Raw genomic sequence first — 288,358 nt, 5'->3', positions numbered from 1 at the left:
TTCGATTGACTTGGACTCTGCCAAGTCAATCAGTCATTGCAGAATTGTATCAATCGCTTCAGATTAAATAAACAAATATCTGTGTGTGCGTGTGTGTCAGAGAGCCTAACGTACATTGTAATTCAGATTGATTAAGTAATCATTTTCAGTGGATTGTTTAAGTAATAGATCATAGTTTTAATAGTTTGATATTTTCATATGATTGAAAAATGCAGAACAACACCGTGTGTAATCTGTGACTGATCATTCCGAATAAAATCAGCAGAAAGTATCAGTTTTGCTGTAGTAGGTTGTATACATCACACAGATACGCAACTTCGCAGGCAAGTTCAAGGCATCCCCTAGTCATGTTATTTAAAGAAATTTTGCATATTTAATGTTGCCGTTTAGGTATTAGTGAAGTTACTGCTGCTCACCAAGAAAACAGTTTTTCTTTGGTATAGGTTCCCCAGGGCAATGCCCAACTCGTGCCATTTATTTGACATTCCCTTGCCTATTACCCAGATAGCAAGGATAATTTGTCACACATTTGTGTTATTTGTAAGTCTGTTAATTCACTGCACATTTCACTGGTAAGTATTTGTACAGTTGCAGAGCACTTGAAGCACAAGTTCTAGTTGACACTTTTCCAATTTGTAGCAAATTTGCGTGGCAAGTCTCTAGCAAGAGCAAAGTTAGTGAAGAGTCTATAGCAAGAGCCCTGCAAGTCTATAGCAAGAGCTCTGCAAGTCTACAGCAAGAGTTATGCAAGTCTACAGCAAGAGTTATGCAAGTCTACAGCAAGAGTTATGCAAGTCTACTGCAAGATTTATGCAAGTCTCAGTTTTTATAAGGTCTATTCACTAAAAAGTGACTGGGTTCACACTGGTACTGTGGATCCGACTTTGCCCCGCGACTTGAAGTCCAAAATCCATCTGACTTCAATGAACGGGGATCCGACTTTGATCCAGACAAAAGCAGGCACTTGTGTCTAATACTCTTTAGGGGAAACTCCACGCCAAATTAAAAAAAAACGGCATGGGGTTCCCCCTTTCAAGAGCATACCAGGCCCTTCGGTCTGGTATGGATTTTAAGGGAACCCCCACGCTAAAAAACATAGTGGATTCCCCCCCAAATCCATACCAGACCCTTATCTGAGCATGCAGACTGTCAGGTCAGGAAAGGGGGTGGGGACGAGTGAGTGCCACCCTTCCTGAACCATACCAGGCCACATGCCCTCAACATGGAGGTGTGGGTGCTTTGGAGCAGGGGGGGCCCTGCGCTCCCCCACCCCAAAGCACCTTGTCCTCATGTTGATGAGGACAAGGGCCTCTTCCTGACAACTCTGGTTGGTGGTTGTCGGGGTCTGCGGTGGGCTTATCCGAATATGAAAGCTGTCCTGAGCTACTAGCCAGGCCTCAAGAGTTACTCGCCACCAGTTGCCCCATCCAACCCTACCCTGCCCCGCCCCTAAACACACCCTCAATAAAATGACACTTAAAAGTTTTATGCAGAATTAAGTTGTAAAAATAAATATTAACAGCTTTATCTGTGCCCATCAGTGCAGCCTCACCTGTGCTCATCAATGCAGCCTCACCTGTTCTCATCAATGCAGCTTCACCTGTGTCCATCAATGCAGCCTCACCTGTGTCCATCAATGCAGCCTCACCTGTATCCATCAACACAGCCTCACCTGTGTCCATCAATGCAGCCTCACCTGTGTCCATCAATGCAGCCTCACCTGTATCCATCAACACAGCCTCACCTGTGTCCATCAACGCAGCCTCAACTGTGTCCATCAATGCAGCCTCACCTGTGCCCATCAATGATGCTTCACCTGTGTCCACCAATGCAGCCTGCCCGTGTCCACCAATACAACCTGCCCATGTCCACCAATGCAGCCTGCCCATGTTCACCAATGCAGCCTGCCCGTGTCCACCAATGCAGCCTGCCCGTGTCCACCAATGCAGCCTGCCCGTGTCCATCAATGCAGCCTGCCCGTGTCCACCAATGCAGCCTGCCCGTGTCCACCAATGCAGCCTACCCGTGTCCACCAATGCAGCCTACCTGTGTCCATCATGCAGCCTACCTGTGTCCACTATGCAGTCTACCTGTGTCCCATCGTGCAGCTTCCCTTTGTCCACCATGCAGGGGAACAGAGGAAGAGGATTGCCGGCCGGATGATCAGAGCGCCGAGGAACACTAAATCACTGGAACAGCTTTCATTTCAATAGCAGTGTGTTCCCCCCGCTTGGCATCACATACAGCCCCGCCCCCTGGCCAGGGAACTTTGATACACACTTTGATACATGTCACTCGTCCTGGGGTTGGACAGGTGATCTGTCTATCAAAATTCCGGGACCAGGGAGCACAGCTGTGTGTGACAGCGAGTGAGGAGAACACTCTGCTATTGCAATGAAAGCTGCTAGTGATGTTCCTCATGCTCTGATGATGCAGCTGCCTGCTCTCCTCATTTTCCCTCTGCAAGCACTGGAAGAAGGACTCCCATACAGCTCGCCTGCCGGTGGTGCTCACCCCCCATGCTCCCAAGCAGCCCTTCCTCACCAGCTCTCAAAATCCACTCGCAAAATGCGAGCAGGTGGGAGGAATTTTTGAGGGCTGGGGTACATTATACTCCTACCCATTCACCCAAAAAAAAGTGTGTCAAGAATAAAAATACTACACGGGTTTTTAAAGTAATTTATTAAGGCAGCTCTGGCGTCTCTTCTGATGACTTTTTCCCCTCTCTGGGTCTTCTTCCTGCTCTACTGATGTCTTCTTTCCCTCTCCGGTTCCTCTCCTTCCTCCGCTGATGTCTCCTACTCCTCTCTGTGCTGTCTTCTCCCCCTCTCCGGTTCCTCTCCTCTCTGCGCTGTCTTCTGCCCTTTCTGGGTCTCCTCCCTCTGCTGTCTTCTCCCTCTGTTCTTCCTCCAATGTTGACTCAATGCTCTCTCCCACCCTAATGCTACGGCCAAAGTGTGCCAATACTTATATTGGCATGGGGCGGGGCCATCCGCTAACGTCATCCAGAGGCCCTGCTCTTGTGGCGTCACCGCCCAGGGCATGATGGGCCGTGATATCCTCATTAACATGGGGACAAGGTGCTTTGGGGTGGGGGGCGCAGGGCCCCCTGCCCCAAAGCACCCACACCCCCATGTTAAGGGCATGTGGCCTGGTATGGTTAAGGAGGGGGGCACTCACTCATCCCCACCCCCTTTCCTGACCTGACGGGGTGCGTGCTCAAAAAAGGTTTTGGTATGGATTTTGGGGGGGACCCCATGCCTTTTTTTTATTTGGCGGGCAGTTCCGCTTCAAGATCCTCAGAGCACAAGTCGCATGCCAAAGTCAGATCAGTTAAGACGATGGTCCCACTTTGATCCGACTTCAGTGATATTCAACCGGCTGAAGTAGGATCAAAAGTCGGACCAAAGTAGTGCAGGAACTTTTTTCAAAGTCGGACTGACTCGTGTCAGATCAGTTAATATGGCTCTCATAGGTAAACATTGATTTGCATACGTCATGCGACATGAGCTCCCAATGTCAGAGCGTTTGTCTTACAAGTGTGAACCCGGCCTCAAACAAGGTAGCAGGAGATGGGATATCCAATAGAGATGGGCTCAGCGTGTTTGAAATCCCAGGTGCCTGATCCCACCAAGAAGCCAACACTGCACATGGCTAATCACAGGCAGTAGACATTTCCAGGTCCGCAGCTGCACAGATTGGGAAATGTCTCACTGCCTGTGATTAGCCGTGTGCAGTGTCGGCTTCCTGGCAGGATCGGGCATGTGAGATTTCGAACACGCTTGAGCCTTTATGCAGCTCCGAATCACGCATTCTTCAGCTCCCACATTACGGTGAACCCTCTCCCTGCTCAGGTCTGAAGGGGATGAGTGGGAGTGAGTGACACAGCTAGGACAAGGACCAGCTAAAGGAATGAGACAGAAAGGACTAGCGGGCGTGAGTGACACGGACACACTGATCCACAGATGACACATACACATAAACACAAATACACAGGGCATTCCATGATGGGAATCGCTGTGTTTTCAGATCGAGGAGTAGCAATTGCATAAATATAGAGATTGCTGAGAATAGCCAACCAGGAATAAAGCTACAGAAGGAGTCAACAAAATGTAAGAGGGAAATGGTAGACATTGCACACAATGTATGAGGCAAATCTAGCCATTTATAGACCAACCCAATACAGCACAATGGAGGAACTAGTACTGGGGGGAACCCCCTGCTCATCTCTCTGCTTTACTGTCAGGGATATAAGGCATGCCTAGACCAGAAAGATATCATGCGACCTGAGACCTCTGTAGTGTGAGGTGAGCCTGGTATAGCTGGTGACAAAAGTATCCACCTTTTTCTCTTTCCTATGAAAGGGATCTCTCAATTACAGTACAATGTATGGATCTCTCTATATACAGCACAATGTATGGTTCTCTCAATATACAGCACAATGTATGGATCGCTCTATATACAGCACAATGTATGGATCTCTCTATACACAGTACAATGTATGGTTCTCTCTATATACAGTACAATGTATGGATATCTCTATACACAGCACTATGTATGGATCTCTGATACGCAGTGCAGTATCACAAAAAATGGCCTGGTCATTAAGGGGGTAAATCCTTCTGAAGTAGTTAAAGGAACAGGGTATTTAAAAAAAAAAAATCCATGGGTTACTACTTCTTTAATCTTTTCTCTCTGGACTGAGTCATGTTTTATCCATTGTCAGTGTCTAGTTCCTGGAGTGAGATGTCGGCTCTCTAAATTCTGGTGCTTTGTTAACAAATATTTGATTAAGTGCAGCGCTAAGTACCAAAACGAAAGTCAGAAAACAAACCTCAAAGCTCGAGGGGAAATAGTAAGACTCATATTCCTCAAAATTGTGAACCAACACTCTAAAGAGTTGGTGCAATAACAATTGTGAATATAAATAAAATATTCAATGGAAATATGAAAAGCACAAAACCTCTGAAAGGTGAAATGGCAGCGAGCTCAATAGTGAATAAATAACTAATATTCCTCTGAAAGGTGAAACTAACACTCTGAAAAGCCAGCTCATTGACCACTCTAAATACAAGATCGGTATTCAACAACACAAAAGGTTCTCTGAAAAGTGAACCCCATGCAAAACAATAGTCCTCTAAAGGGTAAGTTCAAAACTGTTTAAGCAGGATATGTTGATAATTCCACTCTCAACGTGTATTCTCCACAAACTCAAAATGCTCTGAGGCTTACCAGAGCATATGCAACCTCCACATGAGACACAAACCGCTTTTGTGTCAAGCAAGTGTTGAGATGCGACCTCATGTCCCAGGTGCATAAGAGCAGTGCATGCCTAATTTTGGTAGGCTTGCTAATTGCACACCTGTGCGCTGGCTTCATAATCATCCCAGGAATAGAGGTCAGTGCTCAGACTTGGAGACAGCTCCACCCGGCAGACAGGAAGTCTGGCCTAGGAGGTCAGGAGGGTCCCACTAGGAGACGTCTCCAGGAGAAAGAGACAGGAGGTCTCGGAGTCTAAAGCCTCATACACACGATCAGATTGTTGGCCAACAAAACCGTGGAATTTTGTCCGAAGTGCGTTGGCCCAAACTTGTCTTGCATACACACGGCCACACAATTGTTGGCCAACAATTACAAATGTAGTGACAGACTACGTTGTTTTTCAGCTCTTTAGCACCACCTTTTGGGCTCCTTCTGTTAATTTCGTGTTAGTAGAAGTTTGGTGAGTGTTGATTCTCACTTTTCATTTCGCACTTTTCTGAACGGCCATTCGTCAACCAGCCATGTTTCGGAATCAGAGGAGAGAATGTGCTATTTATTATCGGCCTTGGAGTTATTGCTTTGACATTTTTTTTGGTTGAATAATGATTTGATTTTGTATATTTTCTATATTTTTGGATGCATAGAATACATTTTTTTGGTTAGGTTCTATTGGCAGATAGCATGTCTAATTGTATTTGTTTTCTTTTTTTTAATGCACAATAAAAAAAAAATTGTGTAGAATAATACTTGGCTATGTGTTTTACTTCAAATGACAGTTTGGGAGTAGGCAGTAACATTTTTAAAAAATGCAATGTAAAATTGACAAGGGACACCAACATAGTTATATCTTTGATCTTAAAAACTACGGGATAATGGTGTTGTGTTAACTTGCGCAAATAAAAAAAAAAGCATAATAATATTATTCTTGATGGCACTAGAAAAAAAAGCCTTTGAAAATTTGTTTGCAATAAATCCATCAGTATCACCAGCAAAGCAGCTTCATTATTATCCCATTAAAGAAGAAGAGAATTGTACGCTGCATTTCGAGATTTCATAATTTGCCACGTCACGAATGTTCATTCTCCACTACGAACGCTAGTTTACAAGACCGACCGCTTCTGGCTCGTCCTTGCTTCCGAGCATGCGTGTTTGTACTTTGGACTTTTGTCCGACGAACTTGTGTACACAGGCTCGGAAAATCCGACAACACACATTTGTCCGGAAAATTTATAAACCTGCCATCCAACATTTGACCACGGAAAGTTGGCCAACAATTGTCCGATGGAGCATACACACGGTCGGATTTTCCATCAACAGCCTGTCATCATACATTTCCCGACGGAAAATCCGATCATGTGGCAGCCTGTGTGTATGTCTGTAGCAGGCAGATGTGGCCCGTGACCAAAACAGCATGAAGCTGACAGTGAGTAAGCCAGGAGGCTATAGTTTATACAGTGATGGTGGAACCCCCTGCGAGGGAAGATTGCTGTTTGTTTGAACTTTCTCGTTACCTTTACATAAAAGTGGGCTGAGATGCCTTAAAAACGCAGTCTGGAGTGGCACGTTTCTGGAAAACTACATGCACCACTAGAGCTTAATCACCCTGGATCGTCACACAAGATGCTCCTCCGCACCGGGGTACATAGGGTAATTGCTTGCCTTCCGATCTCTCACTCCACCCTCAGTAGCAGTATCATACATGGAATAAAATGCAGACAATGCTTAGTGTATAACTGAATAATACATTAAGTAGAAGCAATAGGAGACTCCACATGAAATAGTAATCCTCTAAAGAGTGAACTTAACCACTTCAGCCCCGGAAGGATTACCTCCTTCCTGACCAAGCCATTTTTTGTGATACGGCACTGCGTCGCTTTAACTGACAATTGGGCGGTTGTGCGACGTTGTACCCAAACAATTTATGTCATTTTTTTCTCACAAATACGTTTTTACTTTTTGCACTATAAACAAAAGAAGAGCGACAATTTTGAAAAAAAAACACAATATTTTTTATTTTTTGCTATAATAAATATCCCAAAATTTCTTCATCAGTTTAGGCTGATATATAAAAAAGGACTGAGAGAATAAAGTTCTCTTAAGAGGGCTAAAACAGAACACTGTGGTGTATACAAACTGGCTTTATTAGTACAAAAATTCACAACAACAATTAAGCTGGAAAAAGGGGAGGGGAAGGGCCACAGATAAGTGGCTATCACAGACCAATTAAAAATGAGACAACGTTGTCAAATATTTAAAAACATAGGGAGCCGCGGCTACACATCCCACATACACACCACAATCACCATTTGCAAGTGCTAATATTAAATCAATTGAAGATAGGGAATAGACATGGAAGTTCTTAATCGAGACACATGATTTCTATAGAAAAAAACTCCTGGTAGTCAAATTCTTCAATCATAAGACATAACAGTGATATACTGGGTAGATGGATGAGTGATTGAGGAGTGCCAATCCTGATTAGTTGAATCCTCTCCCCCTGCTGATACTTATATGAATACTTACTTAAATGCCTGTGGCTCTGTGTATCCTATCCGGAAATTATGAACATATAAGTCAAGCTGCTTGTTATACCTGCTGCATTTTTTGCCTGATTGTTATTCAATAATGAGAGCTGGTGGTTCCACACCAGAGTGACCCCGCTGAACTGATACATTCAACTAATCAAGATTGGCACTCCTCAATCACTCATCGATCCACCCAGTATATCACTGTTATGGCTTATGATTGAAGAATTTGACTACTAGGAGATTTTTCTATAGAAATCATGTGTCTCGATTAAGAACTTCCATGTCTATTCCCTATCTTCAATTGATTTAATATTAGCACTTGCAAATGGTGATTGTGGTGTTCTATGCGGGATGTGTAGCCGCGGCTCCCTATGTTTTTAAATATTTGACAATGTTGTCTCATTTTCAATTGGTCTGTGATAGCCACTTATCTGTGGCCCTTCCCTTCCCCTTTTTCTAGCTTAATTGGTTGTTGTGAATTTTTGTACTAATAAAGCCAGTTTGTATACACCACAGTGTTCTGTTTTAGCCCTCTTAAGAGAACTTTATTCTCTTAGTCCTTTTTTGTATGCCTATGGGGCCACCAGAACTACATCCTACGGGATCTGTTTGGATGAAGGTTTTGTACACACTCACTATTAACCCTTATATTCATTAGTACTCATTAAGGTTGATCCAGGCAACTACTTGTTATTTTTGTAGGCTGATATATATTCTTCTGCATATTTTTGGTAAAAAAAAATCGCAATAAGTGTATATTGATTGGTTTGCGCAAAAGTTATAGCGTCTACAAAATAGGGGATAGATTTATGGCATTTTTATTATTGTAGCACTAACTCACGGTGGAGCTGCTGGTTTAAGCGGGTCTGTTACCTTCACTCTGCTTCCCTCTGTTTCACCGGCACTGGGTCTAGGGTTCCGTTGAGTTTACTCCTGGACAACACACGCACTGGAGTACATTTTCAATGCTTTATTAAAACAAACGACTTAGAAAGTAGCAGGAAAGAGGTAGAAAGGAAACTTGCAGAAGAAACTCAAATATTCTCTGATAGGGTTCTCTTGACAAAATGTCCTGGTAGAATTCAAATACTATTTGAAATGCGCTCCCCTCATGGGACACACTCCTTGCTCGTCTGGGTAGGCCTCTCTCACTGGTCTAGCAGCCAGCACACAGCACGAATCAAAGTCTCTGCCACAGACTTATTTGGGAATAAAATCCGTACGATCCTCTGCCACAGGATGTATAGATTTTCTGTAGTGAAAGTCAGTCACAGTGCTTGAACCTTTAAGCTGAGCCGGCAACACTATGCTGTATAGTTACTTCTGGATGCGTCCTCCAACCGAGTCACCAGGCCCCTCTATAGACCAGCACGCTGCATGATCCCTCCAAGACGAGTCCTCCCCTGGGATCTCCTCGGTTGTCCAGCTTCGTCACACAGGACCGACAGCTCAGGACCATTCCTCGGCTGCGGTGGTAGGCTCCAGACCCTCTGGACCCACCCCTGTGCTGCTGTATCGTGGGCCTCCAGAACGGAGGACCACGAGGTAGCTCCTTAACGCATACCTGTTGGCCAGGAGGGCCAGCAAGTGGCTGTAAAACAAACCCCAAAATATGGCGTCTGTCCCATAAATACCCTCGCCCAGAATGCAACTCGGAGGACCACTTCCACCGATCGTGCCTCCGGGACAGAGGAGCATCCATACACTTCAACATGTTGCCTTTCCAACCCTGACCATAGGTAACAGCGACACCCACCGTTCAGCACGGAAACGCACACAACGTCAGCCAAGCTGGAACAGAGGCAAACTTTAACCTTTCTAACGCACAATTTACTAAATTTACCTAACATGCGGTAGATTGCAAATCTACCAGCGCTACATAATCCCCCCACTACAATAGACATTGTCCCCAACATCTGTCCCGACACAGTAACAGTAACTCTCAAGCCTGAGAGTAAGCATTTGAGTTTCTTATAACTTTGGATAGGCAAAGGGAGAGAAAGGACAGTTTAAAGACACTATGAGACTTATATCCATAAAACATTATGTTCACAGCCGCAAACAAAACCACAGTATAATGGTACACAACCTCACTAACTAACTAGCTGAAAAGCCTCCTAGCTCTACATAATCCCCCCACTACAATAGACATTGTCCCCAACGTCTGTCCCGACACAGTAACAGTAACTCTCAAGCCTGAGAGTAAGCATTTGAGTTTCTTATAACTTTGGATAGGCAAAGGGAGAGAAAGGACAGTTTAAAGACACTATGAGACTTATATCTATAAAACATTATGTTCACAGCCGCAAACAAAACCACAGTATAATGGTACACAACCTCACTAACTAACTAGCTGAAAAGCCTCCCAGCTGAGAGAGCCTCCCAGCTCTATATGATCCCTGAAAAGGAAAAATAGTTAGACACACACATATACATCCTATACAACAGTAGGAGCAAAGCCTCATTAAAAATGAAACTCTCTTCCCACAACCTATACTAGAAAAAATATATATACTTTAGGAGTCCATCCCTGCATAAGAACTTTTGTTTTCTTATAAAAGAAATCCGGCTAGCAAAAGAGAAGTCCTTGGATTTAAACACTCAACAGAATCTGTAGATCTTGACCACGCAGATCTCTTTACCCTGACACTATCTAGCTAGGTAATTTCAAAGTTCTATTGTCCATAATTACCAGTAAAACCGGGGATCTGGCAAGGTCAAAGATTTCCCCTCTTTATCCACAGTGGTAATAAAGTACACAACATTGTCCTTTCCCGGTCTGCAAATTACCACTTTATTGGCATAAATGTGCCGACCGAAGTTCCAATGTACAAAGCATCCGCTGAAACATTCATCCATCCAGACGTAACATCCAGTCTTTCTGAAGGGCTTAGGCACAGACAAGTAGTCCCAAACAGCCTCACTGTACCAAAGTTCCCGATCAGCCTCAATCTCCCGCATAATATCCTGGGGCACATAGGGGAACTCCAACCCATACTCTGCGGCCACACACTTGTTTAACATCCGTTGCAAGCGAACAAGTTTTGGCAAAGATCTGTCTCTCCCCATACTAGGCGGTACACAGGAATTTAGTGACTTTCTCACCATAGACCCAGCCGGTGTCTGTAGTGAACTAGTAGCCTCTGGCAAAGTCCCAGCAACAGTACTGTGTGTTTCCACACAGGGTGACGTCTTCCCAGAACTTAGGGCAGTCCATTCAGGAAAAGTCATTGTGGAGGCAACATCTTCACCTTGTGACTACAATAGCTCTTGCGACATGGTTTCAAATAAGTCATCATCACCGGAAAGATCCGACATGGATTCTATTTCCGAGTCTCTCAATTCTTCCGCTGGCAAATATTTATTTACAGTCCCCAACAGTGGCTTACCCATTCCTGATGTGGACTCTGGTAGCTCCGGTTCAGGTATCCTCTGGGGTAGGCCTCGGCCACGGCCGCGGGAAGCCTTTACATAGCCCACCTTCTTCTGATTAGGCACAATAGAAGTAGGCGTAGTGGACTCAGGAACTAAAGTAATGTCTCCGGGCGAGACAACAGCAATAATGTCTCTTTCTGGAACATTGTCAGTAACAACAGGCAAAGTGGTGGGCTGTCGATTCCTCTCTGTAGCGATAGCAGCTTCCACTGTAGCGATACCTGTCACCCAATCCATCCGATAGGCACAGGGCGACATGGTAGGTTGCTCCACCACAAACAGGTATTCTCCACACTGTGGACATCGGTCCGAATGGACGAAGATGCACGGCCAATCCTTCGCATCGATGGTAGGTCATGCCCAGTCCCTCAACATCTCCCGAGGTATACAGGACAAACCTCCCCTGCGGCTTCAATCGAACTCCAGTATCCGTGAGCAGAGTCCCAGATTGCACAGTATTCATCACGGTGCTTGCAGGGAACACTCTGGGTCCCACAACCGATTGCAATGCCGAAAAAAACATGGCCACACTCTGATCTTCTCAGCACGATCACGAGGCCTCTCTTTTCCTATGGCGCCAAACACATACACGCGTCCCACGCGGTAGCAAGTAGGGTAACTCCTCCCACTTATTCTTCCAGTCACGTAACTCCCGGGCCTTTTTCTGGCGCCCAGCGTCTATGCACTTAGAAGCAAAGTCCTGCAGTGTAACCTTTCCTTTTCCTGAAAAGATTTTTTTTCTCAAAGTCCAGCTCTCTTTTTAAACTCCCGGTAAAACACTCCATTGGGTTGCAATAATTGACGATCAACAAATCCCGGACGACGCCCCAACATGGTGCACTAACTCACGGTGGAGCTGCTTGTTTAAGCGGGTCTGTTACCTTCACTCTGCTTCCCTCTGTTTCACCGGCACCGGGTCTAGGGTTCCATTGAGTTTACTCCTGGACAACACACGCACCAACACTGGAGTACGTTTTCAATGCTTTATTAAAACAAACGACTTAGGAAGTAGCAGGAAAGAGGTAGAAAGGAAACTTGCAGAAGAAACTCAAATATTCTCTAAAAAGGGTTCTCTTGACAAAATGTCCTGGTAGAATTCAAGTACTATTTGAAATGCGCTCCCCTCGTGGGACACACTCCTTGCTCGTCTGGGTAGGCCTCTCTCACCGGTCTAGCAGCCAGCACGCAGCACGAATCAAAGTCTCTGCCACAGACTTGTTTGAGATAGATCGGACACTTTTGACACGTTTTTGGGACCAGTGATATTTATACAGTGATCAGTGCTAAAAAATGCACCGATTACTGTATAAGTGTCACTGGCAGGAAAGGGGTTAACACTAAAGGGGCGATCAAGGGGTTAAATGTGTTCCCTTGGTGTGTGTTCTAACTGTGGGGGGTGGGACTGATTTGGGGAGGAGACTGATCATTGTTAATATATACTAGGAACAACAGATCAGTCTGCTCACTCCTGACAGAACGTGGATTTGTGTGTTTACAATCCCCATTCTCGCTCTGTCAGGAGTGATCGCGGGTGCCCGGTGGACATCTCGGCCACCGGTAAACAAGCATCGGCTCCTTAGGGACGTGGCAGATGCGCGTGTGCGCCCCCTATACTTCGTAACCACTTCAGCCCCGGAAGGATTTCCCCCTTCCTGACCAGGTCATTTTTTGCTATACAGCACTGCGTCGCTTTAACTGACAATTGCCGTGCGATGATGTACCCAAACATAATTTATTCCCCACAAATAGAGCTTTGTTTTGGTGGTATTTGATCACCTCTGTGGTTTTTAGGGTGGCACAGTGGTGTAGTGGTAGCACTCTCGCCTAGCAGTAAGAAGGGTCACTGGTTCGAATCCCAACCACGACACTACCTGCCTGGAGTTTGCATGTTCTCCCTGTGCCTGCGTGGGTTTCCTCTGGGTACTCCGGTTTCCTCCCACACTCCAAAGACATGCTGGTAGGTTAATTGGATCCTGTCTAAATTGTCCCTAGTATGTATGAAGGTGAGTTAGGGACCTTAGATTGTAAGCCCCTTGAGGGTAGGGACTGATGTGAATGTACAATGTATATGTAAAGCGCTGCGTAAATTGATGGCGCTATATAAGTACCTGAAATAAATAAAAAAAGAGCAACAATTTTGAAAAAAACACAATATTTTGTAGTTTTTGCTATAATAAACATGGGCGTAGCATAAGGGGTTGCAGGGGTCACAATCGCAACCCTGCCCCTAGCTCTAGGGGGCCCCTGCAGCCTCCCTGTCATATTATCATATCCTCCACAAAATCCAGCTCTGATCTGCCCTAGGGCCCCACAGCCACGCTCCAGTACTGGGCTTCTACTTTGCCTTCCACAGTCCACACCCCTCTGTTCCCATTGGCTGGGGAGAAGCTGTGAACCATTTCCTGAATGGAGAGAAGCACGAGGTAAGAACAGCCCAAGATGGGGAAGTGTCTGTGCTGTGTGCTGGCAACATGGAATGGTAACCAAGCTCAGCGAGGCAAGAGGAGGAGAGTGCCGTCCTACGATGGGACCGATGTCACTGGTGAGGTATGACACTGCTCAGTCTCCTAGTCACCAGCTGGGATTCTCTGTACTCCCCCACCCGGGATGTCTACTTACCCCACTTCCCTGACAACTGGGGAAAAGACACACACCTCCGGGAGGTGACCTTCCCCCAACACCTGCCAACACTGACAGAGAAACCTTCAGAAATTGCTAAAACAAATCCCTTAACACCTCCTCGGGGGGCCCCTGAAGGGCTGCAGGCTTCAGATTTTCTGTCACATGGCTTTGCCCTCCCAGATCTAAGTTGCCCCCCCCCAAAGCCCCCTCCACCCTGCATGCGATCTTCACAGGGAGTATCTGCCTACTGCAACTACACTGTCATTCCGACCAGAGAATTTCACAGGTCAGAAGGGCAACATAAAAGCCAGATGTGAAGACTGATAGACTGTGTGTAAAGGAATGTGATTTCAGCCCTGTGTAGTGTTAAGGGGGGGGGAGCTGTATACAGTGCTGGGATGGGAAAGGAGCTCTGCCAAGTGACCTGCCAGGGGTCACTGTCCTCTGATTCTCCAGCAGTGATCCCTGTCCTCTGATGTAAATAAGAACTCTGGGAACTCAAAACTCTTAAGTCACTTTGAGTATCTTGGCGTGCGGTGGATGTATCTGCACACACGTTGGAAGAAGTGGGGGGTGGGGGGGCCCAGGTGAACTTTTTTCCTCAGTTCAGGCCAATATGTATTCTTCTACATATTTTTTGTAACAAAAATCGCAATAAGCATATATTGATTGTTTTTCGCAAAAGTTATAGCGTCTACAAAATAGGGGATAGGTTTATGTCATTTTTATTATTAATATTTTTTTTTTACTAGTAATGGCGGCAATCTGCGATTTTTATCATGACTGCGACATTGCGGCGACAGATCCGACACTTTTGACACTATTTTGGACCATTGACATTTATACAGCGATCAGAGCTAAAAATAGCCATTGATTACTGTATAAATGTCACTGGTAGGGAAAGGGTTAAACACTAGGGGGCGATCAAGGGGTTAACTGTGTTCACAAGGTGTCTTCTAACTGTAGGGGGTTAGGACTGCCTAGGGAAGGAGAGAGATCGGTGATAATACTTAGTATGAACACACGATCTGTCTCCTCTCCCCTGATAGAACCGGGATCTGGGTGTTTACACACCCAGATCCCGGTTCTCGCTCTGTCACGAGCGATCGCGGGTGCCTGGCTGTCATCGCGCCCGCCGGGCATGCGCATCGGCTTCAGGGACACGCGCGCCTGCTGTGACTTCTTGAAGTAGCGACGTACAGCTAGGGTGATTTGCGCAGCCATGCCAACCTGCCGCAGCATAACTGCGGCGGCTGGTTGGCTAGTGGTTAAAGCGCCCGCTGTACAGCTATGGCGATTCGCGCAGGAGTGCCATTCTGCCGACGGCAGGCAGTTGGCAAGTGGTTAATAGACTATGTGGAAAGGTAACTCAGTGAGTCCACTCTGACCACGTGTCCTCCACTGAGACAGAGTACTCTGAGACTTACCAGAGTATATGCAACCTCCACACCAAAAGACATAAACAGCCTTTGTATTAATGGATTGTCATCAGCCCTATAGCAGTTTTACTGCTACAGGGCAGCAACTGTGTGCCGGATCACATGTATATATACGTGATTCCGGACTGCTGCCTGCAGGGTGCGCATGGGCGCCACTGCTTTTTTGGTGATAATTCACAACAGAAGCTGATCTGCAGGTGCCAACTCAATGTCCTTCAGCACCTATCGATCGTCTGCAATACACAGAGAACTGAGGTATGCCCATGTAAACAAGGCATATCTCAATTCTGACAGGGGGAAGGAATGGATTCTGTGTTCCTGCAAAGCAGGGACTAGAATCCATTTCTTCTCCTAGTAAAAGCAGCATACAGTTAACACACAAACACTGGCTAGGCACACATTTTTTTTGGTCACCCTAGATGTTAACCCAATTCCAAGCTAGTGTAATTAGTACAGTGACCGTGCATATTTTTAGCACTGATCGCTGTATTAGTGTCACTGGTTCCCACAAAGTGTCAGTTAGTGTCAGAATGTCTGCCGCAATATTGCAGTCTCGCTGTAAGTCCATTATCACCACCATTACTAGTATAAAAAAGATAAAAATTCCATTATAAATACCATAGTTTGTAGACGCTATAACTTTCACATAAACCAACCAAATCAATATACGCTTATTGCAATTTATTTTAACAAAAATATGTAGCAGAATACATATTGGCCTAAAATTTATGAAGAAATTTGAATTAAAAAAAAAAATTATTGTTTGCTTTTTTTCAAAATTGTCAGTCTTTTTTTGTTGATAGCGCAAAAAAAATAAAAAACACAGTGGAGATCAAATACCACCAAAAGAAAGCTCTATTTGAAGGAAAAAAATGATAGGAAATGTATTTGGGTACAGTGTTGCACAACCACGCAATTTTCAGTTAAAATAACACAGTGCCGTATCGCAAAAAATGGCCTGGTCATGAAGGGGAGTAAATCTTCTGGAAGTCAAGTGGTTAAGCAGGTTGTTCCTCCACACTGTGGCACGTGGATCAATCACTCGCCTCCAAATTGCTCCCTCAATATTTGGCAGCAATACATCAGCATCATACATGTAAGGAAATGCAAATAACACCTCCCATAGTGTAAATCGCATTACTACAATATCGCAACCCCCCCGCAGGAGCCAATAGTTACTGGTTCCCCCCATTCCTGCACAGCCAGGCAACACGCATTTCCAATTTGCATCCTGACACAAGTAATCAGTCCATGGGCTTGTTTTTCTTATTTTATCAGGGAAAGCAACTTGAATAGGGTATAGGAATTATGGGATGCCCAACTTGACTCAAAGAGTTTATTAAACATCATTAACTACATTTATTAAAATCGGTTAAAAACACTTACATATGAATGACTTGAAAAGCGGCATGTAAAATCACATTTTCCAAATCCTCTGCAATGCACCCACATGTGTAGTAATGTCACGACGTCAAGCGTCACCGCAAGCTGGGTGGTGAGTGGTCATTGAGCTGGCTCTTTGAGTGTTGGTTTCATCTTTCAGAGGGATATTTGTTATTTATTCACTATTGAGCTCACTCTTCAGAGTTTCATTTCATCTTTCAGAAGTTTTTTTTTTCTCACTTCAGTTTTGGTACTTAGTGCTGCATTTATTCAGATATTGATGAATAGTACAGTGTATCCTATACCTTGGTGCTGGCTGCTTTAACCACTTGACCTCTGGAAGATTTACCCCCCTTCATGACCAGGCCATTTTTTGCGATACGGCACTGCGTTTCTTTAACTAACAATTGCGCGGTCATGCAACACTATACCTAAATCAAATGTATGTCTTTTTTTCCCCACAATTTTGGAAAAAAAAATTATTTTCTACTAAAAAAACATATCCAATAAAAAAATAGAAAAAAAATCAAATTTCTTCATACATTTACGCCAATATGTATTCTGCTACATATTTTTGGTAAAAAAAAAATGCCAGAAAGTGTATATTGATTGATTTGCGCAAAAGCTATGTCTACAAACTATAGGATATTTTTATAAAATTTTTAAAATAAATATATATATACACACACACGTATACAGTCAGGTCCATAAATATTGGGACATTGACACAATTCTAATCTTTTAGGCTCTTTACACCACCACAATGGATTTGAAATGAAACGAACAAGATGTGCTTTAACTGCAGACTTTCAGCTTTAATTTGAGGGTAGTTACATCCAAATCAGGTGAACGGTGTAGGAATTACAACAGTTTGTATATGCGCCGACCACCAAAAGTAATGGGACAATTGGCTGCTCAGCTGTTCCGTGGCCATGTGTGTGTTATTCCCTCATTATCCCGTTTACAAGGAGCAGATAAAAGGTCCAGAGTTCATTTTAAGTGTGCTATTTGCATTTGGAATCTGTTGCTGTCAACTCTCAATATGAGATCCAAAGAGCTGTCACTATCAGTGAAGAAAGCCATCATTAGGCTGAAAAAACAAAACAAACCCATCAGAGAGATAGCAAAAACATTAGGTGTGGCCAAATCAACTGTTTGGAACATTCTTAAAAAGAAAGAATGCACCGGTGAGCTAGCTGGGAAAGGTTTAACATTAGGGGCAATTGAAGGGTTACCTGTGTGCCTAACCAATGTTTTACTATACTGTGTTAGGTGCTTTTACTAGGGGAAGAGATGGAACATATTCCCTACTTGTTTACATAGACAGATACAGTAAGTATCATCGGTTCATCTTCCCCTAATAATGGTGTTGTAGAGAAAGATTAAGTTCACATTCTGCGAGCTGTGAATCATATTATGTTGTTCTTACTAGTAGTGCTACTTATGTGATTGATTAGTGCGGATTGCGGGAGCTTTGAAATGTTTAGCCCTGATGGGAATGTTCCATATATCAGGGGAAGATGAGCCTGATGATTCACCGGCCACCGTGGCAACCTGTAAACAAATTGTGGCACTAAATTCCTGGCGCTCATCACTAGGATTCATTCCCTTGAGAAAGTCACGTGACGCAACGCCTCAAGAGGAGTCGGTGACATCACTTCCGGTGTTTCGAAGGAGGCAGAAGCAGTGAGGAGGCGAGCTCTAGATGACTACTTATTACAGGCTATTGTACGAGATGTTTATGGATTGAAAACTGGCTACAAGGGCGTGTTCAGAGGGTGGTGATAAATGGGGAGTACTCAGAATGGTCAGGGGTGGGTAGTTCCCCAGGGTTCTGTGCTGGGACCAATCCTATTTAATTTGTTCATAAACGACCTGGAGGATGGGATAAACAGTTCAATCTCTGTATTTGCAGACGATACTAAGCTAAGCAGGGCAATAACTTCTCCGCAGGATGTGGAAATCTTGCAAAAAGACCTGAACAAATTAATGGGGTGGGCGACTACATGGCAAATGAGGTTCAATGTAGAAAAATGTAAAATAATGCATTTGGGTGGCAAAAATATGAATGCAATCTATACACTGGGGGGAGAACCTCTGGGGGAATCTAGGATGGAAAAGGACTTGGGGGTCCTAGTGGATGATAGGCTCAGCAATGGCATGCAATGCCAAGCTGCTGCTAATAAAGCAAACAGAATATTGGCATGCATTAAAAGGGGGATCAACTGCAGAGATAAAACAATAATTCTCCCGCTCTACAAGACTGTGGTCCGCCCGCACCTGGAGTATGCTGTCCAGTTCTGGGCACCAGTCCTCAGGAGGGACGTACTGGAAATGGAGCGAGTACAAAGAAGGGCAACAAAGCTAATAAAGGGTCTGGAGGATCTTAGTTATGAGGAAAGGTTGCGAGCACTGAACTTATTCTCTCTGGAGAAGAGACGCTTGAGAGGGGATATGATTTCAATTTACAAATACTGTACTGGTGACCCCACAATAGGGATAAAACTTTTTCACAGAAGAGAGTTTAATAAGACTCGTGGCCACTCATTACAATTAGAAGAAAAGAGGTTTAACCTTAAACTACGTAGAGGGTTCTTTACTGTAAGAGCGGCAAGGATGTGGAATTCCCTTCCACAGCGGGGAGCATTGATAGCTTCAAGAAACTATTAGATAATCACCTGAATGACCGCAATATACAGGGATATGTAATGTAATACTGACACATAATCACACACATAGGTTGGACTTGATGGACTTGTGTCTTTTTTCAACCTCACCTACTATGTAACTATGTTAAAATGTAAGTGGTTTATTTTACATTTAATAAAAACACATATATTCAAGCTATATTGCGCTATGATGTTCTCTTGTGTTCTGAGCAATCCCTAAGGAGCAGGTCCCATTGTATGATACGAGGACTGCAGGTGATCTGGGATACAGTTCATGGTTTCTTATAATCCTTAAAGACCTTTATACCTAAGGCGTGACTTGACCTGCGGGGTCTCCCCCTGAGGTGAGCAGGCAATTCACCTAGAAGTGGCGGTGGTGGTGAACATATCACTGGATTTTGGCTGCTTGACACATACTGGAACCAGTTTTTTTTCACAAAGTGGATCCTTGTCTAACTTATTAGAATCTGTTTGGGACTTTTTCACATTTATTTGTCTAATAGTGTTATGCAATATTTTTATTGTGTCTGTGAGTTTTATACTTTATCACATTAATTGTATTTAGTTATTTATGAACACTAGGCAATATAGTGATTGATGCTAATTAGCAGTGTTTCTGAATATTTTTTTGCACAGGTAAACTTTCCAAGGTTGAATTAGCGCACCATTTTTTGACTTTACACTTCAATTGGGTGTTTTGAATTCAATGCTACATACCTCCTACATCAAAACATGGTAAAGAGGGAAACCTGAAGAGGAAAAAGGTGAGGTTACATGCACTAAACAATAGCATCATAGAATACATATTGCATATAAGATATCAAAGGAAAAAACTTAACCAAGCAAAAACAATAAAGTTACTACATAAGTGCCACATAGGGCTGCCACTTTTTCTTCAAGCCAAACCTGAACACTTTAGAGGTGCAGGGCAATTCTTTTTTTCTCATAGTATACATTGTAGTATTATAAAAGACCTGGGACACCTTTGGGTGGCCCAAGGATAGTAGTAATGCAGCGCGTGTAGTGCGCAGTGGCGAACAGTGCCTGTGGCCAAATTGCTTTTGCTGACATCATTGCCCCGCCCCCCAGGTATGCTGAACCTCCCCCCAGATAGCTGCTCACAGCTCTTGGATGGCAACAGATTTTATGTGACTATCTTGGTTACTTGAAGAGCCACAGTCCTGTCTGAATAATGTGTGCGGCTTTCAGGCGGACTGAAACCTGGACACATGATTTAAAACCGGGTGAATCCTGGACAGGGGCAACCCTAGCACCACAGAAGATTTTAAGAGTTGACAAGCAAATAGGAATTTCAATATTGCATAAAGACATATGTGAACTACAAAGCTAGTAATCAAAATATCCACCATAGTGTGATACCAAGACCTCATACTATGCCTAATATTACTTGTTTGTGAAACTTTTTGATAAAAATGTATTGAAATAGAAAAATAAAATAGAATAAAGAGAGCTAACACTACAGGATCTGTTTACAAAAAATGCACTGTCCAAATGTTTCAAACATTTGTACAGCCATCACAAAGACCTGTGTAAATATTCTGAAAAATATAAATATAGCGCTCGCAAACATAATAAGTAAATGTGAAAAAATAGTCCAAAAACAAGTAACTCAAGGTGCTCCAATCCAAAGTCAACAGAAGAAAGGTGCTTGAGAAGATTCAGGTGCACAACACCCCTTTGTGTGTCCCCACTCACCAGATCCACATGACCCCCAGCTTTTCAGTCTGGTGGGTCAATTAAGGCTTGGTATGGATGTCTTTGAGATAGTGTGTAGGAAGTCAGGTCAGCAGATCCAGGGTTCCTTGGTGAAGAGTTTAAACCAGATAGACACGCACCCAAAAGTAAAACATGAAACTAATAGTGAAGTACCATCAAAAACTGGTTTATTTAAACAAAAGATGGGTACTTACAAAAATGGGATTAAAGCACGCATTGAGCATGGAGCAGATCGTGTGAAACCGTTGTTTGTAATGTTCGTTCCAAATATGCGTTCCAAACGACCGGAACTGATGTCAGTGTTCCCGGAAACAGCGTCAGCGTTTCACCCTCCCACAGGGCATCATCACGGATTGGGACTGTATTGGACAGGTGATGAGCAGTGCCTGTTTTTCTCCACACATACCGCTTAGAATTAAGGCCAAAAAGTTCTATCTTGGTCTCATCAGACCAGAGAATCTTATTTCTCACCATCTTGGAGTCCTTCAGGTGTTTTTTTAGCAAACTCCATGCGGGCTTTCATGTGTCTTGCACTGAGGAGAGGCTTCCGTCTGGCCACTCTGCCATAAAGCCCCGACTGGTGGAGGGCTGCAGTGATGGTTGACTTTCTACAACTTTCTCCCATCTCCTGACTGCATCTCTGGAGCTCAGCCACAGTGATCTTTGGGTTCTTCTTTACCTCTCTCACCAAGGCTCTACTCCCCCAATAGCTCAGTTTGTCCGGACGGCCAGCTCTAGGAAGGGTTCTGGTCATCCCAAATGTCTTCCATTTAAGGATTATGGAGGCCACTGTGCTCTTAGGAACCTTAAGTGCAGCAGAATTGTTTTTGTAACCTTGGCCAGATCTGTGCCTTGCCACAATTCTGTCTCTGAGCTCTTCAGGCAGTTCCTTTGACATCATGATTCTCATTTGCTCTGACATGCACTGCGAGCTGTAAGGTCTTATATAGACAGGTGTGTGGCTTTCCTAACCAAGTCCAATCAGTATAATCAAACACAGCTGGACTCAAATGAAGGTGTAGAACCATCTCAAGGATGATCAGAAGAAATGGACACCACCTGAGTTAAATATATGAGTGTCACAGCAAAGGGTCTGAATACTTAGGACCATGTGATATTTCAGTTTTTCTTTTTTAATCTGCAAAAATGTCAACAATTCTGTGTTTTTCTGTCAATATGTGGTGCTGTGTGTACATTAATGAGGAAAAAAATGAACTTAAATGGTTTTAGCAAATGGCTGCAATAAAACAAAGAGTGAAAAAATTAAGGGGGTCTGAATACTTTCCGTCCCCACCGCATATATTTCTTTATGTGTAAATGTTCACCAGCACACGCCAGCAGGGCCCCTTTGTCAGGCATGTGATCACACACATCACATGCCTAACGAAGGGGCCCTACGCAGCTCTGAAACGTTGCACTTTTCTAATGTGATCTTTCTTCAATAAAAGAACCGTTCTCACTTATTTGAAGATCCATGGTGCACTGGCGAATATTTACATTGTCATGCACGCTCCAGTTTCCAGCTGGTGGTCGCTGCAGCACCCTGTACCTGTGAGAGCTCATTCCAGGAATGTGTGCAATAGGAATATGGACAGCCATCACAAATAATTCCCGTAATTTGCCTAATATGCTTATTTCCTATGATTGTTCGCTATATCTAGTGGCCACAATGCAATATTTTCCTGATATTTCAAGAAAATACTGCATTATGGCCATTAGATGGAGCTGACAATCATAGAAAATAAATTATTAGGCAAATTAGGGTGATCATTCTTGACGCCTACACAAATACTTGAGACATTTGCACCTTGAAGAAGAATTTCATTAAACAATTGCAAACTACATAGCAATGAGCAGCTATTGAGAAAATAAGCACTTTAATCACACATAGAGAACACATAACAGAGTAAAGAATGCAGGTGTAAAGTCTATTCAATGTTATAAATTATATATATAAGGCTCAATTTACAAAGTTGGCACACCAGAACAAATATCCTTACTGTGTGGTCTAGTATGGTACTTAGTGCATTAGACTGGATTCCCACTATGGCGCTACAATACCATAAATTTGAATGGCACCCCAACACACTAATGCAATGCACCTGTGCTTCATGGTGATAAAAAACACACAGCAACCTGTGTGTTGCATTTCCATAAAAGAGTGGCTGAGGTGGCCTAACATAATGCTTATAAAGAGCAAGATGCATGTATGTGGACTGGAGGAGAGCCACCAGTACTGACACCGATCATCAGCAGCTGAGGCATTGAGAATAAGCTACTCCAACTTGGACAGTACCACTACTTATCTGCTGTTGGGATACTGTTCTCATGACCCCAAGTCTGATTCCCTTGCCTGCTCCATCAGTCTTCTACACCAGTGGTTCTCAACCTTATTCCTTCAAAAACTTCTGTGCCTCAACCATAAACATTTTACTTTACACAATACAATAAATAATAAAAGTATGAACATACAAAACATGCATTGAAACTTTGGAAAGCTAGGGTTGTGGCTGGGTCTGTGGAGATGCAGCAGACTTGGTGGCCCTGTAGGGGATGAGGTTCTTGGAGGGAGCTGGAGACAACTGTTGGGGGTAGAGGCTCCAGAGAGGGCTGGAGTCTCTTCAAGAGGCTGGGGGTTTTGTAAGGACCATGTGAGAGACTGGAGCACACTGTGGGGCTGCAGAGTACTGTAGGACACTGTTAGGAGTTCGGGGGGGGGGGGGGGGGCTGTATGCTCAGGAGCAAGGTAGGGGCTTGCCAGGACTGGTGACAGGGTCTCATTTGGTACATTTTTAGAAAGTTGTAATAAAACAAGCTTAAATGGTGCCATCAATTTACTTATAAAATACTATAAAGTACATAAACTGGACAGTGGGATGATGTGGAGCCACAGGAAATATTGTCTGGCGACACCAAGAACAACAAGGACATTAGTTAATTATCTGAACGAAGGTAAATATTTGGCCTCAGACATACTGTAACTCTCTGAAATATCATGCTTTAATTTCTAAATGAGTAATGTCCATTTTCCATTTAATTCTAATTATACTGTTCACAATTCTGTGGTAATTGTAACGGAAATTTTAGGACAATACTGAGTGGGAAATGATGGTCTTAATTCTTAACAACTACAGGAAAATACAGAAATGAAATCCTTGAGTTTATTTCTGTATTATTTCAAGTCATAAAATCATTCTTCAACTCATCTAGTGTAATTACTAGTAATCAACTTGAAAGCTGAAATCAGTCTGGAAGTAGCAGATAATAGAAAGGGTACGGTAAGGGTATGGTAAGGTTAAAGGATATGGTGTCTTCGCAGCGGCTTGGGCCTCTCCTGAGCCTGGAAAAAGCTGCACAGAACATTCCTCGAAGAAGCCAGAAAACCTGATGTGTTTGAGAACACTGTGAGCATAAATACAGTATATACATATTCTCCTGTGGGCTAGTCCTCTCCTACTTAACTGAAAAAAGAAATAAAGTATTTCTAAATCACAAACTTTTTACAATTTTATTTTGGATAGAGGAGAGAATTGTGATTGCCACTGATTTCCTTGTCCCGTGCTGAAACTGCTCTGCTGCTTAGTGAACACAGGAACTCGCTAGCTTGCCATGGGTACCATTCAGAGAAAACTTTGCATTTTATCAATGAATGCAAAGTGCTCTCTGATTGGCCGAGGTGGAGAGGTGGGGCGATGACATCACGATTTACATCCTGTGTGACCTGCTTTTTTCACTATGCAACAGAGGCAGGACCCGGGAACTAGTGATCACTGGATTAGAGGCACCTACCACAGTAATATCGTGCTTCCACAGGGATCGGCCAGGTATGAATCATGCATAGTTACCCTGGTCTAAGCTGGATCAATCAAAATAACTATGCAAACATATCTATACCTGGAATTCAGTTAGCTGATGATCACCCTCTACCCTTTGCCTTTTCCATTCCCTCTTCTCCCCCCCCCCCCAATCCTTCCACTCCTTTCTTCTCCCACACCATTCCTTTCCTATCGGCTGTCCCTTTCCTTCCCTCCCTTTTCCATGGTGTTATATTTTTCTAAGGGTATCTTCTGTACTAAGATTACATAGTTGGTATGGTTGAAAAAAGACACCAGTATATCCAGTTCTACCTGTGGTGTGAGTGGGTATGTGTTTATTTCAATAGTACATTGTATACCCCTGCATGTTGTGATCGTTAAGGTGCCCATCTAATAGTTTTTTTTAAACTATCGACGCTCCCTGCTGATACCCTGCTTGCAGAAGAGAATTCCACATCCTTACTGCTCTGACAGTAAAGAACCCTCTACGCAGTTCAAGGTTAAACTGCTTCTCTTCCAATTTCAGTGAATGGCCACGTGTCTCTTTACATTCCCTTTCACTGAAAAGTTTTTTTCCCTATGCTTGGGTCACCAGTAAGGTATTTGTACATCCCCCTCAAGCGTCTCCTCTTCAGAGAGAATAAGTTCAATGCCTGTAGTCTTTCCCCATAGCTGAGATCCTCTAACCCCTTTATTAGCTTTGTTGCCCTTCTCTAGACTCTCTCCAGTACCAGCACATCCTTCTTGAGGACCTGTGCCCAGAACTGGATGGCATACTCAAGATGCGGCTGGACTAGAGTCTTGAAGAGTGGAAGAATTATCATTTTATCTCTGGAGTGAATCCCCTTTATAATGAATGCAAATATTCTGTTGGCTTTGCTTGTAGCAGCTTGACATTGCAAGCTATTGCTGAGCCTGTCATCTACTAGGACCCCCAGATCCTTTTCCATCCTGGATTCCCCCACAGGTTCTCCCCTTAGCGAGTAACTTGCATTCGTATTTTTAGCACCCAAAAGGTTTCCACATCCTGCACAGAAGTTATTGCCCTGCTTAACTTTATATCATCCACAGATATTAAGATTGCGCTATTCATCCCATCCTCTATATAATTTACGAATAAATTAAACAGAATTGGTCCCAGGACAGATCCTTGGGGGACCCCACTTACCACACCGGACCATTCACTATTTATCACCACCCTTTGGACCCGTCCTTGTAGCTATTTGTTAATCTAGGTACTCATCCAATGGTCCATCATAGAAAAAACATATGCGAGAATCAGGGGAGCTGCACACCCCAAAAAAAACTGAAAACATGGAAAGATTCTCCATGAGGCTTTGTAGCAGCAATAGACAAATGTCTATTGTAAAAAAGTTCATTATTTTATTTTGTAAAAAAGATTCAATTGTACAAAAAATATATATATATTTTTTTTAAATATGAGCTCTGGTCAATACACATAAGGCGGGATAGCCAAAATTGATGGTGACATTATACATCATAGGAACAATGTGTTTACAAGTTACGTTACACCATGGGATGCATGAGAATACCCCGATGCATTTCGACCCCTACATTCATGGTCTTCAGAGGGGTTTTTAGCATTCTAGAAGATACATCAAAGAAAGGTTTTTACCATTTTTGCACTTAGACATTTACAGTGAGAGTAGAAGACTACTTCATTTATATTATCATGTATAAAACATACATTGCTTTGTATCTATGATGGTATATTTACCTATCAAGTAGTGGACCTCACATAACCAGAGACTTAAAAACGGTTGTTTTCAAATGATCCAGGACCTCCACATACCTCCTCTGTGTCCACTCAAGTGAGCCCCCAATCTGCAGGGCTTGCAAGGAGCTACATGTTATGGGCGGAGGGTGGGAGCACCTGCAATTTATAATTTGTAATTTAGGTGATCAGCAGATATCATTTTTAAAGTGCTAATGGTGGCTCCTGGCTATAAGTCTCACTGAGTGTAATGAGTCAACCAATTAGAGTGACTCTCTATTGTAGTGTGTTTAGTATTTAATAAAGTGCTCAATATATATTTATTTTAAAAGGAGAAAACTGTTTAAGTATACCCCTGTGGTGAATGATAGGCCTTTGAAATCAGATAATATATTATACTATCATCATTGAGGTGATGATGTGTAGGAATAAAGTGTGTAAACTATAATGAAAATTATGTTTGAATTGTGGGAATGGCAGAACAAAGAGGGAATATGTGCATTTGCTGGAAAGTGGGGTGCTTGAAGGTGAAGTGCAGTGTATGTGTGGAAAAGGTGATAAAACATAAACAAACAAAAAGTGAAACTAATTATGAATAGTTTACATAGGTAATGTGTGCCAGTGGTAATGCTGCAGTGGGTGAAAAAAACTGTGCAAGTGTAAATAAATATAATTTTACCTTTAGTCTTAAGGGTGTAGTGTAAGATGCCGAACCTAGCACAGGTATAGGCGCTTATATACAAGGTTCAAGCTGGAATACTAGGAGGCCAATCTATATAGAAAGATTAGTGTTAAGTATAAGTAATAATTGGTATGATATTCGTTCAGCTAGTGCATCAAAAATAGCACTTACCTGTCTGCCTTCCTCTCATGGTATGAGCACTGTTAATCCTCCAGGGATCACCTGAAGATCCACTGGGAGGAAGTGCCGCCGGCACAGTGTGGGCTTCCCCAGTGGCCAAAGGCTTAACTGCGGGGACACATTAAGGAAGAATCGTGATGAACACGTCTCCCCACCGTGCCGAGAAGCCGTGCGAAGACAGGGGCAAACCACTTTGTACAGTCCAAGGACAACTTTCCTGGATATTGGTAATTGAGTTTATTATAAATTCTACATTCATTTTCCCCATGAAGCCTAGCTAGTTTTTCCTGATGTGTAACCTTTAAGAAAGGGTGCATAGGAGATGGACTCATTTAGGCCCAGAAAAACGGTAGCCTGGAGTCCAAATATCCATCTTTGTTCGTGTTGAAGTAATGTTTTATTCCAATCACCGCCTCGATCTGGGATATTAATCTGATCTAGGACAGTGAAGGAAACTTTGGGCATACTATAGTTATCAGAAAAAAGGAAGGTTGAAACTGCGCATAGGTGAAAAATATGTAAACAAAAGATTATACAAAGCTGCGAGTTCCTGTATATAATACAAACACAAAGTAAACAATTGGAAAAAAATGAAACCGCGCTAGTGAAAAAACTAGTGTCCATACAAATAACATCTGTCCATCATTTGAGTGAAAAACCAAGTAAGGTGTATATGGAACAAATATATTGTACAAATCACCAAACATATGAATTAAAACATTAAGTGAACAAACAAAAGTGCATATTCCATGTGCAATAGTGAAAAATGCGAATTAAAATTAAATATAAGTCCATATAAATATAATAGGATGAATCACCCAGGTGTTCATTGAAATGTGGTTAAAGTCCTGATGAGTAGGGATAAAGTGTTTGATCCGCCACCACCAATGAAGATACTGGCCGCTTACCAGAGACCCATGACCCACCACTACAGAGGATCTGGGTAAGCTGTTAAAACTGATTGCTCCGGACCACCATCAAAGAACCAAATAGTAGCACTGCGATGGAACATCAGGGGCCTCGGTATCAGATCGATTAATTTCACAGTGGCGGAACGTCAAACTCTCAGCAACGTGGTTAACCATAAACAGAAAAGAGAGCTCCAATAGTGTAAAATCATAAGGTTTATAAGGCAAGAAATGTTAAACACTCACATGTAAATTCAGAATGTTGAACGACTAAAGAGAGGTCTGGAGCACCGGCCGGATGCCCGCAGACAGGTGCCCCTGGAAGACGTAATTTTGTTACGAAACGCCGCGTAGGGCGGAGCGGAGCGACGTGTTCACGTCACCCCCCATCGCTGTTGTGTACCAGCAGGACGGGTTGTCTGCGGGCATCCGGCCGGTGCTCCAGACTTCTCTTTAGTCGTTCAACATTCTGAATTTACATGTGAGTGTTTAACATTTCTTGCCTAATAAACCTTATGATTTTACACTATCGGAGCTCTCTTTTCCATTTATGGTTAACCACGTTGCTTAGAGTTTGACGTTCCGCCACTGTGAAATCAATCCATCTGATACCGAGGCCCCTGATGTTCCATCACAGTGCTACTATTTGGTTCTTTGATGGTGGTCCGGAGCAATCAGTTTTAACAGCTTACCAAGACCCTCTGTAGTGGGGGGTCATGGGTCTCTGGTAAGCGGCCAGTATCTTCATTGGTGGTGGTGGATCAAACACTTTATCCCTACTCATCAGGACTTTAACCACATTTCAATTAACACCTGGGTTATTCATACTATAGCAATGCTGTAGGACTACGTGTCTGCCTAGGGGGAGATACCTATTTCCGATTTCCATACTATAGACATGTTTCAAGGTTCTACACCAAAGTTTCTGCTTGGTTTTGCCTATATAGAAGGCCCCGCATTCACATACCATCATATAGACAACACCACGCATTTGACAGTTGGCAAAATGCTTAGGATTGAAAGTTTGGCCATTTGGGAGAAGAAAGGCTTTTTTCTTTTCTAATTAGGGGGCAGTAGGCACAATGCCCATATGGGTAGGTGCTGTAAAGGGAACAGTGTTGTTTGTTAGGCTTTTACTAATATTCACTTTTGACTAGCTTATCTTTTAAAGAAAGAGCTTGTCTAAAGGTAATTGAAGGAATGTCAGTTAAAAACTGCTGGACTTTGTTATCGTCTGTAAGTATGGACCAGTGCTTCTGGATGATTTCTCTAATTTATCCATGTTGTTGAGAAAAACACATGATTATGCGCATAGAGTCAGCATTCTTGTTGCCCTTTAATTTTTGTTTGAACAGGAGATCTTCCCGTGGTTGTTGGACCGTCCTATTGTAGGCTTTGCTCAAGCAGCAACAACTATAGCCTTGTTCAAGCAGCCTGTTTCGAAGTTTTCCAGCTTCTGATTTGAATGAAACTTCATTGGAACAATTTCTTCGCAAGCGAAGGTATTGTCCATAAGTAATTGATTTTTTGAGGAGAATTGGATGAAAGCTATCTGCATGTAACACTGTATTTTCAGCAGTGCTTTTCTGTACAGGGTACTATTCAGATTTCCTGTCTGATTCCGATCTATTTGAAAATCCAAAAATGTGGCCGACTTAACGTCATGTGTCATAGTAAATTTTAGGTTGTAGTCGTTAACATTAAATCGGTGAAAAAACTCAAAAAGGGTCTCTTCGGAACCTTCCCATATGATGAAGATGTCGTCGATGTACTTAAGCCATGTGGAAATATGGCCCAGGTACTCAACAAGATCCTCACCACTGAAAAGGGACCACTCCCACTCCCAGATTGGCGTAGGATGGGGCACAGCATGTCCCCATCACTACACCTTGTACCTGGAGGTAGTGGGAGCCGTCAAAAGAAAAGTAATTGTGATTTAAATGTAGTCCAATCCATTCAAGATAAAGTCATTAAGGGCCCTATCATATCTGGAACCTTGTTGTAATACCTTCCGTACAGCTAATAATCCTTTCCCATGTGGGATTGAGCTATTGTCATGGTTATGCAATAGAGTCAGCTTACCTGTCTCCATGTGTTCATCTCTAGAGACCAGCTGACTCTCACCTGGCTGCTTTTATAATCTCTCCTCTAGCATGGCTCCACCCCAGCTCCTATCAGAGAACTCTATATTAACCTCTGCACTGCAGGCCAGCCCTGCTGATCAACCTTTGTGTGTTTTGGCTTCCTGTTTCCTGCCTGCTGTGTGCACCACGTTTGTTTCTGTTACCGACCTTGGCGTGTTCTCAACTATTCCTGTCTGCTCGTGTCCCTGACCTTTGGCGTGTCCCCGACTATCCCTGTTTGCCTGTGACCCTGAACCTTGGCGTTAACTCTGTTGTCCTTGTCTGCTTGTGGTCCCGACCTTGGCTTATTCCCTTACTATCCCTATCCTACTGTTGCCTACTGTGGGTGTGAGCTGGGGGACAATGGGGGTCGTGACCTGGAGCCAGTTGTATCGCAGTCCATCCTCACAACTAGAGGCTCTGGTGAACACCTGCTGGCTCTTAGACTCCGCGCCCCAGGGAATCTTATGCTCTAACCCCAGTGGGATCCGTGTTGGTGTTCCAGCGGCCCTGCCTTCCTTACTACCCTGACTCCCATCCGCAGCAGTCAGCCGTAGGGTCCACTACCTTGCGGTGCACTCCTAATCCCATCTGTCACCTAGCCTCAAGGTGACCTGACAGCTATATAGGGTCCCAACATCAATAGTGACCAATATGGAATCTTCAGATAATGTTAATAGTATGCAAAAAAATGGATTGCATCCTTGGTAGGGCTACCACATATGGTTGCAAGTATGAGTCAATAACCCTGCTCAGGATTTCAGAGATACCCCTATTACCCGAAACAATCGGTCGTCCTGTAGGACAAATGTGATTTTTGTGAATTTTGGGCAAACTATAAAAAGTGGGTATTTTGGGGTGCTTTGTTCTAATAAACTCATATAGATCTTTGTTGATTGTCCCATTTCTATGGGCATTGTCAACAAGACTATAAAATTGTTAGTTGACAATAAAATGTGTCTATGTGCCTAGAAGGGATAATTTTGTACCAGTGCTTGTTGTCTAAGATTTCCTGACACATTTGTTTGTATGCGGAGTTGTCCATTAGGACATTAGGACAACGTTACCACCGGAGTTGTCCATTAGGACAACGTTACCACCTTTATCTGAATGGCCATCATTCAGTCTGGAAGACAAGCAGTACTGGACGTTTCGAGTGGTCTGCAGGGGACAGTGCAGGCGAGGAGGAAATGTAAACTGATGTGTCAGAATTCAAAGTACAAAGAGTTTACAGCGAGAGCTCATCGCTCCTCCCTAACTCTCCCGGTGAAGTCTTTTGCTTCCATAAACGGACTCCCATTGGGAAAGCCAGGACATTGACTCTCCAAACAAACGCTCAGATGCTGGAACAAGAATCAGAGTCAAATGTAAAGGAGGAACGGAGCGTCATCGGTTGGACTTCCTGAAGAACTATACGTATCTAACACATGATGCTATGGAACATCTGATTAAGATGTCTTGGTACCGGAGGGCCCCTTCCCCCAACTGATTGCATATCGATCCTGGACCTGTGTTCCCCGGGAGCTTATGGTCTGATACTTCCTAGAAAGGCCCTGGCTGGGTTTAAGCTGCAAGCTCTCTCTTGCTTGCCTCTGGTAAGCGCGCATTTGTTTTGGTGTTTCAATATCACTGGTGATGGAAGATTGCACTTCTGTACTCTGAACCCAGCTTATGGCATATTGTTTGGACTTCATTGTTTGGATTTTTTTTTTTGTTAACCCTTCTTTTTCCTTGAATATCACCATATTTTTTGTGCACTTATCACTATTATCACTATTTATGTGACAATCACACTTTGGATTATCATTTTTTAGCGCAGCTATTGTTTACCTACTTACCAATTCATTATTGCATAGTGATTCTAGGGCTTGATTTTCATCTACAGACAGATTTTTTTGAATATTCTTATTGTGAGGTAATTTAGCAATATCTTTAAGAGTTTGTTTTAGAAAAGTGGCCACACTGGGATTAGTATTTAATGGGGGAAATTTTGTAGAAGGTTTTTTAAATAGGGTAATTGGATTTTGGGTGCATTTATTTACCTCGTCAAACTGCTTGTCTAAATCTAATTGATCGATTAGGTCGTCTGAGTTGCTCTCCTGAAAGAGGAGGGCTAGGTCACATAAGGCCTTGAATTCTCTCATGCTGTATTTTGACCAGTCTGTGGCATCTATGTCTTTATTGCTTGTTTTGTATTGGCATTTTAATATCAGTTTGCGAGCGAAAAGATGAAGGTCGGTCGCAAGTTCAAAGATGTCAAAATTGTGTTGAGGACAGAAGCTCAAACCCTATGATAGTAGCTGGGTTTCTGCTTGGGTTATAGTGTGTGAAGACAGGTTGATGACATTTAGTGGTTGTATTAAGTCCGAGTTACATACGGTTCCATCCCCTTTCTTCCCTTGTTGATCTGAGGGGAGTCTGCTTCCCGTGTGAAGTTTAAAGTTTTCTGAGTTACTATACATTCAATAGGATTGGATGCTCTAGTGGAGACAATGGTAGCGTCCGAGAGTGATGAATCAGATTCTCCAATTGCTGCATTTGAGGACTGACCAACTCTCAATGAAGAGGAAAGGTATTCATTGGCGTTCGCTTGATGTACATAGTCATAATTGGTGTCTACGGTACGTTTTTTGTTATCTTTTTCAAAGGAGCCTCTATTGTGCCTACTTCTTTTTTTATTTAAAATTTATTCGATGGAGGGTATGATGGTCCATGTCGAGAGACCTCAGAAAACCTCAAGGTTTTTTTATTGAATATAGATAGTCAGTCTTTTTTATTGTAGTGTTTTTTTAATAATCTCAGTGTTGGTTTGGTAGAACTGGAGCTAGAACTAGCAAAAAAAAAAGATTTTTTATGTTAATGTATTTATTGCAGTACTTACATTGCACTAAAAGCATCTCCATTTATATTTCATGTGCCATAAGCAGCATCATTTCTTAAAGAGATCTCTTTTGAATATTTTGCATTTGTTGAATCCTATAGTTTTCTAAATTAATTCATTTGATCTGGGTATTTAATCAATCCTTCTTCAAACCTTCCCCATCTCTATGACTAAACTCGGAAGTGTGAAAAATGTCAGCGAGGGGCATTCTTCTAGTGGGAGGAACTGTGTTGCTTTTATGGCTAGATAAAATTTGTCTGAGCTGAGTGTCACAATTGGGATGTTGGCTTCTCCTTTTCTTTCAGTAAATCTTTACAGAATGAGGATAGGCTCCTTAGGCTTCATGTACACTGCTGCTGGTAAATGAAAGTTTAGGAGCAGTTGGGCATTTCTTCCAGCTGCCCCTGAACTCTCCTCTATGTTATCTTATCAGTACATGTACACAGGGTCGTTTATAGTAATTTCTAGGCAGTTGAGTTTAGAAGCATTTTTTGGACAGCTAAAAAATGCATTCAGGACGGATGTTTAGAGGCATTTGAAACGCCAAACGCCTGTAACAGCTTGTAAACGAGTGTAAACGCGGTAAGTCGCATTTAGCCATGTTTCTTTTACAGGTGTTTTTAATTTTTGATTATTTGAAAAAAAAAACAGATGTTTTTAAACGTTGTTTACTATCTGTCAAGTTAAATTGTTAAGGAGAGGTTGTAAAACGTCCTGTGTACATTAAGCCTAAGACCAGCACCTCACTGGTTGTACAGTGGAAGAGTATTGAAGTGGTGACTCCTGCATGACTCACTGACAGAAGTGGAGACTCAGGCCGGTGGTGTTACATGACCATGGCGTCACATGACCTTGGCTTCAAGTAAGTAAAGAAAAGCATTTCAATTTTTTTTTGTTTTGTTTTGCTTGTTTACTAAATCCATTAGTTAGAGGGGTGGGAGGATGTATTTATCTAACCATGTTGAATGACTTTGTTACGTACTTGGTGGGTGAGCCTGACGTGTAGAGGAAGGCCTCTCATACAGCTCCGGCTCGAGAGCCCCTGATAGTGGGACAGCAGGCTCAAGAGCACGGCGGGGTAAGAGTGCCTACGATCAGTCCAGAAGTCTGTATCAGCAGTAGCCACAAACTAACAACAGGAAGCCGGACACACAGCAGGTAGCAGGCAGGCGAGGTGGCTGATGGCTGGCGGACTTGGTAGGAGATAGGCAGAGATGCACCACAGGAAGCAGGGGCTAGAAGCAGGCTGGACGGCCGGAAGCAGGATCAGACAAGCCGGGTAGACAGCAGACAGGCAGATCAGGCAGAAGCGGCAGGCAGAAGCGTAGTCGGGTCACAGGCAGGTTCTGGCAACAGACGGGCAGATCAGGCATAGACAGCAGGCAGAGGCGTAGTCGGGTCACAGGCAGGTTCGGCAACAGATGCTAGGTAACAGGAACTGGAGACAGAGATCAGTCCATGGGAAGCCAGGGGTCAGGGCAGGAAGCAGGCACCGGTAGTCGGGAACAAGCCGGATCGGTAGCAGAAGTCAAACAAACAGGAATCAGGATTCAGGTTACGCTGTAGACCAAGCAGCAACCAGCCAGCATTGAAGCTCCATTTAAATAGGCCAACTGGCGCCAGTTCTGGTGACAGGTGTGCGCACGCCAACGCGTGGTTGCGGTCACGCACGCGCGTCTGCAGAAGCACCCATGGTAGTTCTGGTCATTCTTGCTTGGTGATTGCGCACAGGTGTGCGCCTGGAAGCAACAGCTGTACTTTGCAGACGTCTTCCCTGACAGACTTGGAATAAGGCATTTCAAAAGCATAGGCATTTCACAGAACCTAAAATTAGAACTAAATAAATGTATACACTGCCAATATAGAGGTTATACACAGCTAAGTTGTAACTAAACTCCTTAATCTAAGAGTCACTAAAGTCAAAAACTTTGGCCATGTGTGTATCTGTCTCAGCCAAACTACTTTGACTCTTCTAGGTGTTTAAACATACCTAAACAAAAGAAAGTGACTGTGACATAATGAGGAATGAGTGCCTATATATAAAGAGCCTTGGTGTCCCATCTCTGCACAACTGGAAGTACTCCACACTGTGCCTGCATTTTAGGATATACAGAATATATTTTAAAAACAAACTGCAGTATGGAGCCTCTGATATCCTCCAGTGTGTTCTTAGCATACTGTAACTTTGTGAAAAAACGCTGTCAGGTGACTTTAAACTGGTCCTGTTTGTCTCTTCCTGACACACTTTTCTTTTCCCCCCATTACCCTAGGTTCACATGTCCCAGTTTTGCACAGGCCACGTTTGCATGGGCACTGCAGCCCATTCAGTGTCCTTGTATTACCCTTGTGCTTCTTATTTCTGTGCTTCATATGGAAACTAATTAACCAGAGGTCACTGTTTCCTAAGTTGCCCCGTATTTCCACATCCGCGATCCTGTCTGTGTTGTTTGTTATCAGTAGATTTAGTAATGTGTTATTTCTTGTTTGGTGCATTCATCAACTGACCCATGAAATTATCCTGCAAGATATTTAGGAAATGGCCAGTTGTGGCGTGGCCCAATTGAATTGAATGGGCAATTTTGATAGTCAAATCGACATACCATGTTACATTTTTGGTGAACAGCCTCTTCCAGCTGTATTTTAGACCTCAGCTGGGTGGCCATGGGGCAGTAAAACTGGGGCTCAGCCAACTGTTCTTACTTCCCCCAACCACCCACGTGAAAGAGGCCTTAAAGGGAGTAAAATTATCTGTCTGCAAGCACTGACCCTTTAACCACTAGTCAACAATGCCATAGCCGAATGATGGCTACAGCGCAGTCATCCAGTTCTGGGAGGGCGTCTATTGACATCTTCCCAGAACCACGGCCCCCAGCACCCACTGCGGCACGCTCTGTGATCGCTATTTCTTTCGGACACAACTGATCACAGATCGGGGTATTGGGAAAATCACATCGGCCCTTTACCACGTGATCAGCTGTCTCCAATCACAGCTGATCACAATTTAAACACACTTGCCGATTATCTGCATTCCTTTCCCCACGTGCTATCACAGCCTGAGGAGAGGAGAACCAGTAACAGGCAAGTGTGAAAGGGAACATCTACAGCCGTGGCCAAAAGTTTTGAGAATGATACAAATATACATTTTCACAAAGTCTGCTGCCTCAGTTTTTATAATGGCAATTTGCATATATGACAGAATGTTATGAAGAATGATCAGATGCATACGAGAAAAAGGCTTTAGGGCGCCCAAGTCCAGCAATGCATAGCATACTAGCTCATTATGAATTACGTAGCTGAGATCGGAGCCCACGCAGTGGTCCTCATTCACCGCTAACATCTCTCCGGGCGGTTACTTCCGGGTATGCCGTCACTCCCGCACATGCCGGTACAACTACGTGCCATTGCTTCAGTTTGCTTAAGTGCGCATGTGCCAATGACGTCGGCACATGCAAATACAGGGATATGGGATATCTCCTGAACCGTGCAGGTTTAGGAGATATCCAGTGTAGCTACAGGTAAGACTAATTATAGGCTTGCCTGTAGTATAAAGTGGTTGTAAAGGGTTTGCAACCATTTTAATGCCTTATCTGCTCTAGTGGTGGACTGTTTGGGTCTGTCATAGGATTATGTGGAATGATGAAGGGATTTATGTTTATGCGAGACCTGCCCTCTATGGGTAGGACTATCTGTGTTTGAGGAATTTGTTATACTTGAAGATGACTGCAGTATTGGAGGGCTTTGTGTGCTTGGCTGTAGCTATGTTTGCGTGTGCTGTTGCAATATTGGCGACTATATTGCCATTAAATCATTCCTTATTCCTTTTTGACAGTGGTCCATATTTGATGGTATCATATCTTATGACTGCATTCACTCCCTGCCCCCCCCTGCATGAGTATTTAACTATAGCGGAGTTTTGTAAGTATAGTGGAGGCTATGTTAGCCCACAAATTGGACATATTTCTTTATTCAAGAATGGATAATTATTATTTTTCTGCTTGTCTGCCCTTTTGTAGCCTGGTCTCCATATATCCCCTGTGGTCACACAACCCCCCCCCCCGTAATCTGTGAATTGGCCTGGTGTGTGTTCTCTGAGGCTCCCTTGGTGAGTTTAGTGGAGAGGGGACATGTTGAACCATGATATATGATATTTCCATGTTATTGTATTTATAAAAATGAATGTTAACCTGTATATGAATTTATTGTTATCAGAGCTGTATAGAAATTGGTAGTCCGCATAAATACCCTGAAGAAGCCATTGTTGGCGAAACATGTAGAGATATGACATCCATCACTGACCACCTCATGTATATGGACACTATTGACAAGCAAAACAATTTGTAAATATACGCTGCTAACAATTTTAATGAACCCCACCTGTACTATTTCTATGTAATAAAAAAATTCCATTTTACTATATTTATGTATTTTCTCTTGTTTTGGACACCTCTATAATCCCAACCTCCCTGGTATTGCCCTCTGCTCTGTATATTATGCACTCATGAGCCCTGCACTCTGTACATTACATACACCTGACACTTGCACTCTATACATTACATACTTCTGATTTTAAGCCCCTCCCATTGTTAATGCAATTTTGCCACACCCACACACCACTCCATAAATCTTCTCTGGGTGCCCAAAAGGGGGCACTGCCAGGTAGTTTGTACAGGGCCCCAAAATGTATAATGGTGGCCCTGCTGATAGGACACTGCAGAGGGAGAGAACACCGATTAATTGCATTGGCAGCCTAATTTGACCCACCCACTGGCAAGGAGAAAGTGTGGGGGGAAGTTTGAGAAAGTACATATTATTGATGGGAAGTTGGGAACTATGGGCAGGAGAAAATTCTGGCAGGGACTGGGAAGCAAGCAGCCTGCAGTACAAGAGAAGCTGGGGGTAAAGAGAGGACTGTTGCAAAGAGTGCTGTGTACAAATCTGAGTGAGGCATGAGCAGTGCGAGCCAGGGCAAAGAGCAGCTATGCAGGGAAACCAGACCACCTGGAAGCAAGCGGGGGTCTGGGGACACACAGAGGCAGAGCAGATCTGTCCAGAGAACCCAATTAGCCAGCAGCCTTCAGCTCAACCCAAAGTAAAGAGAAGAGCCCCTCTGTAAAGAGCCTGACAGACTGAAACCAGACATTGAAGGCTTACTCCATGTTTACCATTTACATCTGTTTACAACAGATATGCCTGCTGGAGGCACAGTATAGACTGTATATAGTGCTATGTTCCAGCAGTAGAATGAGAAATTCCTGTCCCGCTCCCGAAACAAAATCAAGTCAGGGTTAGCTCTGCTCAGCCATTCACAGGAAGATTTGTATTTTATCAATGAATACAAGGCTTCCTCTGATTGAGGTGGGTGAATAACATTACAATCTCTGCCTCAGCCAATCAGAGAAAGTTTTGTATTCACTGATGAAATTCAAGGGTTCCTGTGAATGGCTGAGCAGAGATTGGTTGAAATGGATTTTGTTCTGGCAGCGGATGGAAAGTCCCCATCCTGCTGCCAAAACACAGCGCTGTATACTTTATGTATCTGATGCAACACACTTTGTACAATGCTGACAGTGATCGCATCTATTCATAATGGAAATAGTTTATTTGGACCTGTTTGCTTCAATGAACTATTAAAAGTCACCATAAAAATGGAGTTAGGCTTTAACCCAACCCCTGTGCCACAGGGATAGTGGGGCCTGCTCTTTCACCTTCATTCAGCCTTCAGGATTATTCAACATGTGATGGATTGCTGAGCCAGAGGACCAGGTTTGCGAGAGAGTCCAGGAGCACTGGTGGCTATTGGTGGTACCTCTTGCTTGGTTAGGACAAAGTATGTGAGAGTGAGACTGATCTCCATCCGCGTGTCATCTGCAGCATTGATGTGGTAAGAGGCCTTTGGCCACCTTTATTTATTTCATACTTGTTTACTGTCACAAGGAATTTGCTGCTGCCAGTAGAGTTCTGCCTAAAGGGAACTTCATATTCTAGGCTGTATATGATATACACCTGACCCCTGCACTGTTTATGCTATATTGTACTGATGCTGGTTGCTCAGTAGTCACTGTTAATGAAATTCTTCTTCTAGGTAGGCTGTGTGCATAAAAGCAATGTAATTATAGAGTTTAATTTAATGAATCATTGTGCTGAGGTTTGTATGTGTCTGTTTGACTCTCACTTGTAGCACAGTAATTAAAGCATATTTCTTGAGTATGAGTACTGGCGCATACAGTATGTTAACGCGTACACAGTGAATAGGGTCATGTTTTAAGCCCCTCCCACTGTTAGCGCAATTTTGCCAAACCCAAAATTTGTCACAGTGTGGCAGGCAGCTGGTTAATTGTTGTCCTCTGGGTACTCAAGGCTGAACCCCCCCCCCCCCCCCCGGAAAATAAATTATCTACGGCCCTGCAGGCTGATGTGGTAGGAGGTACATCAGATCTTTGAAAGGATAATGAGAGAGGGTTAGCAAGCAAAGAATATATATATTTTTTTTATAATGAGAACTGAAGAGTGAAGATACAGTCATGCCATTCTGGTCAAAATAGAAAAGACTCCTCCATCTTGAAAGCATCCACTACCTGATTGTATGCTTCTTTCATAGAAATTTCTATTGGCAAAATATCTGGTGAAAGCTGCAGCTTCTCCATTTGGGCCAATGGTGTGGTGTGGTCAACTCAAAAAGAAAGAAAGAAAAAAAGACTGCAAATCTGCCAGAATAGGCCATGGAAGTTGGAAGAGATTGCTGGCAGATGTGGTAAAAGGTACAACAGGCATTTGGAAGGGTGATGGGTAGGCAAAGAAAAAAAATGTTTAAATGTAAAGTTATTCAAATGGATATGTTGGTTATCCCTGTCTTAGTACAGATTAATGTAACTATGTATACAATATCCATACCTGGAATTCTCCTTTAAACAAACCTTAAACCAAAAATATAACAAACTACCAGAACTGTCTTAGGCTAGGTTCACATCTTTGCAATTGGTGTGGGTCATGTTTGTTGCCTGCGGGAAATGCAGCTTTTTAATTTGATTTGAAAAAATGTTTATTGAGTTTTACACACAAACAATAATGTAAACGTACCCATTACATAGTAAATGTGAGATACAGGCGTAAGAAAAACCTAAGAAACATAAATCTAACTGTCTTGTAGTCATATAAATTGTAATGAATTTTGTTTCCATCAGATAAAGTTAGATGTCTCCGCGGTAAGTGACTACAGGTGCCTACGCTTGTATCCTGTGGGAGTAAGTCTTCTCCCCCCCTCGGGCACCCCGTCAGGGTTCTTGCTGTGCCCACCTGGGATGATCAAAGGCTCCCCCCAACAAGATCCTGTTTCCTGTGTTGTCCTTATAGTCACCACACCAGTCTTGGTACTAAATAAGTCCTAAAACTATGTTATGTTGATAAAGTATGCAAAATCAGAACAAGAAAACCCTGTCTTAACTGTATGTAACCTAAACATTGTAAGAAAGAAAAGCATCATATCTTATTGTATGTCTCTCCTGAGTGCTCCGTTTTGTGTTTATGTCTACTTCGCGTGTCTAGATATTGTCTACTGTATGGAATGATTAATTCATCCCTTCTGAAAATAAAACAAGATGTTTCCAATTTCCAGTAAGCGGATCCTATGGAGTACCCCATCAGGAATGTGTCTTGATGCATATAAGGTAAAGAAAGGGCCAAGAGAGGCCAGTGAATACCAAAGAGGCTCGATAAACCCTTTCTTAGAGGGAGGAAAACGTGTTAGAAAGAAGAATAGAAAAGCAAGAGAAGATTATTGTCACTGTAAATTATGTAAGTTTCCTGGTCCCATCTCCATTCCCGGAAAGAGTGGAATGTTACAGTATCGCGCCCATGGCTCCCAAGTGACATTGAATTTCTCAACCGTATCCAACGGTTTTGCTACTATCCTCTCCTGGGACATTATCCATGATACTTTTCTTTTACAACATTGAAAGGACACTGTATGCCTTTTCCAGGCCTTTGCTATGGTAAGTTTTGCTCCCAATAGAATAAAGAAGGCTAACTTCTGGGAACTTTTAGGTAAATCCGGTATGGTATGATTGAGTAATGCTACAGTTGGGTCAGGTGATATCCGTATACTCAGTATGCTGCCCATCATATGGAATATTTTCTTCCAGAAGGTTCTAATACGTGGGCAAGTCCACCATACGTGTATCATAGTGCCTTCCAGTTTGCAATCTCTAAAGCATGTTGGAGAAGTCCCAGGATAAAACATAGCCAACCTAGCAGGTACATAGTACCATCTTGCCATCACCTTTATGCTAGCCTCTATCAGAGAGATATTGCAAATACCTTTAAATGAGCGGTTCCATCCTCTGAACCAGTCCACTGAAGTCCAAGATCCACTCAAGTCCTCCTCCCGGGTCCTGGCATATGTTGGTTTGTCCGAATTAGACATGAGTGCTGTGTATATTATCGAGATCCCCCCTTTTGGTCCATCGAGGTTAGAGCACCAATGTTCGTATGGTGTAATCGAGGGAGCCACAAGTTTGTTGTTCCAAATTGATTGTATGAAGTGAGAGATTTGGTTAAATCTGAACCTCTCAGAATCAGGCATTTCCAATGTTCGTTTACAATAATTCAGATTAATGGGACCCGTCACTGTTAGATAGTGTCCTATTCTGTAGAGTCCTTTGTCTGTCCACCACTTAAATGCCTGAATGTTTAGCCCATTAGGCGGACTTGCGCCGAAGGGTTTGAGTACACAGATTTGATTATATTTAGGAAAATGCTACCGAAACCCCACCTTTGCAGAATATCAGACAGGTATGCCCAGTCAATAGAGTTGAACGCTTTATGTAGGTCGATTGATAGAATAAATCCTTTTTGTGGTGATCCCCCATCCCAGCTCAAATGAAGAAGAGAAACTATATCAGTGGTCCGTCTAATTTGATCCGTCCCCTGTCTGCCAGGTATTCACCTGGTGAATATAGGACGCAACGAAGCTGGACATTCTATTTGCTAAGATCTTCGTTAGAATTTTAATGTCGTTATTAATTAGGGAAATAGGTCGATAGTTCCCAATTTCACTTGGATCCTTCCCTGGCTTGGGGATTACTGTTATGTACGCAGCATTCAATTCCGAACCCAGTGGTCCCCCTTCTCTAAGAGCGTTCAGGAATTTCGTTAAGTGTGGAACTAGCGTAGGTCCAAATTTCTTGTAATAACCGTTGGAGAACCCATCTGGGCCAGGAGAGGATCCAAGCTTCAATGAGTTCATGGTTTCAAGAACTTCTTCCTGAGTGAAGGGCTCCTCCATTAGATCCCTATGTGACTGTGTTAGTGCTGGTAGGGTTAGGGAGTTAAGGAACTCCTGCCTAAGCTCACCTCCCGCAGATGATTTAGACTTATACAGATTACGGAAGAAGGTAAAAAATTCCTCCATGATCTTACTTGGGTTTTGTGTTAAATCCCCTGATTGGAGCTTAATTTTAGGAAATGCTAATGCCCGATGTTTCGGACTTATCTTAACCGCTAATCTTGAGCCTATCCTATCTTTTTGACTGTAAAATTTTGCTCCCGTACACCTGAGATGTTTTTCTGCCGTAGTGGTCAGAGTAAGATTGAGGAGAGCTCTAGCCCTATCCAGCTTTGCTAGAGAATCTACAGTGGGTGCCCTTTTATGTGCCCTAGCTAGAACCTTAAATTCTTCAGATTGTTTTAATGTGTCTGCCCTGAGTTCCGCCTTTAGTTTCGCTGCCATTTGCTTTATCTTCCCCCTGATCGCTGGTTTGTGCGCTGCCCAAATCACTTCAGGTGAAACATCTGAAGTCGTGTTAACTTGAAAATATTCCTTAATGGAGTTTTCTAATATTGTGCACTGAATAGGGTCACTTAGTATGGATTCCTGTAGTCTCCATCTTGGGGGTTATTACGCCCTGATGGCTTTTTGAAACTTAAAGTAACCATCGAGTGGTCCGATATGGGTGAGTCTACAATCTTGGATTTCAGTATCAAGGGGACCGAATATGAGCGCGTAAAAATATGGTCAATCCTGGCGTATGATCTGTGGGGTGCAGAATAATGTGTGTAATCTTTTACGTGAGGGTTAGTTTCCCTCCAGATATCAATGAAACCCGCCTCTTGAAATATTTCGGCTATTTGGACACTTTGCCTAGAAGGACGCTTGGGTTTAGGTTTACCAGAACCAGATAGTCCCAATGAAAAATCAAAAGCAACATTCGTATCCCCTCCGAAGAAGATTGTACCTTTTTAAATGAGGTCGTAGCTTGATCATCAATGATTCAAAAAATTTTTTCTGTCCCTTGTTCGGGGCATAGTACGATACAAAAGTATAAAATTCCCCGTTGATATGTCCCGATACCAGGATATAACGACCCTGTGGATCAGTGATCACTTCTGACTGGGAAATATTAATGTGTTTAGCGAAGCAGATTGCTACGCCCTTCGTTTTGGTAGGCGCGGAGGATAAGAAAAATTGGGGATAATGGTGATGTAAAAATTTAGGTTGGTATGATATGGGGAAATGAGTCTCTTGTAAGAAGAGAATGTCAGCATGCATGGATTTATAAAGTTGAAATATCTTCTTACGCTTAATGGGCGAGTTTAACCCCTGGGTGTTATTGGAAATAATCTTAAGAGATGGGGTAGCATTAGACTGTCCAATCATGAGGTGTACCTAGTGGTGCTATGATTGTATAGAGAGTCTTACCTAGTTGGTCGGGAGGATCTGTTGCACATGGTGGTGGCAAAGTGACTCGAACCAATGCGGGACCTGGAAGGAGAGACGATTTGTGGATCCAAGACCTGTATTCTATCGGAAGTATAGAGATCAGGAAGTAGAAGAAAGAGGTGAAAAAGAGAAGGAGAGAAATGGTATTCGTTATAATAAGCAATATTGTGTCGCTCTTATCAATTGCTGCGTGATAAATATCTAAACCGTTAACTCGGGAGTCCCCAGACCCCCTCCCCCATTCCCGAGGCAGAACGTACCGGACATTCTAAACCTTCTACCCCATGGGTGCCGTCCCCCTACTAGTGGGGAAGTCAGCCCTGGATCCAGGGGCAAAAATGCCTTCCCGGTACCTACAAGGGGCGCATTGCAACCACCACGACCCCATCACCTGAGTTACATAACCATTTAAAGTGAACTAGCGAACTGAGACCAAAACCGGTCTAACGGTAATCAGAACATCATACATAAAATACAAACCTTCACTGTATTATATCACCCGCTCCCTGCGAGGGAGAGCCCTCCCCCCCATGTCCCGCCCCACTGCAGGAGAGGCCAGGAGGGGGAGGTCAGCCCCCCATCTAAAATCCCCACACAAGCCAAAAACATATATGCGGTGCTTCCATTCCCAGCAGTGTGTGTCACCCAAATAATATTAACCAATGGACCTCATCTGCATATGTATGCTGGCTGAAATGTCATCACCCATAATCATTAATAGAACAATACATCCGGATAACAACCAATCACCCTCCACCTCAACCCAGACCCTGTAGGGGTCGAAGTATGTTCTACCCCCCCCTCCCCCCACCCACCAACCGATTCTACCCCTATTGAAATGTGGGTCTCATGCTCTGCAATGCGTGAGCATCTTGTCTGTCCAAAGCCAAGGTAGACTACGCTGCAGTCAATTCTTAGTAAATGGTAGGGCCTAAGGAGCTGTTCTCATAGGCCTACGGGTCAAAGGGAGAAGTGAAAACCCGGAACTTCAGAAGTGTCCCTAAGGATCCAAGGACTTCAGGGTGGGATGCTTTCTTTGGAGCTCTCTCTGTAAGCAGATGTAATAAAGGTTTCAGAGAACGTCTCTTCTGCACCGTATAGGGTGACAAGTCTGCAAATATTTGAATTTTGTGGCCCCGTAACTTTAGATGTTCTGTTCCCCTTGCTCTCCTCATAATTTCTTCCTTGATAGCAAAATAGTGGGGTTTCACAATAATGTCTCTTGGGAGACCATCTGAGCGGGAAGGTTGTAGCGCTCTGTGCGCCCTATCAAGTTCTGTGCGATGTTCAGCTATATCTGGGATGAGATCCTTCATCAGGGTTTTTACTGCTGCACTAACATCCTTCTCAGTTTCAGGTAGGCCCCGAATTCTAAAATTGTAGCATCTTGAGCGATTTTCGAGGTCATCGACTTTCGCAAGAGCGGTGTCCAGTTGTTCTTGTATATCTTGAATTCTGTCTGAGTTTTGATTTATACGGGCGGCAGCTTGATCAGCTCTCTTTTCAATGAAATCCATACGCTGCCCTAATTGCTGCAGATCAGCATGTATGGAGGAGGTGATGTGATCAGCATTTCTGGCCAGGCTCTGAGAGAGCAGGTGGGAGAAAGCCTCCATCATGAAAGGAAAGTCTGTGGTGACAGGGGAGATGTTAGAATCCTCGTGAGACAGTAACAGGCCTGTGTGCGGGTCCAGCATAGGAGTGGAGGGGGGACCACCCTGTAACCTGCCTAGCAGGGATTCTGTGGAAGCAGGAGAAGCTCCCATAGGCAGAGGAGGGAAATCGGTACCTGGTGACAGTGGGGACCGAACATCCTGATCTGCAACTAAGTCGTCTTCTTCCCCTGTGCTGTGTGTGCCTCGTGCTGCCGCCGCCATCTTAGCATAGCTGACCGGGCCGGGCGCCGCGGTCATCTGGCCGTTTAAGCTTCTTCTGGCTTGCGCCATTTTGCCCCACAGATTCCGGGAGATCTCCCCCACAAATTGAGCCAGGTTTTCAGTGTCTGTGCCCACTCTGTTAGGTCCGGTGATCACCGTAGGGCCGTGGTGGAGCTGCCGCGCATTCGCTCTCTGAAATGCAGCTTTTTAAAATCACAGCGGGTGCTGTTGCACCCTGCGATTTCCCGTATCGGAAAAGGCATTGCGTTTTCAGATGCATGGGGGTGTCATTAAGAATTAATGGCAGCCCCATGCGTCTGCTAGTTAGCAGTGTGGTTTGCCTGCAGGTTTGGGAATGCATGCGATTTACACACATTCCCACATTCACATATACTCACCAGTCACTTTATTAGGTACACCTGTTCACCTGTTGCTTGGTAACACAAATTGCTGATCAGCCAATGACATGGCAGCAACTCAATGCATTTAGGCATCTAGACGTGGGGAAGTCACTTTGAACATGGCATAGTTGTTGGAGCCAGACAGACTGGTCTGAGTTTTTCAAAAACTGCTGATCTACTGGGATTTTCACACACAATCATCTCTAGGGTTTACAGAGAATGGTGTAAAAAAGAGAAAATATCCAGTGAGCGGCAGCTGTGTGGAGGAAAATGCCAAGTTGATGTCAGAGGAGAATGGGCAGACTTTTTTTAAGATGATAGATAGGCAACAGTAACTCAAATAACCACTCGTTATAACCAAGGTATGCAGAATACCTTCTCTAAATGCATAACAAATCGAACCTTGAAACAGATGAGCTACAGCAGCAGAAGACCACACTGGTTGCCACTCCTGTTAGCTAAGAACAGGAAACTGCAGCTAAAATTTACACAGGCTCACCAAAATTGGACAATAAAAGATTGGAAAAACCTTTCCTAGTCTGATGAGTCTCGATTTCACCTGCGACATTCAGATGGTAGGGTCAGAATTTTGCGTAAACAACATGAAAGCATGGATCCATCCTGCCTTGTATCAACGGTTCAGGCTGGTGGTGGTGTAATGGGGTGGGGGATATTTTCTTGGCACACTTTGGGTCCCTTAGTACCAATTGAGCATTGTTTAAATGCCACGGCCTACCTGGGTATTGTTGCTGACCATGTCCATCCCTTTATGACTACAATGTACCCATCTTTTGATGGCTACTTCCAGCAGGATAATGCACCATGTCACAAATCTAAAATCATCTCAAACTGGTTTCTTGAACATGACAATGAGGTCACTGTACTCCAATGGCCTCCACAGTTACCAGATCTCAATCCAATAAAGCACCTTTGGGATGTGATGGAACGGGAGATTTGCATCATGGATGTGCAGCCGACAAATCTGCAGCAACTGTGTGATGCTATCATGTCAATATGGACCAAAGTCTCTGAGGAATGTTTCCGACACCTTGTTGAATCTATGGCATGAAGAATTAAGGCAGTTCTGAAAGCAAACGGGGGTCCAACCCGGTACTAGCAAGATGTACCTAATAAAGTGGCCAGTGAGTGTATATGTGAACCTAGCCTTAAAGACTCAAGCACCATAACGTACCAGACCATATGAAACACCGACAGAACATTGCAACAAAGAGAAAAAAAGAGAAATGTTGCAGGATTTCTGACTTTTTTTTTAAGGTCAGAATGGCCAATAATGTGAAGGATATATGAAGGTAAGAGCTGCAACTCATTGGGTTTCAGACTCCCCGTCCAACTGTCAGTGGCTAATTTTCTTTGATAGCTGTTAGAATTTACCTTAGATTTGTAGTCATTATGTCTAACAACAGCTATCAGGCAATCATGACACAGATAGAACCCCATGTACATGGGTGTATAAAATGTATGCAAGTTTTTACTGACAACAAGATCCATCCATACATACATAAAAAGTAACCTTTAATGCATTTAAACTCTTATAGACGTACACCTGCTCATTCATATGAGTTGGTATATGTACTGTGTAAAATTGTGTGCAACATGACCCCTGCAAAAAGTCACCTATGTAATGATTTTTAGGTGACAGGTTCTCTTTAATGAGACATGACATAAAGACTCTGCATGTCTCCTCTGTGCTCCACTGCCTCCCAGATATGCTAGCTTGGGAAAGTGACCAGGTGACCCGGAAGTGGCATCACAGATGTCGCTTTCCGGGTCACAGCAAAAAATGGAGGAGGAGCGGGCATGTGTCTACTCTTCCCCTACCATCCTCCCGTTGGCACCCAACATGTCGGTCCTTGGCCCGCAGGTTACATAGTTACATAGTGGGTGAGGTTGAAAAAAGACACAAGTCCATCAAGTCCAACCTATGTGTGTGATTATAGGTAAGTATTACATTGTATATCCATGTATGTTGTGGTCGCTCAGGTGCCCCCCGCTGAAACCACCGCCTGTGGAAGGGAATTCCACATCATTGCCACTCTTACAGTAAAGAACCCTCTACGCAGTTTAAGATTAAACCTCTTTTCTCCTTTCGTCTTCCAGGACAGCCTCTGAGACATAGGGCTCCCCCCTCTGGGACAGCAAACACATATACCAATTGTCTTAAAAGGTGGTCCTCCAGGCCTCCCTCTTCAGTTATTGTGTTTCCTGCCGGACAGGAAGGAGCACGCTAAGGAACCAAGGGAGCTCCATGTCTCAGGACCGTCCTGTGAAGAGCCCCTGGCATTGACTCTCCTCTGCCTGGGCACCCCTCTGTCCTGCTGGGGAAGAGTGAGGTGCTAGCTCTGCCGCTAGCTCAGAGAGAGCTGGACCCCGGGTGACTACAGCCACGTCCCCCTACAAGCACCGTACCTGCACCTGTGTAATCAGGCGATTCCTGGCCGGCGAGCGAGAGACGCTCAGTTGGCCATGCCGGTGACCTCAGGGCTCTGGAGTGCTGGCTATCTTCCAATCTCAGCGTGCGGTGTAGGGGGCGGGGCTTCTGCGTTCCAGCATGCGGAAGTGACGCGAGGTATTTCCGGCGGAACCACGTCGTCAGGGGCATGGTTCTGGTCTCTGAGGCGCAGCGGTGGATACACAGGCATCCGGAGCGGTGTACAAGGCTCAGCAAGGCTGCACAAGACACCAGGGAACATGGAGACAGCTGTACAAGCAATAGACTCCGGTTCTGTTGGCTCCGGCACCTCCTAGGTAAGGTGGTGAGGGTGGACCATTCCTTACACTGGGGGTCATTGTTCTTGGGACCCAAGTATCTCCCTCCCTGGGTGGGGAACCTAAGGTGATGGGCTGGGCACTTCCTAGGCTGACCCTAGCACAGTGGTGGTGTGGGTCAGGGAGGCATTCTAACGGTAGTTTGTCCTCTTGTCTTTTCTGTTTGGTTTTCAGGTTAAAGCCCAAGACAGGACTCAGACACAGCTGCCTAGGAAAAAATGTGCTGTATGTGGGACTAAGTTAGGCCCCAATTGGGAGAAGCCACTATGCCCCGATTGTGTCAGTAGTCTCGTTAAGGATGATTCTGGTCCTTCAAAGATTTTTGGCAAAATCGATGGATCTCATCCTAGTGGGGCCATTTTGGCCAAAGAGGCCCTGGTTTGCCATCCTGAAGAGACTGGCCATTTGTCCTCCTTTACCCCTCCCGGTCAGAGAGGATTTAATTTCCCAGGGCTTAATTCTACACCTTCAGATAGAGAGCCTCAGACTATCAGCCTGGTATCTGAGGAACAGCTGTTGAGAGCGCAGGGGTTTTCAGATAGAGTAATTAGAACTCTTCTCGAGTGCCAGGGCAATTTATGTCAAGGTATGGAAAAGATTTAATTCCTGGTTGGTAGAGCCGCGGCTGAGTCATCCTGGAATTCCGGCAGTCCTGGATTTCCTCCAGACAGGTGTAGAACTGGGCCTTTCTGTTAGTACATTGAAAGCCTTGAGTATTTTCCTGCGGACCTCACTTCAGCAAAATCAATTTGTTAGGAATTTCTTCAAGGCCCTGGCGAGGTCCAGTCCAGTGAGGGTTACAGCCTGTCCCTCTTGGGATCTAGCCTTGGTCCTCAGAGCACTTACTGGTTGTCCCTTCGAACCCCTGGAGAAAGCTATGCTAAAATGGGTGGTACTCAAAACACTTTTTCTGATAGCTATCACGTCAACCAGAAGGGTGAGTGATTTGCAGGCTGTTTCTATTCAGGAGCCATTTTTGCTGATTCGGGAGGATAGGATCGTTCTTAAGACAAATCCCAGTTTTCTCCCTAAGGTAGCATCTACGTTCCATAGAACTCAGGACATGTCCTGCCGACTTTCCGTTCCACCTGAGAAGCAGATAAGGAGGAATCTTTAAGTTTATTAGATGTTAAGAGAAGCCTTTTAGTTTATTTAGAAGTCACTAGAGGTTTTAGGAACTCAGACTCTCTTTTTGTTAATTTTTCGGGGGCTCTCAAGGGTTGCAGGGCCTCTAAATCTACCATCGCTAGATGGATAAGAATGGCAATCATAGAAGCCTATAAGTTGGAAGGTAGACAAGCACCATTAGTTAAGGCACATTCCACCAGGGCAGTCTCGGTTTCATGGGCAGAGAGGGCCGAAGCCTCTCTGGAGGTCATCTGCAAGGCAGCAACATGGTCCAGCTAGTCAACGTTTGCTAGGCATTTATTGTCTGACAAAGAGCAGACATTTGGACAAAAGGTCCTCCGGGCAGTGGTCCCGCCCTGACAAAGTAAGTTTCTTGCTTATCATCTCAGAGGCTGTCCTGGAAGACGAAAGGAGAAAACCGGAGTTAGACTTAACTCTTTTTCTAGGAGTATTCCAGGACAGCGTGGTTTGGTTTCCCACTCGGTGTTTTGTATTTTACTGGTGTTGGAGTTATGTACTGACGTGGTGTTAGTGTATTATGTCTTTCAGAGCCTTCCAGTAGTTCTGAAGTGGTAAACTGAAGAGGGAGGCCTGGAGGACCACCTTTTTTTTTGAAAAAAGCTTTATTAAAGAGCAGTGCAGTACATTGTAATTAAATCCAAAGGTATACTGACAAATCCCGTACAAATAGGGAGTAACATTTGAAATGTACAAAAATATTAATCAATCATTCAAAACAACTTATAAATGCTATTGGAGCAGTAGGGAAAGCGGAATCTTATGTTCCCTGAGTGGGTTGGCACTCCCAACACCCCTAATGGGTTCACAGTGTGTCAGGTGCCCCCCCATCTCCAGGGAAAGAGTTTTGGCTACCCCGGGACCCCTACTGGCCCCGCGCCCAAGGACCTGCAAAAGTCCCTGGGGTAAAAGTAGGAACTGCTAGATAAGTAAACGGTCCTCTCCAGCAGCTCCTATCTAACTGGTAATAATCCGTTTTAAATCCATGTCTTCAACTCACTATTCAAAATCTTATGTTGACTTAAGAATTTCTACTCCATTGTGGACTAGTAAGGGAAATATTACTGATACACTGCTGTTGTGATTTCAGATCACTATATTAGCAGAAAGAAAGGACAGAGAAGAAGGAAAGAAGAGAGAGATAGAAAGCTAGGATGGTTGAATATAGTTGTGCCCGGTCCGGTTTTCTACTAGCTTGTCCATACCGTTTGTATACCAGGGGTAAGGTGAATGCCTATATGCCTAGCCCAGGGCTCCCATGTTGCCTCGAATGATTTAGTGGTGTCCGTCATAGAACTGACCAGTTTTTCTTGGGACATGATCCACGAAATCTTGCTTCCATGCCTTAGCTATGGTGGTTTTAGCACCTATCAACATAAAGGATATCAACTTTTGTGAATGTTTCGCTGTCTTAGGAATTGGGGCATTGAGTAATGCCACTTAGGGAGATTTCACAATAGGAAGACCCGAGACTTTTCGAATCATGGTGAATATTTTGTTCCAGAAACCTCTTAATCTCGGACAATCCCACCAGATATGAATCATGGAGCCCTGAGCTTGACAACCTCTGAAGCATAACGGAGAAGCAGAAGAAAACATAGTCGCTTGTCTGGAGGGTACTAGATACCATCTCATTAACACTTTTAGGTTAGCTTCTATTAATGAAATATTTAAGATACCTTGAAAGGCTCCAGTTCCCCTCCGATGCCACTCCTTCAGGTTCCAGGTCTCCTGCAGGTCCCTCTCCCACGCCTCCATGTAAGAAAATTTGGTGGTGGGTTCCACAAGAGACGCATATATGAGAGATATGCCCCCCTTTATGTCTAAAGCTTGGCCGCACCAGCACTCATATTGTGTGAATTCCATAGGGTGCGCCTGTCCCTTCGTTAGTGAGGAGAGGAAGTGAGAGATCTGGATGAATCTGAATCTCTCTGAGCCTGGGAGTTCAAGTTTATCTATACAGTGCTTCAACGTAATTGGACCCGAGGGAGTAAAAAAGTGGCCAATACGATACAACCCCTTGTCCAGCCACCATTGGAAGGACTTGATGTCCATGCCCGGTCCAAATCGGGGATTATGGAAAATGTGGTCTAGGGGGTGGATGATTGAGGTCAGTGCTGGTAAATGTTTCACGGTGTCCCATAATTTAAAGGATTGGGACAATGCCGGAGCTAATATGGAGGGCCTTGATTTCATGGAGCACCAGAGGAGGTAGTCTATGGTGTGTGTCGGGACAGCTTGTCTCTCAATATTTATCCAATCGGGTTTCTCAACTCTGAAATATACCATTCAGAGTTGGGCCAGTCTGGCTGCTTGGTAGTAGCTATATAGGTCTGGCAGACCTAGTCCCCCCTGGTTTTGGGGCTAGCCTGTATCCTTTTTTACCCCATATGAATTTTATGATCTTCCCTTGGAGTGATTTGAGATGGTGTTTTCTAATGTCTATCGGGAGCAACCTAAACAAATAGAGGAGCTTGGGCAATAAAGTCATTTTGATAGAATATATTCTGCCTAGCCAGGATATATTGTGATGGGACCAGGATAGGATGTCAGATTCTAATTTGCGGAACATGGGAGGGAAATTGGCTTGAAAAAGCCGCTCAAACTTGGGGGTGAGGTTTATCCCCAGATATCGGAGTCGCTCCATTTAAATTTGAATGAAGGCTTGAGCCTGTCTACTTCTGCCTCTTGAAGTGAAATGTTTAATACCTGGGATTTGTCCATGTTGACCCGTAGACCCGACAAGGATCCAAATGTTTTTAAGAGTTTGCATATATTGGGTAGAGAGGTAGTTGGGGATGTGACAAATAGAAGGATGTCATCTGCAAAAAGGGCGCACTTGTGGGTGTACGAACCACAATTCACACCTTTAATGTTTTGGTTAGACCTAATTGCAATGGCCAGAACCTCTATAGCCAATGCAAATATCAGAGGGGATAGGGGGCACCCCTGTCTGGTACCCCTGGTTATTTGAATGGGATCCGAATAGAATCCGTGTAGTTTGACCTTGGCACTAGGAGTGGAGTATAGAGCTTTCAGGGTACTTTTCCCCAAATCCCCAACGTCCCAGGACTGTGAATAGGTATGACCATGACAGGGAGTCGAAGGCCTTTTGAAGGTCCAACGACAGTAATAAGCCTTCCTGTGTGGGCCTCCATCCCAACCCGATTGTAGTAATGAGACAATATGGACCGCCCTTCTAACTTGATCCAGGCACTGTCGTCCTGGTATAAAGCCTACTTGGTCTTTGTTTATATATTGGTTGATGAAGGAGTTAATTCTGTTAGCTAGGATTTTAGTAAGTATTTTCAAATCGTTATTAATCAGCGATATTGGTCTGTAGTTCTCAACTAAAGATGGATCCTTGTCGGGTTTGGGGATGACAGAGATGAAAGCCATATTTAGTTGTGGTTCTAGAGGTGCCCCTGCCCTTTTGGAGTTGAAGAATTTGATAATATGGGGTGCTAAGGTATTCGCAAAAGTTTTGTAATATTGATTGGAGAATCCATCGGGGCCGGGAGATGAACCCCCTTTTAAATTTTTAATTACATCCAATGTTTCTTCTGTGGAGAAGGGTGCTTCCATGAGGTCTACATGGTCTTTACTTAGAGTTGGTATATTAAGATCATCTAGGAATGATTTCATGGAAGATTCTGACATAGAGTCATTTTTCTGATATAGGTTAGAATAAAAAGACTGAAATGCTTGCAGAATTTTTGGAGGGTTAAGTGTTGTGGAGCCATCCTGTAGTCTGAGGTTTGGGAGTGTGAAGCTAGTGAATTTGGGAGAGAGCTTTCTTGCTAATAGCGTACTCATCTTGTCTCTCTGAAAGTAGAATTTCGCATTATTCCATTTCAAGGATCTCTCGGCCCTTACTGTATGAGCTAAGTTTAAAGCTATTCTAGCTGTGTCTAATTGTGCTATTTGGACCTTAGAAGGGTCCCTTTTGTGTTGTTTACATAGGGCCTTGAAGTCCCTCTCGAGTTTCTCTATCTCCGCTATTTGTTCTTTCTTCCATTGAGAAGACATTTGAATGAGTTTTCCCCGCATGGTAGCTTTATGAGCGGCCCATAGAGTCTCCGCTGAGATTGCCTCCACATCATTCCGCAAAAAGTAATCTTTCAATTCCCTCTCAATCTCTATCACTGAAATAGGGTAATTAAGGATAGTGTCATTGAGTCTCCACTGGATAGTGGGTGGTTTGTGGGAACTGCCCTGTAAGGTGATGACCACCATGGCATGGTCTGATAAGGCTGTGTCCTTAATATAGGCCTTGACCACATAAGGGATATGGATCGCTGACAGGAGGATGTGGTCAAAGCTGGAGTGGGTGTTCTGTGTGGGTTTGAATAATGTGTAAAATCTCTCTTTGTGGGGTTATGTCTCTCCAGATATCGGCTAAGCCTTGTTGATAAATAAGTTTCGCAATCTTAGAACTTATTTTTTAGGGGCGGACTGATTGTGCGGATAGAGGTTTAGATTTATCTAGACCAGGGTCGAAAGCGACATTAGAGTCACCTCTGAATATTACCGTTCCTTCTAATAGGGGGCTTAGAGTTTGAAACATTGCTTGAAAGAATTTTGTCTGACCCTTGTTGGGGGAGTAATATGATATGAACGAGTATAAGCACTCATCTATTTTACCCTTTACCATAATGAATCTACCCTCTGGGCCTCTGTGCACCAGACTGGGCTTGAATTTACAATTTTTCGCAAATAGTATTGCCACACCTCTGGTCTTATCTTCCGCGTTAGCTAGGAAGAATAGGGGATATTGAGCATGTAAAAATGTCGGGTTATATCTTGATGAGAAATGTGTTTCTTGGATCATGACTACCGCCATTTTTTGTGCATGATAAGACTGGAATAATTTACGCCTCTTTACCGCTAAGTTTAGACCTTGGGCATTGTGTGACGTTAATTTAAAATGATGTAAGGGGCACGGTGTTACTTGGCATATTGGCTGAGTAGGGGAAGCATGTGAGAGTTAGTATTTTTTACCTCCTCTGGGTTGTTGTGGAAAGTTTCTTTTCGAGGTGTGAAGCAGGACCTGGAACCTGAAGGAGGGGAGCGTAGCCGCATGACCTGTGGACTGGCACAAAAAAAGACAGGGTTAGAAGAGAAGAACAGAAGAAAGGAAAAACAGAGAAAAAGAAACTGCGGATGCTGTCGTGCAAAGTGGCCCAAAAAGGACCTGTGGCATCGGGAGGGCGAAAAGTGCCTCCCAATGACGCAAAAAATTAAACAATAGTAGCCCTCCAAGGGGGCTAACTGTCCATCTCCCGACAATGGGGAATCCATTATCGTGGGATGGATGGAGGCGCATGACTGCTACCCCAGTCAGTGCCAACCCAATTGGTCAACCTGTATAAAATACTTTTCATAACCTTGTGATGAAAACCAATTAAAAACTATAACATTGTAAACTGTGTGAGTCAAAGCCAGCCGGCAGTATTATTCTTACAGTAGGCCTAAGAAGCCTTGGGGAGGTATGGGGGAAAGAGGGGTGAAGGTAGAGGTGGGGAGGTAAAAGGAGGGGAATGGGGGATGAGCGGGAGGGAAGAGGGGGAGGATTACGAGAAGTGATGCATCTCAATCTACTAGGGGATAGATATTCCTATCCCTAGGTTGTTAGGGGAACGAGGAAGAAATCCTCTAAAAAGTCCTCTGCATGTCCCCCTAGAGTCTTTGGAGAAATCTTCGCAGGGTTCTATCATGTCCGACTCCTGGTCTCCAAATCTACCAGCCGGTGTTGAAGAAGTCCAAGAGGGGAGGAGGGTCGAAGAACTCGATTTCTGTTGCTTGTTGTCAAGTTGCGAGATAGAGGACAGGGTAAACCTTTTGAAGAAGGGGGGGGAGCAATGGTATTTCGACCCGCTTGATTAGGATCCAAAGATCCAGCAGAAGTGCTTGCATTGTGTATAGAGACATTCTTGTGGATCGGTGAGACCTATCAGGTCCGAGGTTTCAGAGTCAGAATATGTATTGGAGGTGGGGGGATTCCATTAACCCTGATGGGTCCGTAAATCGGACTTACGAAACCTGTGGGGGAGTCTGGGGGGCCCTCATCTCAGTAAGTAGGGTTATTAGGGTTATTAGCGTCCTGGATTAGTCACTGATGAGTACGTCGTATGAAAACCTGGAAACACTTGTCGGAATCAGGTGGGCAGCGGTTCCGTCAAGCGTCTGCTTTTTGTAGTTTTCCATAATGGGGAAACTGGGCTGGTCGGAGTAGGTCTCTCGTAGGATCCGGATTGTGTATTTGACGTGTCCATCTCTGAGTCCTGAGATATAAGCTTCAGTGAAAGTAGGACCCGTTCTCCTTCAGACAGATTGGTGAATGAGTGGGTTTTGCCTTTGTAGGTGAATTTTAAAGCAAAGGGGAAAGCCCACTAGTATCTAATTTCCTTCTGCGTCAGGATTAGTAATAGTGGTTTGAGGGCTCTGCGTTTTTGTATCGTCATAGGCGCAATGTCCACAAATATTTGAACATCGTGGCCTTGAAAGGAGATGTGCGGTTGCTGGTGGGAAAGCTTCATAATGTCCTCTTTCACTCTGTAGTAGTGCGGCTTCACCACTACATCCCTGGGGGACCCATCCTTCCTGGGGGGTCCCAGCGATCTGTGGGCTCTGTCTAATTCCAGCTTGTGTGTAGAAATAACAGGTTTTGATCAAATCTTGCACCGCTGTAGGGACATCTGTGCAAGATTCTGGAATGCCTCTGACCCTAAAGTTCTCCCTCCTCGATCGGTTTTCCAAATCATCGATCCTATTTAAGGCTACATCCAACTGCTCCTGAATGATCTGAATGTGATCAGTGTTTTGATTGGTTTTTGCGACTGTATAATCAAGTTTCTGTTCAATCGCTTCTATTCTGGTGCCCAGGTTCTGGAAATCAGAGTGAATGTCATTTGTGATTTTGTGGGCTGTGTTAGCTAATCCCCTCTCCAAAAGGTCAGATAACTTGAGAAAGAGATCCCCAGCATTCTGGGGCATGTCGGTGTCTGGTCCTCCCATAGTGTTGATAGTGTGCTGGAGGTTAGAGTTATGTCCCATAGGAGATAGCATGGGGGTGGCCAGGGAGTGATCATTCAGAATGTCTGAGTTATAATTTGAGGGGGCTGCGGTTAGGAGGGGTGAAGGGATCGCTGGAGGAGGATATGACAATGTAGCAGGAGCGATCACTTGCCTGTTGTCCTGTATTCCCCCTGATGCTGTGTCTCGTGTCTGAGGTGCGGCCGCCATCTTGGATTCGGCCTGCACTCCTCCGGCCTCAAATCGGGGTCCCAGATCCCTTTTAGCTGTTGTGCCTGGCATGGATGGGATGCCGCTGAGTTCCTCGAACAGATCCCGCTGTGTACGGGGTCGCGGCTGGCCTTGAAACGGCGCTAGGGCGGCTGGCTGGGGTAGTGAGGAGCTCCCGGCTTACGCGGCTATCTTGGAGTCCCTCGCACATGCGCCTGTGGAGGACCACCTTTTAAGACAATTGGTATACCTGTTTCCTGTTCCGGAGGGAGGAGCCCTATGTCTCAGAGGCTGTCCTGGAAGACTCCTAGAAAAAGAGTTACCGATAAGTCTAACTGCAGTTTTCTTCTAATTTTAGTGAGTGGCCACATGTCTTATTAAACTTCCTTCCACAAAAAAAGTTTTATCCCTATTGTCGGGTCACCACCAGTATGGTATTTGTAAATTGAAATCATATCCCCTCTCAAGCGTCTCTTCTCCAGAGAGAATAAGTTCAGTGCTTGCAACCTTTCTTCATAACTAATATCCCAGACTGCTTGCTCCCAGTCCTCTCAGGCCTCAGAGAACTGGGAGCAAGCAGTCTGGGATGGGTGCAGAGCCAGTGGAGTGGACTGTGATGGCATGGGCAGTGGAGAGAGAGGCAGCTGCAGCCAGGAGGACTGGCAGGACCTGAAGATGTGGTACTGGGCTCAGTAGCCACATGGACAGCTAGCACTGTGACTACCTACTTTTTGCTACACCATAGGGGCCCGCGGTCCCTGCCTGCAAAGGTCATTTGCTTTGGGCCTGGCTGAGTCAGTATCAGGCCTACATATCAGTGCTAGGTTGTCCTGGAGAGGGAGTTCTGTAGAAGCAAATGAAGTACTGGGGAGTGAGATCAAGAGTTCTGCTGGAGCTGGAAGTAAAGAAGTTGTATATATTGGAGGTGTATATAGTTGGTCCCATATACTTTTTCTGAAATCAGTTGGACATCTCTTCAGTGGCGGTGTTTCCATAAGGGCACATGGGTGCCGCCCCCTCTCTCCAGCCACCCCCTGCCGCTGTTGACACCCCCTATTCAGGGCGCTGGGAGCCTGAATTACAGCAGCGGGGGGCCATAGGCTCTAATAGGCGTCAAAAATGGTGACCCGCAAGCGCCATGCTTGGCGCTCGCAGTTCACCCAGGTGTGTTAGAACAGCGAATGAATATTCGTTTTTCTAACACTGAACCGCCTCTTCGCCAATCAGGTGCTCGGGTCTGTTACCCGTCACCTGATGGCTGAAAGGACAGGCAGTGTGATTGGACGCCTATCACCTATAGAAGAGGACAGGAGGAGAGGAGGGGACAAGACCCATGGAGGACACCACTCGCCGTCACCCGCTGCCCCACCGAGACAGGGTAAGTGCCGGGCAGACAGCGAGCAAGCGGGCCCGGGGGGATCATTGGCTGCATTGGATGGGCACAGTGGCGGCATTTGATGGGCACAGTGGCAGCATTTGATGGGCACAGTGGCAGCATTGGATGGGCACAGTGGCAGCATTCGATGGGCACAGTGGAGCATTTGATGGCACAGTGGAGCATTTGATGGCACAGTGGCAGCGTTTGATGGCACAGTGGTGGCATTTGATGGGCACAGTGGCTGCATTTGATGGGCACACTGGCAGCATTTGATGGGCACAGTGGCTGCGTTTGATGGTACAGTAGCAGCATTTGATGGGCACAGTTGCAGCGCTTGATGGGCACAGTGGCGGCATTTGATGGGCACAGTGGCAACATTTAATGGGCACAGTGAGAGCATTTGATGGGACAGTAGCAGCGTTTGGGCACAGTGGCTGCGTTTGATGGGCACAGTGGCTGCATTTTCATGGCACAGTGGCAGCCTTTGATGGGCACAGTGGCTGCGTTTGATGGGCACAGTGGCTGCGTTTAATGGGCACAGTGGCTGCATTTGATGTGCACTGTGGCTGCGTTTGATGGCATAATGGCAGCATTTGATGGGCACAGTGGCTGCGTTTGATGGGCGCAGTGGGAGCATTTGATGGCACAGTGGCAGCGTTTGATGGGCATAGTGGCAGTGTTTGATGGGCACAGTGGCGGCATTTGATGGGCACAGTGGCGGCATTTGATTGGCACAGTGGCTGCAATTGATGGGCACAGTGGCTGCATTTGATGGCACAGTGAGGCTGCAATTGATGATTTTTTTTTTCAAAAATTTTCAATTTGTTTGCGCCCCCCAAAAAAAATTTTGAGCACCAGCCGCCACTGCATCTCATGAATATTCCATCCCTATCCAAGTTAAATTCCCTCAAAAAATTTACAAAAACAACGTTCAAGGACTGGTTTTCTGCCTGAGGGTGAATGAGAACTGTAGGCCTGGCTGGACAGGGTGGCGGAAGGACCACAACATCGGCAGCTCTTACGGGGGGTACCGCTACATACAAATATAACAATGTTTGTTCAGAAATGTCATCAGAATGTCTTCACCCTCATGTAGATGGAGGGCAAGTAATACAGCAAAACAAAGAACTTTCTCCAGAAGAAAAGCGCGAGGGAGCCTTTGAGTATCCAGTGGTTGATGGTTAAACAGTGGAACAATAGGGCAAATCGTGTGCAGTCAATATAAAAGGTATAAGCTAGAGCGATATTATTCAAAGATAATGTCACACAGGAAAACACGAGGAGAACACTTCAATGAGGCGTATAAAGGTACAATAGGGGTAGCATGATTGTTTTCTTTGCAAAGTGAAATTACACAGCAATCACTAATGTCTGAGGGAAATTCCCTTGCAAAGTGAACAGTCTGTTTGCCTTTAGTAAATCAACCCCAATGCGTGTGTAGCACCCTCACAGATTAGTGCAGGTTGTTAGGTAAATGTAGTTGGTTCCTCTGTAATCAGTGGAGCAGGGGTTTATTGTTCAGGCCTGCTCAGTGTATCACAGGGTGCTGCTCTGATTGCTTCCCCCTGTATTCTAGAGAATTCTAAAGTTATAATGGGTGGAAGAACATAGTGAACAGCCTAAATATTTATGAGGAGTTTAGCCAATCCCTGGGGAGGTGTACTCAGTAGGTGGCTGGAGTGCTCCATAAAAAGGCTGAGGCCTGAGGCAAAGAGAGAGAGTTCCTGGGTGCAGTGCTGCTGGTGGAGACCCCTCTGCAAGGGCTCTGCCCCGGGGCAGGATTACTGGAGGTGCCATTTAGAAGACATCGAGCTGAAGCTTTAGCTGGGGGGGCTTATTCGCAAAGCCTAGTCCTGGAGTCTGTTTGGGTCTGGCAAAGCTCACTGGAAAATATCAGTGCCAATACCAGTACCAGTGAGTATCAAAAGGAGGCAGCTAATGATCCTGTGGCCACATTAGTAAATTACCCCGGTGCTGGAAGTCAATGACTGTGTGCAGTTCTTGTCTTTTGGCAAAAAGTCCTAATCACCTGCCAGCATTAGATTAGCATTAGTGGGACATTTTTTGCAGCTCAGCAAGATAGAGAAGGAGTCCTCTAAGTGTTCAATTTACCAGTTTTTGGGGTATCCCATGCCCCCTTTACCCCACCCAAGATCATTGATCTAATAAAATAACAAAAAGACACTCCTAGATTGTTCTATTTGAGCCAGTGGAGTACAGAAAATGCCGTATGTGTTTTAACTGGAGATGAGGAATCAAGTTCACCAGCGGCTCATTGGTGGGTGCACTGCATGTGAAAATGTCTCTCATCTCTTATTTCTACATGGCAGTGTGCTTGCTACTGATGGTTGACACACAAATTGTTTGTGGGAGAGCAAACGAAGAGCTCAGATCTCAGACTAGTTCATTTAAGTGGCGGTGCTTCCATTAAGGGCGCCGGGGAAGCCCCATCTCTCCAGCCACCCCCTCTGTGTAGAATGGATAGATTCATGCATTACATGAATCTATCCATGGGCGCTGTAGCCACCCCCTATTCAGGCATCTGACCCCTTGCCGGGCGCCTAAATTACAGTGGTGGGGGGGGGGGTTTAAAGCACCTGATTAGAGCCCTAGGCTCTAATAGGCTTCAAAAAAGGTGAACTGCGAGTGCAAACATGAATCTATCCATGGGTGCTGTAGCCACCCCCTATTCAGGCATCTGACCCCTTGCCAGGCGCCTGAATTACAGTGGTGGGGGGTGTTTTTGAAGCACCTGTTTAGAGCCATAAGCTCTAATAGGCTTCAGAAAAGGTGAACTGCGAGTGCAAACCATCGCACTTTCAGTCCACCCAGGTGTGTTAACAAAACAAATGAATATTTGTTTTGCTAACACAGAGCCACCTCTCAGCCAATCAGGAGGCATGGATGTAATACTGGTCACCTGATTGGCTGAAGGCAGAGGCGATCCCATTGGCTGCCTAGCAGAACAGGAAGAAAACACACACGGAGGACATAGGAGTCATCGCCGTGCTACCCATCCCACACCTCTCCACCTGACCCGCTGCCTGATCCGCCACCATGATGGGGTAAGTGCTGGGCAGACAGCGGGCAAGTGAGCAGGCGGGGGGGGCACAGTGGCTGCATATTTTTGGCACAGTTGGCTGCATTTGCTGGGCATAGTGACTGCATATTATGGGCACTGAGGCTGCAATTGATGGGGCACAGTTGGCTGCATTTGCTGGGCACAGTGGCTGCATATTATGGGCACAGAAACTGCAATTAATGGGGCACAGTTGGCTGCATTTGCTGGGCACAGTGGTTGCATATTATGGGCACAGAGGCTGCAATTGATGGGGCACAGTTGCTAGCTCTGTCAATATATTATTTTTTGTAGTAAAGCCCTAGAATTTGCTGTTTGTCTGGGGCTAACCTTGTTATTTAACCGCTTTAACTGATTTAACCGCAAGCACTTTTTGCGATTCTGCGCTGTGTCGCTTTAACTGACAATTGCACGGTTGTGCGACGTTGCACCCAAACAAAATTGACGTCCTTTTTTTCCCACAAATATAACTTTCTTTTGGTGGTATTAGACCACTTCTGCGGTTTTTATTTTTTGCGCTATGAACAAAAAAAGAGCGACAATTTTGAAAAAAACACTTTATTTTTTACTTTTTGCTATAAACATCCCCCAAAAATATATAAAAAAAAACAATTTTTTTCCTCAGTTTAGGCCAATATATATTCTTCTACATATTTTTGGTAAAGAAAATCGCAATAAGCATATATTGATTGGTTTGCGCAAAAGTTATAGCGTCTACAAAATAGGGGATAGTTTTATGGCATTTTTATTTTTAATTTCTTTTTATTAGTAATGGCGGCGATCTGCAATTTTTATCGGGACTGCGACATTATGGCGGAAACATCGGACAATTTTGACACTATTTTGGGACCATTGTCATTTATACAGCGATCAGTGCTATAAAAATGCACCGATTACTGCGTAAATGACACTAGCAGTGAAGGGGTTAACCGCTAGGGGGCGATGAAGGGGTTAAGTGTGTCCTAGGGAGTGATTCTAACTGTGTGGGGATGGGCTTCAAGCCACATGACATCAATCGCCACTCCCGATGACAGGGAGCGGTGATCTCTGTCATGACACAAACCAGAAGGGGGAAGTGCCTTGTTTACATAGGCACTTCCCCGTTCTGAGGCTCCATGACACGATCACTGGGAGACCGGCGGACCACAAGTCCGCTGGTCCCGCGGGCACGGTCACGCTCTACGCGGCAGGCGCGCGTGCACCTGCTATCTCCGGCTCTTAATGGGGACGTACAGGTACGCCCATTTGCCCACCACTGCCATTGTGCTGACGTATATTAGCGTGCAGCGGTCGGCAAGAGTTAAGATGGCATGGCAGTGTCTTATGCCTACATACTTTTGCTAATAGGTATCACTTGTTCCCATGCTAAAAAATGTGAGAGGTATGTACATATATATAAAATATTATTGCAAATACGTTACACAAAGAATGAAATAATTTCAGAAATTAAACATAGATGAAAATTTTAATGGAGGCTTGGAAAATATGTGAATGTCTCTCTCTAACTATTGACACTTATTCAAGAAGCCATGTCTTGGGGAATGATAGAATGTTTATAACAGAAAAAGAAAAACTGATCAAGTATATCCATCATCACAATGAAAGAATGTCTTTGTAATAGAAGATAACAGCTGGCAGCAAGACAAAAACATTCTAAATTTTTTATTTTTAGGTGTTGCAGAAATTAGTACATTAGGTTTAAGGGAGAGATCTATTACAATAAAAGCACAATAAAAAAAACTTCCTGTCTTTGTTTCACTTGGCTTTTCCTTATCAGGATGCATCCCAAGTGCCTTGTTTTGGAAACATGATGTGTTTTACAGATGGGACTGATGATTTTACTATTGCTTATGTTGCAGCATCAGACTCAAAAACAATCCCATTTTTTATTCAGCCGGGTCTGTGTTTCAGCTGCCTATTATGTGGCAGAGATTTATTTTTATCATTTAACCTCTTCTTGCTGATGTGGCACATACAGTATGCAGCCTCTCGGCAGGCAAGCTTTAACATAAAGAGGCTGCATATACAGTGCCTGGAAAAAGTATTCACACCCCTTGAAATTTTCCAAATTTTGTTATGTTACAACCAAATAACTAAATGTATTTTATTGGGATTTTATGTGATAGACCAACACAAAGTGGCACATAATTGTGAAGTGGAAGGAAAATGATAAATGTTTTTCAAAACTTTTTACAAATAAATATGTGAAAAGTGTGGCATGCATGTGTATTCAACCCCCTTTTCTCTGATATCCCTAACTAAAATCTAGTGGAACCAATTGCCTTCAGAAGTCACCTAATTTGTAAATAGAGTCCACCTGTGTGTAATTTAATCTCCGTATAAATACAGCTGTTCTGTGAATCCCTCAAAGGTTTTTTAGAGAACCTTAGTGAAAAAAACAGCATCATGAAAGCCATGGAACACACAAGACAGGTCAGGGATAAAGTTGTGGAGAAGTTTAAAGCAGGGTTAGGATATAAAAAAATATCCCAAGCTTTGAACATCTGACAGGCCAGGCAACTAGAGCATTAACCAGAGAAGCAGCCAAGAGGCCCATGGTAACTCTGGAGGAGCTGCAGAGATCCACAGCTCAGGTCACAGGACAACTATTAGTCATGCACTCCAAAAATCTGGCCTTTATGGAAGAGTGGCAAGAAGAAAGCCATTGTTGATAGAAAGCCATAAGAAGTTCCATTTGCAGTTTGCAAGAAGCCATTTGGGGGACACAGCAAACATATGGAAGAATGTGCTCTGGTCAGATGAGACCAAAATTGAACTTTTGGGTCTAAAAGGAAAACACTATGTGTGGCGGAAAACTAACACTGCACATCACCCTGAATACACCATCCTCACCGTAAAAGATGGTGGTGGCAACATCATGTTGTGGGGATGCTTTTCTTCAGCAGGAACAGGGAAGCTAGTTAAACTTGATGGGAAGATGGATGGAACCAAATACAATGGAATGGTTTAGATCAAAGCACATTCATGTGTAATGCCCCGTACACACGGTCGGATTTTCCGATGGAAAATGTCCAATCGGAGCGTGTTGTCGGACATTCCGACCGTGTGTGGGCTCCATCGGACATTTTCCATCGGATTTTCCGACAAACAAAGTTTGAGAGCAGGCTATAAAATTTTCCGACAACAAAATCACGTCAATTTCGACCGTGTGTGGCCAGTTCTGACGCACAAAGTGCCACGCTTGCTCAGAAGAAATTCCGAAACGGAACAGCTCGGTCTGGTAAAATTAGCGTTCGCAATGGATACAGCACTTTCGTCACGCTGCAATGTAAAAAATGGTTTAATACAGTGCAATCTCTTCTTCTTTATAATGTGAGAAGAATGAAGAATGAAGTAGTTTTGCTGCTCATATTCACACAGACTTCTCTCAAGCTTCGTTCTTTATTATTTATCGTGATTCCCTCAATATATTTTGATTTGTCACATCTGACAAAATTTTTTTTTGTTGTTTTCTTTTTTTTTTTTTTAAATGCTGTTTTTTTTTTTTGGGTTTGTATTTTTTTCAAGGCTGATCTTTGTTTTATTTTTTTTTTAGTTTTACTCCCTAATATTTTTGGTTTTGTGTGTTACAACACCATTGTTATCTTATATTATTTAATCTCAAGAAGGCTGCTTGGTGTTGGTGTCCCTTGTTAATTTCACATTGTATTTTTGAAATTTACCTGCCTCCTCACAAACAAACTGTCCTTTTTGAAGAAAAACACACATAGGCGAGTATAATGAAACAAAAAGTCCTTTATTAAGGGCTCAGAACCAAACAAAGAGGGAGGCAACGCTGGAGAAACATCATAAGTTGGTGAAGCCTTGGACCCCCAGGGCAGACATCAATTATTTAACATCAAAATTGGTGGCCTGAGGAGTTCATATCTAAGGGAGTGCAGTCTGGTCCAGAAGTCCCAGAGATCCTGAAAGCAGCAGATGACATCTATGTCCCCAGGCTGTGGTACTACAAGAGGCTGCATCTTTTGCCAGACCAGACTGGACCCATGGTCATCACTTTCTGGTCTTCTTTCCACGCTTCCTTCCTGGCTGTGGCTCTGGTGTTGGAGATGTGGCAGGAGGAGGAGTAGGATCTGGAGGAGGAGTAGTAGGACCTGGAGGAGGAGGAGGAGTAGTAGGACCTGGAGGAGGAGGAGGACTATGTGTGAGGTCACAAATGTGGGTAGCAGATGCTATTTGGCCCCTCAACCCCTTATTGAGAGCTTCCAAAATTAAGGACTCACACAGGAGTCATTGGCCCTCCTCCATCTGCAGCATTTTACAGGCAGTTAGGCCAGCAAAGTCCTCCTCCACAGTGTGGGGACTTCTCAGGACCTCTGTAGCCTTCCAAAAGAGGCCTATGGCAGCCTCCTCCAAGTTACTCATCTTCCTGCCACTTTGTCTTTGAAGGTGTAGGGGAGGGACCTGGATATCAGGCAGTCTGCTTGGCCCGGCCACCTCCTGGCTGAGACTTCCCTGTGTATGAAAATAGTTTTTGCATCATCAATCACAATCATAAATTAGTACTCCAAACTAACATCTATTTAACATCATTGATTGGACAACCAGAAATATTTAGAGGAATGCTATACCTGGCTCAAGCTGGGCTCCTCCACACGTTGCTGCCTGGAAGGCCCAGGTTGGGCGTCAGAAGCCTCAGCTGGGGGGGAAGGAAGCGTGGAAGGAAGACTGGAGAGTGCTGGCCTGGGTTCAGTCTGACCTGCCAGAAAATGCAGCCTGTCATAGTACCAGAGCCTGGGGAGATAGATGTCATCTACAGCTCCTGATCTCTGGGAGTCCTGGACCTTCTTGTGCTCCCTTAGATAAGTGCTCCTCAGGCCACCAATTAGGATCTTCAAATAGGTGATGTCTGCCGTGGGGATCACCGTCTTCACAAATTCCAGCAATTGATCCAGCGCTGCGTTCCTCTTTGTTTGGTTCTTATATTCAGGGTGGTTTATCTCCCACAGACAAGGCAGCTCCCTGAACATATCAATGAAGATTGGCATAAAGTCCTTATTTTTCAAGATATCCATTTTCACTGCAAGACACAACACAAGACAAACCCTAATGTCAGCCTAAAGTCTTCTAAACTTGTGCAAATACAGGCCTCAATTTAGAAGCAGTATAGCCCAATGTTAAATCTTACCTTCGTTATCACGATCGGCGCCTCCGTTACTCCTTCCTCCGCTCACAGATCGTACGTACTATGCACGCGTGTTACGCTTTATAGACACTGCGCATGCGTGAAACTCCGCCCGCCCCTGACATTCTTTCTAGTCTATTCCCCGCCCCTTCTCATTCGGCGCAGTGGGGAAGAGCACATGGCGGAGTCAGAGCAGGTGTCTGATATTTACACCAACGATGAGGAGGAGGAGGAAAGCCCGGAGCCTGAAACATCCCGATCCAGAAGGAGACGATATAAGGCATCAAATATGTCCTTTGGGGAGATGTTGGAGATGGTCGACATAATGAAGAAGGCCGACTATGATGGAAAGTATGAACCTTACCCCAACCCCAACCCCAACCCCAATGTCCGTAAGGCCAAGATCATGGCGAAAGTGGTCAAAAGTGTGCACCGGAATTTCGGGGTACGACGATCGAAAGATCAGCTCAGGAAGCGGTGGTCGGACCTGAAATTACGAGAACACGAGCAGTACAGAAAGATCCAGAGAGTGCTGCAAAAAAGTAAGTAGTTGTGCTGTGTTCCTATTCTTTTTGTCTTTATTACGTTCGTGCTGCTCCATGTGCTTTTCTTAACTTTTAATCCAGTTTAAAATGTCAACTTTCATGCTCATGGGCACATTATTCGTTTCGTATCAAACATTTTTCTTTCGGCCTATAAAACACCATTGTTTGAGCCATATGCATTTGCCAACATTTTTTAGGGCCTACTTGTCTGAAAATAATTTGGTTGTATAGATGTGTTTGTTAAGAGAATGAAATGCAAACTAGATTCTGTGTAAGGAGAGGACACTCAGCAACTGTTTAGACATCTGGACGCTGGAGCACTAGTGTGGGACACAAGAACACCCTTTTTATTAGGGGGCCCACACAGGTGCTCCAGTGTATACTGTGGGGGTGTCTCCATCTGTGAAGCTTGTGCAAAACAGGTAAAGTATTGAAGCTTGACAAAGGACACTAAAAATTCGACATCTTGTAACCAAAATAGACAATTATACCCCACTTCCAAGCAATGTTTCATATTTATAGTTCTTCCCTCAAATATCTGTGTGCTAAGTATACCATTTTTTTTTTACATAGGGGAGAAAAGACTCGGAGGACACCCCTCATCCGAGGAGACCAGAGACCCCCCACCTCTGGAAGAAGGGGAAATCCCCCAAAGACAAGAAGAGCAGGAGGAGGAAGACATGGTTGAAATTGTCACCACAACAGGTGAGTGTCTGCGACCACAGGCTCAGGTAAGAGATGGATGCGGGCATATTTATAATACATGTTTTTTTTGGTTTCTATCTTTTTAGGTGATCGTGGTGTTGTGGATCCAGGGCATTTCACCTCGGAAAGTGCACAGATCCTGATTGGGGAGATCATGGGGTGTAATAGGGACTTGGAAAACATAAAGAAAAGCATCAATGATGTTCTTCAAAAAAATAAGAACATCATTGATGTTTTGGGGAGAGTTTAAAACCCCTCCAAATCCCTTTCTTTTATGGTGTGCTACAATTTTAACATTTTTTGTCTAATTGGAGAAAAGCCAAATTTTGAAGATGCACACAGTGTGTCAACATGCGCTATCTGCCATCACGGGAGATCAATGGACGCGTTTTGGGGGTGCAACCCCTTCCTCAATAACAAAGTAGCTGTGAGGAAGGGGTTGCTCCCCCAAAAAACGTCCCTTGATCCCCCATGATAGCAGCTAGCACATGTTGACATTCGGCTATTTGTGTGCATCTTCAAAATTTGGCTTTTCCGGGGGGTGACTTCACCCCATCTGAACGCAATATCAAACACAGTTCCTAAATACTCATGTCTGATATTGCCTTCAAGTTCTACCAAATGTGAACTTTGTAAGTTCAAGATTTGTGTCTTTCTTGTGGGTTTTAAACATGCCTGTTTTATCTTAAATGGACATTTCTACTTTTTCTAATGTGACCCCAAAAATTGTTATACAACAAACATGTTGGTTTGTTTTAAAAACCTTTTCTAAATGTACATGTGATTGTGCAGGTATTAAAAAGATTGTTAATCAAGAATGTGTGGATTATTGTCTCAACGCTACAACACTTTTTGCTTAATGTTTTTTTTTTATTTGATAAAGGTTTCACACATTGTCTGGCATATTGATTGCCCCCCTACACGCAAAGAATTCAAAGTATCTTAGCCGGACATCACGGGCACTCAGGGAGGGCAAGCCTGGACGGCCACTTTCAAGCGCCGTCAGGGTTGGTTCATTTTGAATTCCGGGCTCAGGCCCAACTGAGCTAGCATAGTTGGCAGAATGTTGCCGTAAAAAGTTGTGTAGAACACAGCTCGCCAGGATAATATGATTCAGTTTATACTCCGCCATATGTATGGGTGTAAGAAATAGGCGGAACCAGCTGGCCATGATTTCAAACGTGTTCTCCACCACTCTTCTGGCTCTGGCCAGCCGGTAATTAAAAACCCTCTGGTCCGGGGTGATGGTCCTCATCAGGAATGGCCGCATAAGATGGTCCTCCAGCGCAAAGGCTTCAACCGCAATGAAGACGAATGGGAGTCCTTCCACATTGTCTTCTGGAGGTGGCAAGTCCAAGCTGCCATCCTGTAGAACTCCGTCTGGGCGATGACTCCACCATTGGACATACGGCCATTCTTCCCCACGTCCACATACAGGAACTCATAAGTAGCCGACACCACCGCCAACATCACAATACTATTGAACCCCTTATAATTATAATAGTATGACCCCGAGTTGGGTGGTGGGATGATGTGGACGTGTTTCCCATCAATTGCCCCTCCGCAGTTAGGAAAGTCCCACCGCTGGGCAAAGTGGGAGGCCACAGTCTGCCATTCCTGTGCCGTGGAAGGAAATTGTGGAGGAAAACAAAAAAAATAGTCTTTTTGCACATAAACATGGAAAGCAGATTAGACACAAACATTCTTGGCCAACATCAAGATAACATTTATTTATGGGAATTTTTAAAGACCAAAGTATAAGGTACACCTATCATATTCCCCATCCCCCCCTCTCATGGGCCATTTCTAACATTATAGGGGGGGGGGGGAGCTCTTGCACAGGTAACCCTCTCCACTTCATTGAGAGATGAATGCATAAATAATGGGTATTACTTTGAACAGCCCCTCCTTAGTTACACTATTGGCAGCCCACTGGACAGGTAAGAAGTGTCATAATACAAATATATAAATACACACTGTACACATTTGAGCACATTTGGAAATTCTGCTATTACCTATCAAGATAATAATAGTATACAAAAACTTTAAACAGTACCATTTGAAAGTATACAGGCAGGCCCTTGCACTACATGCTTTGGGGAATTCATCCATAAATCTGACCACAAAAGAGGTGGGTATAGTGTGTATGGGTTTGACAAAGTCAGCAGATAGATGATTGAGGATAGATAGAGAATTGGGATCAGCTGACTTAGCAGTTGGGGGGAGGGAGGGTTCCAAATGATTTGGGGACCCCCCAAAAAAAGCCTCTGGCACTCTGCCTGAATTTAACGCACACATCACATTTCAACACATTTTAGGGGTGTTTGGGGTAAAGCACTACTATGGAGCTGACAAAATACATTGTTAAGTGACTACATGAGGTGAATATAGGGACAGGAGACAATGCTGGGGAGGTAAGTGAAGGCAAATATGTATGAAGGACAACAAAAATAATTACAGAAAAATCCAGCATGCATGAGGACAAAGGGGACATTCACAGCATATTACAATCATAGTAATTAGGGAATGAGGAAAGAAATACAATATATTAGCAAACATTAAATACAATAAAATGTGATATTAAAGGATACAAATCTTACCTTAATATACTCCTTCTGCAGGACCTGGATGATGGCAGAACAAGTGTCAGGAAAAGCCTTCTTGCAAGCATTCCAGCAATTTGAAGTTTAAAAGAGTGCCTGTGCACAGGAGCGCCATCCGGCGCACGCGCATGCGCAATAGCGCCAATAGCGCGCACGGGCGCACGCTCATGCGCGATAGCGCCCTTGTGACAGCACTTGGTGCCAGATAGGCTATTTAAAGGGGACTGTTCCATTGCTGCCTTGCTGTCCGGTCTACAGCGTTCCTGAAGACCCCTACTGCCCTGTTACCTTGTACTCTGAATTTGCTGCCTGATACCTGTTGGACTGTTCCTGACTACTCTGTTCGCTGCCTGCCCTGATCTCGGCTTTGGACTTTGACTATTCTCTTGGATTTACCTTCTGTACCTGATCTGCCCGCCTGTGTTTTACCCGGCCTGCCTGTACCCTGCTGTCTACATCCTGCTGCTGGACTACAAGACACCTCCCTGCTGTCTACATCCTGCTGCTGGACTACAAGACACCTCCCTGCTGTCTACATCCTGCTGCTGGACTACAAGACACCTCCCTGCTGTCTATACTCTGCTGCTGGACTACAAGTCACCTCCCTGCTGTCTGCGTTCCGCTGTTGGACTACAGGACACCTTCCAGCTGACTACCTGATCCAGCCCTCTGCTCCAGCCTTCCAGTCAGGCACTTGTGCCCCTTCACACTCTCAAGCTCCTGTCATCACTGCCAGGGGTTCCCGAGTCGGAGGTATACGAGAGGCCGTTCCCTGCATTCCGGGCTCTACCTACCAGGTACGTTACAACAGGTCTCTGGGATAATGATCCCCAGAGCCTGGGGGGAGATGCCTGTCGAGAACTTCAAGTCCTGCAGGCTTCTCCCTGTCGCCAAGTACCGCAGGGTGGCGATGAGCCTCTGCTCCGGAGTGATGGCTTGCCTCATGCAGGTATCCTGCCTACTAATATAAGGGGTCAGCAAAGCCAACAAACGGTGAAATACAAGGTCCGTCATCTGGAGAAAGTTCCTGAAATCATCAGGATTATTCTCACGGATCTCACGGAGCAAAGGCATATGACAGAACTGGTCACGCTGAAGCAACCAATTCTTGGTCCATGAACTCCTCCCCACCCTGTTCATGGACTGGACTTGTGTCAAGGTCAGGACCCCAACACTAAGCCCCCGCACAGCACGAACTCTACGAGGAGCACGCATACGCAACATGGCTAGAAAACGGTCGGCTGCTCAGAACGAGGTAACAGAGCGCACTGAAGAACAGCAAGGCCTGTGAAGAGCGACCAGAAAAACAGTAACGAATGAACAAGAACACAATGACAAAGTCACGCGTAGCTTGCTTGCACGCACTGAAGAGCAGATACAAACCCACAAGCACAAACTGAACAGCAGAAAACGATCTGAAAACCACGAGTCTGAAAAAGCACGAATCGTCTCTCACCAAACTTTTACTAACACGAGATTAGCAAAAGGAGCCCAAAGGGTGCCACGCTTGGTTCTGAACTGGCCTTTTCTAGGCTCGTCGTACGTGGTGTATGTCACCGCGTTCTTGGCGATCGGAAATTCCGACAACTTTGTGCGACCGTGTGTACGCAAAGCAAGTTTGAGCCAACATCCGTCGGAAAAAATCCTAGGATTTTGCTATAGGAATGTCCAATCAATGTCCGACCGTGTGTACGGGGCATTAGAATGACCCAGTCAAAATCCAGACCTAAATGCTATTGAGAATCTGTGGCAAGACTTGAAAATTTCTGTTTACAGACGCTCTCCATCCAATCTGACAGAGCCTAAGCTATTTTGCAAAGAAGAATGGGCAAAAATGTCACTCTCTAGATGTGCAAATCTGGTAGAAACATACCCAAAAAGACTTGCAGCTGTAACTGCAGTGAAAGGTGGTTCTACAAAGTATTGAATACAAATGCACGCCACACTCTTCAGATATTTATTTGTAAAAAAATTTGAAAACCATTTATCATTTTCCTTCTACTTCACAATTATGTGCCACATAGGGTTGGTCTATCACAAAAAAAAAATCACAATAAAATACATTTACGTTTTTGGTTGTAACATGACAAAATGTGGAAAATTTCAAGGGGTATGAATACTTTTTCAAGGCACTGTATGTGGCCCTATGTAAACACTTCTAAAGGACGTGCGCCCTGTGCACTAACAGCCTGGTCACCGCCGGGGACCGGAAAGTTCCCAGTGCATGCTTGCAATCTGAAGCTTTCCGATCACGTGACCTCTGTGACAGCTAATCACAGTGGTCACATGACCCAAATGCCCGCCGCCACCTCCCAGCATTTAGAAGCTCTTAAAGGGATGGGAGGCAGCGGCAAGAGGGAAATAGTCACTCTTGTTTCTTTAGGCCGACTTCACAGCATGCTCCTCATGGAGGGGCTTGCAGATCACAAATGTCTCTTGGTTCCTGTTTTGTTGCCTGTTGCATCCCAACATCTCAACGTCTCAGCTTTTTAAGTAGAACTATAGGGAAAACTTTCTTATTAATTTTGGATAAAGCTATAGAGAGTTTTAACCTTATCAGATTTTTTTCACCATCTGTGTCCCGTTGGGGAGATTTCCCTTCAATTTCTGACTCCACCCTTAGGATTAGTGAATATTATAAAAGAAATGGTTAGTGTACCCACAGCATTCTCCATAATATATAATACTGAGGATTGTATTGTATGCTACCATGGATAGGTACCAGGAAAAGAAAACTACAGTAGGTATTGCACAATTTTCTGTTTTCCTGGTGCCTCCATGGGAGCATACCTGTGAAAAACAACTAGCTGAAATGGGTGGGATGATGCTTAGAAAGAAATTTATTTAAAAAAGATTATTACTTAGAGGAAGCAAAGGCTGAATTTATAGCCTGTGTACATATTGGATCACACCATGGATCAACAATCACCGTCCAAAGGTTTCTTTTATTGGGAGAGATCACATCACAGAGATAAGTGCAATGTTTCGGAGCCATGCAGGGCCCCTTTATCAGTCATGTGTTTCCAGGACCCAGCTGGTAATAGCTACAGCACCCACCATTTTAAGAGCCCTATATGCCAGGAACTTGTGCGATAGGAATATCTGTCTGCCAAATTCCACCGATGAGAGAGCTCCTGGATCCACTCTATAATGCTTTAGAAACGTATGTTGGGATGACCATGTTGCTACCCATATAGTTTTGATTGACATGTTGGCTCTTGCTGCCCAGAAGGCAGAAACTGATCTGGTGGAATGCGCCCTGATTGTCGAAGGGGGTTCTAGACCCTTTGCCCTGTATGCCTTCTGTATGAGTTTAACTATCCATGAGGCTATTGTTCTTGTGGATGCCACTTTGCCTTTGTTCTTGCCCTAGGGAATTATAAACAGCCAGGATGGGTTCCTGAAGGGTGTTGTGGCTTGGAGATAGTATCTTAATTTGAAAGCAATATCAAGTTTGTGAAGAGAATCTGAATCCAGATCTGAAAACGTTGGTAGTGCCCATGGTTCCGATATACTAGAGGAAGATGTGACCTTGGGAATTAATCTGCATACCGTTCTGAGCTCTACTCTGTCCGAGTAAAAAAACAATACGGTTATGATCTGCCCCTAAAGCTTGTAGTTTCAAAACTCTTCTGCCAGATGCTACAGCTATAAGAAAAGACAGTTTCAAAGTCAGATTTCACAGCGACGTTGACAAAAGGTTGGGTGTGACATCCCTGAGACAGAAGAAAAGTTATCGTTGGAATCTTGACTGGAGACTGGATACTTAGAAACATTGCCATAGGAAACCATGGGCGTCTTGGCCAGTATGGTATGACTGTCACCACCGCTATGATTTATAGCATAAGTCTCGTCAGGAATTTCAAGATAAGAGGCCGGGGGGGTAAAGGGATAGGCCAGATTGCATGTCCATGGGCTTTTTTTCTTGCTCACACAGCACTGGGGTTACTGGCTCCTCCTATGCATTACATCATTGGCACGTGACTTTTTCAAGGTTAGAACCAAAACAGGCGTTATCTGACGATTTCTCATGTTTTTATGTGCTGTTTCCCCTGCTGTAAGCATAAACATCACTAAGCATCTTGTCTTATGCTTGAAGCATAAGTAAAATGGCGGATGGATTTTTTTGATGCCGGCGCCATCTATTCTAATTGTCGGGCTTCGAGAAAATGGCGACCGGACGCCCATCTGAGAGGACTTCATATACTGGTTCTCCTGCTCTAAGTAAGATACACCATTAGGCATCTGGTTTCATGTTTAAGGCCTAAGCAAAATGGCGGAGGTATTGTTTTGATGCTGGCGCCATTTATTTTAATGGCGGGCTTTGAGAAAATGGCCACCGGGAGGACTATTTAAAGACATGTACCTCACCTAGTGCCAATCCCTGATGAAGTCACGTGACGTGACGATACGCGTCGGGATTGGAGCACTGGGTACAGCCACAGCCTGATGGCAGGAGATGAGCTCGGCGCTCATGGATGATTTTATCTGGTTGTTCATTCATGTAAGTTTGGCTTTTACTTTTTATCAATAAATATGCCTTACATATGGGATTATGCTATGAGCACTCTCTTTTCATATTCATATTAATATCCACTGAGCCTATACCTGGTAAACACCTGAGAGCGGGAGCGGAGAGGACCGAGGATCCCATTTAAAGGGCATACGAACTCGGCGTTCGTGGATTGAGGCCTATGCTCCTTTATTAAAAGTGAGTGCATCATTTTCCTAATCTGCCCCCGTCCCACTGTGTTTATCACAGAGTTACACTATATATAACCCTTTGTATTTCTCCATATGATCTAACACCTGCCATTGGGATTGCTCAAGCAACACAGAGGAGACCATCATATCATTGTATCTGCCATCCCTATCTGCGACCAGTTTATGCTGTACACCTTACAGCAGTAAGGTGAGCTGCTTGCAGACACAGAGGTGCCATCACTGAAGAGTTTTATTTTGTACACTCGTGTCTTCTGGTGGTGGGATCAATTGGTTGTTTTTTTTACACGGACTTTTGCTATTGGATTATATCACTTTATGGACTTTTTGCCACACATATATATTTTTTACCAATACCGGTTTGGATTTGTCATTGCATGCATTTTTTTGTGTATTTATTTTGTTTTATGTGACATATGTTTGTTTGACGGGCACAAGTGGCTGCATATGATGGGCACAAGTGGCTGCATTTGATGGCCACAGTGGTTACGTTTGATGGGCACAGTGCCTGCATATGATGGGCACAATTGGTTGCATAAGATGGGCACAGTGGCTGCATATGATGGGCACAAGTGGCTGCGATTGATGGGCACAGTGGCTGCATAAGATGGGCACAGTGGCTGTGTTTGATGGGCACAATGGCTGCGATTGATGGGCACAATGGCTGCGATTGATGGGCACAGTGGCTGCATTTGATGGGCGCAATGGCTGCATTTGATGGGCACAATGGCTGCATTTGATGGGCACAGTGAGGCTGCAATTAATGGGGGGGGGGGGTTTCAGTATTTTTCAGTTTGTTTGTTCCCCCCAACAAATTTTGAGCACTTGCCGCCACTGATCTACCTGTTATGCAATAAAGTTGTTATATACAGTAAGCACTATTGTGCTTTTCTCTTTTGGGGCATTTGGTACATGCTTTTGAAGTCGGGTTTGCAATTGTACATGATTCCTTGCTGTTCATCCATAGAGACTTTACATGTGTTCATGTGAATATCTACCTGCAGCTGCCATTTGAGATCCAGGCTTATGATATAAGGCTCCATTGGTTGGACCATGTAATGAGGGCTGTTTTGTGAGGTGAGCATACACCCTTGGGGCATCCAGTGTTGGTCTTTCATGCTATTTCTATCCATTTGGAGTGGATTTCACTTTTTCAAGACAGACTTTTGTTGTCACAATTATAGGACTCAGTATATAGTATATATTTTCTTTTTATATGTTTAAGATTTTTACATTTGTTTTACACTTTTGTGATCGATTATTTTTTATCCCTTATATTAGAAGTGCAGCACTGTTCATGTTCTTAATTTGAGTATTAGCCTACACTTTATGTGCTAGCACCTATTTGTAGGTTTGATGTACAAACTTTTTTTGCTTTTATTACATTATTCTGAGGACATATCTATGTTACGTTCAAGGGGTCAGAGGAGGTTCCCAGTAGTCCTGTCCTGTTTCTGTTGTCCTGATACATTACAGTGATTGAGAGTTTTCATTTTAGGACAGTAAGTGTGTTCCTGGTAGAATTATCAGGTGAAATAAGGGGAAACCGCTTGTGAAAAAGAAAATAATGCGACCACTACTTCTAAGGTCTACAGTGTATTGCCTTTTGTTTTGGGTTTTAGGTATTTTCTAAAGCTGAATTTCTTGCAGATAAAAATAAATAAAAGGCGCAAATCAGTTATGCTGACATGTACTGACAAGGAACATGCTAACACGGGGGAGAAAGCAGAGTGAAAGATGTGCTCACTAGTGTTCTGCTTCTCCTTCGCTGTCCAGTCACATACAAGGGGCAGGAAGGAGACCTAGTGGTATTACTTAAAGTGGTTATTAAGCCTGAAGAGGTACAAAACCTTCAGTGTGCTATACCCGCCCCCCCCCCCCTCATACTTACCTGGGCCTAATATCAATCCAGCGCTGTGCAAGAGAGCAGCGTCTCTCTTGGCTCTCTCTGTCCTCACTGAACTGAGAGGCAGCAGTGGAAGCCAGTGGTTCCTGCTGCTGTCAATCAGAGCCAGTGAGGAAGGAGAGGGGGTGGGGCGAGCTGCCCTCTGTGTGTCCATAGACACACAGAGCAGGGCTCAGGAGCGAGAATGCAGGAGTGCTGCCATAGCAAGCGGCTTGCTTTGGGGGCATTCGGCAAAGGGAAGGAGCAGCGAGGGACCTGAGAAGGGGAAGGTCGGGGCTTCTCTGTGCAAAATCATTGCACAAAGCAGGTATAGCAAAAATAACATGTTTGTTATTTTAAAAAAATACATTTGAAGCTTTAATGTCGCTTTAACTGTAGTGGAGAAAAGTCAGGTCTCCAAGATGGCTATGCTGTCTGGCAGAGTTGTGTACATTTCTGTAATGAATGGACAGAATTCAAATCATTTGACAGGTAAAACAGCTTTCCTATTTGTTTCATCTGTATTTAGCTGTTTACCTCCAGAAAGCCACAAACATAGGTTAAGTAAAGCATGTAAAACATGGAGAGAAGAGCACTCATTGACCCACATTAACATTATACATTAATCTAATGAAGCTAGAACAAAATTGCCAACATAATATGGAAATGCAGAAATCACCTTGTTGCATATTACTACACAGTCATTCCTGTGTTATGTTATACTAAATTGAGCCGGGAAAGCAAATGTACCATCCCCTAGAAGGATTACTGAGAATTAGTGAGCTAATTTGAAAATTCATGTTCTGCCAAGCAAAAAGCAATAAATAATTTGTCATCTCAGGCTATTATTATCCATTTAAAGCACCCTTTGCACGTAGCCTAATTTCTACTGAACTTATAATGCATCTAGCAGATAAATGGTATTTCATGATACCGATGTCTTTATTTGTCTTACTAAATTAAATCTAAATCCTAAATTCAAGATACTAACAACAACTTACAAAGCCATCCACAATTCTGCACCCAGCTACATCACTAACCTTTTCTCAAAATTCCAATCAAATCATTCTCTCCGTTCCTCCCAAGACCTCTTGCTCTCTAGCTCCCTTGTCATCTCCTCCCATGCTCGCCTCTAGGACTTCTCCAGAGCTTCACCCATCTTCTGGAACTTCCTAGCCCAATCTGTCCAGCTATCTCCTACTCTATCCACTTATAGATGATCCTTGAAAACTCATCTTTTTGGAGAGGCCTATCCTGCCTCCACCTGGTCACCTTTGCTTTAGAGGTACAGTATCTCACAAAAGTGAGTACACCCCTCACATTTTTGTAAATATTTTATTATATCTTTTCATGTGACAACACTGAAGAAATTACACTTTTCTACAATGTAAAGTAGTGAGTGTACAGCTTGTATAATGCCCCGTACACACGGTCGGATTTTCCGATGGAAAATGTCCGATTGGAGCGTGTTGTCGAACATTCCGACCGTGTGTGGGCTCCATCGGACATTTTCCATCGGATTTTCCGACACACAAAGTTTGAGAGCAGGCTATAAAATTTTCCGACAACTAAATCCGGAAATTCCGATCGTGTGTACACAAATCCGACGGACAAAGTGCCACGCATGCTCAGAATAAATAAAGAGATGAAAGCTATTGGCCACTGCCCCGTTTATAGTCCCGACGTACGTGTTTTACGTCACCGCGTTTAGAACGATCGGATTTTCCGACAACTTTGTGTGACCGTGTGTATGCAAGACAAGTTTGAGCCAACATCCGTCGGAAAAAATCCTAGGATTTTGTTGTCGGAATGTCCGAACAAAGTCCGACCGTGTGTACGGGGCATAACAGTGTAAATTTGCTGTCCCCTCAAAATCAAAAAACTCAACACAAAGCTATTAATGTCTAAACAAAAAGTGAGTACAGCCCTAAGTGAAAATGTCCAAATTGGGCCCAAAGTGTCAATATTTTATGTGGCCACCATTATTTTCCAGCAATGCCTTAACCCTCTTGGGAATGGAGACCTTGCGCTCCTATACTTTCCATTTGAGGGTGCCCCACAGATGCTCAATAGGGTTTAAGTCTGGAGACATACGTGGCCAGTCCATCACCTTTACCCTCAGCTTCTTTAGCAAGGCAATGGTCGTCTTGGAGGTGTGTTTGGGGTCGTTATGTTGAAATACTGCCCTGCGGCCCATTCTTCGAAGGGTGGGGAGAATGATCTGCTTCAGTATGTCACAGAACATGTTGGCATTCATGTTTCCTCAATGAACTGTAGCTAGCCAGTGCCTGCAGCACTCATGCAGCCCCAGGCCATGACACTCCCACCATCATGCTTGACTGTAGGCAAGACACACTTGTCTTTCTACTATTCACCTGGTTGCCACCACACACGCTTCACACCATCTGAACCAAGTGAGTACTGACAGGCTAACGTCCCACCCCTTCAACCTTTTCAGCAATACTGGCAGCACTCATACATCTATTTCCCAAAGACAACCTCTGGATATGATGCTGAGCACGTGAACTCAACTTTTTTGGTCGACCATGGCGAGGCCTGTTCTGTGTAGAACCTGTCCTGTTAAACAGCTGTATTGTCTTGGCCACCGTGTTGCAGCTCAGTTTCAGGGTCTTGGCAATCTTCTTATTGCCTAGGCCATCTTTATGTAGAGCAACAATTCTTTTCTTCAGATCCTCAGAGGGTTCTTTGCCATGAGGTGCCATGTTGAACTTCCGGTGACCAGTAAGAGAACGTGAGAGCGATAACACCAAATTTAACATACCTGCTCCCCATTCACACCTGAGACCTTGTAACACTAACAAGTCACTAATTGGGCCCAAAGTGTCAATATTTTGTGTGGCCACCATTATTTTCCAGCACTGCCTTAACCCTCTTGGGCATGGAGTTCACCAGAGCTTCACAGGTTGCCACTTAAGTCCTCTTCCACTCCTCCATGACGACATGTCATGGAGGATATGTCACATGACATTGGGGAGGGGAAATGGCTAATTGGGCCCAATTTGGACATTTTCACTTAGGGGTGTACTCACTTTTGTTGCCAGCGGTTTAGACATTAATGGCTGCGTGTTGAGTTATTTTGAGGGGACAGCAAATTTACACTGTTATACAAGCTGTACACGTATTACTTTATATTGTAGCAAAGTGTAATTTCTTCAGTGTTGGCACATGAAAAGATATAATAAAAATATTTACAAAAATGTGAGGGGTGTACTCACTTTTGTGACATACTGTATCTTCGCAACATTCTGTTAGCTTTAGAGCCTGTAGCCAATGGAGCTTTATTAAAACAAAGAAAAAAAAAAGCCTGGAGGACAGCCTGCTCATGTGCCCTCTCAATGACACATGACCGGGTCTCTCCCAGTCACAGGGTTCTCCCTTCTGCAGAGAGACCTCGGGAGGACAATGCAGGTTACATACTGCAGGCTGTGTTTTATGAATAGGTTGTAAATCGCAAAAGTACATTTGTCGGCAAGGTGCGCTGGAGTGCTATTCAGAATAAAAGGCACTGCACTTCACCAATGCATGCAATTTGGCTTGCTGTGCATTGATATAACTGCTGTGTCAATAGTGTGAATGGTGTCTTAATGGTGTATTTAGGAATACAGAGCTGCAATAATTTGTGTCTCTTATAGCTGATTGGAGTTCTGCTTTAAGTAAATGATTCAAATTATGGCAATGCTAAACCACTCTTTCCAAACATCTTTTACCTTGTTGTTGTTGAAAAACCTTGTACTGTTCTAAAATACAAATAGGACAAGCGTGGAAATTGGTTATCATTTTGGCAGTAATTCCAGTGAAAACCTCTGGACTCCATTTCCTCTTTAACACACTGATGCAGGTCCCGTAGACCCTAAATCCACTTAGTCCTTGCTCATTATATATTTTCAAGACGCTAGAAAGGAATGGCTGGATATTCTGGAATATGGCCAACGAGGGACTATAACATTCCCTTTAGGGTGCTCATGGGGGGATGGACAAAGTTAAGCATTACAATACAACCATGTTTTTTTCATATGACACATAGATAACATTATCTGACATTGTAATATTAGGTAAAGTAATCTAATCCAACCCAAACTCCTCATTCCAGTGCATACTTACCTTTCAGGGGTGGCATCCCACAGTGCTTACATCCTAGGTGCAAAATTCTTCTCTGGCGCCGTCAATGCCAGTGGGCAGAGCCACGCTCCTTTAGTATAGTTGCTAGGAGTACAGCACTATTCAAGTCTATAATGAATGCAAGTGCATGCATGACAAGCGCCACAGAAGATTTATTCATCTGGGAGACTGCCGCCACCAGAAGGGAAGGGAGTTTTGGGTTAGTTTGGCTTGGATGGGAAGGAAAGAAGGGGCTTGGGATTTTTGCAAGAAAAGTGTAGTTGTCCTTTAATATTTTCTCGAACTTTACACAAACAAATGCAAGCAAAAATCACCCACTATTTTCAATCTTTGATACATTTAATTTTATTCTTTATTATCAAGCAAACACTTTATATACAATAAATTAATCATTTCATACAATGACCCAAATGACAAAAAAAAACAATCTATAAAAAGGATTTAACAAAAACCATCTTCATGTACACGGACATTTATTTACATTTCACAAATGAGTATAAGTTACAAATGCAATTAAAATATGCAATACTCTTGCATTCTTCTATCAATAGCCAATAGCAATCTTTAGACACTTGGATGTCCAGCTTTTAATGCTTTCTACTTTAACATATGCAGAATGAATGAGACATACAGCTGACTGCGTCAAGCTAATTTGTGAGGTGCTGATGCTAGTGAACTTATGTCAGTGCTGGACTGGGAATGAAAACCTGCCATGACATGTACTGGCCATTTCAAGTATAGCAGACACGTAGCAGGACTCCACCCAAACGGGAAATTCGACTTTAAGTCCTCCTCCCCTTCTCCCCTGCCAGATTTGGCATGCCATTTTTTGGGGGGGGGGGGTACCTAGTTTTGAAAGGTACCTGTTCCCATTGCCTAGGTAATTCAAGCAGAAGTTTTCTCCTCCCCCTTCCCGCATTCTTCTAGGACACATCAAAGGTCCCAGAAGACTGCGGGATGTTCACTAAGCACAGTGGCTCGCGCATACGCAATGGGCAGCTGGCTGTGAAGCCGAATGCAGCAGAGCTGGCTGCCCACATTTAGGATGCCGGTTCCAGGAACCCGAAGGCTAGTGAAGAACTAGCCTAGATGTGGACCGCGCTGGATCCCTTGACACTTAAATGTCCTTTTAACAAAAGTCAGCAGCTGCAGGATTTGTAGGTGCCGACTTTTAACTTTTTTTTTTCAGAGTGAACCTCCTCTTTAAAGAGGCGTTTCAGCCTGTGAAAAAAAAATTAAAGTCAGCAGCTACAAATACTTGGAAGGAGAAGGGGCCATAGAGCACTGCACAACTATTGCGACAATCTTACCTGGTTTTGACAGGTATCCGCCCACCCCGAAAGGTGCCAATTGTGGCAGCGGAGGGGGAGGGGAGGAAGCAAACAAGCAGAGATGTTTGGGTGGAGCTCTGCTTTAATATGTTTTTTAAAAAATGTAGTCAGACATAAACTTTAAAGGAAAATCGTCATAAGAAACATACATGGGCTGCCATGCTAATTTTCCCAAAAAAACTAGTGCAAATTTCCTGATCTGCCTATTTGTGCCAGGCCAGCGACTCAAAGTTTTCTGAGACCTGAGAATTGGCATGATAGAAAGAGCTCAACAATGGCAGTTTATGTATGAACCTCACACTAGTGTGCCACAACCTCATGCATTGCAAAGCAGCTCCACTCACTTGTAGCATCCTCCAAAGGCGTGAGGGGTATAATTCCAGCAAAGCACCACATCCATGGCATGTGTACACTCCAGGTCGCTGCTTCTGCAGCTAAAGGGGGAGCAGTTGGCAGCACAACTGCAGGGTTTTACAACCCCTCAACCGCTAAGGTGAACAAGCCCTTATTTACTCTATCTGCGGATCTGTCCCTCGACATCCTCACTTTCAATACAATGGTATGGGCTCTGCATTGGGTTTTATGATGTTAGAGGGCATACAACCACCAAAGCATAGGCGAGAAGAGGTTGCTAGGATGGGTCTTAAAACCCAGAGGAACATTACCGTAAGGTACTGTACAATACAATTTGGGGGAATATTTTTTTACCTCTACACTTTAGGTAAGTGGTGGTTCAGATACATTTTAGGTGGGTGCTTAATGTGATGACATTTTTTTCTATGGAAGACGTTTCATGGAAAATGCACCAAGGATGTAGAAAGCAAACTTTTTGATAATACACACCAAGGTGTGAAATGGCTTTTATTGTGCTAGTATATGATGCCTCAAGGGAGCCATAAAAGTAAAATAAAAAAGCTTTATTTTGTGATGTGGTTTCTAACAGCATTCACAAATAATGATCTACATATTCACATTTGCACAGAAAGTAAGATATTTGACATGTCTATCTATTCTAAAATTAGCTTATATAATACAGCCCAGAGCTGTTTTAAATGTAAGCCACTCTCTGAAATGGGCTCCGCTGAGAAAAACTGATTCTTAAAGTAGGAACTTCCATAGATACAACTGTATGTTTATGGCAGCACTTCTGACTACTCAATTTCAGATTTGGCAGACACGTTTTCCGTCATCTAACAGAAGGCAGAGAACGTTTACAAAATTTTAAGGTTGATTCACCTGTGTTTTTAGTTACAGTTTACAGTAGTCATTATAAAAAAAAAATTACCAAGGTGTGTGGGGTAGGCTAGCATTCTTAAAGGGGATGTACGGAGGCACAGACGTTTTAAAGATAGAGTGCCTGAAAGCAAATACCTGCTGTGCTGTCTAGGTAACAATGTTATGAGAATTTTCAAAAACAACAGATATAAAACTATAATACATCAGTTTAAAAACATATAGAATAAATAAAATGACCAAAAATTATTTAATGTACACCTTTCCTTTTTTTCCCCGACAGCCTAAATGATACATGGTCATCCACTTGTGCCCGCATTTACTTCATTGCTCTCGCAAGAACCCAAGGACACAACTGGAGAAGGCTCTTATAGCCGAAGCTTGATATTCCCCAAGAAATTGAGGGCTGGCAGACCTAGTGAAGGGATGCATGATACTTTTCCAGTTGCCTGCAAGATTTGTATATCAGCGCACCCAAAGTTTTTGAGGACCTTGAGCTGCTCATGTAACAAAGAAATGGTTTGTGTGGGTATCTGAGGCATCAGAACTGCATTATGACTATGTTTTAAGGGAATTCAAAGAAAGGAAAGGTGCACCTTAAATATATTTTTTCTGATAGTGCAGTTTTGTTGAACTCCTATTTTGAGTAACAAAAATTATATGTTATAAGAAATGTATTGTGTTAGCTAGTACATGACACTTTAAATATAGCTTAAAGCTGAACTCGGGGATAAACAAATATTCAAGAGACGTGTATTCTTACTTAAGTCTTGGTGTGCTTTGTATATTTCTTTCAGATCTATGCAGTATTCTAGTGTTAAACTTTGCCTCTGTGAAGGAGTTTCCTGTAATTAAGACCAGTCACTGATGCTCCCTTTCCTTGTGCAGGAAGATCGGTCTTGTATCTGCCCCCTCCTGTAGTTTTTAGCACTCAGCCTGTAATGGGTGGACCTGATTGGTCCCTCCCACTGCTCTGCTCGCTGCACAGCCTTATGCAGCAGAGCGGTGATGTAATAATTGAGATTGCAAAGGCAATGGTGTACACAGAAAGGATTTATATCCTTTTTGGCTATTGAAAAATGTATTCAAATGAGAGTTTTTTTTTCCCCCGAGTTCAGGTTTATTTGACCCGTACACCTAGAACATAAAAGATGTGTTTGCAATGGAAAATAGAAAAGGTGCCTGGAACAAATTATATACTTAATCAGCACTTTGATCATACTGGGCAAAGTATAAGGATCACTTTACAGAAGGAGTTTTCAGTAGCATGCATAACCTTCTCTACACAGTGACTGTAATCCACAACCAGTCCACATGAAAGTTCTATGCAAGTAAAATGTAAACACTACCCTCCCTTCCTCGCAATGGCACTCCTTTATCTAAAATCAACTTTTATTTTACCAGTTAAGGTTAAAGTACAGGTTCATCTTAAATCATTCAGCTAAGCAACAGCACAATATTAGTACTAATATATGGCTTATTTAGACGAGACCTAGTACCACATACTTAATTTGTACCTTTGAAGCAAAGATTAATCATTTTTGTCTTTTTAAAGTGGAGTTCCACCCAAAAATTGAACTTCCACTTTTTGGATTCCTCCCCCCCTCCGGTGTCACATTTGGCACCTTTCGGGGGGAGGAGGTAGCAGATACCTTTCTAATACAGGTATTTGCTCCCACTTCCTGGCATAGATCACCGCGGAGCTTGCGGTGACCTACGCCACTTCCGGCGCCTGCGCTTTCCTCCACCGCTGTGTTCTGTGAGACACAGAACATAGCAGGGACCAGAGAGGACACGCAGCACGACTCGCGCATGCACAGTAGGGAACCTTACCTTACTTATTCCCTTACCGAGGATGGCGGGGGCAGCAGCCGAGAGCCGAAGGACGGATCGGCTTCGGCTGCCGACATCGCGGGCTCCCTGGACAGGTAAGTGTCCATATATTAAAAGTCAGCAGCTGCAGTATTTGTAGCTGCTGGCTTTTAATAATTTTTTTTCAGCGAACCTCCGCTTTAAGGTCTACACCCCTCTCTGCCAATCCCTCCACTGACTTCCACTCACCCAATGCATAAAATTCAAAGTACTAACAATAATTTACAAAGCCACCCATAACTCTGCCCCCAGCTACCTCACTAACCTAGTCGTCCCAAAATACCAACCAAGCCGCTCTCTTCGGTCCTCCCAAGACCTCCTGCTCTCTAGCTCCCTTGTCACCTCCACCCATGCTCGCCTCCAGGATTTCTCCAGAGCTTCTCCCATCCTTTGGAACTCCCTACCCTAATCTGTCCGACTGTCCCCTAATCTATCCATCTTCAATCGATCCCTGAAAACCCTTCTCTTTAAAGAAGCCTATCCTGCTTCTAACTAACACTGTTTTACTTCCTCCACCAGCTCATCACCCACAGCTATTATCTTTTGTATCAATTGACGCTTCCTTTTTAGATTGTAAGCTTTAATGAGCAGGGCCCTCTGATTCCTCTTGTACCAAATTGTAATGTAACTGTAATGTCTGCCTTTATTTTGTTACGCGCTGCACAAACTGTTGGTGCTATATAAAACCTGTATAATGATAATAATATTATAGGATTATGAGGGTTCACTTTTTTCTCCAGAAGTACCACTAACTGCTGTAATTCTATTCCATGTAGCTTGTACAACTTTACTGAAACCGCATGTTCGGTGTTCCATTACAAGAATATATTAATTTGTTTTGTGTGCCTAGGTAATCACTGTGGGGAAGAACCTGTTATTTTTATTAACGTCTTAGATAATGGTTTCATGAGTTCCAGAAGTACCTGCAATGATAATTTAAAGTAATTTCTCAGTAGCTGAAAATATCCACTTTTAGTTGCTAAATTAACTGTTTGAAATAAAATGTTTCTAGCAAAGAAGACATGTATTATTCACCTCTCACTGCCTGCACTGCCAATCCCTGTAGTAGTCAAAAGACTCTACAAAAATCGAACATTTCTGGAAGTGTCGGATGACTGGTTCCCTATTACATGCAATGCTTTTATCCACGACCTCTACTTTACTACTATGCCCTGTCTTAAGCCTCGAACACACGATTGGATTGTTTGCCAACAGAGTGTCAGACTTTTGTCAAAAGGGCATGTACCTGGATCTTGTCTTGCATACTAATGGCACACAATTTTTGGCCAACAAACATGAACGTAGTGACTTACTACATGGAATTTAAGCTCTTGAGCACCACCCTTTGGGCAACTTCTGCTAATGTTGTGTTTGGTGAGCATTGATTCCGAGCATGCGTGTTTGTACTTTGGACTTTTGTGTGACGGACTTGTGTACAGACTATATGAAAATCTGACAACAGACCGTTGTCCACTGAAAATTTACTAGCCTGCCATCCAACATTTGTTGGCCAAAAGTTGGACAACAATCATCTGAAGGAGCGTACTAACTGTTGGATTTTAGGCAAATAGTCTGTCATCACACAATCCCCTGCCAACAATCGGATCGTGTGTACAAGGCTTTTGTGTAGGGGTCAGCAGGAGGAACCACAGCATGCAGCATGAAAATAGTAATAAAAAGGTAATTGACACTTCCAGAAGTGTCTGATTCTGTGGATACTACAGCCAGTTTTTCCTCACTACAGAACAGATAGATGATGTTGAAACTGGGAAAATTATTTAATGTTTCCTTTACAGGAAACATAGGCTAATTTTAGCAAAAGGGCCATTTAAAGTCAGTGTGAGAAACTTGGACTTGTAACTGGCTTAAAGGAGAAGTTTGGAGTTTGCAAAAAAAAACAAAACAACATATATACCCATCTCTATGCTGCAGCTTCGGTGTGATGCTGCAGCTTTCCAATTTTGGCCTAAGACTGAGAAATGAGCGATCACTGCTGATTGCTGAGCTCTTGGTCTGTTTGGAATGGAGGGCAGAGACTGGAATGGAGAGTAGTAATTTCACTCTGCTCATGCAGCGCTCACTGGGCAGGGAAGAGGGTGGGTGTAGCTGACTCCTGCTCTCAGCCTCACGCTGAAAGGTGGAGCCAGCTGTCAATCTGGCAGCTGCGTGGATCCTGACAAAATTGTCGGGATCTTTCCAAAGCCTGGAGTGGCTTCGTCATGCCTGCGGTTAGCTAAATCTTGGTTGCAGGAGAGCAAAAGTAAGTGCAGTCCTGTGACCTACAAGAGAACTAAAGAAACGTTTTGGCCATACTTCTATTTTAAGAATTACAAGAAATATGGGATTTTGATAAAAGATTCTTTTATGTGGGATTATAAATGGAATCCTGTGAGCATAAACTGTTTCCCCATTGTTGATCTAGGCCATTGTGTTATTTCTATCCAGTACTATGTTGTATGTCAAATTTGATTACACAGATGGCTGCTCACCATAAACATTTAAAGCTGAAATCCAGTCAAACAGCATACACAGATATACTGTACATATATAGAAACTGTTTATTCTGCTATCCATCCACTTCTGAAATTTACACAGCTCTGCCACATCATACAATCCTGTCGCCATTGGTTAATACTTACAAGATTTGTCCTTCTCCCACCCTGTGACTAGATGGTGAATGGAGAAGCAACAGACTGATGAGCTCATCTCTCTGTCACTGTTTTCTCTCTTCCTATTAGCAGACACCATGTTAACACATCAGTGCTGCAGCACAACTGACTGTCTCCTTGTGCTAATTCTCTTTTTCTCAGTCTGAGTTCTGATATACAGTTGCTGCAAAAAACTGATACCAGGCAAAATTCATGTACTTATACTGCTTGAATTTAAAAAATACATGTCATTGTTGTGTATGAATAAATACTTAGCTACATTAATGTGTGTATTTTCTTATTCAAGCATTTTATTAAAGATTATCAGAAAACATTGAATATAATGTATAAAAATAAAAGTTTTACATCGTTCCATTAAAGTGGATGTAAACCCAATGTCATCCTTTCTAAACTACTGCCATAGGGGTTATCTATAAGGATATACATGCCTCCTGCATGTATCTTTACCTGTCAAATGTCTCCCCTCTGTCTGTTATGAGCGCCGAAAAACTGCAGATTCTGTGGGTGGGTCTGTTGTCTGGAGCTCGGTGGGTGGAGTCGTGATGTCAGTAGACTCCCCGCCCACCTCTACACTCCCCTTGTCAATATGCATTTTCTCCTGTGTATTTCTTACACTGAACTTCTGCTATGATCTCTAACATCCAGTGAAAAGACGGGAAAGTAACCACATGACTTCAGCTTGCCAAATCATGCTGAGGTGTGGAACAGACAATCCTTACAGAGCTGCTGAAGAAAGGAGTGGGTGGGAATTAAAAAATAATGCCTGCCTTAGGCTGGTGCACGAGATGTAAATCACCTGTCACTCACAGCAAGGGGGAGGATTTGACAAAGTTTTTCTCTGTTTGTCAAGTTTTATCTCACTGAACAATAAAAGAGGATTGCTCAGAGCTGGATTAACTCTTGTGGCAAGACTGGGCTCAAATGATAGGAAATCTACTCTACATAATGACAAAAAAAAAAAACTTTAAACTTATTACAGGAAAGTGTATTACTAGTTGAATATGACATTTCAATTCATAAAATTGTTTAGTTAAGAATTAAATCAAAACTGGTCCATGCAGTAAATTAACACTTTTCTAAGCAAGAGTCTACCTTACATATATATATATAAATTTATGTAAAGTCGCTAGTATATCTGTTGCTCTTACAATAACAAAACATTATGTTTAATCTATTGCTGATGTGGGGCTTGTTATCAATAGATCAGGCTGGATTCACACCTATGCATTTTTAGTGCTTTTTGCATTTTGCAGATTTGCACTACAGTCCATATAACATGGTTTCCTATGGAACGCGTTCTGCAGTGCAAATCTGCAAAATGCAAAAAGCACTAAAAATGCATAGGTGTGAATCCAGCCATATATGGTATGTAATAATGTGTGTATTTTATATCTGCCTGGAGTTCAAGCTTTAAAAATGTAAACCCAACATTGCTTTTATCACAGTTATGCTTTTCCAGGGCAGTTAACACTTCAGATTTCTCATCCATGTTGCCCCTCTTTTTTCCTTTACTCTCCTCACTGCACAATGCTAACAGAGTGCTTCCTCATAGTAGAAAGTCTTCTACGAAAGTTTTCCCCAGCAAAGAAATACAGCATTGGATCAAAGCAGCAGTTGGAAGCAGCAAGGGCCAAACAGATGATAACTTTCTTCTGGTGTAGTATCATGCTATCAGAACTGTTGTTATGAACAGTGTGAAGGTGAAGAGTCCGCTGGATGTGATATGGCATAAAGCTTATAAAGAAGACAACCAGGACTATGATGATCATTCGAATGGCCTTCTTCCTGGAAGCTTGCTGTTTGTTCAAGCTATTTTTCATTAAGGCCCTAATGATCAGAGTATAACAAACCAAAATGATGATGAGCGGAGCGATGAAGCCGAAGGTGAGTGCGATATAGTTGAGGATGAGCACTTTTTTCACCGAGGTATTATTTTGGGAAAGCTCAAAGCACTTTGTTAGGTTTGTTGTCGTATCAAACTCTGATCCACTCATTAAAAATGGGGAAGTTGCTAATAAGACAAATACCCAAATTCCCACACAAGCCCACCTGGCTCTGGTTACTGAGATATATCGAAGATTTTTCACAGGGTGGACTATCGCCAGAAAGCGAGTGACGCTCATCGCGGTCAGGATGAAGATACTGCAATACAAATTGACGTAGAAGGTGTAGGAGCTAACACGACAGAAGAAGTCCCCGAAAATCCAGTTACCTCGGCTGACATAGTAGGCCACTCGGAATGGAAGGGTGAAGATGAATAGCAAATCAGAGATGGCAAGGTTGAGCATGTAAATGTGAAAAGCTGTTCTCTGTTTGTAGGTTTTTATTAGGACGAATAGTGCAAAACAGTTCCCTACTAGGCCAAAAACAGTAAACATGGAGTATGCAGTGGAGTAGACTTGGTTACGGAATTCATCAATATTTTCTTTTGCATACAACATTTTTTCTTCTGAAGCAGCAGTTGTTAAAGTCTGGAAAAACAAAGAGCTAGATTAGGAAAAAAAAAACAGTTTTCCTTAATTTAACAATATCTCTGTTATATAAATTATATTAGTTTTACTTTGCCATTTTTCTGACATGGCAATAAGCATAGCAGAGGTGGAAGCTGTCCTGGCTATTAGGGTTTCAGCCGTGATCAAAGAATACTTGTTTTTCTGCTCTGGAACACTAGGTGCACGTGGATGTGTTTATTAGCTAAAGGAAAATGTTGTTGTTGAAAGCTTCTCATATGTATTTGTTTTAATTGTGGAACTCCCTTCCACAAATCGGTGGCTTCGGCGAGAAGTGTCGCTAATTTAAAAAAACTTTTAGAAGAGCATCTTATTGAACACAATTTACAAGGATATGGGAAGTGGTAGAGACATACTGTAAATACACACACACACACACACACAGGTTGAACTGGGTGGACCTTGCCAACTATGTAACTATGTAATTAGGAGACCTATAGGGCCCTTGTTCCATTACTGCAGCATTAATTAATCTAAAGTCTATATCTATATTAAATTATTTGGCAATATCTTGAATACAACTAAAACATAACAGAAATGTTAAATGTTTAAATTTCATTTTGGATAGAGTAAAGAAGGATTAAAATTACACTAAACTCAATTTTTTTTATGTCATCATTCTAGAATATCAAGTATATCATGGCCCTGTTTTTTTAAGTCTCTTACCATCGTTTTTAGGCATCTTTTTTTGTCCTGTGCATGCTTCCTATCCTCCACTGCAGCACTTCACGGCTACTAGTGTAGAGCGAGCGATGCCGTTATTTTTGGTCATATGCTCCGCTCTATGTGTACTACAATTCTCATAGAGCTGAATGTGCCTGCATGTAGATGTGTAGTCCATCACGGGGTGAGCAGGAAAGGGTTACATTCACACACACAGGAGGAACATGGAGAATGAACGTAGCAACCCTAGAACACTAAGGCCCCATGTACACTGCTGCTGCTAAACGCACATTCAGAGGCAGTTGGATGCTTTTTTCAACTGCCCCTGAACTCATGCAATGTTATCTTATGTGACCATATACACAGTTTAGTTTACAGTCATTTTTAGGCAGTTGAGTTTGACAGCCTTTCTTTGAAGGCAAAAAAATGAGTTCAGACGCCGAAGATTTCCGTGTTTCAGACGCCAAACGCGGTACTGGCGTTTAGCCGCGTTTTCATTTATAAGCGTTTTTTAAAGGTACCCAATTTTTTGGACATTAAAACACTAAAAAATGATGAAAAATGATGAGAAAACAAAAAAAAGTTTAAAAACTGGTAATTACTTGCAATGATTCATAAACCATATAAAGCCCTTGATCCAATCAAATACACCACTAGCAATATTGTTTTACAAAGTATAATTGTAATTTGACCCATATGCTGTTAGATATGAAAAAGATGACCCCACCATTGAGCCTGACCACCGATATGATCAAACATAGTTTCATAAATTTTGATAGTCACCAACAGACATTCCTCTGGTGGCACACTCTTCCTCATGTTCGTGTCCAAGCGTGTCAGACTGGGCTGAACTTTTTCTAATAGAATGTCAAATGAGGCAATGGACATGCGTGTAAAATTTTAAAAATTATCGGGGTAGGTATGCAGCTATACGTACATGTTGGTAAAATATCCTACTGATATGCGCTGCACGATCAATGAATGGGTCCAGTAGCGACAAACTCTGGTCCTCGCACGCAATTTTCAGCGTCATTCTAGCCTCATCAAGAGCAACGTCAGGAGCATTTCCTCACAAATGCTCATTATGGGATCCATTGTAAAAAAAAAGCACAGAAATGAGGACAAATACATGGACACTGCTGCTCTCTGTGCTGCTGCTACTCACTCTGGCCTCACAAAATAACTGAAATAGTTTAATAAAACCTTTTTTTGAGCTTGGGGAGGGTCTTATGATATTATCCTTACTAAACGCTTCTGGACGCAAAAGCGGCTAAGCGTGGCATGCAAACGCAGCTAAACGGGAGTTTATAAACCTCGGTTTCAAGCTTTAAAAAAAAAAAAAAAACGTTCAGAGGATTTTGCCTCAGCGTCTCGTGTACATGGAGCCCAAGTGTGAGAATAACAGAAAAAAAGTTTGCATTTGAAAGATGAAACAAAGGCAAAGAGAGATGGAAGGTACATTCTACTTATATTTAAGCATATTGCATTTATTTGTTTTATTTTTAAAAAATAGTTTAGTGTAATTTTATTGCCTGTCAGTTTTTTTTTGGCTGTCTATGTACCCATTAGAGAAATTTTCCCACACTTCTTGTCAGGATTGGATATTATGCCACAGACCTAAAATACATTTACAAAGAGCCAGTTATATAGTACCAAAGTATGAGCGAGTAAGGTTTGTTTTTTACGTGGTTTAACATATGAAATACATTTTACATTACTTTACATTATTTTTATATATTGTGATAATTAAAATCATGCCTACTTGTCTTACTAATGTAATCTCTCTTTATATGGCATACACATGCACTAAAACAAGAAAGGGGATGCGTACACCCACGCACAAAAGCCAAGGTAAGGAGAAACAGCCTAACATTTATTAGGACTTGGGTAAATAGTAGGATAGTAGATAATAGTAGAGAGCCCAATGACCCTCCAAACTAGTTGGGAGAAATAAGACTCTACCATCTAAATAGTGGCAAAAAAGAAAGGAAACTCAATGAAATCAAAATAACATATCACAAATGGTGTCACTATTCTGTGGCCAATAAGGGTATCTGTGACTCACAGAATTATGACACCCTAGAACTCGTCTTAGCAATGCAATTTTAACATCTTCTGCAGATTTTGAAAAATTGGGCAATTGGCAACTACGGTTGTGATTCCATTCCAACCTCCCCATCTGTACCACAGGCCCAAATAAAAGTACTGGGGCTATTGGGAGTCACAGTGGCACATGAATTATACCCTCCTCAATAGCTCCGCCTGCCCAGATTAAGCCAAGAGTTAGAATGATACTGTATGAGTCCTCTCAAGCCACTAACATGAAGGAACAAACTGAGTAGCAGCCCCCCCCCCCAAAAAAAAAAAAAAACACATGTGCCCCCCCCCCAAAAAAAAAAGAAAGCAGATAACTGTTCAAATAAAGAAAATAAGTCTACATGTTTCACTCAGAAAAAGAGCTTTGTCAGGAGTGTCACAATCAAAAAGTAAATGTACACCGAAAATCACATACAGTGGTCCTACTACTTACCCAAGTCCTAAAATCCCAAAGTCCAAGTCATAAATGTTATATTGTGATAATGTAAAGAGTGAAACCTTTGAATATTGTGACCTCTTCAGTGCTTTAAAGTAGAACTTTAGAAAGCATTTTTCTTTAACTTTTGGATAGAGCAAGGGAGGGTTATAACCACTGTCAGATATTTTTTATCACCATATATGTTCTATTGCGGAGATTTCCCTTCACTTCCCATCCCAAAGCCAAACAGGAAGTGAGAGTGCAAATTAGGGAATATCCTTGGTGACCACCAGGTAACCAGAACAAGTGTTCCCATTGGAAGATTGCCCTCTATTACTTTTCTGGGAACAACTCAAAATTTGAGATTTTCTTTTACTTTCACTTTCAACGACAATGGTAAACAGGATGAAATAGAGGGGGTGAATCTCCTTAACAGGGGCACAGACAGCAATAAAAACTGACAAACGTTCTAATCCCTCTCCACTCTATCCAAAACTAAACAAAAGTTTTGCCTTTAGTTATACTTTAAATACTAGCTGGGATATGTTGAAACAAAAGAAAAGATCCCCATGTCTAGGCTTCACTCTCTAGATTTACGTTTTTCTTTTGAGTTAAGAATTTAGATACTAAGTATGGAATACCACATTTTTAGTAGAGTGCAGAGGGGTGAGACATTCTGACAATGTTTTTATTGCTTTCCAAATCCTCCTGTTCTGGGAACGACTATCCCCCAAATCTTGAATGGAAATCACAGGGACAGGTTGTAAATCTCCACACTGGGGACACAGACAGATATAAATGCCAGAAATGCCAGAAATTGTACTGTAATTCTCCACCACTCACCAAAACTGGAAAAAATGTGGGGCCAGAGCTATGTTTAGGTTTAAAGTGATACCAAAGACAAAATAAAAAATTACATATATGATCAGGGGCGCATCATGAAACCAGTGGACCCGTGTGCAAGATCAAAAGTGGGCCCTAGGAAATGAGAGGAAATAAATGCGGCACGCTAAGCGCACTACACTGATAAGTGGGCATGGTTTAAATTACAGTAAATAATGGGTGTGGCTTAAAGGGGTGCAGTTAAATAGGGTCTGAGATGACTTATATGGTGCAGAATGTGGTAATGTTAAATAGGGAATATACAGTTCAGAGTGTACGGCGGTAGGTAGTATGTGCAGAGAGAGAGGTACGGAGTGTACGGCGGTGGGTGGAGAGGTGGTTACTGTTTAGGGTGGAAAGGCGAGGAGGGGGGTTAATGTTTAGGGTAAAGAGGCGAGGAGGGGGATATTGTTTAGGGTGGAGAGGTGGATTACTGTTTAAGGTGTAGAGGCGGGTTATTGTTTAGGGTGAAGAGACAGGGAGGGGGTTACTGCTTAGGTTGGAGAGATGGGGAGGTAGGTTATTGTTTAGGGTGGAGAGGCGGGTAGGGGCTTAATGTTTAGGGTGCAGAGGCAGGGAGGGGGGTTATTGTATAGGGTGAAGAGGTGGGGAGGGGGATTACTGTTTAAGGTGGAGAGGTGGGTTATTGTTTAGGGTGAAGAGGAAGGGAGGTTATTGTTTAGGGTGGAGAGGGGGTTATTGTTTAGGCTGGAGAGGCAGGGAGGGGGGTTATTGTTTAGGGTGGAGAGGCGGAGAGGGTGGGGGAGTTACTATTTAAGGTGGAGAGGCGGGTTATTGTTTAGGGTGGAGAGGAAGGGAGGGGGGTTGTTTCAGGTGGAGAGGCGGGGAAGGGGTTACTGTTTAGGATGGAGAGGTGGGGAGGGGATTACTGTTTAAGGTGGAGAGACAGGGAGGTGCTTATTGTTTAGGGTGGAAAGGCGGGGAGGGGTTATTGCTTGGGTGGAGAGGCAAGGAAGGGGGGTTATTGTTTAAGGTGAAGAAGTGGGGGGGAATACTCTTTAGGGTTGAGGGGAGGGGGTTATTGTTTAGGATGGAGAGGCAGGGAAGGGATTAGACTCCAGACTTAGGCAGATAGTCTCCTAAATGAGTCCCTCGACTGGATGCTCAGTGAAACCCCATTTTTAACTCTCTAGGAACTTGCAGCTATGCACAGCTGGGACCTCAATGAAACTAGCAGGATCCTCAGCTGAACTGCCAGGAAAAGCAGCAGCCTTTCTGGTTGAGAACCTCTCCTCCTGGGGAAGAACACTGCTCTTCCAGGCTCCAGACTATTTATACACTCTCCCAGCCACCATCTGATCACCTTCCCCCAGGGATTGGCTGGAGTTGCACAGACGACAGAAGACAATGGGAAGCAACGAAACTTGCAGCCTGCAGAGCCCAGAGCAGACCAAAGCAATCACATGCTTTTCTGCTGATTACAGCACAGCCACAAGAACTAAATTTGCCTAATTATTATCTTTAATTCTTCCTAATCCTGCACTCACCCTAAACCCCTCAACACAAACAGCTGTATAAATATTTGAACTATATTGAAAAAAAACTTGTTGCATGTAGTGTGTCTTATCACAGAAGAGCTGCACATTATTTTGTTGTTTGCAGGTTTGGTTCTGTTTGAAGTATTGATGTATGGCAGTAATTTAAATAAGGTTTAGGTAGATAGGTAGATAGATAAACTTTTATGTAGCCAGGTGCTGGACTACAACAATATAGAGAAGTAGACATTGAGGGTTATTTAAGAAAGGCAAATCCACTTTGCACTACAGGTGCAAACTACAAGTGTAAAGTGCACTTGAAATTGCACTGAAAGTGCACTTGGAAGTGCAGTCGCTGTAGATCTGAGGGGGACATGCAAGGAAAATAAAAAACAGCATTTTAGCTTGCACATGATTGGATGATAAAATTAGCAGAGCTTCCCCTAATTTCAGATCTACCCCTCTGCACTTCCAAGTGTACTTTCAGTGGAATTTCAAGTGCACTTTGCACTTGTAGTTTGCACTTGTAGTGCAAAGTGGATTTGCCTTTCGTAAATAACCCCCATTGTCTTTTATTCCCTCCTTCTACTGAGATAATAATGTTATGCTGCACCATTCTGCTCTTGCCAGCAGGGGTAGGGCTAAAGCCAAGCAAGACCATATACTTCTATGCAGAATGCTGAGGGAGTTCATGGGAGTTGTAATTTTAGATGGCAGCCATATAATGGGATGAATAGACTTCTTACACTATGGATCCCAATAGACACTGTGCAGTAGGAGGAGTGGATATATGAAGTGTATTAAACTGCTCAAGAAAGTAGGAAAGGAAAGGAGTTTGAGAATGAGCACCTCTATCTGGATATTCACCTGTCAGAGACCATACCATGCAACGCTGCCGAAGAGAGACAGAAGCGTCCACTCTGCTTCCCACTGCCAAATATAATTTCATGCCTATTCCCTACTGTTAATCAATTTGTATGTGAAACTGTGTTATTACCATTTTAAAATCCATTTTATGCTTGCCTGGTTACCAATCATATTGGGTGACATAAATATTATTAGAGGGGTTGTAAACCCTCATCATTTTTCACCTTAATGTATCCTATGCATTAAGGTGAAAAAAAACTTCTGTCACTGACCAGCCCCCCAGTTTTTCTCATCTGAGCTCCTTCATTCCCACACCGGAGACGCGCTCTACCTCTCTGGCCCGGGTTCTGCTGTCAATCAAATCCAATGACGCGGGCGCCAGGGGTTGGGGCAAAGTCCGGCATTCTGTGTCTATGGGTGCAAATGCTGGACTCGGGAAAGTGCCCGCACGGTAACCCCCATGGAGAGTGCTTCTCCTTGGGGGTTTACCGATGAGGGGAGGCGCTGCGAGCGCTCTTGGGGGATCCCGGAAGATGAGGATCTGGGCAATTCTGTGCAAAACGAACTGCACAGTGGAGGTAAATATAATATGTTTGTTATTTTTAAAAAAACAAAAAACAAGGGTTTACAACCCCTTTAAGCTTGCATTTACTACCTGGTTTGGTGCCTGTTTTCTTTGATATAGCACTACTATTGGGTATGAACTATTACTTTCAGTGAATTCCTGTGATATTGTATGTTTGTACACTCAACCTGGTGTGTCAGAGGGGCTGAGGTACCTGAGAAGGTTGAGGCAAAGAACAGAGGACCCATCCTATCCAGCAGCTCCTATGGGAGTAGCGATAAATTTAGATAGTTTGATAAACTTTTAACATCTTACCAAGCTCTGGAGTGATTTGTGGCTTCTTATAACAATGGTGCAGGCTGGTAGTACTGGCATTATTGGAGGTGGTCCCACTCAGGTTTGAACGTTGCTGTAACACTCGTATGTGAAATGCAGGAAAGACACAGGCTTTATCAGTGTGAGTGCAATTTATACAATATTTTTCTTGTGGTTTTAAATATTACACAAGGAGAAGGGTGCACTTTTTTATCTTATGTTAGTCTTGTGGCAACTACTTCCATCAGATGTGACTGCTTGGGAAAGTTCTGGACAGGCCACAGTGTGGTAAACAGAACTACTGTTGGTACATGCAGCACAGGACCAGTGGGTCTGACCTAAGACCCCAGAAGCAATAAAAGCCATGAGCAGCCACAAGAGTTGGGGACACTGACGGGAATGCTCAGGGCAGGAATGGAGAGGACAAAATGTGAAGCATTAGTGGTACTGTATATGAGTTCTTTGTAGACATTAAAGACGTATAGTAAGCTGCACTGAACTATTAGATAAGACTGTGTAATGGTAGTGTCATTACCTAATCAGAAACTGTACTCGAGGACCTAAACTTTTCATGAATATAGTACATTGGTGCAATTACATACAGGGGTGTCTTTGGTGTGGAGTGATCATTGTAATACAATTGTATTTTATGTTGGTCCGATGCACTTTTAGGACAGTTGGAGCTGCAATTCTTATTTATTTATATATATATATATATATATATATATATATATATATATATATATATATATATATATATATATATATATATATATATATATATACATACATACACACACATACACACACACATACACATATATACACATATATACACACACACACACACACACACACACACACACACGTAGACAAGAGCCACAATCCACGTGGGAGGCAGCTTCTATGGTATCAGGTGCTTGGGGCAGAGCCCGAGTGGAGCAAAGCACTATCTTGGAGATCGCAGGAAGTGATTGCACTGAGAAGGAGATTTGACAGTGGGTGAGAGCTCTAGCCCCAGGACAGAGGGCCTACATCGTGGATGCAGAAGTCGAGTACAACCTGGACCAAATCAGGGTACTGTTGGAGCGGCAGGAAGCACCTGTGTGCTTTCAGGAAGAAGAGGTATGCCTAGCTGAAGGGGTTACTGCCAGAATGATCCTACTAAAAGTGGGGGGAGAGACTATGGAGAGAGAGCCATCACCGAGGGCCCAGGAGAGGGGCTTAAGATTGGTTGGGACAGACTCCCCTGGTGCCGGTGCCCCCCTGTTTCCTTCTACAGTGATATGAGATGGCTAGTTGATAGCTTAGTGAAGAATGGATCTGGGAATGCAAATCAGAGATACCGGAGGCTCAGATTTTTCTCAGGGCAGTTGCCGACCCCTATTGGTGAAGATGAGCTTGAGACCTGGATGAGTCAGGCCATTCAAGCTATGGGGGAATGGAGTGTTCCCAAGGCTGTGAAACGACAGCGGCTCAGTGAGAGTCCTCGAGGCCCTGCTGTAATCCATAATTTGAGAATGGGAAAGAGAACCTGTTTTGCTATAGACTACATAGATGCTTTGTATTGCCCCCTCAGTGGCAAACATATTCATGAGCCACTGGGAAAAAGATGCCATTTTTGGTGGTAACTTACCTTAGCTCAAGTTTTACAAGTGCTACTTCGATGACATTATCATTGTTTGGGCAGGATCAAAAGAGTCGTTCTTACAATTTTTGTCAAAAATTGGTGAGAACAGATATGGCATTTCCTTCTCGGCAATTTCTGACAGAGTATTAACTTCCTTGATCTTGTAATTTTTAAGGATAATCATCAATTGTCCACCAAAACCTTTTTTAAGGAAGTAGATCGTAATGGTTATATTCCCTTGGGGAGTTGCCACCATCCTTGATGGCTAAGTTCCATCCCCAAGAGTCAATTCATGAGAGTCAGGCGCAATTGCGCCAGAACTGAAGATTTCGATTCACAGTCGAGGGTCCTTTTCAATAGATTCATAGAAAAAGGTTACACCTCACAAGAGCTTAATAAAACCCTACTCTCAGTAAGGAATATGAACAGAGATGATCTTTTCAAGAAAAGAGAGGCAAATGAGAGAGACTTTGAAATTGCTTTTATGACAGGTTTCACCCAGCAATATAGACAAGTAGAAAAAATTATTCATAAGCACTGGCACTTATTGTTGAAGGACAATGATCTTGCCAAATCCCTACCTGATCAACTATTGTTTATCAACACGAAACCTCCCACTCTATGGCTGAAGTTGGCTCCCAATGTGGTTGATCCCCCTAAGAAGACTGTTACCTTTTCGGACCAAGTTGTTTTTTTCAGCTGTGGGAGGTCATAGAAACATAGAGTAAGGAAGACACTTGAGTTCACATCCCACTCCTCTGGTGAGTCCTTTAAGATCAATAAGTTCATCACATGTGGTACTACTCACGTCACGTATCTTCTGTCTTGTCCTTGTGGACTGTAGTACGTGGGTAGGATCTCCAGAGCATTGGGGGTCCGTTTACGTGAAAATGTCAACCGGATAAAAAAGGGTTTCAAACAGCACAGTTTGTCCAACCACTTCAAGTTATTCCATGGCAGGGATCCCAGTGGTTTCATCTTCTGTGGTATTGATTGAGTTGAAGCCCACTGGAGAGGAGGTTATCTCAAGAGAGCCATCTCTCGCAATGAGACCCAGTGGATTCAACGATTGAGGATGATAAACCCCATTGAACTAGATCTTAACTGTTTCCTGTCCAATTTTTAACAATTTTTTAAGAAATTTACTGGTCTGGATAGGCATTTATGTTTTTGGTTTTCTTTTTATTTATTTTTTGCCTCCTGTTTTTTTTTATTTTCATTTTTTTAAAATTTTTTTTTCATTTTTATTTTTATTTTTTTTTATTTCTTTATATTTATTTTTACCTTTATGTTTATTCTTATTTTTGTGATTTTCATATTTGTATTGGTACATTACATTTTTTGGAGTGCCCATGTTTTTTTGGTCCCATGACACCAGAATTGACACCTTATCATGTTGATGTTTATCCAACCAATGTTATGTTATGAGTCTCTCATATGGAGTGTGCTCTATCCATATGGGCTACATGTTTTCCTAACCAACAAAATGGCTGCTGTTGCTTACCTGCTTGGTGAGAGGAAGGGGAGTGCACTTTCTCTATTGTGATTTAAGGCAGTCAGTCCCAATCGGAAGTCAGGTTCTTTGATGACGCCCTGTGGGAGGGCGAAATGCATTGTCGCGACGCACTTCCGGCACGACTGACATCACTTCTGTTCTCGTGGGAACGCCAATAACGGTGTTTGCTGCTTCCTCCTACAATTTCAATGCCTGATTTTAACTTATTTTTTTAAGTATATCCTTTTATGCGCAATAAATATTCTCTCAACATACTTCACTATTGTCCCTCTTTTTCCTTTCTGGGTACCTGTTTTGTATGGCTGAGTATTATCGTTGAAGGATCGTTTATCATCTAATCTCATCAGTGAACCTGCCATCTTGTGACATCCTTTGGATATCGCTATAAGCCTGTATTGACTCCCAGACTGAAAAGCTGGGCGTTATTGTAATCCTGGTGAGTGGGGACGCATGTGGGGGTGTCTTGGTACGCCTGAAAAAAACTTTTTCTGCAACATTTTCTTTGCATTTTTTGTACACCAGATGTGAAGCATTCTCTGCAACTTTGCACATCAGTTGTGAAGTACCTTTTAGTTTTATATGGACTGTATATTTTTGTTTACATTTATCATGAGTCTGTTTGTGAGCGCTGTATTTATATATTTTATCACTATGTCCAAGTGTTTAGCACTTTGTGTATAGCAGCTTCATTCATCTTTTATTACCTCTTTTTTCCCTCACACCATCAGCGCAAGTTTATATATTTAGATTATATATATTTTCATAGAGTTACCGGAGTCTCAGATTTTGCTCAGGGCAGTTGCCGACCCCTATCGGTGAAATTGAGTTTGAGACCTGGATGAGTCAGGCCATTCAAGCTATGGAGGAATGGAGTGTTCCCAAAGCTGTGAAACGACAGCGGCTCAGTGAGATTCGAGGCCCTGCTGCCGATGTAATCCATAACTTGGGAATGGGAAAGAGAACCTGTATTGCTATGGACTACATAGACGCTTTGTATGCTTTATTTGGAAAAGTGGAAACAACTGAAGACCTGATGTACAAATTCAGTCACACTCAACAACAGAAGGGAGAGAGCCTCTCTGGATACATTTCCCGAGTAGACAGAATGTTACACCAGATTATCCTCAAAAAGGGCATCGATTCCAAGGATGCTGACCAAGCTTGTTTAGATTGGATCTTGCAAGGGGCCCGACCGAACCATCCTATTGTCTTAAAGTTACTACTGAGGAGAACCAAGGTGGTACCCACGTATCCTGAGTTGATAAGAGAAGTACGGGAAAAAGATGCTCTACTGGAGGAAAAGAGTCAAGAAACAAGAGAATTGAGCTCTATTGCTGTTAAGAGGGAGAAAGTAGTTGCCTGAACTGTCCATGTTGAAACAGGTTTCTCAGATGAGGATAGTCAAACCGAGTCAGAGCAGGCTGGGCTGGCCATCCCTGATACTAACAAGCTGGTTGCTGAACTCGGACCAGCTGAGCTGATGACCCAGGTAGCTGAAGCCCAAACTCAGATGTCTCATGCTCTAATGCGAGCAATGGAAACCCAAGCAAAAGGTCCAAGAACAAGGATTTCATCAAGGGGGATCAAAGCTTTCCCGAGTGCGAGAGAAGAAATGTTATAGCTGTGGAGAAATTGGACACTTCGGGGCTGAGTGCCCCAAGGCTGGAATCAGTCCACGATTACTCACTGAAGTTCTAAAAGCCTTACAGAAGCTGCTTTTCCAAAAGCCAGCGGGAAACTCCAAGGGACCTCAGTGAAGGAGCTAGTTGAGAGTCCCAAGGTAAAACTGCACTCCAAGAGAAAAAAAACAGAAGCTGTCCACTACCTCTTCTCCCTCCCTTGCCTGTTAAAAGAGAAACTGTATCCCCCAGGGAAGGAAGAACGGACGTGGGAAATCAATGCACACCTTTATGATCGAGTTATTAAACAGACTCCACCACACTCAAAGAAATTGATTAGGGCTCAGACTACACCAGCTAGAAATCTGACAAAGAACTTGGTAGGGCCTTCTCCGATAGTCTCGATACAAGTGGAAGGTTTCTATACTCAAGCTTTGCTGGATACAAGAGCTTAAGTGACTTTCCTGTACCGGGACATCTACAAGTACTTAAAGCACATTCCTTTGTGTAAACTCGAAGAGTTGGAGATTTGGGGGAAACATACCCAAAAATGCCCATATGACGGGTATATCCCTATCAAGATAACCTTTGATACTTCCTTGGCGGGAAAACCGGAAACCTTTGACACCTTGGTCATTGTTTGTCCTCAACCTCCTGGGGCAGGCAGCAATTCTCTACTGATAGGTGCCAACACCAACCTGGTGAGGAGACTTTTCACCCCATTGGCTGTGGAAGGCGCTCCAGTAGGGAAGATCCATCCCCAGTTGCAACAAGCTTTTTTTTAGCGTGTGCTGCAGGAAAAGAAGGCCCCGCAAAAGGAGAAGGAAGACTATGGTGGTTGGATACACAAGAAAAGGTGTTGCAGCCTGGTGAAAGAACCTGCATGAAGGCCACTGTTAAGCTATCATGGGATCAACCGGGTCCCTATGTGGTGGTAGAAGCTGATCCACTGGAGGAAAATAGCGGAATAGAACTGGTCCCAGAGATCATACCCACTAGGGCCCTACTGGGAAGGGGGGGAGAATCCCTGGCAGTGTGAGGAACGTAACAAAGAGAGCAAAGGAGGGCGCACCGACCTTGTGCATTACCAAAGATAAAATTTATTTTAAAAAAATGTAACAGCAGTAGTCATACTCACAAACAAACATGTTTAAAAGAGCTTGTTAGTACACCAGCAAATGGAACCGTGTCTCTAGACACCTGCATCCAGGACCGGGTGCTGAAAGGGACCCAATGGCATTGCAAATGGCTAACGCATTTGAGGGAGGACCCTTTCCCTCAGAGGCAAAGCGGTGAAATGATGGCTCTGAGGAAGAGGGTCCTCCCTCAAAACACGTTAACCATTTGCAATGCCACCAGGCCCCTTTCAATACCCGGTCCAGGTTGCAGGTGTCTAGAGACACGGTTCCATTTGCTGGTGTACTGACAAGCTCTTTTAAACATGTTTGTTTGTGAGTATGACTACTGCTGTTACATTTTTTAAATAAATTTTATCTTTGGTAATGCACAAGGTCGGTGCACCCTCCTTTCCTCTTTCTTTGTTTCAGTTCTAAGGACACTCATTGTTCTGAGAAGGGCAACAAGACCACAGGCTTTCCATCTTTTATCCAGAGGGTTGGCTGTACCACCTATCTATAGACTAGGCTCCCAAGCGCAAGAGATTGTGTTGTGTTGTAGTGTGAGGAATGTAACCAGCCATCCAATCAGCCTGAGGCCTCATATGGCGATTGGGAAAGTGAGAGCTGCTACCCCGGTAACGGGATGATTTAGTCTGGAAGGAATATGGAAGAGAAACCACTGTTCAGTGCCCAAATCTTTCCCACAGATGGGAAGAAAGGGTTAAAGCTCAGTTAGCTAGATGGGAGAACATTTTTCCAAGAACGACTTCGAAGTGGGTTGTGCCAAAAGTGTCAAACATCGAATTCGGCTGAGTGAAGATAAGCCCTTTCAAGAAAGAGCCAGGCGAATCCCTCTGTGTGACTTGGAGGACCTTCGGGAACAGTTGGCTGAACTGAAGAAATCGGTCATTAGGGAATGCAGGAGCCCTTATGCCTCCCCTATTGTGGTCGTGAGAAAGAAAAATGGTTCCCTCTGGATGTGTATTGAATATCGAACTTTGAATCGAAGGACTATCCCAGATCAGTACACAACTGCCCACATAGAAGAGGCCCTACAATGACTATTAGGAGCTAAATGGTTCAGTGTTCTAGATCTGAAGAGTGAATATTATCAGATACCCATGCATCCTGAATGAAAGAGAGAAGACAGCCTTTATCAGTCCTCTAGGATTCTTTGAATTCCACCACATGCCACAGGGGTTAACAGGGGCCCCTGTCACCTTCCAGAGACTGATGGAGAACACAGTGAGTGACATGAACTTGATAGAAGTGCTAGTGGATCTGGATGACATCATCGTGTTTGGCAAGATGGAGTAGCATGAAGCTCGATTGGAGAACGTCTTCCAACAACTACACACAGAGGGGCTGAAGTTGTTGTTAGAGAAGTGACAATTCTATCAGACCTCAATCACGTATCTTGGACATGTAATTTCATCTGAGGGAGTAACCTCTGACCCTCAGAAGTTGGAGGCTGTTACCTCCTGGCCTCGCTCAAGCACCGTCATTGAATTAAGGTCATTTTTGGGTTTCTGCTCCTACTATCGAAGATTTGTAAAGAATTTTTCGCAGATTGTCAAGCCTCTGAATGGGTTGTTGCAGAAGCAGATGGAAGGGGACCCGCAGAAGGCTCTCCCTGGAGGTCCTAGGAAGGCCTGGAGTCTATTCAAGAACAATGGACCGGGAGGTGTGAAAAAGCCTTTGAACGACTCAAGGGGAGCCTTATTGAAGCGCCTGTGTTGGCCTATGCTGATCCCTCCAAACCTTACGAATTACAAGTGGATGCTAGCAGAGATGGCCTAGGGGGAGTGTTGTATAAGGAGGCGGAAGGGAAGCTTTGTCCGGTGGCTTATGTGAGTCACAGCCTCCCTCCCCCTGAGAAGAATTATCCAGTACACAAATTAGAGTTCCTGAGCCTCAAGTGGGCTGTAGTAGACAAGCTACGGGATTACCTGTATGGGGCCATTTTGTGGTAAAAAGGGATAACAACCCTCTGACTTACTTGCTGTCCACTGCCAAGTTGGATGCCACCGGACATCAGTGGTTGGCCGCTTTGTCTAAGTTGCGGTTCAGTTTGAAGTATTGGCCAGGTGTGGAAAACCGAGATGCTGATGCTCTCTCCCAAAGACCTTACGCCACGGATACTTGTCAGAAGAACTGGGTCCATTTGTTCCTCGAGGGAGTACTAGCCGTATGCCAAGGAGTATAACACAGACACAGAGAGGAGACAGGGGCTGAAGCCGTGGGGGTCACCCCTGCTGGAGTACCAAGATACTATTGTGATTTGACACAGGTGCGTAGTCAAGAACTGCCTTAGTTAACTAGAGAAGACATGAGGAGAGATCAACGTGAAGACCCATTAGGTAGCCTTCTAAAGGAATCTTTGTCGGTTCGGGATCCCCAGATGCTGTTAAATAGTTCCACTGAGGGAGCAAAGGTGGCCTATAAAAAATGGGAATGAATGAGGTTGGAAGATGGAGTCGTATATCGGAGAGGCCCATCTGAGGAACCAGAGGGTGTTGGTCAACTGTTCCTCCCTGAGAAACCTTGATTGATACTGTTGGCTGCCCTTCACAATGACCATGGCCATTTATGTCCAGATAGAACCTTCAAACTAGTCAGGGATCGATTCTATTGGCCGTCCTTGAGGGCTGAAGTAGAGAGTTACTGTCGTTCTTGATACAAGAGATGATACAAGAGATCAATGCAGTCTCACTGTGCCCATAATCACAACCTCTCTGTGCCCATAATCGCAGCCTCTCTGTGCCCATTAATGCCACCTCACTGTGACCATAATTGCAGCCTCTCGGTGCCCATAATTGCAGCCTCTCTGAACTATATATATATATATATATATATATATATATATATATATATATATATATCATATATACCCTGTATGTATATAGATATACAGTACGGTCCATAAATATTGGGACAGCGACACAATTCTAATCTTTTTGGCTCTATACACCACCACAATGGATTTGAAATGAAACAAACAAGATGTGCTTTAACTGCAGACTTTCAGCTTTAATTTGAGGGTATTTACATCCAAATCAGGTGAACGGTGTAGGAATTACAACAGTTTGTATATGTGCCTCCCACTTTTTAAGGGACCAAAAGTAATGGGACAGATTAACAATCAAACTTTCACTTTTTAATACTTGGTTGCAAATCCTTTGCAGTCAATTACAGCCTGTAAGTCTGGAACGCATAGACATCACCAGACGCTGGGTTTCATCCCTGGTGATGCTCTGCCAGGCCTCTACTGCAACTGTCTTCAGTTCCTGCTTGTTCTTGGGGCATTTTCCCTTCAGTTTTGTCTTCAGCAAGTGAAATGCATGCTCAAGCGGATTCAGGTCAAGTGACTGACTTGGCCATTGCATAACATTCCACTTCTCTCCCTTAAAAAACACTTTGGTTGAGGGGCGTGGCCTGGACAGCGATGTGATCGGACGTGCGTACCTGTAGCTCCGCTCGTGGCAGATCCTTTTCTACACATCCTGCACCCTAAAAACCTAACTTATCCCTTAGCCTTTGTGGGACCCTATGGTGTGACCTCGGACCATCATGTCTCTGCCGAAAAGAAGCGCGGCCTCCACATCTCTCGACCGCTACAGACGGACGGAGCGGGACCCGGAGGAACAAGATGGCGCCACGGCAGCGCCTCACGCGGCCTCACACACAGAGCGCGAGCCAGATGGTACAACTAAGGTACTAGAGGCAATCTCTCTCTGCCAATCTACACTAACCTCAAAGATAGAGGAGGTGAAGGTAGACATATCACTTATCAGGCACGATATGACCAAACTTCGGGAGCGAGTGACCAAGGCTGAGACTAGGATTGGGCAGGCGGAGGACATATTACACCCCATGCAGCACTCGCAAGACGAGCTACAATGTCAGCTACAACTAGCCCAGAAGCATGACGATTTGGAGAACCGTGCCCGCCGGTCCAATCTCCGGTTTATTGGATTACCTCCGAGGGCACGGACCCAGCCACCTTTCTGGAGCAGCTCTTAATCACAGCATATGGCAGAGATGCCTTTTCGACCACATTTGTGGTAGAACATGCCCACCGCATGCTGGCACGCCGCCCGCCTAAGGGTGCACCTCCACGCACTTTTATTGCAAAACTGCTAAATTTCAGAGACCGAGATGCGGTTTTGCGACTAGCCAGACTGAAGGGGAATATTCCATTCCAATCCAGCTTCATTTCAGCGTTCCCGGACTTCTCTGCGGAGGTCCAGAGGCAGAGGGCGTGCTTCTCTGATACCAAGCGCCGTCTGAGAGCACTCCACATCAAATATTCAATGCTCTTTCCGGCTCGCCTTCGCATAGTAGGAGAGGATCGAGTGCATTTCTTTGAAGACCCCGGCCAGGCCTCGACATGGGTAGATCAGCTGGACGCGCAAAGAAATCGACCTGCCTGAAACACATCCATGCCTACTAATTACTGTAAGTGCTCCCTTTTAGTTTCCCACACACCCTCTGCTCAGTGACATGTGCTGCGAGTGACCGCTACAAAACTTACACTGATCTACAACCATCCATAACGCCACGGCCAAGGAAGATAACAGCGAGGCACCAAGGCCCCCTGTGCTGATCGGAACTTCCTACTATGCCCCCTTCACTGCTGAACTGCCATGGGCCCCTTAATACATGGTCCCCTTTTTCCCCCCTTGCTCCCTTCTTTTACCTCTTCCCCTCCCTTCAAAGAAATATCCTCCCGCTTTGTATCTCCTCCGTAGAGAGCCATACACCCGGAATTACCATGCTAACACTTTCTCCTCCTACCCTCCCGGGCTTCCGCCTGAACATGAACCACGTTATGGAGGTGTATAGGGGAAGGAATACCTTCACACAGCCACGCTAAGCCAATCTGAACTATGCTGATCTTCATTTTCTAAATGCCACATCGGAGCGAGAACTCAGGAACTTCCCCTTCTCCTTTTTTTTCTTCCCCTGTTTTTCTCTTTTTTATTTTAATGACCCTGTTAATTAACTGTTGCAGCGTTTGCTCCATCGCTGGATTTATATCCAGAATTTGTTCGTCCTCGACGGGAGACCGTCACATCAATGCTGGCACTGCCCTATAGGCTGCTGCCGGGATTGATCAGTTTAATGTGCACTTGGTTCTATTTTCCAAATTTTTTTCTATGCTAAGTAACTTGCAAGTAATAATTGTCTATACACATTGCACAAGTTTTGGGATGCAGGCCCCAGTCAAGTTGGGGCGACTGAGGGCAGGGAGGGAGGGCAAGGGAAATGTTAAAGCAAAAGTTAAGATTAAGAATACGTGTTATAACTTGAGGATTAATGTTATGAGTGCATGTACATGTGGTCAGTCGGGGCATGGGGGGAGGTGCAGACCTGCTTCAGTGTGGAGAGTGATAGCTCAGGCCCTTGTAAACACCCTCCATACACCCCACCATATACAATCAAATACCATACCATCATGGCTAACCTAAAGTTCCTCACTTGGAACATTTGTGGGATCCATGACAAAATTAAACGTGCTGCAGTCTTTGCCTGCCTTAAAACATACCGCGCAGATATAACAATCTTAGTTGAAACACATATTACCGGCCAATTTCAACTCGCACTAAAGCGACCATGGATAGGATGGGCATTTCATGCCACCCACTCTCCGAACTCGAGGGGGGTATCAATCCTCGTAGCCAAAACCACTCCCTTTACAGTCATCACCATACGCACAGACCTCCAAGGTAGATTTATCTTTCTGCACTGTACCTTGAATGGCTCACAATATCTCATAATGGCATTTTACATACCCCCACCTTACAAATCTAATTTGGTCACTGAAGGCCTACTGTATATGGCACAACATCCCAACATACCAGCCATATGGTTGGGCGATTTTAATATGGTCCTAAACCCCCAAAAAAGACAAAATACAGACAAACCCAACTACAACCCTTCCAGACACTACCCGACTTGGACGTACACTACAAGAATTCTCATTAACCGACACATGGCGACATAACCATCCCACCACTCGGGCATACTCGTGCTTTTCTGCAACCCACTCTACTATGTCCCGCATCGATTTGGTTCTGGTGTCCAACACACTGATTCCCCGCCTGTCGGACTCGGGCTACCACACTAGAACTATATCCGATCATGCTCCATGTTGGGCGACCTTACAACTTAACCCGAAAATGGGACCCCCTGTGTGGCATCTTCATCCCTTCTGGCTATCACTGTTGAAAGACCAAGAAGACATATACAAAGAGTGGCAATTCTTCTTTGCCACTAACAAACACAGTCTCGGTGGGACAGGTGTGGGAAGCATTTAAATTACACGTCCGCACTATCCTATCTTCATGAATACGCAGGATTAAAACCTCCTCTAACTTAACCCTTCACCAAGCCTCAGCCAAAGCAGACGTACTGACAAAGGAATTTCAAAATGACTCCTTCCCTGACAGAGCAGCTGCACTTAAACTTCACACCCGCCTATTAGACCAACTTCATTACGAGAAAGCCAAACAGACACTTTTCTTTTTGAAACAGCGTTCATTTGAGCAAGTAGAACGAGCAGGGAAACTACTAGCATACTTAGCCCGACAAGAATCACACCCCTCTGTACCGGTAACCCTTGCTGGCTCACATAATGAAACTTTCTCGGACCCCCAGCTTGTCGCTGAAACATTCCAGAAATATTACACTGACCTATACTCCTCCAAGGTTGAGGTCACCCCACAGGAAACTAGGACCTTCCTTCAGAACATCCCCTTCCCAAAACTTTCAGAATCCCAAGTGGAAGAGCTAGAAGCTCCTCGCACGGCAGATGAGATAGCTCTTGACATAGCATCTCTTGCACCAGCTAAGGCACCTGGAGGTGATGGCATTCCATTAGACTTCTATGCAACATACTCGGAAATTCTGACCCCTGAACTATTGACATTATACAAATATATTTTTGAAACCGAGACCCTTCCCAAAACCCTCCGCCAAGCGGTAATTATAGTAATTCCCAAATCAGGAAAAGATCCCCGCCTACCTGAGTCCTACCGCCCAATCTCGCTTCTCCAAGCCGATATTAAAATATTAGCCAAAATACTAGCTATGCGCCTTAATAACAGCATCCTTTCGCTTATCCACTCTGACCAGACGGGATTCATGCCGGGGAAAAACACAGCCATGAATCTAAGACGCCTTCACATGAATGTCCAGGCGGAACATGACCACATGGGAGACAGAGCGTGACTCTCGACGCCGCAAAGGCGTTCGACTCTGTGGAGTGGAGCTACCTATGGGAATGCCTAAAAGGATTTGGGTTCGGCCCAAACTTTGTAAGATGGGTACAACTACTGTACTACTCCCCGATGGCCCGGGTGGTGGTGAACGGATGGCTGTCGGACCTCTTCCCATTAAAAAGAGGAACTCGTCAGGGCTGCCCACTATCCCCGTTGTTGTACGCCCTCGCGGTGAAGCCCCCTTGCCATTTCCCTTAGGATGAACCCAGACATACGTGGGTTGCGCGTAGGACCTTTGACTGAGACGTTAAGTCTATATGCAGATGATATACTCCTTTACCTGGAAGACACGGGCCCATCCCTTCGAGCAGCCTTACTGACCATTGAAGAATTCGGGAAACATTCAGGCCTAAATATGAACTGGTCCAAATCCCAAATCCTCCCTCTTGATTTATCGCCCCCGCCACAAACCGCAGCCTCACTCCCCCTGCAGAGAGTTTCCTCTATTAAGTATTTAGGAGTAGAGATTACCAAAGACCCGCTAGATTACATTATTAACAATATTGAACCACTCTTTCTACACTTAAAGTCCCGTACACAAACTTGGGCAAGACTCCCCCTGGGCGTATCGGGCAGGATCAACCTATTTAAGATGATATCGCTCCCAAAATTCCTATATATATATATTCTGGAACTCCCCGGTACTCATCCCTCTTAGCATCTTTAAATCTCTTGACAAAATAGTTAATTCCTTTATATGGGGACCTAACAGACATAAACTGGCCTGGAACACGCTCAAAAACCCAACCTCCTTGGGAGGTGCGGTCCTACCGGATTTATATACATACTACATCGCGGCACAACTTTCGCATTTTTATCACATCCACAAAACGGACGAGACTAGATACCAAGCCTTAATATGCAAAAGACCAAACGGTGACATGCACTCCCCACTACAAGTGATATTCAGGAAAGGCAGCAAACATGACAAACGCAAAGACTGAGATTTATTGCTATCTCAACATAGACATGTGTGGGAGAAAGCAGTTAAACTAACTGGAGCCGACTACTTTCACTTGCACACACCCTTATGGCACAACCCCCAACTGAGGGAATTGATCTCTCTACCAGGAGCCACTAGATGGGCAGCCAAGGGAATAGTGTTCTTGTTCCAGATTACTACTGTATTTGGAATAAGAAGCTTCCAAACACTTTGTAAGGAATTTGATCTCCCCCCTCATATGCAATTTAACTACACACAGCTGAGACATGCGCTCCAAACCCAGTTCAGACACGAACTTCCCAATCCCCAAGTACTACCACTTGTAGACATAATCACAGGGACAAACCCAGACAAGCTTATATCCACCCTCTACAATACACTCCGCACCAAATCGGTAGCACGGATTGCAGACACAGCAAGACTCAGATGGGAGGAGGATGTGGGGCCTATAGACATCTCCGACTGGGAAGATATTCTGGCAAACGTTAAAATTACCTCACCTAAAATTTCTGACCGATTGACCCAACTCTATATAATACACAAGGCATACCTTACACCATCCAGAGTTGCTAAATTCTCCCCACATCAAGACCCAAAATGCCCAAGATGCTCTGACAACCCATGTTCATTCTTTCACTTACTCTGGTCATGCCCAGAAATACAAAGCTACTGGGCACAAATCATAAAATTCCTCCACGACCACATGGGATCACCAGTTCAACTTGACCCCAGACCATGCCTCCTTGGGTTACTCCCAGACGCCATCACCGACAGATCCCTGATCACACTTCTCAGCGAATCACTATTTAGCGCCAGGAAATTAATAGCCAAGCACTGGATGAGAATAGAACCCCCCACTCTACATGCCTGGATCAGGGAAGTTAACACAGTACTACCATATAAAAAAGTGATGTACAAAAACAGAGGTTGCCCAACTAAATTTCACAAAGTTTGGGATAAATGGCTAGACAAGACGAGCACTTGTACAGATTAACTTACCATATTCATTAAACCAATGGACAGTAATGTTATTTACGGCCACTCCATCAGATAGACACTGCAATTTAATGTCGCTGTAGCCATATATGGTTTGATGTAACGTTGTATTTTTCTATGACAAACATATCCATGTATAAGTAATGTATGATGCCCCTCTCCTTTTTCTCTTACTTACTGTTCTTGTCTACTTCTTGGTATGCAAATTTTTTTTTTATATACCGCCTTTGTACAAATGTCCTCAGTTTAACAATAAAGCTTACTTTTGTAAAAAAAAAAAAAAAAACAAAAAAAAACAAAAAACTCTTTGGTTGCTTTCGCAGTATGCTTCGGGTCATTGTCCATCTGCACTGTGAAGCGCCATCCAATGAGTTCTGAAGCATTTTGCTGAATATGAGCAGATAATATTGCCCAAAACACTTCAGAATTCATCCTGCTGCTTTTGTCAGCAGTCACATCATGAATAAATACAAGAGAACCAGTTCCATTGGCAGCCATACATGCCCACGCCATGACACTACCACCACCATGCTTCACTGATGAGGTGGTATGCTTTGGATCATGAGCAGTTCCTCTCCTTCTCCATATTCTTCTTTTCCCATCACTCTGGTACAAGTTGATCTTGGTATCATCTGTCCATAGGATGTTGTTCCAGAACTGTGAAGGCTTTTTTTAGATGTTGTTTGGCAAACTCTAATCTGGCCTTCCTGCTTTTGAGGCTCACCAATGGTTTATATCTCGTGGTGAACCCTCTGTATTCACTCTGGTGAAGTATTCTCTTGATTGTTGACTTTGACACACATACACCTACCTCCTGGAGAGTGTTCTTGAGCTAGCCAACTGTTGTGAAGGGTGTTTTCTTCACCAGGGAAAGAATGATTTGGTCATCCACCACAGTTAACCACAATTAAAGCTGAAAGTCTGCAGTTAAAGCACATCTTGTTCGTTTCATTTCAAAGCCATTGTGGTGTATAAAGCCAAAAAGATTAGAATTGTGTCAATGTCCCAATATTTATGGACCGTACTGTATATCTATATACATACAGGGGTCAGTACATTAGGCTGCGTAGAAATTGTACCACTGATGAGGATTTTATAGTACAATCACATATTTTGACTACCAGGTTTGAACAAAAGGGATACGATCGTTCCAAGTTAGAGGAGGAGGTCATTAGGGTTAAGGGTCTTGACAGAGGGACTTTGGTCTCCGATACCGTTAGGGAGAATGGTGGAGATAATTATAATTTTAAGATGGTGCTTGATTACAACGTGCAATATCGCACATTCGAGAAAATAGTACTCAAAAACTGGCCCATCTTGAAACGGGACAAAGTCCTAGGCCCCGTGCTCCCTGACCATCCACAGTTTATTTATAAGAAGGCTCCATCATTAAGGGACCGATTGGCCCCTAGTGTTTTGAACCCCCCTGTTCCATCTTCTGACAGGTTATTTTCGTTTTTGGGTGGTTTCTACGCATGCGGTAAATGCATTCCCTGTAAACATGCTAAGGGGAACATAAAGAAAAGGAAAACATTTCTAGCCTCTGTTACGGGTAAGGAATATGAAATCAAACAATTGATTACCTGTGACACGGTAGGGGTCGTGTATATGCTGGAGTGCGGTTGCGGGCTCCAGTATATCGGGAGAACATCCAGACCCCTACACGTGAGGCTCGCTGAGCATGTTAACAATATTAAAAAAGGCCTGAAAACCCACAATGTCTCTAGACACTTCAAACTCCATCACCATCAAAATCCTAAAAGTTTAAGATTTTGGGGTATAGAGAGGGTTACGAGACACTGGAGGGGGGGGAATTTCATAAGGCAACTGAGCAAAAGAGAATCATATTGGATCTTTGAAACCAAGGTTCTTAGCCCTGAAGGGTTAAACGTGGACTTCGACACAAATTGTTTTATATCTGACCGTTAATCGTTCTTCATTTGATTATGTATCTTATTAGATGACAGTGGCCGCGGATTACTCACATTCCATTTAATTTTAAGTATTGTGAAATTGTATATACTTCACATAGAATTTTTACATATTTTTTTACATATGCTTTTATTAATTTTTTAATAACATTATGTTTTTTTAGGATCGCCTTTATTCCCTATTTGGGATTAGTGCACTTGTCCCGTTTAGAATTGATGCAATTTTTGTTGCCGTTTGCGATTGATACTTCCGTTTATTTATTTTCCCATACAAGGGGTCCCATCCGGATAGACTTCCGGATGTGCCTGAGGTTGATTACGCTTAGTGTATTGTTGCCATGGTTACTCACCTGGCATATAGCGCGGGTGCCCGCGATGTCCCTCATCTGCTGATGAAGTCCCCGCCCACTGGGACGCAACGCGTCCAGAACGAGGAACGTCGTGACGTCACCCTCGGCCACTGCGCATCTGTTACACTGTTCGGAAGATCGGAGGATCTTCAATATCGTTTATCTGCTTTTACCAAGTACTTCCTATGTGAGTGTTACCTTTTTAATCATTGAATTAAAAGTTTATTATACGGAGAGCACTATCCTCTTGCCACTTTTTATTTCATATGGCCGTTTTGGAGTGTCCTGCACCCGGTCCTTGATTGACATGCTGCATACCTATTGATTTATGAAAAAGGCGCTTTGTGACCCTCTATAATCAAAGGGTCCATTACATCAGGTGAGAGGCCATTTGTTACCGTGGTGGTGGGCTCCTGGAATCACCGTCTGTATTAGCATGCAGTCTCCTACACTTTGAAGATTTATGTGGACTGGATTTATGGACTGATTGTTCATACACGGTGGTGGATCGTATTGTGCTTTATCCTGTCTTTTTAGCCCTTACTTTTTATATATATTTTTTATGTTTTATTAGCGCTGCACTTTCTGTTTTAAATGTATATTGAGGGATTTGAACTTTGACCCTGGTGTTCAGCTGCTGTTCCTGTTATTCACCATTTCGCGCTGATTCATTTTTTATCTATATTATCTGTGCAATTTTCAGCAATCTAGCTGCGATATGGAAGTGTTCGATTATTTTGATAAGCGAGATATAAAGATTAATGAGGTATTTTCTAGGAATCCCACCCTAGAACCCACGAATGATTTACCTCAATCTTTTAGAAAATTGGGTTATATTTATGAAAAAAAAATTAAGACCTGGTGGGATATTACATCTTTTGAGCAGTATCTTGCTGCCAGACTCATACCTAGACGCCTACGTTGGGATTTACCTCCCAATGATGGCTTAACTGATGTTCAATCTATGTCAGAATGGAGTGATTTCTTCATCAAAAGAGGTTTCGAATTGTTGGAGTTTCTCCTGATCCGTAAAAGAAAGGAGGATGGCCACTCTTGATTCGCAGATAGGAGAGATTACCAAGAATGTCGAAACCTTTAAAGATAGTGAGGAGTTTATCAGATTATCTGGAGAACTCAAAAACAAACTCACTAAATGGGATTTGGAAACACAAAATAAGAAACGTAAGAAATTTATCAGAGATTTTGAGGATTTTAATGGGGGGATAATCTTTAAATGGCAGAACTCCCCAGCCATGGAAGATCCTGCTCCAATTTTGGCTAACGCTCAGGTAGCCACAGGAGGGACTAGAAGTCATGCCCCCAGGAATGATCCCGTTTATGAATATGATCACTCGCATTATAGTAAACAGGCCCCTCCCCCCAACACCTATGGTTGCAAGAGAAAAAATAATAAAAAAGGTAATGCGAGGGGAAAGGGCAGAGGCAACAATAGGCCCTATAACCATTATGAGACACCTTCTCGTCAGAATGGTTATCCAGCGTATGAAGAAAGTAGGGAACGTTTTGAAAAGAGGAGGCTATGACCCCCCCTATAACAAACCTATTCCCACTTCTAGACTAGAGGGGGGTTGGTAGTTGCGCTGTGATGGGAAAGGGGATGGGAACAAAAGGGGGGGGAACTACACTAAAGTGGATCTGGCAACCATGCCAGGTGACCTGAAAGCAAGATAAATATATAAAACGGACACAGCACACTGGTGAGTGTGTATAATAAATAACTGGAAAAGTGACGAGTGCATATAGTGAACAAATAGATAGGCTGCACTAAATAGTGTGAGTATAAAGACAAAGTAGTAATGAATCACATAAAAGTGAGCAATGCACATGATAAGAAAGGCAATCACACTGGTGACATATAATGCATATCTCACTAGATACACAAAAAAGCTAGTGAGTAAGAAATAGCGAATGGTCTTAAACATGAATCAGAAACGCTTGACCAATAAAATACAGAGTGCAACCTAAGAGTATATCAAATCAATGAGTAATGATTGAATAATAATAGCAAAAGAGGATATAATTCCAAAACATCAAAAAACCGTGGATCTCAAAATATATAAAAAAAGAAAATTGTGTTAGTGGTGTTGAATATAAACGACAGTCCCACCACCAGGTGTAATAATGCTGGATCACAGTCCAAACAAATTGACAGGTGAAGAAGGGGGGTGGTCTTTGATGGGGGCACCTCAGTGAACACAGGCCCCTTACCTTACAGCTGTAAGGTATACAGCATAAATGTTAGACACTCAGTGGAATATGGAATCCAGAATGGTTGCAGCTGACGGTATGGCTCGTAAATTCAGTGGTGTCACATGCGGAAAGAACATATAGACAGCATGTAGTGTGATACCGTATGGCACTGGGGGGATGGACGAGCTGAAGGAGGAGGGGGGGTTGCACTCACTTTGTGGCAGATGAGCGCAAGCCTCAATCCACGAGTGCCGAACTCGTATAGTCCACACTACTGGCCGTAGAACCCTCTACCGTCTCTCATCTCCTGTGGCTCTCCACCCATCATAAAAGCAAACAGCTGGGGGGTAAAACCGTGCTCGTAGCTGATGCTACGAGCACGGCGCTCGCGGAGTTTTACCCCCCAGCTGTTTGCTTTTATGATGGGTGGAGAGCCACAGGAGATGAGAGACGGTAGAGGGTTCTACGGCCAGTAGTGTGGACTATACGAGTTCGGCACTCGTGGATTGAGGCTTGCGCTCATCTGCCACAAAGTGAGTGCAACCCCCCCTCCTCCTTCAGCTCGTCCATCCCCCCAGTGCCATACGGTATCACACTACATGCTGTCTATATGTTCTTTCCGCATGTGACACCACTGAATTTACGAGCCATACCGTCAGCTGCAACCATTCTGGATTCCATATTCCACTGAGTGTCTAACATTTATGCTGTATACCTCACAGCTGTAAGGTAAGGGGCCTGTGTTCACTGAGGTGCCCCCATCAAAGACCACCCCCCTTCTTCACCTGTCAATTTGTTTGGACTGTGATCCAGCATTATTACACCTGGTGGTGGGACTGTCGTTTATATTCAACACCACTAACACAATTTTCTTTTTTTATATATTTTGAGATCCACGGTTTTTTGATGTTTTGGAATTATATCCTCTTTTGCTATTATTATTCAATCATTACTCATTGATTTGATATACTCTTAGGTTGCACTCTGTATTTTATTGGTCAAGCGTTTCTGATTCATGTTTAAGACCATTCGCTATTTCTTACTCACTAGCTTTTTTGTGTATCTAGTGAGATATGCATTATATGTCACCAGTGTGATTGCCTTTCTTATCATGTGCATTGCTCACTTTTATGTGATTCATTACTACTTTGTCTTTATACTCACACTATTTAGTGCAGCCTATCTATTTGTTCACTATATGCACTAGTCACTTTTCCAGTTATTTATTATACACACTCACCAGTGTGCTGTGTCCGTTTTATATATTTATCTTGCTTTCAGGTCACCTGGCATGGTTGCCAGATCCACTTTAGTGTAGTTCCCCCCCTTTTGTTCCCATCCCCTTTCCCATCACAGCGCAACTACCAACCCCCCTCTAGTCTTTATGCATTTTTGTCTGTGTGGAGCAGTCTCTTAGGTGTTGCAGCAGTGTCCCCCTGGTAGCTTAGGAGTCCGCTAGCAGCGCAGGAGTCTCTTGCTCTATTTATTCCCACTTCTAACCGTTTTGCTCCATTAGCTGTCCATACCCCTTATAAAGGGAATGGTTTTTTAGGCCAACGGGGGGAACAGAGATACCCCCCCCCAGTCCTACCAACCTCAACAAAGAGAGCCATGGAAACAACCCATATCTTACACTCCATCAAACGCCGGCCCTCGCAAGCGAAAAGAAAGAGAGGAAGGAGAGGGGGCAGGAGAGTACAAAAGGTCCAAACCACGGTAGGAAAGGGTATATACAATTTGAGTCAAATTACTCTCAGTGATGATGAGATTAAGGTTTTGGATCGTGGTTTAAAATTTGCCCCCATTAAAAACCTTAATAAATTTGACACATATGTTAATATCCAGAAATATGTCAGGACCCTTAATATGAAAAAATATTTTTTGGCCCTACCGCATCAGGGGACTAAATCGTCCAGTTCCCAACATTCATCTTTACAGAACAAATCCACGTTCATTCCCGCAGAATACTGATAATAAGTATCTAGAAGTGTTTAAAAGTATGGTTGCTCATGATCTGAACCAGCTAAAGGTTAAGAAAATTGTCGATCCTTTATATATTAAGCGAGGGATACAATCGCTCGCTGAGCAGAAAGATATAGTTATCCGCCCCGCCGACAAAGGGGGGGGGTTTGGTCATTTTGAGTAGGGACTATTACCAGTTGGAGATGAGTCGCCTGCTTTCTGACCATGATACCTATAGGATCCTTAGTAAAGACCCTATGTTAATATATAAGGACGAACTGCATGCAATTATAGAGGATGGCAGGGATCAAAAAATCCTCACAAAGAAGGAAGCAATGTATTTGGATCCTTTGTTTTGCAGAACCCCTGTGATTTATTTTCTGCCCAAAATACATAAGGACATCACCAATCCCCCGGGTCGACCCATTTTTAATGGGATCGACTCAGTGTCAGCACGTCTTGGGCAATACATTGACGTTTTTTTGCAACCATTAGTGACTAAAACCCCTGCATACCTCAAAGACACTAAGCATGTCATACAGATTTTGGAAGGTCTTGAGTGCTCATCACCCACCTTTTTGGTTACAGCAGATGTTAGCTCTCTGTATACCATTATTGGTCACAGAGATGCTATGGCGTCTGTTGAATGGGCTCTAGCTTCTTCTTCATTGTCTGGGAGACATCAAGAATTTCTATTGATTTGTTTGAATTTTTGTTTAACCAAAAACTATTTTTGGTACAATAGGGATTTTTATTTGCAGACAAGGGGAGTTGCTATGGGGGCCCGTTTTGCTCCCAGTGTGGCCAACTTATTTATGGCCCACTGGGAGGAAGAGGCAGTATTTGCCAATAGACCCCCTGAGCTCATCTGTTACCGTCGTTTCATTGACGATCTTATCCTGATATGGAGAGGTGATAGGGATAGGGGGGCGTGGCCGGACGTGATACAGGGAGGACGTGTGTATGCTGAGCTCCGTCCAGGCATCTTCCATCCATTGCCATCCCTGCTCTATTTCCCTTGGGAAAAAACCCATCTATTGCTGGGAACGTCCCCAACCCTCTCCGCTGCAGATCCGGCTGGATCTTGCTTCAAATCAGGCAAATCTGAGCTTTTTTAGGCCTCCTGCCTGCCCTGGACTGTGAACTACCGCCGCCATATTGAGGCCTGCGGCCTGTCCGGAGCCTGGCGCTCGCCTACGCCGCAGACCGGGGGACGAACGGATCCTTCCCTGGGAACCTCCCGACCGGGACATCCGAGCTACCACCGAGAGGAGGCAGACACCCACAGTGTGAGGGAGAGCCGAGCGGGATCCTCTCCTTCCATCCCGGACCCCCCCCGCGGCCTGCTGCCACTTCTGGGCTTCTCCACCGGCCATCCTGGACTCTGTGAGTACAAGGGCTGTCGCCCGAGCCTTCTTCTCTGCTGTACCTAACCTCAGAATCCCTGTACCTTAGGCCCGGGGGACCCGGTCCGGGCCCGGGAGAGGACCCCCCCCCGACCGGCCTCAGCCTTCAGGACAGGCCGCGGCTTCGGCCTAGTCCTGGAAGTCGGCGGCCATCTTGGTACTCCAAGTACCCCCACAACCTATTCCCTGCAGTTTAACCAACTACAGATCATTTGCAGACACCAAATTCTTTCATATACCTGCTAATCTCACAGCTGCCACCTCAGCACTCCCTGATCCTTAATGTGACCACCCCCAGACCGGCGTGCAGGGAAGCAGACATGTAAGAGGAGTCCTTTGATCCCCGTCTCTTTAAGAGATGCTCCTACAAAGCTAACAGTCCCCTATTAATCGCAGGAGCGATATCATAACAAGACATCAGACCCTTCCTAACACTGCATGGGGAAGATTGGCTTCCAGAAAGCAATATATAGAGGTTTTATCCCACCGCCAAAGTCGCAGACCCCTGACACCATGGAGCGATTTCTATATAAACAAAGATCCCCGACCCCCAGTGAACAACCGAGATCCTCGGACATTGCTGACCCACATACTCGGCCGGAAGACATGACCCAAGATGATAACAGGTCTCAATACTCCCAACACTCTCTTCCACCCGATCACCCCCTGGATGTAGTAACAGTAGCTGTCCTAGACACAAAGTTGAACTCATTACTACACGAATTAACCCGCAGTATTGCTAAAGAAGTGAGCAAAATAGCACATGAGTTACGGGGTGAAATTGACCAACTAGGTGAACGCACCAACACATTGGAGAACAAATTCGATGAACTGACCCAATATGTACATGTTCTCGAAGAGGACAACTCCAACCTGAAACATACAATCTCCCTACTTCAACTTCAACAGGAAGACCTGGAAAACCGTGAAAGACGCCAGAATCTGAGGATTAGGGGAGTCCCTGAGACGGTGAACGACAAGGAACTACGTCCCTACCTTTTAGGCCTATTCGTCACTTTAGCCCCACACATTCCGGACATTGACTATAAACAACACAAAATCCAGATATTCAACGATCTCTCCCCAATCACTTTGGCCAAAAGGCGCAGTTTCCGTCCTGTTACTACCCATCTACAAAACCATCAAGTTCCATACCGCTGGGGATTCCCCTTCCGCCTAACCGTTTCCAAAGATGGTGTTCAACATTCCCTGAGAGACCTTTACGAAAGCGAAGCCTTTATCCGCAATCTAGGTCTTCCCCCCCTGCCTGAGGAAGATTCTATACCCCAAGCTCCGAACCCCAAACCACTTTCCACACCAGCCAAAATTTGGACCCCAGTTCAACGAAGATCCCAGAAGAACTTCTCTACCCCACAACGAGCCAATCGTCACAGATATCCAACCTGATGTGACTTATTATTTTTTTATTTTTATTTTCTCAATTTTTCTGGCCATTTTTTCATGACCAGATAATATTTACCATGGTTATCCTAGTGGCCTCACAGTGGTCGGGTCACTTTGTTGAGAGGTCACACCTCTCACCGATGTCTTAGTTAGATGCCTTCTTGGGGGTTTCCCCACCCCCTTTTTTTGTTTTTTTTTTATATACTTTTTTGACATACACCAGCTTGTCTTAAGATTTATCTACCTGTTCATAATTACATGCCAAATACCTATGCTCCTCCTGTCTGTTTGTTTTCCCTTTTTTTTTTTTTTGTTTTTTTGTTTTTGTTTTACAAAAAACAGAGACGAGGATCTCCCCACCTCCTCCCCTCCTCCATCAAACCCTGCAGGCTAACATGCCCCCCCTCATGACCCAAGGCTTATGCCTGGGCAGCCTGAAATTTTTTCTCAGGCTTTTCAAAAATTATTTTTTCTTTTTTCTTTTTTTAACATTTTTCATCTTCTTATGCAATATAGTTCCTAATTTTTTTACTCCCTTTGGAGTTTACATATGCAGGTCTTTTTTCTTTTTTTCTCTTTTTGACCTATATATGTTTTTTCAGTCTTGTACTTACATCAATGTAACAATTGTAAGCAATGTTTGTCTTCAAATGTTTTTCTTTTTTAAGGATGCTCATTTATATGCTCTCAGCCTTTATACTACATTAGCACTTTCTTGGTTAGCCAAATATGGCCCTCAAAGTTTACTCTTGTAATGTTAAAGGATTGAATTCTATAGGCAAAAGGTGGCAGGCCTTAAAAGAATTTAAATCATCCAAAGCAGAGGTGATCATGGTTCAGGAAACCCATTTTAAGCCCAGTGGCTCCTTTAAGTTTGCCTCTAGACACTTCCCCGTAGCATATACTGCCTCTGATCCCTCTGGAAAAGCGGGAGTAGCAATTCTTATTAAACGCACAAGCCCAATAAAAATACTCTCCTCCTACCTAGATCCTCACGGTAGGTTCATATTCCTGAAGTGTAGTCACTTATCTACCTCTTTTTCCTTAATTAACATTTATGCACCAAATGTAGGACAAATCAGTTTCCTTGAAAAAGTTTTTGAGAAACTACAACCCTTCTCCCAGCCTTTCATGATCATGGGAGGCGACTTCAATGTGTGCATGTCCCCGACCAGGGACAGGAAAACTCTATTCCAAACCACCCCACAATCTTCCTCTAAGAAACTATCAACATCCTTTCGCAAACTAGTTAGATCCCATAATCTATTTGATTCTTGGAGGATAAAACACCCGACCCAAAAACACTATACATTTTATTCTCACCCCCACAAGTCTTATTCTAGACTAGATTACTTCCTTGTTACAGGCCCTCTATTGCCCTATGTAGTATCTTCTGAAATAAATCCTATTACCTGGTCGGATCATGCACCCATTGAACTCAATTTATTATTGACAAAGTCTTTTACTAAAACCTGCCACTGGCGCCTCAATGAATCCTTGCTTAAAAACCCTTTATCTCAAACCCAACTACAGCAGAAACTAACTGAGTTTTTCCAGCTTAATGATGGTTCTGTCCCGGAAATTTCCACCCTGTGGGAGGCCCATAAGGCCCTTTTTAGGGGTGAATGCATAGCTATAGGCTCACGCCTAAAGAAAGATTCTGTAAAACTCAAAAAGGATCTTATCACCCAACTGCAGACAGCGGAAGGAGCTTTGTTGACCTCCCCCACAGTGGAAAAACTGAGAAATGTCATCTCAATCCGAGATCGGATTAAGTCTTTCGATACGAATCAAATTTCTAAATCCATGTTGTGGGCCAAGCAAAAATTTTACGATTATGCAAACAAACCACATAGGATGCTAGTGAACAAATTAAAACCACGGCCCTTTCTATCTATACCCGACCACCTGATACAATCTGACGGCACCCCCACATACTGTCCGAAAGCTATGTCAAAGGTCTTTGGAGATTTTTATAAGCGGCTTTATAACTGTTTAGGTCCTGATTCACATCCTCAATTCTCACAATCAGAGTTTGATAAATTTATAAATTCCCTCCCGCTACCAAGGATCTCTGCTGACCATCTATCCTCCCTTAACTCTCCGATTACTGGGGAGGAAATAGGAGAGGTGATTAAAAATCTTCCAACCCACAAATCTCCGGGCCCTGACGGTCTCCCTTACATCTATTATAAAACCTTTACACATACTTTAACCCCCTATCTACAATCCCTATTCTCCTCCTTTTTTAAGGGATCCATCCCACATTCACAATTCTTACATGCCAATATAACGGTAATCCCTAAACCAGGGAAGGATCCTGCACTACCCGACAACTACCGCCCAATTGCTTTATTAAACTCAGATTACAAGATTTTCACTAAGATATTAGCCAATAGACTATCCCCACTTTTAACGCTCCTGATTCACAGAGACCAGGTAGGATTTGTACCCTCGAGACATGCTGGAGATAATACAAGAAGAACCATAGATCTGATAGACCTAATAAACAGAACTAAACGTCCCGCCTTAGTCTTGAGCTTAGATGCTCAAAAAGCTTTCGACCGTTTAAGTTGGCCCTTCATGTTCGCAGTCCTATCCCGATTTGGATTCTCAGGCCCCTTTATAAGAGCTCTACATACCCTATACTCCCTCCCTACGTCTCAAGTCCAGCTGTCCTCCTACATTTCGCAACGATTTACTCTCAGTAATGGTACGAGACAAGGCTGCCCTCTGTCGCCCCTATTATTTATATTAAGTCTAGAACCTTTAGCAGCAGCTATTAGATCCCATCCTAATATTAGAGGAATCCCACTACGACATCAGGACTACAAACTCTCTCTTTTCGCAGACGACATTCTGCTCACCATCACACACCCCGAGATTTCATTACCCTTCTTACACGAAACTCTATCCACATTCGGATCCTTATCAGGATTTTGTATTAATCAGACTAAAACAGAAGCTCTCCCCATCAATATACCCTCAGATACACTCAGCTCCTTACAAAACAGATTTAAATACAGATGGTGCCAGACTTCACTAAAATATTTAGGAATTCATCTTACCCCTTCATACCACTCTCTTTATCAAGCCAATTTCCCTCCTATGTTCGCAGAAATTGCTAAACTCCTACAACATTGGTCTTCCATCCCAATCTCCCTCCTAGGTAGGATTAACGTTCTTAAAATGTCGGTTTTGCCCAAATTATTGTACCTTTTTGAAACACTTCCGGTCCCAGTCCCTATGTCGCAGTTGAGAAATCTCCAGAGAAAGTGCCTTAACTTTGTTTGGAACAATGCATCCCATAGAATTGCTCAATCGGTAGTCCTCTCTCCTAGAGCTAAAGGTGGATTAGCCTCCCCCGATTTTATTAAATATTACTATGCTTCTCATCTTAGAGTGTTGACAACATGGACCTCAAGGAAGGCTGCAAATAGATGGGCCGAAATTGAAATGGGGATTACTGCCCCAGTACATCCATGCTATCTATTATGGCCTTCCTCAAAGAAATTCATACCCCAACTAAGGTCTCTGTGTCTCTCCCCGATGCTTTTTACGCTATCAATCTGGAAAAGATGTAGAGACAAATTTCACCTCTCCTTACCCTGCTCCCCTCTCCAGAATTTCCTTTTTAACCCAGAAATTCCGGACGGATTATCATATCTGCGAACAATTGCATGGACACACGCGGGGATGTTTCAGCTGCGACATTTAGTTCATCCAGTAACACATAAGCTTTTACCTTTTTCAGTCCTTAAAGAAAAACACACCCTACCGAAATCTACAGAATACTTCTACTTACAAATTAAACATTTTTTCCAATCCTGCTTTCCCTCCTTATCTTTAGAAAATCCCACTGCCTTTGAATTATTGTGTACAAATGGCCCATACGAACCAAACTTAATCTCATCCATATATAAAATACTCCAGACAACACCCCCTCTAAATGACTCCATACATAGATACATGACAAAATGGTCCAAAATGCTAAACAGATCAGTTTCATTAATTGATTGGGGTAAAATCTGGGAGTCAGCTTTTAAAGTTTCTAGATGTGTGGCACAAAAGGAGACCGCTATTAAGATAATATTTCTTTGGTACAAAACTCCTGAGTTGCTACATGCCCAAAATGCATCTCTTTCTAGTTTGTGCTGGAGATGTGGACGGTCCGTAGGTACGCACTTTCACATTTTCTGGGACTGTCATGTCTTAGGTACGTATTGGATTGAGATACAAAATCTATTACAGTCACTTTTCGCCACATCTATTCCATTAAAACCCATACATTTCCTGCTAGGTCTACCTTTTCCGGGTATTCCTAAACCACTACAGAGATTAGGGTCCTTTGTACTTTTGGCAGCAAAAAGAGCCATCCCTAGACTTTGGCTCTCCACCAACGCTCCCACTTTACACCATGTTCTCTCCATTATTACAGATATGCGTAAAATGGAACATTTAACAGCAAAAATTGAAGGTAAAACTCCCCAATTTGAAAAAATTTGGAAATCTTGGGATGATTCGAAATTTTCAAAATTTTCTTCTGTACCTTCCATTTCTGCTTCCTTTTGATTCCAACTTACACATCCTCTTGAGCATCCTTGTGTTTTGAATATGTAATTGAGATAGAAACATAGATACTGTATGGAATTATTTCTTTCTTAATATATGTCCCAATTCGGGAAGAAGCTGATTTCTATCTATACAGATATTCTCACTATGCTTCTATACAATGTTTGCACTAATTTTATTTTGATTGTTTATATGTAAATTGTCATGACTTTTCCTTATACTTTTTGTTATGATGATTTATATTTGTTGAAAAATTATTGAAAAATAAAAAATTTATAAAAAAAAAAAAAAAATGTAGTTTTTTATATCCTTCCTTTGGAGAAGAGTGATGTCCTTGCCAAAGGGAGCTTTTCTTGATGAGAATGCTGTGTGTCTGGTTTGAGGCCTCAGGGATGGAGCCTGGGTCTAGATGGTATTGCCATGTTGGACTTAAGATTTGCTGCTAGAGTAATCACTGGAACAGAGATACACCCAAACCTCTTGTCTGTGGCTGATGTGCTTGAGTAGTTCTGTGTGATACTTCTGAATGCTGAGACCCAGCAACCTCTAGCCAAGAAGTTGTAGGAGCCTCATGTGAGTTTTGGGCAATCCACCTCCATTGTCCTCCTCTTCTACTAAATTCAAGTGAAGTTTTAAAAACTTTTCAAGTTTGGACCTACTTCCTTAAAGAGTAAGTTAGCATGATCTATCCTGGGGACTAGGAATGTCCTGTGTGGGAGTCCCTCTTGTATTTAAAAGATCCCTTTAGCTGAAAACACAAGAACTTAAGAATATCAGGAAAGCTGCTGTAAACTCCCATTTGATCGGGACTCAAGATCCCCTGTTACCCAGATGTTGCTACAATGTTAAAACGTTTGTTACCCCAACACTTCATATTCCTGATATGTGCCTGCTGTACCATGTACTTGTATGAGAACGTATCCTGTTCTCTTTGTATTGCTTCCTTCATGTGAAATCCCTGGTGTTCCTGCTAGTTCCTCTGCTGTCCAATTAAAGACTGACCACCCTAAGCAGGACAACACATTGTGGTCAGTTCTCTAGCTATGCTGGGAACTCAGCCTGCTCCCCTCCAATGATCAGATTTTTCCTGACATGCCCCTGTTGCACAGCCGTTCACTGGCAAGCTCAGTGTACTGCTGCTTCTCCTCCCCCAGCTCTTATGCAGCTGAGAACAGAGGGAATGTGATCACTTATAAAAAAGGGAAAACCTATAATATATATATATATATATATATTTTTTTTTATATCTATACAAACATGTTTTGCCTTTCATTTCTATTTTAAACTGAATAGGTTGTTTTACAAGGTGATCGTTTACTTTAAGATGTAATGGCTGTGAGGTAGGGATCAAAGCACATGATCTCCTTTCCCAGAACTTAGTTACATGTATATAAATTTCCAATTTTTTTGGGCTGTTTGCCAGGAGATCAGTTTTACGGTGTACCTACCCTTTCTTCTAAAACTGTTCCTAAGAAGAGGTACCGCAAGATGTCCACTAGTGTTATTGTAGCCTTATAATAACTGCATATAATGTTTACCTGGTTAGTCAGCTGCATTGTGTGATTAGGGAGAAAAGTTCTGTCAAACATTAAGTCTATTTCTGTCATCAGTGTAATCCCCTTCTGATCATTAAATGCATTCCTGAAAATCAAGAAAACACTTTAGCTTTTCTTAAATGGATCGATAAAAAATGCTATATTTAAAAAACATTATCAGTATAAATATCAATGTAAAATTAGAGTAAATCAGGTAAAGTGGAAGCCCATGCTAAAACTAAAATCCCTGCATCTATAGACACCCACAATCTAACCCATCTAGCCCTCTAAAGAAAAACATAGTATACATACTTTTTCTGAAGCCGATCTGACCCGATCTCCAGCGGCGGAAGCTCTGCAGAGGACATGGCCGACAACAGCAGTGAAATTAATGGGAAGTGACGTCACCCATAGACTTACTATGGGGCTTCCGTTGTCGGACGTGTCCTCTGCACCCGCCTCCACCACGAAGCCGCGGCTGACAGCTCAGCATGGAATCAGGTCGGATCAGCTTCAAAAAAGGTATGTACTGTATACTGATTTTTTCTTTACAGGGCTAGATAGGTTAGTGTTAGATCGTGGGTGTCTATAGATGCTGGGATTTTAGTTTTAGCATGGACTTCCACTTAAAGTACAGATCTTCCGCATGGGAAAATACAGAACTGGAGGCATGTTTAAACCCTACTCTTTTTCAGTCTGCTCCAATCTGTTCATATTCAGGCAAATCCCATTTTACTGGCATATAGTCCAAAAAATCTGAAATATCTTTCCAGTATAAGATAATTAGAGGCTGTGTGTTTTCTGAAATGTTTAGTTTGTGCCTGGAAACAAATTTCTTGCAATAAACATCACTAAAACAAACATTTTACGCTACAATTAACATTCTTAAAGTGATACTTAAAGTCAGGTTTTTTTTTTCTTTCAAAATAATAAACATGTTATACTTACCTGCCTTCTGTAGTGGTTTTGCACAGAGCAGCCCAAATTCTCCTCTTCTCTGATCCCTTGCTGGTGCTCCTGGCCCCTCCCTCCTGTCGCATGCCACCACAGCAAGCAGCCTGCTATGGGGGCACTCGAGCGGAGCCGTAGCTCCATGTGTACATTCAGACATGGAGCTGTGCTTCAGCCCTGCCCCCTCTCTCTCCTGATTGGCTAACTGGCTTTGATTGACAGCAACGGGAGCAAATGGCACTCAGACAGCCTGTGCACTCATGCACATCACTGGATAGAGATGGGGCTCAGTTAAGTATTAGGGGGGCTGAGGGGGGATGCCACACACAGGTTTTTTTTTTATCTTAATGCATAAAGATGCATTAAGATAAAAAATCTTTTGCCTTTACAACCACTTTAAATATGGAGAGTCTTTATATAACGTCCATGTTTGTTGTTCACTTAACCTTCTGTAAAGCTGTGACAAAAAAAAGGTGTTGCCCCCCTGCCTTAAATAGGAGTGTCTAAATTTAGTTCTGCATGGCTGTAGTCAGCCAAAGCTAATCTGCTCCCGTTGCTGTCAATCAAAGCTAGTTAGCCAATCTGTGATTTGCTCTGTTTACCTTCTGAGAGTAGTTGGAACTTTCGCCTCTGGTATTATTGAGAGGTCCTATGGTAGGTATGAATTATTTATATATTTTCCCATCCCACTACTAGGAGTTTCCAGTGGTGCATTATGGGGAAAAAAGCATAAATATTTTGGTTGGCTAATGCAAGGTTCTTCCTCCCTGACTGCTGCCAGGGGAGGCTGCGTGTGTTAGAGCTGCTGATTTAGGCTTGCCTAGCCTGAAGGCAGGTGTGGGAAGTAATGAGGCCTGGAGCTGCTGAGCTTTCATTGGATTTAGGATGAAGTCCCATGGATGCTGGTTGACCAGCCTTAAAGGCACTTTTCCCTGTGATGTGATTCATGGAGTACCAGAGTTCTGCTTTAGTCTTGAGCGTTCTGAAACCCCCAACCCTCTCCCTCATTTGACTGTGAGTAATAAAACCCTTTTTGTTGCACCAAAAAGTGACTGGCACCTATTTTTATACATGTCCCACCATGCCTAAAAGACCTACCCCTGAGGTGAAATGTCAGCCCACCCTGTCTCTGGGGGGGGGGGGGGGGGGGTCGCCATGCTTCCAGAGGTCAGGGGGTGCTACAAAAGGGAAAAATGAATTGCTAAAGTCCACAGAGAAATAGAAGGATAAAATCATTACATTTTAATACTTATCTGCCTAAGAGCATCTACAGACCCCTTAGAACAGGGGTCTCAAACTGGTGGCCCTCCAGCTGTTGCAAAACTACAAGTCCCATCATGCTTCTGCCTGTGAGAGTCATGCTTGTAACTGTCAGCCTTGCAATGCCTCAGGGGACTTGTAGTTTCGCAACAGCTGGAGGGCCGCCAGTTTGAGTCCCCTGCCTTAGAAAGATTCAAACAGTCCAGTCAGTTATGCGATAAAATGGAGAGAGAGGCCTTTAGCTGGGATGTTTGCCAAGTACCCACCTACTCCTTCTCTACTTCTCTCACAGGACAAACAATTATTTGTTTGGAAATGTGTGGGGTCTCTCTATGTATATAAAACATTCTGACCTGAACTATGGAAGCTGTACCCAAACAGTCAAGCAGAAGACAAAAGGACTAGTCACTAGGGTTGTCCCGATACCACTTTTTTAAGACCGAGTACAAGTACCGATACTTTTTTCCTAGTATTCGCCGATACCGATTACCGATACTTTTTTTAAATGTCATGTGACAGTGGCATGTGTGTCAGTAGTTTTTTGTTTTTACAATTGTATTTTTTACAAATTTGTAAAAATTATTTTTTACAATTAATTTTGTTATGTGTTTTTTACAATGCGTTCTTTTTATAAGGGGGGGGGGGGGGGGGGGGCAGTGGACAGTTTCAGTGTGTTTTTTATTTTATTTTTTATTATTTTTTGCAATTAATTTCTTTTTATTATTTATTGCAATTCTTTTTTTTATTATTATTAGCCCTGTTGGGGGCTTTGGGAAGATATCAAGGGGTCTTAATAGACCCCTGACATCTCCCCTTTGAGAGAGGGAAAGGGACTGAGGACACATGTTTCCCAGTCCCCTTCTCAGCAGCCTCAGCTGCACTGAAAATGAATGGAGAGGAGACAGAGGCTCCTCTCCATTCATAAACTGAGACATCATAATCACAGGTTACGATGTTTCAGTTATGTGAAAGGACAGAGTCAGTGATCACTGACTGTTCATTCGCAAAAGGAAGGAGCTAGATTTACTGGCTCCTATCTCCGCTCTCCATCCTGAAAGATCGAGGGGGACACGGAGAAGAGCGGAGGGGGACAGAAAGGTGGAGAACGGAGGGGGACTGAAAGGAGGGGGACACGGAGGAGAACGGAGGGGGACAGAAACGAGAACAGAGGGGGACAGCAGCACGGAGGGGGACAGCAGCACGGAGGGGGACATTGAGGGGGACAGCAGCAGAACAGAGGGGGACTGAAGGAGGATACAGGGACAGTCAGAGGTGATCGGTGCAGCTTTGGGGGCAGTTACAAGCACTGATCACCGCTGTGTAGATTTCACTATAGCAGCTGAAAGCGGGGGGAGAGAGAGAGAGAAGCGGAGAAAGGGCTGTCAGGCTTTATTGAAATCTATACAGGGTGATCGGTGCTTGTAACTCCTCCTCCGCACGATCACCCTGACTGCCCAGGTATTGGGTGAAGCATTGGAGCATTTGCCCGAGTACAAGCAAATGCTCGGTATTGGTACCGATACTAGTATCGGTATCAGGACAACCCTACTAGTCACCAGTATCAGCTGTGGTCTCCCTGAATTTTCATATCCTGTACTACACTGTGTGTCAATGTAGAGTTGCCCATCTTGGTGTTGGACTTTGCTTCCTCGGGCAAATTCTCATGATAGCTGGTAGTCTCATGACTGAGGAAGGAATAATAAAACAGCAGTAGTTTGGAAAGCCCATGTAGGCAGGTGAAGTATACTTTCTCCACTGCAGGTGGTGCTCTTCCACAGCGGCACTGCAACTGGAGAGAAAGTCAAGAAGAACTTGGTTCCTCTATGGTTTTTCTGGGTCACTGGGGAGCTATCCTATTAGATGCTGCTGCCCCATGTGACTCTAGCAGCCATCTTGGGTCCAGAAGAGCCTTTTTAAGGCTGTGGCTCCCAGGCTTGGGGCGCATTTTGCGAGTTGGTAGATTAGGAACAGGTACCCTACCTGGTAGGGACAGAACTAGCGTCAGGGAAAGGTTCCCGGCTTGGCTGTCTTCCCAAGGGTTATTTGTGAACTGTCTATGCATTATTTCAATATAAGTCCTTTCATTGCACCAGGACTGAGTGTGTTATTGCCGCCGCACCGCCCTGCATCCCACCTATACCCAGATTCACTGAAAGAGTTAAGTAGAAACAGGGACATCCTTGCAACAAGATCTCAAGCAAAAACAGTGAGCAGCACAACAGAAACATCATCAAATCTCACTTTAAATGCATATTGTCATTTTTAAAGAGGAATTACAGGTAAAATATGAATTTTGGTTAGGCAAAGAAAACATTTTTGAGTTTAGGTTCATTGTAGAGTATAAAATCCAAAAATATGTCCAAAACTTTTTCTAGTTTTTATTAGACAATGGGTAGGACCTGTCAGGTGGTCTTCTAATCAAATCTAGAACTAGGAGCTTTGTAATTTGAATAGGACTGTCACATGGGGCTTGGGAAGGAGTCTATAAGCAGGAGTTTATAACCTTGTATAAAAGGGAGAGAGGGGAGGCACCACCAGAGTGCAGTATTAAAATGGCATTTATTGCACAAATATTAGAAAGAAATTATGTTCATGCTTGTCAAAAGTTTCAGTCTCACGGTCACTGCCATCCTACAGGCTCCACGGGCAGTCCAAGTAGGCTGAAAGAGGTTGTGGAGAGGCTGGGTGCCAGATGGATACAAGGAAGTGCACGCTAACCAGAATGGACCTCAGAAGCGAAAGTGACATCACCAGAAAAGGCGGGAGCGAGACTGTCCTAGTGCAGGTTATGCACTCAGAGCTCACAGCTCCTCCTGCGTCTGGTATGGATTTTAAGGGGAACCCCCACACCAAAAAAAACTGTGTGGGGGTCTCCCCCAAAATCCATACCAGACCCTTATCTGGCAGGTCAGGAAAGGGGATGGGGACGAGCAAGCCCCCCACCCAAAGCACCTTGTCCCCATGTTGATGAGGACAAGGGCATCTTCCCGACAACACTGGCCGTTGGTTGCTGGGGTCTGCGGACGGGGACCTTATCAGAATCCGGAAGCCCCCTTTAACAAGGAGGCCCCAGATCCCGGCCCCCCCACCCTACGTGAATGAGTATTGGGTACACTGTACCCCTACCCATTAACCTAATGTAACAAAACGTCCTACACTCCACTTGAGTGCTTTCGTCATTCCTCCAGTCTGAATATAGATATTAGCTGCATATTACAACCAGTAACAAGGCAGGACTCATTTCGCTGCAAGCTGGAACATGAGCTGTTTTATTTGAAACACAGGTACACAGATAATACTCTGAACAATCCCCCACCTTTGCATTCCGAGCGGGGTTGACTGTCCAATCAGCAGGGAGAGCTGTTGGAGGAATCCCCCTCCCTCCCTCCTCACAGCAAACACACTTATACATCCTATAATATCCAAGGCAGACAGAAACAATAGGACAATGGAATACAACCACACCCCAAACAACTCAACAAGGCAAAGAGTACACAACAAAATGAGACAATATACAAAAAAACAAAAAAAAACAAATTATATATATATATATATATATATATACACACACACACACACATACACACACACATACACACACACATACACACACAAACATTCCAGTGTGGTTGTACAGGGAGTCAGATTAGTACAGATCAGACTGGATTTCTTGGTCACCTTGTGCCCCTATTAGAGACACAGGGTGAGCTGAAACAAGGGTTTCCCAACCTCCCCAAGGGATTCTGGGTTCCACAGGCCACCCGTCCAAAGTGACTCCCGTCACACCTAAAAAAGTGTAAAAAATAAAACAGTACACAGGTTTTTAAAGTAATTTATTAGGCAGCTCCGGGGTTTCTTCCGACCTCTTCTCCCCTCTCCGGCTCTTCTCCCTCTTCTGGCGATGTCTTCTGCCTCTGACGGTTCTTCTCCGCTCTCCACTGATGTCTTCTAGGGAAGGTCCCCACTGCTGCCTACTGATTTTATACAAAGCGCTTTTTCATCTAATACCTTGTTGTTGTTTCATTTTAATAAATGTTATTGTTTATTACGGAATCACGCTATGTGGCCCCTTTTTGTTTTCTCCTCTACCATCTTTGCCCCTATGGATTTCTGAGAGACCATTCCCTACGTGTCTGCATTGGAGTGTGAGCGGGATATCTCCAACCTACAGAAACCAGTATTACCTTTATTCATACATCGTATAGAAGCCTGTTTGACACGCAGAGCGTATGCCCTGGCAAATTCAAACGTTCAGGTAAGCCCCCCTCTGTTTATGGTGGTGGTCTAATCACAGTCACTTATACTTCCAACGGATCTACACGTGTTTTGATTGGAACTTTTTGGGGTTTTATTTCACCTTCACATATTTGGATTACATCTAATTGCATTCTTGCGATTTCACACGCATCATTTGTATATGGACAATGTGTTTACTTTGTTATAATGTCACTCCACATGTGGTATTATCACTATTTCATTGTTATTTTCTACATATGGATACCACTTTTATTTACTCACTGCGTTTGTGTGCTATCAATTTATAATTCAATATTTTTTATTTAATTTTTTATTGATGTTTTTGGGTTTGTACCCATTCTCACATAGCGCTACACTTTATTTACATGTCTTCTAGCCCTGTCCGCCATCTTCTGCCTCGTCTTCTCCACTGTCTTTTCGCTCTTTTGCCAGATTTTCTCCGCTGTCTATTCCCTCTGTTCTTCTTCCGATGTTGACATGACGCTCTCCCGTTCTAATGCTGGGTGCGCTGTGTGCCACTACTTACATTTGCATGGGGCGGGGTCCCCCCCCCTGCCTCAAAGCACCCACCCCCCATGTTGAGAGCATGAAGCCTGGTATGGTTCATTGGGGGGGGGGTGCTCGCTCGTCCCCACACCCTTTCCTGACATGCCGGGCTGTGTGCTCAGATAAGGGTCTGGTATGGATTTTGGGGGAGACCCCCACGCAGTTTTTTTGGCGTGGGGATTCCCCTTAAAATTTATACCAGACCGAAGGGCCTGGTATGCTCTTGGAGAAGGAATCCATGCCATTTTTTTTTTTACATTTTGCGTGGAGTTTCCTTTCAAGATCATCAGAGCTCAAGTCGCATGGCAAAGTCGGATCAGTTAAGACGGCGATCCGACTTCAATGATATTCAATGGGCTGAATTAGGATCAAAGGCGGACCAAAGTAGTGCAGGGACTACTTTGAAGTCATACTAATATGAATGGTAGTCATTGGAAATCGTGGGGAACGACTTGTCATACGACTTTGCAGTCCCAAGTCGTAGGACAAGTGTGAAAGGGGCCTTAGACACACACTTGGGGTGGCTGCCTCCTATAGTTGTCATGTATGTTCTTAATGAGAATAATGGACTTTTTTTGTCAATATCAATTTCTTAAAAGGGACATACCATTTGGTGCGCCAGAACTTTTTAATTATTTTTTACTATAACCCTGATGAGTTCGTTTGGAACCAGCACAAACCCTGTTCTTTCCCTAGTCATCAAGCAAAATATCATGAAAACAAAGAAAGGTTAGTATAGCTAGGAGGATAGAAATGACCCTTTTACTTTGCCCTGCATTAGCAAGAGTGGAAAGAGTCAATTTACATGTATAAATGGTGCCATTTTCTAACACTTTACTGACTTAAGTACACTTCATAGATATGCAGCTACAGGCTGCTAGTATGAATGAGGTTATTTTATCTATTAGATTTTAAAATAAGGAATAATGCAGGGTAGGGCTGTAGGGATCTAAGGTCACAGAAATAAGGCAGAAGCAATGCTAATGCATCCTTTAAGATGAAACATGGGATGGAGTGAGTGAGTGTATGGAGAAGGAGAAAGGGAATCAGGCAGCAGCAGCAGCAACTAAATTGGAACGTTTTGCCCATACAGCTTCCCTGTCGCCCTCTAAGGGGGAGCACCAGCAGGCAGCGGCACAAGCCAAAACTCAGGTGGGGTCCGCATGAGATAGACGGAGTCAAGGACAAGGCCAGGTATCCTCAAACCCTACCACCCCATCCAGCAACAAAACCGTGAGTACTAAGGGGACAGGGGGAGGAAAAACAGGAACTGTATCAACAAAACCCGCGGCAGCTGGGGGCGGCCACTGCGGCTGGTCCTATTTTTGAGGATGGGGAGCCGATATTGAGGGATGTTCTCTCTGCCATTAATGCCTGCAAAGACTCAATTGTCAGTCTCGATAGTCAGCTAAAAAGTATTAAGGAGGAATTACTCTCAACGAGCCAGGTATTGTGCAAGACCATAGAGAGGACTACTGCCTTAGAAGAGAGACTAAGCACAGTCGAGGACAATTTATACCCACTAAAGCAAGAAATCAAGGGGTTACAGGAACAAATGGCCGCACAGGCTGCTAAACTCGATGAAATGGAAAACAGAAACCGTAGAAATTATGTGAGAGTGATAGGCCTACCAGAGAGGCGCGAGGGTCCCAATCCCATAGCTTTCCTTGAGGGGTGGTTTGGGGAAATTTTTGGGGCCACCACTTTTACATCACTATTCATGATTGAAAGAGCCCACCGAGTTCCTTTCAGGGCCCGTCAAATCGGGCGAATATATCATTCTACTGCTCTTGAAACTTGTTATTTATAATGACAAGGTGATCCTACTACAGAAGGCCAGAGAAATGAGGGTCATTATGTACAACGGGGCTAGGGTCTCATATCCAGACTTTTCGCTGGATCTCCAGAAGCGTAGGGCGGAATTTATACTAATCAAGCAACCTTTGCAGAAATATAAGCTTGCATATGCTTTGCCGTACCCAGCACGTTTGCGGGTGACAGCATTGGGCGGAACTTTGTTCTTTGGCTCACCGCCTAAAGTGGAGCAGTGGTTGGAAGAAAACAAGAAGGACCTGTAGAAGATGTTGAACATGGAACTATTTTGATTGTGGGGGGGGGGGGGGGGGAGGGTGGATTGTGGATCGGTTGAGGTTTGTTATACCTTTTCAGGTTCGCTGGCCCCCCCCCCCCCCCTTATTTTTCTTTTTAGGGTTTTGATTGCACTATTATGGAAACATCACTGAAATATCACTGCTATATCATGGAAATAAGATTGTTTAGATTGGAGGGAGTGGAGGAGGGGAGGCACTTTTTTTGGTTGTATGTTTGTAAGTAGGGGAGTAAGAGAGCGTTTGGGGCTCCCATGGTTATGTTTTATATTGAAATCACAGGTTTGGAATATGAGAAGGGTAACATGGGAGAGGAATGGTAAGGTCACAGGTGAAGCCCTTAGGGTTGGCCCAGATGGGCATGGGGGGGGGTGGTTTTTGGTGGTGGGGATGGGAGCAGGGTGAGGGTTAAGAAACACATACCACTAACATTAGTATATTGGAAGGCACAAATTGAGAGAGAGGGGAAGGATATGGAGAGAGAGGGAGAAATACACAGATTGGAGAATTCACCTGAGATTGAGAGATGTGAGTGTGATTGTTAGGTTGACCACTTTTTCATTTAATTTTGTGTTCGTTTCTAGTTTTTGTTATTTCACCATCCAAGAAAGGAGAGACAGTATAACCTCATGGAATGTCTGGGGCCTAGGGGATCCAATTAAGAAAGCTATGGTCCTATCGGCATTAGAGGGGAGTGGGCCCAGACTACTTTGCCTGCAGGAGACGCATTTGACCAATGACACTGCGACACAATTCTGCAGTCGGAAGTTCCAAGACCAAGACCAATACCATTCGGTCCATTCCTCCTATTCAAGGGGAGTGAGTGTTTTGGTTGGGAGAGAAGTGGCATTCTCCTGCAGGGAGAGTTGCATTGACGAACAGGGCCGATATATTTTTCTGCTTTGCTCAATTGAAAACAAACTATTTGTGTTGGCAAATATTTATATCCCCCCCCATTCAAGCTAGAGGTTCTACATAAATTATTGGAGTTGGTGCTGGATAAAGCAGGAACCCCGATAATAGCGGTGGGTGACTTCAATGAAGTACTCGACAAGAGTAGACAGATTCCCATCAGGTCACAGGTCCAATACAGCAGGCAAGAATCGGCTATCCCGATTCCTAGAGGAAATGGCCTTGAGTGACATATGGCGAATGTGCTATCTGCAAGAAAGGCAGTATTCATGTTTTTCAAGCTCCTATCTCACTCTTTCTAGAATCGACATGGCCCTGGGTAATTGGGAGGCAATATCAACAATATGTAATATATAATAGTATGGTCCAAGAGGAGTCTCAGATCACTCCCCACTTGTGCTGACAATAAATGCTGGGGGCAAGACCCATTCTAGACAATGTAAAATTAGCACTTATTGGCTGGAATGGATTGGCAATTCTGGAGAAGTGGTGTCTAGACTAAACGAATTTGTACAAATCAATACAGGTACGGCACTGCCGGATGTGGTTTGGGACTCCTTGAAGGCCTCAGAGGCCTCCTGATCCAACAAGTGGCAAGAACGAAGGGGAAATCTAGAGAGTGTCAAGGGGATATTAGGAAAGAGGCGATACAGGCAGAGAAGCGATATGTCGAAGATCCAACCCCAGACAGGCAGAGGGAATGGCTAGATAAGCAACAAGTCTATAAAACGGCTATTACCAGGACGGAGAATAGACGAATATTTCAGAGGCAGTGTCATTTTGGAGAGGGGGAAAGGGTTGGTCGTATGCTGTCCCTCCTGATTAAATCTAATACTCCCCCCTCTACCGTTTCGGCGATCAGGACATCAAGCGGAGATATCAGTACCGATGCGATAGAGATAATGCAGGTATTCAGCGACTATTACAAGTCTTTGTATAAATCTAACAGGGGAGTAGGGGGTGAAATAATGGATGATTTTCTCCAGGGAATATCAATCCTGTCCTTGTCAGAGCAGGATAGAATAGATATGGAAGCACCAGTGACCTTAGAAGAGCTAAAACGGGCAGTGGATGCCCAGCCAAAAATCACCAGGCCCGGACGGGCTCCCAGTAGAAATATATAAAATATATGGCGAGGTACTACTCCCAGAACTGCTGAAAGCATTGGGATGGGCGTTAACCAACGGGAGACTCCCTACCTCAATGTTGTAAGCCACTATTATCGTAATACACAAGGAGGGGAAAGACCAACTGGATATCTCCTCCTTTCGCCCAATCTCATTATTATGCACTGATGTAAAAATCTTGGCTAAAGTCTTAGCAACCCGCTTAAATAGATGTATTCAAGGGTTGATACATCCGGACCAGTATTCAGAAGTGTTCCAGCTGGAGAGAGGGACGAGAGGGTTGCCCCCTGTCTCCCTTATTGTTTGCCCTTGCAATGGAACCCCTAGCAATTATGACTAGATCAAGGCTAGACATACAGGAGTTCCGGTGCCAGTTAAAAGAGGACAGGATAGCACTGTTCGCAGATGATGTCCTGTTTTTCCTTGGGGATATTGAAACCTCGTTAAATTCAGTGATACAAATGGTTGGTGAGTTCGGGCGACTTTACGGTCTGGTCATCAATTGGGATAAAGTCGGCTCTGTTACCGATTGACCCACTTAGCAATCAGATACTACTGGGAACTTCCCACCTGAAAGTAGTGGCCAAGTTGAAATATCTGGGTGTTTGGAGTACGAGTGATATAAATCAGTATGCCAACAATAACTTAGCCCCATTGCTATTGAAATTAAAACAAAAGGGAGACATTTGGTGCAGATTTCCCCTATCTGTTGCAGGGCGTTGTAATTTAATAAAGATGATATGGCTACCGCAGGTATTGTATCTGCTTCACAATTCTCCGACCTGGATAGGCCAGAAGTGGTTTAAGAAAATAGAATCCCTTTTTAGGGAATTAATTTGGAAAAAGGGCCAATCTAGGATTAGCTTGCAAACTTTGCAATTATGGATTAAAGAAGGTGGTATGGCGATTCCGCACCAGAGATTATATTTTTTGTCATCCCAGCTGCAGCACCTAGTGGGCTGTGGAACCCTAGGTGGTGGGAACTCTAATAATAGAATGATGATAATGGGGGTCCCACACAATACACTGGTGGAGGCACTAGAGGCAGACTCTTATTTACAGATGCCCGACGATAAAACTAGTTAGTAAAGTGTGTCAGCTAATGAAGGCACTAATGGGGTACAATGGGGTAACAGAATATACCCCTTTATGGCATAACAAAAACTTGGCTGAAAAAAGGGGTATAGAGAGACCCAGGGAATGGGAAAGGCAGGGCATTAGCCGTTTAATTCAGTTATATGAGGGTAACCTCATGAAGTAATTTTTATATCTAAGACAGGAATTTAACATATCAAACAAGGCGTTCTATAAATACCTGCAGATTAGGCATGCCATTCAAGTGCAGTTCAGGTCTCAAACTATGGAGTGGACCCAGATCCCCGTACTCCTAAAAATTATTAATTCAGCCTCAACTAAAGGTCTAATTTCCAAGTTGTATGCTAGTCTGGGGGATAGAATTATAAGTGGAGTGGGACCTCTTAAGAGTAGAGAGGGGTGGGAGAGAGACGTAGGGACAATAACTATGGTACAATGGGATAAGATTTTAGAACAAGGAGCCCTGGTCTCGATTTCCCCTTCGCAGAAAGTCTCTCACCTGTTCCTAATTCACAGAGTCTACTATACCCCCAAAAAATGTTTAAACTTGGATGGAAACAAAATGATGAGTGACCCAGGTATAAGGTGGCAGGAAATCTTATCCACTTGGTGTGGAAGTGTCCAAAGCTTTTTAGATATTGGGAGGAGATAATTGTTAGGATAAATAAAATCTTTAGGAGCTCATTAGAACCTGAGGCCAAGACATGCCTATTAGGGAGCTTGGAAGAAGATAGAGTCCTGCCCGGTACCACCGTAGCAGTGTTGAGATGTCTGTTTCAAGCGAGAAAATTAATTGCACAGAAGTGGCAGGCTCAGACCCCCCCCCCCCCCCCGACTGTGGAGAATTGGATTGAAACCATCAATTCAATGGTTTGGAGCAAGAGAGTGATGTATATTAGACAAGACAACCTCAGGAAGTTTGAGAAAATGTGGAGACCCTGGCTGGAGGACATGGGGTGTCCCTTATGAGGGGATAGGGCGAGCTGAGGAGAATTTTCTCCCGTTTACCACCATGCCCCTGTCTCCGCCTTTTTCTCTTTCCTATATCTTTTATCTGTCCATGGAAAGGATTTCCTCTTCGGCTAGATAATGATTGGGTGATGTGTGGTAGGGAGGTGGGATCCGGTCGGGAAGGAGGAAGGGAGAGGGAATATAGATTAACAATAATGTTCTTGCATTATACGAGATTATATATGGAAACTCATGATGCTGTATGCTTTTAATTTTTGCAATATGAAAAACAATAAAAAGAAAGAAAAAAAAATTAAACATATTAATTTGGATACAGAAGTGCCTCTGATGTTTTTTACCCCACCTCTTCCCGTTTAAGTTATATACGTGTAAAATCCAATATACAGATATCTAGCAGCTGTTAATGTCATGTGTAGTATGGGAAGGAAAAAGGTGGGGAAATGTCCTCTAGAGAGTTTAGAAACAGGATGTCTGCTAGCTTCAGTATTATACCAGAAAACTATCATATTTTGTTTTCTTGTGAACATGCATCCATCTAAGCTGCCCATGTTAATGTGTTTGTCACACTCAAAGTGAGGTATCTACACATTTTTCAATTAAAACATTTCATTTGCCAGTTATGTATGAGAGATTTTTGCTGCAATTTTCTTTGCTCAAATTCTGATACCAGAGAACACACTAAAGGAATACTCAATTAAAATATAACACTACAGAGAGAGTGCATGCACGGCCGGATGGAATGGATGTCTTTCTGAGCTGCTCCGCACACCCCCGGCAAATATAGCTGTATTAAGTGGCCCTGCACCTTGCCCACCGCATCTAACCGCCCGATCCTCCAGGGGTGAGGACCGGGAACATAGCGGATGCTACACTAGTCGCGTGGCAAGCCCCAGGGTGGCCCCCGCTACTCCTCCCGGGCTACAAGCAGGGAACCCAAGATGGCGACCGGCAGCAGCCATCCATAGAGGAGAAGCCGCCCTCACAGAAGAAGGCCACTAAACCTCTTGGACAGAGCAACCTTCGGAATAGCATCTCCATGCCTTCTCCAGCCACAGGTGAGCACACAAATACACGCTGCTCACCCCCTTCACCTCCTGGCCCTGCATGGTCTCCCTCAAGGCCCGCAACCCTGTCACACAGCCAAGAATCCCACACCTCCTCTGTTCTCGATAGATATGTGGCAGACATTTTTTGCAGCCAGTCCAGCAGCCAAGAGCTAGATCAGGACAATGTTACTGATCTCCCTGCTATTGCACCAGCTCAGCCACAGTATTCAGGAGACCCAATACTTTTAGCCCGCTTTGCAGACCTGCTACAAAGAACTGGCTAAGGCTACCAACAAACTGGCCCTAGACATAAAACAGGATTTCCAGGAGCTGGGGAACCGGCTGGAAAGCATTGAATAAAAAGTAGATGATACGGTTCACAGAGTGTCCCAAAATTCAAATATGATAACCGACTTACAAGATCGCCTTGAGGAAGCATACTCCAAAATTAACCATCTCAAAAATCGCGCCGGACGCTATAATTTTCGTATCAGGGCATTCCAGAAAATGTGAAAGATATCACCTCTGTCACTTCTTCACTAATGCAAGCGGCTGTACCTGACATTGATGACATTCATATGGAAATAGATCGTATCCAAAGGGCTCTGATCCCTCCAAAACCTGATGGCCCCCCAGAGATGTCATCGTAAAACTGCACTTTTTCCGGATTAAAGAAGCAGTAATGCGTCATGCCAGAGAAAATCCAGATCTGGAAATAGATGGCCTCAAGAGATTCAAATATTTTCTGATATCTCGCAGGCCACCATCCAAAAGAGATGATCGTTTAAACCTTTGTTGCTACCGCTGATCCAGCGTAACATTCACTATAGATGGAACTATCCCTTCAAGCTCCAATTCTCCTTTAACAGCAAGTCCTACTCCTTTTCTACATTTGCTGAGGGTGAAACAACCTTATTGAGATTGGGCTTCATCCCTCATAGTCCCTCCTCACGGAACCGGCCTGGAACCAGTGATCCACCTCTTCCACTCTCCCCTCTTTGGTCAACAAAGCCTCCTCCTCTCATGCATCTTGAGAACTTGCTCCATACTACTGGACGGACCTTTCGTTTTAATGCGGCGGCTTCTCAGTGGTCCCATTACGGGACATTAGCCGCTGCTTCTGCCTTTTTGCTAACTTTGATGTAACATACGTCTGCTGCTTAATGGTTCTAGCCGACCTTGAAATTTTGGGTTAATTGCAGCTAACATGCATGTTTTCTTTTCCAGGTTGGACTTTTTATTAACGTTTATTCCATTATATGTTATATTATGGTTATTCCACTATGTGGCTCTATTAGTTCCTCCGGGCGGGGATGCGGGACCAAAAATATATTTAAATGTGCCTTTACTGCCGGGGGTCGTCTATGCACTCTCCTCACTCGAAAGACTCTTCCCATCACCTGCTTTTGGTGAAGACTCCTCCGTACTCTGAGCTTCGGCTCTAAGACATTTGAACTGTTTACTAATTGTTATACGTGATTTTCTACATTTCTATGCCATGTTACTCTACCTCCCAAAATATTCGCCTGCTCTCCCGTAATGTTCAGGGTTTCGGGTCACCCTCTAAACGGATTAAGGCCTTTACACATTACCAATCCTTGGGGGCAGACATTGTTGCTCTCCAGGAGACGCACTTTACTTCCCTATTTACCCCTCGATATCTCCATAGAGACTATCCTCTTTGCTACTATGCAAATGCGGTGGAGAAAAAGAGGGGAGTGGCCCTCTGCTTCTCTAGGCGCGTATCATTCGCCGAAACCAAAGTTCTTAGGGAAAAAAAACAGGAGTTAACTTATAGTTAAAAGGTCATCTGGGGGAAACATTGGTTACTTTCCTAATTTATTACGCTTCCAACACCAATCAAACCACATTCTTTCATTCCCTCCTACGGTCCATGGCTCCTGAATTTGAAGGCGACGTAATTCTAGCAGGTGACTCTAACCTAGCCTTGGATCTTATTAAAGAAAAAAAAAAAAAATATTTTATATATCACACACCGTGGGGCTTTGACCCCCTCCTAAACAGAGTCACAAATTCGCACAACTGCTTTACCACTAGGGATGAGCCGAACACCCCCGGTTCGGTTCGCATCCAGAACATGCGAACAGGCAAAAAAAATAGTTTGAACACCGTTAAAGTCTATGGGACACGAACATGCATAAGCAAAAGTGTTCACTTTAAAGGCTTATATGCAAGTTATTGTCATAAACAGTGTTTGGGGACCTGGGTCCTGCCCCAGTGGACATATATCAATGCAAAAAAAAAGTTTAAAAAATGGGCGTTTTTTTCAGGAGCAGCGATTTTAATAATGCTTAAAGTGAAACAATAAAAGTGTAATATTCCTTTAAATTTAGTACCTGGGGGTGTCTATAGTATGCCTGTAAAGCGGCGCATGTTTACCGTGTTTAGAACAGTCTGACAGCAAAATGACATTTCTAAAGGAAAAAAGTAATGTATAACTACTATTTCCTCGTTTCCACTGAGCGGATCGGTTCGGTTCGGTACGGTACGCTATTTTGGGTGTTTCCATTATGAAAGCGGCCCATACAACCGAACCGAACCATTCCATTCAGGGTCCTGCTTCAGATGTGGGGCCATAGAAAATGGAACGGTTCGGTTAGGGCGGAGCTACGATACATTACACTGATTGGTGGACGTGTGACGCCATGACGGCATTTTTTCTAAACCCACGTATGGCCCCTGTCGGTCCGACTTGCAGTGGAAACGCTCGCCTGAATAGGCCAGACCATTCTAGGCCTTCCAAAACGATCCGATCCGCTCGGTGGAAACGAGGCATATCATTATTCAAGGGCACATGGACATTACTCACGCATAGACCACGTTATTTCTCCTCTCGGGACTGCTGCCTAAATTGAAGTCCACCAAGATATTATCCATTCCCTGGTCAGACCATGACCCAGTTATGGTTCAGATCTCGGACTTCACCAGTAGGACAACAAATCCTCATTGGCGATTGAATGAATCTCTCCTCGAGGATGAATCTCACTGTCTTATGATTTTTAAACTATTTACAAACTTACTTTGACATTAACATCCCAGGAGACACACCCCCTGCTATTAACTGGGCCACACACAAAGCTTCTGTCCGGGGAGCCTTTATTCAGTTATCCTCCAGACTCAAAAAAGCTCATGCTGAATTGATCTCTGCCAAGACCAAGGAATTTGAAACTTTAAACACTCTCCGTCCCCTAATCTATTTATTAAAATGGAACAATCCCGTTTGGAACTTAAAACCTGCCTTACCACTAGGGCCGAGAAACAATGCGAGATAGGGGTGCGTTCCCTTTGGATGAAAAGAAGGCATACATCAGCATTATTCCTAAACCCAACAGGGACTCTACTGATGTTCGTAATTACCACCCAATTTCGCTAATAAATTCCGATTTAAAGATCCTTACGAAAATGTTGGCCTCTTGTCTTAATACCTTTTTAGAGCATTACATTCATAAAGACCAATCTGGATTTATAACAGGACGTCAGACCCTAGATCAAATTCGTAGATCCATAACCCTGATCTCAGCAGCGCACTCCAACTGGGATGCTCCACTCACCCGGGAACTTTTGCTCCTATCACTGGACCTTAATAAGGCCTTTGATAGCCTAAATTGGAACTACCTTTTTGTTACTCTTGAAATCCTAGGGTTCGGCTCTACGTTTCTTTCCCTGCTGAAAACATTGTATGACTCCCCAATAGCCCAAGTTTCCATTAGAGGCCATAAATCACCATTATTTCCTGTCCAGCGGAGTACGAGACAGGGATGCCCACTTTCCCCTTTATTATTTGCATTGGCAATAAAACCCCTAGCTATGGCGATTCGTTCCCACCCTAACATTCACTGTATTCATTGTGGCCAACGAACATAAATGTGCATGCATTATTTGCAGATGACGTTCTTATGTACATCACTAATCCCCAACTATCTTTGCCTAATTTGCTGTCCCTATTAGATAATTTCTCACAATTCTCCGGCCCGTTTCTGAATTCTCAGAAAACAGTAGCATTTAACATATCACTACCCCCTGCTGCGGTGCAGACTCTTCAAAATACATATAGTTTCAAGTGGGCTCCACATTCTCTCCCGTACCTAGGGGTCCAGCTGACTTCCTCTATAGACACTATATATAAGGCAAACTACCCCCCAGTATTTAAAAAACTTAAGGAGGATCTTCGTTGTTGGGCAAAGTATTCCCTTTCATGGTTTGGCAGAGTCAATTCAATAAAAATGACGTTCTTACCTAGACTCCTTTATTACTTTACCGGTGGGGGTCCCGAGGGGAATCATGCTGCATTTACAAGCTGAAGTCTTGCGTTTCGTGTGGGGTAACAAGAGACCTCGGATACAAAAGTGAACACTTTTTACACCTAAACCTATGGGTGGGCTTGGTCTTCCCAATTTACAGGCATATTACCAATCAGCTCAGATAGCCCAGTTAGCCTACACCACAGCTAAAGGGTCAGTCCCCCTTTGGGTCTCCATAGAAGCACTTGCCTGCAATCCGTTTGCTATAGGATCCTTAAAGTGGCTTCTCAGTCGCTTACACCCGCCTATACTATGCCCCGCTTTATCAATATGGAATAAGACACACAATCGCAGTCCTTTATCATCCCCTCATACACCACTAGCTCCCATTTTCTGTAACCCGGAGTTTCCACCCGGTCTTACCCCGCAACTGTTCCAGTGGTGGCTCAATAAAGGGCTACTGAGAATCAGAGATTTTTGTTAATGGCAATCAAATATACACCATACAACATTTTAAAAGACAAGTTTCTAATGCCTCCTAATGAAATATTTTGATACAACCAAATCGCATTGTTTGCCAGATCCAAACTTAACTAAGTGGTAGGCCCCCTCACACTTACACCATTTGAATTGACATGTCAAGCCAGAGGTTTCCAGAGGGGTCGGATATTTGCAATATATACTTCTGTTACTGAGCCAGACACAAAACTTGCTTATATGGACCAGTGGGAAAGGGATTTGAACCTTACCTTTGATCTGACTGAATGGCAAGATATTGCTTACCAGCTATCCAAAATTTCCATTAATGCCACTCTTAGAGGCTAACTACAAAATGCTCCTACATTGGCACTTGTTACCCACTAGGGTAACTAAGATACATCATTCTACTTCGCCAAACTGCTTCCGACGATGCGGACAGTTGGAGATGATGCACCATATCTGGTGGCAATGCCCCTTCGTAACTAGATTTTGGATTTCAATTTAATCAACTCAGTTACAGGGGTGAACATTCGCAGATATCCAGAAGCCACTCTCTCTCAAACTACCTGACGAAACACAAAAAAAAAAAAAAAAAAAAAAAAAAAAAAAAACCCCCGGTAAAATTGATTACTTATATATTGTTGGCGGCGAGAATTACAAACGCAAGACATCGGAAACAGTCGACAATTCCTCTTGACCAGGTTAAAAGTAAACTCAATTGGATTATGATTAACGATAAACTCACCCATATTCTTTGTAATAAAACCAAGAAATTTAATAAGATATGGGACCCGTGAATCAACTAAATTTCAACTCCGTAGTGAACTCCAGGACAATCCTCTCTCTTCTCATCTCCCTCTTTCCCCTTGTTTCTCCCTCTTCCTTTTTTTTTTTACTTGTTTTAATTTCCAGACACTTAACACACAATACAGATGACTACGTATGAGGCCTCATGCGACCATGGGACCTGAGATTGTCCCAGAGATCATAACCGGGACTCCCCAGGACTCTGGATCTCTACCATCCCTTCATACATGGGTACTCCAGATCATACCGGGGAAATTATTGTTAAACCCCATTCGTTTTTGGATACATATCACAGCCGTTACATTCTGTTATTGTGATAGATGATGGATAAGTATCATAGCCATACCTTTTATTTCTCTATTGTTAGGTGACGGTCTGAAAAATTGACGCCAATCTGTATGTGTCTGGTTGTTCTGAACCTTGTTATCCTTTCAATAAAAATATTGAAATATAAAATAACACTATAATATTTTAAAAGTACATGTAAACCCAAATAACTGAAATTTCATATAATCTTTAACATGTAATTTCAAAAGTAAAAATTTGTTTTATATCCACAGATTTAATTAAAAAATACCTGGTAATCTTGCCATGAAAGATCTGTGCAAGCACTTAAAAAATGACAACGCTGTGTTCCTGTCTCCCAGTTGTCCTCCCGTGTTGTCAACTTGGCACATGAGCTACTGATGCAAACTGCATTTGACCTTGGCAGCCCAGATTGCATTCACATGCTCCACTACTGTCACCATCAGAAATCCCACCTCAGAAATATCATGCATGTATAGAGTAAGTGGCCACAAAGAGGATGGAGGAGAACAACATCATCAAGATACAGCAAAGGATTAAACATTAGGTGAAAGCGAGTTTTTAAATAAAATGTTACCAATGAGATGGTGTGAGTGGATAAATAGTGCACCACATCTCAAATAAGTATAACTCTGAAAACCGATAAGAAAAAGTCAAAATATGGGACTTTTAAAAGTGTTACACACTTTTATGAAAAAATAAATAAACAATACTTTTCAAGTCAATGGATTTACAATTATATATCAATATATACATAAATCCACACATGTATAAACGAGACTACCCTGTATATAACCTGCCAACACCCAAAACATAGTAAAGTAACATAAAAGTATATCTTATTTATAACAATGTTTTCCAAGAAACACTGAGGTGGATATCTTCTCAAAAACCCTGGCAAAGCAATTTTTCCCATTGTTGAAGAGGACAGGGGCCTCTTCCCCACAATCCTGGCCTGGAAGTTGCGTCGGGCTGCGGATATGGGGCTCATTGGAATCTGGAAGCCTGCCTTAACAATATGAATGCACCCCAATACATCAGGACGAGGTCTTTGAGCAACCAAGATGAAAAGACCAAATGACCCCCCACCTTTCATGAGCTGTTAACTAGTTAAGCAGCTTAAGTTTCAGGTCCTGTTCCTTTTGCACCCCACTTCTGCCAGTTCATGGCCTGTGCCTCACCACTGAGGCAGGTACCCAGATGACAGAAGGCCATTTTTGATAAGAAGAAAAGTTGGGGTGCCTTCAAAGTTGATGTTTAATCCCCTCCCTGATTCAAGTGGAGAATTTTATGGGGATCTATGACAGCACCATCCAAGAGGGAGCACAAAGTGCCCCATACAAAGCTAGCATAGCTGCTGGGGGAAAACCAAAGGTCATAGAGTGGCCACTCTCACACAAGTTTGCTTTGGTTGTCCCATTTGTTCCTGATACAAGCAAATTGGTTGCATGTTGCCTTTTTTTTAATGTTCAAGTCTTACATTTTTATTATTCAAGGATTGAGAGGCCTACTGTTTTTGAAACAAAGAAAGGGAAGAAACATGACCTTTGATAACGTGGTAAAGCAAAAAGTAGACTCCTTACATTACAGATCACAATAGGCACTGTGCAGTAAGAGGAGTAGAGCGATTTTTATTAAACTGCCGGGGAAAGTTCTTTCTCTTGGCACATAGAGAGTTAGAGAGAGAGCACCTATGCCTGGATATTAGGGATGAGCCGAACACCCCCTGGTTCAGTTTTCAGCAGAACATGTGAACAGGCAAAAAATTTGTTCGAACAAACTGTTAACAGGGGCAGAAAAATTGGGCCTTGTGTGGTGGTGCCACAACACTGTAACCCCTCACAGATACTCTTGTTGAGTGCAGGAACTGGCCTTGCTGTGAAACATGACTGCCAGTTTCTTGTCCTTCGTTGGCACCCCCTCTTTCTAGGCTCATGTTACTCCCTTCCTCAAGCTGGGAACCAACAAATCGCTGCGTATCCTCCAGCAGCATATAACTGACACTGTGGTTGAATAATTCTGGGGACTCCTCCGTGCACGATGGTGGGGCCAAGGAAGGAGTGACTGGACAAGGAGCCGGTGAAATAGGCCGCTTTGGCAGCTGCATCAAAGTGAACTACTCTGAGCCTGGATGACAGAGGAGAAAGACAGCTTTGTTATCCACTCCACCAACTCTTCTGCATGTTGTGGCTCAATAACACGGCCAGCAGCAGCAAAAAAGGAAAAGCGTGCCCCACGGCCACCGGCAGAGGATGTACCATGTCCACGACCACCACTGTTGACTGTAGACACAGAGGTTGCTTGCCCTCTTTTAGTGGCCTGTGAGCGTCTGCCTCTCCTTGGTGGCCTTCCGGACATGTATTTTTTGTTTTGCAACACCACACTACACTGTATTAGATACTGTGTACACCGCCTAAAGTGTACAAATGTATACACCACCAGAAGTTTAGTAGAAACTGTACACAATGCCGCCTGCACTGTATTAGCAACTGTACAATACAGAATGCACTGTAGATATATGCTACACTGAATGCAGAATAGAATATTATATATATATATATATATATATATATATATATATATATATATATATATATATATATATATACATATACACACACATATACACACATACATATACACACACATACATACACACACACACATATATGTATTTATACACTGCCTGCAATGACTGAATATAGAGTAAACACAGAATATATAGTCTATGCTAAATGTAGAGCTTGAAGGACACCACCACTTGCTGGTTTTCTTTTTAAGGGCTTTGTTTGCCCATTTTTAGTAAAAGAAAGTTCCACAAACAAAGATAGGTTTCCCTCGCAGGGGTTTCAGCATTCCTTTTCATCCACAAAACAACATTCAGCCTAGTTGGCTCTCACTTGTAGCACTGCAGCTCTGACCTTACACTCCGGGCCCTTGTCTGTCTCATACAGACTGTTTCACCGACCAACCTTGGTGCGCACAGCTTTGAAGCCCTTCAACGCACACAGCTTCTGGCTCCCTGGACGCACACAGCTAACAGCCTCTTGCTGCACTGGCTCCCACGTGGAGGACTCCTGGTACTCAGACTTCCTATCTGCCGGGTGGAGCCCAGAACCAAGAACCATGGCCAGGTTACTACTAAAAGCCCAGCATGCATCCGACCAATCAGTATGCTGGCTGTTCTCAAAATCAGGACCCAGGACTAGGGATTTTATCCCACTCGGATCTCTCAGAAATCCCAGAGCTCCAGGTCCCCAAGTGGACTTTACAAAACACTGAGGAAACTGAAAGGCCAGTTTCCTCTTCATGTTACATGCTCCCTGGAGCCCCTTAACCCGTCTGGTTGAGAATTCTGGGTCACATCCTCCTTCTAGACCCTGGAAGGGCAACGCTCTGCCACATATCCTCCCCCCATGTTTCGACCCCGGAGGGGGCGTAACACACCAGCCAAACCTCTTCAAAATGGCACCTCTGTGCCAGTTACCACCAACAAGGGCCAAACCCAGTCTTATCAGGTGACTTTCCCTATGTCCCCCTGCTACACCAAAAAGCCCCCACAGTGACTATTTACGGGTGCGCTTCCAAAAACGCCATCTGCCCATTTTCCTTGGGGGTCACACCTTCAAATACTTTAACACTAAGGGACTTGCCAAGGACTTGGATATTGTTCCTCAAACTTTTTCTCTTTACTTCTAAAGTGGTCACATTTTTAAACACCTTTTTAGTCAGTGTGGGCACTTTTATTTGGGAATTAAACGCTTTTAATGACACCTTGTTAAGCTTTGGGCCAGTGTCCTCAGACCTTTTACTCTCGAAACTTGGGAGGGTCCTGGACTGCTGGAAATCCTTCCCAGAATTACATCCCTGAACCTGTAGGGGGCCCAATTCTACTGCACCTATTCCCTCTTCTGTGTCTGTCATACCATTCATCTTCCTGAATTTTTAAGATCAAGAGCAACCATGTCACCATGACCATCAGGTCTTCCCTTATTTTTTGCTGTTACCCATGGTAACCAAAACATCAATGTGTTGCACTTTTCCTCATTGTCCAAAGTATCGCCACATTTATCATAACTCTTTTCACCAGTGTTCTGCAAGGCAGTGTCTGGAGGAGAATCGCACAAAGCGGAGTGGTTGTCTACCATGGCAACGTCACTAACCACCAACTCCACTTCCACATGACGCTCCTCCAGCAACTGTCCTGAGACCTGATCCTCACTATCCAATTTCACCTTTGGATTGATGGGCCCAAACACATTACATGTACTTGTGCCCTCTGGCACTTCCGCCCAGATTTCTGTCCTGTCCAACAGTACTTCAGAGTGCCTCTCATACACAACCTCTGTATGACGCCATCCAGCAAACTGTGAGACAATTTTCCATAACAACAACGATTGCATTAAATGCTTCCAAAATTGCAGAGATTGCGATAGTACAGCCTGTAATATCCAGCTCCATTTATGCATACCCCATGGTACAAGTTCTCCAAACGCAGGAGAGGATGACAGGATATACACCGACTGTACACTCCAACATTCTAATATTTCTCTCAGCATATCTGTCATACAAAGGCAGTGTGATTCCACACCTAAGACCTTCCTGGGGTCCTTCATGTCTTTAGGGATGTGGAAAGACTAATTTACTGATGCCTTAGAGGTGGCGCTTCTTAAATGGGCTTCCTCCCCACTGGAGGTATCCAATGCAATAACCTGGTGCTCTCCTAGAGCGCAGCCAGGTGCGGAATCACCACAAAACTCTCAGACCCCATTCACACAGGGACGACTTGTCAGGCGACCTAGTCGCCTGACAAGTCGCCTCCCGTTCTGTACTATGGAGCCGTTCTAAGGGGAGCGACGCAAGTCGCTCCGACTTAGAAAAAGGTTCCTGTACGACTTCGGGGGCGACTTGCATAGACTTCTATGCAGAAGTCGTTTTGCAAGTCGCCCGGGCATTCGTTTGCATGTCGCCTCGCTGAGGCGACCTGCAAGTCGTGTTGCCCCTGTGTGAATGGGGTCTAAGGCTCAGTGTCAATGATCTGTTCCTTGTCTTCTCTATGGACAACATTAGTTTGTTATACCACACCAATAACTCCTTTATGGGTTGTGGACACAACCTCTGCTATGTGCTCAATCTCTTTTGGCCCTTCCATCTCCTGAGGAATATCCTCTGCAACAGCAGCAAGCGAGCCCTGGTCCAGAAGCTGCTCTGCAGTCCCTCCATTTAGCATAGCAGAAATGGTGTCCGCTCCATTGTTACACATTGAGACTTCTTTCAATAAAGCCAACAGACTTGTTGCCCATCTGTCCCAGTCTATTTGCTCTGGGCTCCCATCAGAGGTACTACGCAGTACAGCTCCAACTGCCAAAGGAGACACAGGACAGAGTGGCTCCATAGCAGGCACATTGCACATATAACTTTTGTGCAAACTAACCTGTGGCAAAACATTTTTAAACACAGCAGGCTGCAATACCATAACTTCGCCACCTTGCTCGGGTGGCGCTTCATTAAACTCGCAAAGATCTTTGCTGTCAGCAGTGACAGATCGCAGTAACCAATTATCATAAGTAATTTCAGACATTTTTGTTTTACTATTTGACACATTCTCATCACCAAGGTCAAGTACCCTCTTATCCATCAGAGCGGCACCACAATTGTTCCAGGCAACCTTTGGCTCCAACACACAGAGCTCCCTTGAGGTTTCCAGGGACACCTCTGCAGCCTTATATACTGTTGCTACGGGGAATAGCATATCCTGCTTAGCGATCACCCCTATATCTCATTAAGCATCACATTATCAGCATTAGTTAATACCAGTATGAACATACTCCTCAGTAAGTTTCACATCATCACATTCAATTTCAATACTTGCCTCCCCACTAGACAGGGCACTGCAGTGAGGCAAGTCCTTTTCTGCACCAATGGTGGATCTCCCCTCTGGGATCACTTCCACTTCAGTGTGAGCAATCCCACAGTCAGTCTTTCCCATGACTTCAACATCAACAGTCTTACCCATCCGAGTAACAGATCTTGCCATGTTCATTTGAGTACGTTGACTTTCTTGTATTGCACTTCTACTGGCCGACTCCCTCTGGTGGCCACGGGATGAAACTACAGCAGGCACAACAGGAATTTCCTCTCTGTTGCCAGGGGTGACTGCAAACATTTTAACACAGGAATCCAGGCTTGCAGGCAAAGAGTTAAACCCAGCAACAATATCAGTAGCTGTATGCCACAAACTGGGACAAGAAAAGATCCCATGCCCCAGTTGACCACATTCCTGGCATGTTACTTGGCGACTTTCTCCTGTTGCTGAGGGAGATGGCACTCTCCCAACATGCAGAATCTTACTGGCATCTCTATGAGGATGGTGGGGCACCTCTTCCCTGTAGCTCCTCATTCTCATTGGCACATGTTCTCCAGTTACTAATGGAAACGGTGCTTTCCCAGCTGCACTTTTCTGGCTCTCCCAAACATGTAGACTTCTCTCTCTATGAAGCGGTGTCACTTTAAACTTGCCACGATCCTCTATAGGCAATATCTTTGTCTTGCGGTCCTTCGACCTGACATCATAGGCGTTGCTATGGACAATTGCACTCCTTTCAAACTTCTGGTAAGCCTGTTGCTCACTCCTGGCACTCAGAGCAGGCTTCTTAAACACAGACCTTTGCTTTGCTAGGTAGCTTTGCTCTGGAGCCTGGGACAAAGGGCACTTGGAGACTGGATGCCCCCACTCACTGCACCGCAAACAGCACACTTGGTTCCATGTCTTGTCAGGGCTTCCCACACTGCATCTCATTTCAAGCTTAGGCCTCTGCACCTTGATAGCTGGCCTACTTGCACCAGCTTTGCCAAGGGCAGCAACATGCACTTCCCCTTTAACTTGGTCCAGTCCTGCCAGGTGTCGCTTGCACCAATCCACTGCAGACTCAGACTTTGGTGGACTCTCCATACTTGCAGTCACCTGTGCACTCATTGCACCAGTGTTGCTAGGGACAACACCAGCCCTCTTTCTCCTTGGCAAAATCTGTTCAGGCATGTATGGGGTTCTCTCAGGTGGTAACAACCCCTCCAGCCACAGAGTCTATCATCTCAGCCATCTTTGCTTCTTTTAGGCGCTTTGATCGCCCCTTTACTCACAGTCACTCCAGAAAACTCTGCACAGTTCAGCAATAAATTGGAGCACTGTCTCTTTAAGGCTAGTCACCTTTCTTTTGCAGGTTCTCCTCACCTGCACACACAGATTATGCAGTCTCATGCATCAAAACACAGTTCATATAACAGATGAACTTACTTGATTGTAGGGATCTCAGATTGTGCCCACAGCACTTCTCCACCACGTGCAAAGGATTCACATCAAATGTAGAGCTTGAAGACAACGCCACTCGCTGGTTCTTCTTTTTAAGGGCTTTGTTTGCCCATTTTTATTAAAAGAAAGTTCCACAAACAAAGATAGGTTTCCCTCGCAGGGGTTTCAGCATTCCTTTTCATCCATAAAACTACATTCAGCCTAGTTGGCTCTCACTTGTAGCACTGCAGCTCTGGCCTTACACTCCGGGCCCTTGTCTGTCTCATACAGACTGTTTCACCGACCAACCTTGGTGCACACAGCTTTGAAGCCCTTCAACGCACACAGCTAACAGCCTCTTGCTGCACTGGCTCCCACGTGGAGGGCTCCTGGTACTCAGACTTCCTATCTGCCGGGTGGAGCCCAGAACCATGGCCAGGTTACTATTAAAAGCCCAGCACACACCTGACCAATCAGTATGCTGGCTGTTCTCAAAATTAGGACCCAGGACTAATGCCCCGTACACACGATCCGAAAATCGTACGTAAAATGCCGCATTCGAAACGATCGTACGATAATCGGATCATTAGTACAGAGCTTTCGAGAGCCGATCAGGACAGTTCATCCGATATTATTCTATCGGACATGCACGGAAATTTTTTCCGTACGATGCCAGATCGTACGATTTTCGTTTAATCGGTACAGCTATCGTTCGAAAATGCAATACAAATGCATTGCAACACATGACATCGCTTCTGAATTTTTATTCTGTCGTACGGGAATTTTCGGGACTTTAGTAAACTCATCAGATTCGATGTGAGATTAGCATGCAAACAAAAACGGACGATCATTCGTCCGATATTCGGATCGTGTGTATGGGGCTTAGGGATATCATCCCACCCAGATCTCTTAGAAATCCCCGAGCTCCAGGTACCAAAGTGGACTTTACAAAACACTGAGGAAACTGAAAGGCCAGTTTCCTCTTCATGTTACATACTCCCTGGAGCCCCTTAACCCGTCTGGTTGAGAATTCTGGGTCACATCCTCCTTCTAGACCCTGGCAGGGCAACGCTCTGCCACAATATACACACACATATACTAGACTGACTGTATGTATATCAAATACACTGCCACTAACTGAATAACCTGCCTGCTTAATATAACTCAAGCTATCTCTCTGTCCACGCTAACAACGCTACACACGGCCGCACTGTAAGCAGCCTTATATAGTGTGGGGCATGGACTTAGTCCCCCTGAGCCATGATTGGCCAAAGGCACCCTGCCTTTGGCCAATCATGGCTATCTCAGCATCGTGCGCTGTGATTGGCCAAAGCATGGAGGTCAGGTGTATGCTTTGGCCAACCATCATACAGCAATGCACTGCGATCTTGCAGTGCATTATGGGGTGTTCCGCGGCGCTCTAATTTTTCACGACGCCCCATATGTTCGGTTCGTTTTAGAACAAACACCCGATGTTCGAAACAAAGTTACGTTCAACTCAAACAGCGGGCTCATCTGTACTGGATATTAATCTGCCAGCAGGAGATCATACCAGTGGTGATCCAACAACAAAATAAAACATAATGTCTCCTACTCACGGGTGTGGTGGTCTGCTAACCAAACCATTATAAACTGGGAGATGTAGGTACACCGCACCTTGCTGCCCTCTCTGGAGATGTCACAAGAGCAACTAAAAATATACAAAGAGAGAGGGCACACTAACTTAGTGCATTATCTCTAAAACCTTTTGGCTCTGAGGAAGAGGGCATGGCATGGCCCTCAAAACGCGTGAGCAGGGGTCTCAAACTGGCAGCCCCCCAGCTGTTGCAGAACATGAGGCACATGAGGCATTGCAAGGCTGACAGTTACAAGCATGACTCCCACAGGCAAAGCCATGATGGGACTTGTAGTTCCGGAACAGCTGGAGGGCTGCCAGTTTGAGACCCCTGATCTTGAGTGACGTCCGCTCAAATCTCTGGAGCAAGTGGAGTAGACAAATTGATTAATACTATTTAATATGCTTTGCTAATCTGAACATCTGTTAGTAGATTCATTTACATTTTTTTGGTTTGAATAAATGGTTTTAGAGATAATGCACTAGGCTGGTGCACCCTCTCTCTTTGTACCTTTTCAGTGAAGAGCCTAGCCTGAGACTGGAAGTGAAAGCACACTCGGAGGCAGTGTAGCACCACCCACATCACAGTACCTGCACCTCTGTTGCAGGTAGACTGGAGCATTCACTTACCCTCTGCTTCCCATCGCTGATCACTGGAGGCTTTTAGGGAGAGACCAAGGGGGCTCCCTCTTCTACAGCAAGAAGTCACTGCAGCATCCCTGAGACTGGTGAGAGGGCTATGCACTCATTGCTGATACTGCTAGCAGGGACTAAGCCATTGAGTGCAGGACACCAAGTTTTCCACATCGATACAGCACCCATACTGCACTCATTCCAAACCTAGATTGCACCTATACCAACCCTATACTGCATTATACTGAACCTTTACCACATCCAAACAACATCTACCTTGCACTTGTGCTGAGACGATACCATATCTATGCTGTACCTATACTGCATGCAGATTAAGCGGGACAGTAGTGCATACCGAGTCGGTCTAGGACTAGTATCACCACCATAAATGTGCTCTGGCTATATAATTTCAACCCTCGGTAGATTAAACTTTACTACAGCTCACTGCTGCACTTGAGGTGGCTCTGCTTTTGTTTATGCTGATCAGGGTGCCAAATGTCTAGTCCTTACCATGAAACACTTATGCTAATTTCTGTTATTACCATTGTTAATCTATTTTATACTTGTCTAGTTACCAACCCTATTGGGTGACAGTATATTACATTTGCCTTTACTACCTGGTTTGGTCCCTTTTTTTTTTTATAGCACTACTATTGGCTACTAAGTATTACTTTCAGTGGATTCCTGTGATATTTTATGTTTGTACACTCAACCTAGTGTGTCAGAGGGGCTGAGGTTCTTGAGAAGGTTACGGCAAAGAAGAGAGGACCCATCCTAATCAGTGGTCCCTACGGGGTAGTACTACAGTAGATGCTAACCCAAACTAAATGACATTTAGTTTGCTTATCTTGAAATCATGTTCCACACAATTGCCATTTTTATCAGGCTTTCTTGCTTTATCTCACCTATGGTCTCTTTGTAGCTTCTTCCTCATTTCTTACATTCCTGTAATAAGTGTATGGCATTTTTCAGGGCTTGTTTACTGATGGTGACAGCTCTGGAAAACTACAGCTCTATAGCACTCGCATTTTTGCTCAATAATTGAATGCTATGTTATCCTATGTACAGTGTATAGTTTAGTATATAGCACCATCTAGCGGTCAAAATGTGGAACGGACTGTATTTTATTTCTTTATTCAAGAATGGTACAGGAAGTGATTGATTATTTACTTTTGACAAGAATTGACCCACCCAGGATGCCGAGTGTTCTTACCCAGCAACACTCATGGACTGAACTGCATGCTGGGTAGGCTATAAAAGGCCCCTGTGCGGCCATCTTAGGTCTCTTTAGATGCATGGCCTGCCTGTGAGGACCTATGCAGAGGTGTTCCACAGAACGTGGCCTACATCCATTGCTGAGTGACCCAATCAACAATCCTGCTGCACTTCAGTGAGGCAGAACTGGGAAGGATCCAATGAAGCCTGTTGGAGCCATCTGAGGGTCCCAGAACATCTCGCTGAGCGGAGTGGCGTAGCAGAGCGGCCGGCTGGAAACATGACCGCGTGCACTGGAGCAGAACTATTCTACCCTGCAGACCTAGTTGGGTGAGCGGGCTGCTGCCCAAAGTTTCATTGACACATTTTTACACACTTGCCTTTATAACACAGTGCTGCTGTGACCTGTAGTCCCACAGAGGAGATTCAAAGAAATAAAGACTGAGTTTAATATAGGCCTCAAGCCTGCACTTCACTACAATTTTGACACTGTGTTATACCAAGTTACTTCCACCAGAGACAGTTGCAGTGCTGCCACATCACAACAATAGTTCAGCATTCAGTTTGCTCTGACCCAGGTTATGTTAACCACTGGATTACAATTTAACCTACACATAGCTAGCAGAAGACAGAAGAAAAGAAGGACTGCCTCTTTTAAGGCAAGGCCTTGCAATTTACTGTTCTATAGGGTTATTGTAATATAAAGCAGTGGGAGCTCCCTTGGAATTGTTCTATGCTTTATTAAAATAGCAATTGTCTCTTTTACACAAACAGAGCGTGCTGAGAGTGGGACAGTGCTCATAGTAAAGTCAGTTTCACTCTGCCATTGGTCCCACTTAAAAGACGCAATTCTAAGAAGTTAATTTGAACAACTATTATTTGTGTAGTACTTTTGTGAATTAAATCTGTTGGCTGTCACACTACGTTGGTTTGACAGTACAACTCTAAAATATTACTCTTGTTGAAGTACTATTGTGTGGAGTGTTGTTTCCTTTACGTTGCTGATCAGGTGGAGAGCTGAAGGGTAAAGGTAAAGAAAAAAGGCATATTATATTATAAAATGTGGAATTGTCTCTAAGTTCTTGCTGCACACTAACATTACACCACAGCTGTGTCAAGGGGACTGATCAAATTAAGGGGGCGTAATAGCAGAGTACTAACCAAATCAAACATCAGCAGCTCCTTCGAGGGTCAGTGCTACACAACTTTTTGCTAAAGTACAAAAACATTATAATTGCCCTATAAAGGATGTTTGATACTTATCTGTCCAGTGAGCAGAGCATTAAATCTTCCCTTGAAAAGCTACAGGCACTACCGGATCAAAATGTAATCCTTTTACAGGAGGGTTTTTAAGACTTCTTCGGTCAGACGTTTAAACAGATAGCATGGTATGCTGCTTTGAGCCTTGGCAAGCACCCCCTTAAATAATAGCACAGCTAAGTACACATACACACATTACTTGTGAGTGGAATTACCTCATGGGGGCTTGAACATTGAATACAGTATTAAGGTTGCACCTGGTAATTGGTTTACACTGAGCTTCTATGCCAAGAGAGTGTTGAAGGATGAATGTAGCACATCACAAATAACACTGTGCTTTTCTACATCTAGTGCCCATTGGAATAAGCCATCAAAGACAATAGCTAAGTGATGGCAGCACCCATTAGACTAGCAAACCATTTATCTAACTGTAAGGTAGCTCTTGATATGTACAGCACCTCAGTAAAATCAGATACTTAGGAGCTCATATATAAAAACAAAAGAGCTCACCATTTTGAGGAAGAACAATAGAGTGTAGCAACAGGGGCGGACTGACAACTCATGGGGCTCCCGGGCAATAGGAGATCATGGGGCCCCCCCTGTGTCCCTGCCACACTGCCCATATTACATACATTGGACTCTACCCCCTTTAGCTGCAGAGGCAGCAGCTGAGGATGTACACATACTGCGGCAGGAATTATACCCCCTGTTGCTTTTGATGGGTGATCGTGACATAATCAAGTGAATAGGGCCACTCTGCAAACACCCAGCAACCATGTGTAATGCATGCAGTAGCAGCATGCTAGTGTGGGATCCAAGGGGTTAAAGCAGGTTATGTGATGATGCAATACAACGCCTCCTTATAGCCTGCTTTAGCCACTTGGTAGCTGTACTGCATAAGGTTGCCCAACCTTTGCAGAGTAGCCCCATGCCAAGCGTGACAGGGTGTATGATTTCTGCTGAGGCTGCAACATGTGTACACCTCTGGACCCCTAGGATGGGGGCAGAGATGGATCCCTGGGATGGGGGCAGAGAGAGGCCCCTGGGATGGGAGCAGAGAGGGGTCCCTGGGATGGGAGCAGAGAGGGGTCCCTGGGATGGGGGCAGAGAGGGATCCCTGGGATGGGGGCAGAGAGGGGCCCCTGGCATGGAGACAGAGAGGGGCCCCTGGGATGGGGGCAGAGAGGGGCCCCTGGGATGGGAGCAGAGAGGGGCCCCTGGGTTGGGGCAGAGAGGGGCCCCTGGGTTGGGGCAGAGAGGGGCTCCTGGGTTGGGAGCAGAGAGGGGCCCCTGGGTTGGGGCAGAGAGGGGCCCCTGGGTTGGGAGCAGAGAGGGGCCCCTGGGATGGGGGCAGAGAGGGACCCCTGGGTTGGGAGCAGAGAGGGGCCCCTGGGATGGGAGCAGAGAGGGGCCCCTGGGATGGGAGCAGAGAGGGGCCCCTGGGATGGGAGCAGAGAGGGGCCCCTGGGATGAGGGCAGAGAGGGATCCCTGGGATGAGGGCAGAGAGGGATCCCTGGGATGGGGGCAGAGAGGGGCCCCTGGGATGCGGGTAGAGAGGGGACCCTGGGATGCGGGTAGAGAGGGATCCCTGGGATGGGAGCAGAGAGGGATCCCTGGGATGGGAGCAGAGAGGGATCCCTGGGATGGGGGCAGAGAGGGGCCCCTGGGATGGGGGCAGAGAAGGATCCCTGGGATGAGGCCAGAGAGGGACCCCTGGGATGGGAGCAGAGAGGGATCCCTGGGATGGGGGCAGAGAGGGACCCCTGGGTTGGGAGCAGAGAGGGGCCCCTGGGATGGGAGCAGAGAGGGGCCCCTGGGATGGGAGCAGAGAGGGGCCCCTGGGATGGGAGCAGAGAGGGATCCCTGGGATGAGAGCAGAGAGGGATCCCTGGGATGAGGGCAGAGAGGGATCCCTGGGATGGGGGCAGAGAGGGGCCCCTGGGATGCGGGTAGAGAGGGGACCCTGGGATGCGGGTAGAGAGGGATCCCTGGGATGGGAGCAGAGAGGGATCCCTGGGATGGGAGCAGAGAGGGATCCCTGGGATGGGGGCAGAGAAGGATCCCTGGGATGAGGCCAGAGAGGGACCCCTGGGATGGGAGCAGAGAGGGATCCCTGGGATGGGGGCAGAGAGGGACCCCTGGGTTGGGAGCAGAGAGGGGCCCCTGGGATGGGAGCAGAGAGGGGCCCCTGGGATGGGAGCAGAGAGGGGCCCCTGGGATGGGAGCAGAGAGGGGCCCCTGGGATGGGAGCAGAGAGGGGCCCCTGGGATGGGAGCAGAGAGGGATCCCTGGGATGAGAGCAGAGAGGGATCCCTGGGATGGGGGCAGAGAGGGATCCCTGGGATGAGGCCAGAGAGGGACCCCTGGGATGGGAGCAGAGAGGGATCCCTGGGATGGGGGCAGAGAGGGACCCCTGGGTTGGGAGCAGAGAGGGGCCCCTGGGATGGGAGCAGAGAGGGGCCCCTGGGATGGGAGCAGAGAGGGGCCCCTGGGATGGGAGCAGAGAGGGGCCCCTGGGATGGGAGCAGAGAGGGATCCCTGGGATGAGGGCAGAGAGGGATCCCTGGGATGGGGGCAGAGAGGGATCCCTGGGATGGGGGCAGAGAGGGGCCCCTGGGATGGGGGCAGAGAGGGGCCCCTGGGATGCGGGCAGAGAGGGGCCCCTGGGATGGGGGCAGAGAGGGATCCCTGAGATGGGGGCAGAGAGGGATCCCTGGCATGGAGACAGAGAGGGGCCCCTGGGATGGGGGCATAGAGGGGCCCCTGGGATGGGGGCAGAGAGGGATGTGTACACCCCTGGACCCCTAGGATGGGGGCAGAGAGGGATCCCTGGGATGGGGCAGAGAGGGATCCCTGGGAAGGGGGCAGAAAGGGGCCCCTGGGATGGGGGCAGAAAGGGGCCCCTGGGATGGGGGCAGAAAGGGGCCCCTGGGATGGGAGCAGAGAGGGGCCCCTGGGATGGGGGCAGAGAGGGATCCCGGGGATGGAGGCAGAGAGGGGCCTCTGGGATGGAGGCAGAGAGGGGCCTCTGGGATGGAGGCAGAGAGGGGCCTCTGGGATGGAGGCAGAGAGGGGCCCCTGAGATGGAGGCAGAGAGGGGCCCCTGAGATGGAGGCAGAGAGGGGCCCCTGGGATGGAGGCAGAGAGGGGCCCCTGGGATGGAGGCAGAGAGGGGCCCCTGGGATGGGAGCAGAGAGGGGCCCCTGGGATGGAGGTAGAGAGGGGCCCCTGGGATGGGGCCAGAGAGGGGCCTCTGGGATGGAGGCAGAGAAGGGCCCCTGGGATGGAGGCAGAGAGGGGCCCCTGGGATGGAGGCAGAGAGGGGCCCCTGGAATGGAACAGAGAGGGATCCCTGGGTTGGGAGCAGAGAGAGATCCCTGGAATGGAGCAGAGAGGGGCCCCTGGGATGGAGCAGAGAGGGATCCCTGGGTTGGGAGCAGAGAGGGATCCCTGGGATGGAGCAGAGAAGGATCCCTGGGATGGGGGCAGAGAGGAGAAAGGGGCAACTCTTTGCTTTAGGGAGGGGGGGGTCGATTTTGAAATCCTCTTCCCTCAAAGACCCCCCCAGCACATTTTTTATTATACCCCTCTTCTCCATGTATTACCTGCCCCCAACCCCCTCCCCTATCCACAAACTATACACAGAATCAGCGCGGCTCCTGCAGAGTAAGATCTCTTCTCCCCGGCTCCTCCCCCTTCCTGTCTGTGTACTGTGGTGTACTGAGGAGGAGGATGCTCAGTGAGCTGTGTTCAGGCTCAGGATGGAGAGATGTCAGCTCAGCTGCTACAAAGGGGGATCACTGCGGGAGGGAGCCCAGGCACTGAAAAGATTCCTGACTCACTGCCCGACACTAGTGAGCCCCTGTCAGCCTAGTTACTGGAGCTCAGTGCTGGGACTTGTTCCCGCACTTGGCTTTGGGATAAGCAGAGATTGGGACTGACAGAGGGAGTCTCATGGGGCCCCCTGCTGGCTGACCGGGCCCTCGGAGGGCGCCCGAGTGACCTAATGCTCAGTCCGCCCCCTGTGTAGCACATACTGTAGTTGTAATACTAGCACAATAATTCAAATTTAGACAATCAATTGCTACTACAAGCAACTGCATACGTAGTGATTGCTAGTGATTACTTGCTGGGAAATCAAGGGTGATGATTGCTACAGCAAAAATTGCCTGTGTGTCTGTCCAGCCATTAACCATAAAAACATTATGTTCCATCTTTTAAGGCAGCATGGCTATATTATGTAAAGGATACAGATAAATCTAAAGACCAATATTGTAGCTCCCAACCATCTAAGATGGGACCCTTTTCTTGCTTTTTTAATAAAAGTTGTTCCTGCCACACACCTGATCATACCTTCCCAAACCAAGCATCCCTTCAATATTACAAATAAACGTGTTTTAATGTGTTTACAGACAACTACAAAGGTTTCTGCTTTCAACCAGCAGAAAAATCTGTGGTAACAATTATGGATGACATTACTGCCCTTGGCTGCTGGAAAAGAATTACTGTAGTTTGTGGTGGCAGGGCCAGGATTCAATTATTTTGTTTTGCTACATGGATTGCTACCCAATTAAAGGACAGGATGTTTGAGGATCATTTTTTCACAACTAAGCTATTTTGCTATTGGTTTGCTCCTGGAACAGAATGTGTAGCCTGCAGTGCATTTCTGTTTATGCCATTTCAGGAAATACAGAAAGTGGTTCATTGTGCCAAGAATCCAGCTGCTTATGTAATGTGTGACATGTATAAGCATCAGACTGAGTGAAGATATCCAGATAAAACATGAAGACTTGGATTGCTGATATTATTGTTGAATCTTGTTCATCTGTTATAAAACTAATAAATATGTTGGTCTCAGTCACTTAAATTTCATCATCCATTTAACACACCAAACACATCACTTGACATTGTCCTTTTAATCAGAATTGATGTCTCCCCATTTGTTTTTTTTATATCTCCATAAATTTGGTCAACACATTGCTTATAATGCTGTCAGTGGATCATTTTAAAATATTACTTCTACGTATAGCAGTGGTGGCTGGTGCTTAATTTTGGGGAGATGGACGATGGAGATCAGTGCCCCCCCTTGCGCGCAGGAGACGGACAGTGGTGATCAATGGCCTTACCTTAGGAGGCCAATGCCAATGCTGCTCCTTGGTCTAGGGAAGAGCCAGGCTGGGCTTACTGCGATGGCCAGTTATAGATGGGGGCAGTGACGCTTGTGTTTTTTATCAGTGTATACTGGTCAGGCAACGCACTGGCACCTTCGCAGACATTGAGCTACATATTGGGTGCTCAGTGTGCTCCTGTACCTTTAAGAAGGGGTGGGCTCCCCTTCAGTCCACATGCCCTCATCTATCCATCAGAATGCATTTGCTTCCACTGTGGAGACACTTATAAGTTAGTGTTAGGGACCACAGATACCAGGGTGCCGTGGCAAGGCTCTGGCTTACGCATGCATTTTCAAATGCGTGCAGACAAAACCCCTGCTTTTAATACATACTGTTAGACAGGTTGATTTGGTTGTCTGCGAGCTGATCGGTAAGTAAGCATGGTCTTTTTCCCTTGGATTTATCCTTGGCCTTGTTTTTACCTTATGTCGCCCCCCTATGCTGCTTACTACGATGGCCAGTTATAGATGGGGGCAGTGGCACTTGTTTTTGTAAATCTGTGGTAACAATTATGGATGACATTACTGCCCTTGGCTGCTGGAAAAGAATTACTGTTGTTTGCGGTGGCAGGGCCAGGATTCAATTATTTTGTTTTGCTACATTATTATTATTATTATTATTATTATTCAGGATTTATATAGCGCCAACAGTTTACGCAGCGCTTTACAATATAAAAGGGAGACAATACAGATATAATATAATACAATACAATACAATAGGATTAAGAGGGCCCTGCTCAGAAGAGCTTACAATCTAATAACATGGATTGCTACCCGATTTAAGGACAGGATCTTTGAGGTTAAGTTAAGCTATTTTGCTATTGGTTTGCTCTTGGAACAGAATCTGTAGCCTGTAGTGCATTTCTGTCTATGCCATTTCACGAAATTCAGAAAGTGATTCATTGTGCCAAGAATCCAGCTGCTTATGTAATGTGTGACATGTAGAAGCATCAGACTGAGTGAAGATATCCAGATACAACATGAAGACTTGGATTGCTGACATGTTTGTTGAATCCTGTTCATCTGTTATAAAACTAATAAATATGTTGGTCTCAGTCACTTGAATTTCATCATCCATTTAACACACCCCTACGAGCACCATTCCTTGGTTTCACCCCCTACCCATCTCCCAGTACTGCCTTTTTTAGAAAATACAGAACCAAGTATTTTGAAATTTGTATGGAATTTTTATGGAATTTGGTAATGATAACAAGAAAAACACTAAAATAGATCCCCTGCAGCCAGTAACAATAGAGCCCCCCCCCAGCAACATTAGATTTCCCCATCAACAATGGACCACCCGCAACAAAATCCCCCCCAAGCAACAATAGACTTGTGGCATCAACAACAGATCTCTCACAGCCAGCATCAATAGACTTTACGGCAGCCAACAACAATAGACCCCTCCCTCAACAGTAGATCTCTTCCAGCAACAACTGACCCCCAGCAATATAAGACCCACCCCAAGCAACAATAGATCCCCCACCAGAAACAGTAGACCTCCTCAGCAACAATAGACCCCTAGTGCTAGAGGTGCCGGAACTGCGTTCCCCCGCGTTCCCGCTGAAAAAAAGCTCTGATTTTATATCTCCATAACTTTGGTCAACACATTGCTTATAATTAGGCATGAGCCGAACCCCCCCCCCCCGGTTCGTTCGCAGCAAAACATGCAAACTGGCAAAAAATTTGTGCAAACACCGTTAAAGTCTATAGGACATGAACGTGTAAAATCAAAAGTGCTAATTTTAAAGGCTTATATGCAAGTTATTGCCATAAAAAGTGTTGGTCCTGCCCCAGGGGACATGTATCATTGCAAAAAAAAGTTTTAAAAACTGACATTTTTTCAAGAGCAGTGATTTTTTATAATGCTTAAAGTGAAACACTAAAAATTAAATATTCCTTTAAATATCGTGCCTGAGGGGTGTCCTTAGTATGCCTGTAAAGTAGTGCATTTTCCCCGTGTTTAGAACAATACCACAGCAAAATGAAATTTCTAAAAGGAAAAAATGTCATTTAAAACTACTCACGGCTGTAATGTATTGTCGGGTCCCAGCAATATAGATAGAATCATTGAAATAAACGGCATTGACCTTTGGGTCTTTGGGCCTTAGGTGTTGGTGGTACAAGAACACTGTAACCCCTCACAGATATTCTTGTTGGGTGCAGGAACGGGCCCTGCTGTGAAATATTAGATCAAAAATTGTAGTTACATACCCCTGTTAGACAGGGGCATAAAAATTGTGCCTTGGGTGGTGGTCATCAAGATTGAGGAGGAATAGGATAGTCAGCCTTCAAGGGATCCCACATCCAGGGCAAATTCAATCAGTTACATCAGTATCAGGTGCTTGATAGCTGCTGATCCAAGACTGATTCATTTTTATGAATGGGAGCCTATCAATGGAGTCTGTGGACAGGCGCACTCTTTGATCCGTTACAAATCCTCCAGCAGCACTGAATGTGCATTCAGAAAGCACGCTAGATGCAGGACAGGCCAGTAGCTCAATTGCATATTGAGCAAGTTCTGGCCAGTGGTCTGTCCTCAAGACCCAGTGAATGCTCTGTTGGAAAGGTCTCCAAATCTGCTCTTGCTCCTAGATATTCCTGCCCCATGTAATGCAGACGTTGGCGATGGTTGCTTGAACCGATCAGACCTTGGCTCTAACCTAACCTCTTCAGTACTATCAAATGTTTTGTTGAATGTATATTCTATGATTTTAGACATTCTCCTCAGCATTTGCACTGTCTGAGCCACTCCATACTGAGGAAGAATAATCATACCCAATCTATCTCCTTCTGTGACATCCCACCCCTCGGGTACATCTTGTAGTTCTGAGGAACCTATGCTCCTTTTCCAATTCCTTACCCTCCCAGGTGGATTATTAAAAACTATACGGGCTTTTGGTATTATATGTCCAATATAGCAGCTCCCTGTCAGAGGGTTAGCAGAGTCAGAGCCTGTCAGTATCGGTGCATCCCGGTGCGCCTGCGCGGTAGAGCTGCACATCAACACGTATGGGCACATGATTGGCGGGTACGAGCGCGTGACCCCAACGGGTTAGCACACGTGGGTACACGAACGCATGCACGTACAGCGGGACGTCCCCTTGGCGGGCCTATATAAAGGCAGTTATGCCTTGTGCTTGTTGCTGGTTTGTCTTCTCAGCTCCCAGTGTTCCCGTTTATTCTCTGCATACCTGTTCCTGCCTATAGTGACCGGACTGTTTGACTACTCTGCTTATCTTCTCTCCAGTGTTTGACCCTCGGCTTGATTAAGGACTCCTCTGCTTATCTTCTCTCCAGTGTTTGACCCTCGACTTGATTAAGGACACCTCTGCTTATCTCCTCTCCAGTGTTTGACCCTCGGCTTGTACAAAGGACTTGCTACTACGATTACCTGGTGTTTGACCCTTGGCCTGCTTAAAGGACTTGTCTTGCTTAACCCAGTGCTTGCTACTACGATTACCTGGTGTTTGACCCTCGGCCTGCTTAAAGGACTTGTCTTGCTTAACCCAGTGCTTGCTACCACGATTACCTGGTGTTTGACCCTCGGCCTGCTTAAAGGACTTGTCTTGCCTTATCCTGTGCTTCTCCTCAGCTCTGTTCCTGGTTCCAGGTCAAGTGTTGGAGTCCCTGCCAAGCTTCTCTCCAGTTCAGCAACCAGTCTACGTTACACGGGTTCTACACGCCTAGAGACACCTTGGTGACCTGCACACCTGCTGGCAACCCGTGCCTCTCCGTGCCTGATACCCTCTGTGCCACCTTCAGGGGTATCTCGCACCTAGTTGCTAGGGAAGCCGCTCTCAGCATTCCGGCCTTGGTGAGTACCTGACAGTACAAACCAGCCATGTCAGAGGCCGACAGAGCCGGCTCTCCCCTCGAGGCCCTATGCCAGCAGGTTACAGCCCTTACACAGGCTGTCCAGAGACTGCAGGATGGATACTCCCAAATTGAGGGTCGCCTTCAACACCTAACAACTTTCTCGGCTCCCCCGGAAGCACCTTTAGCTTCACCCAGTGGGGTTTCTTCTTCCCAAAGCCAAGTCAACCCAGTCATGATGACCATCCCTGAACCTAGGGTTCCCATTCCAGAACGGTTTTCCGGAGTTCGAAAGAAATTCAGAGCTTTCAAAAACGCTTTTCAGCTTTACTTGGCCCTTCAACCCAGGACTTTCTATTCCGAAGCCATAAAAGTGGGGTTTGTCATTTCGCTTTTGTCAGAAGAACCTCAAGCCTGGGCCCATAACCTCTTGGAATAGAAAAGCTCCCTGTTGGATACGGTAGAAACTTTTTTCAACGCTATGGCACAGCTGTATGACGACCCACAACGCACTGCCACAGCCGAGTCCATCTTACACACCCTGACCCAGGGAAAGAGACCAGTGGAAGACTACACCGTTGAATTCTGGAAATGGTCTGGGGATACCAACTGGAATGAGGCTGCTCTAAAATACCAGTACCGCCAAGGTCTATCGGAAAACCTAAAAGATGAATTGGCTCGGGTGGATACTCCTTCTTCCCTGGAAGAATTAATACAACTAGCAATTAAGCTTGACAGACGCCTGCGTGAACGCCGCTCTGAACGCTTCCAGTCCTCACGACCAACCTGGATGTTTCCCCGTATTCCTCCTGTTCCAGCACCCTCTGCCGTACCTTCCTCTTCCTTGGACCACGAACCTATGCAGTTGGGATTGGTACATTCTCCGCTCACCCCCGATGAAAGACTCCGCCGGCAGCAAGCCAACCTTTGCCTTTATTGTGGGGAAGCCGGTCATTTCTTACGCAACTGCCCCGTGAGACCCAGTAAGTGCCAGCCACAGTACACTATGAACTTTCAAGTTACCGGCTCTACCCAATCTCACTTTGTCCTTCCGGTCTCATTACAGGTGGCGGAAGAGGAGGCTCGGCTGCTGGCCATCATTGACTCCGGAGCATGCAGTTGTTTCCTGGATGCATCCCTGGCTCACACCCTGCATATTCCCCTCCAAGATAAGAAACAACCTCTGCAGATACATCTAGCCGACGGATCCCTACCATGTTCGGGCTTGTTACTCAAGAAACCAAACCTATTCTCACCTCCACAGACTCTGGCCACCAAGAATTCCTTTGCTTTAACATTATCAGCTCACCCATGTTTCCTGTTATCCTGGGTTTCCCCTGGTTACAAGCTCATGACCCTCAAATCAGTTGGTCCAAGAAAGAAATTCTCTTCTCATCTATATACTGCTCTCAACATTGTTTCGTGCCTACCACCAGCACACCGGCCTCCTGCTTGGCCCTTCAGCCAATACCAGACAATCTTCAGCATGTCCCTGCAGTATACCATGAATTTCTGGACATTTTTGACAAAAAGAAGGCCGACAGCCTCATCGCTCCTATGATTGTCCCATTGACCTTTTACCTGGATCCGAGATTCCTTTTGGTCGCATGTTTCCACTATCTGAGACTGAGTTGGAAGCTCTTCGTTCCTATATTGACGAAAATCTGGAAAAGAAGTTCATCCGCCCTTTCTCTTCTCCAGCTGGGGCGGGTATCTTTTTTGTCGAAAAAAAGGATGGATCTTTAAGGCCCTGTGTAGACTATAGAGAACTCAATAAGATCACTATGAAGAATAGATACCCGCTCCCCCTCATCTCTGAACTATTCCAGCGCTTCAGAACCACCCAAGTGTTTACCAAACTAGACCTACGGGGAGCATACAATCTCGTTCGGATACGTGCCGGGGATGAGTGGAAAAAGGCCTTTAGATCCAGGTTTGGGCACTTTGAATATCTTGTGATGCCTTTTGGACTCTGCAATGCCCCGGCCATGTTTCAACACCTAGTCAACGACATCTTCCGTGAGTACCTAGATAACTTTGTGATTGTATATCTTGATGATATTTTGATTTTCTCCACCTCACTAGAAGTACACCGCACCCATGTAAAGAAGGTACTCTCGGTTCTCAGGAAACATGGTCTATTCTTAAAGGGGGAGAAATGTGAGTTTGAAAAGACCACCATCCAGTTCCTTGGGTTCATCATCTCCACAAAAGGGGTCGCAATGGACCCACAAAAGGTTAGAACCATCCAGGAGTGGCCAGCTCCTTCAGATAAAAAGGGAATCCAGCGGTTTGTTGGCTTTGCCAATTTTTACCGCAGGTTCATTAGAGGATTCTCTTCAATTATTTCTCCCATTACTCGACTCACACGCCAGCAAGCCAAGTTTCAATGGCCCCAGGAAGCCCAAGAAGCCTTTGATAAATTGAAAGGTCTTTTTACATCGGCTCCCATTCTACAACACCCTGATCCAGCCTTATATGTACTGGAAGTAGATGCCTCCGAATCAGCGACAGGTGCAATCCTGTCTCAGCGGAGCGGTCTGAAGGCCCTTCTTCATCCAGTTGCCTTTGCTTCTCACAAGTTAAGCCCACCTGAAAGGAACTATGATGTCGGTGACCGAGAACTACTGGCTATAAAATTTGCTCTGGAGGAGTGGAGGTACTTGCTGGAGGGTGCGTCCCAACCCATAATGATCTTTACTGATCATAGGAACCTGGAGTATCTCCGAACGGCCAAGCGACTCCGACCTCGACAAGCTTGATGGGCGTTATTTTTCTCCAGATTTAATTTCCACATCTCCTACCGACCGGGTTCCAAGAACGGAAAAGCGATGCCCTCTACCGAATGTTTCCAGAAGTCAATGAGGTAACTGAGCCTGGGACTATCTTATCCCCACATAACTTCCTTCTTATCCAGCCTGATCTTGAAACTGCCATTAAAGAGGCATCCAGTCAATGCACGGAACCTGAAGTACCCTCATTAAGGAAGAGGGATGGCCTACTGTGGGCCCAAAATAAAATATTTGTTCCTTCTCCAGTGAGACTTCAAGTATTACAGAACTTCCATGACCATAAGTTGGCAGGGCACTTCGGAATCCGGAAAACCTCAGAATTAGTTCATCGCTCCTACTGGTGGCCGGGTTGGAGTCAAGACTGTAAAAACTATGTCCAATCCTGTATTACGTGTCAACGTAACAAGGGGTCGAACACTAAGGCTTGGGGGCTCCTGAGACCTTTGCCTGTCCCTGAACGTCCATGGAAGGAGGTCTCTATGGACTTCATTGTAGAACTTCCCCCCTCTGAAAAATTTACTACCATCTTAGTGGTGGTTGACCGCCTCTCTAAGATGGCACACTTCCTGCCCATGATGGGCACCCCTTCTGCTCTGGCTACAGCAAATATTTTTATCAAAGAAATCGTGAGGCTTCATGGTGTTCCCAACAACATCGTATCAGACAGAGGTATCCAATTTACCTCAAAATTCTGGAAGGTTCTCTGCAAATCCCTTGAAATAAAGACCTCTCTCTCCTCAGCATACCACCCACAAAGCAACGGTCAAACAGAAAGAACGAATCAAACTCTGGAACAATATCTCCGTTGCTTCTGCTCATGTTCCCAAGACAACTGGTCCACTCTCCTTCCTTGTGCAGAATTTGCTTACAACAATTCCACTCATTCCGCCATTAACCAAACACCTTTTTGGGCTAATTACGGCTTCCATCCTTCCTTCTTGCCAGATTCCTTCCATGACGTGTCAACCCCTGCAGTACAAGACCGGATTAACTTTATCCAAACCAATTTTTTACAGATCCAGGAAACCATGAAGAAGGCCCAAGACAGTTACGAGAAGTACTATAACAGAGGGAGAAGGCCAAACCCAAGTTTCAAGATTGGGGACAAGGTATGGCCATCTGCTATTAATCTTAGATTGCCCTGTCCATCCCGCAAACTAGGTCCAAGGTTCATTGGCCCTTTTGAAATTAAGAAAGTGGTGAACCCCATGGCTTTTGAATTAGCTCTTCCTGTCACATATAAGATACATCCGGTATTCCATGCATCTTTATTGAAGCCAGTGGTTCCTAGCCCTTTTTCTGGAAGAACGGAACCACCACCTCCTCCAATTGAAATTGCAGGTGAAATGGAGTATGAAGTGGAGTCGATAATGGACTGTAGAAAAAGGGGGGGGACAGATCCAGTATCTTGTTAAATGGAAAGGATACCCTCCAGAAGATAACTCCTGGGAACCTTCCAGCAACTTACACGCCCCTCGTTTAATACGTAATTTTCACAGGAGACAACCAGGAATCTTGCCCAGACTGGGCATCCGGAGGCTGCCCCTTGGGAGGGGGCACTGTCAGAGGGTTAGCAGAGTCAGAGCCTGTCAGTATCGGCGCGTCCCGGTGCGCCTGCTCGGTAGAGCTGCACATCAACACGTACGGGCACACGATCGGCAGGTACGAGCGCGTGACCCGAACGGGTTAGCACATGTGGGTACACGAACGCATGCACGTACAGCGGGACGTCCCCTTGGCGGGCCTATATAAAGGCAGCTATGCCTTGTGCTTGTTGCTGGTTTGTCTTCTCAGCTCCCAGTGTTCCCGTTTATTCTCTGCATACCTGTTCCTGCCTATAGTGAACCGGACCATTTGACTACTCTGCTTATCTTCTCTCCAGTGTTTGACCCTCGGCTTGATTAAGGACTCCTCTGCTTATCTCCTCTCCAGTGTTTGACCCTCGGCTTGATTAAGTACTCCTCTGCTTATCTCCTCTCCAGTGTTTGACCCTCAGCTTGTAAAAAGGACTTGCTACTACGATTACCTGGTGTTTGACCCTCGGCCTGCTTAAAGGACTTGTCTTGCTTAACCCAGTGCTTGCTACTACGATTACCTGGTGTTTGACCCACGGCCTGCTTAAAGGACTTGTCTTGATTAACCCAGTGCTTGCTACCACGATTACCTGGTGTTTGACCCTCGGCCTGCTTAAAGGACTTGTCTTGCCTTATCCTGTGCTTCTCCTCAGCTCTGTTCCTGGTTCCAGGTCAAGTGTTGGAGTCCCTGCCAAGCTTCTCTCCAGTTCAGCAACCAGTCTACGTTACACAGCTTCTACACGCCTAGAGACACCTTGGTGACCTGCACACCTGCTGGCAACCCGTGCATCTCCGTGCCTGATACCCCTGAAGGTGGCACAGTGGGTATCTCGCACCTAGTTGCTAGGGAAGCCGCTCTCAGCATTCCGGCCTTGGTGAGTACCTGACACTCCCTGACCAATTTGGTGGTAGCCATTTATAAGCGTTCAGACCACATATAAAATAGAATTGATAAGGCAATGGAGTACAAGTAGTTTGGTGAATCCAGTACTGCCAAAACATATCTGCTCGTGTTTGATTTTTAAACAGATTTCCACAGCTAATAAGGGCACTATCTTTGGCCACACACACATGTATCATTTTTAAATGCAGATCCTCCTATGCGGTACCCATCTACTTCAAAATAAAATACTTCTCCTCTCCCCACCACCTGCACCATAGAGATATTATTCCAATGATCTGTTACTACATAATCACAGTTACTATTTCCCAATTCTATGGAATATGAGTCATTGGTACTAGGTATTTGTACACACAATACACCAGTGGCTTTATGGGATAACTTTATGGAATATTCCTCTGGGCCAAAATTAGTTGGTATGTTTTTACATGATGGATTAGTCAAACTGTCCATAGCTCTATTAATTATTGCTATTCTCCAAGGGTCATCCAAAGGCAACCAGCTAATGTTAACTGGTAGTCCATATAATGGTATGCCCTCAGGTGCAGCACGGGGTGTTTGTCCACACACCCAACAGTTTGTAACGTTAAAAACATGAGCTGTTGCTTTCAAAGTCTCATGGAAAAAGTTCTTCTGTGCTGTTCCACTGAAAACGAGACTGGTCATCATCTGAAACCATAGTATTGTCCTCATGTGTGCCGTGAACAAAGCCATATCAGGTCCTGTCCAATTATCATGCACAGTAGGAGTTTCTATTAGAGGGTCTGCAATCAATCCACTTACACACCCATATTCTCGCAGCCTGTGAATTCCTTCCCCTATTGTATGCCAAGGAGTTAAATCCATAAGTTCTGTAGGAGTGTCATGAACTTGGACTATAGAATCTCTTATCAAGTGCAAAAGGGAAAATACAACAGTAGTGTCTCTAGCTGTTCGCAGATAAAGTCTTACTCTGGGGTCTTTGGCCATGCTGCCTAATCCCACTGCCTCTCTGTTAGACAAAAGTATTCCATCTCCTCCCAGGTCCCACACACGTAAAACCCATGACAATAAGCTTTCATTGGGTCTCTGGGCAAATTTCCATTATGTAACAAGGGGTTAAATTCCGTGTTACATTTATTCATAGATTCATTCATATATTTACCCTTTCAGATATGTAGTCAGTAAATGCACTGATTAAAACACACAAAACAAAGAATGTAATAAAAGAGATTAATTTAGCTTCGATTAAAGATGTAATACAGATGATACAATACAGGATAAATTCAGCATTCAATCCAGGGAACCCCTCAACTTCTGAAATCTCAGATAGTTCTGGAAGCCGACAGCCTTTTCAAGGTCTAGGGACAATCACGTCCTAGAAGAAGTTCTCTGCTGTTCTCTATTGTCTAAACTTTTAAAGGCTTGATGGAAGGCGCAAAAAAGCTGGTTTAATCTGGTACTAACAAAAGACTAGCCATAATGGTCCCGAGACAATGTGACCCTCTGTGAGTGACCATCTGTGAGCTCAGAAACATACATTTTTACATATATAGAAATAATCACCTTAAAACTATCGTAGTTAATGACTCATAATACCAAGTTCTTTGCAAATCAATTATGACTATAGACCCATACTACAACACTGTATTAGATACTGTGTACACTGCCTGCACTGTATTAGCAACTGTATGACGGCTGCACTGTATTTTGTATTCCACCAGAAGTGTAATAGAAACTGTACTCACTTTATTAGATACTGTGTACACCGCCTGCACTGTATTAGTAACTGTGCTACAGCTGCACTGTATTGTGTACACCACCAGAAGTGTAGTAGAAACTGTACGCACTGTATTAGATACGGTGTATACCGCCTGAAGTGTATTAGAAACAGTACACCACAGAATGCACTGTAGACAGGGCCAGTACAAGGGGTGGGCAGAAGGGGCGGATGCCCTGGGCGGGACCATTTACTGGAGGAAGGGGGGCGCAGTAGAGGCCACGCTACAGACTGCTTTGATCTGTGGCTGCGGCGCTCCCCTCCCACCTCCTCCTCTTGTCACACAGCTGGTTCTGAGTGTGTGTGCGGCGGCGCCGTAAAAAGGACCCGCCCCCCTAGACTGGCTCATGTGGTAGCAGATTGAATCAGTGTTCCGCCTATCACACGAGCCAGTCTAGGGGGGCGGGACCTTGTTACGCCGCCAAACACACACACAGACCCAGCTGTGTGACACACAGTGCTGCAGGAGATGTCAGCTGTGTGATGCATCCAGGGCAGGCTATGGTGAGTCTGCATTCATAGGCAAAGTGAGGCTGAAAATATGGTCACAGAGAGAGAGGCTGCGATTATGGTCACACAGGCTGTGATTATGGTCACTCAGGCTGCGATTATGGTCACAGAGGCTGCAATTATGGTCACAGAGAGGCTGCGATTATGGTCACAGAGAGGCTGCGATTATGGTCACAGAGAGGCTGCGATTATGGTCAGAGAGGCTACAATTATGGTCACAGAGAGGCTACAATTATGGGCACAGAGAGAGAGGCTGAAATTATGGGCACAGAGAGAGAGGCTGAAATTATGGGCACAGAGGCTGCAATTATGGGCACAGAGAGGCTGCAATTATGGGCACAGAGAGGCTGCAATTATGGGCACAGAGAGGCTGCAATTATGGTCAAAGAGGCTGCGATTAGGGGCACAGAAAGGCTGCGAGTATGGTCACAGAGGCTGCAATTATGGGCAGAGAGAGAGAGGCTGAAACTATGGGCACAGAGAGGCTGCGATTATGGGCACAGAGGCTGCAATTATGGGCACAGAGAGAGGCTGAAACTATGGGCACAGAGAGAGGCTGCGATTATGGTCACAGAGGCTGCGATTATGGGCACAAAGAGAGAGGCTGAAACTATGGGCACAGAGGCTGCGATTATGGGCACAAAGAGAGAGGCTGAAACTATGGGCACAGAGAGGCTGCGATTATGGTCACAGAGGCTGCTATTATGGGCACAAAGAGAGAGGCTGAAACTATGGGCACAGAGAGGCTGCAATTATGGGCACAGAGGCTGCAATTATGGGCAGGCTGCAATTATGGGCAGGCTGCAATTATGGGCACAGAGGCTGCGATTATGGGCACAGAGGCTGCGATTATGGGCACAGAGGCTGCGATTATGGGCACAGAGAGAGAGGCTGAAATTATTGGCACAGAGAGAGAGGCTGAAATTATGGTCACAGAGAGGCTGTGATTATGGTCACAGAGGCTGCGATTATGGGCACAGAGAGAGAGGCTGAAATTATGGGCACAGAGAGAGAGGCTGAAGTTATGGTCACAGAGGCTGCGATTATGGTCACAGAGGGGCTGCGATTATGGTCACAGAGGGGCTGCGATTATGGTCACAGAGGGGCTGCAATTATGGGCACAGAGAGGCTGCAATTATGGGCACAGAGAGAGAGGCTGAAACTATGGGCACAGAGAGGCTGCGATTATGGGCACAAAAAGAGGCTGAAACTATGGGCACAGAGAGGCTGCGATTATGGTCACAGAGGCTGCGATTATGGGCACAAAGAGAGAGGCTGAAACTATGGGCACAGAGGCTGCGATTATGGGCACAAAGAGAGAGGCTGAAACTATGGGCACAGAGAGGCTGCGATTATGGTCACAGAGGCTGCGATTATGGGCACAAAGAGAGAGGCTGAAACTATGGGCACAGAGAGGCTGCGATTAAGGGCACATTGAGGCTGCAATTATGGGCATAGTGAGGCGGCATTGATGTGCACAGCAGTAGGCTGCATTTGATGGGCACTGGTGAGACTGCATTGATCTCTTGTATCATGTCTGCAGTCTCTGAGGAGAGTTTGCTTAATTAGCAATGGTACTGGTAATATGCAGCAGGAAGGGGGTTAATGCACTGTCACTGATGCATTAATATAGATCCCATCGTCTGTAGGCTCTGTAGCCTTTCACGGGGGGAGGGCGCAGTTTTTCATCTTCGCCCTGGGCACCGGATACCTTGTCCTGGCACTGACTGTAGATATAGGCTGCACTGAATGCAGAGATTGATATATATCAATAAAATACACTGCCACTAACTGAATAATTTGCCTGCTTAAGCTTATGTTTGACCCGAACATCAAGCTCACCCCTTCTTATAATGCTGTCAGTGGAATATTTTAAAATATTACTTCTACTTATAGCAGTGGTGGCTGGTGCTTAATATTTTGGGCAGATAGACGACGGCGATCAGTGCCCCCCCGCTGGAGACGGATGGCGGCGATCAGTGACTTTACCTCAGAAGGCCGATGCTGATGCTGCTCCTTGCTCTAGGGAAGAGCTGCGCCGTTACTTCTCCTTCCGGCCTTAAAGGAAGTGGGTCCTCCTGAGACCCAATTGGCCAGGGAGTACTAAGACTCCCTGGCCAATCTGGTCTCAAGACCCGCTTCCTGATTGGCTGGGAGGAGAATCAGGAAGACAAGAGCAAATATTAATTCGCTATTGTCGCACAACTGGTCGCACACCCTTTTTTGAAGCCAATTAGAGCCTAAGGCCCCTTTCACATGAGGCGAACTCTGTTTCTACGGAGCGTGCCTCGGTCCGCCGGCTCAGCGGGAGATCTGTCCCTCTCGGATCACAGGTCCCTCTCTGCTCACTGAGCGGGGAGGGGCTTGTCAGGCGCCGCTGTCGCCTATGGAGGGATCGGATGAAAACGGACAGCCTGTCCGTTTTCATCAGATCTCACCCGATCAGATCCACCAGCGACGGACCTGGACGTAGGGCCATCCGTCTGCTTTTAGCGGATCGGACCGGGTCGGATGTCAGCGGACATGTCTCCGCTAACATCCGACGCTCCATAGACTAACATGGAGCGCCCGTTCAGGTCCGCCGTCAAAACTGACAGGCAGACCTGAACGGTCCGATCATGTGAAAGGGGCCTTAGGCTCTAAACATGTGCTTTAAAAAAAAACTATTGAAATCTATGTGTCTGGCGCCCTGCGTGTAGATAAGGGGCCGAGTGCATGGATTAGGGGGCCGGCACCTCTGCGTCCCTACTGGATGGGCCACCACTGACTTATAGTCTCTAATAATTGTTTCATGTTACATATATGTATTGTGATTCATGTGTGGAACGCACAGCATAGAAGTTAAGCCTGCCTTTCTAGAACAGGCATGTCCAAAGTCCGGCCCGCGTGTGTATGCAAGACAAGTTTGAGCCAACATCCGTCGGAAAAAATCCATGGATTTTGTTGTCAGAATGTCCGATCAATGTCCGATCGTGTGTAAGGGGCATTAGACCGAATTTTAATGGTTCAAAGAATGTCAGGCAAAATGGTCGGCCCTCACACATGTTCACTTCATCAAATCTGGCCCTCTTTGAAAAAAGTTTGGACACCCCTGCTTTAGAAGGTCAGACTCTAGAGTTTAATTAAAAACAATGGCAGTGATATTTAAAGATCTCTGTACATATAATAGCACAACTGTGACCAGATTAAAATTTGTTCAAGAGCAGCAACCTGTATACTTACCTTTCCTGGGTGTGGTGTGTTGACTATTGGCACCCTAAGGCTGGGTTCACACTGCTGCGGTGGCAGACATCGCATGTGATTCGCAGCGCACTGCTGTTCACATCACATGCGATGTCTGTGCTGTGCGATATCAGCCATACAGATAGTATGGCTGATATCGCACCGCATTCGGTCCAAACTCGCACAGGACCCTTTTTTTTGTTCGGACCAAAATCGGATCGCATGGGTGTTCACACCTATGCGATCCGAAAATGTCCGAATTGTCAGTTCGCATTGCGATATGCGGGCTGAACTGGGGGTGTCATTAACATTGTATGACACTCCCCAGCAGTTCGCATATGTCAGTGTGAACTGCCGTGCGAGTTGGTGCGATGCGGGAACCCGCAGTAAATTCGCTGCGTTCCCGCACCGCAGCAGTGTGAACCCAGCCTAAAAGAGAATTGGGTGCTTCTGTGATCCATTGGGTAATGTGGTTCCTGTCACTGACCCCTTTTTCAGTACAAGGCGCCAGTGGAAATTACCACATGGGTTCAGAATGGAAATTATTTCCATCATAAGTAAAGTACAAGAACTTTACCAAAAGTGGGCATACATTTTTTATTACCTCACATTCAAATTTCACATGTTGGTAGCATAATCCTTCTTCTATAGAAACTTTTTTTATCTTCTTTTTTTTCGCTGCAGGCAAATAATGGATGCCAAGCAAAAGCAACATACCTTCATTGAGTTATTGACGAAGAAGGGGTGCAGGCTGTTTGAGATCCAAAGAAGGCTACAGATTGCTTATGGAGATGGCACCATTAACAAGAGCAATGTGCACAGACAGGGGTGGACGGACTGACAACTCATGGGGCCCACAGGCACTAGGAGTTCATGGGGCCCCCAGGTTGAAAGATGGTCGCCGCACGGCAGCCATCTTTCTAACGCAACACTAATGCAGCAGGCCTGCGTGGAGGGGCACCTAGCTTGGCAACATGCAGAAGTGGCAGGAGACCTAAAGCTGGTAACCAAGTAAAGGTACCAGGAGCCTCTCATGGTCTGTGCCACTTTAACAGAATTATGGGCAAAGTAATGCACTGGAAGCCCCTACCAGGGAAAAGGTGATCTGTGGTGCGCATAGCACACTGCGGCACACAGTGGGTGTGGCTAAATAATGCCACATATTGAGCGTGACTTTTTAGTCCGATTAGAAATGCAAGTCAGATTTTTCCAAATAAATTTTATTATAACTAAATATATTTTAATAATTTTCTTCACAATGTTGTTGGGGGGCTTTGGTGGATTATCAGTCTCGCTTTTGAGACACAGACAGAGAAAGGGACTGTGGACACCAATTCCCCAGTCCCTTTCCCTGTAGCCTCAGCTGCCCTGCAGATGAATGAACAGGAGACAGAGGGCATGCAGACATCATATGTGCGGGAGGACTTACATGAACGCCCTCCCGGGAATTTAGGCCCACGCTGTAGCCATCTTTCCGCTATAGCGCGGGCGGCAGGAGTTTAACCCTGCGTTATCCAAACTGTACAAAAAGTGTAAACTCAGCACATAAACTAAACGCTCTATAGCTAAGTTCAGTTCTATGCATGTGGGGAATGCAAGCAAAATTGCATTCCTTCCTAACAGACACAGAAATGTGCTGCACTTTAGCAGAGGGACAGCAGTTCTATTAATTGTTAAGGGCACCCCCATGCATATGCAAACATGTGCACCAAACTTGACTTTTCCATGTTGCTCCTGTGTGAAAAACATGCTCATGCTTGGTCGCACCTGTAGGTGTGAACCAAGCCTAACTATGAGTACATAAAAATAACAATCCTCAATAAACATAAATAATCCTCTAAATGATCAGTGTTCATACGATTGAGCTACCATGCATATAGCCTTGAACATTGTGCTGCTATGTTTACTGGGGATTATTTTGTATATAGTGTGTATAGTTTATTCGGTGGGTTTACACTTTGCATTGTACAGTGTTTGGATAACACAGCGTTAAATTGAAAGGTCATAAATTAACTGCACACACAGAGTGATTGGGGGATTGCTTGTGTAGAAAGGGATGTGATTTGTGTCTGTTTGATGTCTTTCAGCTGGGGGGAGAGGGCTTCAGACTTTGCTGACTCCAATACACACACTTGCTATTGTCACCCTTCTTGTCACCTTAACCATTCATCACATACCATAAAAACTTCCCTCCTGTCATGAAACTTTGGCAGGTATTGCATGCAGCTTACCTCCCCATACAGACTTTCTTCCCTTAGCTCACCTCTCTCCCTGCATGCAGTGTGAGGCTGTAATAGCTATGTCCCTCCTCTGGGTTCTCTTATCACACAGAACCAGGGCTGGACTGGGACAAAAATTTGGCCCTGGACTTCATCCAGACCGGCCCACTTTACTCCAAACACCTAGTGTTGGCGCTTCAATCTTCTCTGCACCATGGTTGATATGGTGTCAGGATAATTGAAGCGCATTATTTCTATTATTACATTGTAATATAACATGAAATAGTTCAACTCAGCATAATGCAGAATCAGTGGGAGCCCTGAGTGTGTCACCTGCCACGTCACTTGCCACATCGCCTGCCACCAGATGCAGTGTGTCACTTGCCATGGCACTTGTCAGCAGAGGCAGCTTGTCACTTGCCATGTCGCCTGCCACCAGATGCCGCATGTCACTTGCCACGTTACCTGCCACCAGATGCAGAACGTCACTTGTCAGCAGAGGCAGCTTGTCACTTGCCACGTCGCCTACCACCAGATGCTGCGTGTCACTTGCCACGTTGCCTGCCACCAGGTGCCGCATGTCACTTGCCACCATTGCCTGCCACCAGATGCAGCGTGTCACTTGCCAAATCGCCTGCCACCAGATGCCGCATGGCACTTGCTAAGTTACCTGCCACCAGATGCAAAACGTCACTTGCCATGTCACTTGTCAGCAGAGGCAGCTTGTCACTTGCCACGTCACCTGCCACCAGATGCATGTCAATTGCCACCATCGCCTGCCACCAGATGCCGCATATCACTTGCCCCGTCGCCTGTCACCTGCCAAGTCACTTGTCACCAGATGCAGTGCTACTACAGGCCTTGATGGGCAGCTCCAACCCAGCTCTGTACCCCCCCCCCCCCAACCCTCAACGTGACAGGGGAGGAGAGAGAGATACACAGCGCCAAATGTAGCATTAAAACAACTTGTATAACACTTAAAGGACGTTACTGACAAAGTTAGTAGGGTGAAAGGCATTGAGACACTGTGCAAGAGTCCAGCCTTGTCATCGATCTGAATTAGGAGCCGCCAATGGGAACCGATCTGGCCAGTAGATGCAGAGCATTGGTGTGTACCACTACTTCCTGGTAGCGGTGGAACGCATGATGGGGCGGCCGTGATGTCATCATTCGGAAATGATGCAAGATGTGGGAGGTGACGCATCCTTCAGGCCATCATTCCTCCGCCACCAGGAAGTAGTAGTACACACCGATGCGCTCTGCATCTACTGGCCCGATCGGTTCCCGGTGGCGGCTCCTAATTCAAATTGATGACAAGCCTGGACTCTTGCACAGTGTTTCAATGCCTTTCACCCTACTAACTTTGTCAGTAACGTTCTTTAAGTGGAATAAACGTTGTTTTAATGCTACATTTGGTGCTGTGTATCTCCCTGTCTCTGAAACTGGCCCACTGAGCCATCGGCCCACCGGGAATCTCCCGGTAGTCCCAATGGCCAGTCCATCCCTGCACAGAACTGAAGATGGGGGGTGGGGAATTTGAGAGAGGTACAGAGCGAGCGTGCAGGAGACAGCAAAAAAAAACAGAACTACACAGCCGGCCAGTACTATATATGTATTTAGAAGCAGTGACTTTGCTGCTGACAAACCCCGGGTTTGAGCAGTAAAGGGGCACCTTCACAGAAAGTGTGACTGTCCCGGTTCATGGGGCCTCCTACTGGCCCGAGCCCTCGGGCAGTGCCTGAAATGCCTGAATGGTCAGTCCGCCCCTGTGCATAGATGGATCAAGTTTAAAGTGGTTCTAAAGCTTGAAAAATAATAGAATAGCAAGCATGTCATACTCATACTTACCTGCGCTGTACAGTTGTTTTCCACAAAGCAGCACTGATCCTCCTCTTCTCAGATCCCCCACCAGTGCTCCTGCTCCCTACCCCTTGCCCAGTGCCCCCATAGCAAGCCGCTAGCTATAGGGACACTTGTGCACCAATAAGATCCTTCATTCTTATTGTCAGGTTGTGTACACATTCAAAAGAGGTCACCATGCAGCAATTTACTGTAAAACCATTTCCCAATCATTAAATACATTTTAGAAAGAAATTCATGTTCTGTACAGGAAATGTACAACATGCAGGAACAGTTCAATCAACAAAGACGTGGCTTGATGAGACTTCAGCTTTAAATAAAAAGCCATTATCAACATTTAACCCCTTCCACCACTCCCTCATAAACAAAATCTATGCCATAATCTCATTTTTTTTTTATAGCTGTGCTGCAGTCAGAAACAATGGTTCCATAGAAAACTACTGTACTTAAAGAGTCAAGCTGTATTAGTAGAGTTCACCTTCATAGGGTGCAGTGGATATCTGAAATGTCGGCTTCCAGTTCTGGTAGAACCAGTGAACCGCATGATGGAGAGGGGAAAGGTAGCTGCCCTTTGTTAATGCCAGGTATGAGATCTTATATCTGAACTAGGGATGGGCCGAACACCCCTGTGTTCGGTTCACAGTAGAACATTCGAACAGGCAAAAAATTTGTTCAAACACTGTTAAAGTCTATGGGACACGAATGTGAAAAATCAAAAGTGCTCATTTTAAGGGTTAATATGCAAGTTATTGTCATAAAAAGTGTTTGGAGACCTGGGTCTCCCCCCAGGTACAAAATTTAAAGGAATATTTCACTTTTATTGTTTCACTTTAAGCATTATTAAAATCACTGCTCCTGAAAAAATGGCCATTTTTAAAACTTTTTTTTGCATTGATACATGTCCCCTGGGGCAGGACCCAGGTCCCCAAACACTTTTTATGACAATAGCTTGCATATTAACCTTTCAAATTAGCACTTTTGATTTCTCCTGTAGACTTTTAAAGGGTGTTCCGCGGCTTTCGAATTTGCCACGAACACAACAAATTGTTCGCTATTCGGCGAACGGGTGAACGGCCAGTGTTCGAGTCGAACTCATGTTCGACCCGAACAGACAGCCCATCCCTAATCTGAACCATGGCAGTCTTAATATCCATTGTCTCCTTGGAAAAGTAACGGACACCTACCAGCTAGCCACAATTTATGCATTTACTGTCAAGAGAATTAAAGTATAAATAGTAATAGAATTAAACATATATTTATTAGTACTTTCAATAAAATTGATTTTAAACAGTTAAACAATAGGAAATAATTCCATAAAACAAAGATTAATGGAAGGGCACATGAGCTATGACTAAGAACCAGTAAGGGGTGTGAAACGCGTTAGTTATATCTGATTCCTCTGACTCCGTTTGTTGTATGGACTGTTATTCATTCAATAAAGGTATTACTTTGGAGTGCGGCTGTCCGGACCTTTTCGTTTTGCATGTGTTTTGCATACAGCACCAATCTTGTGCAGGGGCAGTGGCAGCCTGTCCATTAGGAGCGCACACGGGCGCCACCCCCCTTATCCATGCGCCCAGCCCCCTGGTCTACATCCAGGGTGTCAGACGCAAGGATTCCAATGGGAGGGGTGTTATTTTTTGAAGCACATGATTAGAGCCAGAGGCTCTAATAGGCTTCAAAAAAGGGTGAGCTCGAGGTGCAGAGCACTGCGCTCCAAGCCCACCCAGTTGTGTGACAATAGCAAATGAATATTCATTATTGTAACACTAATTCTCCTTCCGACCAATCATGAAGTGGGTCGTGAGACCTGTCACTCGATTGGCCAAAAAGAGTTCCGATCGGATTGACCGCCAGGAGGAGGAGGGAGGAGGCGTAGGGGAAGTAAGGAAGCAGCCACAGAGAACAGCCCAGAGAGAAGCCAACGCCGCCTGCTGCCCGGAGCACTGCCTGCGAAATGGGGTAAGTGCGGGGCACCTACCTATTGGGGTGGGTGCCGTCTTTGACCGGACCCGATCGTCTGGGGGAGTGGCGATGGGTGAAATGTAAATTGTTTGCCGCCCTCCTTTAAAAACACCAGCCGCCACTGCTACCTGGAGTGGTATGCTACCTGTAATAAAAGGGCACAGTACAGGGGTGGAGGCAGAAGGGCACAGTACAAGGGGGCCAGGAGGGCTCAATACTGGGATCAGGAGGATACAGTACAGGTTCCTGGATGCTGCTTGGGACACGGCCATCCTGGGACAGCTTAGTAAAAAAGGGTGACTGGCCTGGCAAATCCGGGACTGTTGGCAAGGATAATGTAATGCAAGACTATCATGGGGCTTCCATGCACCTGGGGCCCTTGGGCAGTGCACAGGGGTGCCCATACATTAAGACAGCCCTGATCTGAACCAGATATGAGATTGTAATGTATGTGTTACTTAATACATAAAATGAGTGCAGCGCAATTAAATCCTGAAAACTTAAATTCATACACTCATCAAGTGCTAATTACTCAATAAATGAAAAAAAAAAGTGTAAATAAATGTCCATCGCATCTCAGAACAACAATCCCATCAAGTGATCCACACCACGGTGTAATAAATGAGTAACAGTTTATATATCTTCTGAATGTGTCCTGAAAACCTCCACCTATAGCTGAAAAAACCTGCTCGCCTCCAGAATCAGACCCCACTACAGAGCCTCATACACCATTGATTTATTCCTCCTGTGAAGGATTCAGCAACATTCCTTATCCTCCTGGTTTGGAATGCACTTTTAGCCTCTCCCGCTCCCTATTCCATCCTTAGTCACCAGCATGACCTGACCACATGATTTAAAGAAAAACTTCATTAAAATAGTGAAGGACTGCTTAGCAACCAGCAACTGAAGATCAAGATGCCAAAGAGAAATGGTAAGCAGCCATCTGTGACTCCAGCAGTAAGGTTTCGTGGAGGGGCGAAAAAGGTGTTCCGCCCCTCCACTAAAAAATTAAAAGCCAGCAGCTACAAATAATGTAGTTGCTGACTTTTAATATTAGGACATTTACCTGTCCAGGATTCCCACAATGTCGGCACCCCAGCTGATTTTTGGATCAGCTGTCGGGTGCTGCAGCCGCCATTCCTGGTAAGGGAAATTGGCAGTAAAGCCCTTTCGGCTTCACATCCAGTTCCCTACTGCTTCTCTTTCTAACTGGCCCAAGCGCAGAGGGAGGAAGGAGGAGGGGGACCAAATTTCTGAGGGATGGCGCCTCGGCTCTGTCTCCCAGAAGTGGGGAAGGGTACCTGTCAAAAACAGCTATCCGTTCCCCCTCCCCCCTGAAAGGTGCCAAATGTGGCACCGGAGGGGGCGATAAGTGGAAGTTCCACTTTTGGGTGGAACTCCGCTTTATGTCAAGTGGTCATGCTAAATACTAAGGATGGAACAGGGAGAGGCTAAAAGTGCATGCCAGGAGGATGAGGAGTGTTGCTGAATCCTTCACAGGAGGAATAGATCAATGGTAAATGGTAAATGTGACTCTGTAATGGGGTCTGATTCTGGAGGTGAGCAGGTTTTTCACCTATAGGTGGAGGTTTACAGGACACATTCAGAAGATACAGTCAGGTCCATAAATATTGGGACATCAACACAATTCTAATCTTTTTGGCTCTAAACATCACCACAATGGATTGAAATGAAACAATCAAGATGTGCTTTAACTGCAGACTTTCAGTTTTAATTTGAGGGTATTTACATCAAAATCAGGTGAACGGTGTAGGAATTACATCGGTTTGTATATGTGCCTCCCACTTTTTAAGGGACCAAAAGTAATGGGACAATTGGCTGCTCAGCTGTTCCATGCCCAGGTGTGTGTTAGTCCCTCATTATCCCATTCACAAGGAGCAGATAAAAGGTCCAGAGTTCATTTCAAGTGTGCTATTTGCATTTGGAATCTGTTGCTGTCAACTCTCAATATGAGATCCAAAGAGCTGTCAGTGAAGCAAGCCATCATTAGGCTGAAAAAACAAAACAAATCCATCAGAGAGATAGCAAAAACATTAGGTGTGGCCAAATCAACTGTTTGGAACATCCTTAAAAAGAAAGAACACACCGGTGAGCTCAACAACATCAAAAGAATTCTTTCCCTGGGGAAGAAAACACCCTTCACAACAGTTGACCAGATCAAGAACACTCTCCAGGAGGTAGGTGTATGTGTGTCAAAGTCAACAATCAAGAGAAGACTTCAGAGTGAATACAGAGGGTTCACCACAAGATGTAAACCATTGGTGAGCCTCAAAAATAGGAAGGCCAGATTAGAGTTTGCCAAACATCTAAAAAAGCCTTCACGGTTCTGGAACAACATCCTATGGACAGATGAGACAAAGATCAACTTGTACCAGAGTGATGGGAAGAGAAGAGTATGGAGAAGGAAAGGAACTGCTCATGATCCAAAGCATACCACCTCATCAGTGAACCATGGTGGTGGTATTGTCATGGCGTGGGCATGTATGGATGCCAATGGAACTGGTTCTCTTGTATTTATTGATGATGTGACTGCTGACAAAAGCAGCAGGATGAATTCTGAAGTGTTTTGGGCAATATTATCTGCTCATATTCAGCAAAATGCTTCAGAACTCTTTGGACGGCGCTTCATAGTGCAGATGGACAATGACCCGAAGCATACTGCGAAAGCAACCAAAGAGTTTTTTAAGGGAAAGAAGTGGAATGTTATGCAATGGCCAAGTCAATCACCTGAACTGAATCCGATTGAGCATGCATTTCACTTGCTGAAGACAAAACTGAAGGGAAAATGCCCAAAAAACAAGCAGGAACTGAAGACAGTTGCAGTAGAGGCCTGGCAGAGCATCACCAGGGATGAAACCCAGTGTCTGGTGATGTCTATGCGTTCCAGACTTCAGGCTGTAATTGACTGAAAAGGATTTGCAACCAAGTATTAAAAAGTGAAAGTTTGATGGATGATTGTTAATCTGTCCCATTACTTTTGGTCCCTTAAAAAGTGGGAGGCACATATACAAACTGTTGTAATTCCTATACTGTTCACCTGATTTGGATGTAAATACCCTCAAATTAAAGCTGAAAGTCTGCAGTTAAAGCACATCTTGTTCGTTTCATTTCAAATCCATTGTGGTGGTGTATAGAGTCAAAAAGATTAGAATTGTGTCGATGTCCCAATATTTATGGACCTGACTGTATATCATATCTTATATTTATACACAGTGGTGTGGATCACCTAATGGGATTGTTGTGCTGAGATATGTAATGGGCATTTATTTACACAATTTTTTAATTTATTTTCATTTATTGAGCGTTATAAGCACTTGATAAGTGTATGAATTTAAGTTTTCAGGATTGTTTTGCACTGCACTCATTTTATGTATTAAGTGTTATATGTAGTGGGATAAGTGAAATTACCAGTAGAGTGTGATAAGGTTGGAAATAATAGATTGGAGTTCTACTTAAGTTGTTTTTCATTTTTCTACATAATGTGTGCGTGTCAGTTGTAAGACGTAGCTTAAGTCTTTCCAGATGTGTCCAGCGTCATGTATGTTGAATTTATACTGCTTGTTACCTTATATGGAAATTTGTTCAAACTGATGCTTGTGTAACCAAGCCTTATAAAAAGCCCCAATAAAGAGCCGACAGGTGCAGTTTGACAGTACGGGACCTTTAAGGCTCGGATCTGATATACAGAAACCTATATTCTGTGTCTTATTTTTTTGATGGCTAAATTTGGCAAAGCAATATAAACTAGAAGCAGTTGAGTTGAAAACTGCACCTAACATTTCTGGCGCCCGGAAGTAGGGACACACCGATGACACTTCAAGAGGTGGATGAATTGGACTGACGGAACAAAAGGTCAGGCATTCCGGGAACCACAGATTGAAAACCTGCGCAGGTAAGAAAAAGCTTTATTTTTCTTATATTCTGTGCTCCCCTGATTTGTGCCTATCCGTTCTGTCAGTTACGGTTCTCCTGGTTTTAAAACACCAGCCTCTGTAGTGGTGAGTCTAGAATTACTGCATATTGTGGTTTATATTGCTGGAATTAATTGTTGTTTGTTTTCTGTCTGTCTTGTTGAGAAAGTGAATGAGCCTTGCCAAGGTTGGTATGAATTGAAAGAATATCATCCCAATGAGCAGTGAAATGCGCCCTTACCTCGCAAGAGGACTTTGGGGGTCTGCCGCTTAAGTTTGATATTCAATTTAATTCATAAACCATAGAGGGGTTGAAAGTATAAGCCCTGTCTGCTCCATAAAGCAGGGATAAGAGTGTATGAGAGGGATCCCAGATACAGGGGGAATGAGGTCTCCATAAGCCCGGAGATCTAGTCGGATACCTGGTCACTTAAAGGAATGCTTGTATATGTGTAGCTGCCATTCTGGTCATAATATTTGTGAGTTGGCTAGCATATAAAGTAATTCGATTTCAGAAATCTCATCCGGAGAGGCTTTTAGTATTCTGGCACCCTAGGAGGAAGGCAACGAGGAACTAGTGTAGCTTTTTTTAGTATTTAGTACTGTACACTAAGTGTCCCACACACTACCTAGGCACGGACTGTCAGAATGGGCCAGAAGAACACGAAACCCCGTCAGGGAATTGTGGCGCATTATACGGTGCCACAGATAATTAAGAACATCTATGGGAAAGATGAAGCATAGGACTTAAAGAATGTCCTTCGTAAATTTAAGGTGAAAGGAGCAGCGGGTTTAGACCCGGATGTATGGAGTGAAATAAAAAGGGACAGACAAGGAGAGGTGTTAGAGAAGCAATGGATGCGTCAGGTTCAATGCTTAATTAAGGTCTCAAATAGAGCAAAAGAAGAGGGGTGGAAATATAATTCAGATTGTGATGGTTGGGATATGAAAGACAGAAGAATAAAAAAAAAAAAAATGCTGAAATTTTAAATAATCTTAGTTCAGCCATCCCACCCTCATATACTGACATAGTACGTAAACTACACAAGATATATCCTGAAATTGAGGGTAGAGGATGGGTTTTGTATAGCAAAGCCAGCTGCTTTCTGTAGATTTTTTTTGTGACACAGTTAATGAATACACATGAAGCAACCTGGCAGGATGGGGAGGATTTATGCAGACATAAAATGACTCTGACCCTGTTTAACCAGTTTATGACCGACCTGCAGACTGAGCTGAGGGGGGGCCAATATCACTCATGAAACAAATGCCAGGACAGACTGTATCAGAATTTTACTTATCTATGGAAAGTATGATGGCAGATGAGGGATTGGATTTGGCTCTGCCAGTCACGATCTGAGCCTTCAATAGACAGTTTATGGAAGGATTAATTCCACAGATAAGTGAAAGACTGAAAGCCTGCATACCACCCTTAATTTGTTGCGATTTTTGGCAGAAAAAGGTTGCAAGGTTAATAAGAAAAAGTTGCAAGTGTGTCAGAAAAAGTTATCTTTTTGGGACATTGTATATCACAGGGTACGAGACATCTCACTGAGGAGAGGGTTCAAGTGATAAAGGGAATGTTACCCCCACGGAATTTCAAACAATTGCATATGTTTTTAGGTATTGTGTCATATTGTAGACAGTGGATACCACACGCTAGCGCTTTGATGCAGCCATTATACGATTGTTTGAAAATTGTACCGTATATGCTTACAGAAGTAGCTTATGAGTCGTTTGTCACTTTGAAAAGGTTATTGATTTCTGCCTCGGCTATCGATATTCCAGATTACACCAAGACATTTTATTTGTACATTGCTGAAATCACTGGACACGCCACAGGTGTTTTGACACAGGCACATGTAAAACAAAGACCCGTTGCTTACTTTTCAGCAGCATTAGATCCAGTGTCCAGAGGTTCACCGTCCTGTGTATGGGCGGTAGCAGCGGTGTCGATAATCTTAGATAAGTCATCAGAGATTGTTCTAGACAATCCAGTTGTAGTGCACACTACACATGATATACATGCAATCTTGTCTCAAGTTTAGCCCAAACACATTTTAATGGCTAGGCAATTAAGGTTACAGTGTACTTTACTTTTACCTCCAAATGTCACTTTTCAGCGCTGTGCAACTTTAAATTTGGCCACCTTTTTGCCTCTTCAGTCACCAGATTTGGCAAGGGGGAATAATAGTGCTAATAAGGAAGAAGAAGAGGAAGAAAAAAATTCTCGAGAACCTCTGATAAGAGAGGACATTCTAAAAACAATGGATTTTTTAGTTTTTTTGACTACTGATGAAATAATTTATCCATCAGATATGTTGCAGTTTTTATATATCATTTTTATGTGACAGGACATGTTTATTATATCAAGATGAGATATTTTTTACACATCATTTTTTACATTCATATATAGTGTATTTTTAGAGTTGAAAGGGTTAAACATCCCTACAATAGAGTCATTCTAGTTAGAAGGAACATCTGGTGTTAATTAAGACAGAGTACATTTTTCTTAAAGGTACATGTTACAGATACACCAATTTTAAATGCTGAGCACACTTTGTACATAGATGGTAGTAGGTTTGCTGATGACAAGGGTAAATATCACACAGGGTATGCTGTAGTGACTGATACACGGGTAATTGAAACACAGCCCTTACCAGCCCATATGTCAGCACAAGAAGCAGAATTAAAAGCTTTAGAACAAGCCCTAGAATACTTAAAAGAACGAGAAGGGAATATTTACACTGACTCTGCCTACGCTTATGGTGTAGCGCACGATTATGGTCATACATGGAGGGCTAGAGGTTATCTGACAGCAGCAGGTACACCTGTAAAACATGGAGAAGGGATTAAGAGAGTCCTGAACAATCTTCAAAAGGTTAAACGAGTGGCAATCATGAAGATAGTGGCACACACGAGCGCAAAAACAATTGAGGCAAAAGGAAATGCATTTGCAGATTTGACTGCAAAACAGGCAGCTCTAGGGGAAGGAAGCCCTGAAACCTTAGCAGCGGTAGAGGTGAGTATCCCAGAACCAACATGGCAGCAGTTGAGTAAATTACAGGAGCAAGCAGGGGAGAGCGAGAAAGATAAGTGGGTCAGAATGGGAGCAGCACCAGACCTTGACAATGTATGGAGGGAAGGAGGCAAAATATGCCTGCCTGCCTCTCTGTACCCAGCAATGGCAGCGGCAGTTCACCTACCCACACACGTCAGTTCCAATTCCATGTATAGGATTGTGAACCAAGGATGGCTCGCCCCTGGATTCAGTAGTACTGCGAGAAACTACTGTGCAGCCTGCCAAATCTGTCTCCTGAATAACCCAGGATAGAGAGTAAAAACCCCACGAAAACATCAGGTTCGGGCCCAATACCCCTTCCAGAGACTGCAAATTGACTACATACAAATGCCTAAGAGCGGCCCCTTTGAATTTGTCCTCGTGTGTATCGATTTATTCTCAGGTTGGCCCGAAAGTTATCCAGTAAAATAAGCTACAGCAAAAGTCACAGCCAAGAAACTGATCACTGAGTTAATACCTAGGTTTGGTCTTCCTGAAACAATAGAATCAGATAGGGGGACACACTTTACAGGAGAAATCATGCAGAATGTGATGACCATGTTAGGGGTTCAACAAAGTTTTCACACCCCTTATCATCCACAGAGTTCAGGATCAGTGGAAAGAGTAAATGGGACAATAAAGTTGAAAATACAAAAAGCTATGCAAGAGTTAAACAAACCCATATGAAATACTTTTTGGGAATGCACCTAGATTAGGTCTATACTTTCCACAGAGAATACAATTGCAATGTGATAGTTTGACTGCATATGTGATACAATTACAACAACGTCTAACTAAGATCCACAAAAGTGTGTATTCTTCTCTTCCAGACCCTAACTCAATAGCAGGTACACATACACTGCTACCAGGAGATTATGTATATGTTAAGAAACACACCAGAAAGACATTGGAACCTAGATTTGAAGGTCCTTATCAAGTGCTTTTGACTACAGCCACTTCAGTGAAATTGGAAGGAAAAGTAGCCTGGATCCACGCATCACACTGCAAAAAGAGTCTTGAACCGAGAGAAACAGAATGAAGATTCTTCTAACTATGATAATAATGCTTGAATGTTTTCAAATGTTTGTTTATACATGGACTCCGGGTATCAATGTAACAGTTCATGAAAATAGTACTGATCTTAGATGGGTAAATCAGGATAAGAGTATAACACAATATCATTACTACGAATGGTATTTTGTACCAGAAAGGAAATGGGAAAGCACAACAGGAGGATATATATACAATGGCAACATTATGGTTTCAATATAAAGATAGAAGACGCTCTACCCACCATCTTCGAATCCTCTGTATTAACTCCTATTCCTAGATCTTGCATAAATGTTTCGGTATCACAACAGAAAACAAAAATTTAATTTAATGTAACTTTTCCCCAGCTACCAGAATGTAGGTATCGCCGAGAATGGTATGATACAGTTCTGGGAGCTGCAGGAACTGGAATGGGAATAATGAATGGGATACAGATGGAAATGATACAAAATAAGTGGAAATGTGCAGGAAGTCACATAGCTGATAGTTTAATAATCATAAGCAAATGGTTACCTACAACATTCGAAACACAAATTAGCCAGGTACTGTGACGAACGCGGGTGTCAGATCCCTGCCCTCCTCGCTAACTCGCGACAAAGGACCGGCCAACCTCACACCCCGCTGTCACTTACGTAACAATGCCACTCTCAGCTGCGCCCAGCACAAAGATTTTCCAGCTTGCGGGACCACAATCTAGGTGCGAGCAGCCTGAGAGTGATTGTCACTGGGCTAATTACACAATTAACCCTTTAACTGCCACCACCCCCGTTTAAAACACTGAGCCGGGGGAGACTCGTAATTTCAGCAATACCAATTATAATTTGAGAATAAGCGTCTGCCACACACACACTGCCACTACAGACAGGTCTGCTCAGAGTCTTACTCTATAACAGTAGCGCCCTTCAAGAGGCAGGTTCATTTATAGCTTGCATTAAGAGCTTTAGAGACAAGGTTAACACTTTTCAACATAAGGGTTTATTATGAAAAGGTCAAAGTTGATGCAAATAAAATATTTACAGAAAAAAGATGTTTCAAAAGATAAAGACAATATACAGCCACAAAGCAATAAGGTAGAATTGGGAAGAGAGAATACTTGCAATTAATGTCCGAGGGTTGATCAGAGTTCAATCGATGAGCTAGGTAATCGGTTCTCGACTTGGCAGATGTTTCTTCTTGGATGGTAAAAGGAGAACTGCCCATTGTCTTGGCATCTCCTCTTTTCTGTCAAATCAAAGGGGGTGTTGACAGCGACCAGTAACCAATCATCTGGCCAGCTGGTTTTAGGGGTTGGTTGCTGGGAGGTGTCTACACTCATGACCATGTCCCAGGTAGATTTCTTTAATACATATTCATATATCTGCATCTGTAGTGTTGACAGACTCCAAATATCCATATTATTATTCAACTTGAGATTTCCTTCAAAACAAGTCTAAACATGCCATATCTATAACGTATAGCCTGCTTTGGAGGAATAAGTGGTCCCAGGGGTTTCCCATATGACCTGACATAGGGGTGTCTGGACTTGAAACGTTCCATATTATCTGAGGAAGCTAAATATGTCCAGATTATGTCTGTGCTATTACTAAGTCAGAAGTTATGAAACATGCTGAAATTTCATACTTATTCTAGGGAGGGGTATCAGAAACTTTACGACCGAGGTCTGTTAGGGCTCTGAATGGGGAGGGTGACAGTTTTACGACAGGCCTGAACACTGCCCTTACAACAAATGTTTTCCTACTGACTTAGCCTGCTCTGTTTTCTCTGTTGAGATAACCTTTTCTGTTGAACTTAAAAAGCTTTGAATTCCTAAGGTGGGGAAGACGGAGTTCAGAGTTCTCTGTGAGGTTACATGGTTAGCAAAACTATCATGGCTACTTCCACACAAGATGGCAGCTAGCTACAGCTTGTCATGTCCCGTACTTGATATCGTTACACCTCCCCCCTTAGGTGGTTGCATGGGAGGGAACTACAATTCCCTCCTGACGCAACCGACTCCTGCGGGCTCGGCTTGTCGTGACAGCCCATCAGCATTGCCATGGGCGCTGCCTTTCTTATGCTGGATGGTGAAATCGTATTGCTGAAGAATTAGGCTCCACCGAAGTAGTTTGCCATTCTCCCCAGCAACACGATTTAGCCAGCTCAAGGGATTGTGATCCGTGATCACAGTGAAGTGCCGTCCATAAAGGTATGTTTGTAACTTCTGGAGAGCCCACACGATCGCAAGACACTCCTTTTCGATCGTGGCATATGCTACTTCCCTAGGAAGCAGCTTCCTGCTCAGGTAGAGGATGGGATGCTCCTCTCCGGCCTCGTCCACCTGGCTCAGGACTGCACCCAATCCAAAGGCAGAGGCATCCGTCTGCACAAGGAAACGGCGGGTGAAGTCTGGAGCCTGCAGCACAGGTGCGCTGCCCAGCGCCCCCTTCAAGGCCTGAAATGCCTGCTCACATTCTGGTGTCCAAGACACCACCTTGGGCAGTTTCTTTTTGGTTAGGTCAGTCAGAGGTTTGGCCAGGCTACTATAGTTACATACAAATTTCCTATAGTAGCCAGCGGTCCCCAAGAAAGACATAACCTGCTTTTTGGTTTGAGGGGTAGGCCAGGCCAGGATGGCCTCAACCTTCCCTGTCTCGGGTTTCAGGGTACCTCCCCCTACCTGGTGTCCCAAGTACTGCACATCAGTCATGCCAATCTGACACTTACTGGGTTTGACAGTCAGATTGGCGGCTGTCAGTTGGTCTAGGACCTGTGACAGGTGCACCAGGTGTTCTTCCCAGGTAGGGCTGAACACGGCGATGTCATCCAAGTAGGCTACGGCAAAGGTTTCCAGCCCCTCCAGTAAGTCATTCATGACTCTCTGGAAGGTAGCTGGGGCATTCTTCATCCCAAACGGCATGACGGTAAACTCGAACAATCCGAATGGGGTGATGAAGGCCGACTTTTCCCGAGCCTCAGGGGCCAGAGGAATTTGCCAGTACCCCCTGCTCAGATCCATGATTGTTATATAACGGGCGGCCGCCAGCCTATCTAACAACTCATCAATCCGGGGCATGGGGTAGGCATCTGCAGTAGTGATGGCATTCAGCTTCCGGTAGTCCACACAGAACCTGGTCGTCTGGTCCTTTTTGGGAACCAAGACTACTGGGGACGCCCAGGCACTGTGGGACTTCTGAATCACCCCCAGCTGCAGCATTTCCTCCACCTCCCTTTTCATGTCGGCCAGCACCTCCAGGGAGACGCGATAGGCCGACTGTTTAATGGGGGGATGTGCCCCGGTGTCCACCTGGTGGACAGCGAGGTGTGTCCTCCCAGGTTTTCCCGTAAACCTGCTACCATGTACTGCCAGCACTCGCTTCAGTCCAGGTACCTGGGTGGGGGTAAGATTGGAGTTTATCAGGAGTTCTGAGTCTACCTCCCTGGTGTCTGCTAGCAGGTCCAGAAGTGGATCAGCCTCCTCGGGCTCTGGCCTGCTGCAGACCGGCATGACATAGGCCGTGCGCTCATGATGGGCTTTGATCATGTTAACATGAATGGCCTTCTGCCGTCTACGCCCTTCTCCCAACCTGACCAAGTAGGTGACATCATTCAGACGCTGGGTGATGGTGTACGGGCCTTCCCATGCTGCTTGGAGTTTGTTCTGCCGCAGGGGAAGCAGAACATACACCTTCTGACCAATGGCATAGGTCCGCTCCCTAGCATTACGGTCATACCACTCTTTCTGCCTAGTCTGGGCCTGGGTCATGTTCTCCCGCACAATTTCCACCAGCGTCTCCATTTTATCTCTGAATTTTAGGACATAATCCACAACAGAGACCTTTGAGTCGGCAATCTTGCCCTCCCAGTTCTCACGGATTAGGTCCAGGGGTCCTCTTACCCTCCGTCCGTACAAAAGTTCAAATGGCGAAAAGCCTGTGGACTCCTGAGGCACCTCTCTGTAAGCAAACAGCAGATGAGGCAGATATCGTTCCCAGTCCTTACCCTGGGAGTGCACAAAGGTGCACAACATTTGTTTCAAAGTTCCATTGAAACGCTCGCACAAACCGTTCGTTTGTGGGTGATAAGGACTGGCCATGATATGCGTCATCTGTATTTTCCGACAGAGAGCTTGCATCAAGTCGGACACAAACTGAGGGCCTTGATCGCTAATGAGCTCAGCCGGGAATCCCACTCTTGTGAAGATTCCCAGCAGAGCATCAGCGACCTTGTCTGCCCGGACGCAGGAGAGAGCCACCGCCTCTGGATAACGTGTGGCATAGTCGACAACTGTAAGGATAAAACGTTTGCCTGAACTGCTAGGGATGGCCAAAGGCCCAATGATATCCACTGCCACCCTCTTAAAAGGTTCGTCAATCACAGGCAAAGGTTTTAGCGGAGCCCTGTGTACATCCCCTGCCTTGCCAACTCGCTGGCAGGTAACACAGGACCGACAGTAGTCAGCTATGTCAGCGAGCATCGTAGGCCAATAAAAGTTATGTATCAACCGCCCTCGGGTCTTAGTGATCCCCAAGTGCCCTGCGAGGGGAATCTCATGAGCCACTTTTAGCAGCTGTCCCCTAAATTGACTGGGTACAACCAGCTGCCTGCTACCTAGGTCAGCCTCATTCCCCTCTGCAGGCATATTTTCTCTGTACAGTTTACCTTTGTCCCAATAGACCTTTTGTTTGTCATTCTCTGCAGGGGGGCGATCAGCTAGACTCCTGAGCTGTGCTAGTGTTTGGTCTGTCTGCAGTGCTGTTTCAAAGGCGGAACAACAGGTCCCAGCCAGCAGTCCTGTGGCAAACATGGACAGCTGCTGAGGCTCAACAGAGGTGGAGTCCACTGGGTCAGAACAGGGAGAGGGCCCAGAGACCTCCTCCTGCTGTTCTGCGACCAGGGCCTGCACCTCGGCTGCCTTTGCAGCACTGCGAGTGACCACCAATACTGGCAATGCATCATCATCATTATCATCATCATCATCATCATCATCATCATCGCATTTAACCTTTATCAGTTCAGCATCATTGGAACATACATCAGTTACCTTCACTGGCAAGGGGGCCTCCTCTCCTGTCTCTGAAGAAGGAGGACCTTGCACTTCCACTCCACCCTCCCCCTCCCTCTGTCCATCTACAGGTTGCCCAGATATTACCCCAACATCTGTAAACAGTACCTTGGGAGGTCCAGAGAGATCCGTGGGAGCATCTGGGGTGCTTTTAACAGGGGCATAGTATGAAACAAGGGTACCTAAATCAGAACCCAACAACACTGCAGTGGGGATCTCCTCCGAGACACCCACCTCTCTCATCCCACTTCCGGCACCCCAATCAATAAAAACATAGGCACGGGGTACACAGGAACGGGTTCCCCCAACTCCGGTGAGGGTAAGGAACTTCTCTGGGATGATGTCTGTTTCTTCTATAACCTCTGGTCTGACCAATGTGACTTCGGCTCCGGTGTCACGAAAGCCTGTTACAGTCCGGTGGCCTACGATGACTGGCTGCAAGTTGGCATTGGTTCCGGGAGGTTTCCCACTGACGAGCAGCACAGCGGAAGGGTTGCTAGCCGGATGGCCAGGGGATGTCGTCTTCTTCTGCTCAGGGCACTGCGCCCTGAGATGTCCGGCTCCCCCACAGTTGTAGCATTTGCGTTTGTCAGTTAGGAAGGCCTTGGCTCCAGGAGTTGCAGGTTCCGGCCGCTGAGGAAGTTGTTTGGTAGGCAGAGGAGGGGTTGCCGTGTGCGATTTCCCTCCTTTCCAGCCATTCAGAGGAGCCTTGCGATGGTCAGATACCCGAGAGTGGATATAGGTATCTGCCAGTTCTGCTGCTTCTTTGGCAGAGGCTGGCTTTCGCTCCAGCACAAACTGTCTGACGTCTGTAGGACAGATGTGCAAAAGTTGATCTGCAATCATAAGATCTTCCAGGGATTCAAAAGAATCGGCTTCCAAGCCTTTAGTCCACTGCCGGAATGTGGTGCGTAAGCGACCTACCACATCCATGTATGAGTCCCCAGGCCCCTTTTGCAAGGACCTAAAACGCTTCCGGTACACTTCCGGGGTTAGCTGAAACTTTTGGATGATTGCAGCTTTTAGGGCCGCATAATCGTCGCACTGTTCTTCTGACAGTTCGACATAAGCATCCAGGGCCTTGCCTCGTAGCCCTGGTGTCAGGTACCGGGCCCATTGTGCTGGGGGCAGATGGTACTGACGGCAAGTTTTTTCAAACGACAGTAGATACACGTCAATGTCACTGTCCTTTTCCATAACTGGAAACTTGGCTGCCGGGGTCACTGGCAGAGAGGCATCCCTGTGCTCTAGGGATCCGAGGTTCTGAGCCTGTCGCTGCTGCTGGAGCCTAGCCATCTCCAGTTCGTGCCGACGATCAGCCTCCCTCTCAGCCCTGCGTTCCTCCCGCTCGGCCTGGCGTTCCAGAAACTGCAAGTACACCACAGGATCCGTCTCCCTGAGGTTTTGTAGAGTTTCTTGCATTTGAAGAGAGTCTATGATGGTTTCAGGCAATCTGATGCTGGCCTGCTCTTGTGGTGGCTTGGAGGTAACAATCCGTGGTATTCCAGTGTCAGTCTCTGCTTGCCCATCTGGTGAGGCCGCCTCTGAACCACTGGGCTCTGGAGTAGTGGAAACCCTTTCTGGTCCAGTTTCCCCCAGGTTCTGGTGTGCACGGATATCAAACTCCTGTAAGGCATGTATCAAGCCTTCACGATTTTTGCCACCAACGTCAATTCCTCTTTCTGTGCACTCAACAGTCAGTTCATTCTTGCTCATCTTTTTATATGCTGATAACCCAGACATTTTGCAAGCAGAAGAGATAGAACAGAAAGAAGAGATAGGAAGAAGGTGTAGGAAAGAGTTGTTGCTGTATGTCTCTCTTAAAAAAAAATAAAAATCAAAAAATATGCACCAGCTTGTCTCTAAGGACTGTTTCCACAAAGGTTACAATCCTTCAGTGCAGAGCTAATTCCTAACAATGCACTGAATGCTCTTAATGCGAAACTATCCCGCTACGCTGCCAGCCAATATGTGACGAACGCGGGTGTCAGATCCCTGCCCTCCTCGCTAACTCGCGACAAAGGACCGGCCAACCTCACACCCCGCTGTCACTTACGTAACAATGCCACTCTCAGCTGCGCCCAGCACAAAGATTTTCCAGCTTGCGGGACCACAATCTAGGTGCGAGCAGCCTGAGAGTGATTGTCACTGGGCTAATTACACAATTAACCCTTTAACTGCCACCACCCCCGTTTAAAACACTGAGCCGGGGGAGACTCGTAATTTCAGCAATACCAATTATAATTTGAGAATAAGCGTCTGCCACACACACACACTGCCACTACAGACAGGTCTGCTCAGAGTCTTACTCTATAACAGTAGCGCCCTTCAAGAGGCAGGTTCATTTATAGCTTGCATTAAGAGCTTTAGAGACAAGGTTAACACTTTTCAACATAAGGGTTTATTATGAAAAGGTCAAAGTTGATGCAAATAAAATATTTACAGAAAAAAGATGTTTCAAAAGATAAAGACAATATACAGCCACAAAGCAATAAGGTAGAATTGGGAAGAGAGAATACTTGCAATTAATGTCCGAGGGTTGATCAGAGTTCAATCGATGAGCTAGGTAATCGGTTCTCGACTTGGCAGATGTTTCTTCTTGGATGGTAAAAGGAGAACTGCCCATTGTCTTGGCATCTCCTCTTTTCTGTCAAATCAAAGGGGGTGTTGACAGCGACCAGTAACCAATCATCTGGCCAGCTGGTTTTAGGGGTTGGTTGCTGGGAGGTGTCTACACTCATGACCATGTCCCAGGTAGATTTCTTTAATACATATTCATATATCTGCATCTGTAGTGTTGACAGACTCCAAATATCCATATTATTATTCAACTTGAGATTTCCTTCAAAACAAGTCTAAACATGCCATATCTATAACGTATAGCCTGCTTTGGAGGAATAAGTGGTCCCAGGGGTTTCCCATATGACCTGACATAGGGGTGTCTGGACTTGAAACGTTCCATATTATCTGAGGAAGCTAAATATGTCCAGATTATGTCTGTGCTATTACTAAGTCAGAAGTTATGAAACATGCTGAAATTTCATACTTATTCTAGGGAGGGGTATCAGAAACTTTACGACCGAGGTCTGTTAGGGCTCTGAATGGGGAGGGTGACAGTTTTACGACAGGCCTGAACACTGCCCTTACAACAAATGTTTTCCTACTGACTTAGCCTGCTCTGTTTTCTCTGTTGAGATAACCTTTTCTGTTGAACTTAAAAAGCTTTGAATTCCTAAGGTGGGGAAGACGGAGTTCAGAGTTCTCTGTGAGGTTACATGGTTAGCAAAACTATCATGGCTACTTCCACACAAGATGGCAGCTAGCTACAGCTTGTCATGTCCCGTACTTGATATCGTTACAGGTACAATTAACTAAATATCTCAATATTATGGTTAATCACACAGCACTAGCCAGTCTGGAGTTGTGGAAAGCAAATCAGGAGTTCATAAACATTACTTAATGTGCTTTTTCTACACTATCTTATCACATTCAAATTAATAGAGCTCGAGATGAGCTACAATTAGGGAATTATCGCACTTGGATGAACTATTTTAAGGGTTTAAATTTAGAAAGTACATGGTTTGAAGTACCAGGAAAAGAAGTTGAATGTGAGGAAAGATGGTGTGCTGGAAGGTTTGATGTATATAAAGTGGAGGAGGTCCAGGTAATGTGTAAGTTAATAGTGATGCCACTCCTGATAGGAAAGGATCTACCTGAATTTTGGTATTCTGACATTTATGGACACTATGTAGATACACAAAACATGACTCATGATCTAAGTTTATATGTTAAAACTAATAAGGGAATAGTCTGTGGAAGAAGTTCTCCAGTCTATGAACTTTGCTTATTGAAACATCAATCTAACATATGTAAGTTTCAGAGATTACCAGCAGGTGTAGGAAACAGATTTATGGAGATAGGACCACAACATATTTGTTTAGTCACAAATGATCAGGAAACTATGGAAAGTTTAAATAAAATGGCCCCTTTTTCAGGATGCGTAAAGAATGTTAAAATGCTTAAATGACAAAATGACACTTTCCTTTTTGAACCAGATGCACATAGAATATTTAATCTAGAATGGACGGTATATAATCTTACTGATACTACTCCTTTTATAATATCATTAGAGCTCTTACGGCAAATCTTAAATGAGTCCGAAATACTTAGAAAACACATAGAGACACAAGAACATACCCTTCAAAATAATCTAATATCTGCGGTTATAGATAAAGGGAAATTAATACATTTATCCTCACAAATAAGAGATAAAACAACACATCATTGGTATGATGTATTTGCTGGATGATCACCCACTGCTACGGCAATTTTTAATTGGATGCTCAATCTGATACTTATTCTAATTTTAGTTTTTGTACTGCTTACCGTGATAAACTGTTGCTTATATAGGAAGATTAAGGTATGAACAGATAGAATGGAAAGAGAAAGGTATTAGGAACTCCAATGACAAAAAGGGTAACTTGACATCACCCCTTTTCTATTCTCTTTGCTTATAAGATGCTGGTATGGATTTGAGGGATGAGGGTAAATAAAGAAGACTTATCCTCCTCTGACAACCCGCGGTCAGGGATAGCACTCTTTGAAGTATCGGCTGTTCACTTGTTTGCAAGGACCCAGAATCGTGGAGGGGATGATGTCAAAGGGGGAAATTGATAAGGTTGGAAATAATAGGTTGGAGTTCTACTTAAGTTGTTTTTCATTTTTCTACATAATGTGTGCGTGTCAGTTGTAAGACGTAGCTTAAGTCTTTCCAGATGTGTCCAGCGTCATGTATGTTGAATTTATACTGCTTGTTACCTTATATGGAAATTTGTTCAAACTGATGCTTGTGTAACCAAGCCTTATAAAAAGCCCCAATAAAGAGCCGACAGGTGCAGTTTGACAGTACGGGACCTTTAAGGCTCGGATGTGATATACAGAAACCTATATTCTGTGTCTTATTTCTTTGATAGCTAAATTTGGCAAAGCAATATAAACTAGAAGCAGTTAAGTTGAAAACTGCACCTAACAAGTGGTAGTGGCAATTTTACCTTCACTGTGCAGTTAGTTTTGCAGAGTGTGGCTCTGATCATCGTCTTCTGGGGTCCCCCGGCGGCTCTTGCGGCTCCTCCTCGCATCGGTTAACCCCCCGGGAGAAGCACTCTTCCTGGGGGTTACCTTGCAGACACGCTCCTGAGTCCAGCATTAGCATCTATAGACACAGAATACTGGACTCGGCCCCACCCCCGGCGACCGTGTCATTGGATATGATTGACAGCAGCGGGAGCCAATGGCTGCGCTGCTATCAACCTATCCAATCAAGAGCCGAGAACACTGGGCAGAGAACTAGAGCACGTCTCTGCCAAGGGATAGAAAGCATTAAGGTGAAAAAACATGAGGGTTTACAACCCCTTTAAGGTAAAAAAACATTTACCAGTTGTTGTGCTCCCTCCTTCCTTAATATTTACCTGAGTCATCTATCGATCCAGTGCTGTGCCTGGCTGCAACTCTTCTCTCTTCACTCCCTGCTCTAATAGGAGACCCAGATAGCAGCGGGTGCCACTGGCTTCTGCTGCTGTCAAGCAAATCCTGTTAGGAGGGAACAGGTGGCATGGCCAAGCCAGACTGTGTATGCCAATGAACAGACGCAGCCTGACTCACCCGCATATGTGCCCCCATAGTGCACAACTTGCCATGAGGGTACACACAGAAGAAGAGGAAAGGAGAAGTGGAGAGCACCAGCCAGGGACCCCAGAAAAGCAATGAAATTGCAATGGAATTGCACATAGCAAGTATAACATGTTTATTATTTTAATATAAAAAAAGGTTTTACAATCATTTAAACCTATAAAAATATGGTCTATGATTCTGCTTGTGTGTGTAGGTATGTGTGTGGGAGGGGGGTGCCAATATGTGTATGAGATTATTTTTCCAAACTAGACAACTCAACAAATTTAATGAAGAGTCCATGCAGCCATGCATGAGTCCAGTCATTTTTTTTTTAATAATAGCATAGGAGGTTAAATCTGTCTTTTTTTGTTTTGTTGTCTGTGTCCCCATTGGAGAGAATCCCCCTCTTTATTTGTCCTAGACAGGAAGTGAAGGGAAAGCCAATATTTAATAACAGTTGTTGCCAGAACAGGAGGTGAAGGAATTTCCTCTCGCTTCCTGTGTTGTTTCCAGGGGAAGTAGTGAAGGGAAATCTACCCAACATGAAAAGAAAAAAAAAAAAAAGAAAGAAAAAAGAACTTTATACAGTCAGGTCCATAAATATTGGGACATCGACACAATTCTAATCTTTTTGGCGCTATACACCACCACAATGGATTTGAAATGAAACGAACAAGATGTGCTTTAACTGCAGACTTTCAGCTTTAATTTAAGGGTATTTAAATCCAAATCAGGTGAACGGTGCAGGAATTACAACAGTTTGTATATGTAAATAAAAACAATAAAGTGTAGCGCTATAATAAGACTTCAAAATCTACATTGATGAATGGGGTAACAGATGTGTGTGGGGGAACAGACGTGCAGGGGGGTACAGAGGGGGAACAGATGTGTGTGTGTGGGGGGGGGACAGACGTGCAGGGGGGTACAGAGGGGTAAAAGATATGTGTGGGGGAACAGACGTGCAGTGGGGTACGGAGGGGGAACAGATATGTGTGTGTGGGGGCAAACAGACATGCAGGGGGGTACAGAGGGGTAACAGATGTGTGTGGGGGAACAGACGTGCAGGGGGGTATGAAGGGGGAACAGATATGTGTGTGTGGGGGGGACAGACGTGCAGGGGAGTACAGAGGGGTAACAGATGTATGTGGGGGAACAGGCTGAAGGGGGGTACAGAGTGGGAACAGATGTATGTGGGGGAACAGACATGCAGGGGGGTACAGAGGGGGAACACATATGTGTGTAGGGGGGTTTGAGGGAAACAGGTGCGGAGGGGGGGGGTGCAGAGGGGAACAAGCATTCAGGGAGATACGGTGATGGAGTGATCTGAGGTGTGAAGGTGGAAGAATTGTGGTGATCTGAGACCTGAAAATACAGGAATTGGGGTGATTTGAAGTGTGGAGGTTCAAGTCCACGTTGTAAAAAAATAAATAAATGCAAATCTTTTTTCAGGTACAAAAATGTGCATTTATTATATTTTTAGTAGGAGCCTGTAAAGCATGGTCAGTGTATCTGTCTGTCTGTATACTGCCCTAGCCTGTGGACCACAGCTGGCGTGAGGAAGCCATCCATTATTTGTCTTTGGGCCGGGTCCAGAGGCACAGGTACAGGCCTGTGGACCACGGCTGAAGAAATGGGTGACGAGGGCACCGCAAAAGTCTCAGTTAGGGGCGGAGCCAATGGGGGGGGGGTCAAAATTAGGTTTCGCCTAGGGTGTCAAAAAACATTGCACCAGCCCTGTTTGCAATGACCTTTCAATGGTTTTGAGGCAAATACTTGCCTGCATGGTTGTTATGGCAACCAAGATAACATTAAATTCAAACAATGAAAGAAACAATAACCTTATCAAGTTGACACAAGAAAACTACTGCTGCTGAACAAGAGAATTTTTTTTTAATTGAAAAGTACAACAATGTGCGTGTGTATATATAACTCAAACTTAAAAAATATATATAGTTAGGATAGATAGTAGTTAGGATTATCGCATTTCCAAGTGAAGACTCAGACTACAAATATATTATATATATAATATATATATATTACACAAAGTAGGTGTGATGTGAAAGCTTCAATGAAGGCCAGCAACAACCATCAGTCCCGAAAATTGCGAATGCCCAGATGACTATAGAAAAGAGGGTCATGTATGTAACTGCTAAAACAGGAGGATCTCCAGCACCCCAAGTACCTGATGATAAAAGAAGGGACCCCCTGTTCAGGACCTACGAAAGTTGCCTCCCATCCTGACAAATATCCAGAAAAGGGTTTAGGATATGAGCCTAATTAGGAAATTAAGCCTGGACAGGAGAACGAACTGTTTATAGTGAAAGGATGCGTAGGGAAAGGGAGAAAGAGCTGACCAGAGGAATATTGCAGAGAAGGACATATACTTTAATCCGACGCCGTTACTATGGCACAGTAATATAAACCACCAACCCCCGGCTTGTTCATCTATTCTAATTATGGGGAAATTGTAAGCGTAGTAAAAGGGAATTGCCTAGAGCACTAAATGGGAACTGCGCCAAGGGTAGGAGACAGGAAGTCTGACATACCACGAAAACCTGGCCGTTAACTGGTAGCTGTGCCAAAGAGAACATCCCTGACTAGCTCTGAATACCCCTTAACCTGGCTTAGAGAGGGTGAGCTGAAAAATGGACAGACTGACAGTTTGTAGGGGCCTGAAATGCTGGTCACCTGACAGATACTTGATAGTGTTGGCAGATGAGGCCAAACTGTAGAGGCAATATGCAGCGAAAGCCAGACACATGAACCTATGAAACCTTCCCACCCTTGGTAGAAGCCCACGGAATACTCTGGATAAAACCATTGGCCAGATCGATCACCTGTGACCAGGCTTGCCTCTAGTTCCACATGCCACTGTGAAGAAATTCCAACATCACCTGCCGGCGCACTGAGAAGAGCCCGGGTCGCAGCTGACACCTCCGCTCTAGCCGAGCGGGCTATGATCCCCTCCATCCTGTCTAACAATTGTAGCATGGACGTTAAGAGCGCATTAAGTACCGCATGAATCTGGGTTAAAGAATCATACATAGAAACTGCGCTGGTGGATGGAAGAGGTTGGGACGGAGTTGGGAATAACAACCTAAAAAGTACTGCCCCCCCAGTTGAGGCCGGGAAAGGGGTCCACCAGTGATAAAAACTCAGCTATGAGTTTGGTATGATCCCACCCCTTAATGATGGGGTGCTACCATGCACCAAACCCCCATGCGGCGTTGGAGAGATGAATGCGAATTTGTTGCTTCCAAAACGAGCGACATGCCCTGATCTAAGGAAACACAAACTAGAGAAATGAGAAAAGACAACCAACCCATGAAACAACATCACCCCTACGTACCTGACAAATATGAGGATGTAGGTGTCAGAAACCATGAATCAGACCGAGACAGAAGTACAGTTAATCACACTTGTTTAATAATAATAAAAAGGTAAACAGAGTAAGCGTAGTCAATACATAGCCAGAGTTCAGTAACCAGATCGGGTAGTCAGCCAATGCCAATGTCAGAGAGCCAGAGATCAACGTAGTAGTACAGCAAGCAGGATCAGGAGCCAGAATGGACGTAAGCTGAGCAAGTTTTCAACGGGAACGCAGGAGAAAGTCTCTGAGATGTGACCGAAGGCAAAGGCAGAGATGAAGTGAGTTGGATGGCTTTAAGTAGCCAGGACTGACAAGCAGATCATCAACAGCTGAGTCACTGTGGAGAGAAGGGAGATGGCAATTATCTGACAGCTCAGCGGCCAGCTCAGAGAAGGAAGGGGTTAGCCCAGCCCTGACAGTACCCCCTCCTCAACGACCCCTCCCCCTCGGAGGACCACCAGGCTTGAGGGGAAAACGTCTATGGAAATCATGGAGGAGGACAGGGGCATGTACGTCCGAGGATGAGACCCAAGAGCTTTCCTCTGGACCGTGCCCCTTCCAGTGCACCAGGTACTGTATGCGCCCACGAAACCTACGGTAGTCAACAATGGATTGCACTTCATACTCCTCATGGTTCTCAACCTGTATATTGTGAGGACATGGCACCGAGGTGGTAAAGCGGTTGCAGACCAAAGGTTTCAATAAGGAGACATGAAACACATTAGAGATGCGCATACTAGGAGGAAGGTCCAATGCGTAAGCCACTGGGTTAATCCTGCGAAGGATACGGAAAGGCCCAATAAACCGGAGGTGCGAACTTCAAAGAAGGAACACGAAGTCTGAGGTTGCGAGACGACAGCCAGACTCTGTCCCCAACCTGGTAGGAAGGAGCAGGCAGGTGTCTGCGGTCAGCATGGAGTCTGTACCTATCGTTAGCATGTCGCAAACCCCCCTGGACTTGTGCCCAAGTGGAACGCAGGAATACTCTGCGGAACAAACGAGGCAGGCAACACGGAAGGTTGGAAACCATAGTTCGCCATAAATGGGGACAAACAGGAAGCTGAATTCAAGGCACTATTGTGAGCAAACTCCGCCCATGGTAAGAGGTCTGACCAGTTGTTATGATGGTCAGAAATATAGCAACGTAGGAATTGCTCCAAGGACTGATTGGCTCGTTCTGCGGCCCCATTAGACTGCTGGTGATACGCAGAGGGGAAAGCAAGCTGAATACCCAACTGTGCACAAAAGGCTCGCCAGAACTGACTACCCCTGTCTGAGACAACTACCTTGGGTAGCCCATTTAAGTGGAAGATCTCCCGAGCAAAAATAGAAGCCAGTTCCTTAGAAGTAGGCAACTTCTTGAGTGGAATACAATGCAACATTTTCGAGAACCGGTCAACCACCATAAGGATAACTGTGTTGCCTTGGGAGTTGGGTAACTCCACAATGAAATCCATAGACAGGTGGGTCCAGGGCCTCTCTCCATTGGGTAAGGGTTGTGGGAGGCCCACTGGAAGGTGTCGTGGAGTCTTACTCTGAGCACACACGGAAAAGGCAGCTACAAAAGCAGTTACATCAGCACGTAGACTAGGCCACCAGAATTGTTGGAAAATGGTCCAAAAGAGTTGATTCTTCCCAGGGTGGCCAGCAGCCTTGGGAGAATGGTAAGTCTGGAGCACAGCAGTACAGAGACTATCGAGAACAAGGTTTCTCAGGAGGAGCATCGACCTGAGCAGCAAGAATTTTGTCACCCAAAGGAGAAGTAAGACTGGTGCGAACCGTAGCCAGAATATGATCAGGAGGAATCACAGGAACCGGAACCTACTCCATCTTGGAAGTGGAGGAAAATTGTCATGACAAGGCGTCAGCCCTTACATTCTCAGTACCGGGTAAGAATGAGACAATGTAATTAAAACTCAACAAGAAAAGAGCCCATCGTGCCCTCCTGGGAGAGAGGCGCTTAGCCTCAGACAAGAATGTGAGATTCTTATGATCAGTAAGAATGAGAACCGGCACTGTGGTACCTTCAAGGCGATGTCTCCAATCTTTCAGGGCTAAAATGATCAGCAACAACTCTCTGTTATCTCGTAATTGCACTCTGCTGGTGACAATTTCTTGGAAAAGTAGCCACACGGATGCATAGTGCAGAGTTAGGACGTTGAGATAGAAGGGTGCCAACTCCAGTCTCAGAAGCATCAACTTAATAGGATAAAAGGCAACGTAGAATCAGGGTGTGCCAACACAGGAGCAGAAACAAAGGCAGCCTTGAGACTCTCAAAGGCCTTAATGGACTCCGGAGACCAACTCTGTGGGTTGCCGTCTTTCCTGGTCATATCAGTCAGGGGCTTGACCAGAGACAAGAAGTTACAAATAAACTTCCGATAATAGTTGGCAAAGCCAAGAAAACGCTGCAGTGGACGTAAACCCACGGGTCGAGGCCACTGTAGGACCATTGAAAGTTTCACTGAGTCCATCGAAAAACCAGTGGAAATGACAGCCCAGGAATTTAACCTGTTCACAATCGAATTCGCACTTTTCCAATTTACAATAGAGATTGTCCTCTCTTAGTCTCTGAAGCACACGACAGACATCTGTGTGGTGGCTCTCCAGGGACTTGGAAAATATGAGGATATCGTTGAGATAAACCACCACACATAACTGCAACAAATCTCGGAGGACATCATTAATGAACTCCTACAAAACTGCCGGAGCGTTACAAAGGCCAAAAGGCATTACGAGATACTCATAATGACCCCAGCACACCAACAAACATAACCTGTGTTATTGTACATGTTACTGCAGCACAGTGCTGAGAATGGCCCTTTACTGATCAGGAATAAGTGTGTTTAGTACGATCAGAGTAAAGTCATATCTCCTAATTTGCATACTTTCCATTGAAGCGGCCCACAAAGAACTGAAGCCATTGGATCATCATGACAGTTAGGCTATCAGCATTTTCAAAAGGGGAGGTTGCTCTCATTAGAGGTTTAACCAAAATGACAAAATACTTTTATATTAGAGTAGGTCATTTTTTTTGGCAAATATAAAGTGTCTGGAATGGCAGGGTAACTAAACAGCTTACACAGAGACATAAACAGTATAGTTTTAGAATGAAATATTACAGACTGAGCAGCTCTGAACTCCATATTGCTGTTTGTTTTGAAGCTCTGTTTTTATTGATGCGCCAAGTTGAAAAGTATAAAGCTAAACTTTGGATCACTTACTGCTTTTAGATGGCACATAATCAACTATTTAAAAAAAAAAAACTCTTAATTGCCTTTAATCACTTCATGCTAAACTCAGAGACAATAGCTAAATACATAGTTCAAATACATTATATAAATATATGAGTTATTTTATCTGTTAAAGTAATTTTATCCAAGCCATATATGTGCTTCATACACCTCTGCCAGACAGCGCAGTCAGGATTGCTATCTACAAGGCTCACTTCCAACTAGCGGTCCTGTTAGGATTGCTATGAAAGCAAAGAAAATATTTACCTGCTCTTACAGCATTTTTACTTTGCTAAACCAGTGTCAGGCCTGGTTCACACTGTAACCCGCTGCAGATCGCACAGGAGCGATGTGCGTCCCTGTTCCCAGGATGAATCAGGGCCAATTCTATGCTTGAATTCGGGCCTGAAATGGAGCCAAAGATGCACAGAGTTTCTGTGCAGTGCGCTCCACAGCTGCAACGGAGACATGTGAACCGGCTCCATAGGGAGCCAGTCACATTCTCCTGCTATGCGAATTGGATGCGGGGAAACCCGCATTCAATTTGCATAGGTGTGAACCCAGCCTCTTTTTTCTCCCACTGGCTACTCAGATTCTGCAGATTTTCTGCAGTGAGAGAGATCTCTGCCATAGGAGCAAGTGAGTGGTCTTTTAAGGCCAGGTTCACAGTGTTGGGCTGCAGTAATGTTCATGTTAAGTCATCAGCTCTGTTTACTCCTTTACCTTCTCATGTCAGCATGCATACATGCAGCATTATTATTGTTATTATGCACTTCTGTTGTTACTCAGACACTATGAATACCCACAGAGACATATACTCATAGGCGTGCGCACAGGGTGTGCCGGGTGTGCCCAGGCACACCCTAATCCCCCCATGCGCATTAGTGTTATCGTTCTGTGTAGCAACAGGATCATGGGAAAGATCTCCCTCTTACCAGCTCTCTCATAAGAGAAGTGTTTATCCTTTTCTCTTTCACTGTGCCAGCAGGGAGATCAATGTGCTGGGGTCATATATATGTAGATACATACACATGCATGTGTGTTTGAGCTTAAGGGTGCACACCCTAATGCATTAGACTGCGCACACCTATGCATATACTGCATGTATTGTTTTTCTTTGTCTTTATACTGCAACAACTGTATGTATCATATGAGCAATGTATCAATAAACAAGTTTTGATTGAAAAGACAAATTTGTTTATCTTTTCCCTGATCTAATGGAAGAACGTCCTGCAGCTTGCAGTAGGGTACGGGAATTGTTCTGTCAGTGGGAAGACATCGCAGCAATGCTACAAACAGGGAAGAAATTGAAGAACTGTCTCCATGGAAAAACAAATTCAGAAACGATTGCCATCATGAAAAAGTTGCACGTTCCTTTACTGATTGTCAGCTCAGAAGCTGCAAATAATATCAGAGGTCGGCCAGAAACTTGGAAGCCCAACCTACCCGGACATCTGGGGACAGCAGGTGACACCAAGGAAGGATAGAACAGCCCAACAGAGACAGAGAGGTGACAACGAATTCATTCCGGAATTGGATATAACTGGAGAAACGAAAAAAAAAATACAATTCCAGCACCAAGCAGGAGATATTATTATTATTAGTGCACAGGGAGAGGTGAGCTGGCAGGCGGACGATCATTCCCCCCCCCAGCAAGCCCCGGGAGTAACGGCAGCCCCCTCGTGGAGCCAGATCTGCACAGGAGAGAGGAGTTGGCGGGTGGCCGAATCACCCCTCCCCCCGGTGTGAACATCGGGAGAAGCGGGCGGGCAGCCCCCTCGTGGAGCCAGATCTGCACAGGAGAGAGGAGCTGGCGGGCGGCCGAATCACCCCTCCCCCCAGTGTGAACACTGGGAGAAGCGGGCGGGCAGCCCCCTCGTGGAGCCAGATCTGCACAGGAGCGAGGAGCTGGCGGGCGGCCGAATCACCCCTCCCCCCGGTGTGAACACAGGGAGAAATGGGCGGGCGGCCCCCTCGTGGAGCCAGATTTGCACAGGAGAGAGGAGCTGGCGGGCGGCCGAATCACCCCCCCTGGCGTGAACACCGGGAGAAGCAGGTAGGCGGCCCCCTCGTGGAACCAGATCTGCACAGGAGAGTGGAGCTGGTGGGCGGCCGAATCACCCCCCCTCCCCCCGGCGTGAACACTGGGAGAAGTGAGCGGGCGGCCCCCTCGTGGAGCCAGATCTGCACAGGAGAGAGGAGCTGGTGGGAGGCCGAATCACCCCTTCCCCCGGCGTAAACACCGGGAGAAGCGGGCGGACGGCCCCCTCGTGGATCAGGGTGATAAGAAGGTGGGTGGGCGGACAGACTCCCCAGTAGTGCCCGGCGTGAGCACTGAGAGAGGAACCGCCACCATTGTAGCAACCGACCGTTGCTCAGCAAGGACCCGGAAGTGGCGTGTGTCGGCGTGACCCAGAAACGAGTCGACAAAGGATCTAATAGAGGAGGAGGGATATATAGCCCTCAGACTCCTCCTACAAAACCAGACTAGCCTGCGGCCAGCCTTCTAACATATATATGTGTATATATATATATATATATATATATATATATATATATATATTTATATAAACAAAATCAACAGACGGAAGAGAGCACATTCCAGAGACAGAGCGGCGCTGCTAAGGTAAGTAAAATTAACAAGTCTGCCAGCATTTATTAAAAAAAAAATATATCCATTTGCCACAAAGAAGTTCAATTCAATTTTTTATAAAAAAAATCTTTTTTCAATCTCTCGCTCTCTCTCTCTCTCTCTATGTATATGTGTGTATAAATTGTTATTGAGATTATATATATATATATACACAGTGGGGGCGGAAAGTATTCAGACCCCCTTAAATTTTTCACTCTTTGTTATATTGCAGCCATTTGCTAAAATCATTTAAGTTCATTTTTTTTCCTCATTAATGTACACACAGCACCCCATATTGACAGAAAAACACAGAATTGTTGACATTTTTGCAGATTTATTAAAAAAGAAAAACTAAAATATCACATGGTCCTAAGTATTCAGACCCTTTGCTGTGACACTCATATATTTAACTCAGGTGCTGTCCATTTCTTCTGATTATTCTTGAGATGGTTTTACACCTTCATTTGAGTCCAGCTGTGTTTGAATATGCTGATTGAACTTGATTAGGAAAGCCACACACCTGTCTATATAAGACCTTACAGCTCACACTGCATGTCAGAGCAAATGAGAATCATGAGGTCAAAGGAACTGCCCGAAGAGCTCAGAGACAGAATTGTGGCAAGGCACAGATCTGGCCAAGGTTACAAAAAAATTTCTGCTGCACTTAAGGTTCCTAATAGCACATTGGCCTCCATAATCCTTAAATGGAAGACGTTTGGGACAACCAGAACACTTCCTAGAGCTGGCCGTCCGGCCAAACTGAGCTTTCGGGGGAGAAGAGCCTCGGTGAGAGAGGTAAAGAAGAACCCAAAGATCACTGTGGCTGAGCTCCAGAGATGCAGTCGGGAGATGGGAGAAAGTTGTAGAAAGTCAACCATCACTGCAGCCCTCCACCAGTCAGGGATTTATGGCAGTGTGGTCTGACGGAAGCCTCTCCTCAGTGCAAGACACATGAAAGCCCGCATGGAGTTTGCTAAAAAACACCTGAAGGACTTTTTGGTCTTAATTCTAAGCTGTATGTGTGGAGAAAACCAGGCACTGCTCATCACCTGCCCAATAAAGTCCCAACAGTGAAGCATGGTGGTGGCAGCCTCATGCTGTGGGGGTGTTTTTCAGCTGCAGGGACAGGACGACGTTGCAATTGAGGGAAAGATGAATGCGGCCAAGTGCAGGGATATCCTGGACGAAAACCTTCTCCAGAGTGCTCAGGACCTCAGACTGGGCCGAAGGTTTACCTTCCAACAATACAATGACCCTAAGCACACAGCTAAAATAATGAAGGAGTGGCTTCACAACAACTCCGTGCCAGAGCCCTAACTTAAACCCAATTGAGCATCTCTGGAGAGACCTAAAAATGGCTGTCCACCAACATTTACCATCCAACCTGACAGAACTGGCGAGGATCTGCAAGGAGGAATGGCAGAGGATCCCCAAATCCAGGTGTGAAAAATGGAAAATTGTATCAAATACTTACCGTAATTTTCCTTTCCTGACGCCAAACCATGGCAGCATACTAGTGATAGAGCTCCGCCTCTTGACCACTCCCTCAGGATCAGTGAATAGCATAAATGAAGGCATGGTTAGCCACCACCCCATTCTTTGTAGCAAGCCACATACCGGAACGCACATGGGTGGGCTCATATGCTGCCATGGTTTGGCGTCAGGAAAGTTACGGTAAGTATTTGATACAATTTTCCGTTTTCCTGACGCCAACATGGCAGCATACTAGTGATAATAACTAGCTGGGGTGGGATCTATTTGTCAAACCAATATTCTAATTAGGATGAGACAGAGGACCGAAAAGTCCTTCCTACAAATTCCCCTGATGACAAGGCCCCTGCATCTATTCTGTCAAGTTTGAGTAGGAATGTTGGAGCAACCATGATACCCCTGTACAGATGGGCGCCATAGATTCTCTTGAATGTGTTGCCTATAAGGCTTTAACCGCTCTGGTAGAGTGCTCCGCCACCACTGATGGAGGTTCGCGACCTATAGTCTTATATACACAACCCAAGCCTGCTAGGATCCAGGCAGTAACCTCTTTCCCTTGATGATTGCCAGCTGGAATGACAAAAGGTTTATTTAGATGACCTGAAAGGTACAATTGTGGAGAGATACTCCTTTAAAGTTTTGAAAATGAACAGTACGTGTGACTTTCCTGTGTGATGTTCTGGAAAGTTAGTTAGTTAGTTATGTCCAGCTGTCTGTTAAATAGCAGTCTGTTGCTACGTTCGAAGCAGGATGATCTACAAGTTCCAACTCTACTCTTTCTGGAAAGAAAGGAATATATTTTTTTACTGTGAAGCACCAAGAGCTTGAATCTCCGATAACCTTCTGCTTAAAGTTCTTGCAATTGATACTGCCTTGTAAGTGATGGCCTGAACCGAACACTGCTCTGTTGGAACAAATGGTTAAACTGATATGAGATCCGGCAACTGCAATAGATCTTTCTTCCTTGGTGACCGACTCTTTATGACTGTCCTCAAAAGTTGTGCAAACTTGAGGATTCTTGGCCCATTCAAATGTGTTATTGCCAATATAGCCCACACAAGTGAGCTATGTGAGGATAGGCTAAGGCCTGGAAGAAGTTTAGAACAGCTGACACTGGCAGGGCAGTAGGATCAATGTCTTGCCCTACCAAGAAAACGTGTTCCAGAATTAGACCTAGATGTTGTAAGTAGAATGTCTTCTTGCACACAACAAAGCAGAGATCACTCTAGAGTGAAACTGGAGCAACCAGAGTTGCCCATCCTCCCCCTTTAGTGTCCCTGCTTGCATCCCCAGTCTGCGTATGTTATAGAGGGGAAATGTCTCCTGTATCCTGAAATGAATGGCCAGGGAAAACCGAGGGCCTCCTGGTCAATATGGAGGACTGGCTATGACAACTATGTTCTCCCTTGACAGCCTCAAGGGGAATCTCATTTACGGGAAATGTTGGGGAAAAATATATAAGTTAGATTGTAGTCCCAGGGAGAGACCATAGCATTTGCCCCTTGCGTCTTGGGGTACAGACAAAATCAGACCAAAATTTGTGATTACTGTGGGAAACGAGGAGGTCTGTCTGTGGTAGGCCCCACCTGTGGACCAGCTCAGAGAAGACCTGGGTCGTAGACCCACTCGTTGTGCTCTGGGAAGCTTGTACTTGTTCAAAAGAAACCGCTGGGAGGTAAACGGCTTCCAAAATTTTGCTGGTGATCTTCCGCCCCAGGTGTTAAGGGTTTCACCTCTCTCAATAGCATATTGCTGCGAGTTTCATCCTGGAGCTGAATATAAGTGACTGCTGCCCTGTTGCTAAAGTGCAAGGAGATTGGTCCTCCTTGACTATGTGTAGTAAGGCCAAAGTGCTAAAAGGGCTGCTTGAACCCCCAGCGCATTCAAGGTTATCCTCCTTGGCTGGGAATCTCTGCTTGCCTTGACCGAAAGTCCTTTGCAGTTCATGTTCCCGGCTGTCTTGCAGACATGATTCGTAGCCATTCTCCAGTCTAACAGTCCTAACGGACCAAGACTTCCTTAAGGTCTTTCCATCACTCATACTGAGTAATACCTATTAACTGTGTTCTATCCTGTTTCCTCCATTGCACTAAGAATTCTAGTTGAAATTTGTGTAGGTGCCCATGCACCCCAGGAATCATCTATATGCATTATGACGTTGTGCCTAGATGACTGAGGCACTGAGAAGCCATCAAACAAGCGGAAATATTCGTCCCTAGATTTCTTTTCCTGTCACCACTTCCTCTGATGGAAATAAAACAGAGGAAATAGCAGAGCACCCCCAGGTACACCAACCATTGGGATGGAAAAATGTTGGCTTTGCTTTCCCTCTAAAGTGTGAGGATAGATTAGGCATCCTGACAATCCAGCAACAGCCTCCAGCCATGTGGTTATACTGTTTAATGGACTCTTAAAGATCTCAAAGAGGGCCCAAAAGGGTTTGACCTCCTCCGATCTGCAACTGGACACTAACCAACATCCCCTGCGAAACAGGATTGGGTAGAAAACCGGCAATCCCTCTTGAGTCTGAGGTGTCTGTAAGCATTGTAGCAGCCCACCCGCTGTTGTGGTGGACTTGGCAGCTCCGTGGGAGAGAAATGGACTGGAGGAGGAGCAGTGAGGAATCTCCCGAAGTGACCATGAGTGTCTGATACCTTCATCCAAGACTCTGTACAGCTTGCTGTCCAGAAACCCGTGAAGCGTGCCTTCTAGGTCTTACCTTAAGAGTCTGGGTATGCACTTGTGTGACTGGCTCACTGATTTCCCCAGAAGTCTGCACTAAAATACAAGTCAGATTTTTGACATCCACTGCTACAAAAATATATATATATTTTTTTCAAGATACTCCCAATAGGAGATAATGTCTAAAGGGATGCAGACCCTGTCACGGTCCTCAGAGTCCTGTGGGTGTAGCAGCTAGTTGATAATTATTAAACCATTCCCATTAGACTCACCCAGTACATGGACTGGATATTGCTGGTCTGCCGGCACTTGCAGATGCTACAGTATGTAGGAGCAAGTTGACCATTAGCTTGTTCAGGGTACGCAGTTTCGACAGCCTGTTTATATTGGCATTTTTCTTGAACCCCTTCCAATCTTCCCCACTTTTGTTTCTAGGAAGCAATACGCAGTCCAGGGTCTCAACCATGTGGCCTCCCTAGCCGCCAAAGTGCTAGGGTGCTCCTCCAGTGGTTATACAAGCAACCAGAGGGGACTTCCTGGTCAGCCTCCCTATTTTTGAGTAGCAGACTGCTGCATCTATAAAATATGTAGCAAGGACCCAGGACTCCTTCAGTCCAATGAGAACCTCAAGAGCCATGAGTTGTCGACCTCCCTCCACATAGAGTGGGTGGTAAGGCATAGTAGGTGCAGTGCAAAGTAGATTCATGAGTGCCAGACACCTAGGGTGTACCACTTGTCCAGGATTCACCCGGGCAGTTTGGGTTTTGAATCATGTGTCAGGGTTTCAGTCCCCCTAAATGAATGAATGAATGAATGATTTGTATGGCGCTGCAAATACGAACTGAATCACTTCAAGGCGCTAGATCCGTCCTGTTTCCATAGCCGTGGTCCTTGGACTGAGACCCGGACATATTACCTGGACCAGGCTGTGGTTCCCCAGGTAACCGAGATAGTCATACACAAATCTGTTGCCCTCGTAGGTGGCTGTTTGGTCTCACTGAAGGGTGATCATGTCAGCAAGGGCAATTTGACCACACCCACTAGCATGCTCTGAGCGTTACATTACCACTCTCCTTGGGGCACCCAAATATGTCTGTGTAATGCTAACCCGGTAAACTCCCGGACTTCTACAGGACAGCCACGCAGGGAAAAGCATCCAGCAAGATGCCACATCTGCACGGATAAGAGTGCCGTCTCCTATGGCAACAGTCTCCAACAGTTTGCAATATAAGTGTAACAGTTGCTTCAGGTAATTAAGGCGAGTTCAAAACAGAATCTTGTGCCACTCTTATCAATAATAAAGACATGTGGCATTACCTGTTAGCTGTATACTCCTCCAGGCAGTGTCTACTCACCAGCCTCCTGGGTATAGATACTGCGACACGGGCCCTGCAGGACTCTTGCTGGGGCGCTGGCTCTGGGGAAGAGGATCAGAGACGTCTTCCTTGGAGCTTTTCTCCTGAGTGGGAGCACATTTTTTTTTTTTAATTTGTTTTTTTTTACACTGGGCATGGTCATACTGCTTGCTGAAGTCCCCGTCTGATCTTCCAATGGGACCCTTTGGGCGGGTGGCTGGGCTGAGGTAAACTCAGACAAGGAATCTCGTACTACCTTCTTTAGTAATGATGAGACTTGCGCAGTGTCCTGTTCCCTGTTTACTGCAGACTCCTCTAGACAGTCTTTGCACACCAATTTATTGGATAGGGGGACTGCGCCATAAGCCCAGCCTGATCTCTTGCTGGGACGCCTGTATTGCTCTGGAGAAGAGGAGGCGCGACGTGCTCTTTTGGATTTTTATTTATTTATTTATTTTTTTTTTGACCGGGAGCGACGTCTGGAGCTATGCTCCTTTGGAGAACGCCTATCCTCTCTTGTTGTTTAAGTCCGAGAGCGTGAGCGTGCGGAGCTGAAACATATCAAAGCAAACCGCATTAGAGAAAGATGCTGTAGGAGCAGGAGCAATGCTGTAGGAGCAGGTAAATATTTTCTTTGCTTTCGTAGCAATCCTAACAGGACCGCTAGTTGGAAGTGAGCCTTGCAGATAGCAATCCTGACTACGCTGTCTGGCAGAGGTGTATGAAGCCCATATATGTTTTGGATAAAATTACTTTAACAGATAAAATAACTCATATATTTATATAATGTATTTGAACTATTTATTTAGCTATTGTCTTGGAGATTAGCATGAAGTGATTAAAGGCAATTAAGAAATTTTTTTTTAAATAGTTGATTATGTGCCATCTAAAAGCAGTAAGTGATCCAAAGTTCAGCTTTATACTTTTCAACTTGGCGCATCATTAAAAACAGAGCTTCAAAACACACAGCAATATGGAGTTCAGAGCTGCTCAGTCTGTAATATTTCATTCTAAAACTATACTGTTTATGTCTCTGTGTAATATGTTTAGTTACCCTGCCATTCCAGACATTTTATATTTGCCAAAAAAATGACCTACTCTAATATAAAAGTATTTTGTCATTTTGATTAAACCTCTAATGAGACTTTCATTAGGGCTGCTAGTAAAAATAGTTGTGCAACAATCCTGTTGGAGGGTGCCTTTTGCACATGGATCTGGACAGTTAGAAGTCCTCAGCGCTGGCTGTGTGTTCAAATATGCTTTGACTGATGTTAAAAGATGTAAAAGCATGCAAACATATCTAGTGTATCTAAAGCCAACACTTTTTTCAATGTTGACATGATGACCCCCTGTCAAATTTGTATTGATGCACGTGTTCCCATTGGGGTAACTAACTTTTTCCACTTGTCCTGGTGACCATTGTCACCAAGTCAAAAAATGTTATGAAAGCCAACATTATACCACTGTTGCTGCAAAAGACATAAAGAGGTACCTGTTCCAATGACAACTAAGGCTAGCCATACAAGCCTTGATTAATCTCATTCAGCACCACATATAATAAAAGAAATCAATAGAGTCCTCCACCCACAATAGTCAGCATAGATGGAGGAATTTCCCCTGCTGGCTATTTTTTGTCATACAGCCATCGACACCTGTGGTTGTCAGAATACCCTAATGCTGCGTACACACGAGTGGACTTTACGGCAGACTTGGTCCGACGATCTTTACAACGGACTTTGTAGCATAGGTGCGCCGGACTTACAAACGGACGGACTTGGACACACACGATCACACCAAAGTCCGACAGATTCGTACGTGATGACGTATGACCGGACTAAAATAAGGAAGTTGATAGCCAGTAGCCAATAGCTGCCCTAGCGTCGGTTTTAGTCCGTCGGACTAGCATACAGACGAGCGGATTTTCGGCTCAAGTCCATCGGAAAGATTTGAAACATGTTTCATTTCTAGGTCCGGTGACTATAGCCGCCGGCAGTGAACACACAAGAAAAACCCAACAAGCTGGTTGTACTGAAGTCGATTGATAGATTGACTTCAGTACAACCAGCCTGCCCATAGATCAGTGGTGGCTGGTGGGCTTTTTTTGTGGAGGGTGGCAAACAACCACCACTGACCCCCCGGTGGCACTTAACCAGCATAACCCCCTCACCCCTGCACTTAACCAGCAAAACCCCCCGGCATTTAACCAGCACCCCGCCCACCCACTCGCTCGTTGTCTGCCCAGCACTTACCCCATCTTGGTGGCAGGTCAGGCAGCAGGTGACAGTGGTGAGCTGTGGGACGGGTGGCAGGTCAAGCTGCAGGTGATAGCGGCGAGCTATGGGATGAGCAGTGGGTCAGGCAGTGGTTGACAGCGGCAAGCTGTGGGTCAGGCAGCAGCTTCTGTGACCTCCATGTTTCCACCGTGCGTCTCTTCTTTCCCCTGCTAGGTGTCCAATAGGATTGCCTGTCCTTTCAGCCAATCAGGTGATGGGTTTCAGACCCGTTCCTGATTGGCTGGGAGGAGGATTAGTGTGGTGATAACGAATGTTCATTCATTCAACACACAATGTTATCGTCGCACAACCGGGCTTCGGGTGCAATGCTCTGTACCTGGAACCCACCCTTTATTGAAGCATATTAGAGTCTCTGGCTCTAATCATGTGCTTAAACCCCCCCCCCCCCCAACCCCCAATTGGAATCCATGGTCCGGCATCCCTGCATTTAGCCACTACCATAGATGGATCAAAATTTGGCTGGTTCCTGCTGAACTGACCAAATTTTGATCTATGACTAGCCTAAGTTTTGCTTATGACTTAAGCAGTCAATTAAATTACAGATTGTCTGACAGATAATTTTATCAAATTAAAACCTCTGCTGCTTTGTTCATCATGTGCTGGATCTGATGGTGTGCATGGAAAAGTATATAAACAGACTGTAAGAATTGAGTTAAAAAGTACAATTCTGCCTATTCCATCAACATGTTTCTGTTTGCTGAGAAAATGAATTACTTCAATGTGGTGGTGATCAAACTAAAGAGGAAGATGAATAGGCAACTTTGAAGAGGTCTATTAATAGGGAAAAAATACCTAACTTTTATTTGCATCTAAAATAACCACATAACATGCCCAATGCAATAAAAAAAAATACAATTATTTATGTAAAAAAAACGTGGGGGGATTTCAATAAAGCATGTGGGAGAATTCATCTGGTGGTATGGTCCCTTTAAAAAGTCCCGCATCTAATTCATGAAAGCTTTGTGCCAGGTTTGGTAAGGTTTATGCCCTGTACACACAGTCGGACTTTGTTCGGACATTCCGACAAAAAAATCCTAGGATTTTTTCCGACGGATGTTGGCTCAAACTTGTTTTGCATACACACGGTCACACAAAGTTGTCGTAAAATCCGATCGTTCTAAACGCGGTGATGTAAAACACGTACGTCGGGGCTATAAATGGGGCAGTGGCCAATAGCTTTCGTCTCTTTATTTATTCTGAGCATGCGTGGCACTTTGTCCGTCGGATTTGTGTACACACGATTGGAATTTCCGACAACGGATTTTGTTGTCGGAAAATTTTATAGCAAGCTCTCAAACTTTGTGTGTCGGAAATTCCTATGGAAAATGTGTGATGGAGCCCACACACGGTCGGAATTTCCGGCAACAAGGTCCTATCACACATTTTCCGTCGGAAAATCCGACCGTGTGTACGGGGCATTAGAGTTCCAACACATGCAACAGATTCAAGTTATTATTTACGTCACTTTTACAATGTGTTGCTACGGTTAAAAAAGCAAAAATAATTACTACCAGTTTGCAGAGAAGGAAACTCTAAGTTGACAGTGATAGGCCAGAGTTAACAGACTGGGGTTGTTGGGGAACATTTATCAAGCAAATTAGTGACACAATTCGCAGATCGGGCTGCCTATATTCCTCGGTAGCCAAGTGCAACAGTTTTGAGACAGATTTATTACTCAAAAGAAGACAGATTTCCACTCTATAATATAAAGTGTGTTACTCTTTTTTTTTTTTTTTTTTACACCTACATGTGCTGGATGTATCCAAAAACGAAGAAGCTGTATAAGTGATAAAAGTATTAAATAAAAATGTTTTTTACAAATATCATTCAAGTAAAGTGTGCCTGAATTAAAGTGCAATCTGCGACTTCATGAAAATAATATTCATTAAACTTTCAAACAAGAAAGTCCATTTTAATAAACAAGTGCAAAGTTTTTAACGAAAATAGATATAGATCAATCGCATCCTCTAATAATCAATGGCAGTGCCCTTTAGAGGATGCGATTGATCTATACACCAATTCAATTTTTTCGATAAAAACTTTGCATTTGCTTATCACAATGGACTTTTTTTGTATGAATGTTTAATCAATATTATTTTCCTGAAGTCAGTTGGCTCACTTTACTTGAATGATATTTGTATCAAACAGTTTTATTTATTTAATACTTTTATCACTTATACATGTTAGTTGTTTTTGGATATATACAACACATGTAGATGTAAAAAAAGAGTAGCACACTTTATATTATTTTTCTCTTATAAATCAATGCGTTTGCATAGAGAGAGTGCATCTTCCCTGAGCTTGTTGCTAATTAACATTGTGCAGGTGTTACAATATTAGGATTTCCAAACAGATGCATAATTAAAGCTAACCTAAACCCATCAATTTAACTGTTTCCCAAAACAGGTACAGTTGTGCTCTTAAGTTAACATACCGTGGCAGAATTTATGATTTCTTGGCCATTTTTCAGAGAATATGAATGATAACAGAAAAACTTTTCTTTCACTCATGGTTAGTTTTTGGCTGAAGCCATTTATTATCAATCAACTTTGTTTAATCTTATTAAATCATAATGGCAACAGAAACTACCCAAATGACCCTGATAAAAAGTTTACATACCCCATTTCTTAATACCACGTATTGCCCCCTTTAACATCAATGACAGCTTGAAGTCTTTTGTGGTATTTGTGGATGAGGTTCTTTACCTTCTCAGATGGTAAAGCTGTCCATCTTGGCGAATCCAAATGTTCCTCCAGTATTTTTTGATAACATACTGCATTCATCTTGCCATCAATTTTGACCAAATTTACTGTGCCTTTGTATCTCACACATCCCCAAAACATCAGCGTTTCACCCCTGTGTTTCACAGTAGGAATGGTATACCTTTCATTATCCCCTTCCCGCCGAGCTTACACATATATGCGGCCCCAAATACCTGGGCTTTTTTCCGTGGGGCCGCATATATGTGTACATGTATTCTGGCCGGGATCGCGCCGGATCGCGTACACGTAGCGAGAAGAGGGGAATGTCAGTTTCAGCCTCGGGTCTCGGACTAATGATTGACAGGTGGGAGAACCCACCCCCAGGCACGTGATCACTGTGACAGCCAATCACAGCGAGCACATGAATGGGAAGCCTGTCAAACAGCTTCCAAGTATCTCTTTCTCCTCAGATCGTCTGTGAGGAAACTGATACAGTGTTACCTCCACTGAAATCTTTCTCTGAGTAAAAAAAAAAAAGTAAAATACCTTATCAGCCCACAATAGGTCTCAGATTAGGCTCTGATCACCCCTGTTAGCATTAGTTAGGTTAGGCGCAGTGACAGCTTCAGTTCAGTAACAGTGACAGTTTCAGTTTTAGAATATTTTGTATTGTCAGTAGTGTCAGTGTCAGTAGTCTGAGTGTTAGCCGTTCATCTCAGCGTTAGCGCATTTGTCACAATTCATCTCAGCGTTGGCGTCTGTCACAGTTCATCTCAGCGTTAGCGTCTGTCACAGTTCATCTCGGCGTTAGCGTCTGTCACAGTTCATCTCAGCGTTAGCGTCTGTCACAGTTCATCTCAGCGTTAGCGTCTGTCACAGTTCATCTCAGCGTTAGCGTCTGTCACAGTTCATCTCAGCGTTAGCGTCTGTCACAGTTCATCTCAGCGTTAGCGCTTGTCACAGTTCATCTCAGCGTTAGCGCTTGTCACAGTTCAACTCAGCGTTAGCGCTTGTCACAGTTCATCTCAGCGTTAGCGTCTGTCACAGTTCATCTCAGCGTTAGCGTCTGTCACAGTTCATCTCAGCGTTAGCGTCTGTCACAGTTCATCTCAGCGTTAGCGTCTGTCACAGTTCATCTCAGCGTTAGCGTCTGTCACAGTTCATCTCAGCGTTAGCGCTTGTCACAGTTCATCTCAGCGTTAGCGCTTGTCACAGTTCAACTCAGCGTTAGCGCTTGTCACAGTTCATCTCAGCGTTAGCGTCTGTCACAGTTCATCTCAGCGTTAGCGTCTGTCACAGTTCATCTCAGCGTTAGCGTCTGTCACAGTTCATCTCAGCGTTAGCGTCTGTCACAGTTCATCTCAGCGTTAGCGCTTGTCACAGTTCATCTCAGCGTTAGCGCTTGTCACAGTTCATCTCAGCGTTAGCGCTTGTCACAGTTCATCTCAGCGTTAGCGTCTGTCACAGTTCATCTCAGCGTTAGCGTCTGTCACAGTTCATCTCAGCGTTAGCGTCTGTCACAGTTCATCTCAGCGTTAGCGTCTGTCACAGTTCATCTCAGCGTTAGCGCTTGTCACAGTTCATCTCAGCGTTAGCGCTTGTCACAGTTCATCTCAGCGTTAGCGTCTGTCACAGTTCATCTCAGCGTTAGCGTCTGTCACAGTTCATCTCGGCGTTAGCGTCTGTCGCAGTTCATCTCGGCGTTAGCGTCTGTCACAGTTCATCTCAGCGTTAGCGTCTGTCACAGTTCATCTCGGCGTTAGCGTCTGTCGCAGTTCATCTCGGCGTTAGCGTCTGTCACAGTTCATCTCAGCGTTAGCGTCTGTCACAGTTCATCTCGGCGTTAGCGTCTGTCGCAGTTCATCTCGGCGTTAGCGTCTGTCACAGTTCATCTCGGCGTTAGCGTCTGTCACAGTTCATCTCGGCGTTAGCGTCTGTCACAGTTCATCTCGGCGTTAGCGTCTGTCACAGTTCATCTCGGCGTTAGCGCCTGTCACAGTTCATCTCGGCGTTAGCGTCTGTCACAGTTCATCTCGGCGTTAGCGTCTGTCACAGTTCATCTCGGCGTTAGCGTCTGTCACAGTTCATCTCAGCGTTAGCGTCTGTCACAGTTCATCTCAGCGTTAGCGTCTGTCACAGTTCATCTCAGCGTTAGCGTCTGTCACAGTTCATCTCAGCGTTAGCGTCTGTCACAGTTCATCTCAGCGTTAGCGCTTGTCACAGCTCATCTCAGCGTTAGCGCTTGTCACAGTTCATCTCGGCGTTAGCGCTTGTCACAGCTCATCTCAGCGTTAGCGTCTGTCACAGTTCATCTCAGCGTTAGCGCTTGTCACAGCTCATCTCAGCGTTAGCGTCTGTCACAGTTCATCTCAGCGTTAGCGTCTGTCACAGTTCATCTCAGCGTTAGCGTCTGTCACAGTTCATCTCAGCGTTAGCGTCTGTCACAGTTCATCTCAGCGCTAGCGCTTCTGTCACAGTTCATCTCAGAGTTAGCGCTTCTGTCACAGTTCATCTCAGCGTTAGCGCTTCTGTCACCGGTGTTTTATATAAAAAATAAAAAAAATTATATACAGTATATATAAGTTTTACATTTATTACTGTTTTAGTGTGTGGGGTGTAGTTTGTGCCCATAATGCCCGCATTTGTGTATGCGCAAGTGTGAGTTAGTGCCTCGACCAGTATCAGTGCTCCTGTCAGTGTCGTTGATAGGGTCAGTGTTTTAGGAAAAAAGTTTTAGATTTCGGTATTTTACAATATATAACAAAAAGGTTTACTTTTGCATAGTTGTAGAGTGCCTTAAAAAAAATGGCAAGTAGGCGGTATACTGTTGAGGAGGCATATGCCCTCCTGTGCTCGGACAGTGAAGCTGAGTTGGGCTCAGAAGATGAGAATTTCATTTGTGACAGTGAAAGTGTCACTTCAGGCAGCTTTTCTGACAATGAAAGCCCTGTTACTAGCAGGCAGCAAGAGGATGTACAGGGTAGCACCCCATCAGTTGCACAGCAGTACACCTCTCAGTGGATACCAGCGAGCTCTTTTACCCCTCAAATACCAACATTTACAGCCTCACCAGGCATAAATATCAATGTTGAAAATTTTGGCCCTGTGGATTTCTTCAAGATATTTGTGGATGACGAGCTCCTACAGCACATGGTTGATCAAACTAACCTTAATGCCACCCAGTTTATAGCACAACACCCGACATCTTCTCACAGGAGGAGATGGGTGCCAACACACCTTACAGAATTCAGAATTGTACTGGGTGTGTTACTCAACATGGGCCTAGTCCGAAAGCCTACAATTCGGCAGTATTGGACCTCTAGTCCCATCCATGCCACGCCAGCTTTTCCTGGAGTTATTTCAAGAGACCGCTTTGAAGCATTACTGCGCTTTTTGCATTTTAACGATAATTTGCAGTGTCCCCCAAGCAGTGACGCTAGATATGACCGCCTGTTCAAACTGCGGCCCCTAATTTCTTTCCTGTCTAATAAATTTTCAGCGGTTTATACCCCGGACAAAAATATCTCTATTGATGAATCCCTGATGAATTTTAAAGGCCGGCTGCATTTTAAGCAGTTCATACCATCCAAACGTGCCCGGTGTGGCATAAAATTTTACAAACTGTGCGAAAGCACAACAGGATATACATTTGGATTTCTGATCTATGAAGGACGGGACAGACTACTCAACCCCCAGGGCTGCCCAGATGATCTTGGAGTCAGTGGGAAACTTGTCTGGCACCTGATCCAACCTCTGCTCCACCAAGGCTACCATCTTTACGTCGATAACTACTACAGCAGTGTGCCACTTTTTAGATCTCTGCATGCTGCTGGCACAGGAGCATGTGGGACCATCCGGAAAAACCGCAAAGATTTTCCACAGCAGCTGGTGAGACAACATTTGCAGAGAGGCACATCACTCAGCTACCAACAGGAGGAAATGATGGCTGTCAAATTCTCAGACAGAAAAGACGTCTATATGCTGACAACAATCCACCCAGAGGGCACAGTGACTGTAACAGAACGGGGGTCAGCTACACAGAAAGAAAAGCCACTGTGCGTTATTGCATACAACAAATACATGGGTGGAGTTGACCTCTCTGACCAGATCTTGCAGCCCTACCTGGTGCTGAGGAAATCTAAAACCTGGTACAAAAAAGTTGCAATATACCTTATCCAGGTGGCTATCCACAATTCATTTGTCCTTTATAAAAAATCTGGTGGTACTGACACCTTCCTGCAGTACCAGGAAAAAATTATAGAACACCTGATGTTTCAAGCAGACCCCAGACAACCTGCAGAATCAGAGGATGTAAGGAGACTAACAGACACTTTTTGTGTCCTATCCCAATCACAGCAAGCAACAAATTCCCCAGGAAGAAGTGTCGCGTGTGTGGCAAAAAGGGCAAAAGATGCGATACTCGTTACCACTGTCCCACGTGCCCTTCCAATCCAGGCTTGTGCATCCACCCTTGTTTTGAAATTTACCACACCATCCCACATTATTAGAAACCAGAAATACCGTGAGGGAGGAGGTTAACGTTTGCCGTATTTCTTCCCTTTCATAAAATAATGTCAGTCAGTTTAGGCAGCATTTTGCGCAGAGTTTTGGGTTAGACTTCAAAGGAGAAATTCACCTTCACAAAAAAAGGTACATTTTTTGCAGGTAAAAAGAAAATGCATTTTTTTGTCTTTGTTAGGAGCCTGTAAAGCATTGCACCCATGGTCAGCAGATCGTGGGAGTAATTACATGTTCCTGCGGACTGCCTGTATAGCTGACTGCCCGAACCTCCGATATGAGCAGACAGTTACACAATGACAGGAAGCATCAATGAACTACCTAGAGATCTCAACATCGCCCTGGTAGTTCATTGAGAACTACAAGCCGACAGCCGCAAAGGTTGTCGGCTTGTAGTTTTCACATTCGATCACATTAGATTGTGACAGTGAGCAGGGGATTTTCTCCCCCTGCTCACTGTCACAAAAACGGGGGATCGGGAGGGTATGGGGGCAGATGTAACATGTTACATGTTACACCCATATTGAGGGTGTAACATGTAACATGTTACAAAAGGTGAACTTATCCTTTTAAAAAGTAACATCACACTGCAGAGTGTCTGTAATGTATACATTGATAATTAGACTTGGATGAATTGCCCTCTCTGAATGCAACATATTTTTGGATCCTGCTATGGGTAAAAACAACATATATTGCACACGTATATAGTATCCCCATGTGCGTTAGAAGTAGGAGAATTTATTTTGGGTTGATTTTTGGTGGTGGGTCAAAGTAATGGCACAAAATATATAGCTAAATTGAAACATTTGTGAAAAAAATGCAATTTATGTTTTTGCCTACCAAATTCAAAATTATTCCCACAAAAATTGAGAGGCTAAAAACCCAAGATTTACCCCTAGATAGATACCTTAGGGGGTCTTGATTGCAAAATGGAGTGATTTGGGGGGTAATTCCATTATTTGGATACCACAATGTGTCTGTAATGAATTCATAGTACCTGAAATGTTAACTTGGATTAATTGCACTCCTAAATGCAAAATGTGCACTATGGTTTCTGAGCCCAATTATGGGTATAAACAACATATAACACACACATATGTGGCATATTTATTCATAGCAGTAATAGAAGAAGTTATTTTGGGTTGTTTTTTAGTGGTGGGTCATGGTAGCGACAAAACATATACAGCCAAAATGTAAAAACTGTTATTTTTTTTACCTTTTTGGCTAGTTTTCCTTTAATAACAAAACTAAATTCACGAGTTATGCAATAACATTTACCACCAAAAGAAAGCCTAATGTGTCCTGAAAAAAACAAGGTACAATTCACCTGGATACACTAAGCAGTTGCAAAGATATGTACAGTTAAACTAACACATGTCAAAATTGCAAAACTGCCTTCAGGCATTAAGGTTTGTTTTATTATTATTATTATTATTATTATACAGGATTTATATAGCGCCGACAGTTTACGCAGCGCTTTACAACGACATTAGGGCAGACAGTACAAGTACAATACAATTCAATACAGGAGGAATCAGAGGGCCCTGCTCGTTAGAGCTTACAATCTAGGAGGGAGGGTCAAGTTATACAAAAGGGTAATAGCTGTGGGGGATGAGCTATTGGAGAAAATAATGCAGTTGTTAGATGGAGGCAGGATAGGCTTCTCTGAAGAGGAAAGTCTTCAGGGATCGCCTAAAAGTGGATAACTTTGGAGACAGTCTGACAGATTGGGGTAGGGAATTCCAGAGGATGGGCGAGGCTCGGGAGAAGTCCTGGAGGCGGATATGGGAGGAGGTGATGAGGGAGCTAGAGAGCAGGAGATCTTGGGAGGAACGGAGATGGCGTTTAGGTTGGTATTTTGAGACTAGGTTAGTGATGTAGCTGGGGGCACAGTTGTGGATGGCTTTGTAACTTATTGTTAGTATTTTGAATTTAATTCGTTGGGCGAGTGGCAGCCAATGGAGGGATTGGCAGAGAGGGGTAGCAGACACTGATCGGTTTGTAAGGTGGATGAGTCTGGCAGCAGCATTCATGATGGACTGAAGGGGGGATAGTCTATTTAAAGGTAAGCCAATGAGGAGTGAGTTGCAGTAGTCAAGGCGAGAGATAACCAGGGAGTGAATCAGGAGCTTTGTAGTTTCACTGGTTAGAAAGGGACGTAGTTTAGAGATGTTGCGGAGGTTGAGGCGGCAAGCTTTGGAAAGTGATTGGATGTGGGGCTGAAAGGAGAGTTCAGAATCTAGGATAACACCTAGCACCCTGACATGTGGGGACGGGTGGATGGTTTTGCCATTGCTCTTCACAGAGAAGTCAGGGGAAGAGGCACGTGGGGGAGGAAATATTATAAGCTCGGTTTTGGACAAGTTGAGTTTGAGGAAGTGGTGTGACATCCATACAGATATGTCGGTTAGTAAGTTAGTGATGCGTGAGGAGACTGATGGAGTGAGTTGAGGGGTGGAGAGATAGATTTGTGTGTCATCAGCATAGAAATGATATTGAAAGCCATGAGAGGCTATCAGCTGACCCAGGGAAGAGGTGTAGATTGAAAATAAAAGAGGTCCAAGAACAGAACCTTGGGGGACCCCGACAGAGAAGGGAAGAGGAGTGGAGGAAGTAGAATTGTAAGTGACACTGAAGGTGCGTTGGGATAGGTAGGATGAGAGCCACTGAAGAGCACAGTCACGGAGACCGATGGAGTGAAGTTTTTTGAGGAGGAGGGGGTGGTCAACCGTGTCAAAGGCAGCTGAAAGATCCAGAAGTAGGAGTACAGAATAGTGTCCGTTGGTTTTTGCAGTTAGTAGGTCATTTGTGAGTTTTAAAAGAGCAGTTTCTGTGGAGTGTTGAGGGCGAAATCCAGATTGAAGGGGATCAAGAAGGTTGTTTTTAATGAGGTGGTCACTCAGTTGGTTGTAAACCAGGCGTTCAAGGAGTTTAGAGGAAAAGGGGAGCAAGGAGATAGGGCGTAGGTTGTTAAGATTGGTAGGGTCCAAGGATGGTTTTTTGAGTATGGGAGTGACCAGTGCATGTTTTAGAGCATCGGGGAAGACGCCAGAGGTGAGGGAGAGATTGAAGATGTGGGTTAGAGAGTGTAGGATGGGGTCAGAGGGTGACCGTAGCATTTGAGAGGGAACAGGGTCCAGGGGACAGGTAGTTAGGTGGGCGATAGAAAGGAGTTTAGCAACTTCGTCTGGAGTAGTAGATTTGAATAGAGGTAGTGTTTTACCCTTAGGCATGAAAGGGTTATAGGCCTTGTTGACTCCTCTCCAAATGTAGTGTTTACGGTTGTGGCCAAAAAGCTCAATTTTGGTCTCATCACTTCAAATGACTTTGTGGCATAAAGGTTTGAGGCTTGTCTCTGTGCTGTTTGGCGTATTGTAAGCGGGATACTTTGTGGCATTTGCATAGTAATGGCTTTCTTCTGGTGACTCAACTACGCAGCTGATCTTTCTTCAAGTGCCTCCTTATTGTGCCTCTTGAACCAGCCATACCACATGTTTTCAGAGAGTCCTGTATTTCACCTGAACTATTTTCCTGGCAGCTGTGGCTGAAATTTTTATTTCAAAAGATTTTTATTTTGAGAAAAAGCAATTATACAAAACAGAAATATACTTTGTCAAGTATAATCAGTCAACAACAGAGCCGTGTCTAACAAGTAAATTCTGTAACAGTTGCCTTCAGCGGGGAGTACATGTAGTCAAGGACTCCGCGGTTGTATAAATAGTCCAGCAAAAAGGTGTGTCAGAGAGAGCTATAACCTGAAAATCATGGGGTATCCCACTACCCAGCACCCCAAACGGGAGCATACTGTGCCGGGGTGAGGACCCCCTTAACGATCTTGAAGGTCTGAGCTCTCCCAATGAAAGCTCATACCCCAGTAAGACTACATCTCTGAGAGCTGAGAGATAATGTGTAGCTACAGGGGGAGTGGGAATTGAACATTTCCTTGCCCCGCCTTAAGTGTAGACACTGAACATGTACAAATCTGAGCAAACAAAGTACCCATGTAAATGTAAATAACACCAAGGTCTAGAGGAGACCTGAAGAGGAGAGAATAGGAGGAAAGAGAAAAGGAAGAGAAGGGGAGAGGGGAGGGGGGAGGGGAGGAACATCACTTATGCGTTCAGGATGTGTTTTGTGTGGATCTATTAGTAGGACCCAAAGCTACTCCTACCAATTGAGCCCATGGAGTCCGGATACCATCAAATTTCTTCACAGTATCCTGGACTATACTAGTGAGCTTTTCCTGGGACATTATCCAGGATATTTTCCTTCTGGCTGCTGGGAGAGAAACTCCCGGCTGTTTCCAGGCTCTGGCGATCGTGAGCTTAGCCCCCAGCAGCACAAAATGTACCAGTCTGCAAAAGGATTTAGAGATCCCCGGGATTGGGGCGTTAAGAAGGGCCACCAAAGGAGTTCTGGGAATCCGAGTCTCCACCAGCTCTTCTAATATATTTAATATTCTTTTCCAGAAGGAACGAATTCTGGGGCATTCCTACCAGATGTGAGACATTGTGCCCATGAGTTGACAACCTCTGAAACATAGAGGGTCAGCCGTTGGAAAGACTGAGGCCAGTCTGGACGGAGTATAGTACCATCTGGAGATCACTTTCAGGCTGGCCTCCACTAAAGTGGTATTCAGGACACCCTGGAAGGATTTGAAACAGGACCTCTGTCAGTTCTCCAAGTTCCATTTAAATTGGAGCTCGGACTCCCAGGCCTCCATAAAAGTCATTTTTGAGCATGGCGAGGTAAGTGACGAGTAGATCACTGAGATCCCACCCCTCTGGTCTCTGGCTTGACCGCACCACATTTCATAGTCAGCGAATTTTGGGGGTAAGTCCTTGTCTTTACATAGCGATTGCAAGAAATGGAAAATTTGGCTGAACTTAAAGGTTTCAGATAAGGTCATATCTAGAGTTTTGGTGCAGTGTTTTTGTAAAAATCGAGTTATTACTGTATTAATAACTATATTTCAATAATTCATATTGATGAGAAAAGTTCCAAGAAAAATCCGTTAAGTTCTCGTGTAAAACCTCCAAAATTGATTTAATGATCAATTAGCAAAATGTTACAAAAACAATGTCAAAATGTAGAATACAAAAATAGATTATTCTTAAAATGAAGTTTAAATCAGATATGTCTGTGTGTATGTCTTGAGATGTGTGTCTGTGTGTGTGTGTGTCTTCATGGAGAGCTGCAGTGCATCTGACCCTCTCCCCACAGCCTGTCTGTACTCCTACAATTAACTCCCACCTTTTTCCATAGAGGCTGACTTAAAAAAGGTTAATTATACTTATAGTCCCACAGAAAAGACCGGGAAATTTGAATTACTCCTGCCAACATTCCTAAGGGTGGGGCTGTGAACTAAGTGAGAAAAGCTATCTTAAAGAATCATTTAACTTACAATATATACATTTCCTTTAAACATATAAAATCCTACATATTAGTATACATATATGTAAAATGCAGTGTTCTTATTAATATCCTAATCAAGAAATATAACAATGTAAAGAAACAGCTTATTCTTAACATACTGGAACTTTATGTCTTTGTAAAAGGTTGTAACTTTACCTCTTACGATGGGGGAGGTGAAATGGTCTACACTAAATTGTATCCATATGTGAGATGAATCTCTCCCAAGAAATGCATACTAAGCCTAAACCAGCATAACCTTTCATGAGTATAAAAACCTATATAACTTCACCTTTTCCATACACAGAAGATATATATATTTATATATATATTTCAATTATCACAAGAACTCAACCATTCATAAATTCTGATATTCTAACATTTTTAGAGTGAAGGGACCTGTGGCCGTGAAAAATTGTCCGATCCTGTATAGGCCTTTATCCACCCACCACTTGAAGGCCATAACATTTTTCCCCGGGGGAAGTCTGGGTTATTATAAATATGAGTGAGGGGTTTATAAGCTGAAACTAATGCTTCTGAGGAACGTAGGGAGTCTAATAGAGCAAATGAGTGGGAAAGGGTCGGTGCAAGTATAGAGGGTCTGTTTCTTGGGGGTATCCAGAGGAGGAAGTCTAGCGTGAAAATAAGGAACTGCCTGTTTTTCTATTGCAACCCAATTAGGTTTCTCGAAACTAAAATAGACTGTTGACAATTGGGTCAGTCTGGCAGCTTGGTAGTATTTGTAGAGGTGGGGTAGTCCTAATCCTCCTTTTTTCCTATGTAGGTAAAGGGTTCTTTGGGGAATTCTGTATCCCGCCTTACCCCAGATGAACTTTAGAAGTTTGCTTTGGAAAGATCTAATATAGTCCCTTCGAAGAGGGATGGGCAAGGCGCGAAACAGATATAGCAATCTGGGAAGTAATGTCATTTTTACTGAATTTACCCTCCCCAACCAAGAAATATTATTACGGGACCAAGAGTTTAGGTCTGCTTCAAGCTTACGGTAAATGGGGGGGTAGTTATGGCCGTATAGAGTTTCGGTTTTAGCTGTTAAGTTAATACCTAAGTATCTGACGGAGGAATCGCAGTGGCTGAAATTTTAGTTGGTCTATCTGACTGTGGTTTGGTTTCAACAGAACCCCTCATTTTCCACTTCTTGATTAGAGTTTGAACACAGCTGATTGGCATTCTCAATTCCTTGGATATCTTTTTATATCCCTTTCTTGTTTTATACAGTTCATCTACCTTTTCCTGCAGATCCTTTGACAATTATTTTGCTTTCCCCATGACTTAGAATCCAGAAACCTCAGTGCAGCACTGGATAAAAAATGCAAGGGTCTGTCAGTAGTCCAGAAACTCATTGACCTTTTATACACACACATTAATTACAAACAAATAAGCAAACTGCAAACAGATCACAGGTGAGGATGGTTACCTTTAATAGCCATTCAATCCCCTTTGTGTCAACTTCTGTGCATGTTATTAGGCCAAAATCACCACGGTATGTCAACTTTTGTTCAGGGTAATTTGGGTAGTTTCTGTTGTGATTATGATTTAACCACTTAAGCCCCGGACCATTTAGCTGGCCAAAGACCAGAGCACTTTTTGCGATTCGGCACTGCGTCACTTTAACTGACAATTGTGCGGTCATGCGACGTGGCTCCCAAACAAAACTGACGTCCTTTTTTCCTACAAATAGCGCTTTCTTTTGGTGGTATTTGATCACCTCTGCGGTTTTTATTTTTTGCACTATAAACAGCAAAATAGTGACAATTTTGAAAAAAAAAACGCATTTTTTTTAACTTTTTGCTATAATAAATATCCCCCAAAAATATATAAAAAAAAATGTTTTTTCCTCAGTTTAGGCCGATACGTATTCTTCTACATATTTTTGGTAAAAGATATGTAGTGTTTACAAAATAGGGGATAGTTTTATGTTATTTTTATTAATAATTTTTTTTTTATTAGTAATGGCGGCGATCAGCGATTTTTATCGTGACTGCGACATGGTAGACAGATCAGACACTTTTGGTGCGATTTTGGGACCATTCACATTTATATAGCAATCAGTGCAATTAAAAATGTATTGATTGCTGTGTAAATGTGACTGGCAGTGAAGGGATTAACCACTAGGTGGCGCTGTAGGGGTTAAGTGTGTCCTAGGGAGTGATTCTAACTGTGGGGGGGGGATGTGTGTGACACAACACTGATAACCGCTCCCGATTACAGGGAGCTGTGATCAGTGACCGTGTCACTAGGCAGAACGGGGAAATGCTTGTTTACATTAGCATTTCCCCGTTCTTCATCTCCGTGAGATGATCGCGGGTATCCCCGCTGACATCGAGTCCGTGGGACCCGCGATCATGCTCACAAAGCTCCCAAGCCACCTCTTAAAGGGCAACGTACAGGTATAGGATTCTACCTGTACGTGCCCTTCTGCCGATATCGTCATGAGGCGGTCGGGAAGTGGTTAAAAAGAGCAAACACCGTTGATTGATAATAAATGGCTTCAGCCAAACACTAACCATGAGTGAAAGAAAAGTTTTTGTGTTATCATTCATATTCTCTGAAAAATGGCCAAGAAATCATAAATTTTGCCAGGGTGTGTAAACTTATGAGCACAGCTGTACATTCAAATGCAATGCAATGAATGATAACTATCACAGTTGCTTGTGCACCCAACTGAACTGCCGAGCCATTAACCACTTTAGTCCCAGAAGATTTGGCTGCTCAATGACCAGGCCATTTTTTTGCAATTCGGCACTGCGTCGCTTTAACTGACAATTGCGCGGTCCTGTGACACTGTACCCAAACAAAATTGACATCCTTTTTTTCCCACAAATTGGTGGTACTTGGTCATCTCTGTCGGCTTTGAGCAGAGAGCAGTGACTGTCAGTCACCACTCTCTGCCCTGCCCCTCCAGTGCTCACTGGAAAATTGGGGCGGACGCATCTGGCTTTGGCTCTCAGACGCGTGCTGAGAGGCTGAGCCAGCTGCTGATCAGGGATCTACTGTAGGTGGACCCCAAAAATATGGTCAGGATCCTTCAGAGCCTGGAGCGGCTCTGCGGCATTGGCTGTCAGCAGGCTGATTCTGGGTCACAGGAAAGCACACATGAGTGTAAACAAAAACTTTGGCCATACTTTTAATACTCTTAAATGTCTGGTGTCTTAACCAATCACATGTGCAGCATTATGGCAACTGCAGGTCAAACAGAGGCTAAGATGGCCGAAAAGGATAGGAAGGTTCAACTCTGCTCTAAAAGTGACCAGGGAATATATGACTTAGGCTTTAAACTTGTAGTAAATCTCTCATACAGTCTGTCTCCCTGCTCCTGATTAGCATTGCTTTGCCTTGCAACAGAATTAATAAACATCCCTTGATGTTTATTAGCTTTACTATTGTGTTGTGCATTAGCTTCATTGGTTGCTAGGACACAGGGTCAGGGTCAGGCTTGAAGATCAGTAGCTATAGCAGTTTAGAGATTCCCACAGACTGACAGGATAAGTTCACGAGCAGGTCACTCTGGCAGATGATGCGGCTCACGCAAGGGTCTAAGCAGGAACTGGTCTTCATCATAGCTCCTGATAGCTGAGATGGGTTTTGCTTTGTGCTAGTGCCAGGTTGTGGTCCTCAGGATCACCCCACCAGGAGATGAGCAAGCCATAGTCCAGTGGAAGATGTAGCAGGCAGGAATTAAACAGAAGTGAGGTCAGTAAACAAGCCAAAGGTTAGTACCTAGTGGTTGCAGGTTGAGATCAAGTGAAAGCGTAGGTAACCACTTGCCAACCGCGCTATAACTGAATGAAGGCTACAGCGCAGCTGGCTAGTTCTGGGAGGCCATCATATGATAGCCTCCTATGATCGCGTCCGCTGCTGGGCTCGGGCAGCGCACTCTGATCACAGTGTCTGGAGGACACTGTTAATCACAGATTGAGGTAAAGAGCCAATCAGTGGCTCTCAGCTGTGTTCAATCAAAGCTGATCATGGATGTAAATAGAAGCCGGTTGCCAGCACTCCTTTCCTCATGCTGACAGCATGAGGAGAGAAGAGAGCCAATATCTGGCTTCTCTAAAATGGACATGTACACTGATAATCAGGGCACTGATTATCAGTGTCCTGATTATCAATGCAGTCCCAACAGTGCCCACCAGTGCTGTCAATATGCCCACCAGTGCTACCAATTAGTGCCCCTCAGTGCTGCCAATCAGTGCCCCTCAGTGCTGCCAATCAGTGCCCCTCAGTGCTGCCAAACAGTGCCCATCAGTGCCTCCTATTCAGTGTCACCTATCAGTGCTGCCTACCAGTGCCACCTATCAGTGTCGCCTATTAGTGCCCATCAGTGCTGCCTATCAGTGCCTCCTCATCAGTGCCCATTCATGCAGCCTATAAGTGCCCATCAATGCAGCCTATCAGTGCCCATCAATGCCCATTAGTGGTGCCTATCGGTGCAGCCTCATCAGTGCCTACCAGTGCCTCCTCATCAGTGCCCATCAGTGCAGCCTATGAGTACCCATCAATGCCCATCAGTGCTGCCTCATCAGTCCTCATCAGTGCCAATAAGCGAAGCCTATCAGTGCCCATCAGTGCAGCCTCATCTGTGCATATCAGTGAGTTACCTGTTTGCAAAATTTTTTAACTATGAAAGTTTTTTTTTTCAAAATTTTTGGTATTTATTCGTTGATTTAGCAAAAAGTAACAAAGCCCAGTGGTGATTAAATACCACCAAACGAAAGCTCTATTGGTGTGAAAAAAATGATATCAATTTAGTTTGTGTACAGTGTTGCATGACCACGCAATTGCCATTCAAAGTGTGACAGTGCTGAAAGCTGAAAATCGGCCTTAGCAGGAAGGAGGTAAAGGTGCCCAGTAGGCAAGTGGTTAAGGAATAAGCCAAGGGTTGGTGACAGATTGTTGCAGGTTTGAATCAAGTGGAAGCGTTTTTGAAAAACAAGCCAAAGGTCAATAATGAGTCATATTGAAGATACGGATAACAGCAGGAGTAAAAAGAACAAGATATTGGCTGGAGAGCGCAAAATAATCTAGTAAACAGGAAGTGTAGAGACATAAATCAGGAAGTTCATGGGAGGAGTAAGGTTCACCAAAAACAAGACAGACAGTGGGGTTGTCAAGGGAATCAGGCAGGGAGCTGCCCAGCATCTCTGGTGGCACAGCAAGAACAGACACATCCAGATGTTGTATGGTTTCCAGGTTCATATCCAGATGCTGCCAGCAAACAATGGTACAAACTCTAATGGTGGATAGTGCCTGATGTGGATTGCTACTGATTCCACATCAGGTCTGCTTTCCTTCTGATTGATAGTGGGCAGATTCCATGGCCACTAGCAGCTATGAAACCAGCCTACCGTCAGTCACAAGAAAGGCAGACTTGATGGGGAACTAGTCTCTCAGAATCCCCCTTCAGTTCTGGTTCCCTTGTGATTGATAGCAGTGGGCTAATACTATAACCACTTTTGGGCTGCATAGCAGCTATGCAATCTGCCATCTGCTGTCAGTCACAAGGGAGGTAGACCTAATGGGGAACTAGTCTCTCAGCATCCCCATTGGGCTTTCCCCACCCAACAGCTCCACTCCTCAGCTGTTTTGCCTGTCTGTGCAACAGGCACAGTGATCAGGTATGGAGCAATGCTATGGTATGGAGCTACACTGACGATGGAATGCCTAGTATGGACACGCTGGCCTCAGTGGTGGTTTCCAGGATGCCCCTTTTGACAGATTTATGTACTTTTCTTCCAACAAATACATGACTCTGTTGCAAATGCCAACATTTGTCTATGACCTTCTTTACAAATTCTAGGGTGCGTCCCTATATTTAAGCACATGTTGAAAGCCTAACAACCAGATACTTTGTTTTTTCAAAATATGTCTGGTCCCAAACCGCAATAGGAAGTTTCCCTATTGTGTTGTATGTAATCTGTGCAATGCATTATATAAAGTTTAGGAATATATCTCAGTGACTTAGCAGTTTTTCCTTTGTTTATGAATCTTACCCTCAGCTTTCACATGATAACAGCACCGTGTAAGGAGGAAGTATTTGCTGCAGTCGCAAGAGTGCAGTATCAAGTAGCATTTCTACATGTCCTGTATATGTGATCAAATCAAATTGCAGCAATTTTTCTGCTGATCAAGATTGTTAGAATAGATAGTTATAGTAAACAGTTTATTACAGTATATTTTTTATATATATATATATATATATATATATATATATATATATATATATATATATATATATATATATATATATATATAAATATATATATATATATATATATATATATAAATATATATATATATATATATATATATATATATATATATATATATATATATATATATATATAAAACAAATAGGGATGGGCCGAACACCCCCTGGTTCAGTTTGCACCAGAACATACCACACAGGCAAGAAAATCAGCAGAACACACGAACACCATTAAAGTCTATGGGACACGAACATGAATAATCAAAAGTGCTCATTTTAAAGGCTTATATGCAAGTTATTGTCATAAAAAGTGTTTGGGGACCCGGGTCCTGCCCCAGGGGACATGTATCAATGCAAAAAAAAGTTTTAACAACGGCCATTTTTCCGGGAGCAGTGATTTTAATAATGCTTAAAGTGAAACAATAAAAGTGAAATATTCCTTTAAATTTCGTATCTGGGGGTGTCTACAGTATACCTGTAAAGTGGCACATTTTTCCTGTGTTTAGAACAGTCCCATGACATTTCTAAAGGAAAAAAGTAATTTAAAAGTACTCGCTGCTATAATGAATTGTCGGTCCTGGCAATACAGATAAAAGTCATTGAAAAAAATGGCATGAGGTCCCCCTAGTCCATTACCAGGCCCTTTGGGTCTGGTATGAATATTAATGGGGACCCCGAACCAAAATGAAAAAAAACAAAACTGCGTGGGGGTCCCCCCAAATTCCATACCAGGCCCTTCAGGTCTGGTATGTATTTTAAGGGGAACCCTGGGCCAAAATAAAAAAAAATAGCGTGGGAGTTCCCCAAAAATCTATACCAGACCCTTATCCAAACACGCAACCTGGCAGGCCGCAGGAAAAGAGGGGGGACGAGAGAGTGCCCCCCCAAACCGTACCAGGCCATATGCACTCAACATTAGGATGGTGCTTTGGGGTAGCTATTGATGGGGACAAGGGCCTCATCCCACAACCCTCGCCCGGTGGTTGTGGGGGTCTGTGGGCGGGGGGCTTATCGGAATCTGGAAGCCCCTTTTAACAAGGGGACCGCCAGATCCCGCCCCCCCGTTATATGAAAGTATGTGCCTGAACATATTCAATAATACCAAATGTTATAGAAAAATCTCTCCAGCTTTGGTAGATAAATTCAACCAGGAATTCCTTTGCCTCTATGATGAATCTCTCAATGAGGGCGCCATCAATAGAGACATGTGGGATTTTATACGAACACAGAATCCTCGTTTGCCTACTTTCTATGCCCTGCCGAAGGTGCATAAAAATCTTGATGATCCCCCAGGAAGACCTATCATCTCCGGAAATGGCTCTATCACGGAAAGTATTAGTCAAATAATAGATCAACATCTAAGGCCTCATGTTATGGACTTACCCTCGTACACAAGGGATACAATTCATTTATTACAAATTCTTGACAATTTGGTGATACCCAACTCTTCAATTTTGGTCACAGTTGACATAGAATCACTCTACAATAGTATCCCGCATGACCTGGGGATTGCAGCTATTGAACGGTGTAACGAGCCCCTTGCTCGCTCGATTCCACTCTCCCGACACTCCTCTGCGGCTATAGAATCAGATTGCAGATCGCAACATCTGATTGTTCAGTCATCCGATGCTCTGGGATTAGAACTACAGCTATGTGCCATTCTTAACCCAGTTGTGATAGCTCAGAACAAACACCAGGCAGGCTGTATGTAAGTTCAACCAGGAATCTCTTTTATTGAAAAATACAGGCTCTTTTATACACTAAAAGTGGAGGTGCATACCTCCGGCTCATATTACTCTGAACATACACCTGTGACCAGAAACCTAATTAACATGGGCTAATTAACTAATCCCTTTAGACAGCCTAGATGAGTCAGACATGACCTTTAGGCCAGACTGGCCGTCTTGTAGCTCAGAGAACCCAATCAACATTATCACAATAGCAGAGTTAATTAACACAAACAACAATGGGGATATAATGACTCTTAGATCCCATACTAGGGACTCATTTACAATACACATTCTAGCAGGCAACAGACAGACAGGCAGCTGGAATTTACATCAGCATCTCCTAACAGTATTTGTCCCAGCATTATGAATCAGCCACTATTTCTAATATGGCAAATCCAGGGTCCCCAGAGTCTGTGTGCCCTGGGGGACCAGGACCCGAATCCAGAGTAATACCATCTCAAGGGTCCCCAGGCACACAGCTCACAAAGAGCACCGTTCCCCCAAATGCTAGGGCCCACGATCGATCGGCAAGAGGCTAGCATTCAGTCCCCTCCAAAAGTCTCTCTCCCGGCTAGGTCTGTCACAAACGGGTCCTTAGACAACGAGCCACTACGGGCTGGAGGTTCAATGCTTTTGTCCTACAGATGTTGGATTTCATTTTAAGACACAATACTTTCCTGTTTAAGGGCTCCCACTGCCTCCAGGTGCAGGAAGTGGCTATGGGGACGTGCTGCGCACCCTCATATGCCAACCTGAACCTGGGGAAGTGGGAGATTTTTTACTAGGAGAAATGTCATTCATGTATGCTTGCCACATCTGTATGTGGCAGAGATACATTATAGATTATAAACTGCGCTAAAAAATAAAATGAAAGTCCAAAGTAATTTCTCAAATATAGGCACTGCGGATCTTCAAAACGCCTCAATGTATACAAAACATAGAACAGTTCAAGTGAGATGCCCAACCACCGTGGTAATAAGTTGCGCTTACCAGACAGCAAGCAGTGTAAGCGGATGGCTTAAACCCAGCCCGGGCCTTTAAGATGTAGAAATACTTCTGCTCTGTCCAGGCTCAGGTCACTGTTCCCTCAGTACATATACCAGAAGGAGAAAAAAAAACAAAAAAAACTGGCCATAGTGTAGTATATCTGCATATCATATGTGGACCTTTGGTTATAACCAACACCCTGATGTGCACGTAAAACAAAAGGTGACAGCCCCACCACCGTAGCTGTAGAATGTGTTTACCAACTTGCAAGCTTTTATACGCAAATGGCTCAAAACCCAACTCAGAATCATATGTATGGTAATAGGAAGTAGGAATAATCGGCCACTGTAGCCAGGGGATCGGTTTCCTCAGTGTGTAACCCAAAAAGAAAATAAACTGGCCATAGTGTAATACATCCAGGAACCAATTTAATAAATAAAGTATCACACTTACAGTTTAAAAGGTAATTTTGAGTATTATATATAAAAAACGCCGGCCGGCATAACAAACATCATACGGATCCCGTCCTCCTCCTCTGGTCACGTGGTAGCGTCACTACGTGCGTACCCAGACACGTTTCATCATCAATCGGACGTTCTCAATGGGGACGGGCAGGGTAGTGAACTACCACCTTATATACGGGACCAAGCCTCACTCTGAGCTACAAGCACAAGGACGCCATTTTAAATATGGGCAAATAGCCCAAACTCTAACCAGGATATGTTTACTGCTAAGAGTACATAAGCTGGAAACACTTTTAGCAAACTCAATCTCAGAATTTATAGAAAGAGAAAAAAAAAGGAGAGAAAAAGAGATGCCTCAAAAGTAATTGATAAGTGATTAAACAAAAATAATTTGGGTGTATATAAAAGAAGATTTTTTGGAATTATTTTAACACTACATTAGATTGTGTCTTAGATGCAAGACGTAAATAGAAAAGCAAGTTAATAGCTTTTAACAAAAAATTAAAGTGCATAAACTTCAAAAAAATTTTCTTTCTTTTTTTTTTTTTTTTTTTTATTTTTCTGTTTTTTTTATTTTTATTAAAGATATATGTGCAAATGCGCTAAAGTTATATATATGTGTAAAAATAGTGAAAAGTAATGTGAATAAGGTGTTAAAATGGACCATTTACTATTCACATATACATGGATATTTATTGAATTATAAATGGTCAATACAAAAGTTTGTTTTAACCTTTAAAAATGAAAAAAAAAAAAATAATAAATAAATAAAATTAGATAAAATAAAAAATAGAAAATAAAAATAAAAAATAAAAATAAAAATATATATATATATAATTAAAAATAGAGTTGAAATTATAAAATTTCCCACACCCTACTGTCCTCATACTGGTATCTCAGAGCGAATTCACATTTTGATTAGGTGAACAAAATACAGGCAATAAAACAATTAAGAATTATCAATAAAAGCATTCACATCAGTGTCTATGTTCAACCCATGGGGGGCATAAGTCCTCAACCTATGAATCCAAGTCATCTCTAATTGAGATATCCCCCTAATCAGTGAACTCCCCCTCCAATGGGGCTTAAACTTGTCTATCCCCAGAAAAATGGTTTTGGAGGGGTCTCTGTCATGCACCAATAAATAGTGTTTTGACACTGAGTGATTTCTGAAACCAGTTAAAATGTTGGTGATGTGTTCATTGAGTCGCACCTGAAGAGGTCGCTTGGTCCTGCCCACATATTGCAGGCCACACGGGCACTGCATGGTATGTCTCTCTTGTGTACTGGTAGAAATAAAGGTGGTGGTGCGTTTATGAGGGCAAGCACTCAAGGAACAAACTCTACATTTTCTACATTGGTAAAAACCCGTTAATTGGTCAAAAAAAGTGGGCTTTGTGACCGGAGGATTTAGAATATTTGGGGCTAACCGATTTCTCACTGAAGGTGCTCCTCTAAAAACAATACGAGGTTTATCTGGTAAGGCCCCATTAAGAACCATGTCACTCTTAACAACATGCCAGTGTCTATATATTAAACTCCTAATGTTGTTATGTTATAAAGAATAAGACGTCACAAAGGGGACACCAGAAGAGATACATTGATGACATACTAATCATCTGGGATGGTCCAGAGAGTGAATTTAGGGATTGTCTGAATCTCATGAATCAGAATAACTTCAATCTTTTCTTTACTATGACACATGACTCCCATGAAGTCAACTTCTTGGATATCACCATTTCCAAGGACCATGTGGGTGAACATTTGAGTAGGCTATACAGGAAGGAAACTGCTGGCAACACGCTGCTATATGCAGACTATATGCCGAGCCACTTAAGAGGTCAATCCCATTCAGCCAGTTTCTTAGACTTAGAAGGAACTGTAGTACAAATGAGGACTTCCAACGTGAGTCAGATGAACTTACCCTAGATTGCTGGATAGAGGATACACTAAATCGGCCCTTAAAAAGGCCTTTAATCGGCCAATAGACGGGATTTGATCTTTAAAACTAAAAGTTAAAGTAAAACAGATACAACAACTAGAATCATTATGAGATTTTCTAATGAACACAATTGGATAAGAAAGATTATCTCGAAGCACTGGCCGATCCTCACTGAGGATCCCATCTTGGGGGGATTGGTGACACCCAAACCCCAGATTACATACAAGAAATCAGGCTCTATTGGAGATATGCTAACGCAGAGAGAGTACAGGGGAAATGCAAGAAAAAATCCATGCAAAACTTGGGGTACCTATCCTGGTGGATCCTGTTCACAGTGTGTAGTCATTGGAAGGAGGACCACATTGACCTTGCCGAATGGGGAGATCTTTTGTCTACGCCACTTTGCCAACTGCAGGACACAAGGCGTCGTGTACCTCATGCAATGCCAATGCGGTGCTTTCTATGTCAGGAAGACCCGACAAGAGTTTGGCAAACGAATAGAGAAACACATGCACAGCATGCGTATAGGCAATCTATACTTACCATTAGGAAGGCACGCGGCTAGACAACATAATTATAGGATGCCCAAGGTGAATTTTTCAATTTTGAACAGGCTTCACATACCCATCGGGGGGGGGGGGTGATTGGAATAAGATTCTGCTCCAGCGCAAAATGCGCTGGATCAGACACCTTACGGCCACAACTCCCCCTGGCTTAAATGAAATGGAGAGCTTCAGACCCTTTTTAGAAGGCTTCAGCTCGGGTAAAACAGACTAGGGGTTTTATATCCTGTACTCCATGTCTCATATACTAATCCTTGGGAATCTAATAGTTTAAGCTGCTTCCTCTTCTTGTGAGATCATTGAGGCAACACACCATCTAGATCAATATCCCTAGAATGACTGTTCTGTTTGGGACTTTCTCTCTTCCTTTTCTTCCTCTTTTTTTTTTTTTTCGATCAGCCTCCCCTGGGGGGCGTCCCTTGGGGGCCCCCGGGTCGTTTGGGATTTATTGAACAAGTGATATATTTCTTGGAGGGTTTATATATATATATATATATATATATATATATACACATATATACATTTATATATTCAGGTTAGTTTCACGGTTTTTGTGTGGGGCTTTTTCTGATTTTCCTTCCCTGGGCCCAGCCAGGCACTCTGGGCCAGGGTTGTGTAGGGCCCAAGGACCTCCACCATTGTGTAGAATTCATTATTATTTATGGTATTTTCCTTTTTTTTAGGTAAACTTTATATGCGGCCTGAGGGTTTCCAGTGTCTAGAGTGAGATACGGTTGGTTGTTTTCCTCCTCTGACTTTCTCCCTTTTAGGAACTTCACCCTCTCTGCCTATCCACCTCTACCCAACACAGGGGGGCCGCGGTGCCTTGGTTTGACACCGCGGCATTCCCATCCCGTAGCTTGAACTTTGCTCAGGCTGGGGACTTTATGTGTCGGTGGTTATTAGTCCCTATTGGTCCTCCCTCTGTCTGTTCCAGAAAAACTGTTGAGACAGGAGGGATGACCAATTGGTGCATGCTGCCAGCCTTGCAGTATCTAGGTGCCCTTTTGCGGCACTCCACCCCCGTCATCTCACCATTGCGGTTGGTCTGCTTGCTTGGATGTTATCATCCTGTCAGACAGATCATCACGCCGCAAGACATCCCCTCATGGATGTGGGCATCTTACACACAGGAGATGACACTCCACTTGGTGGCTCCACGCGGCTTCATTTTGCCTCCAGTGTATCTATCTGCTCCACTGGTGGGCGCTGCCCTTTTCCATCATGGCGGCAACCCTGTCACATCCGCAGGACACGTGATCTCTCTGCACCGCATGTGCACTGTGCTGTAGCGCTGTCACGTGTCCGGCTGGTTCACATGGTGGGATGTGCCGCGTCACCACGTTGGCGCGGCACCTCCACACTGCCCACACCATTTAAAAGGACGCCAGGGACGGCAAATGGCACCATTCTTCCCCTCGGTTTACAACCAAAGGGGGTTATCAGTGAGTGTTGACTCTCTACCTGATGGTCTTATCTGGGCCTGGATGAACCTTGGTACCCTCCTATTCAAGTAAGTCTCTGGCCTAGGAACAACTGAAAATTTTTAGGGGGGGTTTCTTTGGAGCTCACCTACATGTGTACATGGGGGGGCTTCTCTCACTACCCCTTTCATATATGTTTTTTATACAGCCATCAAGTATTGGTGTTTGGAATGCCATTATTGGAATCTTTCACTATATCCAGCCGTCTTGTAGAGGATGTATGGCAGCTTGGGTAAATGGAGGACTGGAACCTCTCACTCTGATACTGGGAATGCACTAGTCGTTGCTTATTAAATGCATATGAAAAATGTAAGTTTGGCAGTCACTCTGTCCATTTACATTAAATGTGATATGTGTTTATGTACCTTATGACATTGTGATTTTGATTCTTCTTAGATTGTGATACAATTTTCCCTGAGGAAGACTCTCTTAAATAATATATGTTGAAACGCGTTGGAATTCTGCTACTTGACGCCACCTCTTTGAATTTGTGGTGATTGTATCTTGTAGTACGATGTATCACTTTCTTTCATTATTTTCAATATGCACTGTGCTTTTTTAAAACTATGTAATGTTTGTGACATGAGGAAGCCTTATCTATCAATTTTTGTTCTATGTATTTATATCTATATTTATAATAAATTATGTTTTACTTAATTCAATTATTCTCATTGCCATAAAAATACCAAATTAGAGGTTTGTGCAGATTTTGAAAAATGTGATATGTGTCCCAACATCACAAATACACATAAAAAAAATAAAAAAAAATGAAAGAGTGACACCTCTAATCCACAGTGACACACCAATAAAGAAAAAATATCAATTCATAAATCAATCAACATAAATCCTGATTTCAGTCCACAACCGATATGTAAATGGCCAAATAAAATAAGTAGTTATGTGTAGGAGGGTTCCACTATCATTGCAAATCTTGCCATATGTTTCACTCATTAATGACAATAAGCAGCCTTGTTAATTCCACACCAACACCAATTGCAGGCTCTGGCCAAGCGCTAAGACCCAAAATATAGGTGGTGTTATAACAGCATGTTGTCGGTAATCATCCCTTCATAGCCTGGCATATGGCATATCACAGCAACAGGTTGTTCAAGGGCATTCAGGAACTCCAGGGTATATCAGCAGGGATTTACTGTTCCATAGTGCAACCTGCAGATTTTGTGTAATTAATATTGCGCATCTACTCACACAAGTACAAGGATAAATCACGTGGCTTAATGTACATGGTGGGGCAGACGTAAAAACAGTGACTCTCTGCTTTATGTTTTTTTCTTTTCTTATGTGTGTAATTTTGGAATAGTGGTGTCACCCTCTGAACTTGGGGCTGGTTCACATCACAGAGATGCAGTCTACATGCATGTGGCAGCAAAGCAGCTAAGTGGTTAGCACTTCTGCCGAAAAGCACCAGGGTCATTGGTTGAATCCCAACCATGGCACTACCTGCCTGGGGTTTGCATGTTCTCCCTGTGCCTACTTGGGTTTTCTCCCACACTCTAAAGACATGCTGGCAGTTGAGGTGGCTCCTGTCTAAATTGTTCCTAGTATGTGTATGAATGTGAGTTATAGACTATAGATTGTAAGCTCCTTGAAGGCGACATCTGATGTGAAAGATTGTCAGTGCTGTATAAGTACCTGAACTGATAAAAATGAATGGTTTTTATATGTGTTTTTTTGCAATCTGGTACATTTAAGAAGGGTTTCACATAATGGAAACAAAAGAGCTGACATTACAAATAAAAGGTGTGTGTGTGTGTGATAAGGATTTTTTTTGGCATGGGGTTCCCCCTCAAGTCCATGACAGACTAAAGGGTCCATGCTCAATTTTGACATGTTGGCTATGTGCATGCTATTAGATCTTTGGTCTGTAGTGTGTGAATTGATGCACATAGCCAAGTGCTAACATGGTTGGAGAAAGATTTTGTGCCTGCAATCCGGTGCAAACACTTTAGGCATAATAAATGGACAGATTGAATGACACTGGTGTCCTTTATTGTGCATGTGTAGGAGTGATCACAATCCAACCTATGTTCTATAAAGGACTTTAGCGGTAGGGCTTGCTTTGCCTGAGAAGAGGCCAAATTATTTGCTCTCTGTTCTTTTCCCTTTTTTGGGGGGGGGGAATGATATTGTGCATAATGACCAACACCCCACTAAGGCTGCTTTAATGTTTGTTTTGTGTGTTTGCTGTAATTGTTGTGCATTTGTTTCTCAAAAGTGGGTTTTTGTGGGCATGGTTTCAATTTTCTGTGTATTTTTCCTGTCTGACCATGCGTTTATGAGCATCTGCTGACTCTTGTCTCATTATTGTGGCTAACAGTCAATTGTTCTACTCTTACTTTCCCAACTTTGCTTAATCATGTAGACAGAAATGCAGCTTCCTGGTTACCATAATCAGAAATCTATGTGTGTGGGAATGAGGAAGGGGGGTGCTACTATGCTGCAATTTGTTATGTTTTTTAGTTTGTTTTTTTGATCCCCTATTTTGTTTTTGAGAATATTGCACTTAACAACAAATTGATGGGTGTGGGTGGGGTGGTTTGAATCCCAACTACGTACCTTAAAATGTGTTGCCTGGTTAATTTTAGCCTTTTGTTCCCTGCTGTCTGCTATGAAAGTTAAAGAGGAGTTACACCCACAAAATTAACTTTACACTGATTAACTGGAAAAATCATCAGAAAAAACATTCACATTTTTTTTTTTACATACTTGTTCAGGGCTGTTGTTATGGGGTCTCTTGTATTCTGCCCCCTTCCTCTCCACGGCGCCTCACGTCACTTCCCTCGGCGCTTGTGCTCCTGGGAGATGTGTGTCATCATTTCCCAGGAGCCACTGGGCAGCGCCGAAGGCTAGAATCCCGGTATTTGATAGGCTTATCATGGTTGCCATCACAACGGGGCGGGCACTTCTGCAGCCGCCGCCCGTTTCAGTTTCCTGCGCTGCTAAATGAGCTTACTGCGCATGCGCGAGAACGGGTAGTGCATGCTGGTTATTCAGCAGCACCGAAACCCGTAAGTTTATGCTTGTGGGCTTCGTATGCCCACATGCAACATGGAACCGCCAAGACAGGGAAATATAAGGTTAGTTTTAAAAAAATAATAACAAATATAGCGGCTATTAGTAAGAATAATGATTGCAGCATTGCATTAACCACTTGCCGACCAGCCGCCGCAGTTTTACAGCGGCAGAATGGCACGGCTGGGTGCAACGAAATTATGAATCGTCGCTTTTCCCTGTGGCCACTAGGGTGCGCCCTCTGCTCACCCCTGGAGCTGATGCGAGTGCCCGGCGGTCGCGATCACTGCCGGGCTCCTGCAATCGCTGGTGACACACCGAGAACCGGGATCTGAGTATGAACAGCGATCGGTCATCTCCCCTAGACAGTCCTGTCTTCAGTTAGAACACAGAGAGGGAACACAATTAACCCCTTGATCGCTCCCTAGTGTTAACTCCTTCCCTGCCAGTGACATTTTTACAGTAATCCATGGATTTTTATAGCACTGATCGCTGTATAAATGCCAATGGTCCCAAAAATGTGTCAAAAGTGTCTGATGTGTCTCCCATAATGTCGCAGTCCCGATAAAAATCACAGATAACCGCCATTACAAGTAAAAAAAAATAATAATAAAAATGCCATAAAACTATCCCCTATTTTCTAGATGATATAAGTTTTGGGCAAACCAATCAATATACGCATATTGTGATTTTTTTTTTTTTTTTTACCAAAAATATGTAGAAGAATACATATTGGCCTAAACTGAGGAAAAAAAATGTTTTTTAATATATTTTTGGGGGATATTTATTATAGCAAAAAGTAAAAAATATTGCGTTTTTTTTTCAAAATTGTTGCTCTTCTTTTGTTTATAGCGCAAAAAATAAAAACCGCAGAGGTGATCAAATACCACCAAAAGAAAGCTCTATTTGTGGGAAAAAAATACGTCAATTTTGTTTGGGTGTCGCACGACCGTGCAATTGTCAGTTAAAGCGACGCAGTGCCGAATGGCAAAAAGTGTTCTGGTCAGGAAGGGGGTAAAATCTTCCAGGGCTGAAGTGGTTAAGATCATTTTAACAGATGCCTTTAGAATTTTTTTTTTAATATGTTGGTGGAACTGCGCTTTAAGTTGTGATCCCTTTTAGATTATAAGCTCCTATGAGCAGGGCCCTTCTAAACCTATTGTAATGTAGCTCCATAAATACTGTTTATTTTTGCACAAGTAAATGAATGTACCTAATTGTGTTGCTGCTGTCCGAATAAATGTAGAATATTGAACTATTTATGTATTTGTTGGATCTTGGATCAATAAAACTTTTTTCCTTCAAGTGGAACATATTAACACCCACACAAATAGATAAAGCTATAATAGTCCACAAAATAAAATGTTTACTCTGCACACATGCAAGGCATTAGATACAAAAATTAACCCCCCCCCCACCCCAAAAAAAAAAAATTGCTCAACATGTCAACCTGGGCCTTCATTTTTTAAATCACCAGTTGTAATCCCAGGAACACCAATCAAAATATATTTTGTAAAGTGCTGCACCAACTGATGGCCCTATATAAATACTGTATACAGGGGGTCCCCTAGTTACAAGCATCCGACTTACAAACGACTCCTACTTACAAACGGAGGGAGACAACAGGAAGTGAGAGGAAATCTACCCCTAGGAAGGGAAATTCACTCCTGTAAGAGCTATTATGGGGAAAAGGTACCTCCACTGATGCTTTATCACCAAGGCTTGTTTCCAAAACAACCCAAAATTTTCAAAATCCAATTGTCATTGGGACAGAAAGTGAGGTGAAATCTTCTGAAGAGGGGCACAGACAGCAAAACAAATGTTGCAGGGGTGATAACCCTTCCCTATGTTATCCAAAAAGCTTAAAAATAGTTTTTTTTGGCTGGAGCTACACTTAAAAAATGTACCTGTTCCGACTTACAAACAGATTCAACTTAAGAACAATATATATACATACACACACGCACACGCTGTCCTGTCACAATACATATACTGTGGTGGGGTGGCACGTGACGTGCGGGCACAATCATGTACATATATGTTATGGTGCCTACTGGGGCTAAGGGGGGTGTCGCTGCATGTCTGCTGGGGTGTGCAGCATGCCCCTCACAACTGCTGTGTCCACCAGACCCATCGGATTGTGGCTCACAGTACCATTCCGCTTTGAGCAGCCCTGGGCTTATGGGATTGCTATGTGATCACAATGTCTACAGATCTGTTATGAATGAATCTCATTTATAACAGTTTTGCTTCCTATACTAGTTAGTTGTGATTGTCCCACAGCTATCACGTTACCTGGGCCTATCACAGAACCCCGTACCATCTGATTGTCTTTAGCCAATCACAGATCAGTAGTAATGAATAGTTAATGAAACTCATGCATGACAGTTCAAAGTATTGACGGTACACACATTTTTCATTTTTACCATACAGTCCCCAGTCAGTGGCCCTAATCTCCACCACACCAGTCATATGCTGATGCATAATAACATACAGTAGGTCATTTGCTTGGGCTAAGGGTTGGTTCACACCACAAAAACACACTCCAGATCTGTTCCGGGTGCATTGATACATGCGTGTACTGGGGTCTGGTGCATTTTTATGCATTTTTTGATGCGTTCCAATGCATTCCGGTGTGTTTTTTTATACGTTTTACCAAGTCCCAGTACTGTCCAGTGCAGGAAAAATGCAGCATGTTCTACTTTTTTTTCTGGAACTGGACCACACTGGTGTGAACTATGCCATTGGAAACCATACAACCTACTTTCCATGCATTTTTGATGCACAATAAAAATGCACTGGACTGCATGTGGTGTGAACTGGCCCTTAAGGCAAACTACAGCAGCTGCAGGTTTCTGATGCAGAAACTTAAAATAAAACACTTTTCTATGCTTTGTTTCTTCATAAAACTACTTCAAAATAGGGGAAGATGGTACATTGTTATTCTAGGCTTATGTTGTACTTATAGTGACAGTTATCAGCTCAACTTCAAACCGTTCAAACCCACCATACATGTATTATCGACAGATTGTTATGCTAACATTGCTTATTATACTACCTGTTTTGTATACAATGTCTTGATGAACTGTATGAAGAAAAGAGCTTTTTCTTTCAATAAAAATTATTTGAGAAAAAAAAAAATAGGGGAAGATGGTGAGCAAAGAAGGAAGAAAGAAAATAGAGTAGTAACAGAGAGCAAGACACGTAAGTGTGAATTTTACAGCAGATATAAATTCTAACAGGATGCTATTTCATTTCCTTAAGCACTGCATATCAAATAGGCATTTTTTTTTTTTTTAGAGAATACTATTTTCTTTCTTTTTGATCCTTTTTTGCATTTTTGCACTGATGATCCCTTCCAGATTCTTTGTACTCACTTCCTGTCTACATTCATGTAACGCAGTGGCAGTTGCATGAAGTTGCTAAAGGACAGACTTCCTGATTGTGACAATGGAGGAACTTGCCCATAACAAAACTGCATATGGGGGGTAATTAACTAAAGAATAAAAGACTTTTCATTTTGCAAACTTAGAAGCTTAGTAAAAGGAGGTGAAACCATGTTTACTGTAACCGCTTGCAGACCACCCATTGTAAAAATACTGCGGCAGGCCGCTCTGCGCTGGATCACGTACATGTATGTGGTCTGACATTTATGGGTAGGGGGTGCGCTCCCACCGCCCCATCTGTGCTGTGATTTGGTACAGCCACAAGTTGGTCAGTAGGTCCCAGCCAATGATTTATGGCCGGGACCTGCTGGTTGGCTAAAGCGAATCACAGTACAGAGAGCCCTGTGTTTACTAACAACACAGAGCAGTGATGTTGCTGTTTTTTTCTCCCTGCAAAGCACCACATCTCGTAGTAAAAGCAGCACACATTACACATTGTTAGGCACACAGTTAACCCTTTGATCACCCCTAATATTAACCCCTTCCCAGCCAATGTCATTAGTACAGTGGCATAGCTCCCAACTGTCCCTGATTTCGAGGGACTGTCCCTGATTCGGAGCAGTGTCCCTCTGTTCCTCTTTTCTCCTTATTTGTCCCTCATTTTGGTCTGATCTATATAGTTGTTTATAAAATGCACTATTTATCTTTCAAAAATTGCTTCCCAGTGCTAAAGCTTTCATCCAATTTCTAAATTGCTGCATTTGTACAATTCAAAAGCAAATATAAAGGAATAGAAGGTAATAAAGCACTTGTGGGTTTAGTCAAACCTTTTTTTTCCAGATAATTTTCCTTTAAGGGGGCGTAACAGGGTTTGTGGTTAATTACCACCTTGGGTTTACTTCCTCTTTGTTTCTCTGCAAAGGTAAAGCATAATGGGCTACTATGCATCGCATAGTAGCCCATTATGTGTCACTTACCTGACACAGGAGCCTGCGATGTCACCGTTGTCCCCTCTGCTACGGAACGTCCATCTTCTTTCTGGGTATCATGGCTCCGGCATGCACATGGGGAGCCGTTAGCAGAGGCATGCTCAGTGCGCCTGCGCGCCGCTGTCTATGGCGCATGCGCCATAGACAGTGGTGCCTGTCTTTTTGCAAATATCTCCTAAACCGTGTAGGTTTAGGAGATATTTCTTGGACCTACAGATAAGCCTTAATCTTGGCGTACCTGTAGGTCAAAGTGGTCTGTAAGGGTTTACAACCACTTTAATCAGCCACAGAATGTAATTAATATGTGTTCAGGTTTGAAGTGATGAGGTGGCAACCCTAACCAACTGATGGACCTATATAAATACTGTATATTACTAGTAAAGTATATATACATACATGGACACACTGTCCTGCCACAATACATATATTGTGGTGGGGTGGCATGTGACGTGCGGGCACAATTTTGTACATATGTTATGGTGCCTACTGGGGCTAAGGGGGGGTCGCTGCATGTCTGCTGGGGTGTGCAGCATGCCCCTCGCAGCTACTGTGTCCACCAGACCCATCGGATTGTGGCTCACAGTACCATTCCGCTTTGAGCAGCCCTGGGCTTATGGGATTGCTATGTGATCACAATGTCTACAGATCTGTTATGAATGAATCTCATTTATAACAGTTTTGCTTCCTATACTAGTTAGTTGTGATTTTCCCACAGCTATCACGTTACCTGGGCCTATCACAGAACCCCGTACCATCTGATTGTCTTTAGCCAATCACAGATCAGTAGTAATGAATAGTTAATGCATGACAGTTCAAAGTATTGACGGTACACACATTTTTCATTTTTACCATACAGTCCCCAGTCAGTGGCCCTAATCTCCGCCACACCAGTCATATGCTGATGCATAATAACATACAGTAGGTCATTTGCTGAAAATTGGCTTGGACAGGAAGGGGGTGCAAATGCCCTGTTTTAAAAATGCTTTTGTTTGCAGAACATGTGAAAAAATACTACAAAACAGAAAAGAAAATTAATATATTTACTATCAACAGTAGCAAACCACACTTATCAATTGTTTCTTTTTACACACAAACGGGATCTTGGCTAACTTCTGCAGTCCTATGCTCTCTAGGCACCACGTTTAGCATTTTCTATTATGGAAAAGTGACTATCTTGACTTGGCATTTACTAATAGGAGTTCACCAATTGATAGTGCTTCTCTGTTCTCTGTTCCACATTGAAGTCTTAGTTGTTTGAATTAGGTAAAATTAGGAGTCCAACTTCTATTGCTTATCCTTATTCTTAGAAAATGAACCCCCACATGCATACTTGCCAACAGTCCTGATTTTCCCAGGACATTCACGGTATTCAGACCTAAATCCTGGTCTTACCGTGTCCCGTGAAAATTCACGGGAAAATGGCTTTGTCCTGGTGTCCGTGATTAAACGCAGAGATCCAGGGTTGCCGCCATTTTTGTGAAGAGCAGCTCTCCTTGTGGCCGAGGCGGGGAAGAAACAAGGTGGGGGGGTTTCCGGACGGACAGGGTTGTGGGGTTGCGGCGGACAGATCGGACACTTTTTTGGGACCAGTGACATTTATACAGCGATCAGAGCTAAAAATAGCCACGATTACTGTTTAAATGTCATTGGCAGGGAAGGGGTTAACACTAGGGGGCGATCAAGGGGTTAAATGTGTGTCCTAGGGAGGTGTTTCTAACTGTGAGGGGGATGGGACTGCCTGGAGGAGGAGACCAATCGCTGTTCATAACCAGTATGAACAGTAGATCTGTCTGTTCTCCCCTGACAGAAAGGAGATCTGTTTAGATTAACAGATCTCCGTTCTGTCTCTCTCAGGAGCGATCGCGGGTGGCCGGCGGACATGGCGGCTGCTGGGCATGTTCATCAGCTCCTACGTCACGCAGTGGCTTGGGCGTGCCCCCTTAAAGTGCCCGCAGTACAGCTATGGCGATTCGCACAGGGGAGCCAACCTGCCACCGTATAATAAGGCCGGCTGGTTGGCAACTGGTTAAGGTAAACGACCTTCAGCCTTTACAACCACTTTAAACACCCACTATAACTATGCAAAAATGTATATTATCACAATATATATTTGTTTTTTAATTATCATTTTTATATTGGAATAATGAAAATGTCTGTATATTTGTAGAGGATGTCCCACTTTATACTTTTGGGTCCTTTCACGCATAGCCACAGTTAAAGAGTAGAGATGGGCTCGGGCATTGTTGTTGGGCAGATTAAAAAACACATATTGCTGCAAAAACGCATTACATGCTTTTCTGCAGCTTCTCTATTGAAGTATATTGAACCAAAAAAGCACTGTTTTGTGTGAACGTGTCCCATATGAAACCATGTGAATGAACTGTAGTGCGTTTCTGCAAAAAGCACCAAAAAACACATAGATGTGAAGCAGGTCTAAGACGTTTAGTAACATAATGGGGTGAAAAAAACTAAAATTAGCCCTTTATAGTACAAAAAAAGCAGATAATCACTACTGTAAGGGGTTAATTTTTTTTAGTGTAGAACTGTGAAAGTAATATTTGCAGTAGCGATTATTTGCTCTTTTTGTACTATAAAGGGCTCATTTTAGGGTTTTTTTTAACCCCATTATGTTACTGGCTGATAAATCGATTATGAAAATAGTAATCGATTCATTTCATAATTGATTAGTTGTCGATTAATCGATTAGTTGTTTCAGTTTTTTGAAGGACATGAAAATTATGAAAAAAAAACAATATTTTTTACTTTCTGCTATAAAACATATATCATATATATAAAAAAAAATAATTTATTCTTTATAAATTAGGCCAAAATGTATTCTACTACATGTCTTTGGTAAAAAAAAAAAAAAAAAAACCCAATAAGCGTATATTGATTGGTTTGCGTGAAAGTTATAGTGCCTAAAAATTATTGTATATACAGTATCTCACGAAGAAATTGTACCTTGCTAGAATGTAAAGTAGTGATAGTACAGCTTGTATAACAGTGTAAATTTGCTGTCCCCTCAAAATAACTCAACACACAGCCATTAATGTCTAAACCGCTGGCAACAGAAGTGAGAACACCCCTAAGTGAAAATGTCCAAATTGGGCCCAATTAGCCATTTTCCCTCCCCTCATTAGTGTTACAAGGTCTCAGGTGTGAATGGGGAGCAGGTGTGTTAAATTTGGTGTTATCACTCTCACTCTCTCATACTGGTCACTGGAAGTTCAACATGGCACCTCATAGAAAAAAACTCTCTGAGGATCTGAAAAAAAACAATTGTTGCTCTACATAAAGATGGCCTAGGCTATAAGAATATTGCCAAGACCCTGAAACTGAGCTGCAGCAAGGTGGCCAAGACCATACAGCGGTTTAACAGAACAGGTTCCGCTCAGAACAGGCCTCGCCATGGTCGACCAAAGAAGTTGAGTGCATGTGCTCAGCGTCATATCCAGAGGTTGTCTTTGGGAAATAAACGTATGAGTGCTGCCAGCATTGCTGCAGAGGTTGAAGGGGTGGGGGGGTCAGCCTGTCAGTGCTCAGACTATACACCGCACGCTGCATCAAATTGGTCTGCATGACCGTTGTCCCAGAAGGAAGCCTCTACTAAAGATGATACACAAAAAAGTCCACAAACAGTTTGCTGAAGACAAGCAGACTTAAGGACATGGATTACTGGAACCATGTCCTGTGGTCTGATGAGACCAAAATAAACTTACTTGGTTCAGATGGTGTCAAGCCTGTGTGGCGGTACCAGGTGAGGAGTACAAAGACAAGTGTGTCTTGCCTACAGTCAATCATGGTGGTGGGAGTGTCATGGTCTGGGGCTGCATGAGTGCTGCCGGCACTGGGGAGCTACAGTTCATTGAGGGAACCAAGAATGCCAACATGTACTGTGACGTACTGAAGCATGAATGAATGAATGAATTGTATAGCGCTACCTATGCGAACTGAATCGCCTCAGGGCGCTTTTTAACCTACCAGCATGTCTTTGGTGTGTGGGAGGAAACCGGAGTACCTGGAGGAAACCCACGCAGGCACAGGGAGAACATGCAAACTCCAGGCAGGTAGTGCCGTGGTCAGGATTTGAACCAGCGACCCTATTGCTGATAGGTGAGAGTGCTATCCACTACACCACTGTGCTGCCCCCTCAAAATAAGCAGAGCATGATCCCTTCCCTTCGGAAACTGGGCCACAGGGCAGTATTCCAACATGACAACGACACACACACCTCCAAGATGACCACTGTCTTGCTAAAGAAACTGAGGGTAAAGGAGGAGATGGACTGGCCAAGCATGTATCCAGACCTAAACCCCATTAAGCATCTGTGGGGCATCCTCAAATGGAAGGTGGAGGAACGCAAGGTCTCTAACATCCACCAGCTCCGTGATGTCATCATAGAGGAGTGGAAGAGGACTCCAGTGGCAACCTGTGAAGCTCTGGTGAACTCCATGCCCAAGAGGGTTAAGTCAGTGCTGGAAAATAATGGTGACCACACAAAATATTGACACTTTGGGCCCAATTTGGACATTTTCACTTAGGGGTTTACTCACTTTTGTTGCCAGAGGTTTAGATATTAATGGCTATGAGTGTTATTTTGAGGGGGCAGCAAATGTACACTCTTATACAAGCTGTACACTCACTACTTTACATTGTAGCAAAGTGGCATTTCTTCAGTGTTGTACCATGAAAAGATATGATAAAATAGTTACAAAAATGTGAGAGGTGTACTCACTTTTGTGAGATACTGTATATTGGAATCTTTATTTATTTTACTATACTACTAATGGTAGTATAGTAAAAGTATATACATGATTAGCGACTTCTAATGGAACTGCGATAGTGTGGCAGCATCTGACACTAACTGACGCTGGAAGGGAACTGACTAACTGCCACTGACATTACCAGTGGCACTACTACGGTGATAAGTGCTAATAATATGCACTGTCACTGTATTAATGACACTGGCTGGGAAGGGGTTAACATCTGGGGCAAGCAAGGGGTTAAATGTTTGCCTAACCATGTTTACTGTATGAAGTGTGCGCTGTTTTTACTAAACCACTTTAAAGCGGTTCTCGGGTGTTATGGTATTCAGAGGGGCTCGTATCATCCTGCCGCTGAGTAGTTTCAGAGCAGCTGGATAGGTCAGAGATGTTTGGTTAGCTAGTAAAGAGCTGAACAGCTCTGAGTACTTCAGCTGTCTTGGCATTGCTTTGAAGCAGTTTATTGGTCAGATAATGGGAACCATGCCATACAGTATGACATCATTCCAGTAATTAAGGACTCTAATGCTTTTCTAGAGGAAAGTGACCAAATAATCTGGAGGAGTACTTAGCAAAGCTGCAGGAATTTTAAAATGAAAAACAATGTATCTATGTCAATCATCTCTAGAACGCTATGGTATATCTTCACATACTTTGACTTACATTGAGTAACCAGTTGTATATACTGATTACTGCTGTTAATTTATTAGTCAAAACCATTCACCTACTGAAGCTTGGTGTGTTTATTAGGTTGGCCATATTCAAATACTACTAAATCACACAGAAAGCAATGAAATAAAAACACACACTATTAGCACATTAAGAATTCACCACTTTCATGATTCCCTTCATTATTGCATTTCTAAACACTGGTAAGTTTATACTCACACTGATGAAATATTTCAGGTCCAAACACATTGAAGTGCAGCAACAGCGACAGTTTGCCAGATAACAAAGCTCTGAATAACTCGGTTGCCTAACACCATTTTAATATAATAATCTTTAAAATGAATAATATAAGAACTTGAATTTAATTCTCCCAGTGAATAGTTATCAAAACGAATTATGAGTGTCTTCTCACCACTGTTATTCCACCTAAATGTTATTTATACCCTAATAATGATTTTGTTAAAAATAAAATTTCTGTCACCACTTTTCAGTACAGGTAAGCTGCGATATACAACTCACCGGCCACTTTATTATACCTGTTCATTTGCTCGGTAACACAAATTGCTAATCAGCCAATGACATGGCAGCAACTCAATGCATTTAGGCATCTAGACATAGTGAAGACAACTTGCTGAAGTACAAACCGAGCATCAGAATGGGGAAGAAAGGGGACTTAAGTGACTGTGAACGTGGCATGGTTGTTGGTGCCAGACGGGCTGGTCTGAGTATTTCAAAAACTGCTGACCTACTGGGATTTTCAAGCACAACTATCTTTAGGTTTTACAGAGAATGGTCAAAAAAAGAGAAAATATCCAGTGAGCGGCAGTTGTGTGGACGAAAATGCCTTGTTGATGTCAGGGGTCAGAGGAGAATGGGAAGACTGATATGAGATGGTAGAAAGGCAACCGTAACTCAAATAACCACTCGTTATAACCATGGTATGCAGAATACCATCTCTGAATGCACAAAACATCAAACCTTGAAGCAGATGGGCTACAGCAGCAGAAGACCGAACCGGGTGCCACTCCTGTCAGCTAAGAACAGGAAACCGAGGCTACAATTCACACAGGCTCACCAAAATTGGACAATAGAAGATTGAAAAAACATTGCCTGGTCTAATGAGTCTTGATTTCAGCTGCGACATTCAGATGGTAGAGTCAGAATTTGGCGTAAACAACATGAAAGGATGGATCCATCCTGCCTTATATCAATGGTCCAGGCTGGTGGTGTAATGGTGTGGGGGATGTTTTCTTGGCATACTTTGGGCCCCTTAGTAAAAATTGAGCATCGTTTAAACACCACGGCCTTCCTGAGTATTGTTGACCATGTCCATCCCTTTATGACCACAGTGTACTCATCTTCTGATGGCTCCTTCCAGTAGGATAACGCACCATGTCACAAAGCTCAAATCATCTCACCACTGGTTTCTTGAACATGACAATGAGTTCACTGTACTCCAATGGCCTCCACAGTCACCAGATCTCAATCCAATAGAGCACCTTTGGGATGTGGTGGAATGGGAGATTTGCATAATGAATGTGCAGTCAACAAATCTGCAGCAACTGTTTGATACTATCATGTCAATATGGATCTAAACCTCTGAGGAATGTTTCCAACACCTTGTTGAATTTATGCCACAAAGAATGAAGGCAACTCTGAAGATAAAAGGGGGTCCAAACCGGTACTAGCAGGGTGTACCTAATAAAGTGGCCGGTGAGTGTGTATCATTTTTTAGAGTTTAGATACACTGTAAATCTATTCGAACAAAAGATCTGGAAAATGTCACAAATGTGAGTGCTGTCTTACTAAGTCAGAAGATTGCTGTGCTTTGGACCTGTACCTTAAGTTTTTCCTTATATAAAGATGGGAATAGCATATATGTATGAAATTACATTGCATACTTGTTATAACAGATAGCTTTAGCTGTACTCAAGGCAGATATACAGTAAAAGGCATAAATGAATATAACTTCATTAATACATCAATAAAAGTATTTCTCAAATGCAAGCATTGTATGTACATGACTTTGATTTTTTTATCAGCCTCTCTGTACAGCATAGCTCAGACTGGGGAGGGGAGAAACAGCTCCCATGTATGCATTTCACTTCTGTAATTAGCTATTTTCCTGACGTTTAACTTTAAATATAAATGTTGGTTTATATGTATACAATTGCAAAACAAAGGGGGTTATTTACTAAAGGCAAATCCACTTTGCAATTCAAGTCCACTTGGAAGTGCAGTCGCTGTAGATCCGAGGGAGACATGCAAGGAAAATAAAAAACAGCATTTTAGCTTGCACGTGATTGGATGATAAAATCAGCAGAGCTTCCCCTCATTTCAGATCTACCCCTTGGATTTAGGACTTCCAAGTGCACTTGTAGTGCAAAGTGGAGTTGCCTTTAGTAAATAACCCCCAAAGTCTGATACCAAATGCTTTTAATATTGAAGAGCTTATCACACCCTCTCTCTTCCCTATATTGTCCGTATTGAAGATTAGAAAGGGAATCAGGTAGTCCACAGCTACTCTTAAGCCACCCGTAGTCGGTTCAAATCTTGGCCGGTTCAGCAGGAACTGGGTGAGATTCGAACCACGTATTGGCAGGCTAACCTGGGTACAACCAGCCTGCCAGATTTTATATGCAGTTATTGCTATCGGCTGTTATAGCCACTAGCAATAATCACAGTGTTCTCCCGTGTGGACGGCTTCCCCTGCACCCCTGCTGGGTGAGCACAATGGCTCGGCAGGAGGGATTCCCCTGTCAACACTGTCTGTGGTTGCAGGAAAGAAATTTGCTCCGTCTACAGCCTTACTAACAGACAAAACACTATTTTACTGTCCATAACTTCAATCACAGCCTTGACCATGGACTACATGATGCTTGAGTCATTTAATAATACTATCTGGTAGATTAAGAGACAGAATAAGGTCAATTGCAATTTTCAGTTGCTGCATTCTGTATATGCATAAAGTAACATGCACTACACGAATATGCTCTTATCTGTGTATATTGTAATGTTATAATGGTCCTCTAGAGCCAGGACTGTCCATATAAAAGTACATTGTACACAACACAATAGCACAATGACCTCATATATTGGAAGTGTTTTCTGTATATACACAACATCCATGTGTCCTGAAACTGAACAGACACAAAACCTGGAAGCCATCAGTCAACAACAATAGAGTTTTCTTGCCTTAAACTGTGCTTTGACCCTGTAAATGGGCTTAGTTGTGTCTCATTTTCTTCTCATCCCTATTCAAGTCAATGTGATTAAGAAATCGACTCAGTGCAACTTTAAAAACAATTCAGAACTGGCTTGATGCAGGACAGCTACATCAAGGCAAGTCACAACAACTCAAAGGCAAATCAAAGCAACTAAGGGGGTTATTTACGAAAGGCAAATCCACTTTGCACTAAAAGTGCACTTGGAAGGGGTCTTCCAAGGGGCAGATCTGAAATGAGGGGAACCTCTGCTGATTTTATCATCCTATCATGTGCAAGCTAAAATGCTGTTTTTTATTTCCTTGCATGTCCCCCTCGGATCTACAGTGACTACTTTCAAGTGCCACTTGCAGTGCAAAGTGGATTTTTCTTTAGTAAATAACCCCCTAAGTGTCATCCCAACTCATACTGTATTCGACTTGCTTCTACTTCCTGACTAGATGAGCCCTTTAACTGCATCTAAAGCCTGCAGAGAAATCTGTAGTTTTGTAAATCTTAGGAAGGGGTAAATGGTGCTTCTGCTTGGTCTGAACATGGTACAATGTGATTTTACAATCTATTACATTTACAGGGGGTCCCCTAGTTACAAACATCCGACTTACAAACGACTCCTACTTACAAACAGAGGCAGACAACAGGAAGTGAGAGGAAATCTACCCCTAGGTAGGGAAATTCTCTCCTGTAAGAGCTATTTTGGGGAAAAGGTACCTCCACTGATGCTTTATCACCAAGGCTTGTTTCCACAACAAACCAAAATTTTCAAAATCCAATTGTCATTGGGACAGAAAGTGAGGTGAAATTTTCTGAACAGAGGCACAGACAGCAAAACAAACCTTACAGCGGTGTTGACCCTTCCCTATGCTATCCAAAAAGCTTAAAAATAGTTTTTTTGGCTGGAGCTACACTTAAAAAATGTACCTGTTCCGACTTACAAACAGATTCGACTTAAGAACAAACCTACAGTCCCTAACTTGTTTGTAACCCGGGGACCCCCTGTATACATAATTGTATATAAATCTAAGAATTTGTGCAAGATCCAATGTATGCATAAAATTGGATGAAGTTTTATGAAAAAGTGGGGGTTATTTGCGAAAGGCAAATCCACTCTGCGCTACATGTGCAAACTACAAGTGCAAAGTGCACTTGAAATTGCACTGAAAGTGCACTTGGAAGTGCAGTCGCTGTAAATCTGAGGGGAAGGTCCGAAATGAGTGGAAGCTCTTCTTATTTTATCATCCAATCATGTACAAGCTAAAATGCCATTTTTTATTTTCCTTGCATGTCCCCCTCAGATCCAAAGCGACTGCACTTCCAAGTGTGCAATTTCAAGTGCACTTTTCACTTGTAGTTTGCACTTGTAGTGCAAAGTGGATTTGCCTTTTGTAAATAACCCCCAGAGATTAGATAAACTGGAAACATCTGAGAAGAATATAAAACGGGTGGCATGTCGTTTAAATTCTTAGGCTGGCCATACATGTTCAATCGTCTTGTACAATTTTCCTTTAGATTTACCAAAAACCATATAATATGAGGTGAAAACTAAATGACCTTTAATTGTATCCAATTAGGCAGGCCCTTGCACTACATAATGTAAGGTAAATCTAAAGGAAAATTGGGCAAAAAAAACATGTATTGCCAGCTTTATGCCCTGTACACACGATCGCACATTCCGACAACAAAAGCCATCGGATTTTTTCAGACGGATGTTGGCTAAAACTTGTCTTGCATACACACGGTCACACAAAGTTGGTCGGAAATTCCGAACGCCAAGAACGCGGTGAAGTACAACACGTATGACAAGCCGAGAAAAATGAAGTTCAATAGCCAGTGTGGCTCTTCTGCTTGATTCTGAGCATGCGTGGCACTTTGTGCGTCAGAATCGTCTGCACACGATCAGGAATATACGCGAACGGCTTTTGTTGTTGGAAAATTTTAGATCCAGCTCTCAAACTTTGTGTGTCGGAAATTCCGATGGAAAAAGTCCGATGGAGCCTACACACGGTCGGAATTTTCGACAACAACCTCCGATCGCACATTTTCCGTTGGAAAGTCCGATCGTGTGTACAGGGCATTACACTACATTTTCTAAGATATTTTCATTTGTGTACAGTGGAATCTAAGCTTCCCAGGTTGCATGCTTAGATTGTGATATCTGTGATCGCCTAAAGACTACCTTGGCATTAACACTGCCTATTTCAGTCTCCTAGGTTGTTGGTCTGAGGAGGTCTTAGCACACAGTTTGGGAAACAGGCATGGAATACATTGTAGGAAGTGGTTGCATAGAACTATTTAAAATAAAAATTCTCAACTTGTGGTATCTTAACTTAAAGATTTTGTCTATTTGCTAAACTAAGCCTAGAACTATGCAAGCAAGTCAATCTATTACCTACTCAGATATTTAACTAGTTGCTGCATATCATCTACATAGCAATACAATTTTAATGTGTTTTGATATAAGGATAAGGATTATTAAATAGGGAAAAACTTGCATTTATAAATGTAAATATTTTTGCATATACTCCATAACAAATGAACATAAATCAAAAAACATATATTTTGCATAATATAGCATGTATACACAGTTTAGGTAAAGTACTTGTATTACAGACTCACCCATAAAATGTCCCTTCCTTGTGAAGTGCTTCTTCTTCGTGATAAAAGTGGAAGTCACATAAAGTTATGTCTGTGCTCACTGCTCAGCAAAAGATGTGAGTGTTTTCTCTTCTGCAGAATAAATAGCATGCCTTTTATGTGCACCACCCCACTGAGCACACACCATTCCTGGCAAGAGACTGCAGATATAACTTCTACACTCAATATTTCAACACCATCTCGTCTCTTCATGAGCAGACTTACTACAACCCACAGAGGCAGTGTAACCTGATAAAGCTGTATTAAACCCAAAAGCAAACATTTATTAATGTGCTAATTCTCTCTTTTTTTTTCAAGTATTCTTTGTTGAAAATGTTTACTTTTTTATACATACATTCCACAAATAACATTTTTTTTTTCATCAATAAATTTTTTTATTTTGTTAAGTAAGAACATTACAAATAAAATTGCTGTATATATTAACATTTAATCATAACATCTAACATACACAATCCGTTTCATTGCTTAAATAAACACCTAAGCACTGCTTTTGTGTGCTTCTTCATGCACTATCCCCATCTATACAACCCAGTACACATATCTTTGGATCTGTATTAACCACTTAAGGACCGAGCCTCTTTTTGAGATTTGTTGTTTACAAGTTAAAAACAGTTTTTTTTTGCTAGAAAATTACTTAGAACCCCCAAACATTATACATGTTTTTTTCTAACACCCTAGGGAATAAAATGGCGATACTTTCTGTCACACCATATTTGCACAGCGGTCTTACAAGCGCACTTTTTTTTTTTAAAAATACACTTTTTTGAATTAAAAAATAAGACAACAGTAAAGTTAGCCCAATTTAACGCCGAGTAAATTGATACCCAACATGTCACGCTTCAAAATTGCGCCCGCTCATGGAATGGCGACAAACTTTTACCCTTAAAAATCTCCATAGGCGACGTTTAAAAAATTCTACAGGTTGCATGTTTGGAGTTAGAGGAGGTCTAGGACTAGAATTATTGCTCTTGCTCTACCGATTGCGGCGATACCTCACATGTGTGAGGGGCGGCACAGTTGTGTAGTGGATAGCACTTTCGCCTAGCAGTAAGAAGGGTCGCTGGTTCGAATCCCAACCACGACACTACCTGCCTGGAGTTTGCATGTTCTCCCTGTGCCTGCGTGGGTTTACTCTGGTTTCCTCCCACACTCCGAAGACATGCTGGTAGGTTAATTGGATGCTGTCTAAATTGTCCCTAGTATGTATGAATGGATGTGAGTTAGGGACCTTAGATTGTAAGCTCCTTGAGGGTAGGGACTGATGTGAATGTACAATGTATATGTAAAGCGCTGCGTAAATTGACGGCACTATATAAGTACCTAAAATAAAAAAATAATAAATAAATGTGTGGTTTGAATACCGTTTTCATATGCGGGCTCTACTCACGTATGCGTTTGCTTTTGCACGGGAGCTCGGCGGGACAGGGATCGTTTTTTTTTATTATTATTATTTATTTTACCTTTTATTTATACACTGTTCTTTTAAAAAAAAAAAGTGTCACTTTTATTCCTATTACAAGGGATGTAAACATCCCTTGTAATAGAAAAAAAAGCATGACAGGACCTCTTAAATATGAGATCTGGGGTCAAAAAGACCTCAAAGCTCATATTTACACTTAAAATGCAATTAAAAAACAAAAAAAAAGTTGTCATTTAAAAGAATGAAAAAAAAAAAGGCCCTTTAAGAGCTATGGGCGGATGACGTCACTTCCGCCCTGCAATGGTATGGAGACGGGTAGGGGACATCTTCCCCTCACTCGTCTCCATACCCAGCAAGGAAGAGGATCAGATTGCCTCCGCCGCTGCCAACGGCTCCGGTAAGCAGCGGAGGGCACCAGAGCACGGCGGGAGGGGGGGGCACCTCTCCCACCGCCGATAAAAGTGATCTTGTGGCGAACCCACCGCAGAGACCACTATTATCGGAAACCGGACCGCTGGCCAAAGAAGAGGATACCGGGGTTATGGCAGCTAGCTGCTGCCATAACAACAATATTCCTCTTCAAAGTTAGGATGTATATGGGCGTTCGGCGGTCCGGAAGTGGTTAATAGATGTCCCATAAGCAACATTTATAGTGCCAAGAACCTCTCTCCAATATCTATACAATTTTAGCCCAGGTTCACACTGAGCTGCAGGAATGAAGCTGTGTGAGTTCAGCTGAACTTTCACTCCTGCATGTCAGTTCCGATTTCAGCTGCGATTTCACAGACATCTGTGCAGGTTTCTGCACAGATGTCAATGGAAATAACAAGCTGTAATCGTAACAAGTAGTATAGAAACTACTTTTTGAAATTGGTGCACTGATGCCCAATTGAAATGCAGCGTTGCACTGATTAGGAAGGTGCCATTGCCAGCAATGTCAAATCGCACCAGAGTGAACCAGGGCTCAGGCATCTCCAAACCATGTGAATAAGATCCCTGTTTGGGACTGGGACAAAAATTTGGCCCTGGATTTCATCCAGACAGGCCCAGTTTAATTTTGCAAACACGCACAAAAACAAGTGAAGTGGGAGGGCTAACGTCATGCAGGACATTGCTGCAGCCTCATTGGCTGGAATTTCAGAAACCGGCATTGCTACACAGCCATTGGCTACCTTTCAGCAATGCAGCGGCACTGAGGCTGAGCCGGGTTGTGCACTATGAAGTCAGGTGATGGGCAGTGCGGATGACAGCGCTGCTTTATTAAAGTATTGTAAAGTACTTACAGCAAATTTTACAAGAATAAAGAGACAAATTCTTTACTTGGCTTGGTAATGCAGTATCGTGTGCTTTATTCTTTGCATATACAGGGTTTCCTGTGGTTGGTACTGGACTGGACGGAGTGGTGAAAGGCTGCTTTTGGGAGACAGCCATCATACCTGCATTGTTGCTTTTTGAGTGAAGTGGCTGCAAATATTTGGCAGATGACAAGTACACATGACCTGCTAATTTCATAAAGTCACATTTTTTGGTAAGCAGATGGTATGTGCTCTGTTTTGGTAATGGTACACTGAAGTTGGTACAAACAGCTTGCAGTGAATCTGCACAATTTTATTGGACTTTTTATATGAAATGTATTTACTGCACTAGCACTTTGGATGTACATATATTAATTATTATCTCTATATCTATCACATTGCACTTTAGGCACTTTTACATGAGAAGTAAAATTAGATCCGCCTGCCTGTTTTTCAGGTGGACCCAATTGGACCCTCTATTCTCCTGGAGCAGCGAGTGCAATCTCCAATCCAATCCGGTCCACTAAAAACAAATGGAAGGGGATCTGTTCCCCTCCGTGGATTGGATCAGATCACAGTTAGTGTAAAGGGACAGCAAAGTCTGACATCTGACCATCCATACTGCAGAACGGGCTCCATCCCACCCTGCTCAGCGGGGATCAACTCCTAGATCCCCCACTGAGTGAAGCAGAGCCCCCTGTGTGTCTTCTGTTCTGTCTCCATCTCCTATGCTCTGTCTCTGTGTAGCTTCTCTAACTGTCCCTCCATATCTCTTTTCCCCATGCTCTTTCTCTCCTTCTCTGTCCTCTTTTCCACATGTAATCACCCTACAGAGGGTCCCCATATACATGCAGCAGGCACTATAATAATCAGCACAAACAGTCATAAATAAATAGGCATTCAATCATTGCCCTTCTACCAGGCTGGCCATAGGGCAGACCGGGCGTTTGCCGGGTGGGCCGGGGGCCTCCAGGCTGCATGTCTGGCTGTGACAGGCAGGGCTGGCTGCCGCCACGGGTTCTGTCTTGCAGGGCCGGCCTCTGATGTTCTGTGCTGCATGCAGGGCCGGCCGCTGGTGGTGGTGGGAGGAGTGAAGGCATTCTCCGCCTACCAAGCCTATCTATGGCAACCCAGGCCGCCGCTGAACAGAAAGTCCCCGTTTGGGCATGCGCCCCACAGCCGACGGGCACCTGGCAACCAGGACAGGAGGAGGGACGGAGAGGTGGTGCCGTCCGCCAGTGAACACAAGCAGCCGCGCTGTGACATAGGGAAGGCGAGCTGCTGGATGTCAGCGTATCTCCCCCGCTCGCCCCCCTTCTCCTGTCAGCAGAGCGCGGCTCTCATCTTATTTGGCTGCTCAGCTTGTTGCCAATTTGCTTCTGTCCCCATTGGCCACGGTGGAGGGCCAATCAGAAGAGGCTAGCAGTGCATCATGGGACATGCAGTACTGGAGGATTGTAAGCCCCATTGTTGTCCACAGGGATCAGACTTCAGCCCCCAGCATGCACTCTGCTGGGAGAAAGAGTGAGAGCCTGGAACCCAGGAAGAAGCTGAGTGACTACTAAAGGAAAAAGAGAGGTCTGAGCTGGGGGAAGACAGAGAGAGAGACACGTTGTACCGACACCACCAGAGAAAGAGCCCCCACCATGCTGTACCCACACCACCAGAGAGAGCCACGCTATACCCACACCACCAGAGAGAGCCACGCTGTACCCGCACCATCAGGGAGAGAGCCCCTCAAGTCTAATTACTCTAATTGCCATCAATAAATACTTCTTCTATGTTCCTTTATCATCCTTAAGTATGTAAACAATGTACCTTTTGAAATGTTCAAATAGATTAACAGGCCATTCCTCACATACCTAGGTAGACTTGCAGAAGATTAACATAGCAAAGAATAATCAGCTGTCCTTTTGATATGTTAAAATTGAGTTGGCTTGGACAAATTCTGGCCTTGTCAGTATGGTATTGTATGTGTGTGTATGTATACACATACATAATAATATAATATCCTACATAAATCGGCCAAGTCTTTTATGTAAATGGATCTATATCTTAGTAAAGGTGCTTTTATGCACTACTGATGGGATATGTGCATTCTTTCCTTACTGATGTGTAAGAGATAAGACACAGCCAAAACACAGATAAGAGGTCACATAAGAGGTCCTGAAGGTATATTCAGGTCCTGATCTTATAGTGGACCTTAACCCTTCGTGGACTCTATTTTTATAGTTTTTTATGTAAACACCAGGAAGCCATCAAAGCGATGGTGGAGTAATGACTCTGTACATTCCATTGTTTTGTCTTTCTGCATATTGTCATTAGTCTCTATGTGATATATTTTTTAGCAGCAGCCAGCAATATTCCTGTTTTGACATTGATAGGGTTTGTCAATACATGGCATTAGGATATTGGATACCTTTTTGTGTTTACATTTTTCTATTTACTACTTTTTACTAGTTTACAAAATGTCTGTAATTGTGGACCCTGGAGGGCATTTTGCAAGAGTCTGTTTCATAAACCGATTCAGTGTTTTCCTAATTACCAAGGTGGTGTAGCACACAGTGACAGAGGGTCTCTTATGTAATTCAACAGGTATGCCCCATACACACGATCAGAAATTCCGTCAGACAAAACTTGGATGGTTTTTCCAACGGAATTCCGCTCAAGCTTGCCTTGCATACACACGGTCATACAAGTTCTCTGAACTTTCGACCGTCAAGAACGTGGTGACGTACAACACTACGACGAGCCGAGAAAATAAAGTTCAATGCTTCCGAGCATGCGTCGAATTGTTTCCGAGCATGCGTGACTTTTGCGCGTCCGAATTGCATACAGACAAACGCATTTTCGGAAAGGAACTTTTTCCGACCGAAAAATAGAGAACCTGCTCTCAATCGTTTGCTAGCTGGATTTCTGCCAGCAAAAGTCCGATGGAGCATACACACGTTCGGAATTTCTGACCAAAAGTTTTCTCTTTCCCATGCTCTTTTTATCTTACCCCCCCTATTACCTTGTATCCAACAGCCTGGGAACAGAATGATGAAGGCCATTTGTCTTATTGTAACTGCCTTAATATCTACTGCGCATGTTTTTAACTATGAAACTTCTGTGTGATTTTTGCTATAAGACATAGCCCCTGATAACACAATACAACCAGTTTTTAGAGAGTAACGCCGTGTGGGTATTTGATAATTAGATAATAACCCCTCACAGTGGAGGTAGGTAAAAACTTGGTTTAGGTGGTTTAGAACTGCTGCCCCCCCAGCAGTAATCACCACCAAAGTGGAGAACGCTGAGCTATAAAGGAGTATATGAATGGGTGTGGCGCTGTTCTGATTAGGTGGTAACTCCCCTCACCTCTCCAAGGTGGCTGAGGTGGTTGTGTGTGTTTTTGCCTCAGATATAAAAAATAGGTGAAAAAATGTATAAGTGAATATATATATATATATATATATATATATATATATATATATATATATATGTATTTATATAGTGCTTTAGAAAACAAAGACCTAGAAATAGTGTTGGTTAAGCAATAAAGTGTTTGATATAGTGGTCATACACTGTTTCTATTCCATACAGTAATAAACAGCAGTAATATATTCCAGTGTCCAACACCATGTGTTTTAAAACCTGATTATGAAACCACAGTGATGAAAAAAGTCCCACTGGTGTGCACATATGGCAAATAATGCTAGCGAGTAAAACCTCTCAATGAGCAAAATTAATCAGTGTAAACTTCCTAATTTTAAACAAAAAACATCAAAAAATAAACATAAACAAAATTGTTCAGTGCAATCTTCTTAATATTATTTTCATTGGTGACAGTGGTGGTTTAAAATCGTGCTCTTATCGTGCAGACACTCACCAACTCCTTTTACCCCTACAGGGGTATCATGCAGTCACAGTCTGTGCCACTGTGCGGCAGCTCCTGGCAGTCTCAGGATCGTGTTGATGTTAAACATAGGAGAGAAGGGATGCCCATAGCTTTAAAACATTTTTTTTAAATCTTTAAAAAAAAAGTTTGGAGGAAGAAAAATGATGACTCTGACCCTAAGAACACTATCCCTACAGTCAAGCATGGAGGTGGAAACATTATGCTTTGGGGCTGTTTCTCTACTAAACGTACAGACCGACTTTGCCGCATTGAGGGGCCAATGGACGGGGCCATGTATTGTAAAATCTTAGATGACAACCTTCTTCTCTCAGCCAGAACACTGAGGATGGGTCGTGGATGGGTCTTCCAGAATGAGAATGATCCAAAACATACTGCCAAAGCAACAAAGGAATGGCTCAAGAAAAAGCACATTAAGGTCATTGAGTGGCCTAGCCAGTCTCCAGACCCTAATTCTATAGAAAATCTATGGAGTGAGCTGAAACTTCGAGTTGCCAAGCAACAGCCAAGAAACCTTAAAGATTTAGAGAAGATCTGTAAAGAAAAGTGGATCAAAATCCCTCCTGAGATGTGTGCAAACCAACTACAAGAAACGTCTTACCTCTGTGCTTGCCAACAAGGGTTTCTCCACCAAGTACTAAGTCATGTTTTCCTTGGGGATAAAATACTTATTTTTCTCACTGCACTGTAACTCAATTTATAATATTTATATCATGTGTTTTTTTGTAGATTTTTGGTTGATATTCTCTAAAATACACCTATGATAAAAATATAGGCCCTTCATTTCATTGTAAGTGGGCAAATTTACAAAATCTGCAGGGGATCAAATATTTATTTTCCCCTCTGTAAGCCATGTCTCTGCACTTCCTGTTTGCCAGATTAATGTGCTCTCTCCAGTCAATATCTTGTTTTTGTCTTTCCCGCTGCCATTCATATCTTTGCTACCACTCGTTACTGACCCTTGACTTGTTCCTTGACTATGCTTCAGGTTGATCCCAACTTGCAACTACTTGTTACCAACCTTTGGCTTCTTTGCTGACTATGCTTCTGTTTGATCCTTACCTACTATATCTGCTACTGGACCCCAGCCTGCAAACCTCCTGGTGGGACAATCCTGAGGACGGCAAACCTGGTACTAACATGCAGCTAAACCCATCTCCACCATCAGGAGATCTGGTGAAAACCTGTTAGTACTTAGACTCCGCACCTAAGGTGATCCTGCATTTTTGCCAGGGTGACCTGCTTGTATACCAATCCTGCTGGTCAGTGGGAGTCCCTCTACTGCTATAGCTATTGGTCTCCGAGCCTGACCCCAGACCGTGACAATGGGACACTGGGCTGGCTACACAGTGAAGAACTCAGGAGTGGGTTTGGAGATAAGTATTTATATACTGACTACACTCATAGGAATGGGTGGTTTATTTAAGGACAAGCTCACTAAAAGGCTCAGTTTAATATAGTGAATGTTATTTGACATGAAAATCCACTATTTAATCAAGGAGAGCTAAAAATTAAAGCTATATGACTGAAAATTATGATTGTTTGGTAAATATGTGCTATAACATAGTGAATTGTTTCTTTGGTTTGTTATATAAAATGAAGCTAAACTCAAAAAGTAAACAATTTCTAAGTTATAGTAAACATTTTTTTTTAACTTGTAATTTTAATTAAGATATTGCAGGTTACAAATGTAGAAACATCAATTCCAAAAGTATACAGGGTTAACAGAAGTATAACGAACACTGTAGACAAAATACGAAGATATTGCATTAGATTCCGTTAGTGCAAAACAGATTCGGTATATTAGCAATAGATGGCACGTGGCTAAAAGCAATAACTATGGGCTATAGAGAATTAGGAACAAAATAGGCTGTCTAGTGATGTTCTCACAGTTGTCAGTGCTGGCTGGGTATGGGGATCAAGCTTGTGGTCCTTTCTTGATTAGACATAACATGTAGAGAGTAGATATTTTCTCTAAGTGAGTGGGGTGCTTCTAGTATCAATTATCCAGGTCTCCCACTGTTTAAAGGGGTTGTATGGGTTCGTTTTTTTTTTTTTTCTTAAATAACAAACATGTTGTACTTACCTCCACTGTGCAGTTCATTTTGCACAGAGTTGCCCGGATCCTCCTGTTCTGGGGTCCCTCGGCGGCTGTCTCGGCTCCTCCCCACAATAACTAACCTCCTTCTGGGAATCTCTATCCCGGGGGGGTTAGCTTGCCTGCGCGCTCCCTGTCATACAGGCTGTGTCCATAGACACAGCCTGTATGACTCGGTCCCGCCCCCCGGCGAGCCGTGTCATTGGATGTGATTAACAGCAGCGCGAGCCAATGGCTGCGCTGCTATCAATCTCTCCTATCTAGCCAATCAACGGCCAGACTCAGCGGAGAAGAGGACACTGGGGGACGCGCACAGCAGGTGAGCGGGCTCAGGTAAGTAAACGGGGGGCTGGGGGGTAGTCATTTCCAGGTGTTTTTTGCATCCTATGCATTAAGGTGAAAAAACACAAACCTTTACAACCCCTTTAAGGAATTTGGTCATAGTGAGATGAGCCCTGGCAAACATGTGCTCCAATTGGAAGTGCTGGTTTAATATTGTTATCAACTGGGTTATATTCAGAGGCATGGACGATTTCCACTTCCGAGCAAGGGAAAGCTGGGCTGCTATAAAGATGTGGGTGACAATTGAATGGAAATGATGTGGGCAGTCCTCAAGCTCTACTCCCAGCAAGGCTAACTGTGGTGTCGGCTCACAAATTATTGTGATTGACCCAAGCAAAGCATGTACATCATTCCAAAATCTAGAGATTGCAGGACAACTCCACCATATGTGTGAGGAAGATACTAGATTTCCACAAGCCCTTCAGCAATTGGAGGGGGAAGACGGGAAGAGTTTGCATAATTTTTCTGGAGTGTAATACCAGAAATGTAGCAGCTTTTGGGTTTTTTCCCAATGGGTAAGGCACTTGGAAAACCTTAGGGTGGCACAGGATGCTTGTTGCCATATATTAGGGGAGGCTGAGAAGTCCCTGGGAGTTTTTGCGTCATTGGAGGGGAGTTTAGAATTTTATATAGATGTGAGATCCCCTTTTGGGAAGGACTAGGTTTTTCATAGAATTGAATAATCCCTACAACCTGGTGGGATTCCAACCAATGTACCTCCTTTTTTTTTTTTTTTCAAATATTTTTATTGAAAAAAAATTTTACAGTACAAATCTGAAATGCTGAACATAAATTTCAATATTCATTACTAATAAATTGCATAATCGCACTTGAGATAACATAGGTATACCCGAAACAGGGTATGTGGTTACAGGTTTGGAACTATATATTTCATCAGTAACATCATAACAGCATGAACCTAGGGAGGGTATATACTACCATTAATCTTGAGTAGGTGAAGGGAGGAAAGGTAGGATATGGTAGCAGGTGGATAGGTGGAGAGGGTAGGAAAATAGGGGGGAAGGGGGTGGGGGGAATGGAGGAGGAGAGAGAGGGGAGAGGGATAGAAGAAAGAAGGAGAGCAAAGAAGAGTAAAGACAGAGCACCAGGTATTAATGTCCTATAATATAGTATTATTGATTTAAGGATGATTTTTATTTTGTTCATACCAATGGGTCCAGGGGAGCCACAACTCATGTAGCTTGAGGTATGAGGGTTTGCCTCATGCAAGAAGTGACTCGTACGTGTAGTGATTGTGTACTAATGCTATAACTTCTGCACTGCACGATACTTCTGTTGTTTTCCATCTCCTAGTAATGAGGAGTTTGGTTGCTAGTAATTTGTGGGTAGTGATGAGTCTGTAGCTGGGGAGGAATCAGTTCTATGGTTAGTAGGGGTGAGCCGAACACCCCCCCTGTTCGGTTCGCACCAGAACATGCGAACAGGCAAAAAATTTGTTCGGACACGCGAACACCGTTAAAGTCTATGGGACTCGAACATAAATAATCAAAATTGCTAATTTTAAAGGCTTATATGCAAGTTATTGTCATAAAAAGTGTTTGGGGACCTGGGTTCTGCCCCAGGGGACATGGATCAATGCAAAAAAAAGTTTTAAAAACGGCTGTTTTTTCGGGAGCAGTGATTTTAATAATGCTTAAAGTGAAACAATAAAAGTGTAATATTCCTTTAAATTTCGTACCTGGGGGGTGTCTATAGTATGCCTGTAAAGGGGCGCAAGTTTCCCGTGTTTAGAACAGTCTGACAGCAAAATGACATTTCAAAAGAAAAAAAGTCATTTAAAACTACTCGTGGCTATTAATGAATTGTCGGTCCGACAATACACATAAAAATTAATTGATAAAAACGGCATGGGATTTCCCCACAGGGGAACCCCGAACCAAAATTTAAAAAAAAAATGACATAGAGGTCCCCCTAAATTCCATACCAGGCCCTTCAGGTCTGGTATGGATATTAAGGGGAACCCCGTGCCAAACTTTTTTTAAAAAATGGCGTGGGGGTCCCCCTCAAAATCCATACCAGACCCTCCAGGCCTGGTATGGTTTTTGAGGGGAACGCCACGCCAAAATTAAAAAAAAAATGGCGTAGGGTCCCCCCAAAAATCCATACCAGACCCTTATCCGAGCACACAACCTAGCAGACCACAGGAAAAGAGGGGGGACGAGAGAGCGTTCAGGAGGGAGGGCGCTCTGTCATCCCCCCTCTTTTCCTGCGGCCTGCCAGGTTGTGTGCTCGAATAAGGGTCCGGTATGGATTTTGAGGGGGACCCCCATGTCACAAATTCAAATGCCCATGGCGACTAGCTAACCACGACGTGCGTTCCATGACCGGGGGATATGAGGAACTAAGGGAATAAGGGGGAACTTATACTGAGCACCTAAGACTGGCTGCGGTACTTTCACAGCCTGCACTACCTTTGGCCACCACTAGAGGGAGACTCCACTCCAATCCAGCTAGCTGACCACACACAGGCAGATACGAATCTTACATACAATCTGGTGCACTCTAAGGGTTGGGGAGCAGTCTAGCAATTAATATACACTTTTAGGGTTCCTCCAGCTATCCTGCAAGCTTGAACCCCGGTGTTAATCACTCTTCCCACTGTCCCCACACCCACACACCAGACACACAATAAACGATAGCCTGCCACCACCCAACAGTTTGTCCTCAGACTGGTCTGCTGAGCCACCACACACACAGATCCCCGTCTGGCAGATCTGTTAGCGTACAATCTGCATGCAATTTGCCAACATGCAGTGCAATTGCATACCGATTGGCATGTAACTTAGACCGAGTACTTGGGCACTAAAGTACACCAACCTCTCCAGAGATATGAGTCCTAGCTTAGTACACAGAAGTCACTTATTAATTTTATCATTTAATATCCCGAAAGTGGGCAGTGCAAATAAGATATACAAAGAAAAAGGATTTACCAAAAAAGATACAAAAAATGCAGAAAGACACACAAATTGGCAATTTGCTATGAAAATAAAAAGGAATAAAAACAGAAATAAACTTACCGAAGTCTATCCGTTAGTAGAAACATACTGGAACATGTGGGAACTCCCCAGTTTTGAACTGGCTTCGTGGAAAAACAATGTCCATATCTCAGGCTACCCAATTTATTGAAATATAGATGCGGGCTGGACTTTAGCCCTTGGCCAATCAACCCTGGGAGGTGTTCTTGTCTCAGCCCACAGAAGGTTTTGTGTTCTGAATTTACCAGAGTGGAATTGGTCCAGAACGGTGCTGACTGATGGTCATGGATAGGATTTCCAATACCAGCACATCATGCCGATGGCAACAGTACCAATCACTGCCTGCCTGCTGCAATTAGGCGCCATATAACGGTTTTGTGTGGTTCTCTAGGATTACACACCTGCTAAACATACAGAGTTACATGTACACGTAACCCATCAGGTGTACAATCACAAGGAATTATTTTAATCTCTCTGACGCTAATATTTTAGCTTTTATGAGAGATAAACTAGATTCCTTAGATCTGTAGATATTAATCAAAGTTTACAGACTGTCCGGAGCCTTGCGAATGCCCCCTGTGGATCAATGTAGCCAAAACGATTAGCAGTTTTCTTTGAAGCCTCAGGATGGTGGCAATCTGTTTACTCTAATGGAAACTTTTATTGGCATCTAGGTGTCACTTCGATCCTAGAAAAAACTGTCTCTGTCCTTTTCAAATGCTAATGAAAGAACATATGTGCATGACTGACATAGAATACTATATTTTTAATAACTCAGAATTAAACTACATCTACACTACTTCTACAGATCACACCACATCTTGTTAAGGCAAAACTATCCTACGCTTACATTTTTGTCACACCCCACGCCATTTTTTTTTAAAATTTTGGTTCGGGGTTCCCCTGTGGGGAAATCCCATGCCGTTTTTAGCAATGAACTTTTATGTGTATTGTCGGACCGATAATTCATTAATAGCCGTGGTAGTTTTAAATGACTTTTTTTCCTTTGAAATGTCATTTTGCTGTCAGACTGCTCTAAACACGGCTAACATGCGCCATTTTACAGGCATACTATAGACACCCCCCAGGTACGAAATTTAAAGGAATCAGTCTGTGATCGGAGGGTGGAGGGAGCCGTGCTTCACCTCTGCCCTGCCAGGCATCAATCTCTGCTCCAGCCCTTCACCCGACAAATGTGCTGGAGCCTTCATTACACATCTGCTGTATGTGTAAATCACGGGGGCTCCCAGCACTGCGTCCTGGAGTCATGCTGTGCATTCTCTCTCTCTCTCCTCTCTCTCTCTCCTCTCTCTCTCTCTCTCTCTCTCTCTTCCCATCTCTGTATATCTCTATCTATCTATATATAATATATATATATATATATATATATATATATATATATATATATATATATATATATATCTAACTGCATGTCTATCTATCTGTATATCTATATAACTGCATATATCTGTCTGTCTATCTAACTATCTATCTAACTATCTGTCTGTCTGTCTATCTGTATATCTACATAACTGCATCTATCTATCTATCTATCTATCTATCTATCTATCTATCTATCTATCTATCTATCTATCTATCTATCTATCTATCTATCTATCTATCTATCTATCTATCTATCTATCTATCTATCTATCTATCTATCTATCTATCTATCTATCTATCTATCTACCTATCTATCTATCTATCTATCTATCTATCTATCTATCTATCTATCTATCTATCTATCTATCTATCTATCTATCTATATACCCTGTTTCCCCCAAAATAAGACCTAGCGTGATTGTCGGTAATGGCTGCAATATAAGCCCTACCCCCCAAATAAGCCCTACCCCGTTTCCCCCAAAATAAGCCCTACCCTGAAAATAAGACCTACAAGGACTTTAACTAGGGCTTATTTGGGGGGTAGGGCTTATATTGCAGCCATCAACGACAATCACGCTAGGTCTTATTTTCGGGGAAACAGGGTATCTATCTATCTATCTATCTATCTATCTATCTATCTATCTATCTATCTATCTATCTATCTATCTATCTATCTATCTATCTATCTATCTATCTATCTTATCCATTCTATCCCTCTGTGTGTCTATAGGCCCATCACGGGCGAGTGACGTCAAGGGGGGGGGGTTGGTTGGGATTTTGTTTGCGCCCCCCTAAAAAAATGGAGCACCAGCCGCCACTGCTGCTCAGATATCCAGGCAGGCATGGTCAAGTCTGGAGATAGAAATGGGAGTACTGTTAAGGGAATATGGACTGTCTTGGTCGGCAAATGTAACCATTTGATGCCGTGAAGGGTTTTCCATGCTTTGATGGAACCTCAAATGGTTGGAGAATGGTGGTTTAAATATGGTTGTCCGGAGGTAGTGCTGAATAACCAATCAGTAAGATTATTTCCTGTCAGGTAATTTTCTAGTTCGCCCCAGAGTGTGATAGGTTTGGTGGAAAACCAGTCTTTTAACTGGGAGAGTATAGTAGCTAGGTAGTAGTCTGTTAGGTCAATGCCCTAAATATCTATGTTTGATGAGTTTGGCGTGACTGCTTCTGGGTTTCTTCCCTTGCCACACGTATTGGCTTATTATGGATTGGAGTGAGTGTATGTAGTTATGAGAGAGTAGTAATGGCATGGTTCTGAATATGTACAGTAGTTTGGGTATGACTATCATTTTAATTGCTGCCAGACGTCCTGACAAGGAGAATTCATGTTTGGAGAGTTTGGATGTTTCTCTTAGAAGCATTTGTTTGGTTTCTGTATAGTTAGTAGCCAATAGATTTTTTGTTGATTTAGTAAGGGTGATAGCTAGATATGTAATCCCTTTGTCTGCCAAGGGATAGGTAAATTTGTTTCTAAGTAGATTACTAGTCACTGCGTCTAATCCTAGGTCTAGTATGTAGGATTTGTTTTCTTTTACCTTATAATACGATATGGTACCAAACATGTAAAAGTTGATTTACCGAAGCCAGGGAAGAGAGGGGGTTAGTGACCATAATTATCACATAGTCAGCGAACAGGTTAATTTTGTGTTCAGTAGATCCTATTTTAAATCCAGTGATTACCGGATTTGTTCTTATATGCTCTGTGAGATGTTCCATCATGCGATTAAAGATAAGTGGCGAAAGAGGGCATCTTGCCGGGTAGTAATTTTGAAAGGTTTGGATAGCATTTCAGAAGTGTATACTTGGGCAGTAGGGGTGGGATATAATGCTAGTATGGCCGACAAAATGGTTCCCTGAAATCCAAACTTGCAAAGGGTCACCTTGAGATAGGACCCGTGGACCCTGTCAAATGCCTTCTCTGCATCCAAAGAGAGGAGCAGAGAAGGCGTCCGTGATGTCTCAGCATCGAATGTCTGTCTACCCTTCGTAAATCCTGATTGGTCTCTGTTAATCAGCATGGGCATTAAGTTTAGTAATCTTGAGGCTATAAGTTTTGCGTATATTTTTGTATCTAGGTTGAGGAGTGATATGGGCCGAAAATTTTGTGGAGAAGTGGGATCCTTCCCTGGATTTGGCAATGTGATGATCAATGCATTTAACATTTCCTGTGGGAGAGAGGAAGAAGAGGCAGCGTCATTGCATACCCTTGATAGAAAGGGTGAAAGTACAAATCTAAACTATTTATAGTACTTGCCCGTGAGGCCATCTGGGCCAGGTGATTTGTTAGCTGGGAGGGATGCTATGATTGTCAAGATTTCTTGAGTCATGAATGGAGCAGTCAATATAGTGAGTTGTTGTGTTAATTTGGGGAGATCAATTTCTTGTAGGAAGTGTGTTAATATCTTGTGTGGAAGGCTGTGTTGTAGAAGGGTCATCTTTCAGGTTGTACAATGTACTGTAATAGAGGCTGAACGGGTCAATCGATTGGCCATGGCTTTCCCTGCCTTATTGTTTGCGGAGTAATGTATAGCTTTAAAGCGAGTTTGCGCCTTTACAAATGTATCCAATAAATGTGTTCTCAGTTCTTGTCTAAGACAGTTTAGTTAATTTTTTAGTTTAGGGTCTGGAGAAGTTTGCTTTTGTGTTTCTAGGTTATTAATACTAGAGGTGAGTGCTTCTAGATGCTGTGATCTCCTCCTCCTCTCTCTAGCGCTCACTTGCATAATGATCCCCCTTATGAATGCCTTGTGGGCATTCCACAAAGTGGTAACGTTAGATACAGTCCCTTCATTTAATTTGAAGAATTCTTCTAGATTTTTCCGGATATAAGCTGAGTGTTCTGGCGAGTGCAGGATCTGGGGATTAGCTCTCCAGATCATCGGGCGAGTCTTGTTAGGCGTGTCCTCCGTTGTTATGGTGACTGGTGCGTGGTCAAACCGTGTGATAGTGGATATATGGGATTCAGATCACATGGGTAAAAGCCATTTATCAACCAAAAAAAAGTCAATCCCTGTGTACGAGTTGTGGGGATGTGAGAAAAAGGAATAGTCCCGTTCGGTGGGGTGATGGCACCTCCAAACATCATATATTTCATTAGCCCTTATGAAAGTCCCCATTGGAGACGTGAGTCTGCTGTTGCGTGAAGAAGTGTCAATGGAGTTGTCTGGTACTATGTTGAAATCTCCACATAGAATGAGGTGGCCTTGTCTGAAAATATTTATCTTTTTCATCAGCTTCTTTAGGAATCTGAGATGGTTGGAGTTGGGTGCGTATATGTTTACTGTGGTATATCTTATGCTATTTAGGGTGCAATTAAGTGCTAGGTATCTTCTTTCTTCGTCTATTAGGCTATTGTGCAAGGTAAATGCGACTGAGTTTTTGATGGCTATTAATACTCCATTTTTCTTCAAAGGTCCAGAGGCTTTGAAAATTTGAGTGAAGTGAGCACTGGTACAGGCTGGTTCTGCTGACCACTTAAAGTGGGTCTCTTGGATGCAGCACTTCACTATAAGAGTCCAGTGCGGTGCGCCACATAGATTTTCGTTTAACTGGGTGGTTCAACCCTTTAGCGTTAAGCGATAGAAATTTTGGCATCTTGGGTAAATGGGTGCAAGAGTTATATATGACTTTCTTTTTTTTTTTTTTTACTTACAGTCAGTTGTGTAGTTTGTCCCCTTTTCAGAGAAGTATGGGTGATGTCTCTCCTCGGACAGCCAGACTCATTGAGGATCTGTCAATGCTTGATCGAGGCTGGGCTGATTCCTGTTCTCTTAGAAGGAAAAAAAGAAGGTGAGTGGGTAGGTAGGTATAAGATAAACTGCAGGTAAGGCAATAGCAACCGGGAAAGGTAGGGAGAAACAAGGGGCAGCAGTGTGTTTTAGAACTGCTGGAGTTCTTGAGGGTGAAAGTTTGTGAACTATCTACTGCGAGCAGACACAGAGATGGAATGTATTATTTGTACATCTTATGTGGGTGTGATGACACCACTAACCTGGTACTGAGTTTGCAGAAGTTGTAGGACGGCTGGTGTTAGAGTTGTGCTCCTTCTCTTGGCGATTTGGGTTTGTTTGTTGTTCCACTTCAGGAATAATTCCCCAATTGCTTAGCATTTGAATTCCTTCGTCAACAGTATTGGTACTATGCTTCACCCCATTTTTGTTTACAATGAGTTTGGTCGGGAATCCCCATTGGTAGGGAATCTTATGGTTGTTGAGAGGTTTGGTGATGGTACTCAATTGGTGCATCTTCTGGCGAGTGTATTGAGAAATATCCGCATACAATTGTAGTTTTGCGTATGGTGCTGGAAGTTGACCCAGATGTCTTGCTTTAGCTAAAAGCATGTCTTTTGCATGATAAAAGTGAATTTACATCAGAACATTTCTAGGTACACTGGCGGGGAGACGTGGAGGTTTTGGAAAGGCGGTGGATGCGGTCGATGATAGTTTCCATCGGGGACAGGTCAGGCAGTAGTGTAGCTATTAACTTCTTGGCATAGGTGTTGAGATCGTGTGGTAAAATTGCTTCAGGTATGCCCCTTAGTTTGATGTTATTACGTCTGGACCTGTCTTCAAGGTCCGCCATCTTGGCTCTGACCCAGTGTTGTTCATCTCGGGTGTGATCGTGTGCATCGACCGTCATTAACCGTTTCAGTCATTGCATTCATACGATGTTCTACATGATCAACTTTCTGGTCAATAAAAGACATTTCATCTTTAAATTTTCAGAAAATGGTGGAAATGTCAGAGTGCAGTGAGCTATGAAACGACATGAGCATCTCCTTCATAGTTGTATCAAGGACCGGCGAGTAGGAAATGCTGCTATAGGGGATGGCTGGGCCTGCTGTGTGAGGAGAGTGTCCAGAGCAGGGCTTACCTCAGGGTGCTGCAATCCAGAATCCAAGCACATCCGCGCTTTAGCAGGACTGTTACTGTCCGAGGATGATTGTGGAGGTGAGGGGGAAGTCAGGGCATCAGTGGGGGGGGGATATGTCTTCTCCATCTGCATCAGGGAGATCAGTGTATGCAGCGGTGTTGTGTGCTGTGGAGCCGCGGGCGCCATCTTGGATTTGTCCTCCGAGCGGCCTTGTGAAGAAATCTGTCAATTTCTTCGGCTGTCTGTACTCTTTTCTTTTCCTGGATAATCTTGGCTGGTGCCCCGATGTGTGGGGATCATTTGTGGCCATCCTGGGGGTCTGTGTTAGCGGCGTTAGTGATCATTTTCCGTTCGGTTCAGGAGCTGTCAGATCAGACCTCCATACTGCTCAGCGGTAGCCACGCCCCCTTACCAATGTACCTCTTTAAGTGCGTGACGTATTTGTAGATATTTGTAAAAGTCCTGCTGCTGGATAGGGTATTTGGATTGTAGTTCTTGGAATGATTGGAGGTTCTTGTTTTTGTAGAGGTCTCCTATTTTGCGAAATCCCGCTGACAACCAGGTTGACAGTGAAAGGTTTGAGCAGATGAGCTCAAAGGCTGAAATTGGGATGAGACTTAGAGCTTCATGTAGCAGGCCTTTGGTTTGTTGGAATGTGGATTCCCATACTTTAATAGTTGCATTGACTGTGTTGAGGAAAGAGCGTTGCAGGTGGTGGTGTAGTAGAAGTGCAACAAGGAGTTGGGAGCTTTTAGTCTGAAGGGCCGCTTCTTCGATTTGCCAAGAGGGGGGATTTTGGACTTTAAATGAGGATCTTCGATTTGCACCCAGGATGTTGTAGACATGGATGTCCACCATTGTTTGGCTTGGTTGAGGAGTATGGCTTTGTAGAAAGCTCGAACATCTGGTGCTCCAAGTCCCGCCTTAGTTGTAGGTGTGCAGAGGGTAGAGGATCTCACTCTTGGGTGCTTATTGTCCCACATAAAGTTGTTGAGGATATTTAGAGAGAGGGGAGAAGCACTCAGGTTGTCACATCCGTAAATACGACAGAAAAAAGGGGATACTGAATAGTAACCAAAAAAATCGGACTTTGTAGGCATGGAAACAATGGGGAAAGTAGCACAACTAATATTGAGTCAAAATATTTGCATAAATGGGTATGCCACATGATTTACAAAAAAGAGTAAGCTATCATTAATAGGTACCATCATCCTGGATATGAATAAGGCCGAGGAATAGGATTGAAAGAGGAATCGAAGCAAGGACCTCTCCAATAGGGTCCTGCCTCTTTCAAAAAAGGAGAGAGAAAAGGACTATTACGGTACCATAAAAAGAAACCTTTGTTTAAAAATATATAAATTTATTTCAAGAATGATAAAAAGTCCTATAGGGGACATATATTGTACATATTAATGTTTTGACATACAGAAACAAAAAACAATAGTGATTGTTTACAGCATTGTTGACACTAAGTTTAGTATAGCTAATGCCCACACAGGTGCATGGACAAGGGTTATATGGTGTGATACTTGCAGACGTGACCTCTACGGTTTCGCGGTCACAGCCGCTTTTTATCTTTCTTGAAATAAATTTATATATTTTTAAACAAAGGTTTCTTTTTATGGTACCATAATAGTCCTTTTCTCTCTCCTTTTTTGAAAGAGGCAGGACCCTATTGGAGAGGTCCTTGCTTCGATTCCTCTTTCAATCCTATTCCTCGGCCTTATTCATATCCAGGATGATGGTACCTATTAATGATAGCTTACTCTTTTTTGTAAATCATGTGGCATACCCATTTATGCTAATATAGTGGGTGGATAACACACCCAGGATCTTTCGATCCAATTTTTTCCCCCTTGTCCTTCCCCTTGCTTGCCCCCCTTTGCCACTTCTCAAATTGATTCCATAAATGTTTAAATTGTGGCTATTTTTGAGTTTGAAGCAGCCGCCTATTTAATTACTCTTCTTGGTTTGAGTCCTTCTTGTCCACGGTCAGGATCCTTTCCTGTTGTTTTATACATTTTCAGCTATGGATGTTTTGGGCACTGCCTGGGGGGATTTCATGTCCACTATACAGGCAGGATGTTTAGCCAATCAACAGCTAGAGGACGAAACCAAAACGTTCCTAGACAGATTGTTCAACCTCCTTAAGAAAAAATCCCACCTGCACTGGCATATCCAGTATTTTGAACTGTATATCACTGAAAAAGTTTGCCCTCTAGGACTCCGCGTCCAACTATTCCCCACAATTAAAGATCCCTCCGCGGATTTCAAAAAATCCTGGGAAAACACGTTGACCAATTGTAGCATTGAACTCATGTCAAAACTGACCACTCAATATCGTTCTGATATGATATCTCTTGATGCGGAAATCGATAGATTACTCAATCAGTTT

The 288,358-nt window shown here is 44.1% G+C and overlaps 1 protein-coding gene across 1 annotated transcript; it reads right to left on the bottom strand.

The window, feature by feature from the left end:
- Positions 1–82,606: 82,606 nt before the first annotated feature.
- On the bottom strand, positions 82,607–268,335 carry CYSLTR1 (cysteinyl leukotriene receptor 1). The gene is given in 4 exon segments (XM_073599111.1): positions 82,607–90,399; positions 90,401–91,348; positions 129,170–129,272; positions 267,609–268,335. Coding segments are annotated over 3 exon segments (1,209 nt in total). The 5' UTR covers positions 129,239–129,272; positions 267,609–268,335; the 3' UTR covers positions 82,607–90,207.
- Between the last annotated feature and the right edge of the window lie 20,023 nt (positions 268,336–288,358).

Source organism: Aquarana catesbeiana, linkage group LG09, assembly GCF_042186555.1.
Source record: "Aquarana catesbeiana isolate 2022-GZ linkage group LG09, ASM4218655v1, whole genome shotgun sequence".
Classification (NCBI taxonomy): Eukaryota; Metazoa; Chordata; class Amphibia; order Anura; family Ranidae; genus Aquarana; species Aquarana catesbeiana.
This window is presented reverse-complemented; position numbering and strand designations above follow the sequence as displayed.